Below are 234,300 nucleotides of genomic sequence, written 5' to 3' on the forward strand. Positions count from 1 at the left end.
AAATAAATAAATATAAAAAAAGAAAGCCAGAGGAAAGGTTTAAGTGCATGCAAGGAATGCGACTGTCTCCATAGGAAGGGCCCTGGCAAGGTGGTAGGTAGGTAGGGGAGGAACAAGTGGGCTGAAGAGAATACCCTACGGGTCTCATAGAGCACCCCTCACCCCCATCTGACCCCGTCTTCGACACTGAGAATCCTGAAGCCACAGTGTGAGGTCCTCTACGTGCCCCTCTGGCTCCTCCACTCGGTCGCAGAAGAAAACAGTTTGGTCCCTCAGACTTTGTGGCCCCACGGGCCTTCAGGAGGCCCGCCTCAACCTCATGCAGCCATCCCCTCATCTTCATCACTTTTCAACCAGGAGACATGTTCTGGACTCCTAGACTAAATCATTTCAATGTCCTTTCCAGAGGCTTCCAAGGGATACTGCATAATAATAAAGGTAAATCCCAGTCGGTTTCCCTGGATTCCTGTTCACCCTGACTTTCGGAGCCAATTCTCTTCCTTGCGTCTCCTAATCCCCGACTCGGGGTGAGAGGCTGTGGAACCCCGCGAATCTGACGTAAACAGCTCTCCAAGGATAAGCACAGAAGGTAAAGTCTCCCTGAAGACCCAGAGTGGTCTTTCGTCACAGAGAAAGAATGAATGGCCAGAACTCCCGGACAAGGATCAAGTGGACAAGCCAGCGTCCTAAGAAATTCCTCAAGGTCCCCGGAAATCCCGAACCTATACGTAAAGCCCCATATGGCTCCCCAACCCCCCACCTGCACCCCACCCTCCCCTCCCTGCCGTCTCTGACCAAACCCCTCCCGCCTCAACCTCTGAGGGCCGGCGCGCGCCCCACCTGGGGCGTCTCTGATCTCGCCTCAAGGACAGTTCCGCCGAGGTTGCCTGAGCATGCGTGATCCCGCCCCCCGGCCCGATCTCACCAATGAGGGTTAAGCCCCGCCCCTGGGCCCGCCCCCTCTGCGGCTCAAGACTAACGGCTCTAACGGTTCTAACGGTTCTAACGGTTCTAACGGTCCTAACGGCTTTTTTTTTTTTTTTTACCAGCAGGTTCATTGGCCAAGCCCACGTGTACCTCGCAAGATGTACCCGCGCACCTCCACAGTCACGCCCCTGCTGCCACCCACACCCCACGCAGCATCCCCTCACCAATGCAGACCCGCTCAGGAGTTACCTGACCCACCCTGCCGTATGTGGAGTGGACTGAGTGCCCAGGGGCTAGGGCCCGGCTGGGGCCCAAGAGGTCCTAACGAGCTGGGTAGAGAGAGCCGCTGGAAGGAGAGGCGCTGTGGTCAAAAGGGGACACAGAACTGGCAGCCTGGTGGGGAGAAGAAGGCAAGAAATAGTCCAGGGAACCTGGCCTGCTAGATACTGAGACAAAATGAGGGCAGGGTGGGCAGGGGCAGAGGGTTGTAGGGAGGAGGGGTCTGTGTAACTCTGCCTCTGATAGTTATAGATGGCTTTTAAAGCCATGAAACAAATCACCAATGAAAGAATACGGATAGAAAAACAGATTGTATTGAGCCCCAGGACACACAACTTTAGAGGCCTAGATAAGGAAAAAGCAGCAAAGGACCCCAAGCAGGTGTGGTCAGGGACAGAGGAGGGACACCCAAGAGAGTGAGGTGCTGTGGAAGCCTCCTGGACCACCCTTTAAAGAAGAGGAGGAGGGCGCCTGGGTGGCTCAGTTGGTTAAGCGACTGCCTTCGGCTCAGGTCATGATCCTGGAGTCCCGGGATCGAGTCCCGCATCGGGCTCCCTGCTCGGCAGGGAGTCTGCTTCTCCCTCTGACCCTCCTCCCTCTCATGCTCTCTGTTTCTCATTCTCTCTCTCTCAAATAAATAAATAAAAAAAAAAATCTTTAAAAAAAAAAAAAAAAAAAGAAGAGGAGGAGACCAGTTATGTTGTTACTGGTGGGAGAATGGAGGTGTGAATGGAGGTCTCAGTTCTTGGATTCCCCACAAAAGACTTACATGAGCCTCCCCATTTGAATAAAGGCAGCCAGAAAGAAAGTAGCAAGCACAAAGCAGTTTATCAAGTTTAACATGGGAGAGTGGGCAGGCCCAGAGATGGGAACTGTACTGGGGTTAGGGGTGTCTTTTTATGTTTGCAAAGTTTATGGGTCATGGTAAGGAGGTCTCCGACTGAGGTTGTTTCCAGTCATCTAAGGGACCCCTCCTCCTGGTTAGGAGAGGGAGTTTTGGGCCCTACAAGGTTCTTGCTGCAACTGTCATGACCATCTTGTCCCATGGGGGCTCAAAACCACAATGCAAATATAATGAACCTAGGGGGTCACCCTGGGGCAGAGGTTGAAGAGGAGAGCGCATGTTCTGCATCTGAGGCTGTTGCTCTGTCAGCCCCTGGGTTTTGAAAGCAGTAAGACCAGGGGCGCCTGGGTGGCTCAGTTGGTTAAGCGACTGCCTTCGGCTCAGGTCATGATCCTGGAGTCCCGGGATCGAGTCCCGCATCAGGCTCCCTGCTCGGCAGGGAGTCTGCTTCTCCCTCTCCCGCTCCCCCCTCTTGTGCTCTCTCTCTCTCTCAAATAAATAAATAAAATCTTAAAAAAAAAAAAAAGAAAGAAAGCAGTAAGACCAGGAGGTTAAAAGCCACAAAGTTAGGAGGTTGTGCCCTCAGGCTTCTAATGTGTCACCTATTTATCACAACCTTTGCCTCCAGCTCAAGTCTAACTAACTGCCTGCTTTATCAATGTCAAATGCTGCTGATAGGTCAAGGAAAAAGAAGAGTGAGAATTAATTATTGGTGATCTTGACTGTGGTGTAGTGGGGACAAAAACCTGATTAGTGTATGGATTCAAGACATCTGATAAAGAAACAAAATATATAAAGAACCCTTAGAGCTCAACAATAAGAATACCACCTGATTTAAAAATGGGCCAGGAGCGCCTGGGTGGCTCAGTTGGCTAAGTGACCTACTCTTGATTTTGGCTCGGGTCATGTTCTCAGGGTTGTAAGATCAAGCCCTGTGTCGAGCTCTGCAGTGGACTTGGAACCTGTCTAAGATTCTCTCTCCCTCTGCCCCTCTCCCCACATTTCTATAAATAAATAAGCCAACACAGAGTTTAACACATTGCACCAAAAAATATCTACAGATAGCAAATAAGCATATGAAAAGATGCTCAACATTGTAAGTTATTAGGGAAATGAAAATTCAAACAACACAACAATGAGCTACCACTACACACCAATCAGAATGGCCAAAATCCAGAACACTGATAACACATATGCAAGTGAGGATGTAGAGCAATAGGAACTCTCATTCATCGCTAATGGGAATGCTAAATGGTACAGCCACCTTGGAAGATGGTTTGGCAGTTTCTTAGAAAACTAAACATACTCTTTTTTGGAAAAGATTTTATTAATTTATTTGTCAGAGAGAGAGAGAGAGAGAAAGCACAACCAGGGGGAGCAGGAGACAAAGGAAGAAGCAGGCCCCCTGCTGAGTAATGCGGGACTCGATCCCAGGACCCTGGGATCATGACCTGAGCCGAAGGCAGATGCTTAACCGACTGAGCCAACCAGGTCCCCCGCTAAACATACTCTTATTAAACGATCCAGCATTCATGCTCTTTGGTATTTACCCAAAGGACTTGAAAACTTATGTCCACGCAAAAACCTGCACATGGATATTTATAGCAGCTTTATTTCATAATTGCAAAATCTTAAAAGCAACCAAGAAGTCATTTTCAGTAAGTGAATGAATAAATAAGCTGTGGTAATCCAGACAATGGAATCTTAAGCACTAAAAAGAACTGAGCTATCAAGCTAGGAAAAGACATAGAGGAAACTTCAATATATTTTACTAAGTGAAAGGAGCCAATCTGCAAAGGCTGTATACTGTAGGATTCCAATATGACATTGTGGAAAAGGCAAAATTATGGAGATAGTAAAAAGATCAGTGGTTGGGCGCCTGGGTGGCTCAGATAAGGTTAAGCATCTGCCTTCGGCTCAGGTCATGATCTCAGGGTCCTGGGATCGAGTCCCGCATCGGGTTCCCTGCTCAGTGCAGAGCCTGCTTCTCCCTCTCCCTCTGCCACTCCCTCTGCTTGTGCTCTTCTGTCTATCTCTCTGTCAAATAAATAAATAAAATCTTTAAAAAAAAAAAAAAAGATCAGTGGTTGCCATGGATTGGGGGAGGGAGGGATGTATAGGTGGAGCACAGAGGATTTTTAAGGCAGTGAAACTATTCTGTATGATAGTTTAATGGTGCATACATGTAACTGCAGTATACATTTGTCCAAACCCATAGAATATACAACTGCAAGAGTGAACTCTAAAGTAAACTATGGACTTTGGGGGATAATGATCTGTCACTTTAGGTTCAGCAATTATAAAAAATGTGCTATTCTGTTGGGAGATATTGGTAATAGGAGAGGTTATACACATGTGGGGCAGGAGGTATATGAGAAATCTCTGTACCTTCCACTCAAGTTTGCTGTGAACCTAAAGTTGCTCTAAAAATTCTATTAAAAATATATACGTATACATATATGTATATATATGCAGAGTTTTGCACATCCATACAGTGAAAAACTACTAAGCCATAAAAAGGAATGAGTGATTGATAGGCACCATGACATGGATAAAACACAAGATAATTATGCTGCATGGAAGAAGTCAGACACAAAGAATACATATTGAATGATTCTATTTATATAAAATTCTAGAAAATGCAAAGTAATCTATGGCAACAGTCAACCAGTGATTGCTTGAGACCAATGAGTGCCATAGAGGAGGATTACCAATGGGCAGAAGGAAAGTTGGGGGTGATGGATACGTTTACTACCTTGATTGTGGCTATGTTTCATACATGTATACATAGGTCAAAATGTGTCAAATTGTACACTTAATATGTGCAGTTTATTGTGTTAGTTACACCTAAATAAAGCTTTGAAAAATAAAAACATTACAGATAGAGTTGAAGCTCCACTCTGCCTTCCCTGATACATTCCCCAGATGACTTCTATCCTGAATTTGATGCTTATCATTTCTATGTATGTTTTATACTTTTAGTTCATATGTTTGCATCCATAAATAATATATAGCATTGTTTTGCATGGTTATATCATTTTATAAATGGTATACTTTATGCATTTTTCTACAATTTGACTTTTCGACTCACCATTTTTAAGATATATATTTGTAGATTAAAGTATCTTTCTTATTGCCCTATTGGTAAAACATTCAGCTGCTTACAGTTTTTCCCCTATGCAGATGCTGCAATGAAACTTTTTGTACCTGTGAATACATGTGAGAGTGGGTCTTCAGGGTTAACTATAGTAGGGTGGGTTTCCTGGCTAGTAGGGTTGTATCGGTGACACCAGCAGGGTCTGAATGTTTTCTGCTGTTAAACTTAAAAAACTCTATTTTTAGAGGCTGATTGCCAGCTCCTTTTGGTTAGTGAAAGGGGTGAACTGTTCATGTCCCTGTGTTACAAATGAGAGAGAAAGACAATAATCTGCAGAAGGGTAGCTTGCAATGGAAACACAATGTCAAATATTTTCACACTCCTTCTTTTGCTCCTCTGTTATGCTCTCTTTCTTTACTGGGTCCCTGGTAATAGTCACCTGCCCAGTGTTCTCAGGTGCCACAGACTCCTAAAAGAAAAGTTGGCAGAACCTTATTCTGAAGCAGCAATTTTATCCGAAGAACCATCAGCCTTTTAACATTTCTTCTGACTCTGTGGAATGTTTTCTAAATTTATGTTCCTGGCAATATGGTTACACAATATTAAAATGCAGGATTCACCTTTAAAATGTTCTTTGATATTTCATTGGCTATGAGTTCATCACACTCTACTGTGGAGTATATGTTTCTATATGCATGGACTCTATCTAGGCTGTTTCTATATGTAAGGACTCTTTCTAGGCTGTTAATGCTGAGGGGCAGATTTCTTTCATAAAGAAGTGAAAACAAGCAGGAAGCACAAAGGGGTAGCTGGCTGGGCACTGTCTCAACAATCTCAGCAGCATTGTGCAGTCACAACCTCCCTTTGTCACTAAGCAACAAGAAGCTGAGATTCTCTTTCCTCAGACATAGCCTCAAAAAGACAAAAGGAAAGTTTACCTTTTCTACTTCCTTCCTGGAAAGATGCAAAGTGCTTTAGTAGGCTCCTGGGTAAGAGTGCACTTTACAATTAATCTTGGCTCCTGGCCCCGGGGTAGTACCTGAAATTTGAATGAATCATGAGAGTAAATTTAGCAAGAAGGATTTCATCCAGCATCCAGGCTGGTGGAGGACCCTGAACTTCCCTGCCATTCTAAGGTTACCCCTGGAACCTACCTAGTCTTTCTGATGCCATGTCCTTTCCCATATGTCCTGGTCTCATGCTAACCAGCTGAACCTCCTAATCTTCTAGCCACCCCATTTATTCCCAGTTCTTTGCTTGGTCCCCCCAGACTTCTGGAATTTGACTGCTCTCTATACTGGGAACATCTTGAGGGCAAAGACTGTTTTCCACTGTATATCCCATGCCCAGTCCAATGCCTGGGATGCAGTAAAGGCTGCCCAGTAAATAATATTGAACTAAACTGAATAGAGAGCAAGTTCAACAGATAATAGAAAGATGGACAGACAAGTTGGGCAACCCAAACCCTCAGTGGGATGAAAAGATAAAGGGCTTTTCAGTCGTGTACAGGAACCTGCTGTGATGGCCAGAGGCCAAACTTGGGTCAGCTTGTTTCTGCTCAAGGCTATGATCATGGAGGACCAGACACACCCATCCTTTCCAGGGAGTTCTCAGGACAAAGAGGTGGGCTCTAGGAGTTCCCTGGCTAGACATGGTTGTTGTCCACAGGGCATCCACGTAATGATATCAACACAGAATAGCTCCTTCTTAGACCTCTGATAAATGCTCATTTATGTCTTTTGCCAGTCCCTGTCTCTGAAATTCTCTCCAGAAGCTATCACTGTTGGTAAAGTACTTCTTTTGAAAAGCTTATCCCTTGCTTAGGTGCTCCAGTTTCAGAGGGTGCCCTTCTTGCCCCAGAATAGCAGGGTTTGTGGCAAATAGGTGCTCGTGACTTTGTCAATAGATGCCAACATGGATCCATTCAATCCCCAGGGAAGGATCATATCACCAGTCAGTGGCCCTGTTCTCAAAACTGCTCAGTGCTCTGAACTACCCCAACTCAAAAACTGTCTGGTCCCTTCCCCTGCTGGAAAGTCTCCCTTTGCTCTTTGAAGAGAATCCATATTCTTTTTTTTTTTCCAAAGATTTTATTTATTTATTTGACAGAGAGTACAAGCCAGGGAAGTGGATGGCAGAGGGAGAGGGAGAAGCAGGCTTCCCATTGAGCAGGGAGTCTGATGTGGGGCTTAATCCCAGGACCCTGGGATCATGACCTGAGCCTAAGGCAGACGCTTAACCGACTGAGCCACCCAGGTGCCCCGAGAATCCATATTCTTAAACTAGTGTGAGCCCTGCCCTTCCCTGACCTTACCTGACTAGTTTGCTCAAAATCCTTTAGTCATGAGGATTTTTGTTCTATTTCATCCTTCCAGCACATTTCTCTCTTTCTGGCCTTGGAACCTTTGCTCTTTCAGTTCCCATCACATAGAATGCTCTTCTCCTGTTCCTCACACGGCTGACTCCTCATGTTCAGGTCCCACCTTCATTGTCAGGAGGGGCTATCCCCGTTCCCTGTCACTCTGGATCTAGTCATCAGGTTATTTCTTCCCTGACCCTATTTGCTGTGTCTGACTCCCTCACCAGAAGGAAGGTTCTCAAGGACCAGGATATTTCTGTCCTTTCACCGTTGCCTCCCTGGCTTATACTAGGATCTTATGAAAGAAAGAAGGGAAGGAAGGGCGCCTGGGTGGCTCAGTTGGTTAAGCGACTGCCTTCGGCTCAGGTCGTGATCCTGGAGTCCCTGGATTGAGTCCCGCATCGGGCTCCCTGCTCGGCAGGGAGTCTGCTTCTCCCTCTGACCCTCCCCCCTCTCATGTGCTCTCTCTCATTCTCTCTCTCTCAAATAAATAAATAAAATCTTTAAAAAAAAAAAAAGAAAGAAAGAAGGGAAGGATGGAAGAAAGGAAAAAAGGGAAAGGAAAAAAAAAGGTGCCCTTTCCCTACACACACATAGCCCTCCCAGGTGGGCCAGCACAGCTGAGGCCAACTGTTCTTTTTTTTTTTAAGATTTTATTTGTCAGAGAGAGAGCACACAAGCAGGGGGAGCAGCAGGCAGAGGGAGAAGCAGGCTCCCCGCTGAGTAAGGAGCCTGATGCAGGACTCGATCCCAGGACCCTGGGATCATGACCCGAGTCGAAGGCAGATGCTTAACTGACTGAGCCACCCAGGCGTCCTGAGGCCGACTGTTCTAATGATGGATGGCAGATGGGTATCCCTCTCCTCAGATTCTTTTTATTCTGTCAGTAGCTCCCAGGAGAGGCTTCCGGTCTGGGAACCCTGAGGTCTGAGACTCAGGATAAGTGTTTGGGAGAGATTCACCCTCATGCCTGCCTTATTATAGCACAACACTGGCTTCTATGGGCACTACAGAGGCCAATTCAAGAGTGAAAGTGCTCAAGAATACCGCCTTGCAGCCAAGCCCCAGCCTCCAGCAGTGTTCCTGCAGCGATGTCAGGTACGAGGCAGCTCTGGGGGCAGCTGGGGTGGCTGGGCCAGTTTCTGTTTCTCTCAGACCCCAAAAGCATCATCCCCAGACCTACCACTGCTGGACTGAGACCTGAGGCCAGCTTATCCCCAGAACATTCATGAGGCCACTCTTCCCTGAAATAGCATATTTCCTTATCTCCACCTATAGAAAGGGTGGAGAAGAGCTAGTACCAAGCTGGACAGTCTTGCTCAATGTTCCTTCTCGGTAGAGGGAGGGTCAGGGCCCAGTTTGAGTAGGTGGTCATGGGGCGAGACCCTCCAGAACCCAGAAAGTAAGCCTTGAGTTTTGCCAACAACTGCTCTCAAGCTCAAATTCCTTGATGTCATGAAAGCCCATGGTCTAGTCCACAGTCAGCCTTGTAGTTCAGGGGCCCAGGAGGCCTCCTCTGGTGAGGGAAGCAGCATATAAAGTGGCTGGGTACCCACTCACATGCGTAGCCAAGGAGGACTAGAAGGGAGTGATGGCAGAAGTGGCTGGAAAAGGCTTCCAGAGAACAGGAGAGAGAGAGATGCAAGGCCCAGACCCTCTACGGCTTCTAGGCCTGGAAACAAGGAGGGGGCACTGATCATCAGCTGGGGTCCCAACTGTAAAAAGCTCACTCAAAGTAGGAGAACTCAACAGAGTGTACATGCAAAGGAGTAGATGTGAAGGCCTCAGGTAAAGGTGGTAGCACAGGTTGGTAACAACCAAGTGGTCAGTACCATTGGGCCCAAAGGGACAGGGGAAAGTATGGCTCATAGAACCCAGAAGGGGAGGGTGGTGTGGAGAGAACTACCCTGAGAGGAGTGGTGATCTTGGGTGGAGAGACAGACAGGTGGGGGCTAGTCTGGGAGGGAGTTAAGAGAAGAGACCTCTCCTTCCTTCCCTCCATCTCTTCCCAGGGCTTTTCAGTGGCCAGAAGGAAAGCAGGCTGGTGAGAAATGCACTCAGATCAGCCCCCTGGGCAACAGCAGGGTGGAGAACATGGAAGGGGACCTGGAGGAGTGTCTGGAACATGCTCTGCCCACTGCAGCTTCTTGCTTCCAAGCCTCTAGCCAGATCCTACTTGACCTGCCATCTGAATTCTCCGTGACTTGCTTTCCCAGGCCAAGAACAGGGTCTTGGAGGCCGCCATGCTATGGAGCCTGAATTTCCTTAGCATTCTCAGTTGGAAGGGCTGCCTGGCACTGCCTACTAAAAGAGCCAGGCCCAAATGCAGCTCCAGACCGCTTATCTGGAGCCACCTCCCCCTTGAGAATAATGGGACCTGGGTAGTGCAGGGACAGAGGCAAACTGGGGACTTTCTGCTGGGTGTTTGTAGGAGCCCAGGGGCAGCTGTCATCCTAAAGACTGGAACATCCTCTCAATCTGTCCCCCAGAAACAGAAGTAGGGAACATGTTTTGGGACATGTTTTAACTGAAGACTTGCTACACAAAGCATTTACTAGCAATACCAGCATCCCCAAACAGCATGATCTATGTGTCTTGGGCTCAGATTGTATAAATGCCAAGTCTGGTGGCTCATTCTATGTCTAAATCTCTTTTAATAAGTGGGACTGTTCGGGGAAGGTGCACATTTTATTTTCCTATTAGCTAAGAGATACCAGGTTTCAACCAACTGCTTGCAGCTATTATTGTTGAAAAACTTTTCAAGATGTGACACCACTTTTCTTTAGTTTGGGGCAGGTAGAATTTTGTCTGTGTCATTCAGATGCAAGAAAATTTTCTTTTCTTCTTTTTCTTTTTCTCTTCTAGACCAGATTAACTTATTTCTAGCCATCACCTGCTTGACTCCTGGGACATGTAGTACTGGTCCTGTTTGTTCTTAAGGTTAGACAAGAGTCCCAGGGACTCATGGTTTGGAGTAAGTCCTTCACTGGTGGTGCCATGATTGTTGTATTCCTCCCTGTCCCACCCCTGCCATGCCTCAGTCTGTCACAGGGGCTCCTTACTCAGCATCCTACTGACTGCAGAATGCCCAGCCTCCACCAGGGCCCTTAGCCCTCCCACATGCAACTACTGCCCCCTCCCAGGAAATCTACCTTTCCTCCAAGGTTTCTTCAGCTGGAACCCCAGCCCAAGCTCACCTGCTCAGAGATCATGGGTTTTACTACCTCAATGGAAAAGGATCCCTAGAAACAAAGATGCAGGTGAAATCCTCTCCAGGGATAAGAATACTCAGAACTGCCTGGGTGGAAGGAAATGACTGCACTTCTTACCAGGGTCCCATTATTGTGAGAACAAAACTTGAGTCAATGGAAGTCAATAGATTATCCTGCCACCGTTAGAATAGTGAGTTTCACTCTTCCGGGGATGGTGTCTAGAGGCATTCAGAATGATCCGGAATCTGACATACCATCATAGGCTGTCCTGCAATACAGCTTCTAACAAAACTAGGCTGTCCTGAACCCTTGGTAATAGAATTGTGTACCTTTATACCAACAAAGTTGGGAAAGCACCACAGTCCACAAAGGGCATGTGACCAGGCTGACTTCAAGAAGTTTGTGTTGTAAGACCTAAAGTTCTTATGAGGTTGTCTAGAACAAACAAACAAACAACACGTCAGCAGGGCCTGTAGTGGTTCCCTATATGTTAAGTGTGTCTATGACCGGATCAAGTGTGCTTTCCTTACTGAGGAGCAAAAAAACACTGTGAAAGTGTTGAAGGCACAAGCACAGAGTCAGAAAGTTAAATTTTTCTTTTTTTTTTTTTTTTAAGATTTTATTTATTTATTTGAGAGAGAGAATGAGATAGAGAGAGCACGAGAGCGGGGAGGGTCAGAGGGAGAAGCAGACTCCCCGCTGAGCAGGGAGCCCAATGCGGGACTCGATTCCGGGACTCCAGGATCATGACCCGAGCCAAAGGCAGTCGCTTAACCAACTGAGCCACCCAGGCGCCTGAAAGCTAAATTTTTCTTATTGAAGCTTTTTGGAGTAATAAAAAAATCAAAAGGCAAAAATACATATATAGTGAGTTTTCAGAGTCAGAGCTGCCTCCAACAACAGAGGCATCCACATTCCAGGGCTGTGTACAATTCTTTAGCCAAGGATAGAGATGAAGACGAAATTTGGGAGTCAATTGGAACTTGCTGCATACTCCCAGGGTTTTTTTAATTGAAATTCTTATTGAAATAACTGTAAACTCATAACCTGTTGTGAGAAATAATAGAGATCCCTTCTATACTTTTCCCAGTTTTCCCCAATGTTATCAATGATAACATTTTGCAAAACTATAGTATAATACTGCAACCAGGACATTGACATTAACACAACCTACCTATCTCAGATTTCCTATTTTACTTATACTCATTTGTGTATATTAAGATCTATAAAATTTTATCACCTCTTTCATTAAGATACTGGCCAACGTGGCAAGTACCCCTAGTAGTGCCCTTTTATGATCACACCCACCAGCCTCCTGTTCCTCCACCCTTCTTCTGTCCCTAATCCCTGGCAACCACCAGCCTCTTCTCCCTTTCTAAAATTTTGTCATTTCAATAATGTTATATAAATGGAATGATATGGCACACAATATTTGGAGATTGGTTTTTCTTGCTCAGCATAATTTCCCAGAGATTCATCCAAGTTGTTCATGGTTCATTCCTCTTCATTACTGAGTAGTATTCTATGGCATGTATAAACAGCTTGTAACCATTCACCTTTTAAAAATATCTGGGCTGGGCGCCTGGGTGGCTCAGTTGGTTGAGCGACTGCCTTCGGCTCAGGTCATGATCCTGGAGTCCCGGGATCGAGTCCCGCATCGGGCTCCCTGCTCAGCAGGGAGTCTGCTTCTCCCTCTGACCCTCCCCCCTCTCATGTGCTCTCTGTCATTCTCTCTCTCTCTCAAATAAATAAATAAAATCTTTAAAAAATAAATAAATAAATAAAAAATAAAAAAAATAAAAATATCTGGGCTGATTCCAGTTTTTGGTTCTTATAAATAAAACTGGTACAGGTTTTTGGGTGAACATAACTTTTCATTTCTTTGGATTAAATGCCTAGGAGTGCAATTGCTGGATTATATGGTGGTTGTATGTTTAGTTTTTAAAAGAAACTGCCAAGTTTTCTAGAGTGACTGTACAATTTTACATTCCCACCAGCAATGTATGAATGATCCAGTTTTTCTGCATTCTCAACAACATTTGGTATTGTCTCTGTTTTATTTTAGCCAATTCTGATAAATACGTCATGATATCTCATTGTGATTTTAATTTGTATTTCACTAATGTTTAATGATGGTGAACATTTTTTCATGTGTTATTTGCCATCTGTATATCCTCTTCAGTGAAATGGCTTCATGTTGTTTGCCCATTTTCTTTTTTTTAATTTAAATTCAATTAATTAACATATAATGTATTATTTGTTTCAATGGTACAGGTCTGTGATTCATCAGTCTTATATAATACCCAGTGCTCATTACAACACGTACCCTCCCCAATGTCCATCACCCACTTACCCCATCCTCCTACCCCCCTCCCCTCCAGCAACCCTCGGTTTGTTTCCTAAGATTAAGAGTCTCTTATGATTTGTCTCCCTCTCTGGTTTTGTCTTGTTTCATTTTTTCTTCTCTTCCCCTATGATCCTTTCCCTTGTTTCTTAAATTCCACATATCAGTGAGATCATATAATTGTCTTTCTCTGATTGACTTATTTTGCTTAGCATAATACCCTCTAGTTCCATCCACATCATTGCAAATGGCAAGATTTCATTTTTCGATGGTTGTGTGATATTCCATTGTATATATATATATACCACATTTTCTTTATCCATTCATCTGTCGATACACATCTGACATTTGCCCTTTTTCTAATTGGATTGTTATTTTACTGTTGAGTTGTAAGAATTCTTTATATATTCTAGATATTATTCCTTTATTGGATATTTGGTTTACAAATATTTTCTCCCAGTCTGTAGCTTGTCTTTTCATCTTCTTTACACAAATTTTCACAGAGCAAAACTTTAAAAATTTTTTGATGACGTCCAATTTATCAATTTTTTCCTTTATTGCTCTTGCTTTTGGTATCAAGTCAAAGAACTCTTTGCCTAGTTCTAAATACTGAAGATTTTTTCCTGTTTTTTTCTAAAAGGGCCCTGGGTTTTTAATCCCTGTCATGTCAGTTTGCTTTATGAGGAATGAAAGGTAAGGCTGCCTGGCTTCCCACCTTCATGGAGCTTTCATTCTATTTGGAAACCAACACCAGCTGTGTAGGGCAGGAGGTCCTGATAAGGGAGCTTGTTTTTTTTTGTTTGTTTGTTTGTTTTTTAAAGATTTTATTTATTCATTTGAGACACAGATACAGAGAGAGAGAGAGAAAGCATGAGCAGGGAGAGAGGCAGAGGGAGAAGCAGGCTCCTCGCTAAGCCAGGAGCCTGATGTGGGACTCGATCCCAGGACCCTGTGATCGTGACCTGAGCCGAAGGCAGACGCTTAACCATCTGAGCCACCCAGGTGCCCCTGATAAGGGAGCTTGTTAAAGACACATACCACAGAAGATTCTGGTTCAGGGATCTGGGATGGAGCTAGCTCCAGCCTTTTATCTAGGAACCTGCTGTCAGCCATTGCTCATACCCCAACCCAGCCAAGCTGAACTCATCAGACCAGACACTTCATTCAGGTCTGCAGCAGGAGAAGCTGAATGGCTGGGGACAGGGAACTCCAGGGCCAGAGACCAGGCACAAAGGCAAGGTGGATGGTCTTAGGACAGATTCCTATTGAGGTCTGGGGGCCTGGGGTGGTCTTTCTCTGCCTGGGGATAGGGCATGGTTCTCTGGCTCCAACTGGGCCAAAGCAAATGCCCTGGGGGCTTTCTAAACCTTGTTCATTAATTAAACAGCAAACATGTATTTGCCCAAGCATCGGGCTCAGTGTTGGAGTTACAGATGGGAGCAAGACAGACAATAACATTTGCCCACAAGGAGCTTATATTCTCATCAGAAACATTAGGCAACATCATACTACGTAGTCACCTAGTATGCCAGAAAGTGGAAAATGCAGAGTTGGGGTGACACACTGCTGGTGTTAGTGCTCAAAGAAGTCCTCCCAAGAGGGAAGTGAGAGGGAGTCCTATGGCCAGCTACAGGAAGAGTCCCAGACAGAAGGCACAGGTGGTACAAAGGTCCAAAGTGGAAATAGCTGGTGTGTTTCATGAGCAGTAAGGATGCCAGTGCGGTTGCAGGTAATGGAGAGATCAATATTGTGTGGGTCTCATGGACCACTATGATGACTTTGGCTTTTACAAACATGAGGAACTGTTGTGGATTTTCAGCAAACAAGGGAGATGATCTGATCTTCATATCAGAAGAATTATTCTGCCTGCTAAGAGGACAATAAACTGGAGGGGAAAGCTTGGAAGCAGGGACACCAGGTAGGAAGCTCTTGCAACTATTCAAGCAAGAGAAGAAGGTGCCTCTTGGATCAGGGAAAGCAGTGGACATACTGAGGAATGGTTCAATCTTGGGTACATACTGAAGGAATAATCAACAGGACTTCCTGACACTTTGGATATAGGATGTGAAAGAAGAGCATCAAGGGGACTCCAAGGTGTTTGGCAGGATCTAGCTACCATGACCTGACCTGGGGAAGGCTGCGGAGGGGTGGGGTTGGGGAATGATCCAGAGCTCAGTCAAAACACTGTGTTTGGAGATGCCTGTAAGACATTTACAAGGGGATATGGAATAGCCTGTTGGCTATTGAGTCTGGAGTTCAGGAAAGAGCTCAAGCTAGAAAGAGAAATGGCAGTTTCCAGGTGGTACTTAGGGCCAAGAACTTGGGTTACTGATGAAAGATTAAGTGTGGACAGAGGGGACGAGAGAATTGAAGCCTGGTCCTGGGCAATCTAAGAGTTAAAGGGCCTGACATGAAACTTGAACCACTGCCCTTCTGGTGGCAGGATGCCTTAGAAGATGCCTCAGCCCCTTCCTCAATCAGCAGCCCTAGAGACCTCGGCTTTGGAGGCAAATACCAGCATGAGATGTCCTAGGAGTGAGGCATTGCTTTAATTTCTAACTGCCCTTTCAGGATTGTGGCAAGTTTAGCAGCTTAGGGGTAGTGGCTCCTGGCAGCTCCCTCCATTATGGGTCCTGAGGTAACATCTTAAGGGCAGGTGAGCATCATTTTCCCCATTCACCTTCTTTCTCACTGTCTTTAAAGGAGCCAGCACAGCAACACTTGTTCTCCAAGCATGACAACCGTACTTCTTTCGACAAAGTGAGTACTGGACAAAGGAAGGAGAGCGGGCAGGGCCCCAGCCTAGGTTGAAGTTGAGGTAGTGTGGAGGGGATAAGACACTGAGGGGAGGGAGGGCTCCTGACAACCTCTCTTGTCTGGGAAACAGCTCATTCCCCAAACAAAGGTACCTCTGCTTTGGTTTCATCCACTAGCTTGCCTGACAATGTGCAAATATCCTAGGGGCCACTGACTTTCTGGAGGTTTCATCCTGGAATGGAAGGCATGGCTGGGGAGGCAGGCCAAAGAGGCTGGGGTACAGGCCAGGGGAGCCAGGAATCACCAAGTAGGCTTGGGTTGAGGAGGGGCCGAGGGGTGCTTGGTGCCAGGACTATGGGCCAAGGGCCCACACCGTTGAGGAGGGCCCCTACTGCCTGCTGCAGGGAATCGGAAGGCGGAAAGACCTGGAGCGCCTATGGCAGCGGCACACCTTCCTGCGCTGGGCACCCCATGAGCTGGAGTTGGGCAAGCAGCGGCCCCTTGAATCCTCCTACCAGGCCAATTTCCGGTCAGGCCCCGGACTCAGTGACCTCCCCCAGCGCCTTATCCACTTTGTGCAGATCGAGCCTCCCCGTACCAGCACCACCTACCAGCAGAACTTCTGCCAGCCATCCCGGGGTGGCCACTGTGGCAGCAACAACATGGGACCAGTCACCAACACACTGCCTGACCTCCCAGGGATCCCAAGACCCAAGCTGCTGCAGCATTACCTTCATGACGGGGTCTCGGAGTGTCTAAATTGGTCCAGAGCATTAAACAAGGACAGCTGACACAGCGGCCTGTCTGTGTTTGCAGCCCAAGGGCTCTTAGAAGCTGGAGAGCAGTAAGGCCCATGGCACCTGTGTGCTGGGCAGGGGAGGTGCTACCCTGGGAACCCTGCCTCTGAGCGAGAACCCTGCCTCTGAGCGAGAACCCTGCAGGAGGCTAAGGGTCCAGGAGGGTCACCATGGTTACAGCAGATCAGTTCTGGGACCCCAGATCCATTCTTGCAGTAAACCCAGCTGTGAGCCCCTTGCATTCATGTGGCTGCAGGGAAAGTGGGGTCCGTGGGCAGCAAAGACTGGAGGAGGAGGCAAGGGCTGGCAGCTTTGATTTCTCTGGGAGGCTACTATGTCTCTAGGGGTCTGGTGGGAAGCAACATGGTTCTGCCTAAGCTGGGAAAGGGGGAGCCTGCCCTGGCCACAGCCCCCACTGGACCACCCCTCCCTATGGAGGTGAGCAGAGACTTTGAGGATATCCTGCGCAACGTGGACCTGGAGGTCATCCTGACCCTGTGGTGCTTTGCTGTAGTTTTCTGAGCTCTTCTCTGGCTGTCTTGTGAGTGCCCTCTAACACCCAGGACAGTGGAGGGCAGCAGTCATCCTATGTCACCAAAAGAGAAACTAAGGCTTAGGTGGGGCTAAGACACCAGAACACTTTGGGGGCAGAAGCCAGATCCAAAAGGCTACTCTGGACCCTCCTCCCTGGGAGAATCAAGGCCCCTGAAGGAGGGCAAGGGGCTGCAGGGGCAACACAGGAGTCCACACCGAGGGCCATACACCGGATTTTAGCAGCACTTTTACTTTCACATCTGAACTTCCTGGGTCCTCACAACAGCCCTGTGAGGTAGGTAGGGCAGGAAGGTTTCAGAGATCCCCATTTACAGATGAGGATGCTGAGGCACAGAGAGGTGAAATGACTTGCTCAAGATCACACAGTCAACAGTGTAAAGGGCCCAAAGCCAATATTCCTCTGGTCCTCTGGAGGTTCCTACATCCACTCCTCCACTCCCTCTGTGTCCTCTGACCTGTCTGAACTCTCCTGGGGCCACAGAGGCCTTCAAGGTGGCTGACAGCTAGGATTTTTCAGGAACAGCTATTGGGGTGAGCCTGGTCAACTCCAGGTAGGCACTAATCCTGTGGGGCATGAGGCCAGCTCTCCCATCTTCCCACTTCCCAGTTGGACAGAGGGCCCAGTAGTTCCAGAGCAAGTGTGGAGCTAGGCATGGTCCATGAATGAATGGGGATAAAGGTGGGTATAAGCATATGTGTCCTGCACTAAAGACAAAGTCCCCTCACCCTTTGAGACATTTGTCTCAAGTCCCTGACCCTGTGCCTCCCTCATCCCACAGAGCCACAGTGAGCTTCTTTAGCAGCAAAAGGAGCCACAGACCTGTGCCTCTGGCATGCGCTGCCCCAGCTGACACATCCCATCGGGCATTCAGACCCCATCACGCAGACACAGCGCCTCCACAGCTTGGCTGGGACCCTGGGCCACACCCCCAATGACAAACAGCCGGGGCCCAGCCTGCAGACTAGAACAGGAGCAGCGGGCTGTGGGCATGGTGGGCAGGGCCTCCCAGCGCCGCCGTGCAAGGCTGAAGCCCTCCACAGAGCCCAGAGGGCAAGGCTGGTTGCCTGCAGGAAGGAGACGGAAGTTGTAAAGGGCACCGGCTGCAAGGGCCCCTGCTCTTTTGCTTGCTGAGCCCCGAGATGGCCCAGCAGGCATCACCCCAAGATGGGCTACCAGTGCCTTGCTACTCATAGCCCCCATTCATCATTCGTTCATTTCTTTAGATTTCTACTTGTCCATTCATTCAGTGGTCACTTGTCCTGTTTCTGTCTCCTAGGCCGCTACTGGTACAGAGCCATCAATCAGGTGCTGAGGGACACCCCAAGAGTTAGGCTATGCAGACTACACCCTGTCTGTTTCACAGACTGGGAAAGGGAAGCTCACAAAGCCCTGATCCCTGGAGTGTGTGAAGCAGGGCAGGAGGTAGTGCTCATGCTTGGGCTTCCTCCTTCCTGTCTTGGGCTCACCACCTATCTCTAGCCCCACAGATACTCACCAAGGCCCCCAATGGCCATGATGTGGCCCCCAAGGGAGCCAACCACAAAGTCGGCCCTCTTATCCCTCATGCGCAGGCTGCGGGGCAGCTTGGTCCAGGACCCTGCAGGAAAGGGGAGGTCAGATCCAGCCCCACAACATATACTGTGCCCCTCCATCCCATGGAAAGTGGGAGAACAGCCCAGGTAGCCATTGCTCACCGTGTTCCAGGTCGAACATCTCCACAGTGTTGACAAAGTGTGGGCGGGAGTAGAAATTGTGGGGCCCGGGCTGCTGCAGGCCACCCAGGCTAAAGACGTTGCCTTCCGCCATGGCACAGCCAGCAAAGGCCCGGCGGCTGGGCAGGCTTGGGTGCCGGGTCCAGGTACAGGCCTCCAGATCAAAGGCCTCAAAAGCAGTCACTGGGAGCTTTCCCTGGCGGCCCCCTGCCAATGGAATTGGGGTACCTGGGAAGGAGCCTGGGAGGCCTAGTAGGCTCCTCCTTCACCAGGTTGCTAAGCCTTTACCACTGCCCACCCTAGCCCCCCCATACCCAGCTGTGTGCACACCAGAGCATGGATCACCTACCCTGCAGATCCTCAGGCACTGGGGTTTGGTTTTCTGGCCCAAGAGGGCCACCAAAGGTCAGAACCTCCAAGCAAGCCTGGCTCACTCAAAGCTTCTCTTGTCCTGCCATCTCAGGCTAAACCTGATCCCAGCCAACCTATGGGGATAGGTGCTTCTGCACTTCGAGCCCCTTTCCCACATCCCCCAGGCCCTTACCCAGGACATAGATCTTGTTCCCATGCAGGAAGGTAGAAGCCCCGTAGCAGGGTGTGGGCATGGAGGGTAGCGAAAGCCAGCAGTCCCGCCGGGGCTCATATACCCGAACTTGGGCCTGGGGAGCCGTGTCTGGGCCCATTCCCCCCAGAGCATACACCATACCATCTGCGTAGAAAAGAGCAATTCAGAGTGCACCTCAGCCTGGCCAGGGCACCTTACCCTGACAGCTGCCCTGGTCAGGCCTGGGGGTGGCTGGGGACCCACATGTTTGTAGTACCCCTCCCAAGCAGCAGAGAAACCCTCTTTCCTTCCTTGAGTGGGGTCTGGGAGAGCTAGGATTCCTGCTCTGGCCAGGGCCCCTCCAAGTGAAGAGCAGGAGGCAGATGATCTAATTATAATCCATCTCTGTCTCCCTGGAGATGCTATGGCAACCAAGTCTGGCATCTAAGCAGGACCGGTGGTCAGACCTGGAGGCCACAAGGTGGGGGCTCCTCTAGGGGAAGGAGGGTGGAGGATGGTTTCAGCCAGGGAGGGGCATATGGGGATCTGCTAAGCATAGAACTCAGACTGGGGAGGGATCTCTGGGGATCAGCTCGGGGCTAGGAGAGGGACTTAGGCCTGTAGGGTAGAGGTGCTGGCCACAAGCCTTCTGCCCAGAAGAGCTGCCAGCCCCTCTGTATCCCACCCTTTCATTAGAGGAGGTTCTGGCCCTGTTACACCCTCCAGGTCGGCTGGGGGCATGTCTGGAGGCCTTAGGGAGATGGGTCAGTCAGCCGAGGGCTTCCATGGCAACTATCCCCAGGCCAGCTTGGCCTTCCCATCTCCGGCTCCCTGGTAAACGGGTATATGGGAGGAAGAGGGGGGGAGGGAATCTAAGCACTTACTGGGCTCTGAGCCAAGGCCCTGCTCCCCTCCCCGTCCCCTAGACTATTTATAACCCTGACAGTCATTGGGCTACCCCTCCTAGTCTCTTAGAGAAGAGGAATGGGCAGGGAGGTCGTTGGGGCCTCCCATCATGCTGGGGGCCAGTCTGGGCTCTGCCTCCCACTTCACAGCAGGAAAGGGCAGTGAAGGCTGCTGCTAGCTCAGCTCAGACCTAGGTAGGAGAGGGTCTTTACAAGATTCAAGGCTGTGTCCAGGGCACTCAGACAAAATTTACAGCTCTTGTCCAATCTCTGAGGGTAAGAGACCAAGTCAGAAAAGAATAGAGGGCGTTGGGGCGCCTGAGGGACTCCCTTAAGGCCACTCACCTCTCTCCACAGTTGCAACCCCCATGGCTGCCTGAGGGAGGGTGGCCCGACGCTCCCAGCGGCCCTCGTCAGCCAGGAAGGCCTCCACGGCAGCTACAGGGCTCTGGCCCTCATCCACACCGCCCACCACTAGCACCTGCTTGCCCAACACCACAGCAGCTGCACCAGCCCGGGCAGTGGGCAGGGGCGCCAGTGCAAGCCATGTATGCGAGGCCATGTCCAGTGTCTCGGCAGTGTCCAGGGGCAGTCCAGCCCGGCCACAGCCCCCCAACACTAGCAGGTGCCCATCCTGGTATGCCACTGTGCCATACACGCGGCAGGTGGGCATGGGTGGGAACACCTGCCAAGCAAAGGCCCGGCCACCGCCTGTAGCCATGGTGTTCACCTCCTGTGACAGGCCATACTATCTGCTCAGGCTGCAGGGCTCACTGAGGGGCATGATGGGGCCTCATCTTGACTCAGGGCCACAGGGAGTGTCTGACCAGTTCAGGGACCTCGCCTTCACCTAGAGGAGAGAGGGAAAACAAAGGGTCAGGGCCACTGACTTGTCCCTGAGGGTACAGTTGAGCAGTGTGTAGCTGAGGGCAGGACTGGCCCAAAATCACTGGCGGGAAAGGCACAAGGAGGACCTACCCCTACTGGCTCGCACACCACTGTAGAGGCGAGGCCCTCCTGGGGGGGAAAGAGGGCAGATTCCCAGAAACTCAGGCAACTTCCCCCCTTCCTATGGGGCATGAGGGATTCTCTCCCCACCCCCTGCCCTCACCTAAGAACACCCAACCTCCTCCCCTCCCCCTTCAAATCTAGGTCGAGGTGGGAGGTAAGTTGACTAGGATAGGACACTCCACCCTGGCCCCCTTCTCTTCCTCTTGACAAGCCTCATTCTGGGGCTCTGCATGAATAGAGTCCTACTGTACCCTCCCCTTACTGCCTTCCAGTGTGCCCTGGACAGCCAGGGATCCGACTCCAAGGTATACTTACAACCCTTTTGGGGGCCATTCCATAGAGATCATCCATTCCCACCAGCAAAAGGCCAAGATCAGGGCGTTTGGGACTGGGAGGGGAGGAGCTGGACGCCAGGGTCCCACATTCCCCCTTCAGGTCTACTCTTAGGGGTTTGCCCATGCCAGGTTCCTAGAGGCCAGTCTCCTTGGTGTCCAGAAGTAGGGAGGGGGATGATTTGGGGATCCCATGAGCATTAGGACTCTAGATTCCCACAGTCCAGGGCGTTTCCAGTAGGAATGAGCAGCTGTACCTCCGAGTCCCCTCAGAGCAGATCCCCAAGTTCCTCAGCCTCTCCTTTCCCGCGGGGGCCACGCTCCTGGGACCCTTGGCGTGATGGCCTCCTGGCCCCAAACTTCCAGCTCGCGGGAGGCGGGGGGCGGGTCCAGGCGAGCGCGCTTGGGGCTCTGCGCCCCGCGCCCCAAACTTCCCCTGAGCGCGGCTCCTGCGGGACTCACCGGCCGGGGCTCCGGCGCTGCCGGGGCGCGGGGTCCGCCGTTCCGGCTCCGTGCCGGCTCTGGCTGGGGCTGAGGCCAGGCTCCGACGGGGCTCCGGCGGGGCTCCGGCTTGGCTCGGCGAGGGGCGGGGCTGGACCGGGTCCGCCCCTCGTCCCCCCTCCCGACTCGGGAAACTCTCCCCCCCGCCTTAACCCTGCACCTGCCGTGGCCAGAGCAGGGCGCGTCGACCCATAGTCACAGGCAAATCGGTAAACAGACAGCTGGACATGTGGACGCTGGGCCTGCCCAGGATTTAGGGTCCGACCTTGGGCTGGGGGAGAACTGAGGCAGCAGTGAGCAGCACAACACGTGTATGGTGGGGGACCGCTCTGAGCGGGACCCAGCCTGGGAGCACCCGCGGGGTTAGGGGGGCGGGGGGCGGGGGGCGGGCCAGCAGAACCAGCAGGCTTGAGAGGCCCGCGCCCGCCCACCGGCACTGAGCTCGGAGGAGCCCTAAGACAGGCTTCGCGGCGGCGCCCCCTGGAGGCCACTTGGGGCGTGGCCTGGGCCTCTGATAGGGGTGGTGGCTGGGTGGCACTTCCCCAGGCACACAGCAAGGCGCAGAATAGGTCTTATGGTGGACATCGAGGCTAGCAGGGGATGGAGGTGCAGCCCTCAGTGCCTGACAGGCCCTTCCACAGGCCTGGGTGGGGGAAGTTCTTGCCGGGAGGGTAGCTCTGAGCAAGGGATGAGCTTCAAGTGTCAGAGGCCAGGGGACCTCCCAGGCAGGTCACTCTGCAGGCCCTGAGGCCTGGGCTACTATGGGACCCAAGACATTTTGTGACAGTTCATATCCAGGGTCCTGGGCCTGCCTGTAGCCAACTCTGGGATCAGATGAGAGCAAGTTGGTGTGACAGAGGCCTATCTATTTCAGACCCAGGCCCTGGCCCAGCCTATCTTCTGGGCATTCAGAGTATTGGCTAAGTCTGTGAGCTGCGGGACCATTTGTGCAGGTTGGTGGTCACCTAGAAGAAATCCTTGCTACTATCTTGTCCCTCTTTCATGGACGGTGTGTGTCTCAACGCCCAAGAAGCACATCTGGAGACAAAGATATCAGTACATACAGTTAATGTGGGAGGTGAGGCCAGGAAGCACCAGCAGAGGAGTGGCAAAAAGAGAAAGCAGCCAATAAAGGCTGTGTCATCAAGCAAGTTACCACTGCGGGCAACTGGGACCAAATCTTGCTGGGGTCCCTCCCAGAGCAAAGGTTGCTTGAGGAATTCATTCTCAAATCTCCATCAGTTGTGGGTTAAGAGCTGCTTGGGGGCATTAACTCCTTGGCTTGCCTAAATTCTGAAGCCAACCCTGAGTGTGGGCAGAGCCTTTTCATGACCAGAGAGAGTCTCCAGCCCCTTTTACAGGCTGGCAATTGGAGCTGGAAGGTCTCTACGGAAATGGTGGTACCAAGGCCAGTTACAGAACCTAGCTAGAAGGCTTCCATCCTCTCCACTCTGCTCCTAACATGCTCTTCACTTAAGGGAACCTTCCTCCACAGGGTGTTCACATTGCTCTGCAAAACCCCTTACATTTCCCACTCTTCCCTTTCCGGCAATTAAGCACTTAAAAGCCTCCTACCTTGAGATACCTCCCAGGACCCCCAGTCCCTCCATTTCCCCTTCCTCTCCTCCAGTCACCTTGATATCTGCTACCTTATGTCCAGCAGTGAGCAGAACAAAATTGCTCCCCCAAAATTGCTCTTGCCAAAGTCACTATGGAACACCATATAGCTAATACTATGGGTCCCTACGGTCTTTGTCACAACTGAAATCTTGCTGACATCTTCAAAGTTTCATTTCTTGTGAAATTGGCACCTGTGCTCCAACTCATCCTGCTTCTCAGAGTCTTTTGAAGGCCCTGCTTCCTCTTCTCCCCAGGAAGTAGCTCCTCAAGATCCAGCCCTGGCTTTTCTCCTTGGCACACAGACTCCCTCCTGGGGTGAGCCCTCCCAGGCCCACTGGCATCACTCACAACTAGATGTCCACCAGATCTCTCTGGTCAGGTGGAAATGGGTCTAGGGCCCATTACTCAGGGCTGTAAAAGATGCCAAATGGAGAGCAAGGGCTGGATCCTGGGATGACCCTGTGGTCTCTACCAACCTCATCCTTTCCAATCCCAGTTACACCTACAGGGTCAGCATCCACCAAAATCGAGGTCAAGTCACTCTTTGCTCTGATGAATGCTCCCAGAGTTCCATCTGGGACATACTGAGCACCAAGAGGCAGAAGGCTCAGCTTCCCCTCAGGATGCTAGGTACCCATGACCCTGACCCCTAACCCCTACTATCCCCCCAGTTCTAATGTCTGCAAGGGATACAGCCTGGGGATGGACCTTCCCTACCTGGTCCTCTATTTTGCACTGAACTCTGGGCTGGACATCACCAGAGAGGGATTCCCCTTTTCAGGACACACCTAAATCCATGCCATCCCTGGAGGCTGGACTCTGACTCTTCATGGGACTGGCTTCTGTTTACACAGTCCTGGCACCACCTAAACACAGGAGGCCAACACTGCTGGATTTGGAGAAGCTATGGAAGACAACTTGTGCAGAAGGTGAGGCGAGATTGGTCCTGAGAGTAGCAGCTAATCCTCAACCATGGATGGGACAGAGACAGGACTCACCCACAGTTGGGGACTGGGCATACTAAGGTGGGACTTCCTGATTGCACCAGGATACCCTGGCCCTTGGGACTCCACACTTCCCTTCTTTCTAACAGGATGAGGGGTTAGAAGCACTAACCCCAAAGGAACGGGAGAGTTTGCATTTTACTGTTGGACACCTTGGCTATGCTTGAAGGCATGAGGACCTCACTGTCAGTGCTGAGGCCCTGGGAAGCTCAAGAGTTACCAGATGAGGCCTAGGGTGGGTTGGGTGTTTCTCTTTAGGGGTGCCTAGACCCTTCTGTATCAGTAGGCAATGTAGAGCAAGTTTGAGGATCCTGGGGTCATATGGGGAGGGAGAAGAGCTATTAGCCAGTCCCTAAATGAAGCATCCACCCACCCTCTTGTGACTGCCCACAGGCTTTCACCTACCCCCAGCTACCAAATATGGCACCATTGTACATATCAGGGTCCAAGTGTTGTGGCAATATTTCTGCCTCCTAGTTCAGGCTCTGACTGAAATGCAAAAACCAGAGCTTCCATGCTGGCTCCCAACCTGGACTTGGGGTGGAGGGACCCTAAGAGGGGCCTTTGGTTAGAGTCTGACCTCTTAGACTCCAAGGGTTAATTTCAACCTGTGTCCTCTCATCTGGTGCTGCTTGGGCAGTGGGCTCTATAACCACCAGCCCTCTGCTGACCCCAGGGTCCAGGTAGCAAGACTGAGGTCCCAGTCTCCTAGGCAAGAGGACAAGGATTCTGCACAGAAGAGACTGGAGGCAGGACTTCCTGACATTGAGGGGGCTGAGGCTGGGCAAGGGTTCTCCCACCACACCCATGCACATGGTATGCTAGGCATAGTACACTGGTATGCTAGGACTCTCAGATAGGACATGCCCAGCTTTGGGGTTGTGTGCAGCATGTGTGTGCACGTCAGCCTTTCATCCCACATGTGGGCCTCATTCTTGGGAAGAGAGGAGGGCCTGCTGCCCTTGAGGAGACACCCCTGCAACACTCTCAGGCAGGCAATGGGGCATTCCTCTTTCCTTCTGGTCAGGAGCTTGGGACAGAGGCAGGCCTTGTCCGTGGCTGTGGGAGGACCAGAGCTTGGAGGATGGCTTGGAACTTGCAGGGAATCCCTCCCAGATGTCGCTGCACCACCAGGTCCCTCAGAGGGGGTGTCAGTTAGGCCTTAATCCAGTCCTAGGAGGGCTCCTGTGCAGTCCTCTCTGGGACATGTCTGAGAGCACCACTGTTCCTCAGACTCCTGCACAGGTCCAGATGGATTTAGAGCGTTCCCTGCGGCCACCTCCTCCAGGAAGCCTTCCTTGGTACCCACCTGCCCTGCCCCCAGACTTTGGGGGAAACGGGGTCTCGGGGGGTCAAGGGTCACTAGGGCGGGCCAGGTCCCGGAAGCGGAAGTGCGGCGCGCTTCCGGTGCGCAGCGGGCGGCCATGTTGGAGCAGCGGAGGCGGCGCAGAGGCGCGTCCTGGGTCCCCGCGGCGGCGCCGGTAGGTTGGGGCCATGGGCCTAGCCGCGCCGCGGAGGGGCCGTCCGCGAGGCGACGGGGCGGATGGGCCGGGCGGCCGGCTCTTTCGAGACCCGCGCCCTCCACCGGCCTGGCCAAGACTCCCCCCACCCCTCTACCCCTTGCCCAGCGACCCCACCCTGGGGCTGCGCGACCCGGTCGGGCTCGCCCCGCCCGCCCCTCGCGTTTCGCTGCCTCCAAGATCCCTGCTCCTATCCGCGGCTCAGGCCCCAGGGACACGGACTCCCAGGCCAATGGCCCTGATCGGCCCCCAACCCGGTCCCCCTTGGATGAGGCCTCTCCCGTTCCCTGTCTTTCATCAACTTCCCTGTCGGCCCCGGGGGCACGTGTGAAGGGAAGTCGGGGGCCAGACTGCAGCCTCTGTTTCCGGAGCCTCTTGGAAAGCCCAGAAGACCCCTCCCAAGAGTCTAGACCGACCTGGGCGGAAGAGCCCCCAGTTCACCCCCAGTATCTGTGCCTGCGGGGAAACAGGCCCCTCCCTATTCAACAGTTCACAGTCCTGGGAACTACACCCCCTGGAAAAAAAAAATAAAAGAACTGAAGTCATGTGCAAGGATTGTGCTTGGAGAATGGCCTCTGGAGAGAGGAAGTGCCCGAGACACCTGAGGATCCAAGAATGTTTCCAAACAAAGAGCCCCAGGGCACTTCCTCCAGGGGATTCTGAAAACTTCCTCTGCTCCATTAGGGCGGTAGGAAGAAGCTGCACAGACGCGCCTCCTGGCCCCGGGGACCTGCCTGATCCCAGCTGATCTTTTAATGCTCCGGTACAGCTGGGGAGCTCCCTCTGGGAGCCCTCAGTGTTGGGTTGGGCGTTAAGACATTAGTCCTGACTGACAGCCTATGGCTTCTTCATGAAGAAGCCTGGGACAGGTTGGGTGTTCCCAGACAGCTCCATCTGGGCTGTACTGAGGTCTGCAGCCCTCCAGACCCTAGTTAGGACAGCTCAGATTTCTAGTGTCCACCTTATTAATCATCCTGTTGGAGCCTTTGGCTGTCAGACCTTGGGCTCTTGGTCTGGCTGCCTGGCCCCCAGGCTGCCTGATTGCCAAGACATGTGTCTTGAGTACCTGCTACTTACCTTCTTAGTTTCTGTTGGAGAGTCTGACTCTTGCTTTGGGGTTAGTCTCCGTGGTTTCAGCGCCAGGATCAGACCTCTCAGCCTGTCTGGGTACTCCAAAAGCAAAACTTCTGGTAGGCAGGGAGGTTCACCCCTGAGCACCTGAACAACAGCAGCTGGAGGAACAGAGAGAGATGGGCATGACTTCAAGGCTCATGTTGTCCTGCTCTTAGCTGTTTTTCCATCTAGACCTCCCAGCCCTGACCACAGACTCCAGTCACACACATTAAATGTGCCTTACTGTTTCTCATTTCCAAGTCATTGCATAGGCTGTTCCCTTTTTTGCTCCATTTCCATCTGGTCCTTCCTATTCATCAGTCATGTCCCGTCTAGGTGTTGCCTCTCCTAGGAATCCTTCTCTGACTCAGTGGCAAGCTGAGCTGGGTGCCAGTGTGCACTCCCGAGAACTTTGATGGTCTCTGTCTTGCCTTCTATATAGGGCTCCTTGCAGACATACCTGCGTTCCCAGGGTTGAGTCTAATACCAGGTTTCTGGCCTCAGAAAATGGAGAATTTAATTAAAATGGGCCAACCAAGCCCAAATCTTTCCAGGGACCCAACAGCAGGTTGGATGGCTCTCATGAGCTTCTGGACATTTATCTTGAAGAAACTGCCTCTGACCCATGTGGGTGCCACCTGCCACCCCAGTCCTCACCCTGACACCATGGTAGTTCAGGAGACCAGGGTTTTGCTCCAAGCAGTGGCTCACTCTGGCCAGGCCCTTTGTATCGATGGTTGTTAATCATGGAGAGTGCAGGCCCTGATGGACTTATTTACCTGCCTTGCCCCTTATCTCAGTGCCATTTTTTTGTTTTTGTTTTTGTTTTTAACGTAATGATATATTTTTTTTTTCTTTTTAAAGATTTTTATTTATTCATTTGAGACACACACAGAGAGAGAGAGCATGAGCAGGGAGAGAGGGAGAGGGAGAAGCAGGCTCCCCACTGAGCCAGAAGCCTGTTGTGGGGCTCGATCCCAGGACCCTGGGATCATGACCTGAGCTGAAGGCAGACGCTTAACCATCTGAGCCACCCAGGCGCCCCAATGATATATTTTCTTTAATGCAATATATCCGAAGTATTATCATTTTTTCTAAATAATCTCTACACCCAACGTGGGGCTTGAACTCACGACCCCAAGATCAAGAGACGCATGCTCCACCAACTGAGCCAGCCAGGCGCCCCTCGGTGCCGTTCTTATTGATTCTTTTCCTCTTGTCTTGGAGGTGCCGAGCGCTGGTTTGTGGATACCCAGGCAGATCTGCAGTGCCTAATGCCATGAGCGTGGTGCAGCATGTGGAGGAGAAAGCTGTGCACTCCTGGTCGCGGATCTCCACGGCAGGGAAGAAGGCCCTGGAGGAGGCGCTGCTTGTCTTTAACCCCATGAGCCAGGATCTCAGTGCCACAGAGGCCCAGCTTGTAGCCTTCCTGCAGGGCCTGCGGGATGATGGCTTCCAACCCACCATCCTGCGCAGCGGTGATGTCTATGGCTATAGTTCATGCACAGCCAACCCCCCAAGCCAGACGAAGCTGCAAGCCCGTGCCCCCACCCCAGCTGCCACATCACCTCCAGCCAGTGCTCCCCGAACTGCCATGCGGCTGCCTGCAGGCCGGGCCACGCTGCTCCCTATGCCACTATCTGGAAGGCTGGCCAAAGCATCCTCACCAGCCCTTGCCAAGCATGCTACCACCAACCTGCTGCTGAGCTCCCTGAAGCAGTCAAGTGCCAGCCGTGCCCGGGGTGCAGCAGTGGGCTTCCCCGCCCACCTCTATCCAGGTGTCTACCCTGCCATGCGGCTCTCTGTTGTCCTTGAGGCCCTGGTTCCACTAAAGACTCCCATGCCCTGCTTGGGTGCCAAGCACAAGACACAGTCACTGCAGCTCTCACTTGCAGACTCTCCCCTGAAGCTGCGCAAAGGTCCAGAGAAGAGGCAGGGGAACTGTCGGGCCAAAGCTCCCAGAAAAGCCACAGGCAAGGGCCCTAAGTGTCTGACTTACAGAGGCCCCAGGGCCAGACCCCAACAAGGCACTACACCCCGGAACAAGACCTACAAAGCCACTGGGTCCCTCAGTGGCCTACGAATGAAAGGTGGCTCTGCCCTGGGCACCAAAACATCCCAGGCCAAGGCAGCTCGAACACTGGCCAAAGCTGCCCAGGCCAAGGTGGCTCGAACACAGGCCAAAGCTGCCAAGGCTCGAGCAAAAGCCAAGGCAGCACAGATCAGGGCCAGGGCCAAGGCGGCACGGATCAGGGCCAAGGCCAAGGCAGCACAGATCAAGGCCAAAGCCAAGGCAGTGCGGGCCAAGGCCAAGGCAGTGCGGGCCAAGGCCAAGGCAGTGCGGGCCAAGGCCAAGGTGGCTCGGACCCAGTCCAGGAGCAGGGGCAGGCCAAAAGGGTCTGTTCAGGCCAGGACTGCGAGGAGGGGCCCAAAAAGCCACCCTGAGACTGTGGGGCAGAAGAGGAAAAGGGCTGAGGAGGCAAAGGATCTTCCTCCCCAGAAAAGAACACGACTTGGGCCCCGATCCCCTAAGGCGTGGCTAGGGCCTGGAACAGCAAAGCTGCTGAAATTCCGGGCCATCAAGGTGGACAGGCGGTCCTCGGACGATGAGGTGCGGCAGCGGGCTCAACGGATCCTCCGTGTGAACCTGTCCCCTGTAATACAGCTCCAGCCATTGCTGCCATACTCAGCACCCTGATTCCTTCGCATAGCAATGTTTGGGGAAACTGAGCCCAGTTGTCTGTGTGGCCAGTGGCACAGTGTGCAATGCCCATGGATTCTATAACCCCAAGGACTCCAGGTGCCTCTCCAGGGCCCTGAGAGCCACCATTCTCCTTTCAGAGACTGGAGGATATGGGGTGGTATGGGTGGGCGGGAGGGGTGTTCTCATGGCGCGATGCACTGTGATTTGTTACTCTTCAAGTTGTACCTCCACTGTTCCATCTATCACGTTTTATACCTTTCCACCTTCCGGTCTCCCTGCCCACCCTTCATGGTCTTTTTTGCGTTTGTAGCTGCTGGTGGGCCAGCTTGAGCATATAGGAAGAGTGGCCCCAGGAACAGGGCTGCCAAAGGGGGTCCTGGTAGCCTGAGACAGGTCATCAGTGTGAGTGGGAAGAGGAGCTCTCAGGCTTCTCTGGAGGTGCTGGCCTCTGTCGATGTGTGAGAAGCAGCCCCTGAGGACAGGGGCAGAGCCACTCGGAGGTGGCACACCTCCCCATCGGGCTGCACTGGTTTGTTATCCAGGTAGGCCCTATGCAAGAGGACAGTAGGTGGCTCTGTGGGGAACCGTGCAGCCAGCAGGTTTCTAGGCCAGGGAAGGGGGGTTTTTGGTACTGCTCCCCAGGGGCCATTCAGACAGCCTGGCCTTGTCTCCTAGCCTGCTCTGGCTGAAATCTTGGGGCTTTACCTGAGCTTGTCTGGGGCAGGGCCAGGCATAAATTAGCTAAAGTACCTCTGCCTGTCCTTCCAGCCTCGACTTCCCCAGTTGGTGGCAAGGGTTTGGGGTTGAGTCAGAGGCCAGGGCTCTGGGTTGTTCGGCCACTGAGTCTGTCCTCACTGACTGCAGAATTTTCTCCTTTGATCAGTGGGGTACTGTGTTAGCTGAGCCAGGAGAGTTTCTACAACTGCTTTGCCCCATCAGCAGTGCTTTCTGCCTGAGTCCCAAGCACTCTGTTTCCAGGTCCAGCCTTATCAAGCTTCCCAACAGGGGCCTGTGTGTATTTCAGACACTAAAGGCTCTTCCTGCTTTGGAGAGGGGGCTGGGCCCCCGGAACAAAACTAGCTCCCCGCCCATCTGCCAGTCCTTCCCTGTCTGCCCGGCTTGAAAGGCAGTGGCTGGGGCTGGCAGGGAGGGGGACACATTCCCCAGAGGCTCCTAGAGACCAGCAGCCTTTCAGGGCTAGGGATGGGAGCCTCATTTGAATGAGAATCAGATCTCTCCTGTCTCTGTGGGTTAGTCTGAACCCTGGCCCCACTAGCGCCAGCTGCATTGGATGGCGGACCCATAGAGAAGTTCTGCTTGTTTTTTTGGTACCCCCTCCCTACCTTTTTTTCTGCATCTGGTGGCTGCCATTAGTAGGGTATGGCCTCCCTTGGTTCCCAGGCTCTGGGGACCCCTTTGCTCCCAGCCTCACCGTGGCTTCACAACCCTGCATGCTCCTTGTGTCTGGCAGTCCTGCTTTCATCTACCATGTGAGTAGGGGGCCACACCCAGCTCCTCAAGGGCAGCCTGCTTGGGGCCCACTCTTTATCCTCTCTCTCAGGCCTGATTCCAGCTCATGGCCCAGGACCCCCAGCCCGGCTAGGCCTCCTCCTTCGCAGTCTACAACTCCTTTCAGTTCTGCTGCTGCTGCCACCAATGGGTGAGAGGTTGACTCTTTCCCTGAGAGCCATTCAAAGGGGGAGAAGAACTCTCCAGGCCTCCCTGTGGGGCAGAGTGAGGTGGGGGGTATCCTAGGATCTCTACTCAGACCTTGTCCTTCCCAGTCCAGGCTCCCAGAACAGTTGCTGAGGAGGTGCCAGACACACTTTCCCCACCTACTGACAACTTGATTGTTGGCCGTGGCCAGAACCTTCTGAGCCCTACTGCATTGTCAGTCACCTACAGGTGGGGAGGAGTGTGAGGGCTCTGGAGATGGTATCTCTGGGTTTTCCTGGGCAGGTTTGGCCTTGCGGGGGTATTCAGGTCATTGTTGGGGGCTGGAGAGGGGAGGCCTGTGCTGTGAAATTTTGGAATTGGGGGCCAACCACATACCTCTTGCCTTGTCATTCTCCTTGGGCATTCCCCCAGGAATCTGAGAATTGCTTCTTTTGTGACTCTCGGGACCAGGGAGGCCATGGCATTGAGAATGTGATCTGGAGTGGTGGTCGTGGCAGCAACAAGACCTGATGGCAAGCAGAGAGTGGTGAGGGTACACGTGTGCCCATGTGTTCAGGTCTAGGGTCATGGCCTGGTCACTCTGACAAGCCCTTGTGGTTGCAGGTGTTGAGAATGTCACCATCCAGCTGGACCTAGAGAGTGCCTTCTACTTTACCCACCTCATCATGACTTTCAGGGTGACCCAATGCCCCAGCCTGAAGGCTTGCTCTGTGCCTCCTGACCTGATGGCCACCAGTGATGCTTGCCCCTGGTGACCCAAGGATCCCCTCCTGTCCCCTGGCATTCTGCCCAGCAGCTCTGCTCCTGGAGCGCTCAGTGGACCATGGCCACTCCTGGCATGTGTACCGATACTGTGCCTACAACTGCTCAGGCCTTCTTCCTGGGATCCGTCTTGCTCCTGGCCACAGAGTCAGTGACCTTGTTTGTGACCGGCGTTACTCTGACATCAAGCCTTCCACTGAGGGCCAGGTCAGGCCCAGAGGAAGGGGCGTTGGGCCCTGGGGTGAAGCCAGAGGCTCAGGTTTGCTTTCTTCTCTCAGGTAATTTTCAAAGTTCTGGACCCAGCCATTCTGGTGGAGAACCCAAACAACCCCAAGATTCAGGGTAATTGTCCCCACAGCCAATCCTGTACTCCTTGCATGTTAGGACAGCCAGATACTGGGGGGAGGTGAGGTCCTGCCTGGGTGTGTACACAAGTGGGGCAGGGGTGGCAGGCAAGCCAGCATCATTCCCCAGCTCTGCACCATCATGGTCCTCTATTGTGGGCCCTGTTATGGCCCTCCATTCCTATCCCATCATTGTTCCCTGGACCTGTGTCCAGTGCAGAGGGACTGGCACGTGTAACAGTTTCCATCTCTGCCCCATCATAACTCCTTTGTGGGGCCCCATTGTAGTTCTCATCGCTACTTTCTATGCCAGCCCCAACAGTGTACCCCATCACTGCATCTATCACTGAACATCATGACTGTCCCCTTTATGAGCCTCCGTCACTGCCTCCATCCTGGTCCCTTGGCATTGCCCTCCCCTGATTCATCATCCAGGCCTTAGTTTGTACCCTGCATCTCTGCAGCTGCCTCTAGGTGATGCCAGGGCGTCTCTGGGTTGTGACCTCTTTCTTGTAAGGCAGGAGTCTTGAAAGACAAGAGACACATAACCAAAACCCAGCAAGGCAGCCCAGAGTCAGGTCAGGCGAGTACCAGAGCAGGACATAGCCCAAACTAGCACTCTCCACCCACCTTGACTGGTTATTACCAGCCACTCACCAAGTCCCCATGCTAGGTTTCCAAGCAGCTGTTGCTCTTCTGATCTGATCACGGGAGAGACACCTGGCGAAGGAGGGGTACAAGAGAGAACCTTGGCTCAGTAACTGACATAAGCTGTGGAGCAGAAAGGAGCCATGGACCCATCTCTCCCATGTGTACATTGAGCAAGTGCCCATTGAGCTCCGCTGTGTACCAGGCATCTATCTTCTGAGCAGGGCTCAGTGGGAAGCAGATAGACAAGGTATCTGTCTTCTTGGAGCTGACATGAAAGTGAGAAAAACTGGATAAATAAGCAAACTAATACCGTATATGGTTTGGCTGGATGATAAACTGATTTCTAGTTTTGATGATGGGCTGGGGAATGGAATGCTTTACTGCATTGGGGAAGTAGGTTTCAAATATCTAGTGATGCCAGGACGGGATGTCCAGGAAGCAGTGGGATGTGCAGGTCTCAGCTCAGGAGTGATACCAGGGCTGGAGCCGTGCAGAAGTGGAATTACCACCATTAGGCTGTAGTCATCCTAAGATGGCATGCCCAGAGGAACAGGAATGGGGGAGTCCCACAGCATGAATGCTGGAGGAGGTGGCCGTAGTGACGCAGATAAGAGACTACCCCCATTCCTCCCCCTTCCATCCCAGCCATAGAGGGATGATGACTAGTGCATCTGAGGTCCCCCAACCTGTGTCTCCAGAGCTCCTGCGTATGACAAACCTCCGTGTCAACTTCTCCAAACTGCACACACTGGGTGACAGGCCATTGGGGGGCCTAAAGCGACACCCCTTCTACGACTATGCCCTTTATGAGCTCGTGGCCAGAGGCAGCTGCCTGTGCCATGGCCATGCCTCTGAGTGTAAGCCCATAGCTGGGACCCCAGCTGATGTGAAAGGCATGGTGAGCACCATGGGAGGGGCATCCAGTGGCTGGTGGGGTGGGCAGGCTGGGGGGACTGGGGCAGACTCATCTTGCCCTCCTCCCTGGCAGGTGCATGGCCTTTGCGTCTGCCGCCACCACACAGCTGGTACCCACTGTGAGCGCTGCCAGGACCTGCACAGGACCACCCATGGCATGCAGCAGAGCCTGGGCACCCTCAGCCTGCCAGGGTAGGTGCCATGCCCTCTCTGCCTGGCCATACTTGCCCAGCTCAGCCCACTCCATATCCACCTTCCTTGTTCTGCCCTAGAACGCAAGTGCAATGGACATGCCCGCAGTTGTCACTTTGACATGGCCTTGTATTTGGCATCTGGCAATGTGAGTGGAGGCATGTGTGACGCATGTCAGCACAACACAGCTGGGTGCCACTGTGAGCTCTGCCAGTCCTTCTGCCGAGATCCCAGGGAGGATCCCCGGTCCCTTCATTCTTGCAAACGTGAGCCCTCCAACCCCCAATCCCAACTCTGACCTCGATCCTTCAGCTCCGTGGTGACCTCTGACCTAACTCTGTCCTCACCTCTGACCCATGACGCAGCCTGTAACTGGGACCGTGGGGGGACCCTGGAAGGGGGTTTGTGTGATGCTCACACAGATGGGACCCCTGGTCTCCTCTCTGGGCAGTGTTGCTGCAAAGTTCATGTCTGGAGCCGGCACTGTGACTTCTGCCGACCTGGTCACTGTGGCCTCAGCCCCACCCAAACAGAAGGTTGCCAGCATGAGTTATCCTGGGAGCAGACCCCAAACCCCATGTCCTTGCTCTGCCCCCAGTCACTGCCATAAGAACACATGCATGCACCTACCTCTGCAGCAGTCCCAATAGCACCCTGGGAGCCCTGTGCCCTAGCCTGCAGGCGTCGTGACCCCTGGGGCCGGGTCCCTGGCACTCATGCCTGTGATCCCTCCAGCGGTGCCTGTCACTGGCAAACGCTTTGTCTCTGGGTGGGACTGCAGCTGTTGTCTGGTAAGCCTTGACCCACCTTCTGATTTGACCTTGATCTTGGGCATTGAGCTTCTAGAAGCTGATAAGTATAAGGCTATAATCAGTGTGAATGTAGACTGAGCCTTACACATGGGTTGGTTCAACTCCCTGATCTGGTTATTGGGGTCAATGCCACCTCAGCTAGCTGAACCAGCATATGCCCTCAGGTGGGAGCTTTGGGGGCATAAAAAGGAAAAGCGATGAAACAAGTTACAACAGTATTGGTTTAAAGAACTAGGTTTAAAGATGTTTTGCAACAAACATGTTTGAAGGAACACTCAGTCCAAGAAACAATTCCATCCCTTTTTTGCCTCTCCTTGAATGTAAATCCTTTGTTTAACTTTTACTTTAACCCCTGCAGTGTCCTCATCTTTTTTTTTTTTTTTTTTTTTTATTTATTTGACAGAGATAGAGAACACAAGTAGGCAGAGAGAGAGGGAGAAGCAGGCTCCCCGCAGAGCGGGGAGCCCGATGCGGGACTCGATCCCAGGACCCTGGGATCATGACCTGAGCCGAAGGCAGCCGCTCAACCGACTGAGCCACCCAGGCGCCCCTGCAGTGTCCTCATCTTACCTCTTACAAAGTTGTGCATGAGTACACTGGGGTCTCCTCACCCCCTCCCAGCAGCAAGCAGAGGAGCATTCAAGCCCTGTGCTCACGCCCTTTCCTCCTGCAACAGGCAGTCCCAGTACGTGACCTCCCAGGCTCCAGATCTTCCTGTCCTTTCTCCACCTACTTGCTCTCTCTTACAGCCCGAGTTCTGGGGTCTGAGCAGCGACTCTCTGGGCTGCCGGCCCTGTAATTGTGACTTTGGGGTGCCTACAGCAACAGGTACAAGGCAGGGCCTGGGAATTGGGATCAAGTGGCAAGAATCAGGAGTTGACTCTCCCTCCCTGCCCCCATGCTTGCTCAGGTGTTCTGCTGGGGAGGGCCTCTGCCCGTGCAGCCCTCACCTCTGTGGCCGCCGCTGCCATGAACTCCAATCTGGGCACTTCTGTGCTGCCCTTGACCAAGCCACTGCTGAAGCTGAGCTTGACCAGGTCCTCCAGCCAGCTGACCCCCAGTTGCCTGTGAGTGTCCAGGAGGGGTAGGGGCAGGGGCAAGAGGAAACCAAGGCTCAGACTTGGTTTTCAGGGGAGGGAGGGAGTGTGTAGAGAGAACTAGTTGGAATAAGAGGCTGAGCAGGGTTAGGAAGGTGAGAAAGTCCAGGTGGGGGCGTCAGCGTGGTCAGAGGTTTGGTGTCTTAGAACCCATATTTTCAGGGCAGTGTGGGAGAAGAGAGGGCCAGAATGTTGGAGGACACTGACACCCGGCTTGCCCCCAGGGAGCCCCCTGGCCTGCTCCTGCCCATTGTACACAAAACTCAGGGACCTCTCCTGGTTGGCTCTGGCCCCCACTGGAGACAGCGTGACCCTCGATGTGCCTGCCACTCTGCTAGGCAAGCCTATTACAGCAGTCAGCTGCCCAGGGTGAGGAATCTGAGGAACAAGGTGGGGTCATAGGTCGCTAGGGTCTTAGTAGGGATGGGGCCCAAGCCCTGGGGATATGGGTCCCTGAGGTCTTGGGGTAATGGGAACCTAAGTCCTGAGGGTCCAGGTCATGGGGTGATCTGGGCCTGGGAGTCTGTGTCTCACATCCAGGCCCCAGAGGAGCCCCTGCCCTTGCAGCAGGGAGCTGGCTCTGCACCGTGGACTGGCTTGGGCTTTGCACATGTGGTTGATGGGGCCGGCCTCTCTCTGCTGGGGCCCACAGTGCCTCGTGTCATGGAGCATGACATTGTCCTGTGCTATGAGACCAAGGTCTGTGACATAGGTCCCAAGCAGGTGAATGGGTGATGCTGGGTGGTGGGCAGGGGCAGCTCTATGACTGCTGATCCCTAACCCCAGGCAGCTGAAGACTGGCAGGCATTAGTCTGTGTTCATGCCCGGTCCCTGTCCAGGAGCACCCTCTGTGCCCATCTGCGCTCAGAGCAGTTGTTCCAGGTGGCCTTGACCTACGCACACAGGTAGGCAGGGCCCTAGGACCCCCAATAGCAAGACCCTATTATGCTGCCAACACATTTGAAACAACACTCAAAGTGGAAAATCTCCAGTATGGAATATCATCATGTCATAGAGCAGTCAAAACAGGGACTGAGCGTAAAACATCAAGATTTAAGAAGTTGGTCTTTTTTTGCATGGGTCATATGATGAAATACTAGATGCAGCAGAAATGGGACACCCCTGAGACCACATGATCATGGCCTCCTTATCCCACCCTTACTCCTTCCCTGCTCTCTGCAGAGCTGTGGTTTTATCCAGACCTTTCTGCTTTGAACTGGGGACACGCTACTCCCTGATCCTGAGGCTGTGCAGGACCAAGGGGATGCGGAGACCAGAGGGGGGCACTATCCTTCTGGATTCGGTGAGGTCCTAGGGGTTCCACCTCACCTCTGGGGGAGACAAATTATAGCAGAATGACGTGGATGCGGTAGGGCTGGGGAGTAGGCGTCGCAGAGGCCTGGAGTTGCACCAAGAGGATGGAGACAGGTGGATAGTGTAAGGAGGGGGATCCAGGCAGGAGCAAAGCACATGCGAAGGATAGAAGATGAGAATAGGCAGCCACCAGACCTCCAAGGACGTATGGGCATTGTGGGGCAGTGGGGAGCCATGGAAGGGACTTGAACAGGGAAAATTCATGGGGGAGAATGGATTGCAAGGTGGAGGCTGCTGCAGTGATTCTGAGTGAGAGGTGGCATTGTGTGGACTAGATGGGGGCTATGGGACAGGAAGGAGAAACAGACTCAGAAGAGAACTAGGAAAGGGGTAGGAAGGGGCTGTGAGATCCACTACAAGGAAGGGTAGTTAGTAGGTGATAGTGAGTGGGGCTGGGCTCACTGCCCTCTGCCTGCCACCCTCCACCCTCCTACTAGATTGTGCTCTTGCCGTGGGTGAAGGAGTTGCCTGGGCTGAGATCTGTGGACCCTGGGGCCACAGAGCACTTACAGGAGCTCCACAAGGCAGGCTGCGTGGAGGCAGCAAGGACTGGCCTCCCCAGCACCATGCCTGAGGTTTGTGCCCACCTTGTCTGCAGCATCTCGGCCCTGCTCCACGGGGGTGGCCTTGGTGAGTATATGCCCCTGGCTTGAGGGGGCTGCAATATAGGGGTTGCAGGAAGCACCGTGAGGTTCACTTTATCTCGCTCTTTCTCCTGCCAGCATGTGAGTGCCACCCCCAGGGTTCCCTGAACACTGAGTGCACCCCACTAGGTGGGCAGTGCCCCTGCCATCCCAATATCATTGGTCGTACCTGTGACTGTATGTCTGAAATATACAGCATCGGGCCCACTGGCTGCAGTGGTAAGCCTTCAGGGCCAGCGAGGATGGGTGTGGGGTCTGGGACCAATCATCTCCTTTCTCCGCATGGCTTGACGGCCTTGTCATTCCCCACAGAGTGCCACTGCCACACCGAGGGGCCACTAGTACCATTTGTAACCCTGTGAGTGGGCAGTGCACATGCCGGGCAGGCCTTGCTGGTCACCGCTGTGCCCACTGCCTCTCTGGCTGGTGGGGTTTCCCGCTCTGCCAGCCCTGCACCTGCACTGGACACGCTGAGTTGTGCCAGCCACTCACAGGGGTCTGCCAGGCTTGCCCGGGAGCCACCACAGGCTGGCACTGTGCAAGGTGAGCGCTGTCGCTGGAAGGGCTGGGTAGGAATTACGATGAGTGGGCCACGTCCCATTCCATGTGCTGCTGCCCGCAGGTGCTTGGACGGCTACTCTGGAGACCCCACCCTGGGCTCAGGCCAGCAGTGCGGACCTTGCCCCTGTCCTGGGCGCCCTGGCTCTGGCCTCTATCATGGGATTTCCTGCCATGTGGACAGTGCAAGTGGACGTGTCCTATACCTCTGTGCACCTGGCTATGCAGGTGAGGGCTGTTTGGCAAGGGCAGCCCGGTGGCCCTGCTCACTTGTTCACAACCTCATCAGGCCCACGAGGCAAATCTTTGCCAGGGCCACCTGTATGTGGAGCTGCAGGCTGGGCACGTCTCCTGGAGGAGTTGCTGTTCAAGGGAGGGAGGGGCAGATGGGAGGAGCTATAGACATGGAATCTGTAAACCGGGAAGGTGGGCTGTAATGTAGCTTCTGTGTTCTCTGCCTTCTTGGCTCGACCTCAGACTTTCTGGCTGCATACGTGGGACCCATAGGCCACAAGGGTACAGGAAGGCACCTGAGACAACCCACCCATACCTCGATCCTTTCCGGGCCCCCGCTGCGACCGCTGTTCCTCTGGCTACTTTGGGCACCCTTGGCCAGGGGGAGACCCCAGAAGGAGCCCGTGCCGGCCCTGTCAGTGCAACAATATCGGTCCCCGTGATCATGCTGCCTGCGACACCCACAGTGGGGACTGCCGGCGCTGTCTGCACCACACCTAAGGTCCCAGCTGTGCCCACTGCAGGACTGGCTTCCATGGCAGTGCCCTGCGTCCAGGGGGCTGCTGGCATGAGTGTGTGGCTAGGATGGGTGAGAATATCCCAAGGCAGGTGGGTGCGTTCTCTTTCTTCAGACCCTTCCTATTCCCCAGGCTGCAGCTGTGACCCCAGGGCACTGTCCCTGCACGGTGCCCCTCTTGGGCTGAAGCCTGCTTCTGCAACCAGGTCAGCGGGCTGTGCTCTTGCCGCCCCCACACACTGGGGCGGGACTAGCCGCTGTGCCCCTCTCTTCTGGAACCTGGGGGGACTGTGAGCCCTGCAACTGCCATGCCCAACACACTGTGCAGCCGGCATGTCACCCAGGGAGTGAGGCCACGTTGCACATAGCTTGTGGCGGCGTCCGGGTGCGAGTGAAGGTGTGTGTGCCTCTGACAAGATGATACTTGTGGCTGGTGTGAGTGTTCACATCACCACCAGCACCGGGGTGTGTGGCTGCAAACAGCTGTGTGAGTCTCTGCTTTTGTGTGACATCAGCTATAAGATAATGGCGGGATTTGGGGTAAGGCAGACATGAGACCACACGTACCTGACCCCACGTGCAGCCATGTGCTAGTGTGTGGGTGACCCACTGTGAATGGGTCCCCGCAAGTGGACTGAACGTGGCAGGGGCTGGGGGGGAGGCTGAGGAGACACAGGTGAAGGGTAAGGTTTGAGAGCTTGGCCACTGTGAGCAGGAGTTTCCAGGAGGAGAGTAATCAGCGACCAAATGAAACGAGGCCTGAAGTGTGTGTTCTTATGTCCTTGGCAAAGAGATGGTGGGAGGCAGGGTGAAGGAGACATCAGGGTGAGACAGCGGTGTGTTCGGATCAGGACACAGAATAGCAAGTCAGGAGTTGAGAACCCAGAGGGTCTGTGGGAGGCTGGCAATGTGGGAAGGTGGGGGCTGGCCAAGGAGGTCAGGCCAGAGGAAGCAGGAAAGGGAGAAGCCTTCGGCCAAGCACAGGTGTGGATGCTGCCCAGGGCAGGAGCAGGGCAGGGAGAAGACTCTGTGCTTGGTATGCGTACACTGCCTTTGAATACTCGTGTCCTTCTCCCTGGCCCAGAGGAGGCTCTGTGTTCCTACCCACTGGCCCACACTCTCTTCCCTCAGGTCCCAGGTCAGTGCACCTGCCGGGTAGGATCGGGGGTCGCACATGCTCCAGGTGTCAGGATGGGTACTGGGGTGACCCAGAGCAGGAATGCAGAGGTGAGAAAGTCACTCACATGATCCACACCACCAGGGATGATGTTTCCCTGAAGGGGCCCAGTGTGGAGTAGCAGGGGAACAGTGGGGCTTTCCTGAGGGAGAACACAGCATGTTTATTGATGTTTCCCCCCAGATTCAAAGAAATATTCATGAAAAGCTGTTGGCAAGGCCAGGTGGGGTATTCCTACAGAGAGCACACATCAGGTGGCTCTTTTCTGAACCCATCTGCCAGTCCTGTACCCCAGCTGACCCTTGACTGGACTGTAGAGCTTCCAGAGCATTGTGCTGTTTCCCTGCCCAAAGGCTGCCATGCCATATGGCCTCTGTGGCCAGGGAAGATGCCAGTGCCCATGGTCATTCTGAGCAGTGGCTTAGGCAAAGGCTTGTGTGCACCCTCCCACTCACACAGGGCTGTTCTCCAGGCTTCTTGGAGGCAAGGCTGGGGCAAGAGCTGCCTGCTCCCCCCCACAGCCTGTGCCTGTGACCCACAGGGCTCCATCTTGCCCAGCTGTGATCCACACACAGGTGCCTGCTTATGCAGAGAGGGCATCTCGGGGCTGAAGTGCCAGGCGTGTGCCTGTGGTTCCAGAGGTGGCTTCCCACACTGCATGTCCTGCCCTACCTGTTTCACCTCCTGGGACCTACGTCTAGCTCTCCTCCAGCTGCAGCTGGAAATTGTGGCCCAGAAGGTCACCTCCCTATACCAGGGGATGCCTGACTGGGGTGCTAGGGGCCAGGGTGGACACCTGCAGGCCCTGGAGGGGATACTCCAGCAAGCACCGATTCTTCTGGAATCTTCTTCACCTTTGTTGCGGGGACTCTGGAGCAACTTACGGAGTAGATAGCTGGATTCGCCAAGGGGTCTTGGGTCAGTAAGGAGGAGGTCTGCAGCTAGCTTCTCGGGGTTGGGGACTTCAGAAGGTCTCAGGTTGGCCTGTCTGAGTCCTGGGTTTTGGAGTTAGGTGGGTTTTCTTGAGTGAGGAGTCATGGAGGAGAGTACATCTCTGGTCAGGCTGATAACTCCATCTTCCTGCAGGAGGAAAGTGACTGCATTGGTCCAGACACTGTGGGCCACAGGGCAGTTTGTGGCAGAAAGAGAGCCATGGGTTAGGAGGCAGTGTGAACAGCTAGAAGAATTATCCCAGCAGCTAGATTGTGTCAAGGGCTTGGCCTGGCCCAAAAGGGCCACAGGAGCCCAAGGTGAGGCCTAATGGGCAGGCGGGTGGGCAGGTGGGGGTAAAGGCTAGGCTGGGGCAGAAGGAAGGGGCCAGGTGCCCTTGCTTATGTATCTGGGGAACCCAGAAGGCTGATTGGCCCTGCCTCAGCCAGTGGAGCTCTGAGTCACCTCTATCCCTCCCTGCCATCCCCTGCAGATGCTGTGGCCCAGGTCTCCTCAGCTGCCCTGCTTTCCCAGGAGGCCCTGCTTGGAGCCCAGGTTATGGCCACATTTGGAGAACCGGACAGCAACCTGGGAAAGGCCCGAGAGGCCCAGCAGTGGATGGAGCAGCTGCTTCAGGGGGTGGGCCAGCCAGGGACAGGGACAGCTGTGTGGGAGCTGAAACTGAAGGAGCTGGTCAACAGGGTGCAGATGTTGCATCCACAGCTTCTGAGACTCCTAGTCAAAGCGGGAGTGGTGGGTGGAGATATGGATCACTATAGGGGTTTCGCCAAGGCCAGGACTCTCTTCTAGCCATAACCTGGATGTAGGGCACTAGGGCATTTGGGACATGCATTTCTCACTGGATCACCTGTCTTGTTTGCAGGAATGCAGGGATTGGGGACCTGGGATGGCTGTGTTCCTGTACCCTGTGTTGTTCCCTCTTGCCCTGGGACCCTGCCCACTGCCCAGTGGGTTCCACTTGCTTCCCGTAACTCTTCCGATAGCCTGGACACAGCTGCCACAGCCTTAGAGCAGCATCAGCAACTGGTACAGAGCCACTGGGGCCATGAATGGGGGCCAAGGTGGGGGAGTCATAGGGAACCATAGCTTGGCCATAGGGTTGCAGGAGACACATTCCACATCTTACCCACCCCTACCAGATGCAGCAAATCCAGGCCACAGCAAGCGCCACAGGAATCCAGGCCCGGGAGACATGGCATCGGACAAGGGGACCCTGGGGTGTGGCCACCATAGCGCATGTGCAAGCAACTGTGCAGATCCTCCTCTTGGGTACCTGTCTGCTTGTTGTGTGTCTGTTCACAGCTGAGGGCAGGGGCAGGTGGGCATCTGGGACACTGCTACGATACTCCTTCCAAAATGAGGAATACTCATAAGGGCTGACCAGGGGTCAGGTGGGAGCACTAGTATGCGGGTAAATATTTAACAATTGGCTGGAGGTCAAAGGGAACTGATTTGTAGTGTTTGCTAGTTTCCCTGGTATAAGTAAATCCACCATGGCTGACTTTAGTCTACCTACCGTTTACCAGCTGAGTCACAAAATTCCTGAAAATTTAACGTTTGGCTCTCATTAGCCCCCAGCACACCATGTAGTCATGTCAGAGGCAGGGTCAGTGAGAGGCTAGGGTCAGTGTTTGTTGGGTCAGAGATCAGAGTTCACATCTGAGATTCCTACCCTAATTCCCACAGAAGAAGGAGCAGATGCTGCAAGTGTGGAGCTCATGGCATGGCGTGGGCTGGGGGTGCCCCTCCCCCAAAATGGGGCAGTGGGCATTGCCCTCCGGCTGGGTCAGATCCAAGGTGCCCTCCCTGCACCAGACATCATAGGCCAGGAACTGCCCAGAGCTGAAGGTGTCCTCCATCAGGCACAGGGGTGGGGATGGGGTGGGATAAGGGTCAGATGGGAGGGTCAGAGTCAGAACAGGGATGGTGTGGGAGGGTCAGGGCTGGGGTCAAAGTTCAGAAGAGGGGTCAAATGTTGATTAGGGTTAGAGCTCATTTAGGTCAGAGTTAAGGTCATGACAGATTTGAGGACCAGGGTCAGAGATTAGGGCCAAAGGTCAGAGCGTGGCTCACATGACCTGATCCTCAGGGTTGGAGCGCCGCCTGGTGCAGAACGAGCAGATACTGGGCAAGAAGATAGCCACGCTGTGGGCCCTGGAGCTGCGGGCAGCAGAGTTGCTTGAGCACATGCGGCTATGGGGAAATGTGTATGCCACCTGCTGATTGCGGTCTATGGATGCCGGTAAGACAGACTCTGGGACTACCTGAGTGGCTCAAAGTGATTGACCCAAGAATCTCCTGACCTTGAGAGACCAAGGACCCCACTGAGTACCCATTGACCCTGAGTAACCCCCCATGGGACCCCATGATATCCTCCAGTGATTCTCTGTCCTTGAGAAACCAGATATCATGTAAAACTCAACAGAGGCATCTAGTGCCTTTGACCCTGATAGATCCTTTTCTGAGTGATCTAAAATTCTGAGTCACCTCTAGTATCCCTGAGCCCCCTCAGGTTGACTACATGAGCCCCGGGTAACTGGAGACCCCTACTCCAGATAACTGGAATAACTCCCAGAGACCTTGAAAGTCCAGTAGATTGACTGCTCCCCTGCTCAGACTCTTCTGGAGAAGCCTGGTGATTCCCCCCGGGGAAGAACCCCAACTTTCTCCCCCGGTCCCACAGCTCTGGGTACTCTCCACCTGGCCCCAGACAGAGTGGGCACAGCTGTGGCAGCTCAGAGCCACCAGGCCCTGGCCCTACAGACCTGCGGAGTCCCGTGGTCCCGCCTGTGGTCCCAGGGGCCAGGGTGGGGCACTTGCTAGCAGCCCGCATTCCAAGCCCGGGCTCAGGCCTCCCGGCGGGCCAGAAGGTCTGGAGCGGATGAATGGCCATAAGATCTGGATTCACTCACTGCCTCTGTCGACTGCCCAGCTCCCATTTTCACACTGGGAAACTGAGAAAGCACTTCTTGTGCCTACTTGTTGTAGTGACTAAGGGAGGTGGAGAGCCCTGGAGCCGTGACTTGGGCAGAGGATGACCTTTCTCCATCTTTCCTCCTACCCCGTTCTTGTCCTGTCGCTTGGACCAGGCCAACCTAAAGTCTCCCACCTCCCTAAATAGAGGAGCTTGATCTCTGTGTGTGCCCTCTCACCTCCCCGCTGTTGCTGGAGCCCTGGGACTGAACAGCCTCACTGATGGTGACTTCCACAGCACCTACAATGCTAGGGACAAAGACTGTGTTCCGTGGGCCATTTGAAGTCTCAGATCAGACTCTTTTTCCTTAGCTCATGCCACACCTCCTCCTTGGTGCGCCCCCTAACTGTGGTGGCTTAAAGACAACCCCCCTTCCCCTTGCTCTGCACGGGTCTGGGCAAGGGAGCTCAATAAAGATTTGCAGGTGAGCTGGCCTGTGTCTGGTTTCTAGAATGAGGGTGGCTTCTGGAGAGGTGGGAGGGGAACCTCTGTGTGGAAATGTACTCCTGCCCAAAATCCACTCCATGCTTTCCTTCTTGCCGTGCTTCTCAACTTTGCTCAAAGTCGCAGGACTCAGCTAGTGTAGGGGCCGCGGGCTGGAGGATTGAGTGGGAAATCAGCCGCGGACTTACGCGGGCAGGGTATGCACGGGACCCCAAGGGAGGGGGAAGGTGGGCACAGGCTCTGGACCTCTTATCACCCCTCATCTGGATTCCCCTCCTCTCCAGGATGGAGCGGGCCTCAGGGGACCGAGGGAGGGACCTGCGGGGACAGCCTGGGCCCTGGGAGCTTCGACTGGGCCTACTGCTGAGTGGTGAGAGGGCCTGGTGAAGGCCTGGGGTTTGTGGGATGCGATGGTGGGTCCTGGGGGAGCCAACCCTGGGGCTACTGGGTGGGAGCGCAGCAGAACTGGCTGACCCACTGTTCCCAGTGCTGGCCACCGCCCTGGCCCAGGCGCTGGCCCCGGATGTGCCAGGCTGTTCGAGGGGAAGCTGCTACCCTGCCACAGGTGACCTGCTAGTCGGCCGTGCTGACAGACTAACTGCCTCATCCACCTGTGGTTTGCATGGCCCCCAGCCCTACTGCATCGTTAGTCACCTGCAGGTGCGCCTGGGTGGGATGGGCGTACTGGGGGGTAGGGGGTGCTGCCACTGCCTGAGACACTGACCCTGACCTTGACTCTGACCCAACCCAGGATGAGAAGAAGTGCTTCCTGTGTGACTCCCGGCGCCCCTTCTCTGCTAGAGACAACCCAAACAGCCATCGCATCCAGAATGTAGTTACCAGCTTTGCACCACAGCGCCGGGCAGCCTGGTGGCAGTCAGAGAATGGTGAGGCCGTGGGTGGGGCATGGGGTGAGCAGGGTTGCCCACCAGTAGTCTCAAGTCCCTGACCTCCGACTCCTGCCCCAGGTGTCCCCGTGGTCACCATCCAGCTGGACTTGGAGGCTGAGTTTCATTTCACGCACCTCATTATGACCTTCAAGGTGCCCGCATGTCTGGGAGCCTGCTTGAATCACCCTGCTTGGCTCCCCATTGCCCCTGAACAGAGTCCCAGCTCCTTAGCCCAGTCTTGCTGAGCTCATATGCTGTGTTCTGTCTGGCTGCATGGGAGGCTCCTTCGTCTCCCACACCTTCTGCTGCCTTCTGCCTCCAGGCCTTTGCCCATGCTGCCCCAACGTGAGGCTGGATTAGGTGCTGCCTCCCTGGGCCCCATGACCCCTGAGCCTTCCCCCTAGAAGTGGCTACCCTTCCTGACTATTGCTTGGCTTCCAGTGGTCACCCCCACCTGTCCATGAGCTGCTTCAGGGCAAGCCCCAGCTGGGCAGGGCTCTCTTGATGGGCCTGGGCCAGACTTGAGTCCTGATATTCACTGATCAGCCATGCCCCCCACCCAGACATTTCGTCCTGCTGCCATGCTGGTGGAGCGCTCAGCTGACTATGGACGCACCTGGCATGTGTACCGATATTTTTCCTATGACTGTGGGGCTGACTTTCCAGGAGTCCCACTCGCCCCCCCACGGCACTGGGATGATGTAGTCTGTGAGTCCCGCTACTCAGAGATTGAGCCATCCACTGAAGGCGAGGTGAGAGCTGGGATCTGACGTGGGGCAGGAAGAGGGGGATGATGGGCCTGAGGCAGGGTCCAGTGTCTCTAATGGCTCCATGTCCCTCCAGGTCATCTATCGTGTGCTGGATCCTGCCATCCCTATCCCAGACCCCTATAGCCCATGGATCCAGAGTGAGTGTTCCTCTCTTTGAGCCTGGCACAGTCCCAGCGTCCGGCTGGTGACTATTTGGGGCCTCAGTAGCTATTTTGGGTGCTTCTTGGGGCAGGTGCCAAGTCCAATTTAGCTCATATAGCAGTAGACAGAAGGTCTCCCAAGGTGACCTTGGCAGCTGCAGCCCCTGAGTGGGCATGGGGCAACAAGAGCCTGCCTGGCCAGCTGGCTCCCAATCCTTTCCCCCTACTTAGACCTGCTGAAGATCACCAACCTACGGGTGAACCTGACACGCCTGCACACACTGGGGGACAACCTGCTCGACCCACGGCGGGAGATCCGTGAGAAATACTATTATGCCCTCTACGAGCTGGTTGTGCGTGGCAACTGCTTCTGTTATGGACACGCCTCGCAGTGTGCACCCGCCCCAGGAGCACCAACCCATGCTGAGGGCATGGTGAGGGACTTCAGCTGGCTGGAATAGGGCTGGGGGCAGGGACAGGCCTGGCTGGACAGTGCTGACCACTTGCCTCTCTGCCTCCTAGGTTCATGGGGCCTGCATCTGCAAACACAACACTCGTGGCCTCAACTGTGAGCAATGTCAGGATTTCTATCATGACCTGCCCTGGCATCCAGCTGAGGATGGCCACAGTCATGCCTGCAGGAGTGAGTGAGGTCCTGGTCCCTGTAGCCCCAGAACACTGTGGCCTGGCTGTGCCATGGGTAGAACTTAGAGCTGGTTGGTCAAGCGCCTAACACCCAGGCTATGTCCGAAGGGTGTCCAGGCCTTGATGCCCCTAGGGTCTCCCTTAACCCTCTTCCAAGTCTTCTCTGGTCAGGGGCCCAGTATGATGCTGAAACCTTAAAGTATCTGAGCCCCCACCCACAAATTCTGGCCTGTGTCAGGGACCTGCAGTATCACTGGGACCCCTACACCCCTTATCCTCAGGACGTGGTCCCTCAACGGGCCTTTGTCCTGCCTTCCCCTCCCCCCAAGAGTGTGAGTGCCACGGGCACGCCCACAGCTGCCACTTTGACATGGCTGTATACCTGGCATCTGGCAACGTGAGTGGAGGTGTGTGTGATGGATGTCAGCACAATACAGCTGGGCGCCACTGTGAGCTCTGCCGACCCTTCTTCTACCGTGACCCAAGCAAGGACCTCCGGGACCCAGCCATGTGCCGCTGTGAGGCTGGGGTTGGGCATGGGAGAGGGAAGGCTGAGTCTGGGGTAGGAACTAGGAGGCCAGACTGCTGTCCAGGTTGCAGGGGTTTAGGGTGTGGGTGGGGGGCATAGGGTGGAGCCAGGCTGGGAATCCAGTGTCGGGGAGGCTAGGGAGATGCGTGGTGCTGGGCTAGTTGGGATAGGGTGACCCTGCATCTCTTTTTGCCCTCAGCCTGTGACTGTGACCCCATGGGTTCCCAAGATGGTGGTCGCTGCGATTCCCATGATGATCCTGCCCTGGGGCTGGTTTCGGGCCAGTGTCGCTGCAAAGCACATGTGGTGGGCTCTCGCTGTCAGCGGTGCCGTGATGGCTTCTTCGGGCTCAGTGCCAGCGACCCTGCCGGCTGCCGGCGTATGTGCTTCTTGCCCTCGCTCCCGTCCTGACCTTAACCCTGACTTCTTACTTTTGGCCCAACTCAACACCAGCACTGCCACAGCTCCCCAGAGTGTGATGGGTCTCCTTCCCTGCAGGGTGTCAGTGTGATGCACGGGGCACAGTGCCTGGGGTCACCTCCTGTGACCCCAACAGTGGAACCTGTTTCTGCAAGCGTCTAGTGACTGGACGTGGCTGTAACCGCTGCCTGGTGCGACTGGAGGGGCTTGGGGGTCTGGGGTCCTGCACTTATCCGGGCTAGGGGATGGTGTCTATGCCCCACTGGGTGGGTGCGGAGATCTTAGGGTCCATTCCTGGCTGAGAGGCCTCAGGTCTGGGAGGTGAAGGGTGGGAGCCATGGTCTAGGGACCGTGTTTTCACCAAGGGGTAGTAGAGGCTGAGAGCTGTCACTGGATTCCCGGATGGGTGGCAAGGGGGTCTGTTTCTAGCCCCCAGCAACCTCCTCTCCCCTAGCCTGGTCACTGGGGCCTGAGCCATGACCTGCTTGGCTGCCGTCCGTGTGATTGCGACGTGGGTGGTGCCTTGGATCCCCAGTGAGTGCTGTATCAGGGGTCCCAGGAGGGGTGGGGAGAGATCCTGGGCAGGATAGGGGGCCCTTCTTGAGTACCTGTGGGCTTCCCAGGTGCGATGAGGCCACAGGCCAGTGCCGCTGTCGCCAGCACATGGTGGGGCGGCGCTGTGAGCAGGTGCAGCCTGGCTACTTCCGGCCCTTCCTTGACCACCTAACTTTGGAGGCCGAGGACACCCGAGGACAGGTAGGGGGCAACGTTGGAGGGCAGGGCTTGGGTTGGAGAGGTGGAGTTGTGGGTGGTACTTGTCTGGGGAGGGTGTCCGGCCTTGGACAGGGCCTCGGCTGAAGAGCTGGGGTGTGAGGACAGGCTGCGGCAGAAGAGATGGTGTCTCACCTGAGCACCCACCCTGAGCTGCATCCCTCCCAGGTGCTCGATGTGGTGGAGCGCTTGGCAACCCCTACTGGGACTCCATCCTGGACAGGCCGGGGCTTTGGTAGGCTGCAGGAGGGTCAGACACTGGAGTTCCTGGTGGCCTCTGTGCCGAGAGCCATGGACTACGACCTGCTGCTGCGCTTGGAGCCCCAGGTCAGACCCTGTGAAACCTGACCCAGAGCTGAACCTCCGGGTGTGGTAGCGTTTCCTTCATCATCCTATCCCCCCAGGTCCCTGAGCAATGGGCAGAGATGGAAGTGACTGTGCAGCGCCCAGGGCCTGTGTCTGCCCACAGCCTGTGTGGGTATGTGCTGCCCAAGGATGACCACATCCCAGGGACTCTGCAACCAGAAACCAGGTGAGGGTACCAATGGTAGCATCTGTAACGGTGGAGGGTTGTGGGCCAGCCCTAATTCCCTGAAGGACACTTGGAAGATGCCGCTGCTCATTCATCTGTCCCTTGCTTCAAGTGCCTCCTCCTGAGTGCTGTTTGCCAGGTGCTGTTAGGCATGGCACAGGTCAGAAGAAGGAAGTAGAACATGTCCTGCTCTTGTAGGGGTGTGAGTTCCAGAGGCCTGTGGCAAGATTTAATGGGAAGCCATTCAGTGTCACTATAGGGAATGCCCACAGGGGAAAGGCAAGGCATCAGTGCATTCTGAGCCCACAGGGGAAAGGCAAGGCATCAGTGCATTCTCTGATAAGAAATGTTTTCTTACATTTTGGGTAGAATTTTTTTCATGTATCTTTTTTCATCACCTTTTTTTTTTTTTTTTAAAGATTTTATTTATTTATTTGAGAGAGCGAGAATGAGAGAGAGAGAGAGCATATGAGAGGGAGGAGGATCAGAGGGAGAAGCAGACTCCCTGCTGAGCAGGAAGCCCCATGCGGGACTCGATCCCGGGACTCCAGGATCATGACCTGAGCCGAAGGCAGTCGCTTAACCAACTGAGCCACCCAGGCGCCCCTCATCACCTTCTTTTTTAACATTTTATTATTTAAGTATTCAAACAATACACGGAGTGGAGAGAGCAATGTATAATGGGCCGTACCCATTATAGACATTTTACCAACTGCGATTTGCTTTTAACAAAGATCCCTCTACTTGAGGAGTGGAAAATAGACTTAAAGATGGAGGCTTTTGAGTTAGCTGAGTGACAGTGGATTGGACAGAGGTTTAGCAGTTGATGTGACAAGATGATGAAGGTTCCAGAGGGTTCCAGCGGCAGAGCTGATGGCTCAGATATTTAGGAAGGAGAAAGTGGAAAGATGACTCTAGCGTTTTGGGCTTGTTCATCTGGGTGAGGATTGGGCTCTTTACTGAGATAGAGACATAGGGAGAAGCAGTTCCGAGGTACTTAGGCATGGAGGAGAAGGCCAGTGGGTGGTTGGATTTGTGTGTCTGGAATTACTGAGAGGCCTCAAGCTGGAGATATAAATCTGGGACTTGTCACTAAAGGGTTAGGTCTAAATGAAATGACCAGAGAAAGGAAAGAGGGCCAGAACCAAGCTGTGGGGTGTTTGAGGCCAGTAGAGAAGGAGGATTTGGGGGTGGGGGAAAATCAGCAGTGTGGACAGGGTTCTAGAAGGGGAGAGAAGAGTGTCTCAGGAAGAAGGGTGCACTGCTTTCATTGCATGCCGCTGAATGCTGGAGCAGACAGGAACAGAGAGGAGGCTGCTGGGTTTGGCCACATGGAGGTCGTTGGTGAGCTTGGTACAGGCTGTCCCCATGCATGTTGGCATAAAAACTCCATTGGCGTGGGAGGCAAGAGTGGTGGCAGTGACCACAGTCCGGTTTTAGGAATTTGTTGGGCAGGAAAGCAAAGACAAGGTAAGAGCTAAGGGAGACTCAGGGATTGAGGGAAGATGTTTCCAAGGGAGATAAAAGAACCCTAGCATGGGTTTGCAGACTGATGAGAATAACCTAGGAAAGGCAGGGCCAGGTGGCAGGCGGGGATGATGTAGTCTTGGTGAAGAAGAGCAGAGGTTGGAGGTCAAGGTTGGAGGAAGTGTGAGGGGGCCGTTAAAGAAAAATGGGCGGCTATTTGTGCCAGGGAAATGCTGTGTGGTTGCAAGGTTGTAGGGAGTGTTTTTAGAGATTGGTCTGCACAGGTGTGGGATTCCAGTGAGGCATGTCTGTGGGAATCTCCTGCATAAATTCTGTCAGGCTTTCCAGCTGTCTGTTGGCATGACCCAGCCCAGCCTAGTGTCTTTCTTGGCCAGTGATTTGGTTGCTGGTGTGCAGGGTGGGGAGGCCTAGGATGGTGGGTACAGGGTCCCTGGGTGAACCCCATACCTGTTTTTATTCCCCCCCCAGGTATATGGTATTTCCCAGACCTGTCTGCCTCGAGCCTGGCATCTCCTACAAACTGCATCTGAAGCTGGTGCGAACAGGGGGAAGCGCCCAGACCGAGGCTCCCTACTCTGCACCCAGCCTGCTCGTTGACTCGGTGAATAGCCCCTCTCCCCACACCGACCAAGAAGGCAGGGTGTGCGGGATGGGACCTGTAGCGGGGGCCGGACGGGAGGGGCCCGTGACAGAAGAGGCAGGCCCGGGTGGTGCTCAGTGCTCTGGCAGTGCCGATAGCGTCCTGGGTCTGGGCCTCACTCTTCCTTGCTCATCGCTTCAGCTGGTGCTGCTACCCCGTGTCCTGGTGCTGGAGATGTTTAGTGGGGGGGATGCTACTGCTCCGGAGCGCCGTGCCGCCTTTGAACGCTACCGCTGCCACGAGGAGGGGCTGGTGCCCGGCAAGACCCCTCCCTCGGAGGCCTGCGCCCCCCTCCTCATCAGCCTGTCCGCCCTGCTCTACAACGGTGCCTTGCGTGAGTGTCTGTGCTGTGGGCTGGTGGGGCAGAGGTGTGGGGCCCCAGTCTGACTTGGCCCTCTCCCCCTGGCCCACAGCCTGTCAGTGTGACCCCCAGGGCTCACTGAGTTCTGAGTGCAATCCCCACGGCGGCCAGTGCCTTTGTAAACCTGCGGTGGTGGGGCGCCGCTGTGATCTCTGTGCCCCTGGCTTCTACGGCTTTGGCCCCACAGGCTGTCAAGGTAACTGCCTGCCTTTCTTCCCTCTTATTCTCTCTCCTCCCCACGACTGTCCCCCGTCCTCCCTCCGACTGTGCTTCTTCCTTTCTCTGACTCTGAGTTAGAGCCCATACTCCCAGCACTGGGGCACTGGAAGTTCTCTTCGATTCCTTGACTTTCCTGCCCTGACCCCACCTAGATTCCCTCAAACCCCTTCCCTGGCTCAGCCTCTGCCTTGCCCCCAGCCTGCCAGTGCAGCCCAGAGGGGGCACTCAGTGGCCTGTGCGAGGGGACCAGCGGGCAATGCCCCTGCCGAACTGGTGCCTTCGGGCTTCGCTGTGATGGCTGCCAGCGGGGCCAGTGGGGATTCCCTAACTGCCGGCCATGTGTCTGCAACGGGCATGCAGACGAGTGTGACACCCGCACGGGAGCTTGCCTGGGCTGCCGCGATCACACAGGGGGTGAGCACTGTGAAAGGTGAGCCTGGAGCAGCTGGGAGAGGGTGGGTGGGTGGGAAGGCTGCTCCAGGAGCACATCTCTCCTCCTGTTGCTCCCCGAAGGTGCGTTGCTGGCTTCCATGGGGACCCACGGCTCCCATATGGGGGCCAGTGCCGGCCCTGTCCCTGCCCTGAAGGCCCTGGGAGCCGGCGGCACTTTGCTACTTCTTGCCATCGGGATGGGTACTCCCAGCAGATCACGTGCCACTGTAGGGCAGGCTACACAGGTGAGTAGATAGATAAGGTGCAGGCGTGGGATCAGGGTGGGGCAGCTGAACTGAATACTCATGCCTTCCCCAAATGTGGGCAGGGCTGCGGTGCGATGCTTGTGCCCCTGGGTACTTTGGGGACCCGTCAAGGCCAGGTGGCCAGTGCCAACCATGTGAGTGCAGTGGGAACATTGACCCCACGGACCCTGATGCCTGTGACCCCCGCACGGGGCAGTGTCTGCGCTGCTTACACCACACGGAGGGGCCACACTGTGCCCACTGCAAGCCTGGCTTCCATGGGCAGGCTGCCCGACAGAGCTGTCACCGTGAGTGTGGGATTGGGAGGGGATGGCGGGGGTCGGGCTCTGCTGCTCGGGCTCCCCTTGATTAATGTGCTTGACTGGCCCAGGCTGCACCTGCAACTTGCTGGGTACAGATCCCCAGCAGTGCCCGTCCACTGACCGCTGCAACTGTGACCCAAGTAGTGGGCAGTGCCCATGCCTCCCCAATGTCCAGGGCCCCAGCTGTGACCGCTGTGCCCCCAACTTCTGGAACCTTACCAGTGGCCATGGCTGCCAGCCCTGCGCCTGCCACCCAAGCCGAGCCAGAGGCCCCACCTGCAATGAGGTACAGGACCCTCCTGTGGATCCCTGGGTGGATGGGGCCAGCTGTCTGTCTCGAGTCTCAAGAGCTTAGCCTCTGATTGAAGCACTGACCTCTGCCCTGTTCCCACTCTAGTTCACAGGGCAGTGCCACTGCCATGCTGGCTTTGGTGGGCGAACCTGTTCTGAGTGCCAGGAGCTCCACTGGGGAGACCCTGGGTTGCAGTGCCGCGGTGAGAGAGTCAACAGGGCCAGGGTGGCTGGGGGGCTTCCCAGGATGCCCCACTGGCACCCTAATTCTGTGGTCTGCCCTTTCCCGCAGCCTGTGATTGTGACCCTCGTGGAATAGACACACCTCAGTGTCACCGCTCCACGGGGCACTGCAGCTGCCGCCCAGGCGTGTCAGGCGTGCGCTGTGACCAGTGTGCCCGTGGCTTCTCAGGGGTCTTTCCTGCTTGCCTGCCATGCCACGCATGCTTCGGGGACTGGGACCGCGTGGTACAGGACTTGGCTGCCCGTACACGGCGCCTGGAGCAGCGGGCACAGGAGCTGCAGCAGACGGGTGTACTGGGTGCCTCTGAGAGCAGCTTCTGGCACATACAGGAGAAGCTGGGGACTGTGCAGGGGATTGTGGGTGCCCGCAACGCCTCAGCTGCCTCCACTGCGCAGCTCGTAGAGGCCACAGAGGATCTGCGGTGCGGATGGGCCTGAGGATACATGGAGGGATGGGGCGGAGACCCTGTGGACCAGGGCTGAAGCTTCTCTAAACACCACCCCCTACTGGCACAGGCGTGCAATTGGAGAGGCCACTGAGCACCTGACCCAGCTGGAGGCAAAACTGACAGATGTGCAGGATGAGAACTTCAATGCCAACCATGCACTGAGCAATCTGGAGCGAGATGGGCTTGCACTTAATCTCACACTGCGGCAGCTGGATCAGCATCTGGACCTGCTCAAGCATTCAAACTTCCTGGGTGAGCTGTTGGCCAGCGAGGCAGGTGGACCAGGGTTGGGTGATTTTTTTTTTTTTAAGATTTTATTTTTTTGAGAAAGAGAGAGAGAGTACAAGCAGGGGGAGCAGCAAAGGGAGAGGGAGAAGCAGGCTTCTCGCCGAGCAGGGAGCCCGATGCAGGGCTCAATCCCAGGACTCCAGGATCATGACCTGAGCCGAAGGCAGACGCCCAACCGCCTGAGCCACCCAGGTGCCCCTTTTTTCTTTTTTTTTTTTTTTTAAGAGAGAGAGCGAGCAGGGAGGAGCAGAGGGAGAGGGAGAGAGAGAATATCTTAAGCAGTTTCCACGCCCAGCGCAGAGCCCAACGCAGGGCTTGATCTCACGACCCTGAGATCATGACCTGAGCCAAAATCAAGAGTCGGACGCTTAATCCAGGCGCCCCGGGTTAGGTGATCTTCAGCTGACTGCCAGCCTCTGCCCAATGTAGGTGCCTATGATAGCATCCGCCACGCCCACAGTCTGTCTGCAGAGGCAGAACATCGTGCCAACACATCGGCCTTGACGGTGCCCAGCCCTGTGAGCAGCTCAGCAGATACTCGGCACCGGACAGAGGTGCTGATGGGTGCCCAGAGGGAGGACTTTAACCGCAAACACATGGCCAACCAACGGGCACTAGGCGAGCTCTCTGCCCGTGCCCGTTCCCTGAGCCTGACCGCCATAAATGAACTGGTAAGGCACAGTGTGGGGTGGGACATGTGGCTGTGGCTGTGGCTGTTCCTTCCACAGGGCCCTGACTTGTTCTGTGCCTGGCAGGTGTGTGGACCCCCGGGGGATGCACCCTGTGCTACAAGCCCTTGCGGGGGTGCTGGCTGTCTGGACGAGGACGGGCAACCCCGCTGTGGGGGCCTCGGCTGCAATGGGGCAGTAGCCATGGCGGACCTGGCACTGGGTCGGGCCCGGCACACACAGGCAGAGTTGCATCGGGCTCTGGCAGAAGGTGGTGGCATCCTCAGCCAGGTGGCTGAGACCCGTCGGCAGGCAGGCGAGGCACAACAGCAGGCCCAGGCAGCCCTGGACAAGGCTAATGCTTCCAGGGGACAGGTGGAGAAGGCCAACCAAGAGCTTCGGGAACTTATCCAGAATGTGAAGGACTTCCTCAGCCGTGAGCCTCCCGTGTGGCCCAGGCCATGTGGTTGTTTTACCTGTGTCTGTGTTCATACTTGTGTCCCTGGGCTCATACTCGGGCTGGCACTGGACCTGTGTTTATGACTCCATGTCTAATCCCTCAACCCTTGCCTATATGTGGTCCTGAAGTCCATGACCCCGAGTGTGTGCTCACTTACAGTTCCTGTCCTTGTAGTTACATCACTATGCCTATTAACAACCCCATATTCCATGTGTGGTCCCACACCCCAAGATTGTGTCTGATGCCCATGCCGGAGAATCTGTGTCCCTAAGCCCTTGCCTGTGTCCCCATAGAGGAGGGGGCTGATCCCGATAGCATTGAGATGGTGGCCACACGAGTGCTAGAGCTCTCCATCCCAGCATCACCTGAGCAGATTCAGCACCTGGCAGGCGAGATTGCAGAGAGGGTCCGGAGCCTGGCGGATGTGGACACAATCCTGGCGCGTACCGTGGGAGATGTGCGTCGGGCAGAGCAGCTGCTACAAGATGCCCAGCGGGCAAGGTCTGATCATGATCCTGGCCCCTATCCTTGACACCTGGTCCTGATACTTACAGGCCCTGATTCCCTCTCTTCCTCAGGAGCCGGGCTGAGGGTGAGAAACAGAAGGCAGAAACAGTACAGGCAGCACTGGAGGAAGCCCAGAGGGCCCAGGGTGCTGCTCAGGGTGCCATCCAGGGGGCAGTAGTCGACACACAGGACACGGAGCGGACCCTGCACCAGGTGTGGTCTCTCTGGGACATCAGTAGGGCAAGATTATGGGCACGCACACATGACCTGTTTAACCCTGGGTCCACCCGTAACAGGTGCAGGAGAAGATGGCAGGTGCGGAGCAGGCACTGAGCTCTGCAGGGGAGCGGGCTCAGCAATTGGATGGTCTCCTGGAGGCTCTGAAATTGAAACGAGCAGGGAATAGCCTGGCAGCCTCTAGTGCTGAAGAAACAGCAGGCAGTGCCCAGGGTCGTGCCCGGGAAGCTGAGCAGGTGGGTTGAGGTTGAGGCAGAGCCAGCTGGTGGGGGTTGGGGTAGAGGCCGGGGTCCACTGGGCCACCACGCTGACTTTGCCCTCTATATTCCCAGCTGCTGCAGGGCCCACTAGGCGACCAGTACCAGACAGTGAAGGCCTTGGCTGAGCGCAAGGCCCAGGGGGTGCTGGCTGCACAGGCGCGGGCAGAGCAACTTCGGGATGAGGCTCGAAGCTTGTTGCAGGCTGCTCAGGACAAGCTGCAACGGCTGCAAGGTGAGGACTGGGGTGGGTGGAACGCCAGAGGTGTGGGGCTTGTGGGAGACGGACCCTTCAGCTGAGACCTGCCCCTCCTAGAGCTGGAGGGCACCTATGAGGAGAACGAGCGGGCACTGGAAGGCAAAGCAGCCCAGCTGGATGGGCTGGAGGCCAGGATGCGTAGTGTGCTTCAAGCCATCAACTTGCAGGTCCAGATCTACAACACCTGCCAGTGACCCCTGCGCGATTCCTACCCCAGTCCCCAGCCCCGCCCCGCCCCCGTTACTGCCTCTGCATGGAAAAGTTCCTAGCCTGACCAGGCCCCCAATAAACCGCTGTGAATCCCCAGTGTGTCGTCTGGACTGTGATTTGGGGAGGGCGGGGTCTCTGGGCGGAACCTCAGGATGCCACCAGCGGGGGGCCAGGGCGAGGCCAAGGCACCGGAGCCCCGCCTCCTCCGTTCGGGCCCGCCCCGGAGCTACCCGTCGCCGCGTGCCCGCTCCCACCGGAAGTGCGTCACCAGCTAAGCGCTCAGCCACCCGCGGCCGTAACTAGAAGTCGAAACAAAACAAGCGGCTGAGGCGGCGGCGGCGGCGACGGGACGGGGGAGGGGCGCGCCGGAACCGGAACCGACCAGGCGCCGGAACCGGAACCGAGAGCGGGTTGCCAGGGCCCTAAGAGGGCTGGCGGCGGCGGCCTCGCTCGGTGAGTGGGACGGGCCGCAACTGGCCTGTCTGGCTGGAGCCAGGGAGGCCGCGACGCGGGCCCCGGGCTGCCTGTTCAAGGTCACGGGCCGTGCCAGCCTCGAACCCTCGAGCCCAGCGGCGTGCCGGGCCCACCGATGCAGGCGGGGCCGTTAGTCTACGCCCGGGGTTGGCCTCCTGCCTCAGAGAGGGCTGGCGGCGAGCGAGGGCGCCTTCCTGGAGGAGGTGGTGGCGGGCCCAGGGTTTGGAGGCTGGAGCTGAGTCGCAGCCCGGTCGGGGCGCTGGTCTGTAGTCAGTAACCCCCGCAGCAGTATAGGCCGGCATGGTCTCTAGACAGCCCCTTTCTTGTCTCGGTGTCCCCGGGAGAATGGGGAGGGACGCGACCTTAAGCTGGGGCCTGGTGCAAGGAGGTGGAGGGTGTCCACCCCTCGGCTCTGGATCTGTCGTCATTAAAGATCCAGCCCACTAGTCCCGCATAGAAGAACGTCCCTCTCTATCCCCCGCCACACATACACCTTGGGGAACACAAAGTAGTCACTGTTTGCTCTGCTACCATCTCAGGCCAGGCTTGAGGCCGCCACAGGTCCTCGGTTCATGGTTCATCCCCACCGTTATCTCAATTTCGAGAACTTTATTTTGGTTGGAAAAACAGTCCAGAATTACGGGGGAGGGGGGGGGTCTGTGGGAAACTGGGTAGAAGGTCTCTAGCCCAGTGCTGATGAGCGAGTGGACCTGGGAAGGAAGGGGATGATGTCTGTTTCATTCTCAAACTGGATGCCTGTCCTGCTTTGGCTCTGGGGCAGGGTTGCTGCTGAAAGGGTAGTGTGACAGCCAGATATCCTTTTCACCCCAGCTTTTGCAGGCCCCTCTCTGGTTGGCAGCAGTTGGAGAGAAAAATCCCTCCTGGGATGTAGGAAGAAAAACCAGGCAGTGCATAGGAACAGGTTCAGAGGAGGGTGGGAGCTGGCAGGTGGCAGGTGGAGCACCTTAACGCCAGAACCGTGCCTGGGCAGTGGCAGCGCCTGGGCTGAGCCTGTCTTCAGCCACGGAGCCTGGTCCCCTTGCTGCTTGATTGTCTTCTCCTTTCTGCCTTCCTCCTCCACCTCCTACTTCTCGGGTGGTGACTAAGCAGCCAGTGAGAGTGAGGAAAAGTGAGCACCCTGCTCAGAGGGCCAGCCCTGTGGGCTGGAGCCATGGCTCCTCTCCAGATCGGTTGAGGATCCTGGTTCCAGGCCATGGCTGCCTTCACCGGGTGCCTCCTCAGTGAGGCTCCCATCTTTGTAGGGGTCTGTAGGGCAGGCATCTAGGAGTCTCTGCTGGAAGTTGTTGTTGCTACTTGTATTGTTTATTCCCCCTTCAGAATAGTCTGAGAGTGTCCAGGGCTACATTAGGTGGTGGAGAGATACTGCTCTGTAGGCTTGGTTGTATCCTGCGTTGCTGAGCCCTGGCTGTAACCAAGGAGCAAATTGTTGGGCCTTGGTAGTGATCACTGGTCCCTTCTCATTAGGCTGTCGGTTCCTTGTTGGAGAATTTGGCCACAAAGAGTTGCCAAGATAGCTGGGCCAGGAAGAAAGCGCCGTAGCCCTGACCCAGACGCCGTTGCCGACCCCGGGGCACTCTGGCTGTCGACCAAGCGGCTCAAGATGTCTGGCGGGGCCAGCGCCACGGGCCCAAGGAGAGGTCCCCCAGGATTGGAGGAGGCCACCAGTAAGAAGAAGCAGAAGGATCGAGCAAACCAGGAGAGCAAGGATGGCGATCCTAGGAGAGGTGATTGTGGCATTCCCAGAGTGCTTGTGGTCTCCTCCTCCACCCTGTTGAGCATACAGATTAGGGACTGAGAGATGACATTTTTGCTCTTCCTTCTGTTTTGGTCTGATACTGAGAGAAGGACTCACAGCAGTCTGGGTAGAGCCTCAGCTTTAAGGTCTGTGTGCCTGGCTGAGATCCTAAAGTTGGTGCTTGTTGGGGTGGTGGGGTCTTGGAGGCTGCCTCCCCATCATCATTTCCTGGTTCTTTTCTTTGTTGTCAGGGTCAGCATCCTCTCGGGAGGAGCAGGCCAAAGAGGGTGAGTAATTAGTAGGCCTTTTGGGTGCTAGAGTGTTAAGGGCGAGGAGGGAGCACTGGGGCTATAGCCTTCATCTGGAGCAGTTCCGTTAGGGCTAGGTCTCTGGTACCTGTTTATCCCCATCAGGAATTTATGGAGACTCTCATACTCTCACTTGTACTCCTCTTACAGAGTTGTTGCTTGATTGGAGGCAGAGTGCAGATGAGGTGATTGTCAAGCTGCGTGTGGGAGCGGGTCCCCTGCGGCTGGAGGACGTGGATGCTGCTTTCACAGACACAGACTGCGTGGTGCGGCTTCCAGGTGCGTCCATCTGCCCCGAGCCCAGCAGTGTATTTGAAGCCTCTGATATTCCCCACCCTAGCTCACTGCCCCTCCTCTGTCTCCAGGTGGTCGGCAGTGGGGTGGTGTTTTCTATGCTGAGATAGAAAGTTCTTGCGCCAAAGTACAAGCCCGTAAAGGTGGCCTCCTGCAGCTGGCACTGCCCAAGAAGGTGCCTCTGCTCACGTGGCCCTCTCTTCTGGTAAGTTCCACAACAGAGTAGGGTAGGGATACCCAGTGTGGTTGACAGGGCCTGACTGCTATTATCTTTGGTAGAAGAAACCTCTAGGGACCCAGGAGGCGGTGCCTGGGCTGCGGTGCCAGGAGAATGGGCAGGAGCCCTCTCCCATTGCCCTGGAGCCAGGCCCTGAGCCCCGTCGGGCTAAACAGGAGGCCCGGAACCAGAAGCGGGCCCAGGGCCGTGGTGAGGTAGGCGCAGGGGCTGGCCCTGGGGCCCAGGCGGGGCCCAGCGCCAAGAGGGCTGTGCATCTCCGCAGAGGGCCAGAGGGGGAAGGGTCCAGAGATGGGCCTGGACCCCGGGGTGATGCCCCCCCTTTCTTGGCTGAGACAGCCACCCAGGTGAGAGTGGGATACCTGTGGGAGATGGGAGGGTTGGGAAATGGACTGCAGTGGGGGGGGCCACCTGCCAGACCTACAGCTGATCCTGCCCATAATCTTGCCACAAATAGGCCGAGGCTGAGGAACAGCTCCGGGTACCACCGCTGAACCCCCAGACCTGCCTCTTGGGCTCAGAGGAGAATCTAGCACTCTTGGCAGGAGAGAAGACCGTGTCCCCCAGGAATGATCCAGTCTCCCCAGCCATGGCCCGGAGCAGAGACCCTGAGAAAGGTGACCGTTCCAAAGAGGAGATGGTAGTGGCAGCAGATGCTATAACCTTGGTGGATGGTAAAGGTGGGGCTGGGGGTGAGCAGGCAGAGCCCTAGGTTGGGTTGCAAGGTTGGCGGGTGGATTGGGAATAGAACAGCAGTGGGCCAGAAGCTGTCCTGGGTGGTGCTGAGCTGTGGTCTCAACGTAGAGCCGGAGTCCATGGTGAACCTGGCATTTGTCAAGAATGACTCATACGAGAAGGGGCCAGATTCAGTGGTGGTGCACGTCTATGTGAAAGAAATCCGCAGGGACACCTCTCGAGTGCTTTTCCGCGAGCAGGACTTCACGCTTATCTTCCAGACCAGGTGGGTGGGTGGGCAGGACATGGGGCAGAGGGTACACTTCAGGCAGGACAGTGTGTCTCATGCTCTTCCCACCCTTCCTCCTGCCCTGTCCCTGTTCTGCTTCGGCAGGGATGGAAACTTCCTGAGACTGCACCCGGGCTGTGGGCCCCATACCATCTTCCGTTGGCAGGTGAAGCTCAGGTGGGTGGTTCTCGGCCCCAGTACTACGCCTGTCCCACCCTGGGCTCCATCTCCCTGGCCCATCTAGCCCGACACCTACTCCACCTAAGTCCCTGAGTTCAGCCTTTCCCCACAGGAACCTGATTGAGCCCGAGCAGTGCACCTTCTGCTTCACGGCCTCTCGCATTGACATCTGCCTCCGTAAGCGGCAAAGTCAGCGCTGGGGGGGCCTGGAGGCCCCAGCTGCACGAGGTCTGCACACGAGCTCCCTTCATTGTCCAGCCCACATAACCCGGACCCCCACCCCCTGCCACATGCAGCTAACCACCAGCCCCCTCATTCCCCCTTTTTAAGGTGCAGTGGGTGGTGCAAAGGTTGCCGTGCCGACAGGTCCAACCCCTCTGGATTCAACCCCACCAGGAGGTGCCCCCCACCCCCTCACGGGCCAGGAAGAAGCTCGGGCTGTGGAGAAGGAAAAACCCAAGGCTCGATCTGAGGACACGGGGCTGGATGGTGTGGTGGCCCGCACCCCCATGGAGCATGTGGCCCCAAAGCCAGAGCCACACCTGGCCTCAGTGAGAATCCTGGGGTGGGAAGGAGAGGGCCAAGATAAGAGGCTGGAGAGCCTCAGGGCTGCTCTCTCATGCCCCTCCTTGCTCCCACAGCCCAAGCCCACATGTATGGTGCCCCCGATGCCCCACAGCCCCGTGAGCGGAGACAGTGTGGAGGAAGAGGAGGAGGAAGAGAAGAAGGTGTGTCTGCCAGGCTTTACTGGCCTTGTCAATCTAGGCAACACCTGCTTCATGAACAGTGTCATTCAGTCTTTGTCTAACACTCGGGAGCTCCGGGACTTCTTCCACGGTGAGAGCAGGGCCGGGAGCCCAGGGCCGTGGGCAGAGGGGATACCTTTCTCTGCTCACACCTCTACTTGGCTTCTGTCCCTAGACCGCTCCTTTGAGGCCGAGATCAACTACAACAACCCACTGGGGACTGGTGGGCGTCTGGCCATTGGCTTTGCCGTGCTGCTCCGGGCACTGTGGAAGGGCACCCACCATGCCTTCCAGCCTTCCAAGTTGAAGGTGATCTGTGGCCTCTCCCACCCTGGCTAGAGAGGGTGGGGAAGGCTCGCCAGCTGGGTACATGGTGGGTGTTGGGGCTCCATGCTCACACTTGGCCCCTGTATCCAGGCCATTGTGGCGAGCAAGGCCAGCCAGTTCACAGGCTATGCGCAGCATGATGCCCAGGAGTTCATGGCTTTCTTGCTGGATGGGCTGCACGAAGACCTGAATCGCATTCAGAACAAGCCCTACACAGAGACCGTGGACTCGGATGGGCGGCCCGATGAGGTCAGGGTTGGGGGCAGAGGTGGGCATATCTCATGCACATCCTAGTCCCCAGGTCTCCTTGATCCTCACCACTCTGCTCCTCAGGTGGTGGCTGAAGAAGCATGGCAGCGGCATAAGATGAGGAATGACTCTTTCATCGTAGACCTATTTCAGGGCCAGTATAAGTCGAAGCTGGTGTGCCCTGTGTGTGCCAAGGTGTGAAGGGATCCCCAGAAAAGCGGCTCCTAGCTTGGCCTAGCTAGCCTGGGTCAAATTGGGGTTGGGGGGTGCGGCATGTGCATCTTTAGATGTTGTTTGAGCAAAGAGGCTGATAGGCCTTCAGCTTCTTTGTGGGCTGCAGAGGTCAGGCTGGGTAGCTTTCCAACTGAGGTAAAAGGGGTGTTTGGGCTCAAAGACAGCCATAAGGTGGGGCAGGGGTAGGGGTAAGATTAGAAAGACACGTAGGGTACGAGTGAGGGGCAAATTGATATGTGGCAAGGCTGAGCAAGGCCTCAATTGCTGGAAAGAGCGAATATTCTCTCCTGGTGGCCCTCCTGGTCTGGTCTGTCCAGTATTCTCAAGCCAGAGAGTTTCCTGGTTGGCCCTGAGGCCCTGAGAGCCATCTGAGTGCCTGGATTGGGCTCCCTGGGTGGGAGCATCCTGTCCCCCACTCCCGGTACAGCCACCTAGTGCCACTTGTGCATCTGTAGGTCTCCATCACTTTTGACCCATTCCTCTACCTGCCGGTGCCCTTGCCACAGAAGCAAAAGGTTCTCCCTGTCTTCTATTTTGCCCGGGAGCCCCACAGCAAGCCCATCAAGGTGAGAAGTAAGCTCCTATTTCTGGGCAATCCCAAACACCCTGGCCCACCTCCCCCATGGACTCTACTCTTGTTACCAGTTTTTGGTGAGCATCAGCAAGGAGAACTCCAGCGCAAGTGAAGTGTTGGACTCCCTCTCTCAGAGTGTGCATGTGAAGCCTGACAACCTGCGTCTGGCTGAGGTACATCTGTCCTTCCCCAGGCTTTTAGGCACGTGGATACGTGTATGTACTTAGAGCACAGAGGCACGTGTGAATGGTCATTGGCATCTGATCTGTACACGTCCCCACGAATGTGTGTGTGACTGCCCGAAACCCATAGGTGTGCTAGGGCTTGAGGCATGAAGCCAGGCATTTGGGCTGTGCAGCACACATGCCCTCAGTTCCCCGGGTTGCCGTCGTCGGAGTTTACTCCCCCTTTTGGTGGGGACCCTCCATCTTCATACAAGGAGCTGGAGCTGCAGGACTATCTTTCTAGCAGCTATGGTTCTCCCTCTATCCTGCTGCTCCCTCACAGTATCCCAGATCTGGGTGCTAGTCTTTCCCAAAAGTTCTTAGCTTCCAGCCTGGAGGTGCTCTTTTCTTGGGGGATAAAAATGGGAGGGAGCCTGGGGCGCCTGGGTGGCTCAGTTGGTTAAGCAACTGCCTTCGGCTCAGGTCATGATCCCGGAGTCCTGGGATCGAGTCCCACATCGGGCTCCCGGCTCAGCAGGGAGCCTGCTTCTCCCTCTGACCCTCTCCCCTCTCATGCTGTTTCTCTGTCTCTCTCTCTTTCTCTCAAATAAATAAATAAATAAAATCTTAAAAAAAAAAAAAAATGGGAGGGAGCCTTTCTGATGTGGCCCCTCCACAACAGCCATGGTGCAGTCTCAGCAGGGCCCCACTAATTGATAGAGTGGAGGCCCCCGGTAGGGAGTGCTGGTTTGGTTGCTACCTTTCCCGGTCCTGGCTTTCAGGCTCTCCGATGCACCAGGCTACTTACTCTGTTGGCCACGGAAGCTGGTGCCAGCAGAGGCATATGCTGCTTTGGGGCCACAGTCCCCACCCTGCTGCCCACACCCAAGTTCAGGGCCAAGTCTTCTTGTGCGCTGAGGCAGGGCTAGAGAAAGGGCTCGTCCTCACGTAGGATCTGTGTGTTCTCTGTCCCCAGGTGATTAAGAATCGTTTCCACCGTGTGTTCCTGCCCTCCCACTCACTGGACACTGTGTCCGCATCTGACACGCTCCTCTGTTTTGAGCTGCTATCCCCAGAGTTGGCTAAGGAGCGGGTGATGGTGCTAGAGGTGCAGCAGGTAAGTGAGGACCAACCTGATGGTACAAGGCCCCGTGGGAGGGGGGCATTCTCACCGGAGCTGGCCTTGCTGAGCCAGACACCCTGCCCTAGCGCCCCCAGGTGCCCAGCATCCCCATCTCCAAGTGTGCAGCCTGCCAGAGGAAGCAGCAGTCAGAGGATGAGAAGTTGAAGCGCTGTACCCGGTGCTACCGTGTGGGCTACTGCAACCAGTGAGGAACCCCTCATCTCCCCCTCCCTATCCCTCCTCTCCACGTTTCACTTGCCACCCTACCTCCTCTCCCCATAAAGGCACATGTTTTAAGCCCTCCACTTAACCATTCTACTCTGCCAGGCTCCGGGGGCGGGGTGGAGGGGACAGAGCAGGGCTGGTGCGCGCAGTTCCTAAGGCCAGAGGCTAGCTCCCAGTGGCGAGGCATAGGAGGTGGGGCTGAAGCCCTATTCTTAGTTCGCCCTTCCCTCCAGGCTCTGCCAGAAAACCCACTGGCCTGACCACAAGGGTCTCTGCCGCCCTGAGAACATTGGCTACCCATTTCTGGTCAGTGTACCTGCCTCACGTCTCACTTATGCTCGTCTTGCTCAGCTGCTAGAGGGCTACGCCCGGTAAGTGCCCAGTGGTTGGATTAGGGTGGGGTAGTTGGGGGAGCAGAGATGCTAGGTAGGCTTGTCCGGATTCTTACTTGCCTTGCTGCCTGTTGCCAGGTACTCTGTGAGTGTATTCCAGCCACCCTTCCAGCCTGGCCGTATGGCCTTGGAGTCCCAAGGCCCTGGCTGCACGACACTGCTTTCCACTAGCTCCCTGGATGCTGGGGACAGTGAGAGGGACCCAATTCAGCCACCTGAGCTCCAGTTGGTGACCCCTGTGGCTGAGGGAGACACAGGGGTCCCACGGGCATGGGCGGCCCCTGACCGGGGCCCTGTGCCCAGCACCAGTGGAGTTTCTTCTGAGGTGCTGGTCAGTGGGCCTGTTGAAGTTGGCTCCTTGCCGGCTGGTGAGAGAGTGTCTCGGCCCGAAGGTAAGAGTCTGCTAGAAAGCTCTGCAGCCGGGGTAGGGGAGGTTGGGGGAAGCTGATTTAGGTCCTGGTAGGTAGAAGAGCTCTGATAGTATGTTTTTTCACAGCTGCTGTGCCCGGATATCAGCACCCAAGTGAAGCCATGAATGCGCACACACCCCAGTTCTTCATCTACAAAATTGACGCATCTAACCGAGAGCAGCGGCTGGAGGACAAAGGTGTCTGAGGCTGTGGGTAGGAGCCATGGGGTGGGTTGGGCTGGCCACTCTCCACAGCTACATGACCCCTCTCCCTGCTCATGTCTAGGAGACACCCCCCTGGAGCTGGGTGAGGACTGCAGCCTGGCTCTAGTGTGGCGGAACAATGAGCGCCTGCAGGAGTTCGTGTTGGTAGACTCCAAGGAGCTGGAGTGTGCTGAGGATCCAGGCTCTGCTGGTGAGGCTGCCCGTGCTGGCCACTTCACTCTGGACCAGTGCCTGAACCTCTTCACCCGGCCTGAGGTGCTGGCGCCTGAGGAGGCTTGGTGAGGACGGGGCGGCAGGCAGGTAGTGGGGCAGGGTGGGGTGGAGATCTGCTGGTCTTGACCCCACCTCTGTCCGCTATCAGGTACTGCCCGCAGTGTAAACAACACCGAGAGGCCTCCAAGCAGCTGCTGCTGTGGCGCCTTCCTAACGTACTCATTGTGCAGCTCAAGCGCTTCTCCTTCCGGAGTTTCATCTGGCGTGACAAGATCAACGACTTGGTGGAGTTCCCTGTTCGGTGAGCACTGAGCCCTGGTGCCGTAGTCAGGGCATGGGCGGGGGTAGCATCCTGGGTACCTTTTGACTTTCTCACCTTTCTCTGGCTGGGACCACAGGAACCTGGACCTGAGCAAGTTCTGCATCGGTCAGAAAGAGGAACAGCTGCCTAGCTACGACCTGTACGCCGTCATCAACCACTACGGAGGCATGATCGGCGGCCACTACACCGCCTGTGCACGCCTGCCCAGTGACCGCAGCAGCCAGCGCAGCGACGTGGGTGAGGGCACCCGCAGCCAGCAGGACAGGTGGTAGGGGTGGCGGTGCAGGTTATGTTCACACTCTTCCCACCTCGCTGTAGGCTGGCGCTTGTTTGACGACAGCACGGTGACGACAGTAGACGAGAGCCAGGTCGTGACGCGTTATGCCTATGTACTCTTCTACCGCCGGCGGAACTCTCCTGTGGAGAGGCCCCCCAGGGCAGGTCACTCTGAGCACCACCCAGATCTAGGCCCTGCAGCTGAGGCTGCTGCCAGCCAGGTGAGGCATGGGAGAGGCTGCGCAGGCTAGGGAGCTCCGCTCACAGACGGGAGGGGGTGGGGCACAGCCTCCTCTCCTCCAGCCCTCGGGCCCTGGAGTCTTGGGATTCATGATCCTCTTACATCAGAGACCCAGCTGGAGGGATCCCCATGTTGTAGTGACACTTATAAAGGTGCACACACACCAGCACGTTGCTGTTGGCGTGCATATAGGCACCCTCTTGGCACAGGCTAAGTAGCTGCTCTGAACCTCACTGGGTAGAGGGATGCCGTAGACAGACTGTACGTTACATTCTCCCAGCTTCCCTCTGCACCTTCCTCACGTGCCAGCCAGCCCACAGACCCTCACTTGTCATAACTCCTTTGTTCTGATGTGCACTCAGGACAGGGCCTATCTAGGCTGGCCATGGGCTAGGGTGGCCGCCACCCTCTCTGAGGTGAGCGTCTGTCTCTGCCCAGCCCTTGGGGTCTTCTATCCCTTACTGACATGGGGTGCCATAGGCCTGGTGGGTGGGCACAGCTGCATCTCTTTTCTGGACTGGTTTCTTCCTTGCTATCCTCTCCTCCCTTGAGTCCTCTCCGCTCAGATGCAGAGGAATCCCGATAGAAGACAGTGGTCACAGTCTATCTGGACATGGGTGGGAGGGAGCCAGATTACTCGGGTTGGCAGCTCTATCCTCCATGAGCTCCTCTGTGGGAGCCCCGGGCTAAAGAACCGACCAGCTAACTATCTGCCCCCTCCCCCGGCCAACCCCTTTGGGAAGCTGCATGTCAATTGGGAAGCTTCTTTAGGGGGCCACAATGCTGTCAAGATTCGCCTGCCTTGGTGCTCTGTCTAGACAACCCTGCGAATGGTCCACTTGGTTCCCGCCTGCCCACCTCCCTGCTGCTTGACTTGGGTTGTGTAAGGGTTAGTGCCAGTCACTTTGGGAGGGACTTCCGTGGCCAGGGGTCTCGGGGACACTGGGTCCCTCCCCACCCCCTGCCCCAGGTGCTGATGGCCGTTTCCACACACTGTAGGCTTCCCGGATTTGGCAGGAGCTGGAGGCCGAGGAGGAACCGGTACCCGAGGGGCCTGTGCCCCTGGGTCCCTGGGGACCCCAAGACTGGGTGGGCCCCCCACCACGTGGCCTTACCACACCAGATGAGGGCCGCCTCCAGTACCTTGTTCTGGGCATCGTGGCAGCTTTGGTGGCCCTCATGCTCAACACGTTCTATTCTCTGGTATTCCAGAGTTGCTGGAGATGAGCTCGCCTGCAGGCAGCTGCTGTGAGCTGGCTCACCTGCCTGCCCACCGGGCAGTGCCTGCCTCTGTGGTGGGGATCACCTCTGGGCTTGGGCCTCAGTGTGTTCATCTGGTGGGAGAGGGTGGAGAATGTGGCTCCTGCAGGGGCAGAGCATCCTAGGGTGGGTATCCGTCCAGCTGTCTGTCCGTTCGTCCTGCTGCTCTGACCCTTGGCCTGGGGCTTAGCCCTGCCCAAACAGCTTCCTGTATTTAAAGTGTTAATAAAGTGAGACTGTTCAGGCCCGCTCTTGTCTCTCTGTCTCAACGCCGCTGCTGTCTGCGCCTGCCCTGGGACCCTCCCTTGGGTGCCGGGGCTCTGAGCCAGCACCCCCGGGATGCCAGGCAGCATACCGGGCAGCCCCCAACCCCTGTCCTCATATTCTGTTGCAGGGACTAGGCCCTGGCCAGGCCCCCGAGGTGGCCCCCACGCGGACAGCCCCTGAACGCTTCGCCCCCTCTGTGGACCGCCCAGCCCCCACCTACAGCAACATGGAGGAGGTCGATTAGCAGGTCCCTGGCTGGTGGGGTGGGGTGGGGACTGGGTTTGGGGAATTCCCGACAGAGGGCCAGCTCTTTACCGCTTCTCCTTCTCTAACCCAGAGGACACTGGCTTCATCAGTGGGGGTTGGGGGTATGATTGAGGTGGGAACCTCACAGGTTGGGCCCTCTTCTCAGCTTGACCCCCCCCAACCCATGGGCCTTGGCTTCTCCAGCCACCCCCAGTGCTGCGTGATTTGATTCTCAGTTGTACCTTCAATTCTTTCTGACTCGCATCATAAACGTTATAATTTTATTCTAAAAATTGTAATTTTTTTTTTTTTTTTTTTTTGCATTTTGGAAGTGATTGCTGCTGTTTAAATATATTTTAAAAATAAATGATAAATAAGCAGACTTAGTGACTGTGATGCACCAGGTGCTGTGGCCACCTCTCCCCATCCTCTAGAGGGTGTGTGTGTGTGTGTGTGTGTTTGTGTTTGTGTGTAGGTGTGTTAAAGACCCTGAAAGTGCTCTGGTCTGAGGAGAGATAGTGGGGTCCCACCTCAGCCCCTATGGGTCACGAAGCCATCAGTTTTCTGGGGCCTACCCGCTGCCCTTTGATCCTGCCAGTTCTGGGTCTCATGTGGAGGCAGCTGTGTTCGGCATCATTGTCAATACTTCATACCTAAAGGGTGGATGAGTACCCCCAAGAGGCTCTAGAAGCTGGGGTCAAAGGTGCAGGCACTGGAGTAGCCTGGGGCTGACAGCCAGACAGCAAGTCAGGGAGGACTTCTTGGGGAACAGGAAGCACTGGGAGTACTGTCTTCCTTCTTTTCCTAGTATCAGGTCTTTCTTTGCTGTAGTCTGAGCACCATCTGGATCCCTTAGTGGAGAACAGCACAGGAAAAAACGGCTGTGAGGAGAGAGATCCTGCTCCAAAAGGAGGACAGGCAGTGAGCCCAGAGCTCATCTTGGCTGCCTTCATGTGGGAGGGAAGGTGCAGAGTCCTGGCAGGCCATTTCTTCCCTTAAGTCCCTGAGACCTTGGCTCCTGGCCTTTGCCCCAGGCTGTTCACCCATAGTGGGTCTGCAGGCTTGTCCTAGTTTCAGAGCCTCTGTGACCTTGTACATACACATAGCAAGGGCAAATCTTGTGAAGAGCTTTCTTGCCTCTCTTCATGGATAATGCTACTTCCTTCTCTGTCCTATTGCTTAAGGGTAAGGGTGGGTGTCTCCAGCCAGAGGAGATGGGGAGCAGAGGTACTCATGAGCTGAACTGTTTAGATAAGCCAGAAAGAGTATAAGGTAGGCAGAGGGTGGGGGAACAGGATCTTGGCAGCCCTGTAGATCCATCCCTGCCCCAAGCCTCTGGCGCCAGTCTTTTTATTTATTTATTTATTTATTTATTTATTTATTTATTTATTTATTTATTTATTCATTCATTCATTCATTCATTCATTCATTTATTTATTTGACAGAGAGAGACACAGTGAGAGCAGGATCACAAGCAGGGGGAGAGGGAGAAACAGGCCTCCCGCGGAGCAGGGAGCCCGACGTGGGGCCTGATTTCAGGACCCTGGGATCACGACCTGAGCAGACGCTTAACGACTGAGCCACCCAGGCGCCCCCTCTGGGGCCAGTCTTACAAGAAACTTAGCTTATGGGCCCTGTTAGTACACCTTAGCCTCAGTTGGAGTTAGGGGTGGCGGCAGAGGGAGCTCCTGCAGAAAGCTACCGCTGTGACCAGTGTTGGCTTTTTCTTATGGGAACATGGCACAGGGGTAGTGTAGGTTTGCTGGCTATGGAGTGGAGCCTGGAGAGCTGGGTGTGAGAGCCTGCAGAAACGGCAGAATTGCCAAGCTGAGTGCTGGTGCTGGCATACTGTTGGAGGGCCTGCTAGGTATGGGCTACAGTAGGATTGTACTGGGTCTTTACTGTGTGCAGCCCCAAGTATCTAGCCACTGGTGGTCTGCTTGTACTGGGAGCACTGATCAAGGAGCTCTGTCTGCCCCTGACCATAGCCCAGCTGCTATTGCGTCTGCCACATAACCCTTCTATGGCATCCGCACTATGGCCCCCACTGCCTCTGTCCTGCCAGCCCCAGGACCCTGCCTCTTCCCATGCCACAGCTGGGCCTTGCTGACTGCTGCCTGGCTTTTCTCCTTGATCATCTTTTTCTTGATTTTCCTTGAAGTAGTGCCAAGGGTCCATGCAAGCAAGCCAGCCCCTGGGCTGGGCCATAAAATGTCATGGCTCTATTCTGTGCAAGTTATAGGGCTCCAGAAGACTGGCTAGCCTGCCACTGCCTCTTGTGGCATTCTTGGTAGCATTGGTGGGGCCACTGTCTCATCCTGTGACATGGAGCCACAGGATTCCCAGGGTAGGCACCATGAGAGAACCAGAAAAGGGGATGTACGCCCTGACTCCATTGAGGGAGCCATCACCAGACCTGCAAGACTCAGTGGTGGTAGTGATGGTGCTGTAATAAATCCTTTGGTGGCATCAAGTACGGAGGGGACAGTGGATGTGGCAGACACTGTGCTCATCATAGGCACCTTTGTTGTGGGCTAGGTACCTGCAGCTGTGGACTCAGCACAGGGGTGGTGTGGCTGAGACTCTGCTTCGTGGTGCCTGTCTACCACCGCACTCAACGCCTGCACCTGGCCTTGCCTGGGCTGGACATCAGGCTGGAGTCTTGGGAGCCAAGACACAGAACTGGACTTAGATATTGATGCAGTGTGTGGCCCTGGGCAGAACCTGGATGTGGTCATCATGGGGGACCCAGATGTAGGCCCAGAAATGGAACTTGGTCATTAGTGGGATATGGCCACAAAGCAGGACACAGAATATGGGTAGATTGCGGTCAGTATCCTGCCCCGTTCTTGAAGGTCCTCAAGTTACTAGTGATACCAAAGCCTCAAAGAGCCTGAGTTCCAATCCCAAATTTGGGGATCTTCTCACCATCCCAGCAGCTCCAGTTCCACAAAGAAAACAGTTCTCTTTTAGCCTGATTCTCAGCAGGTCCTTGAAGTCCAGTGAGAGACTGTGGGGAGATTCCCCCAAGCACAGTAGGCCTCATCATGAAGATTGTATCTCCTCTGCCCCACCCTATCCCAACTTCAATAAAATATCTTGTCAAACACTTGGCAGATGTATTTCAAGGTCTAATTGGCTTGTGGTTTTTGTGACATTTGCGTGCTTTGGCAAGGGAGGGTAAGTATGTCAGGAGATTTTAAACCAAATCATTATAGAGAACACCTTCAAGGTCCCTCTGTCTCCTAGCCAGGTGTTGCCTAGGTGGGCGCCTGAAAAGTGCCCGACTTAGGGAGCCCCCCTATCTGCCATTCGCACATTATCTGTGCTGGAGTCTTGACCGGTTTCCCGGGGTTCGTTTTTTTTTCTCAACTGTTTCCATGACAACTCCAAAGCTGTGACGTCAGAAATGTGACAGGAACTCGCAGTTGCTCCCAACAACAGAAATCGGATGGTCCCAGGGTTTCCTGCTTCTGTGCAGAACACCTTCCCTCCAGGTCCGCGGCAAATCTCCCCTAAAGTCCTGCCGCCCCCTACCACTTCACTGCCTCAAGCGACCCGCACCGCGAAAACGGAAGTGAAGCCCCCGGAAAGACCGGTTTGGGCCGCCTCTGTCTTTTAAATGGCGCCGACGAGCCTGGCTAGCCCGCCCCCTCTTTCCAGGAAGGCTACCATTGGCTGTCCCTGGCGGCTTCGCTCTCCTATTGGTCAGTGGGCTAATGCCAACGTGCAGATTGGCTCCAAAGTTTTCTTTCGGTTTCCGGTATCCCAGCAATGGCGGCTCTGGACTCGCTGTCGCTTTTCACCGGCCTTGGCCTGAGCGAGCATAAGGCCCGGGAGACGCTCAAGAACACGGCTCTGAGCGCGCAGCTGCGCGAGGCGGCGACCCAGGTGGGAGTCCCTCTGCCCTTGGCCCTGGCTGCCGACTGTGCTCCAGTGCCGGACCGGGTCCCAATCCCGACCCCGACCTACCAACCTTGTCTAACTCATGTTTTTCTTACTGGGCGTGGGGCTTCTCTCCTGACTCCTTGGACCCCAGGCGCAGCAGACTCTGGGCTCCACCATCGACAAAGCTACCGGGACCCTGCTATATGGCTTGGCGTCCCGACTCAGGGATCCCCGGCGTCTTTCTTTCCTTGTGAGCTACATAGCCAATAAGAAGATCCACACCGAGCTCCAGCTGAGCGGTGAGACCCCTGCCTGCCCTGCCACTTCCACCTCCCAACTCCTCCCTTCAGCCAATACCCCTGGTCTGCCCTTTCTGCCAAGTCCCCCAGTGTATCTCTATATGCTCCCACTGCACTCCTCTCTAAACCTAGGCCCTGGCAATGAAGAGTGGAGAGGGTCGCCCCTGGTGAGACTGACTGGGGAACTGTGTAGATCTGAGGGAGAGCCTCGCTCAGAACACTATTCTTTCAGGGCGCCTGGGTGGCTCAGTTGGTTAAGTGACTGCCTTCGGCTCAGGTCATGATCCTGGAGTCCTGGGATCGAGTCCCGCATCGGGCTCCCTGCTCAGCGGGGAGTCTGCTTCTCCCTCTGACCCTCCCCCCTCTCGTGCTCTCTCTTTCTCATTCTCTCTCTCAAATAAATAAATAAAATCTTTAAAAAAAAAAAAAAAGAACACTATTCTTTCAGAGCTTCTCTAGGATAGTGCAAGGCTTAACTTCTGAGGAAGCCAACTTGTGATTATTGGGGTTTCAAGGGGCTAGGGCCTTGTGTAACTACTTCTTGGGCTGAGATGCCACTCATTGGTTCTCCTTTCTCAGCTGCCCTTGAGTATGTGCGAAGTCATCCCTTGGACCCCATCAACACCGAGGACTTTGAGCAGGAATGTGGTGTGGGTGTCATGGTGACCCCAGAGCAGATTGAAGAGGCTGTGAGTCTTTCCTTAGGCATTGGGTACCTCCTTAGTACTGGCCCTGGAAAGGAGTGGCTCAGCTTCTCCACCCAGGAAGAGCCAGGGTGAGAGTGTGGGCCCCTAGAGCATTTCTGAAGGACACCTTTCTGAACCACATGGTTTGGCTTTCTGCAGGTGGAGGCCGCCATAAATCGTCACCGGCCCCAGCTCCTGGAGGAGCGTTATCGTTTCAACATGGGACTGCTGATGGGTGAGCAGGGCCTGGGGCAGGGGACTATGTTGTTCTCTCTGGTCATACCTTCTTTTCTGGGCCTAAGTGAGAGGGAGGAATAGGAGCACTTTAAAAGTGGTCCGGCTGGGCCCAGGCTCTGGTTCTTGAGGTCAGCCAGGACTTTTTCTTGTGAAAGAGAGTAGGAAGTGTCCTTCTTGGCCTTTCTGCAGCTCCTTGTGCCCATGTTTCTAGGAGAGGCTCGAGCTGTGCTGAAGTGGGCAGATGGCAGAATGATCAAGCATGAAGTGGACATGCAGGTGGGCAACTCCTTGAGCTGAAGCAGGCAAAGACCCTGCCATGGACAGTGCCTAGAGTCCACTGAGGGATACATAGGGGTGGGAGGCGAAGAGACCCTGTCCCTATTCTTGTGGTGGATAGTAGAGCCTAGTGTGGAGGAGCAGCACCTTGGTGGGCAGTGAAAGACTTGGGCCTCTGGATTCTGCCTATTTTCGGGTGAGTTGCTGTCCTCTGAACCTCAGTTTTCTCATCCTGTAAATAGAGGTGATATGGCTGTCATCTCAGATGGTGGTTGAGCATCACAAGAGGCTGATGGCTGAGGTAGTTTGTTGTCTTGATGCTGAGCCCACAGTTCCTCTCTGTAAATGGCAGTTTTTGTTACCTGTTCTGTCACTACCTTTTGGACTCTCGGGGGGAAAGAGCATTTGAGGCCAGCAGAACCATGTGAGGAGCAGAAATGGGATGGGCTAGGTAGGTTCTTCAAGGCAGTGTTGGTAGGCAGGCCAGGAACCCCTTATGTGGGTAGGTGGGGTCAGTCAGGGGCTCCTTGAAACAGAACACTCCTGTTTCAGCCCTGACTCTGCTTTCTGCTCAGGTTCTTCACCTTCTGGGTCCCAAGACAGAGACTGATCTGGAGAAGAAACCCAAGGTGGGGCTGAGTATGGTCCTGGGTCCCTGGGGATGAGGTGGGGTAGGGTGAGACTTCAGGCTGGGGAAGGGAGTATCTGACCCCAGTGATCCTGAGACCCTGACCCAACTTCTGGGCTTCTCTCAGGTGTCAAAAGCTCGGCCAGAAGAAAAAGACCGGAGGACAGCAAAGGACTTGATGGAGAATGGTGAGAGGTTTGAGGTCCCTGTCACATTCAGCTCCCTGACTTCTAGGCTTTCCTCCTGATGGGTTCTTATAGCCCAATCTCCTCAGGCCATTAGCTTACTCATCACCCTGCCTTCTGCTGCCAGACACTAACATGAGGAACTGAGAAGTCTGGCTCTGTATCTCTTGTCTCTGGGGTTGGGGAAAGAGGGACCTGCCTGGTTCTCTTCTGGTTGCGGGATTTTATCCCTGAGCTGGATGGGGTAGCTGTATTCAGAGGATCAGAGGGTAAGTTTTCTTTGGTCTATTCTTCACAGGTGAGGCGGCTGATCAGGGCCTGTCTCTGATGGAGCAGCTCCGAGGGGAGGCACTTAAGTTCCACAAACCTGGTGAGCTGGCAGATCAAAATCCTGGGGAGGGTGAGATCTTGATAGCAACTCTTATAGCCAGGGTAGGGAGCCTTGGGTTGTAGCCCAGTCCTCAGGCTTGTTCTGGCCCTGGCAGGTGAGAACTATAAGACCCCAGGCTATGTGACCACTCCACACACCATGGACCTACTGAAGCAGCACCTGGAGATCACTGGAGGACAGGTGTGTGGAAGTACTGTTGGGCAAGTTAGTGCCGTCACTTGCCAAGGGACCTGGGCTGCCTTCGTACTGCTCCATCTAACCTATCACCGTGGCCTCCCTGGGAAGGGGCATCTGTTCCTTGAGGGTAATCTCAGTTCTGGCGTAATTCCTCTGTTCCCATTTCCCTTATCTCAGGTACGGACCCGGTTCCCGCCGGAACCCAATGGAATCCTGCACATAGGACATGCCAAAGCCATCAATTTCAACTTCGGCTATGCCAAGGTGAGTGTGTGGGGATCTGGCAGTCAGGGTGACCACTTGCTGCTCCCAAGACTGGATACCAGAAAGGTGTCCCTGCCTTTCCTGCTGCTCCTATAATGTGCCCAGAGCAGACAGAAGCCATGGAAGGGAATCACATATGTGATACGAGGCCAGGAATCCATTGGGCTCATGGGAAAAAAGCTGTAGGTGAGGCAGTGAGTTCAACTTTGGTGAAGTGCCCAGTGCAACTCCTCAGGCTTAGAAAGAGGATGTCTGGAGTTGGTGTAGGAGGCTTTGTTTAAGGCATTTAGATATAAGAAAATGAGTGAAACTCTTTTTTTTTTTTTTTTTAAAGATTTTATTTATTTATTTGAGAGAGAGAGAATGAGAGACAGAAAGCATGAGAGGGAGGAGGGTCAGAGGGAGAAGCAGACTCCCTGCCGAGCAGGGAGCCTGATGCAGGACTCGATCCCGGGACTCCAGGATCATGACCTGAGCCGAAGGCAGTTGCTTAACCAACTGAACCACCCAGGCGCCCAAGAAAATGAGTGAAACTCTTGAAGGCGTTTTTAATTCTGACATGGGAGAGCTCTGAGAATGTCCCAGTTTGATGAGTTGGACTCTGGAAGCTGATGATGTGAGAGCTCACAGATTCTATGATTCCTAGGCTAACAACGGGATCTGTTTTCTGCGCTTTGATGACACCAACCCTGAGAAGGAGGAAGCAAAGTTCTTCACTGCCATCTGTGACATGGTGTCCTGGCTGGGTATGGGCTGGGCAAGGGCTGGGAAAAAAGACCTGGTGGTCAGCGGGCGTCTCCTTGGGCTATGGCTTGCCATTAGGTGTCCCTGGCTAGTTGCTCATAGCGTGCCTTTTTCTGCCCCAGGTTACACTCCTTACAAGGTTACATATGCCTCTGACTATTTTGACCAGCTGCATGCCTGGGCTGTGGAGCTCATCCATAGGTGAGGCGGGGGCTGTCATGTAGAGCCAGGCAGGCTGCCCAGGACATAGCCATCCTGGGTGCTCATACCTCTTCCCCATAGGGGCCAGGCCTATGTGTGCCACCAGCGAGGAGAGGAGCTCAAAGGCCATAACTCGTTGCCCTCACCCTGGAGAGACCGTCCCATAGAGGAGTCACTGCTGCTCTTTGAGGTGGGGTTCTGGAGGGGCAGTTGGGTCTGGGTGGGTGCTGAGGAGGAGATGCCCCTGTGCTGAGAGGCAGTCTGAGCCCTTGCTCCTGTCAGGCAATGCGCAAGGGCAAGTTTGCGGAGGGTGAGGCCACATTGCGCATGAAGTTGGTGATGGAGGATGGCAAGATGGACCCTGTGGCCTATCGAGTCAAGTATACACCACACCATCGCACGGGGGACACCTGGTGAGTGTGAGCATGGGGTGGGGCTGTGGAGTTGTAGAGTGGGGTGGTGGGCCATCGGTAAGGCAGAGTGGGGCTGGATGGTGGGGCCTATTGCCTATGCCCTGCAGGTGCATCTATCCCACCTATGACTACACACACTGCCTCTGTGACTCCATCGAGCACATCACCCACTCGCTCTGCACCAAGGAATTCCAGGCCCGGTGAGGGAGCTGGGCCCATGGGGTGGGTAGGGCCAGTGGGATTCCAGCAGCCCTTCCTGTGGTCTCTCTCTGGTCGGAGGTGGCCAGACCTGACTCTACTCTCCCACCCCAGACGCTCTTCCTACTTCTGGCTGTGCAACGCATTGGATGTCTATTGCCCTGTTCAGTGGGAGTACGGCCGTCTCAACCTTCACTATGCTGTTGTGTCTAAGAGGAAGATTCTCCAGCTTGTGGCAGCTGGTGCTGTGCGGTAGGCATGATTGTTTGCCTCACTGAAGGTTGGAAGTAACTAGTGGCATATACTGCCAAAGGCCTTCTTACCACCTCCTTGCCCACAGGGACTGGGACGACCCACGGCTCTTCACACTCACAGCCTTACGACGGCGGGGCTTTCCGCCTGAGGCCATCAACAACTTTTGTGCTCGGGTATAGCCCAGTGGGCTGCGTGGGCAGGTGGGGGCTGAGCAGAGCAGTTTGTGGTTGTGGCTGTGAGTGATGCTGATTTTTCCTACTAGGTGGGGGTGACAGTGGCACAGACCACGATGGAACCCCATCTGCTAGAAGCCTGCGTGCGTGATGTGCTGAATGATACAGCCCCACGGGCTATGGCTGTGCTGGAGCCTTTACAGGTCATCATCACCAACTTTCCTGCTACCAAGGTAGGTGTGCCTCTATGTGTGTGTTGGGGGGGTGCACCTGGGTCTGGGCATGGGGGTCCCAGTGTCTAGTGTGACTCAGCCACCTATCTCCTGCTATAGTCCTTAGACATCCAGGTTCCCAACTTCCCAGCTGATGAGACCAAGGGCTTCCATCAGGTTCCCTTTGGACCCATGGTCTTCATTGAAAGGACTGATTTCAAAGAAGTAAGTGGGGGGTGTGAAGGGTCCTGTTTGCTGCTGAGCCCTGTCCTGAGATCCCTTCATCTCTTCTGTCAGTTCACCTACTTGCTACTTCAGATGAACCAGCCCCTGCCAGAAATGGGGGTGGGGAGAAGCCTCTTCTACCTTTTTGACCTGTGCAGTCTCTTGTGTCCACACCACTTCCTACCTCTAGGAGCCAGAGCCAGGCTATAAGCGCCTGGCATGGGGCCAGCCTGTGGGCCTGAGGCATACTGGCTACGTCATCGAGCTGCAGAATGTTTTCAAGGTGAGAGCGAGCTGCAGCCTTCCTACCTCAGTGCCTGCTTCGGAGAGGATCTGGGTGCGTGCAGCCTCCAGTTCTAGTAGTGGTCCCTGGGTCTAATTGTAGGCCGCTTGACTTCCAGGGCCCTACTGGCTGTGTAGAGAGCCTGGAAGTGACCTGTAGACAGGCAGATGCTGGAGAAAAGCCCAAGGCCTTTATTCACTGGGTGTCACAGCCTCTGACTTGTGAGATTCGCCTTTATGAGAGACTGTGAGTGAACAGAGCTGGGGTGCAGGCAGATACAAGATGGGCATTGCCTGCTGTGGCTACCCAGCTGGAGTCTTAACCTTCCTTCTGGCTGCAGATTTCAGCACAAGAACCCTGAGGATCCTGCTGAGGTGCCTGGTGGATTCTTAAGTGACCTGAACCCGGTAGGCCCATAGGATATAAGGTGAGGGTGGTGGGTCTCTCTGGCTGGATGGCCACCTTAATTCCCTGCCCACAGGCATCGCTACAAGTGGTGGAGGCAGCGTTAGTGGACTGCTCTGTGGCCCTGGCAAAGCCCTTTGACAAGTTCCAGTTTGAGCGGCTTGGCTACTTCTCCGTGGATCCAGACAGCTGCCAGGGACAGGTGCTTGAATTTACCTACCTGCCCTTTGCACAACAATGACAGTGGTGGATGCCATTTACTGTGCCAAGTGCTCTGTCAACATTCCCTTAGTCAATCCTTACCACCTGAGATGGGGTTCATGTTTTACTGATGAGGAAACAGGTTCAGAGGTCCATGCACAAAATTTTGTATGGACCCTGCCTTTCTTACTCCTCAAGGTGTAGGGTTCAGGCATAGTGGTTGTTACAATCCGTATAGAATGGAGGCCCAGAGCCATCCAGTCCTCTACCCAAAGTCATAGTTACTGAGAACCCGAGTGTCCTGACCCTCAGCTGTGAGGGTAGGGTCCGGTGAGGTCTGGGCCTCCTAGCCTGGTTCTGGTTTGGTCGTCATTCTTCCCCATCTGCCATCCAGCTTGTCTTCAACCGGACTGTCACACTGAAGGAGGACCCAGGAAAGGTGTGAGCTGTAAGGAAGCCCCGTGGAACTACCTCATGCTTCTGGAGGCTAGGGGTACCCAGACTCCGTATCAATAAAGAACAGCTAAATCCCCTGGAGTCTGTGTGTTATCTGTCTGCACTTCCAGCTCCTGAGGACCTTAGAGACTTGCTGGGGGTAAGAGGAGGTGCCCCGCACAGAGAGCAGTACTGACATCTTTGAAACCACTGGTGCACTTCTTAGTGCTCTAGGGCAGGGACCTGGGCCTGATTCGAAATCCTCTGCACCTGGTCTGGGGGTGCTGGCAGGCTCTGGGTGCTGTTCCACTGTTAGCAACCTTGTGCTAGAGGGATCTGGACGGTTTGTGTCTGCCTGTGTGCCTAGGTAGATGAAAACAGACCTGGTTCTCAGTCCAATCATTCAGCAAATAATTATCAAGTGCCTACCACGTGCCAGGCACAATGAGAAGAGGAAGACTTGTGCGATGGCCTTCTAAGTTGACCGTCTAGTTAGGCAGACAGAGGGTGACCAGGCACTGTGCAAGAGAGGTCTCCCTGGGGCCTGTGCAAGGCGGGAGGAAGTTCCTGACCAATCCTGTGCCTAGACTACTCTCAGGAGGTGACTCCTTAGGGAACCCCTAAGGACCAAGGCGATGTTTGCCAGGGCAGGAGGAACAAGCGCAAAGGCCCTGAGGCCCTTTTAAAAAAAAGGCTATAGCCAACTGGTTGCCCTCTGGGGCAGTGTGGGCTACTCGCGTGTGCCTGCAGCTTTAACACCCTCCACATTTTCCCTGTATACAAACACCAGGCTACTAGAGGCCCGCTTTAAGGTGGACTGGGTTGCGGAAGGCTGGATTAGGACGACAGCCTATTGAGGAGGGGGTTCCCAAATGTTAAGGACTCCTGCACGAGAGGGACTCCGGGCTTCCCAGGTGGGACGATGGTACGGGGGCGCAGAGCCTAGGTCAGGGGCTGTGGGGGCTACCTTAAGCAAGAGACGGGGCCCCGCCCCACGTGGGGCTACGCGACTGAAGGAGGCCCAGGCACGCTGCAGAAGGGTCCAGAGAGCAAGCTTGGAGCTCCAACCCGCCCAGGCTCCCAACTCGAAAGGCCGAACTCCGGCCCTGACTCCGCCCAGCATGGAGGGGCGTCCGAGGGCGGGACGCTCCGCCCTACACTCCTGGCTCTACTCGCCGTTTCTGCAGCCGGAGGCCCGGCCTCTCGCCTCGGCAGAAGCGTTCCCTTTAAGGTTGGCCAGGAGGCAGTCTCAATTCTCGCGGGATCCGACGCTTCGGTTATCGCGAGAGGAGCATTCGGCACCCATTGGCTGTGAGGGTTGAATGTAAGATGGCGCCCAGGGAGCTGTGAGGGGAAAATCCTGTCGGTCTTGGAGCGGCGACGGCGGAACCGGGGCCCCGAGCGGTGCGGCGGGGCCGGCGGGTAGAGCGGCGGCGGCGGCGGCGGCGACGACGACGTCGCCGGGTGAGGGCTGCAGTAGGGGCAGGGATGCGGCGAACCTGCGGGCCTGAGACAGCGGGCCCACCCCACACAACGGCGGGCGGGGGCGGGCGGGCGGGCCGCTGCCGCTGGGCCCAGGAGACCTCGGGGCGGCTCCGGAGCGGAGAATGTCCCTGGGCTCGCGCGCCCCCGCCCCTTGTGGGGTGGGGAGAGGCAGGTCGGGGACTCGGGTGGGCGCGGCGCGCGAACGCGCCCTGGTGCTCGCGCGCGGCCGGGCCTGTTTATACGCGGGCGCGCGCGCGCTGTGCGGCCCTTGGGGCGCGCGTGGCCGCCGACGTGCGCGTTCCCGGTTCGGATATCTCCGCTCCTGGTGCTGCGGCTCTTGGGCAAGAGCGGCTCTCTGTGGCGCGCGCCCGCCCGCGACCCCCGGCTTCGGGGCGCGCGCCCTGCTGTTGGGTGGCGGCGCCGCCGCCGCGAGGACGCGCAGGACACCTCTGCTGCGTGGAGCGGCGGCGAGCTGGCGGGCAGCTCGCAGTGTGAGGAAGGTTGTGGGTTGGGCCCTTCCTGCTCTGGTGACGTCCCCGGACCGCCGTGGCCTAGGCCTGGGGAGAAACCAACCGGCTTTGCCGTCTGACTGGAGGCTCCGCTGTTCTGCGAGGCGAGCGAGATTGCTCGTTCTTCTCGAAGAATGCAGTGACCTGAGGCCAATGTGCGGGGAGGGTGCTGCCCTGTTTCTGAAACTGAGCCCTGTAGGTCTGTGAGGGCAGCGAGCCCCCTCGAGTTTCCTCACCTTGTTCTGGTGCTTTGTGCTGGAGAGGGAAGGTTAATCCTGGAAGGCTCTTCAGCGGTACCTGCTTTCTTGTCATTGTAAAGTAATTCTTGCATAAGCGCAATTCCTACACGTCACCTCTGTGCGCTCCGGAAGGGGATCCTCTTCTGTGGTCGTGAAACTACCCGAGCTTTAAAATTCCACTTCAAATCCTTAAATGCAGCCTTTTCTTCTGTGCGGGTGGGAGGAGCTTACTTGTATTCTGTTAAGACTAAGGAAGGCCCGCTATCGATCAGCCAAAAAGTTGCCTAGAACAAAATTAAACAACCTGAGAAATCTGTGCTTTGCCTTCTTTTATAATTACAAAATTCTCCAACAGAAATTTCTAAAATCTGTTCATATATCACTGCAGAAGTCACTTTTGATGTAGAATTTCAATTCTTTTCAGCTTTTTTTGTTGTTCTGGTACTAGGGGAGTTCTAGGTTTGTCCTAGAGAAATATGCACTTCTTTTTTCTAAGACAAGACATCAGACTGTTTTACAGTCTTGGTTAATTAAGTTGAAGGAAAAAGAAACTAAGGAGGTAAAATTAGCAACCAAATTTAATAATGATGGGGGTAGTTCTTTTAATATACTGTATTTTAAGAACAAAGTTAAAATTTAAAAAGAGGCTTAGGATGGAAAGGACTTCTTTGTTCTATCTTCTTCAGAATGTTACAAGTCTTAAGAACTCAGGACAAGCAGCAGAAATACATGCAACATGGTGACTGGTGAGTTAAAATCATTCATATGCTGGAAATATGTGTGCAGTCTTTTTCCTCGTAGTATTGAAACATTACAAATCCTGCCAATCATTCTGGGTGCTGTCTGACAGAAACTACTAAGTGCTGGGAAATTGAAGATGTGGGAGAACTGCATCTTTGAATCCAGCCACAGTTTGCTGCTTGAACACTTTTCTTCTCTTGAAATGTAAGTCAATGCAACTTTCAGGTTTTAGCATTAGGACACATCAGCTTTTCTAAGGACCTTAAATGGTTCAAAGAAAAGCAGTAAAGTTTGAGAAAGGCTTAAAATTTTAATATACCTTTTAGGCCTGCTTATTCTGGGATATCTTTGTTTTTAACTGTTAAGTTTGAGATCTGCCTTTTAAATTGGTGTTTGTAGATAATATTTTTTGTAAGCTCATTAATTTAGATTTACCTACTAGAAGATGTCCTACTTCCAGCCCTCTGTGATGAATAATTTGTGTACCTTTTCATGAACCTTTGCTTTCCACATTCCCTTTCCAGCTTACGTTGTTGCCATTTCACACAAAAGATCAAATAGGGGTTCAAATTTCTTATAATTTTGAATTGCTCCCTAAAGGTAACCAAAGTCAGGGGCTCTAGGTATGGCTGTCTTCCATTATGACAGCTTCAGAATCAGGGATCTCTTCCTTAAAGCTTGCATGCTGTCTTTTAATTTAATCAGTTGTGGTTTGTTCTTTATGTGTCATGCTTTTTGCTTGTCTACTTTTTAAATGGCCACTCTTTATCTGTAGTCTTATATTTCTCAGCCTCAGAATGAGATGTTATATGAACACCTGTTCTTTTCTGTTACTTTGTTCTTAGTTGCCCTGCATTTTGTTCCAGATGTTTTAAGTCCTCTCCAGGCTAAATGCTCCATTTGTCACACTGGATTGTGATTTCTGATTTTGGCTGCATGAACAAATGATAGATTAACCTCTTGCTTTGCTGAAAAGGGGGAAAGAATGAACCTTTGGTGTCACACTTGAGGCTAGAGCGAAATTGTAGGTAGAGCTGGTTGGCTGTGTCAGAAAGCTTTTTTTGTTTGTTTTTTGAAATATCTATCTGTAAATTCAGGTGGATCTGTATAAAATTTAATGAAAAGTTAATTGTAATGAAAAGTAAAATGAACCACTGTGTAACTACCACCTCTTCAAGAAGTGGAACAGTGCTAGCACCACTGCACCCTTCATTGGCCCCTTCCTAGTCATAGCTTCTCAACCACTAGAGATAATTTTCATTCTGACTTCTGTGACAATCGTGTTTTTTCTTTTTACTTTTATCACCTTCATATCCCTCAACAACATAGTTTTGTTTGCTTTTGAGTTTTATGTAAATGGAATCATGCTGTATTTTATGTTTTCCTTCTTTTAGCATTGCTAAATTCATCCATGTTGTGTGCTACTGTAGTTCATTCATTCCAGTTTCTTTGTAGTATTCAGCTATGTGACTGTATCACAATTTACTTATCCCTTCTACTATTGATAGACATCTAGTTTTCTTCCGGTTTGGACTGTTATTAACAGTACTACTGTGAACATTCTTGTATAAGTACCTTTCTGTATGTGTGTGTCATACACACCTAGAAATAGAATTCCTGGGTTATATGGAGGGAATATTGTCAGCTTTACTAGTTAATGCAAATGGTTGTGCCAATTTACAGCCCCATCAGTCTTTGGTGGGAATGTGAATATAAGATCCTGGTTGAAAGTGTGTTGTCCAAAAATAGAACCATGGCAAAAATGCCCCTAAATCAGGGATTCCTCTGGTAAAGGCATGGGGTAGATGAATGGCCCAATAGGATAATACCTATCACAAACCCTGTATTGGTTTAGTATCTTTTAAGAATAGAAGCATATCTCCCAATTTCCTTCTTTGAAATGATTCTTTATGTTAATTAGGACAAATGTGACTGCAACTCCTTAAAATAGAAATTGATTTCTTTTTTAATGTGAATGTGTTCTTCAAGCCAGACTTACAAAGCTATGAGGAGCCATCTACACATAGAGTAGATGTGAACCGTGAGAGGGGCCCAGTAACATGACTGGGTAAACAGGAAGAGGCAGGGCTCTGAGGCAGCTCAGAGTTTCTTCTTTTAGTCCATCTCATATTCAAGACCCACCTTGTGGAACTGCATGGGGAACTGGGAAGAGGTATCAGAAATTTGAGGCGACCCAAGATAGGATGATTCTGGTGAGTACTTAAGTCTTCCTTTAGTACCTAAATAGAAAAAAGAAACTGGCAAAGAGACCTATGAAAATGTAATAGATTGTTCCTTTAGAATAATCTTTGTCCATCATACCTTCTTGTGTTCTAGCTATAAAATAATAAAAGTAATGATAACTTTAATACATTGAGGGCCTAAATCTATGTCAGACACTGTGCTAAGCTCCAGTAGAAGGTAAAGGGGAAATACTAGTGATTAAAAGGTGTATACAAGTGAAAATTTCCTAGGTCTGTTGGTGTGGGGTTTGTCTGTTTATTGTTTTGCAAAGCAGCTATGCTTAAAAGTATTCAGAAGCAAATGCTTGTTTACAGACTCCCCTACCCCAATGAGCCCCAAAGTGTTTTCCTCGCTCTTTCCTTTTTGACTCCCAGAAATTGGGAGTATTCAACTGTCCCTTCAGCTTCATGTTTTTCTGAAGTATTTTAATTAATCAGTTTATTTACTGCTCCTCACCAAGTCTTTGACTTGGAGCTAATTAAGAATCTTGCTTCTTTGGGGTGGGTAGAGAGTTTCTCTATTTCTCCATTACCAAGGCTCACCCTTGTGTTTCTTGAGAGCAGCATCTTGAAGAAGTTAACAATCTTCATTATTATGCAAGCTCTGGTGCTTGATGATTTTGTCTTTAAGAGTTTCAGATTTTGAGGGAAAAATCATGCTATGATCAGCCAGAATTGTTTGTGTCTATTACTGTTACTGTGGTATAATCACTGTGTAAAAAGATTAATTTTTAATTATCTTTTTGATTTAATACAAATTGTGGAAAGTAATACAGGAGAGTATTAAACAGGAAGAAATTTAAGTCCTCTGTGATTCTACCACCAAGGCATAACTACTGTTGGCAGGTCTTTTTGCGTTTTTTTTCTTAGGCGTATAAACAATACTGGGATATATAAATACAATTGCATTGGTTTCCTTTTCACACATAACTTATTTCTGTGTTGTTAAATTTAAAAATTTAAATTAACTTTGTGTTGAGGGGACAAGGAATCTTCCAGATATTAACATTTCCCTCTCTCTCTCTCTTTTTTTTTTTTTTGCTACTGTGTTAATGGAAAGATCTGTAGAACACTTAGTGAATGCTTAGGAGTGGACTTTCTTTATATGAATTTGGTATATGATAACAGTGGCATTTCAAGTCAGTGGGCAAAGGAATTTCAATAATTCAATAAATAATACAGGGATGAGTTGTTTGCTCTTTGGAAAAAATAAAATTAGACTTGTACCTCACATTATGCAAAATAAATTTTAAATGGATCAAAGCATTGTATTAAAAAATTACACTGTAAGTCAAAAAAATTGTAGGTGAATAACGACCTGATTTTATGGTAGGGAGGGCTTTTTCTGAGCATAAAAACAAAGGAAGAAACCATGATCACCACTATTGAGAATTTGCTTAATTTTTCTGTGTTTTTTTTTTTTTACTCACTGACTAGTCTAAAATATTTAAATATTATTTTTGAAGCTTTCCCTCCACCCCCCACCCCTTCTAAACAGCACTTTTGTGTCAGGTCAAATGCTGACTTAGTGTATTTTCATTATTGGGATGTGTCAGTCTGGTGGATACTGCCAAGTGAGCAGGTTAAAAGGACAAGAAATGAAGCCATGTGTGTTTTAGTCTGTATAAATGGGCAGATTGGAATGTTCTTTCAAATTGGCCTTTTCCATTAAATTTTTATGTTCTCCAGGGGGCGCCTGGCTGGCTCAGTAGAGCATGCAACTCTTGATCTCTGGGTTGTGAGTTTGGCCCCACCTTGGGTGTAGAGACTACTTAAAAATAAAATCTTAAAAAAATTTTTTTAGGTTCTCCATTGAGTCCATTATTGGTTAATATTTTTAGCTTCCTCTGATTCATTGGTTCTCAAAGGATTCTTTGGACTTGTACAGACAGAGTCAGTGAAGAACCTCCTAGGGGCTTAGTGAAAGAAAAAAAGCAATGGGAATTGGGAAGCTGTGGCTTCTGCTTGAAGCTCCACTAACTACAGTGGGCTCTAAGCTTGGAGCACTGCAGAGGGTTTTTATACTTTGTAGTCTAAACTGTTTAAAATACAAAAGGTGTCTTTATCATAGGATGTTTCAGATATTTCGCAAAGAAGAATAGGAAGAATATCTGTTGAGCCTTTATCAACATTTTCTGAGTTTTATAGAATTTTTCTTCTTCAAACTGTTGGTGTTTTGTTTTAATGAAATCCTAAAGAATGAACTTTGAGACTTCATAGCAGAAACATTCCCAAGCTTTTATTCCATTCTTTTTTTTTTTTTAATTTAATTAATTTTTGAGTAGGCTCCATGGGGCCCAACACGAGGTTCGAAGTCACGACCCTGGGATCTTGACCTGAGCTGAGATCAAGAGTTGGACACTTAACTGACCGAGCCACCCAGGCACCCCTTATTCCATTCTTTCTGAGAGCTGAATATCCATCTTATTTGTCCTTTTTGGAATAAATTTATAGTTGGACTAGAGTTTCTTACAGTGATTTGTCTTTTTTTTTTTTTTTTAAGATATTTTATTTTCTGCCAGAGAGAGAGACAGCAAGAGAGGGAACACAAGCCGGGGGAGAGAGGGAGAGAGAAGTAGGCTTCCTGCAGAGCAGGGAGCCCGATGCGGGGCTTGATCCCAGGACCCTGGGATCATGACCTGAGCCGAAGGCAGACGCTTAACGACTGAGCCACCCAGGCGCCCCCTTATAGTGATTTATCTTAAGATCCTATTCTAGAAATACAGGTAGCATTTGTTTGGAGCAGAATGGTTTTTATCATCTTTGGAACCTTGATTTAAAAAAAAAAACATCCTGAGTTTAGTTTGGTATGAAATGCTGTATTCTAAAATGCTGTAAACTATTGATTAATTAGAAGCTCTACTCCCTTTGCTAAAGGCTTGTGAAAAATAGAAGATGCAGGACTTTAGTTTCCTTATTTTACATAGTAGGAAGTCTAGAGATACTCTAAACTTAGTAAGTCTACAAGTAGAGGTTTAAAGCTATGAAAGTGATCATGGCAAAAATAACAATGTGATTGGCAGGGGTTGGTGAGAGGAGGATGATTTAAATGCCCTAAACTTACCTTTCCTGAAGGACAGGTCAGTGTTTAAAATTGGTAGATCAAGAAAGCATACTTGTTTTTTTGTGGGTTTTTTAAAATTATTTTTCTGTACTATTTGAATATTTTTTCTTAGAAAATGGGTGTGTTACTTGTACTTTCCCCCCACAACCAAAACAAAAACAAACCAGAAAACTAGGTTATAATTCTACCCTGAAAACTAAAGAAAAGTTGTTTCCAGAAAAAGAAGTTGGTGCGGTTCTCCTTTATATCTAATATCAGGCTTCAGATGAGGCTTAAGCCTCCTGATTACTGAAACTTGGAATAATGAAGGGAAATAAGTCACTAGAAGATTTAGGGCCTGCCTTTATCAAACAACGTTTGTATGAAGGTTTTCTGATTCTGTAAACTTAATTTGTAACTTTTGGGGGTATTTGTGTGTGTTTGTATTTATTTTCTCCCAGATTTGAGACAAAAAAAGGTTTTGCTACATGGTTCTCCATACTTTTTTTAAAAATTGCTTTGGGATGCCTAGGTGGCTCAGTTGTTAAGCGTCTGCCTTCGGCTCAGGTCATGATCCCAGGGTTCTGGGATCGAGTCCCACATCGGGCTCCTTGCTCAGTGAGGAGCCTGCTTCTTCTCCCTCTGCTGCTTCCCCTGCTTGTGCTCTCTCTCTCTCTCTGACAAATAAATAAATAAAAATCTTTAAAAAAATAAAAATAAAAAAATTGCGTTGACACAGTAGCTATGATTCCAGTACAGTCTTCAGAATTCAAGCAGTCTCTCAGTATTTTATGGGAATGCAACTAATTGTTGAAGAAAATAAATTTGGGGAAATGTAAGTTTCAGTTGACCTCTGCCATTCTTTTATAATGGAGGTGGAAAACTGAAATATGTAACAGCATGGTAGAGAACCAGTTAATTATGTTCATATATCTCTCCTTTGTTCCTTTTTGAGCCAGAAGTGTAGGTGTGATTAGGTATTTAGAGTCAGTCACATGTCGAGCATTTTGTAATGTTGTTGGGGCTATATTATGAGAGCTGCCTTCTTCAGAAGGAAATTCCAGTCAGTCATGATGCTCTTATCAGAGGGGAGATATGACACAGTCTGTACCTGTAGTGAGTGAGTTGGGTCACCTACACTGGAATGTCCTTCTCTGAATAGGTAACAGAAGGATGAGGTGCTTGGCCTTGCGGTGGTCTTATTCATTTGTGCCATGGACATCATTGAGAGCTTAATTTCAAAGTCTCATAACAGACCTCCTAATTTTCAACTCTGAGAAAAGATACCTGAATGCCCCAGCAGCAGAGAGAAGGGAGAACTGAGCAAGGGAGATGGTCAGAAGAGAAGTGAGAAAGGGACAGACGAGTTAATTTCAGATTAGAGGCTGTCAGCAAAGGCTTTAACCTTGCCCTCACCTGACCTGCACTTGCTATTCTCTGCACTTTATTGTTCTTGGGGTTTCCTGAGAAATAGAGGCTCTCCTGAGAGTAGTGGCCTAGGATTTGATTTTAGGCAGACAAGGTATATGTGGTGTTTTTTATTTATGGAGAAATATATTTAGAATATATTATATGCATCATTATAAAAGATTTATTGTTGGGTCTATTCTCTTTGAAAGCACCCAAATATAACTTGTATAGTATACTTACAGTGTCCCACAGAAATGTTGCCAGTGTTAGTAACTTAATAGCAGTAAGAATCATATGTTTTCTTTGGTCTCACACTTGTCCTGGATATATAGGTTCTTTTCCCATGATATATACTAACCATTTACCAAGAAAAAGGGTAACATTTATGGTTGTAAGTTACAGATGTTACAGAGACAAAAGAGCCATAATCCTTTTTTTACATTCAGTTGCAAATACAACATACATGTATATACATATATGTACCTACTGTGTGTCAGCCATTCAGAGAGTTTCGGGACACAGTCTTGTCTGCCAGGAGTTTAGTCAGGTGGAAGAGATGAGATGATTACCCATATGCCTTATGTCTGTAACGTAAGGTAGAACATCTGGGCAGTGAAAGAGAGACTGGTATTTCTAGCCTTGATGCCCTTCTAGCCTTTCCTTGATGGCTCAAGGAAACAAATCACTTTTCCATTTGCGATTGACGGAGAGTCCTTTTTGGCAAAAAGGTTCACATGGTTTGTGTGACTCTCATATCCTGCTGCTGCTTTTGTTCTGGAGGTGGTTCTGACCCAGAGGGGAGGGAACGGTATGAAAGCAGCAGTGGCAAGGCACTCAGCAGTCCATAGATAGATTGCATGGTTGCGCCCTGGTAATTGAGAATTACTATCTATCCCTGCAGGTTAATTCTTAGGGTAAATACCACAATGAAAAACTTGCTGAATTGATTTCTGAATTTTAGTAGTGACCTAGTTAATTTAAAGCACTATTCAACTCCCTCCCCCCAACTAATTTTAATAATATTAGTTAGTACTTAAATAGTGCTATCTATGTTGGATGCTCTTCTAAGTACTTTACGTATGTTTAACCTTTATGGCAATTCTGTATGGTAGATACTCTTTTGTCCCCATTTTATACACAAGAGAACTAAGGTTAACTAACTTGTCCAGGGTTTCAGCGCTAAGGAGAGATCAAGCTGGGATTTGGACCCTGGCAGGCTAGCTCCAAAATCCATGCTTTTGACCAGTAAGTTGTGCTATAAAACAATGTGAGCAGTATATGGCAAACGGATTTTTGGTGTTTCTGGTGGAAGATGAAGTATATATTCCCTTTCTCTAGGGTCTTGCTACAGCTAGATGGCATATGTGTTCTTCACTCTAGGACATCATTGGCAGCAGAAATTGAACATGTCAGTAGGAATCCCTGCTCCTAGCTTCCTTGGTAGTCCTCTCTGTGATGGTCACAGAGTAGTTTTGCATGTGACTTTTACTGTCCAGTGCTTGGCTCTGCAGAGAAGATGGCATTGACCTAGTGCTGGGTGGAGAGTGTGTTTTCAGCCTGTTTCATCCAGTACTGTGACGCATGCTTTGTTTTTTGTTTTCAGTGTGAAAGTTTGATTTAAGAAATGTTTATAGAAACAATTTTTAGACACTGTTAACTAAAAAGAGAATAAGGTGGTATAATAACTTTATTTTGAATTCTAGATATACAAAGCTGCCTTGAATATTCCACTCTGTTGCAAGCATGATTGCTCTGCATTTCAAAATATGAAAACAGTAGCATGATTTTGACTTCTGACATTTATTTTATTTCTAGGAACCCTGAGGACTCTGCAATATGAATAATTCTCTGGAAAACACCATTTCCTTTGAAGAGTACATCAGAGTAAAGGCGCGGTCTGTCCCGCAACACAGGATGAAGGAATTTCTGGACTCGCTAGCCTCTAAGGGGCCGGAAGCCCTTCAGGAGTTCCAGCAGACAGCTACCACTACCATGGTGTACCAACAGGGTGGGAACTGCATTTACACAGACAGCACCGAAGTGGCTGGGTCTTTGCTTGAACTTGCCTGTCCAGTCACCACCAGTGTTCAGCCACAAACCCAACAAGAACAGCAGATTCAGGTTCAACAGCCACAGCAGGTTCAGGTAAAAGGGAGATGTTGAGGTGCATTCTGTTTAACAGATTTTATTTGCCATCAGGGTTTTGGTTAGTAGGAACATCACATCTTATATACAAATGTCCGAGGTTGTTTTCACTAAGGGGAGTACTCTGGTATTTTAAAAAACATTTTATTTAACATAAAGGCTTTCATAATACAGACTAAAAATATTTGCAACTACCATAAACTAAAAAGATTACAGATACTTGCCATTTGCTTTGGAGAATTGAACAGTATAGGAATTAGTGGTCTTCTGGGACTGGATTTGGATGTGACACAGCTGTGTGTAACTGAAGGTTCCCTTTTGTCTGTGTCACCCTGAACAGATCAAGGGCAGAGGAGGGGCTCGTGTTAGCTCATTATTTAAAGCATGATGTTTGAAACTTGTTTTAAAATGGATATGATATATTTTAGTGATCTTCATTTAGTTTTGTGGTTCCCTGACTTAGGTCACTTGTAGATTTCTAGGTCTGCATTTACTATTTGTAATCCTCAGGAAATAATGCTAATTGATAATGAGCTTACAGAAAGAGGAGAAACTTAATACATTTGCTGAGAAGGTAAAAGTGCCTCTTTAGGGGTTCCTTATATGAAACTAACAGTATGCTCCATTTACAAATGCTGCTTTCTTGCTCCTGTCTATTGTGATTCTGTTTCATTCTGCCCTCACTGCTTTTTCCACCAAGAGAATTAGAAAGGGTAGAACCTCACGGACGGGCAAGGACTGTGGAGAGGTGTGTCTGATGAGATAGAAAGACTGTGGCCTCTTTGCTTCTTAGGAATGCAGGCAGGTATATTGGAAGGACCTGGGCTCTGGAGTAGGATTCCTGGGTTTAAATCTGGCTTGACCTACTATTTGTTGACATGATTTAAATCTTTTCAGCCCTAGATTTTTCATCTGTTAAATTTAGTGAGACTGAATGAGATAATAGACAAGAAAACATTTAGCACGTGGAGGAATGCAGTCATTGTTTTTTCCTTTTTTTTTTTTTTTTTAAGATTTTATTTATTTGACAGAGAGCACAAGCGGGAAGCAGCAGGCAGTGGGAGAGAGAGAAACAGGCTTTTCGCTGAGCAGGGAGCCTGATGCAGGTCTCAGTCCCAGGACTCTGGGATCATGACCTGAGCTGAAGGCAGACTCTTAACCAACTGAGCCACCCAGGTGCCCCTGTTTTTTCCATTCTTTATAAGGAAGGAGGGGTACAGGAAAGGTAGATAAGAGGAGGCTGACTTTTTGGTTTGAGAAATTATTCTGCTGTTACTTACAGCATGGACTTCCTTTTTCCTAAGATTAAAATGGTTTGGGATATGGGCGTCAGACTGGCTAAATCCGTAGAGTATGCGATGTGACTCTTGATCTTGGGGTCTTGAGTTCAAGCCTCATGCTGGGCATAGAGCTCACTTTAAAAAAAAAAAAGGGAAAAAGAATGGTTTGGGATTTGAGTCTAAAGTGTTGTTTGAGACTTTATGTTTAAGATGGCTGACTGAGGTCACCTATTAACATCTTCTTTCCTCAAAACACCTGTAAATAAAAGAAGAAATATAAATAGAATAAATCCATGAGATACAAGCACTGAGCATGGAGCTTGCTTAAGATTCTTTCTCTCCCTCTGCCACTCCCACCACTTGCGCTCTCTCTCACTTAAAAAAACAAAAAAAAAACCTCTTTTTTTTTTTGTTTTTTTAAGATTTTATTTATTTATTTGAGAGAGAGAATGAGAGAGAGAGAGCACATGAGAGGGGGGAGGGTCAGAGGGAGAAGCAGACTCCCTGCTGAGCAGGGAGCCCGATATGGGACTCGATCCAGGGACTCCAGGATCATGACCTGAGCCGAAGGCAGTCGCTTAACCAACTGAGCCACCCAGGCACCCCCCAAAAAAAACTCTTACGGCAGATATAGTTTCATTAATTACTGGCTTAAGCCAGAGGGATTTAATTTTTCTAAAAGTTGGCTTTGTAGATTTAATTTAAATAAAGATTAAATTGATATTAATTAATGTTACTTACATGAAAATTGACATTGTTAATCTAAAGCTACCAAAATCATGAGCCAGATAATATGACTGATGATACAACTTTATATAAGACTTCGAAAAAAACATTTTTTTTCCTGAGTGACATCAGAATCAAATATATGCCTCGCAGTTACAAAATTATTATACAGGGGTGCCTGGGTGGCTCAGTTGGTTAAGCCTCCAACTCTTGATCTCAGCTCAGGTCTTGATCTCAGGGTCGTGATCTCAGGGTCGTGAGTTCAAGCCCAGCTTGAACGCTCAGCTCCATGCCCACTTAAAAAAAAACACCACAGAATTACTATATACACACGTCAGTTTCTTGATCTCTTTTATAGGTCTATCTATACTCAGTTTAAAAGGATAGTTTTTTGTTTTTTTTTTAAGATTTTATTTATTTGACAGAGAAAGAGAGCACAAGTAGGCAGAGCAGCAGGCAGAGGCAGAGGGAGAGGGAGAAGCAGGCTCTCTGCCCAGCAGGGAGCCGGACATGGGGCTCGATCCCAGGACCCTGGGATCGTGACCTGAGCCGAAGGCAGCCGCTTAACCAACTGAGCCACCCAGGTGCCCCAAAAGAATAGTTTTTGAAACTAAAAATAGCACATGAGACATAGGGAGGTCAAGTCCTGTATCAGTAGATACTGTTTGCACCCAAACTGTTTTAACTGGAGCCTGTGCTTCTAAATAGTGTTTCTAATACATAAAGAACTCTTAGAAAGTAGAAAAAAATAATCTAGTAAAAAAAAATGAACAAAGGATATAAGTAGTTTATGGAAGAGGAAACACAGGTGGTGATCATAAGCATATCAGATGTTTCATACTACTGGTGATTATAGAAGTATAAATTTTAAAAGTGAAATATATTTCATTTATTAGATAGGAAAACATTTACAAAGATTTCACCCAGGACAGCAAGGATATGGAGAAGATAAATTTGTAACTTTGGGGCGCCTAGGTGGCTCAGTCAGTTAAGCATCTGTCTTTGGCTCAGGTCATGATCCAAGGGTCCTGGGATCAAGCCCTGCATCTGGCTTCCTGCTCAGTGGAGAGCCTGCTTCTCCCTCTCCCTCTGCTGCTTGTGCTCTTTCGTTTGCTCACTGTCTCTCAAGTGAATAAATAAACTCTTTTTTAAAAAATGCAAAAAAAAATTAGTGTAACTTCTTGGAAGTGATTTTGCCAATACTTGTCAAATGTTTAAGTGTGCATACCTTTGGTCTTGCATTTGTGTTCACAGATATATGTGTATATAGGGGTATTCACTGCTGCACTAATAGTAGTAGTAATACTAGAAACAAGTCACTCAGTAAGAGAAATGGCAAAAATGGTACAATTGTAGTGTAGTGTCCTATGTGCCAGAAGAATGAGGTAGATCTATGTATTTTGACAGGGTAGGATGTTTAACACATTGCTGAGTGTCAAAACCAGTTTAGTATCACTGATTTTTAACATGTAGAATGTAGTGGTCCTTAAATAATAGTAGTGAAGTTCAAAACAGTAATTGGGTTCAGGAGTGGGGTGCTAAGGAGGAGAGCTCGAATTTTTATTTGTTTGTTTATTTATTTTTAAGTAGGCTCCATGCTGGGCTTGAATTTTTAAGTAAACATGAGGGACTCCTGGATGACTCAGTCAGTTGAGCATCTGACTCTTACTTTCAGCTCAGGTTGTTGTCTCAGGTTTATGGGATCAAAGCTCTGCATTAGGCTCCTCACTTAGTGGGAGTCTGCTTCTCTCTCTCTCACTCTGCCTCTCCCCCTGCTCACATGTGCTCACTCTCTCTAAAAATAAATCTTAAAAAAAAAAAAAAAAAACTAATTTTGTGATGAGACGAAAGTGCTGTTTGGAAATATTTTGCTTTGAACTTGTAGGTATAGGGCAATGAATCTTTTTTTTTTTTCTTTTATTATGTTATGTTAATCACAATACATTACATCATTAGTTTTTGGTGTAGCGTTCCATGATTCATTGTTTGCGTATAACACCCAGCGTTCCATTCAGTACATGTCCTCTTTAATACCCATCACTAGGCTAACCCATCCTCCCACCCCCCTCCCCTCTAGAACCCTCAGTTTGTTTCTCTGAGTCCATAGTCTCTCATGGTTTGTCTCCCCCTCCGAATTTCCCCCCTTCATTTTTCCCTTTCTACTATCTTCTTTTTTTTTTTTTTTAACATATAACGTATTATTTGTTTCAGAGGTACAGGTCTGTGATTCAACAGTCTTAAATAATTCACAGTTCTCACCATAGCACATACCCTCCCCAATGTCTATCACCCAGCCACCCCATCCCTCCCACCCCCACCACTCCAGCAACCCTCAGTTTGTTTCCTGAGATTAAGAATTCCTCATATCCGTGAGATCATATGATACATGCCTTTGTCTGATTGACTTATTTTGCTCCGCATAATACCCTCCAGTTCCATCCATGTTGTTGCAAAAGGCAAGGTTTCATTCCTTTTGATGGCTGCATAATATTACATTGTGTATATATACCACATCTTCTTTATCCATTCATCTGTCGATGGACATCTGGGCTCTTTCCATAGTTTGGCTATTGTGGACAGTGCTGCTATAAACATTGGAGTGCATGTACTACCGCTTTGGATCACTACATTTGTATCTTTGGGGTAAATACCCATTAGTGCAATTGCTGGGTCGTAGGGTAGCTGTATTTTCAACTTTTTGAGGAACCTCCATACTGTTTTCCAGAGTGGCTGCACCAGCTTGCATTCCCACCAACAGTGTAGGAGGGTTCCCCTTTCTCCACATCCCCGCCAACATCTGTCGTTTCCTGACTTGTTAATTTTAGCCATTCTGACTGATGTGAGGTGGTATCTCACTGAGGTTTTGATTTGGATTTCCCTGATGCTGAGCGATGTTGAGCACTTTTTCATGTGTCTGTTGGCCATTTGGATGTCTTCTTTGGAAAAATGTCTGTTCATTCTTCTGCCCATTTCTTGATTGGATCATTTGTTCTTTGGATGTTGAGTTTGATAAGTTCTTTATAGATTTTGGATACTAGTAGGGCAATGATTCTTAACCTTTTCTTCCCTGTCCCAGACATCTTATGTCTCTATGTATAAAGTCCTTTGCTCTAGATGCTTGGGTACAATGGTGAACAAGACAGAAAGCTCCCTGATCTTGTGGAGCATAATATTATAGCTGGAAGGAGATAGATGGTACATAAGACAAATCTTGTTATAGGGGCGCCTGGATGGCTCAGTTGGTTAAGCGACTGCCTTCGGCTCAGGTCATGATCCCGGGGTCCTGGGATCGAGCCCCGCATCAGGCTCCCTGCTCGGCTGGAAGCCTGCTTCTCCCTCTCCCACTCCCCCTACTTCTGTTCCCCCTCACGCTGTCTCTCTCTCTGTCAATTAAATAAATAAATAAAATCTTTAAAAAAAAAAAATCTTGTTATATAGTGATGAATGCAGAGGAGTGAAACGAAGGTAGATGGGGGGATCAGGATAAGCCCCAGTGTGCTCTTTTTCTTTTTTTTTTTTTAAAGATTTTATTTATTTATTTTTGAGAGAGAGAGAGAGAGAGAACAAGTGGGGGGAGGGGCAGAGGGAGAAGTAGGCTCCCCGCTGAGCAGGGAGCCCGATGTGGGACTCAATCCCAGGACCCTGGGATCATGACCTGAGCCGAAGGCAGACGCTTAACCGACTGAGCCACCCAGGTGCCCAGCCCAAGTGTGCTCTTAACATTGAGTTAAGACCAAAGGGTGTTGGCAGATGAACCATGGTGGTTATCTGAGGAAAGAGCATTCCAAATCAGAAAGCCCTAAGGTGGGAGCCTGCTTATTTTAAAAAATGGCAAAAAGGCTGGGGTGCCTGGGTAGCTCAGTTGGTTAAATGCCTGACTTGATTTTAGCGCAGGTCTTGATCTCAGGGTAATGAGTTCAAGCCCCATGTTGGGCTCTGCGCTGGACTAGGAATGTACTTAAAAAAAAAAAAAAAAAGCAGAAAGGCACTGAATGAATGGATGGATGAGGCTAGAGAGGTGACATATGTACATATTGAAATGTAGGTCTGAACAGACTTGCCTTCTCAATTTACATGGTTAAAAGACTCCTTGCCACATGGTACAGTTGACTCTTGAACAATGTGGGGTTAGGGATATTGACTCCCTGCACAGGTGGAAATCATGTAATTTTTTTTTTTTTTAAGATTTTTATTATTTGTCAGAGAGAGAGTACACAAGCAGGGGGAGCGGCAGGCAGAAGGAGAAGCAGGCTGCCTGCTGAGCAGGACCCTGGGATCATGACCTGAATAGAAGGCAGCCGCTTAACCGACTAAACCACCCAGGCGTCCCTCTTCATGTAATTTTCACTCCCCAAAAACTTAATAGCCTACTGCTGACTGGAAGCCTTACTGACAACATTAGCAGTCAATTAGCACATATTTTGTATGTTGTATGTATTGTATACTGTATTCTCATAATCTAGAGAAAAAATGTTATAAAGCAAATCATAAGGAAGAGAAAATACATTTTCTTTTTTTAAAGATTTTATTTATTTGAGAGAGTATGCGTGTGCATGTGAGGGTGGGGAGCAGAGGCAGAGAATCTCGTGGATTCCACGGAGCCCGATGTGGGGCAGGGCTCAATGTCATGACCCATGAAATCATGACCTGAGCTGGACACTTAACCGATTGAGCCACCTAGGTGCCCCAAGAAAATACATTTTCAATACTATACTGCATTTATCAAAAAAAAACTCCTGCCTATAAGTGGGCCCATGCAGTTCAAACCCAAGTTGTTCAAGGGTCAGCTGTATTGTGTCTCAACCTAACCCTTTTTTTTTTTTAAGGTTTTATTTATTTATTTGATAGAGAGAGGGAGAGTGAAAGGGAGAAGCAGGCTCCCTTCTGAGCAGAGACCCTGACATGGTGCTCAATCCCAGGACCCTGAGGCCATGACCTGAGCTGAAGGCAGACGCTCAACCAACTGAGCCACTCAGGTGCCCCTCAACCTAACCCTTTTGATAAGAATTAAAAATTATGTCTATATTAATGTTATTTAAAATTTCAAAACAGTTTACTGTCTTGAGAACCTAGGCTGTAAATTTCAAAACAATTTACTATCTTGGAACCTAGATTTTTTTTTTTTTATTGTGGCAAAATTAGATTGCTTTTTAAAAACTGTTAACCACCTTGGATAGCTTCCTCTGTCAGACTTCCTCATCTGTCCAGCCTAGAAGCAGCACATACATTGTTGGATTTGACACAGTAATTACATCCTTAGAACAGTTTTAGTGAATTGGTGGGAGACAAAGGTACATGTTAAAGGTTAATCACAAAAGTAGCTATCTGAGTAAGTCTCACTGTGTTCTTTTACTCTCTACTACTAACACAGTCACACTTCAGGCCACCAAATGTGTGGGTTTTTTCCCACATTGACCAATTCTCTGACATCAGCTAACTGTCCTACAATTCAGTTGACGCTGTCTACTTGGAGTTAGTGTCAGGTCCCACAACTTAAGGGATCAGTCCCACAAGACTGCCCTCCAGCTCATATACCGATCAAGTCCCAGGATATCACCTGTATTTCTGATTGACCAGCTATCAATTGAGGTTCCCACTACCCCTCCTCAGGTTTCATAATTTGTTAGAACAACTCACAGAACTCAAGGAAACACATTTACTGGTATATTGTATAATAAATGATATGATAGAAGATACAAATGAACAGCCAGATAAAGACCTACAGGAGCCTCTGTCCATATGGAGTTGGGGTGTACCACATTCCTGGCATGTGAGTGTGTTAACCAACACAGTAGTTCCCTGAACCCTATACTTCTGGGATTTTTATGGAGGCTACATCACATAAGTATAATCCATTAGTAACTCAATTCTAGCCCCTCCTCCAGAGAATGGAGTGTGGGGCTGAAAGTGCCAAGCTTCTAATCATGGCTTGGTCTTTCTGGTGACCAGCCTCATCGAGGAGCCCACCAGGAGTTGCCTCATTAGAACACAAGATGCACCTAGCATTTTTATTATTGCTTATGAAATTACAAAGGTTTTAGAAGCTCTGGCCAGGAACCAGAGAAAACAAAATACATAATTTTTATTATATCATAGTATCATACATCTAGTTAAGATAAGGAGGTACCTTCTAAAGGCAAAAACAAGAGCTGCCATGTAAATGCCTTGACAGTGTATACAGTACTAGGAAAGGCCCAAGTTTTCTGTTCCTGGTAGGTCAGCCTGAGCTGGGTAAAGGGGATTCATTTGGAACTTCCCTTTCAAGAACCCTCTTGAGTTGGTTGCTTCCTAAAGCATCCACATGGAGTTAAATGCATGTGCTAGAGAGAAGGCCTTCTCATGGTGAATCCCAGGGGTTGGGTTTCACTTAGCACCCATAAAATTGCTTGTTTCTTCTCTGCCCTTCTACAGGGCAGGAACTGAGGCTTCACACAAGGCTAGTTGGTCATTCTGGCCTCGCTAAGTGAAAGATACTTTGGGGAAGGGGACCTCTCATCACTTGCTGCTTTTGTTGTTAGAAGTAAAGATCTCAAGCCTTCAGTGGCTCAAAATGCAACTCTTCCTCATATGTCATTTCAACTTTTGTCCCTCTTCCTCTTTTTCTTCTTGCTGTTTAACATTTCCCCCATGCTGGATGGTCCCTAACCCCTAATGATAGTGTGGAATTACTAAGAGTGAGAAAGAGTTAATCAAAAGCCATACTCAGCTCTGAGACAAACAGGAGTTTGGTCTGCCTCTGCAACTTTAGATATGTCATCTTAGGCAAGTGATTTAACCACAGAGTCCCATTTCCTTATCTACATCATGAAAATAAAAGAATTTATGTTGTAGTTATACTTTGAGGATTATATAAAATAGTAAGTCCTAAACACATTGCCTGGCACATAGTAATCCTTCAATAAATAAATAATAGCTGCTGCTGTTTTCTTCTTTCTCTTCTCCTCTTTAGTGCCATCCCTGCCTTGGGCCTCAGTTGCTTTTCAGGTATTTGAAAAGTACCCAAACATTTATAAACAAGTATTCCCACACTGTTGGTAGTGCCATTTTTATCCCCTTTTTCTTTTTTTCTTTTTTTAAGTAGGGCCCAGTGTGGAGCCCATCATGGGGCTTGAACTCAAGATCAAGACCCTGAGATCAAGACCTGAGCTGAGCTCAAGAGTTAGATGCTTAACCAGCTGAGCTACCCAGGCGCCCCATCCTTTTTTTTCTTTTAATACATAAACTGTTACAGATGCAATTCAAATCTCTAATAACTCCTCTGAACATTTGGTACAAATCCTCTCCCAGTGTAAATGCTATTTTAAAGTTTTCAATTGGTGTGATATTTTCTGTATCCATCTGGGTATTGGTTTTTAGTTACAAATATTAGATATTCCCCCTCATCCCTCTAGTTTATTCAGGAGAAATTGTCTAAAAAAATTGACTAAAGGATAGTAGTTAGCTCAAGGAATTTATGGGAGGACCAGAGAGTGGGTCTTGGAGACTGTGCAGCCAGGAACAGGACTCAGGTCACTTTGCTGGCCTGCTCTGGCAGAGACTTTCTGCCACACCCCTGGGCACAGGTCCTTGCTCTACCACAGTCTCGTTGGGATCTATGCCATCCTGCTCCATTTTTGCCACATTCCTCCACTCTCACCAGAAAATGGAGGTTGTGGTTCTTGCTGCCTCATGTTGCTCCCTTCTGAGTCAGATTTCATGCAGTGTGTCTAATTTGGGAAGCTTTGGTCACACGCCTGCACTCTAGCTGCAGGAGAGGTTCGGAGAGTGATTCTGGCTTCTGCCTTGGAGAGGCAACACTCAAATGATGATGTATTCTGCAAACATGGGTTTGCAGCCAAACATGGGACTACAGTCAGCTACTCTCTCACTGGCACATTGTGGGCTGATTGGGATCCTGATCAGCACTTTGGATTGGTGAACCATTTTATTGCTGCTTTCTCTGGCCCTTCATGTCCAGCCTTTTACTCACATTTAAATCTCTTCCCTTACCATATTTTTAGGTTCATTTGTATAAGAGTTTGGTAAATGTTTAATACTTGGGTAAAGCCTTTACCATTTTCAGAAGAGTGTTATTTGAACAGAGAAATTCTACCAAGGTCCCTAAATTTTTGCTAGACTAGTTGTTAAATGGTGCAGGTAGGTTCCTACGTGTGTGATTCCTTACCTAGTGGGGTGTTCTTCTGCCACGCTGAGGACTGTCCTCAACCATCCCTTCTCAGTGAGACTCAGAACATGAAATGGAACATGAGCCACATATGTTATTATAAGTTTTCTAGTACTCTCTTTTTTAAGGGGGATAAAAGAAAAGTGAAATTGATTTTTTTAAGTCGCATTTTATTTAATATTTTAACATGTAACCAGTATAATATTAAAAACTATTTTCCTCTTTTTTGGTACAAATCCTTGAAATCTGGTTGTGTTTTGTACTTGTAGCACATTATAGTTTGAACATTAAAAGTGATTGCTAACTACATGTAATGGGTATTGGACCAGTGCAGCTTCAGAGAAATGTGAGAGAAGAATTGCTTATTCTTTCTTGTGGAAATAAGAAAGTAATTTTAAAAGTTGTTTATGATGGGGCGCCTGGGTGGCTCAGTCGTTAAGCATCTGCCTTCGGCTCAGGTCATGATCCCAGGGTCCTGGGATCGAGCCCCGCATCGGGTTCCCCGCTCCGCGGGAAGCCTGCTTCTCTCTCTCCCACTCCCCCTGCTTGTGTTCCCTCTCTCGCTGTGTCTCTGTCAAATAAATAAATAAAATCTTAAAAAAAAAAAAAAAAACCGCAGAAGATGCGCGTCCAAAAAAAAAAAAAAGTTGTTTATGAGGCGGAATTTGGAAATTGACCTAACACACTCAGTTTATTCTCATTTATTTATTTAAGATTTATTTATTCATTTTAGAGAGGGGGAGGGGCAGAGGGAGACTCTCAAGCAGACTCTACACTGAGCACAAAACACCACATGGGGCTTGATCTCACAACCCTGAGATCATGACCTGGGCTGAAACTAAGAGTCGGCCGCTTAACTGACTTGACTGCGCCATCCAGGCGCCCCTGTTCTCCTTTAAATGAAATACTGGTTTTACACTTTAGCCAGAAGAAAAAAAATCAAGAAATGATACTATGTTTTTTCAGTTTTGTTTGTTTTAGTTTCGGTGATTGGAAGAAAAGATTCCTAATTGGGGTAATACACGTTCATGTTTTCTCATTGTTCCTTAGTTGGAATACTCAGTCCAAATGTTGTGTTAAGCTCTGGATTACTTAGGTTCTGAATGACACTGAGGAAAAAGGAAAAGATCATCCATCTGCAACCTAATGAAGAACATTGACAAGTCAGGGCCAATAAAATTTCTAGACTAGTGGTTATCCAGGTGACTAGAATCACCTGGAGAGGTTTTGTTTTGTTTTATTTTAAGATATTTATTTTAGAAAGAGAGTCTGGTGGGGGGCAGAAGGAGAGAGAATCCTGAAGCAGAACCCAACACAGGTCGATCTCACCATCCTGAGATCATGACCTGAGCAGAAACCAAGAGTCATCTGCTTAACCATCTTAGCCACCCAGGCGCCCCTCAGCTAGAGAGTTTCTTAAAGTGAAAAATGGCTGGGGCACCTGGGTGGCTTATCCTGGCTCCATGCACAGTTGAGAGTCTCTGCCCCTACCCCCCCACTCGTGCTCACAGGTGCACCCTCCTGCACTCAAGCGTGTGTGCACACGTGCGAGCTCTCTCTCTCTCTCTCTTTCTCTCAAATAAATAAATCTTAAAAAGGAAAAGAGAGAGTGGCTGCTTCCCTCCCCCCACGCCCTGAATTCTGATTCAGTGTAGGTAGGACTGGGGTCGGTTCTGAATGTTCGCATTTTTCCCCAATTTTATTGAGATAAAATTGACATATAGCATGTATAAGTTTAAGGTGTACAGCTTAATGATTTGACTTACATATATCATGAAATGATTATCACAGTAAGTTTAGTTAACTTCTATCATCTCATATAGATAAAAAAGATAAAGAAAAGAAATATTTTCCTTTGTGTGAGAACTCTTAGGATTTACTCTCCTAACAACTTTTCTCTATACCATGCAGCAGTATTAGCTACGGTCATCCTGTTGTACATTATATCCGTAGCACTTATGTATCTTAAAACTCTGAGTTTATACCTTTTGACCACATTCATCCAGTTCTTCCTCTTCCCCGCACCCACTGCTTTTAGTAATCACAAATCTGATCTCTTTTTCTGAGTTCTGTTTTTTAGATTCCATATATATGAGATCATGTAGCATTTTTGTCTGACTTATTATTAGCATAAAGCCCTCGTCCATCTATGTTTCATAAATGTCAGTATTTCTTCCTTTTTTATGGCTGAATAGTAGCCCATTTTTTATGTATTTCATAACTTCTTCATCCCTTGACAGACACTTCAACCATTTTCATGTCTTGTTTACTTTAAATAATGCTGTGAACATTGGGGTATAGATATCTCTGACATGTTTTCATTTCTTTCTTTCTTTCTTTCTTTCTTTCCTTTCTTTCCTTTCTTTCCTTTCTTTCCTTTCTTTTCTTTCTTTCTTTCTTAAGATTTTATTTATTGGGGCGCCTGGGTGGCTCATTCCGCTAAGTGTCTGCCTTCAGCTCAGGTCATGATCCCGGCGTTCCGGGATCGAATCCCGCATAGGGCTCCCTGCTCAGCGGGGAGTCTGCTTCTCTCTCTCCCTCTGCTGCTCTCTTTATCAAATAAATAAATAAAATCTTTTTTTTTTAAAAAAAGATTTTATTTATTTGAAAGAGAGCATGAGAGAGAGAGCAGGGGGAGGGACAGAGGGAGAGGGAGAAGCAGACTCCCCACTGAACTTAGAGTCCAACGAGGGGCTTGATCCCAGGACCCCAAGATCATGACCTGAGCCGAAGGCAGATGCTTAACCAACTGAGTCACCCAGGCACCCCGAGAATTTTCATTTCTAATAAATTTCCAGGTTGATGCTGAATGTGCTGCTCTGTGGATCACATTCAGACATACTTTCTGAAAAGCTTAATTGGTAATACGCTCAATGAAGTAAAGAATCTAAGAAAGAAGTCATGAGAAATAAAGAAAAAACAAAACCAGCTCAGAATTGAGATCTAACTGCAGTGTGGTAGCTGTACGGAAGAGCCAGAAAGTAGTCTGCTCAGGTTGAAATACAAAGTCAGAATACTCAAGAAGAAAGTAGTAGTGCCGTACATATTATTAAGTGTCTCTTCTGAACAACAGGAAAAAAAAGGCAATTAAAAATTCTGGAAGGGGCATCTGGGTGGCTCAGTCGGTAAGCATCTGCCTTTGGCTCAGGTCATGATCCCAGGGTCCTGAGATCGAGCCCCACATCGGGCTCCCTGCCTGGTGGGAAGCCTGCTTCTCCCTCTCCCACTCCCTCTGCTTGTGTTCCCTCTCTCCCTGTGTCTCGTCAAATAAATAAATAAAATCTTAAAAACAAAAAAACTCTGGAAAAGGTGAGGGGAGCTGAATGAGAAGGTTGAAGGATTTAAATGTGAAGGGAACTAAAACTGTGATTTATGAGAGATTGATAGGTGAGAAATAGTGGTTTTTGAAGCAAAAAACCCAAATTCATTTCCCCAAAAATGTCCCCCTCTCCTATTTGATATGTAACTTTTCTAGGATATGCTAGATTTAGAGATGATCTTTTTCCTTTTGTACCTCTTGAGAATCATTTTAAATTTCATCTTAAATTTAAATAGGCTTAAGTTTCAAAATGCTTTTTAATAATATAAATATATATATTTTTGTTTAGTTATTAGTCAGTTTGGTTTTTATCTTTTGAGACAGTTGACCTAAGTATTATTATAACCTTGAAAATTACAGCTAAACCTGTTAAGAAACATAGAGCTGATGAATCACAGTACCAACTTCTGAGTGTCTACCTTAGATTTTTCTTTTCCTCCCACTCCCTGTTTTTTTTTAAGATTATTTATTTATTTGACAGAGAGCACAAGCAGGGGGAGTGGCAGGCAGAGGGAGCGGAAGAAGCAGGCTTCCCACAGAGCAGGGGGAGCCTGATGTGGGACTCCATCCCAGGACCCCAGGATCATGACCTGAGCCGAAGGTAGTCGCTTAACCAACTGAGCCACCCAGGCGCTCTTTTTTTTTTTTTCTTTTTAAAGAGGAATCTTTTAGGAATTCTCTTACTGCAAAGAAATACTTAAAGTTGATCAGTTCTTTCAGTTCACTTCACTTTTGCTTCCTTTTTAAGTAAAATTTAATTTTTTATATTTATTTTGCTGAGTTTCCAAATTATTACTATGACCATGTAGTAGTGATTAGCCAGATAAAAAGTTAATGTTTTTATGTAAATGAAAAAGTTGGGAGGTAATAAAAATAGCATTTAATTTTTATTGACCTATGATAGTTATGAATAAAGGTTATGAATGTATAATATCTGATTTCTTATTCAGTATGTTGACATTGGTAAAGAAATGTCACAAAATGCTTTAACTCTGAACTCTTCTCTAATTTTAAATTCTAACTACTTTGGATCTAAAATGGCATCAGATCATTTGTACTTGTTTGTTCTGGAGTGAGGAGTAGTCCTGTCCCCCACTCCCCCAGTTCTGATTCCATATTATTTGTAATAACTTGTTTCTGTTTCTATTGGAAGTTTGAATGTTGATAAATGGTTTCTTTTTCTTTTTTTTTTTTTAAGGTTTTATTTATTTATTTGACAGAGACACGGCGAGAGAGGGAACACAGGCAGGGAGCCCGACGTGGGGCTTGATCCCAGGACCCTGGGATCATGACCTGAGCCAAAGGAAGATGCTTAACAACTGAGCCACCCAGGTGCCCCTGATAAATGGTTTCTAAGAAAAAACCAATTAAAAGAGATACAGTAGGGGCATCTGGGTGGCTCAGTCAGGTAAGTGTCCAACTCTTGGTTTTGGCTCAGGTCATGATCTCAGTGTCATGGGATCAAGCCCCTCGTGGGGCTCCTCGATCAGCGGGGAGTCTGCTTGAGGTTCTCTCTCCCTCTGCCCCTCCCCCCCCACCCCTGCGTGCTTGCTCACTCACTCTCTCTCTTTAAGATAGATAAATCTTTAAGAAAAAAAAGATACAGTAAACTTACGAAGCATATGGGCTGTGATTTAGTGATAATAACCAGATTTTTATTTCATTTATTTATTTTTAAGATTTATTTGCGGGAGAGTGTGCCAGTGGGGGGAGGGGCAGAAGGAGAGACTTAAATCAACTCTCTGCTGAACACAGAGCCCGATGTGTGCTCGGTCTCACTGCCAAGAAGATCATGACCTGAGCCTAAAGCAAAAGTTGGAGGCTTAACCAACTGAGCCACCCAGGTGCCCCAATAACCAGATTTTTAAAATTTTGTTTTTAAGCAAGTAGTAACAATTATAAAATATACCATGTATTTAAATCTATAGCAGTTACTCCTTTTTTTTTTTTTTAAGATTTATTTAAAGATTTATTTATTTGAGAGAGAGAACGTGTGCAGAGCAGGGGGAGGGACAGAAGGAAAGGGAGAGAATATCAAGCAGATTCCCAGTGAGCACAGAGCCTGTCCCGGGCTCGATCTCAAAACCCTGAGATCATGAGCTGAGCCGAAATCAAGAGTCCCTCGCTTAACCAACTGAGCCACACAGGCAGTGGTTCTTAAAGGGTGGTCCAGGACCAGTATTCTCCAGTACACTTGCAGGGCTTCTTAAGGTCAAAGGTGTTTTTATTATAATATTGAGATGTTATTTGCCTTTTTCACTCTTATTTTCTCATGAATGTACCAGTGGAGATTTTTAGAGGTCACGTGTGATATGTGCACAACAGATTGAATGCAGAAGCAGATATGAGAATCCAGCTGTCTTCAATTAAGTCACCCATTAAAGAGTTTCGCAAAAATGTAAAAAGTGCAACTCTTACAAATTTTTTGTTTTGGCAAATACAGGCATACGTCCAAGATATTGCAGATTCAGTTCTAGACTACTGCAATAGAGTGAATATCGCAATAAAGCAAGTCAAATGAATTTTCTGGTTTCCCGGTTTGGATAGAAGTTATTCACACTATACCGTGGTCTATTAAGTGTGCAACAGCATTATGTCTTTTTTTATTATTATTATCATTATGTTAATCACCATACATTACAACAACAGCATTATGTCTTAAAAAATAATATACATGATTTAATTTAAAATTATTTTATTGCTAAAAAATATGTTAACCATCGTCTGAGCTTTGAGTGAGTTGTAATCTTTTTGCTGGTGAAGGGTCTTTCCTTGATGTTGATGACTACTGACTGATTAGGGTGGTGGTTGCTGAAGGTTGGGGTGGCTGTGGCAGTTTTTAAGATTTTATTTATTTGTCAGAGAGAGCACAAGCAGGGGGAGCGGCAGGCAGAGGGAGAAGCAGGCTCCCCACTGAGCAAGGAGCCCGATGTAGGACTCGATCCCAGGACTGTGGGATCATGACCTGAGCCGAAAGCAGATGCTTAACCAACTGAGCCCCCCCAGACATCCCTTGCAGTTTCTTAAAATAAGACAACAGAGAAGTTTGCTGCATCAGTTGACTCATCTTCTTAGTAATGACTTCTCTGTAGTATGATTTTTTTTTATTTTTAAATTTTTATTTTTTTAGAGAAAGTGCATGAGCAGGGCAGAGGGAGAGAATTTTTTTTTTTTTTTGGTAAGATTTTTATTTATTTACTTGAGAGAGAGCACAGAGGGAGAGGGAAAAGCAGACCCCTGCTGAGCAGGGAGCCTGATGCAGGTCTCAATCCCAGGACCCTAGGATCATGACCTGAGCCAAAGGCAGACACTTAACTGACTGAGCCACCCAGGCACCCCAGAGGGAGAGAAACTTAAGCAGACTCTGTGCTGAGGGCGGATCCTGATGGGGGGCTCGATCTCATGATCCTGAGACCATGACCTGAGCCTAAATCAAGAGTCATACACTTAACTGACTGAGCCACCCAGGTGCCTCATTCTCTGGGGTGTGCTGTGCTGTTTGATAGCATTTTACCCATAATAGAACTTCTTTAAAAATTGTAGTCAGTCTTCTGGAACCCTGCTGCTGCTTTATCAACTAAGTTTATATGATACTCTAAATCCTTTGTTGTCATTTCACCAATGTTTTGTTTTTTGTTTTTTGGGGTTTTTTGCCTTTTTTTTTTTTTTTAAGATTTTATTTATTTGAGAGAGAGAGAGTGCACGAGCAGGAGGGAGGGGCAGGCAGAGGGAGAAGCAGACTCTCCACTGAGCAGGGAGCCCGATGCAGGACTCCATCCCAGGACCTTGGGATTATGACCTGGGCCGAAGGCAGACACTAACAACATTGTCACCAGGTATAGATTCCATCTCAAGAAACCACTTTCTTTGCTGCTCATCCTTAAGAAACAACTCTTCATCCATTAATGTTTTATCAGGAGAATGCACCAATTCAGTCACATCTTCAGGCTCCATGTTCTAGTTCTCTTGCTCTTTCTACCATATCTGCAGTTACTATCTCTACTGAAATATTGAACCCTTTGAAGTCATCTGTGAGGATCAGAATCAATTTCTTTTAAACTTCTGATAATGTTGATATTTTAATCTCTTCCCATGAATCACAAATATTCTTTTTTTTAATTTTTTATTATGTTAATCACCATACATTACATCATTAGTTTTTGATGTAGTGTTCCATGATTCCTTGTTTGTGTACAACACCCAGTGCTCCATGCAGAGTGTGCCCTCTTTAATACCCATCACCAGGCTAACCCATCCTCCCGCCCCCCTCCCCTCTAGAACCCTCAGTTTGTTTTTCAGAGTCCATCGTCTCATGGTTCGTCTCCCCCTCCGATTCCCCCCCTTCATTCTTCCCCTCCTGCTATCTTATTCTTTTTTTTTTTTTTTAACATATATTGTATTAATTTGTTTCAGAGGTACAGATCTGTGATTCAACAGTCTTGCACAATTCACAGTGCTCACCATAGCACATACCCTCCCCAGTCACGAATATTCTTAATGGCATCTAGAATGGTGAATTCTTTCCAGAGTTTTCAGTTTATTTTGCCCAGATGTTCAGAGGAATCACTCTCTATATCTAAGCATATGTAGCTTTACAAAATGTATTTTTTAAAGTATAAGACTTAAAAGTCAAAAATACTCTTTGATCTTTGGGCTGCAGAATGGATGTATTCACAGGCATGAAAACAACAATAATCCCATCGTTCATCTCCATTAGAGCTGTTGGGTGATCACATGCATTGTCATTGAGCAGTAGAATCTTTTTTTCTGAGCAGTAGCTCTCAACAATGGGTTCAAAATTAAAATATTCAGTAAGCCATGTTAAACACATGTGCTATCATCCATCCTTTATTGTTCCATTTATAGAGTACAAGCAGAGTAGATTTAGCATAAATCCTAAGGGCCCTGGGACCTTTGGAATAGTAAAATGATGAACATTAGCTTCACCATAAAGTCACCAGCTGCATTAGTCCCTAACATAGTGTCAGCCTCTTCTTTGAGGCTTTGAAGCCAGGCATTGCTTTCTTCTCTTTAGCTATGCAAGTCTTAGATGGCAACTTCTTCAAATATAAAGCTGTTTTATCTACATTGAAAATCTGCTGTTTAGTATAGCCGCCTTTGTTAATTATCTTAGCTAGGTCTTCTGGATAACTAGCTGTAGCTTCTACATCAGCACTTGCTGCTTTACCTTGCCCTTTTACGTTATGGAGACAGCTTCTTAAACCACGTGAACCAGTGTCTAGCTTCAAACTTTTCTTCGCAGGTTCCTCACCTCTCTCAGCCTTCATAGAATTGAAGAGAGTGGGGGTCTTGCTCTGAATTAGGCTTTGGCTTAGGGGAATGTTGTGGCTGGCTTGATCTTCTATCCAGACCACTTAAACTTTTTCCTTATCAGCAATAAAGCTGTTTAGTGTTATCATTCCTGTGCTCACTGAAGTAACACTTCGAATTTCTTCAAGAGGTTTTCCTTTGCATTCATAACTTGACGAACTGTTTGGTACAAGAGGCCTAGCTTTTGGCCTACCTTTGCTTTTAACATGCCTTCCTCACTAAGTTAAATCATTTCTAGCTTTTGGAAATGACTCTTCCTTTCACTTAGAGCAGTTGTTATTAATTGGCCTAATTTCAATATTATTTTGTCTCAGGGAATAGGGAGGACTAAGGAGGGGGACTCGGCCAATTGGTAGAACTGTTAGAACACACACATTTATCAATTAAGTTTGCCATCTTACATGGGTGAGGTTTGTTGGGCCCAAAACAGTTATAACAAGTAACTTAGTAACATCAAAGATCTTGTTGACAGATCACTATAAAAAATATAATGATGAAAAAGTTTGAAATGTTGTGAGAATTCCCTAAATGTGACACAGAGACATGAGGTGAACAAATGCTGTTGGAAGAACAGCGCCAATAGACTTGATCAGTGCTGGGTTGCTACAAATCTTCATTTAAAAACAAAACAAAACAAAACAAAAAACATATCATGTGGTGAGCACAATAAAACTAGGTATGTATGCCTTTCCAGTGTTATTTATGTTAACGTGATTGGTTTGTGTGATATCCTAGTTTTAATTTCTAATACAGTAAATAACAATATCCATATCCATGTAAACAAAAGCTATTGGGGATCCTCAGTAATTTTTTGAGAGGGTCCCGAGACAAAAAGCTTGAAAACTACTGTTCTATAGTAACTGGTCTCATAGTTTCCTTTACATTCTTGATGTAAAGCACTGGTTCTAAACTTGAGCACGCATTAGTCACCTGGAAGACTTGTTAAGATAGATTGTTGGGTCCGTTCCCCCAGAGTTTCTGATTCAGTAGTTCTGAGGTGGAACCTGAGAATTAGTATTTTTAACAAGTGCCTTGGTGGTGATGCTGTTGGCCTGGAAACTATATTTTGAGATTTCACTGGTGTTAAGAAATATTGTTTATAACGAAGGAAACCTACTTTTTGAGCACCTACTATCTTATGCTCATAACAACTCTGTAGGGAGTTAGGTGTTCTCCCCCTTTTTATTATTTATTTATTTATTTATTTTTAAAGATTTTTATTTATTTATTAGAGAGAGAGAAAGCACAAGCAGGGGGAGCAGCAGGCAAAGGGAGAAGCAGGGCTCCCGGCTGAGCAGGAAGCCCGATGAGGGTCTCAATCCCAGTACCCTGGGATCATGACCTGAGCCGAAAGCAGACACTTAACTGACTGAGCCACCCAGGTGTCCCTCCCGCTTTTTATTATACCTGAGGAAACTGAAACTTGGGGACTCACAGCTAGAAAAGTACAGCCCCAATTCAAGTTCAAGTCTAACTTCAAGGCCTATTCTCTTTACATAACCTCCTTGCTTCTCTTTTTAATTAGGGACGGCTTTATTGAGATCTAATTCTCGTATAATTCACCCATTTAAAGTATACAATTCAGCGGGGTTTTTTTTTTTTTTTAAGATTTATTTATTTTAGAGACAGCCCGAGCAGGAGGGGAGAGGAAGAGGGAGAGAGAATCACAAGTAGACTCCATGCTGAGTGCAGAACCAACACCAGGCTCAATCTCATGACTCTGAGATCACGACCTGAGCTGAAACCAAGAGTTAGACGTTTCACCAACTGTACCACCCAGGTGTCCCTGGTTTTTTGGGGGGGTGGGGGGAGTTGATTTATTTATTTTAGAAAGACAGAATGCACACATGAGCAGGGGATGGGGCACAGGGAGAGAATCCCAAGCGGACTCCCTGCTGAGGGTACAGCCTGACAGGGAGCTTGATCCCATGATCCCAAAATCATGACCCAAGCTGAAGTCAAGAGTCAAAAGCCCAACCAACTGAGCCACCCAGGCACCCCAGCAATTAAGCGGTTTTTTAATCTACTCACAAAGTTGTGCAACCATTACATCAATTTTAGAACATTGTCAGTACTCCAAGAAAGAAACCCTCTACCCATTGGCACTTTGTATTTTCCCTAATCCTATGCTCTTAGACAACCACAAGTGTACTTTCTATTTCTATTTTGGACATTCACATAAATGGAATCATACAATATTTAGTCTTTGTGACTGACTTCCCTTAGCATAACATTTTCAGAGTTCATCTGGGTTGTAGCATGTATCAGAATGTCATTCCTTTTTGTTGCTAAATAATACTCTGTTCTATGGAAATACCACATTTTATTTATCATTTATCAATTGATGAACATTTGGGTTGTTCTACTTTTTAGCTATTATGAATAATGCTACTATAAACATTTACATCCAAGTTTTTTGTGGACATAGTTTTCATTCCTCTTGGGCATATACCTAAGAGTGGAATTGCTGGGTCATGTGGTTGTTTTTCATATCTTTATCATATGGTATGTTTTTTGTTTTTTTAAAGATTTTATTTATTTATTTGAGACAGAGAGAGAGAGAGCACAAGGGAGGGGGAGGACAGAGTGATAGGGAGAAGCAGACTCCCCGCTGTGCAGGGAGCCTGATGCAGGACTCAATCCCAGGACCTTGAGATCACGACCTGAGCCAAAGGCAGACGCTTAACTGACTGAGCCACTCAGGCACCCCTGTCATATGGTATGTTTAACCTTGTGATGAACTGCTAGACTTTTTCCAAAGTGGCTGTACTCCCACCAGCAGTATATGAAGATTGCAATTTCTTCACATCCCTGTAAACACTATCTTTTTATTATAGCCATCTTACTGGCTTTCAAGTGGCATCTTAATGTGGTTCTGATTTGCATTTCTGTGATAGCTCATGATGTTGGGCAACTTTTCATGTGCTTATTGGCCATTTGCGTATCTTTGGAGAAATGTCTATTCAGATCCTCATTTTTTTTTTTGTATGATATGAAGAAGAGGTCCAACTTCATTGTTTTTATATGGATAACCAGTTGTCCCAGCACCGTGCTTGGTTATTTATGTGATGTGTCTCCTGTTATCAGATAGATATAATCTCGGGGCTCCTGGGTGGCTCAGTTCGTTAAGCATCTGCCTTCAGCTCGTGTCATGATCCCAGAGTCCTGGGATCAAGCCATGCGTCAGGCTCCCTGCTCAGCAGGGAGTCTGCTTCTCCCTCTCCCCCTCCTCCCCTCGTGCACACACGCTCTCTCTCTCCCTCTCAAATAAATAAAATACTTTTTTTAAGATTTTATTTATTTGACAGAGACACAGCGAGAGAGGGAACACAAGCAGGGGGAGTGGGAGAGGGAGAAGCAGGCTTCCCACTGAGCAGGGAGCCCGATGCGGGGCTCGATCCCAGGACCCTGGGATCATGACCTGAGCCGAAGGCAGACGCCTAACGACTGAGCCACCCAGGTGCCCCTCTTTTCTTTTTTTTTTTTTTAAAGATTTTATTTATTGGGGTGCCTGGGTGGCTCAGTTGTTAGGCGTCTGCCTTCGGCTCAGGTCATGATCCCAGGGTCCTGGGATCGAGCCCCGCATCGGGCTCCCTGCTCAGTGGGAAGCCTGCTTCTCCCTCTCCCACTCCCCCTGCTTGTGTTCCCTCTCTCGCTGTGTCTCTCTCTGTCAAATAAATCAATAAAATCTTTAAAAAAAATTAAATTAAAATAAAAAAGAAAAGAAAAAAAAAAGATACAATCTCTCATCTGCCTTCTTTTTACCTTCCTAGACCAGTGTTTAGAGTTTAGATATGTGTGTCTGAAGGAAAATCTTTTTTTCAAATTACATACTATACATGGCATCCTTTCATGCTGCTTTGTATGCTGAGGTAACAGCAATAAGAAATGAGCTGCATTATCATCAGAAATGTGTGATTCAGGATATAGTAACCTTCCTTAGATTATCAGGAATCTTGTGGGGGTTTTTTTAATGGCTTCTTTATTAAAACAAAGTTATCTTAATTAAGCACTCTTTGGTGCCTGCATTTTAGTAACAATGTTGGGAGATTCCTCCAAAAGGGATTTCAAGAGTTTCGTCTCTACTGTGTTTTTCACTAGTCTGTGGTGGAAGTAGTTTTGATCCTGGGTTGAGAATTGCATGCCTGTGAAAAGTACTTATCTCACTGATCTTTTAGAACACTGGTTCCCACACTTTTTATCACTCAACCCATGGATAAACTATTTTTTAAACATACACCAAAATATATTTTTATCAATTGCATACTTGTACTACTGTACCAATATGTAAAAACAAAGGGGGTCACACGTTAAAACAAGAATTAAAAATAAGCAGAAGTTCTGGTATTTTCTTCATAGATCCTATTTGATGGTCTTGCTTGCTCTGGTAGATAATTGTTGTTCTAAATGCTGTGTGATGCTGGAAAATTTTGCATTTGGTTTTGGGGATTGTGGCCTCAGAAGCCTTGGGTATGGCCGCTCCTCCTCCTCACATTACCTAGGGTCCCTGTCTGAGATCTCTTCCTTTGGGGGCTGGATTCTTAATGTTGCCTGGTTCACTCACTGCTGAATCTTGTCACTGCAGGTACAGGTGCAGGTACAGCAGTCTCCGCAGCAGGTCTCGGCTCAGCAGCTCTCCCCGCAGCTCACTGTTCACCAGCCTGCTGAGCAGCCCATCCAGGTCCAGGTGCAGATCCAAGGCCAAGCACCACAGCCGGCAGCCCCTTCCATCCAGACCCCGTCTCTGCAGAGCCCCAGCCCTTCGCAGCTGCAGGCGGCCCAGATCCAGGTGCAGCACGTGCAGGCAGCCCAGCAGATCCAGGCTGCAGAGATTCCAGAGGAGCACATCCCACATCAGCAGATCCAGGCTCAGCTGGTGGCTGGCCAGTCTCTTGCTGGGGGTCAGCAGATCCAAATCCAGACCGTGGGTGCCCTTTCCCCACCACCGTCTCAGCAGGGCTCACCCCGGGAAGGGGAACGGCGGGTTGGCACAGCCAGTGTCCTCCAGCCAGTGAAGAAGCGCAAAGTGGACATGCCCATCACTGTGTCCTATGCCATCTCAGGGCAGCCGGTGGCTACCGTGCTGGCCATTCCACAGGGCCAGCAGCAGAGTTATGTGTCTTTGAGGCCAGACTTACTGACAGTAGACAGTGCCCACCTGTACAGTGCCACTGGGACCATTACTAGCCCTACAGGAGAAACCTGGACCATCCCTGTTTACTCTGCCCAGCCCCGTGGGGATCCTCAGCAGCAGAGCATTACCCACATTGCCATTCCCCAGGAAGCCTACAATGCAGTTCACGTCAGTGGCTCACCCACGGCCCTGGCAGCTGTAAAGCTGGAGGATGACAAGGAGAAGATGGTGGGCACCACATCTGTAGTGAAAAACTCCCATGAAGAGGTAGTGCAGACCCTTGCAAACTCTCTCTTTCCAGCACAGTTCATGAATGGCAACATCCACATTCCAGTGGCTGTGCAGGCTGTGGCAGGCACCTACCAGAACACAGCTCAGACTGTCCATATATGGGACCCCCAGCAGCAGCCACAACCACAAACCCCCCAGGAACAGACGCCGCCGCCGCCACCGCAACAGCAGCAGCAGCAGCTCCAGGTTACTTGTTCAGTAAGTGAAGACTTATCTGTAGGGCAGCCTGCTCCCTCAGGGCCCAGTGCAACACAGAACTTTCCTGGCAACCTCTGGCTTGTTTACTGCAATGTTGAGTTGAGGTTGGGGAGGGGGGATAGAAGCAGGACGTGAAAACTATGGAACAGGCAGGAGTTCTGTCCTGGTACCTGGAGGGAGATGAAATGATCAATAACTGCTTTGGAGGTAGATGCCTTGGATGCTTCTTTGTAATCTCTTTTTAAGAAGAATAAAGTTCTAGGGAAGGACTAATGGGCCATGCCGAGTATTATCTGAGTTTAATAAGCTACTTTCTACATCACAAATGAATGGATCTAGTGGAACCCTTGTAGTTTAGTACACAGGCTATAAACCCATCACAGCGGAGGGGCTGTGGAATTATTCTTTTTTAGTTATCATCTGTGGACACAGTGTAGGTGAATTAGAAGATCTAAAATACTTCCTGATGGGCCTGTTGAAAGTGATCACCTTTGGGAGTGTCAAATAAGCCACCACTGCAGGTGTTTTTATGTTCCTTAAAAATAAGCCTTGGTTAATTTTCTGTTAATGGAACCTATGTTGAAAAAAATGTTTTGACTTTTTGTTTTGAACTAATCTTTGACTTACAGAAAATAGAACTCTTTTGAAATTCTAACTTTAAAATTGGCTCTTTTTTCTAATTGTTAAATCTTTTTTTTTTTTTTTTTTAAGAGAGAGAGTGTTGGTGTGACCAGGGGCAGAGGGAGAGGGAGAGAACCTTAAGCAGACTCTGTGCTTAGTGTGGAGCCTGACTCGGGGCTCGATCTCATGACCCTGAGATCATGACCTGAGCCAAAATCAAGAGTCGAGGCTTACCTGACTGAGCCACTCAGGTTCCCCTAATTGTTAAATCTTTTTGAGGATACCACAGAGGTGTGGATAAATTTATTCCTTAAGACTGTTAGCAAACTTTAGGGCCTCTGGTCTCATGGCACTGCTGAACGCAGTGTGCTTCAGAGGGCAGGGGCTCCTGGGAATGCATGCAAGGGAGGTGGCATAAACAGAGCACTGTTAGACCAGGGGCCATACTCAGAAACTCAGGCTGTAAGCAAAGGCTGACCAAGTGGTTTCATAGAGAATGGTATATTATTGTAGGTGACTTTGTTAAGGACCTATTAAATATCCAGCTGTCAGGCCTAGAAATAGAACAAGACAGAATCATTGCTTCAAGTAGCTTGTAGTCCAGTTTTAGAGTAAGAATGTTGATTTCTGTTTTCTGAATTCCTTATAAGGCAGCATAATCAAGTGTGATGTTGTATGTTCCACACACACACACAAAAACAAACTGGGTGTTCAGAGACCATTCTAGTTAAAAAGTCAGCAGAGGCGTCATTGTGAGAAAAGTGGCATTTGATCTCTATAGCTTCAACTGTCAAGAATGGAGCAACATCATTACAGAGCCAGGGATGGACAGAAGGGACATGGCTTAGTGCAACATGAGAGGGGGACTATGGGAGAGGAGTTAGTACAGGGAGCAAAGGATTTATCTTCCCAAAGTGAAGAGTTGAGCTTGACCTGATCTGTGGTAGGAAATTTTTCCAGAATCCTAAGAATCAACTACAGATGTGTAGAATTAATTGCGTGTAGGAGAGACCAGCCTGGAGAATTGTGATGTAGCTCAGCTTCTGCTCACAGGGATGGGAGGACATCAGGCCTCTCCTCAGCTTTACTGGGCCTGATGGTCCAATTTGCAGGTCAGGCCTCTTTTGATGCTCATCAGTCTCTGTAATTTCCACTTCTGGGCCCTTAAGCAAGAGAAGATCTTTTGGGGAGTTCATTTTAGTAGGCCCATGTTCTTCAGAGGCAATGTCTCCTTTGGGAAAGTCTTATAGGAATGAATGTTAGGTATTACCAGAAAAGGAAAAATCGAGAAGAATACACATCATGTAGGAAAGGTGAGTTTGTCCATTTATACCACAAACATCCTTCTGCCTTCCTTATTAGGCTTAGTGCCAGGTGCTGAGGAACAGATATGAATAGTCTCTGCCCTTGGAGTACTCCCAGTCCATGGGGAAGGTAATTGTGCTGTGATGTGAGTTGAACCCTAAGGAGAGCTGATGACAAAGTGTTGTGTTCTTCACCTGGCATACCCTTTATGAAAGTTCTCTTATCACCTGCCTTTAAAACCAGATTTATGGTGAAACCTCCCTCCCTTGAGCTCACATCCACCTCCATCTGTTTCCCCATTTCTCTACTCTGCTTTATTCCCAGAGTTCTCAAGCATTATCTGTACAAGCTGATTCCGCCTACTAACCAGTTTTCTCTTCAATTTATGACGGAGTTTGTTCTTGTCAAGGTCAGCAGTGACCTCCCTGTGGCCAGATCCAGCAGGCATGTCTGTTTTTATCTCATGGCAACGTATGACACAACAGACCATACCTGCCTTCTTGGAATTCTCCTCTGGCATGGTTTTCCTCCTACCCCCACTGGTTCTTTTTCCTTCTCAGGAGAGTTTGCTGGTGCTTCTCTATCTGAACCATACATGTTAATGTTCCTCAGAACTCAGTACTAGCCTTCTTTTCTCCCTAAAGAATTTCTGTCTATGGCCATGGTTTTCAGCACCCTCTAGATGGCTGGTGACACTGAAGATGATAGTCACTGACACTATCTGCCAGGCACTATTTCAGTGTTACACAGGTTAACTCATTTAATTCTTACACCGACTTTATGAGGTATGCACTGCTATCTCCATTTTACAGATGAAGAAACTGAGACATGGATTAAACAACAAGACCAAAGCCACGATTAGTAAGTAGCAGAGTTGGGGTTCAGCCCTGGACAGGCTGGCTCTGGAGCCCATGTCTTATACCCTATGCTGCATTGAGACACAAATCTTTACTCTAGACCATGGCCTTCCCTTTGAACCTTCCTCATGCATCCAGCAGCCTATTTTTCATTTATTTGGATTTATTGAAGATATCTCAGCCCTTCAGCATCACCTCTACCGCTATTGAAAACTTCTCTCAGGGCACCTGGCTGGCTCACTCGGTAGAGCATACGACTCTTGATCGTGGGGTCATGAGTTCTATCCCCATTTTGGGGGTAGAGTTTACTTATAGATAGATAGATAGATTAGATAGATTAGATAGATAGATAGATAGATAGATAGATAGATGACCTGGGGCACCTGGGTGGCTCAGTTGTTTAGGCATCTGCCTTCAGATCGGGTCATGGTCCCGGGCTCCTGGGATCGAGCCCCACTTCGGGCTCCTTGCTTGGTGGGGAGCCTGCTTCTCCCTCTCCCTCTGCCCCTCCCCCTGCTTGTGTTCTCTCTCTCTCAAATAAAATCTTAAAAAAAAAAAAAAAGATAGAAAGATAGATGACCTGTTTTTTGTTGTTGTTGTTATTGTTGTCGTTTTTAGATGACCTGTTTTTTAAAACAAAAACAAAACTTCCCTTCTCAGAAAATGGTACCATCATCCACCCATTTGGTTAAACCAGAAACCCAGGAATCATCCTTGAGTCTGCTTTCCCTTACTCTTCACAGCCAACTCTTCAACAAGACACTTTGGTTCTACCACCACACTTCTCAGTATTTCTTAAACCTCTCCATTGCCATACTAGTCCAGGCCACCAACACCTTTGCTCTTCAATCCATTCTCCATAAATCAGAAAGAATATATATATTTTTTTAATGTAAGGTTATGTCACTTCCCAGCTTAAAATTCTCCAAGGACTCCATTATAAAGAGGAAGGAAAACTCTATACCACAGTGTACAAGGCCCTACTTATATCAGTAGTTTTCATCCTGGTTGGGATCACTACTACCCCTACCCACTGATAGACATTTAGACATGTAAAAGAATTTTGTTGTCAAGATGCTTGGGGATGCTACATTAGTAGGTGAAGGCACACAGTGAAGGGGGCCTGGCTAAACACCAGAAGCAAAGTACTGCACCACATACCCTGGCCCCCATTTACTTATCTAGGCAGACTCCTAGATTTCCAGCTTGGGTATATGGTATTGCCATTGAACAAGGTAGGGAGGGAACTCTGAGGAGAATGGTTCTGGGTGGGGAAAGTGATAGTTCTCTCCATAGATGGTAGTCTGAGGTGGTGTAAGATGTTCATTTGGAGACATACTGTACCCCCTGGGTATATTAAGTCCAGGTCTAGCTTGGAGGTGCATAGTTAGCAATCATTTCCACAAACATGGAAATCCAAACTGGAAAAGTGGGTAAGACTCACCAAGGAGATTGGTAGTTGAACTGTGTCTAGAGTGGAGCTTCTGGGTTGATAAACATTTAAGAGCCTCACACGATACTGCTTTATTTCCTTGTTTAATTATCTTTTGAAAACGAAGAGGAGAGTTTTTACTTTTATTCATTGATAAGCAGATTTATGTGTCATAAATAAATTATTCTGCCTTCAATTTGAATGATTGACATTCCTTAGCCCTTTGGGTAGGCCCTGGCATGGAGAATTGCTCAAAGGAATTTGTTCAGAATATAGACAGGTGTGTGAGACCCAAGAACCTATGCCTGGTATACTTTGTTGGTGTTTCTCCCACCCAGTATGGGGATTGTGATTGACGCTAATGGATATTTCCTGCGCCTTTGTGTGCACAGCTTGGCTGTTAGACCATTGAGGACAAGACGACTCTTCCTTTGGAGGAGGTAGAGCAGTGCCTCCGGTCTTCAGAAAATGCCCTTAGAAAATAGAGCAGTATTATTGAGAAGGAATTTTGGGGGGGAAAATCAACCTTATATATAGCTAGAGAAGCCATATACATCTTCAGGTCTTCTCATCTTTCAATGGCAGGAGAGAGAAGACAACTTTTGTTTGTTGTACTTTTCTAAAGCGATAATTTTCAACCATGGCTGGACATAAGAATCACCTGCGAGCTTTTAAAAATACTGATGGCAGGCCCCCATATTAGACCAATTAAATCATATAATCGGTAGGGATAAGGCCCAGGCATGGGTATTTTCTAAAAGCAGTCCAGATATTTTTAAAGTGCACCCAAGTTTAATGGTCACTACTCTGGACATTTGGTATTCAAAGTGTGGTCTGCAGACCAGCTCCCTTACTTGGGAACTTGTTAGAAATGCAGAGTCTCAGGTTCCACCTGAGACCTTTCGAATCAGAATCTGCACTTTAATAAAATCCTTAAGTGATTTTTTTGCACTTTATAACAAGTAGTGCTTTGGGCCAGGAGTCCTTTTTTTTTTTTTTTTTTTTTAGTCTTTTGTGTTTTATTTTACTCAGTTGGGCCAGGAGTTCTGAGCAGTGACTAAACTTTAGAATTGCCTTTTTATGTGGGAAGGTTTTTGAAAGACTAATCTCTTTAAAAAGAGATTCTGGGGTAGAGCCCAGATACTGGTATTTCTAATTCAGAGATTCAAAAGTCCAGCCAGGGTTGAGAAGCACTGCAGTAGCCTTAACTGTCCCTGGGGTAAGGAGTAGAACTCCAGTAGTCTTTGAAAGTAAGATAACAAGTGGAAGAAAGATATTTTTTTATTAAAAGAACCACAGGTAACATTTTTCTAGCAGTTTTGTGGAAGGGCCTGGTGCAAAACAATATTGACACATTTTGATGGTTTCTCTCTTATAGGCTCAGACTGTCCAGGTTGCTGAAGTTGAACCGCAGTCACAGCCACAGCCTTCCCCAGAACTTCTGCTTCCAAATTCTCTGAAGCCAGAAGAAGGGCTTGAAGTATGGAAAAACTGGGCCCAGACCAAGAATGCTGAGCTAGAGAAGGATGCTCAGAACAGACTGGCACCCATTGGGAGTGAGTGTTTGTGAGGGAGAGAGGGGGGTGGACTCTGTCTAAAATGTAGTGGTACTGAAACGGGGAGGACAGAATGGCAGGAAAGTGGTGTCCCTTGGCTCTGGGGGTTAGGAATCACCATCTGAAGTAGTATGCTGAATTCAGGACAAGCAACAAGCAGACCTGACCTGCAAATGAGGAGGATTTATGGTGTTTGCCCAAGACCAGGCATTTTTGTACACATGGATTTCTAAAGTCAACCTAGCAGATCTGGGCAGAGTGAATTCTGGAAGGAGGTAGGAACCAGTGACTGTCTTCAGGGCCCTGCTTCCTTAACATTATGTTCATATTCTTCCTCACCTAACAGTGTGGATTTTGCGGGTTTTTTGCTTTCGTGTCTTGGCCCTAATAATAATTTTGAAGGTATGTGAGGTGGGGCGGATTGTGGGAAGGAAACCCTTAGTGTAAATAGGGCATACAGGATTATTGTCTTAGTAAGTCAGTTCTGATCTTAGATACATGTGATCATTTCCATCCTAGCCCCCTGATGATCATTATCTTGTCTGAGCCCTCCTTCCGGGGATATGAGCAGTCAGTTAAGAGATTACTGTTGCCAGGACCCTCATTCACCTTTGGGGGTCACTTTTGGCTTGTGTTGCAGGGCGCCAACTGTTGCGATTCCAGGAAGATCTCATTTCTTCTGCTGTGGCTGAGTTGAATTATGGGCTCTGTCTAATGACACGGGAAGCTCGAAATGGAGAAGGTGAACCCTATGATCCAGATGTGCTCTACTATATTTTCCTGTGTATTCAAAAGGTAGGAAACAGAACTTCAAAGGAACATGTTTGAGCTGTGTTCCCGTTGGGTATTTGCTGGTTACTCAGATTAGTAAAATGATAAGCAAGTGGTTATAAGGAAGTTCTCTTTCAACTATATGAGTTAATTTTTTATTTTATTTTATTTAAATTCAGTTAGTTAACATAAAATGTATTAGTTTCAGGGGTAGAACTCATTGGTTCATCAGTTGCATATAACACCCAGTGCTCATTATATCACGTGCCCTCCTTAATGCCTGCCACCCAGTTACCCCATCCTCCCACCCACCTCCCCTCCAGCAACCTTCAGTTTGTTTCCTATAGTTAAGAGTCTCTTATGGTTTGTCTCCCTCTCTGACTTCATCTTATTTTACCTTGCCCTCCCTTTCCCTATGATCCTGTTTCGTTTCTTAAATTCCATATGAGTGAAATCAACTATATAATAAGTTTTTTAATGTACATTTTTAAAAATTGCAGAAGACCTAATATGTTCACTTTAAAAAAATAAAACAGACATCAGCTATAATCCCATCATCTAGAGAAACTTTTGTTAAAATATTTGTTATAGTATCTTAGAGCCTTTTTAAAAAAATCACAAAGCATTTATATAATAATACTTTTCTTTTCATTAAAGTAAACATGGTTTACATAAAAGTAATTTATCCAAAACAAAGTCTGGTGCTAACATTCAGCTCATTTTCTCATTGTTCCCTGCATTAACACAAAATAATTGTTTGAGAATCTAGCTAGAATATACAACTGTAGGTAGGCTTTCAGGACATCTAAGGTGTAGCATAATAGGGAAACTTGATTTAGGACTGGCAGTTTAGGAGAGCAGGGGTGGATTTCTTAGTGTGTGAATGCTCTCATGGAAAAGCCCACAGCATGATGGAAGAGCACTTGCTGGTTGGGACTCACCCTGTTGCCTGGGCCTAAGAAAAGTCTGCCTCCCAGTTTATTTCTTTCTTCCCAGTCACCCAGGGCACTGAGTGAATTGCTTTGCACGCTCTGTTTCATCCATGCTCTCTTCCTAGTCCTGGAAGGCAGGCACAGTCATTTCCACTGACAAAAAAAACTGAGCCCCAAAAGTTAAAATACTTGAGTTACTTAACTTACACCATAGCTAATAAGATGCTGGCCCCAGAGCCTGCGTTATGTTTTTTTGCTACCACAAGATAGTACCTTGCCTGGGTGAAATAGCATTCACAAAATCTGTCCCATTGACCCAACTCTCCAGAGTGTTAGGAGAGTCATTTCACATGATCTGAAGTGTACTGTGGAAGTGTCATATGCTGGACATTTTTTACCTGTTGTGTTCGTTTGTTAAGGAGGGAGAGATGGGTAGGGAGAGCTGATGATACTGGTAGCACAATGTTTATTTCCCCTGAAAGTTTTACTCAGGAGATTACCAACAACTTTTATTGTTTTTCTTTTAGTATCTTTTTGAAAATGGAAGGGTTGATGACATCTTCTCCGATCTTTATTATGTTCGATTCACGGAGTGGCTACATGAAGTTCTGAAAGATGTTCAGCCTCGAGTCACTCCACTTGGTAAGAGTCTTCCTAGTCCTTGGATGTCTTTCCCACCTGGGTTTAAAAAAGGTCAGCTGCTTGTGTGGCTGGCTATGATACAGTGTGTGGGTGAGGAGGCAATAAATCCTAGGTACCAGCATCAACTTCTGTGCTGTTTGGCCTGATATGGAAGGGGCACTGCACACCAGACAGAGAACCCGGCTGGTTCCAGTGTGGCAAGGACATGGGGGCATGCAAAGAGTTGGGGTAGTTACTCTTTTTTTTTTTTTTAATTAAGATTTATTGATTAAAATTAGAATCATTGCATTAAGAATTATGAGCTGTTTCATCTGTAGGTTACTCATGTTACATATTGGGGTTTTTTTTCCATGTGTTTGAACATATACATATATATATATATATGTATATGTATATGTGTATATATATATATATATATATATTCTACATATATAGAACATAATTTTTGCTTTACCCATATAACCACCTGAACAGCATGTGTTGGAAAGAACAGGAGTTTTACAGTAGGATGTCTGAGGTGTTTGTGTTTTGTTTTTAATAAACTTTTATCTTTTTAGAGCAATTTTAGGTTTACAGAAAAAAATGAGCAGGACATACAAAGAATTCCCATATATTCCCTCACACACGGTTTCTTCTATTATTTAATACCTTGTATTAATGTGGTGTACTTGTTACAATTGATGAGCCAATACTGATATTAGTAACTAAAGTCTATAGCTTACATTAGGGTTCACTCCTCCTGTTCTACATTCTGTGGGTTTGGACAAATGTATAATGACACGTATCTATAATTACAATATCATACATAAGTTTCAGGGCTCTAAAATCCTCCGTGTTCCACCTATTTATCTCCCTCCCCCTCAAATCCCTGGCAATCACTGATCTTTTTCACTGTTCATAGTTTTGCCTTTTTCAGAATGTCATATAGTTGGAATAATTCAATATGTAGCTCTCTCAGATTGGTTTCTTTCACTTAATATATATCTCATGTTCCTGTGTGTCTTTTCGTGTCTTGATAGCTCATTTATTATTGCTGAATGATAATCCATTGTATGGATGTACCACACAATTTCTTTATCCATTCACTTATTGAAGGACATCTTCCTTGCTTCCAAGTTTTGGCAATTATAAATAAAGCTGCTATAAACGTTGTGTGCAGGTTTCTGGTAAAAGAATAGACAAATCACTGGAATAGAATAGAGAGCCCAGAAGTAGAGTCACACAAATATAACCAGCTTATCTTTGACAAAGGAGTAATGGCAGTTCAATGGAGAAAGAATAGTCTTTCAACAAATGGTACTGGAACAACGGGACACTCATATACAAAAAAATGAATCTAGACGCAGACCTTACGCCATTCACAGAATCAACTCAAAATGGGTCATAGACCTAAATGTAAAACGCAAAACTGTAAAACTCCTAGAAGATAACATAGGAGAAAATCTAGGTGACCTTGGGTTTGGTAGTAACTTTTTGGATATAACACCAAAAGCACAATCCATGAAAGAAAATAATTGATAAGTTGGACTTCATTAAAATTAGAAAGTTATGACCCATTCGGAAAGACACTTTTAAGAGAATGAAAAGACAAGCCACAAACTGGAAAAAAATCTTGTGCAAAACACACACCTGATAAAGGATTGGTATCCAGAATACACAAAGAACTCTTTAACACTCAACAATAAAAGTAAAATAAAAAAAAAACCTGATCCAAAAAATGGGCAAAAGATCTGAACAGATTCCTCACCAAAGATATACAAGTGGCAGATAAGTATATGAACAGATGTTTATCATTAGGTATCATCCAGAAATTGCAAACTAAAGTGAGATACCACTATACACCTATTAGAATGGCTAAAATCACAATCAGTGGCAGCCCCAAATGCTGGATAGGGAGCACTAGAATGCTCATTCTTTGCTGGTGGGAATGTAAAATGTTATAATCCCTTTATAATAGTTTGACATTTTCTTTAAAAAGTAGACATTTTCTGGGCACCTGGGTGGCTCAGTCATTAAGCATCTGCCTTCGGCTCAGGTCATGATCCCAGGGTCCTGGGATCGAGTCCCACATCAGGCTCCCTGCTCGGCAGGAAGCCTGCTTCTCCCTCTCCCACTCCCCCTGCTTGTGTTCCTGCTTTCGCTATCTCTCTCTGTCAAATAAATAAATAAAATCTTTAAAAAAAAAAAAAAAAAGACATTTTCTTATGATCCAGCAATTGTGCTCCTTGGTATTTACCCAAATGAGTTGAAAACTTAAATCCACACAAATATCTGAGTTTTAATCCTGGCTTTGCCATTTATTAGAATGTATGCTAGCAGCTTAAACTTTTTTTTCCCATCAAAAAAATCTGACTGGAATTAAAATAAAAACTTTTTTAAAAAATTGAGATATAATTGACATAGAACATACTAGTTTTAAGTATACAATATAATGATACGTGTATATCTTGTATAATGATCTAGTTTAGTTAACATCCATCACCACAGGGTTACATGCTTAACCTTTAAGAAAAAAATTATTGGTTAAACAAATACTTTTTGAATGCTTGCTATGTGCCAGGCATTATTCCAGGTGTAGATAATATAATATTGTAGTGAACAAAATGGAGCTTATAGTCTAATAGGGGGAGGCAGTGTGTAAATAACCAATTTATGATTAAGTGTCTTAACAAAGCATAGGGGAATGGAAAGTGTTAAGGGCATTAGGAGGGAGGCCTTTCTGAGGGGCTGTCATTAGAACAGAAACCAAGTAAGTGAATCACTACATGATTTGCAAATTTTCAAGTCAAGTGTGGTTATGCAGAGTTTGCTTTTTAAAAATTGTATTACAGAAATTTCAGGCACATATAAAAATTAAACAACAGATAAATGACATTCCCATGTACCCACTCTCCATGGCATATCTTGTGTCATGTGTACACCTGTTTTTCCCCTCCTGTATTATTTTGAAATAACTCCTAGACACTTTATTCATAAATATTTTAGTATGCTTGACATACCATGATGCCATTATTATACTTGGAAAAAAAGATAATTCCATAATGTCATCAAAGTCTACCCTTTGTTCAAATTTCTAAGTGTCTCATAAATGTCATGATCTTGTTTGAGTCAAGGTGCAGATAAGGTCCACACATTGAAATTACTGATTTGTCTTAATATTTAGCTTTAATCTTTAATTTTCTCCATGATTCTATTTCTTGCAATTTTTTATGGAAGAAACTAGCCATTTATTGATTGATTGATTGAGAGAGTGTGTGGGAGCACTTGGGGAGGGAGGGACTGAGGGAGAGAGAGAGAGAGAATCTCAAGCAGGCTCCATGCCCAGCATGGAGCCCAACATGGAGCTTGAGCCCACGACCCTGAGGTCATGACCTGAGCCAAAACCAAGAGTCAGATGCTCAACTGGCTGAACCACCCAAGCACCCTGAAACTAGCCTTTTAAATTGTCAGTCCGATTACATCCCCATATTGTAGTTTGACATAGTTTTCTGTTCCCTTATATTTACAGTTAATTGGTAGTTTGATATAAAGACTTCATTGATCAGGTTTTGATTTTTGTGTTTTCTTTATGGCAAGGTTATGTCATAGTTGTGTTTATACTTCCATCTGATACCCATAATATCTGGATCCATTATTAATTCATTAGGAGTTGCAATTGATGGCATTCTGATGTTATTTTTCATTATTAGCTGAAGTACAAAGCAAAACTTCCCCTTGATCACTCTTTGAATACCTAGCAGCATAGATAATTTTATAGGATTTTTAGGAGATTTTCTAGGAGAGGCGGGATAAGGGCTTATTCTCTTTGTTTAGCAGTTTTTTTTTTTAAAGATTTTATTTATTTATTTGACAGAGAGAGACACAGTGAAAGAGGGAACACAAGCAGAGGGAGTGGGAGAGGGGAGAAGCAGGCTTCCTGCAGAGCAGGGAGCCCGACGTGGGGCTCAATCCCAGGACCCTGGGATCATGACCTGAGCCGAAGGCAGACGCTTAATGACTGAGCCACTCAGGCGCCCCATGTTTAGCAGTTTTTATGGTAATGAGTTGATTCACCAGTTTCATCCAGTGATAACCAATTCACTTTTTTTTTAAGGAATCATTGTGAACTAATGAGTTTAAACATATTTAATTTGGTTCAGTCCATAGCAGTTATCTTTTTTGCTGTGCAGATTGTTCCATCTTTGGCCATTTGGAACCTCTTAAATTGGCTTTTAAGTTCTTTTGACATGGCCCTGGCCCTATTTCCTTGATTTCTGATTTGCCATATGTTCCAGGCTGATATTGGACATTTTCTATTTTCTGTCTCAATGTGGAATTGGTCAGTTCTCCTTGAGACTGGTTCCTTTTAGTGTAAATGGTATTTTAAGTATCATAGTCTGGATGCACAGGGGTGTTCATTGCTCCTGGGTTGGTCATTGTTCATAAGCCTTTCAGTGGGAAATACTAAAAAAAGATAAAATAGGTCAATTTGTTGCTTGCAGTTCAGATTGAGAACTATAAAGTTTTTATATGATGTGTCCCTATCTGTGTCTCCCTTCTCCCATGCCAAGAGTCCTGGTTTTTGACTCTAAACTTCACTTTAAGTTTTATTAAGAAGTGGTTAAAGCTAGGGAAGCTCATATAAATGGCAGAGTGAAGTAAACCCTAGAAAATAGCGCATGCCAAGATATGTGTCGTACCACTTCTACCACTGGCTTTCCCCAAGGAGGGCTGTCTGTGCCACTCATCTGCTTCAGATATGTTTGAGGGCAGGGAAGCTTATCTCATTGCCAGTAGGCCGCAAAATAGAAGAGTAGAGGCAGAGCTGCCCTGGAGAGATGGGAGTGCACTTAATGGAGTCAGAGGGCCAGCTTTGGCGGGAGCAGAGAAGAGGAATATGTTGGGCAGAATATTTCTTTCCCCACTTCTAGGAAGTGACATCCTTGCTGCCTGCCTGGAGGATCCTGAAACTCCTGCAGGAGAATGCTTTTACCATGGCCTCAGTACCTGGCACACAAACACTTGTACATTAACTGTTGAGTGACACATGAAGGGGGCTTGGTGATTAACTCAAGTATCCTCTTCCTTTGGTGTAGACCTGGCTGCACCCTGACCTTTGCCCCTGCCCAGCTCTCAGTTCATTTAAGAACAAGGGTCTTAAAGTAAAACCTGCACTGTCGGGGAATCCTGTAGTAGTTCTGAATATCATTCTCCCCTTTATCCAGAGAGGGGATGAGAATGGGTTTGCTTTCTAGAAGTGGAAAACGTGAGAGGTTTAGCAAGGGCAAACAGGTGCACCCATACCAGTTCTTTGGGCCCTTGACACCTGAAAATATGATGAAAGCTCTGTACCATCTTTTTAGAGAAGTATGCGTACTTGCAGAGTTTGATTTATAGTTTTGGGTGTTCCAGTATTTTCTTGCCCCACTTTAACTAACTTGGATTAGAGGAAGAGTTAACATCAGGTAAGAGCAAGCATATAGAGCAGTGGTTCTCAGGAACTTGTTAGAAATGCACATTATCAGTTCCCACCCCGGAAACTTGGGCTGGGACCCAGCCATTTGTGTTTTAACAAGCTTCCAGATGATTCTGCCATTCCCTAGGGAGATTTTTCTGGTTAAACTTGTACTCTTTTGTGGTCCTTGGGCCTCCCACCTCCCATCCTGCACCTCTGAGGGCCCACCTGCCATCCTCTTGTTGTAGCAGTGCTCTATTCCTCCTAGGCTATGTCCTGCCCAGCCACGTGACTGAGGAGATGCTGTGGGAGTGCAAGCAGCTCGGGGCTCACTCCCCTTCCACCCTGCTGACCACCCTCATGTTCTTTAACACCAAGTAAGTGTTCTAGAAGCTCCATGTTTAGCCACTGCTGGCATCTGCCCAGTGAAGAGGGTGGAAACTATCCAGGTAGATACAGGAATTCCTTTGACACATATTTGAGAGCCTTTGGGCTACTAAAAGCCTTCAGCCCCACTTGGCTACATTTGTGTGGTGACCAGTGAGGCATACAGCCTTGCCAGACCCCTGCCATCCGTCTTGATTTGGTTCCTCCACTAGACAGTGTTTTTGGGTATGGGCCTGCCCACATCCTGGGAGTATGCACAGCGGCTCCTCTGAGGCACTGATGGCAGAGGGTAAGTCATAGTCTCCTCCTGGCACCCCTCCCTTTGCCTTGCTTTCACTTGTGGTGCAGATACTTCCTGTTGAAGACAGTGGACCAGCACATGAAGCTGGCCTTCTCCAAGGTTTTGCGACAGACAAAGAAGAACCCCTCTAATCCTAAGGATAAAAGCACGAGTATTCGATACCTGAAGGCTCTTGGGATACACCAGACTGGCCAGAAAGGTAGGGGCTGCAGAAACAGGTGCAACTTGTCCTGCCCTGCCCTTGTGCCTGGGGGGTTAGTGTTGAGTGTGAAGTTGAGTTGGGATTTGCTGGATAGGAATTCTCCATTCCCTTCTCCCCACCTAGAAACTTGAAACTCTTTTCAAAGCAGAGATGCCCCAGAAACGATTGCTGCTTTTTCCCTTCATGCCTCACACCCTTTCCTCTCCCAGTAAGTCTAGTTGGGATGGCTAGAGGCCTAAGGTTCCTTTTTTTTTTTTTTTTTTAAGATTTTATTTATTTATTTGACAGAGACACAGGGAGAGAGGGAACACAGGCAGGGGGAGTGGGAGAGGGAGAAGCAGACTCCCCACTGAGCAGGGAGCCCAATGTGGGGCTCGATCCCAGGACCCTGGGATCATGAGAAGAAGGCAGACGCTTAATGACTGAGCCACCCAGGCGCCCCCAAGCCCAAGGTTCCTAATCTGGTCCTGAGCTAAGGCAGTCTCATGCCATGTCCCTGGTGGTGGGGGTGTGTTTTATAGTTACAGATGACATGTATGCAGAACAGACGGAAAATCCAGAGAATCCACTGAGATGTCCCATCAAGCTCTACGATTTCTACCTCTTTAAATGGTGAGGAAGCTTTATGATGGCTGGGTGACTGTATGTGTGCATGAGTGCACTGTACCTGTGTATAAGGCATTCTTTAGTCCCAAACAGAGTAAAAACACATTTCCAAAAAGCTAAATATAGAAGCAGCCTGACTGGTTTCCCCAAAGCATGTGAAATGACTAGCATTGTGATTTTATATGGTCTCCTGTCTTGGAGAGGGGAATGGGGGAGATGGAGGAAAGTATATAAAGGCGGCCTCCGTCATGTAGCATCTTCCTGGCCTTGACGTTTGTCACTAGCAACATTAATCTAGGGGGGATTTCTTTCCTTGGCTTTTCCTCTCTTGCCCTTGCAGTTTGGCATGTCATCTTTACTGCAGTGCCAGAATCCTCTATGTTATAGGTCTTATGTTACTTAGATTAAAACCTTCGGTGGTTTCCATTTATTGTATAGAGAAAGAGTAATCCTAATCTTGCCAACAAGGCCTTACGTATACTCCCCCTTGCTAATCTCACGTCCTTGTACCTTTTGGCTCTCTAGCCACTGGCTCCTCTCCACTCCAGAGCATCATGATCTCCCTACCTCCAGGCCTCAGTTTAGGAATTTTCCTTGTTGGGCAAGCCTCCCCTCCCCGCCCCCATATTTGGCTAGTTGGCTCCTATCCATCCCTCTTCTCAAAACAGCTTGATCAGAAGCATTTCCAGATTCCCTACCTCTTCTTTTGGGCTGTTTCCTCTGTAGCACTTACCACTGATTGTTATTTATGTAACTGTTTAATTGTTGACTGTCTCTTATCTGTAAGCTCCATAAGGTAGGGAGTCTTGGATCCTGCTCATTTCTTGAACACCAGCCCGTAGTGCAGGCCTGGCACACAGTAGCCCTTTGATAAATCTTGAGTGGATGGGCGAATATAACTGTTAGAAGTGGCATGTGCTAAGTACAGCACAACATTGAGGGGGGTGGAGGATGAGCCCAGGTAAGGGTCCCAGCATCACAGCCAGGCTGGGAAGGCAGAGTCCCTTATGTAAAATTTAGGAATTCAGTGGATTGGGTAGAGGAAACAACATGAACAAAGACTTGGAGAGGACCTTGTAGGCGGTGCAGTTGGTTCCAAGTGGGATACGGTTGGACTCCAGTAGATGAACCCTGGCATTCCGAGGCAGGTGGTTAGAGGAATCAAAGCTGGCAGTATGTGAGGGAGAAGTGGAAGGGAGGCAGCCTATTACTGGCATTGGCAGTAGCCCCAAAGGAGGCCCTAGAGGTAATGTGTGTTGACTGCATGGAATTCAGTAGCTATGCCATCATACCTTTGAAGAGCTGCTGTCTTCCCACCTTTTGCATACAGCATCTGTCTGGAATATTCCAGGGTGGGAGGGTTGAGAATGTTGTGGTTTTACCCAGCTTTTACTGATATATTTTTCAGCCCCCAGAGTGTGAAAGGCCGGAATGACACGTTTTATCTGACGCCTGAGCCAGTGGTGGCCCCCAATAGCCCAATCTGGTACTCGGTCCAGCCTATCAGCAGAGAGCAAATGGGACAGATGCTGACTCGGATCCTGGTGATACGAGAAATTCAGGAGGCCATTGCAGTGGCCAACGCAAGCACCATGCACTGAGATCCCTAAGCCATGGTGCAAGGGAGATGATCCAGGAAAAAAAAATGGACAGACTTTCACACTAAAGAAGAGGCCTCCATTTTTTTTCTTTTCTTTTTTTTTTTTTTAATTGGTGTAGTTATGAAGCCTTTCAGACTGCTTCTGTTTAAAATGTAAAAGGAAACTTTGCCTCCTGTGCGTCACCGTAAATCTGCTGCAGCAGATTCCTCAGCCCATGGGGGCTCTGGGTTTCCTGAAAGCCAGATGTCCTAGAAAGTTGCTGGCTGGCTTTTTCTTTTTTGTCTGGGGCCTGGGGAAAGGGCTCGGACTGTTAGGAGAAATGTGGCCCCTTCCCTTACTCCAGAAAGATGGAATTAGTGACGGACCCTCCAGGGAATCTCCCCAGCTGGCTTCCACTCTGGCAGACGTCGCTGACCACAGGGGAGCCATGGTCTTTTCTTTCTTCATGCTCAGACATAAACTTAGCATCTTAATGGAAGGAAAATGAGGGGAACTTCAATTATGATTTATTAAAGACAATTTCTATTACACCCTCCTTTATGACAAGTGACATTTTAGATGTTAAAGTAAAAACTTTACCATGCCTTTTTTTTTTTTTTTTTTTTGGCCTAACATTGAGGCCTTAAACCTGAGGCTCCTGTGCCTGATGGAATTCTTGTAACATACACTTGTGTATCATATAAAGATACCACTCTGTTTCTCTTATGTATTCTTAATCTAGTTGTTTATTAAGAATGACAAGCACGTCTTTTCAACATGCTAGTGAACATCGCCTCTTTATTTGGGAGGAGCCCAGCGGGCCATCGGAAGCAAAACCTTGCCTGCTGGTTGAACGGGTCACGGTCCTGCGGGAGGGGGCAGCCTCGGGAACGCCCAACTTTGTGGCTGCACGCCTAGGGCGTGCTCCGCGCATGCGCTCCCTCGATAGCCCCGCCCGGGAGGCGCACGGGCTCCGCCTGTTCGTACTGCGTCCTGACGTCAGTGACGCGCAGGGCGCAATGACGATATCGGCGGGTTTATATTGGCGCGGCCCAGACGGCTGAGGCCTCTGCGGCGCGGTCTTCGGACACACGCGGTTTTGCCCGGCGGTGGCCATGGCCGACTACCTGATTAGCGGGGGCACGTCCTACGTGCCAGACGACGGGCTCACAGCACAGCAGCTGTTCAACTGCGGGGACGGCCTCACCTACAAGTGCGGGCCTAGCGGGCTCACCTGGGCGAGGAGAGGGGCGGCGCGCTGGACTGGGGGGCCGGGCGGGGTTTTCCACAGAGCCCGCTTGGACCCGGGCATGGGAGACAGGTTCCGGAGAATTCCCCACCCATCTCTGGGGCTCCGTTTGATAGATCTGAAGTGGGGCGGGATGGAGGAGGCATCTTGGCAGTGCTTGAGATTTCAGGCTAGAAGCTTCATTCTCTCGGCACATGGAGTTGTCAGGGTGCCAGGGTCGCTGATGACAGCTAGGTGGCAGAAAAGGTCCCGTCTCCATCTCCACCTTGTGATTTGTCTGCCCTGCCTGTGACAAGGGCTAGGTCAGTGCCCTCTAAGGCCCAGATGCCTTATGACATGATCTATGGGGATGGAATCCCGGGCCGCCCTAAGCCTGAGACTTACTCCCAATTCGCTCCCCTCCCCCGTAGTGACTTTCTCATTCTCCCTGGGTACATCGACTTCACTGCAGACCAGGTGGTGAGTATGGCCAGAAATTGGGTCCTGAGCATCAAGGTTGGGTAAGGTACTTCTCTTCCCTGGTCTCTCGGCTACCACAGCAGATTGGGCTTGGGGGTGGATTCTATGGAATAGTCTGATTGGCATGCAGGTCATACAGGGCACCTGTTTTATGGGGGACCTGGCACCACCCTGAGGCTTTTATGAGGTATTTGCCACATTATCGGGCCGTATTTCCTCAGGACCTGACTTCTGCTCTGACCAAAAAGATCACTCTGAAGACCCCACTGGTTTCCTCACCCATGGACACAGTCACAGAGGCTGGCATGGCCATAGCAATGGCGGTGAGCATCATGGGGTGTAAGGACAAAAGGAGGGGCCTCACACTCTTCCCCAAAGACATACATAGTCATGCTGCTCTTTGTCACTTTTTCACGATCTTCTGTTTATCATGCAGCTTACAGGTGGTATTGGCTTCATCCACCACAACTGTACACCTGAGTTCCAAGCCAACGAAGTTCGGAAAGTGAAGGTCAGAAGGGCAAGGATCGTGGTCAAGAGCTCCTGGGAATTGCACTGAGGTGGAGTGGGGTGGAAGTGGGGGATTTGTTTTCCTAATTTAGGATCCTTTTTCCCCCACTTTGGGGTTCAGTTCCTGAGAAGAGCATGAGACCCTGTGTCCTAAGGCAAGAGAAGAGGACCAGGTGGATAGTACCTACAGCCCACCCATGTTTACTATCCCTGGGTTTGAATTGTGATTTGGTCCTATGGTACTGCCAGGGGGGGAGTTGGCGTAGACCCCAGGCTTCAGACTGGTAAAGACGGTTCAGAAATGTTCTTTCTCACCATCCCTTCCAGAAATATGAGCAGGGATTCATTACGGACCCTGTGGTCCTCAGCCCCAAGGATCGAGTGCGGGATGTGTTTGAAGCCAAAGCCCGGCATGGATTCTGTGGTATCCCAATCACCGACACGGGCCGGATGGGGAGCCGCTTGGTGGGCATCATTTCTTCAAGGGACATAGATTTTCTCAAGGAGGAGGAACACGACCGGTTTTTGGAAGAGGTGGGTGCTACTGACAAAGCAAAGCCAAGCTCTGGCGGCCAAGGCTTAAGACGAGGTTTCTACTGCCTGAATGGCATCTCTGGGGGCTTCTGCTGTCCAGGAAAGATGAATGCCCAGCCAAGTCTCTGACCCCTTCATGGGGTTCCTGCATCTCTTCCCCACCAGATGCTCTCATTCTGCCCAAGTGTTTGCCAGCATGCATGCTGTGTTGCCACTCCCAAGGTGGGGGCAGTGCTCAAGGACCAACCGCAGCCTCCTCTTCCAACTCTCGTCATTGCTCTGGCGGGGCCCTTCTTTCTCCGCTATGTAACAGCATGTTCTGTGTACCACATTGTTCTTTCTACTCAATTCTCACCCGTGCCACTGTATTGCTGCACTGGCTGTTGGGTTCACTTGAGGAGGGTGGTTTGGGTGCAGGTGTGTGATCAGGGTGGTCTGTGGAACCTCACCCCCGAGTTAGGTCAGGGTGTGTTGGAGGTCTGGTCTCTGGGCCCTTCTCACAGCTCCCCTCACTGCTAGATCATGACGAAGAGGGAAGACTTGGTGGTAGCCCCTGCAGGCATCACACTGAAGGAAGCAAATGAAATTCTGCAGCGCAGCAAGAAGGGTGAGTTCTAGAGGTGGAAGGGTTCTGGAACCAAAGATCAGAGTTCTGATTTATGTACCTTCCCTACCCCCAGGAAAGTTACCCATTGTAAATGAAGATGATGAGCTGGTAGCCATCATTGCCCGGACAGACCTGAAGAAGAACCGGGATTACCCACTGGCCTCCAAAGACGCCAAGAAGCAGCTGCTGTGTGGAGCAGCCATTGGCACTCATGAAGATGACAAGTATCGGCTGGATTTGCTAGCCCAGGCTGGAGTGGACGTAGTGGTTTTGGTGAGATCTTGCACAGGCAGGGTGGGGTGGTAGGGACAGCTGTCATACCAGTCTCACTGGGACTTTCTCCCGGTCCCAGGACTCTTCCCAAGGAAACTCCATCTTCCAGATCAACATGATCAAGTACATCAAGGAGAAATATCCCTCCCTCCAAGTTATTGGAGGCAATGGTGAGGCAAGACTGGGCACCAAAGGACGTGGGGAAGAGGTAGAGGAGCTAGGCTCCCACTCAGATCGTCACCCAAGCCTTTCCCTGTCCTTCACTGCAGTGGTCACAGCTGCTCAGGCCAAGAACCTCATTGATGCTGGTGTAGATGCCCTGCGGGTGGGCATGGGCAGTGGCTCTATCTGCATCACCCAAGAAGGTAGGACATGCTTCGGTGGGGCCCTCAGGGACTCTGGCTTCAGCAGGGCCCTCAGCCCCTATGGCCTGGAGCCAAGCGCTCTTGTGGGAACTATACCGAGTCCTCCAATAGGGGCAGTCCCAGGGCCAAACAGACCCCTTGGATGGGTGACATGCTGGAAGACGAGCTTGTCATTCCTCACCTGCCACTACCCCCCTGCCTAGCCTGGCCTCCTTGCTCCTGCTCTGCACCCTCTCTAAACTCTGGTCTGTTTGTTTTATTTAGTGGCTCCCAAGATCCCTCCAGACATAAAGTCCCACAGCCCCAAATGCCCTTCTACTGTCAAGGGCTGCTATAGTAAGTCCAGCCCGGCCCACTGGCCCGGCCCAGCTGCCCACTGCCCGGCTGCTTGGTTGACTGTAGCTGTAGCTCCCGGGGTTTGTGGTGTTGATGGGTGGGCAGGGCAAATTGAATGACAGACCATGGTTTTAGGGGCTGCTGGAGAACACAGCTCCTTCCTCTTCCTGGGGTGCTTGTAGGGCAGGACCTCCTTCACATTGCCTACAGTAGGCACAGCTCAGGGACCAACAGGCGCACTCTACCTTCCACGTGACCACTCCCCTGATCTTGCCCGAGCTGCGAACCACGCTGGGAGGAAGGGGTGGGCCTCTGGGTACTAACTGCACGGTGACACCTACCCCCACTTGATACCAGGTGGGTGGGGCTCCCCCCCTCGGCTGCTGACTGCATGTGCCTGAGGCTGCCCTGGGCCGAGCACACGTGCACGCGCACATGCAGGGTTGAGTGGAGGCCATCACTGCTGTTTGAACTGTTGCAGACAGACAGGGCAGTAGCCCTTCCAGACACGACTCTTTCTCAGGCAGGCTGCAGTCCTGGTGCAGGTGTAGCGGAGAGCTCCTGGGTGCTGAGTTACGGCCGCAGGGCCCCTTGCCTGTCCCCATGGATTCCACCCACCCATCTGTTCCTCCATTTCTCAATAGTGTTGGCCTGCGGGCGGCCACAAGCAACAGCGGTGTATAAGGTGTCAGAATATGCACGGCGCTTTGGTGTTCCTGTTATTGCTGATGGAGGAATCCAAAATGTGGGCCATATCGCCAAAGCCTTGGCCCTTGGGGCCTCCACAGGTGAGGCCCAACACCCAGGGAGTCTGGTGGGATGCCTTCCCCAGTGCCACTCAGCGTCTGCTCCCCTCACTCCCATTTGTCCACAGTCATGATGGGTTCCCTCCTGGCTGCTACCACTGAGGCCCCTGGCGAGTACTTCTTCTCCGATGGGATCCGGCTAAAGAAATACCGTGGCATGGGTTCTCTTGATGCCATGGACAAGCATCTCAGCAGCCAGAACCGATATTTCAGGTGGGACAGGAAGGTCAATTACCCTGTACTGACAGCCTTGTACTGATAGCCTCATCTGTGCTTTGACCTTGCCTATGTCGTCTTGCCTTTTCCTACAGTGAAGCTGATAAAATCAAGGTGGCCCAAGGGGTGTCTGGGGCTGTGCAGGACAAAGGGTCCATCCACAAATTTGTCCCCTACCTGATCGCTGGCATCCAGCACTCCTGCCAGGACATTGGTGCCAAGAGTTTGACCCAAGTCCGGTAAGCCAGGAGAGCTGGGACATGGGTGGAGGAGCTAGTTGAGGGCCAGGTACCCACATCTGACATTTGCCTCTCTTCAGAGCCATGATGTATTCTGGAGAACTCAAGTTTGAGAAGAGAACATCCTCAGCTCAGGTGGAAGGGGGTGTTCACAGCCTCCACTCGTAAGTGACCAACCCTTTGGTACCCATCTACCCTTGGGGCAGAGGTTCCTCCTTTCTGCTGCCCCCACCTCAAAGCTGGTTGTTCTGCCTACAGGTATGAGAAGAGGCTTTTCTGAAAAGGGATACAGCATACCCCCTCAGTTTTTCAATAAAAGTTTGGGAAAAAAAAAAAAGTGATGTTTGATCTTTGAGGTTAACAGGCAGGTGTGGCGACCGCTATCACAGACGCACGCAAGCACAACACTCTCATTTGTAGGGAAAGCCTCAGACCCTGAGGTCTGGATATTCCTTGGATCGGGAAGGAGGTACTAATTCTACATTCAAAAAAGTCCCTCCTGAGGCAGCTCACAAGTTAGGTCAGGCCAGCTCTGGCTCACAAGGGTGCAGTCTCACATTGTGGCTGCTTAGGACAGGTCATGGAATAGTCCTCGGGGGCTTTGGACTGTCCCCCACAGGGCCTCCTGCTTGGCCACATGGGACCAGGTTGAGAGCCACATACACATTCTCTAACTTGAATCTCCAAGGGACCTTGAGAAAGCAGAGGGTCCCCTCAAATCTGCATTGTGAGCAAGTACAAAGATCTGCATTTTGGGACAGGTGCCTATACTGCCCCCAGCCTCTGAGAAGCTATGTAGTCTAAATAAAAAGGGGATCCTCTGGTTTCACACAACCCCCCCCCCCCGCCCCGAGCCCACTGAGCCAGCAGCTCTTCCTTGCTAGCAACACAACTAGTACAAAATGGGAAAGGTGGATTAAATTATTAATTTGCTGGCAAGAAAGACAAGTGTTACAGTGCCAAAGGCGAAGGGCTAATGAAAGCGCTGGAAACCCCTGCACTCCGGGAAGTGCCAGCGCCTTCCTGGACAGGTGAGGTCAGTTCCTGGTGGTTCCTTCTGCAGCTTGTGAGCACAGTCCCTCCGGGTGGAGGGATAAGAGCAGCTCCTGTTACTCGGCCTTCATGACACAGGAAGTTGAAAGTGGCACAGGCATTGGGCTGCAAAGAGAGAGCCTGCATCAGCGTGACGAGGGCTAGGCCTGGGCCCTGCTCCGCGCTCCCGACGCGCAGGGCTTACCGTGTCCTGCACTTCCACGGCGATGCCCCGCTGCCGCAGGGCTTGCAGCACCTGGGGCTGCAGCCGTTCAGTCCGGGCTCCGGTGCCCACCACCACAATCTCTAGGGAAAGACGGCCAGGGCTAGCCTGCGGCAGGCGGGTCTGTGGGGAGGCTGGGGCGGGGTGGCTTTTGGCTTTCTAGGCCTGGAAGCACCTCAGCCCTCCCCTTCTCCAGTACCTATCTGGGGCTCCAGCAACCAGAAGAGGGAGAAGCTTTCTTCGGTGATGTCCCGGTGAGTTCCTACCTGTGTTGGGAGGAGGCAGGTTAAACAAGTTCGCGCAGCTTTCCCCACAGAGCCCTTACCTGCGCCACAAAGGGGCAACGGAGAAGCCCAAGTTGGCCAGGGACAGAATCAGGGGGCAGGCCTGGGACTCTGGCCCTCCGCTGCCTCACTGCTCACGTTCCACTGCACCACGGACTGCGGGAGCAGCGCGCAGGGCCCAAGCACGCGATTTCCGTTGACCGTGAAGCCGCGGCTGCTGTAGCTGTCGATATACATGGACTGCGGGGACTCGCGCTGCAGCAGGGAGATGCGCGTCCGCTGGTACAGCTCGTCGTCCGCCGGCGTGAGCCGATGCCCTCGCCGTGGGGCCCTGCGGAGGGGTGTCCTCAGGCTCTAGGGGGTCAGGAGGAGCCGGGCCGGGATCGCCGGCCGTGGCGGGGCGGGAGAATCAGGGACGCTGGGCCCGGGCTCACCTCAGCAGCTCGGCAGGAGAACAGCGTAGCACTGCCCGCGCTCGGCACAGGCCGGGAAGCACGAACGCGGCGACCATGTCGGACCGGCAAGCAGGGAGGCCGGCGCTGGGTCAGCGGGGTCGTGGCGGAGCCCACCGCAGCGCGCCGACAGCGCCCCCTGCGTCCCGGAGGGCACGGCGCAGGTCGGCCGCCCCAGCGCGGGAGTTTGAGGGAGCCGGCCGATGCCAATTGTCCCAGGAGGACCCGTCCCCCGGCGCGGCTCCGGTGTCTGCACCTGCCACCCGCCCCGCCCCGGGCCTCCGCAGACCGTCCTGGGGGAGCCAGACACCTGGTGGCGTGGCCGGCCTCAGAGCGCTGCCTGGGCCCCCGCCGCAGCCTGGTCCCCGGCTCTCAGCCATTACGTAGGGCTCCCGGGGCCTGGGGCGGGGCGGCCGCACACCTGGTCGAGTCCCGCACACCTGGCTAGGGCGTGGGGCCAGCCTCCAAGCCCCTAATCCCAGGCTTTGGGGCGTCGGGTTCCCAGGGCGGGGCGGCCGGCTCAAGTTTCCCTCGCTCTCCCGCGAATCACGCCCCTCCCCAACCGTCACCCGCGCGACCGTTGGCGTCGCCGCCGCGCGTCTCCCAGGGCGTGGCTGCGCGTGGATTGGCTCCTCGGGAGCGCGAGGGGGCGTGGCTGATTGGTTTCTCCTTAAAATGGCTCCGAGTCTGCGGCCGGAGCAAGCGGAAGGGGACGCCGTGGTAGGGCGATTGTAGCTGTCCGGGTGGGATCGACCGGGCCGAACGGGACCAGATATTGAACTAGACAGCGGCTGGAGCATCGCCCTGTCGTCGCTCACTCTGCTCGCGGCCCGAGAATTCCCCGACCCCCCGTCTTGAGCCGAATCAGAGGGCCTACTGGCGCGAGAGTCGCTGGCGCCCGCGCGGGTTTCGGGCATCTCCGCGCCCCCACGGTGTCGTGGCCTCAAGGGAACGTTGACGCGTCTGCTACCCACGGGGCCGGGCGGGAGGGAGGTTCGGCACAGCGGGGGACGTTCGCAATGGATTCCCGGGGGTCCCGTCGCCGCCATTGCCTCCCCCCGCCCCCCCCCAGCGCTCCGGGCGCGGGCAGAGTCACGGGACAAAGGGCTCCGGGTGCGGGGGTGTCCCCGAGGCTGGTGCGCGGGTTTACTTCCTCTCCGGCCCGACGGGCGAGCTCCTCTTTTGGCCGATCCCGAAGCCCGCCCCGCCACCGTCACCGCACCGGTGGCCTGGTTTCATGGGACCAACAGGAGTAATCCTACCCTGCGGATCTAATCCGGATCGGGACCGGTCCTAAGGGAGGCCCTTACCAATCTTCCTATTGTTTTGGGGCCCAGGTGAGCGCCTCGTTCCCACTACACTCGGCTTTACCGCCCACTTCTAGGTCCGTCTTCTGGTACTGGGAATGGGGGGTCCTGATCTGGCCCCAGGGCAAGGGACCACCACCCTCCCGGGGTTAGTCCCCCCCTCCCCCGCCCACGGCTGGACAGCGGGCAACGGAATCCCAAAAGCAGCTGTTGTCTCCAGAGCATTCCAGCTGCGCTTGGATTTCGTTCCCTGCTCTCCTGCCAGAGCAGCGTCCTGGCCTAGATGGGGTGGGCCAACCCCTGACCCCAGACATACTTTATTTGGGTCTCTCTGGTCTCCGCCCCTGTCTCAGGTGCGCCCTCAGGCTGGAGATGGTGGGCGTAGACGTCGGAGAGCCAGGGTTGTGGTCATCTCTTGAACCTGGAGTAGCACTGACAAGGGAGGTTGGTCCCAGGGCCTTTGGACAGGGCTGCAATGGCGGTGAGTCCCACAGGGCAGGGCCACCCCAGCCCGCAGCTCGCTATAGATAGCCTTTCACTTCCTGGGGAAAACCCACCCCAACCGTCTTCATGTACCGAGAGTAGCTGAAGTCCCCGGCTTGGCCTCCAGCCTCCAGCCTGTTAGCAGCTGTCCCTGGGTCATGCGACTGCGGAATGGAAAGCGCTTTGGAATGACACGATCACTCCCGTTGAGTGGGCACCCAAGAAGCCATCGGGAATGTCGTGTCCGCCCAGTGCTCTTTCGGCGATCCCAGCAGGGCCTTGCAGCCCTGGCCCAGAAAGGGGTCTTGCCAAACTTCCTGCCCCTAGGATCCCCTCCTTTCTGAACTCTGGGCACTCTCACTGCTCCAGAGCAGTAATTATGGGTTTCCTGCACTCTGTGCTGTGTCAGGTTCAATCTCCATTAAAGAAAATAGAGAAAAGGGGGATTTAAGTTACACTGAAATGAAAACATTCCGGAGTCCTCTTGGGACAGAGGAAAGCGCTCTCTGTAGTTGAGTGGGATGCTCCCAACTGAGAGCAGTCCTTTAGCTGGGTCTTCTCATGGTCACACTGTTTATTTTGCCTACAGTGGTTCGTTGCCTAAACCAGAAGGCCAGAGTATCCCTGATAATGTACACAAGGTTAAAAGCATTAAAAACTGGTAATTCTGGAAAGTATCATGATGGTTCTAATTCCTCAAAAATCAAGAAAAGAAATTCTACCAGAGTACGCATTTATCGGGAGTAAAGACCCAAATAGCAAAGGACGAATGGGCTGTAAATAACCTGAAGCCGCAGAACACAGATTCTTTCAAAAAATGAGATTTTTTTTTTTTTTTAGGAGGTCCTGAAAATGGTTAGCTGCCCTATTCCGCTGACAATTCATTTGGAACTTTTGACGTTTGATCAAGTGTCAAATGTGGGGAATGAAACGTTATCACAAATAGGTAAGATTTCGATGAAACAGTCGGGTCTGGGCCCCACCCGGTAGCGAGGATCCTTTCCCTGGTTGCTAATGCCGGTGACGACGACGGAACTCTAGGCCGAAGGCGGACCTCGCGATGCCGGGGCCGGACAGGGCAGGCGGGCCACGCGGAGGGAGTGCTGGGACCGAAGGTCGAAAGCGGCCGCCACGGTTCCCTCTGGCGCACCTGTCCGCTCAGGGACCGCCACCGGATACGCGCCCGGGCCAGTCGGCCCTCCCGGAAGCTCGACCTCTTGACGTTTTGCTTCCGGTTCCACTGGCTCCTTCCGGTCGCCATGGCGACGGGGCGCTTGGGGGTCGGGGAGACCCTAGGGGCCCTCAACACGGCCCTGGGGCCTGGCGACCCCGTGTGGTTCAAGGAGACGCGCGCCCGCCACCTGCGCGCCCGAGACTTCCTGGCGCCGCGGCCCGCGCTGCAAGCGCGCTTCGGGGACGGACAGGTGGGCGCCAGCCGGGCCGGGATGTGCGGCCAGGGGCAGCGCCACAGCCCGCTCACCGCCCTTCCTCCCGCAGGTGCCCGAGCGTGTGGTCCGTGCGGTCGCCGGCCTGCAAGGCCCCGGCGTGGCCCCGGTGCTGCGCTGCGCGCCGACGCCCGCGGGTCTGGCACTCCAGCTGCAGCGGCCCGCCGTCTTCGAGCGCGTGCTCGGCGCCGTGGCCGCCTATGTCGCGCCCGCCGCGCCCGCCGCGCCCGGCCCGCGCGTCCTCCTGCACTGCCCAGCGCTGCGCGGCGCTCCAGGCGCGCTCCGCTTGAGCCAGCTGCGCGCCGTGCTCGTGGCCGATCATTTGGCGCGAGCTCTGCGCGCGCATGGGTGAGCGCGCCGCGGGGCCAGAAAGGCCGGGGTGGCGAGCTGGGCCTAGAGCCGCTGCGGGTGGGCAGGAGGGGGAGCTGCGGCGGGTGCTCGGGCTGAGACGGCCGCCCTCGCTTCCCAGGGCGAGTGTGCGGCTGGTGCCCGCCGTACGGGACCCGCACATGCCGACCTTCCTGCAGCAACTGCGCGTGGACTGGCCCGCTGCCTCCGAGAGAGCCGCCACCGAAGCCCTGAGGAGCCTCGCGCTTGCAGAGCTTAGCCCTGCCCGGGACGGGGGAGCCCTGCCCCCTGGCGTCCTGGGCACAGTGTGCCTGAAGGAAGTGATGCAAGAACGGGGACGCGCAGCTGGCTACGACCCCAACCTGGACAAGTGTCTGGGTAGGAGCTGGAGCCTCGCAGGGCCGGACAGAAGGTGGGGACCCTGCGCTCCTGGCTGGCCTCAACTGTGTTCTCCGCAGTGACTGAGGATCTGCTCTGCGCGCTGGCCGAGCTGCAGGAGGCTGTCCGCCACGGGCCTGGGGACGGCCCTCCAGGCCTGGTTAGTGACTGACCCCCCACCCCGTGGGCCTCTGGCAAGCCGGGGATCCTGTGTCCGCCTAGTGACCGTCCTCCTACCCTGTAGGCAGCGGCCCCGGATGCTGATGCGGGCGGCTGCATGGTCGTACACGTGGTGAGCTGTGAGGAGGAGTTCCAGCAACAGAAGTTGGACTTGCTTTGGTGGAAGCTGGACGAGCAGGCTCCGCTCACACAGGTAGGTTGGTGATGGTGGAGCGCCCCCTCCCCCCCCACCAACCGGAGGGCCCTTGAAAAGCCATCAAGGGGCACGGTAGCTGATGAGTCCATAGGTGACTCTGGACCTTGAGGGAGAGGTTAGGCTCGGTGAGCGGGCGCTTGCAGCAGGTGCAGCGGCCCGGGAGAGGGTGGGCTCTGGGGGCCCATCCCAGAGAACACTGAAGAGTAACAGCTTGGGGACGCTGGACTGTGCGCTGAGGGGTGGGCTTGAGACGGAGGCACAAAGCCTGGTGGCAAAAGGCTGGAGGAGTCCAGGCACCAGGTTTAGGTCCCTCCAGGGGTTTATTGCTGGAGGTGTGTCGCCCGCTGGGCTAAGCGCCTGCTCTCTCCCGGACAGAAGCACCTGGTCTGTGGCCCAGTGAAAGCAGCTGGTGCCCCCGGCGCCCTGACTGCCCCCGAGTACTACGAGTGAGTGAGGCTGGAAGGGAGGCCACCGAGTCAGGGTAGTTGAGGTGGGGGGGGGGGTCTCACCACCAACCCCCCCTCCCCCCCGCAGGCCCCCGGCTCACTCTTCTCCACACGCAGGCTCCGGCACGCCCAGGTGTGCAAGGCGTCGGCCCGGAAGCGCGGCAGGGAGCTGGCCCGAGGTGCGCCTGGGGGGCCGGGCTGCGCTCTGCGGTTGGGGCGGTCACCCGCTTCCCTGCGCGCCCGCACTGACCCGCTCAACCCCCGCAGACCCGGCCTGGATGGAGGTCGTCCGCGTTCTCTCTGTGGCGACTATCAAGTTCGAGATGCTCAGCACAGCCCCGCAGAGTCAGGTGAGCCCGGGAGCCCGACAGGTTCAGGGCTTGGGGAACAGGTTGGGTCGTGGCTGCAAATGTGCCCCCCCCGACCCCCCAGCTCCTCCTGGCCCTGGCCAGCGGCAGCATTTCCACAAAGGGCACCAAGAGCGGCACCTTCGTCATGTACAACTGTGCCCGTCTTGCCACGCTATTTGAGGGGTACAAGCACAGCACGGAACAAGGTCGGTACCCCACTTTTCCACCTGTGAGCAGTCTCAATTTCTCACTGCTACAGGACGAGGTGAGTGTCCTCCTGGGGAGCTGGGCACCTGCAGGAGGTTGGGACCGCCCCTCCCAGCGCCCTTCACCTCCCCCCGCCCCCGCAGGGTGAGTGGCTGCTGCTCTTCAACAGCGTGCTCCCCTTCCCAGACGTGCTGAGCCAGACTGCAGACCTGGCGTGCGCGACCCCGGGGCTCCACGCGACGGCGCGCACCGAGACGGTGAGGCAGAGAGGGCCGGACAGACACTGCGCGCTTGATGCTTTATTCTGGGCTGGGCACGAGATCAAAGAGACCAGCCAGTGACTCAAGTCTCTGTCTCTAGATGTGCAAGTTCCTGGTTCAGCTCAGCATGGATTTCAGCTCATACTATAACCGCGTACACATCCTAGGGGTAAGTACACAGCAAGGGGGGGGGGGGTGCTTGCAAGGGTGCAAGGGAAGCAAAGAAGAGACCAGCAGGCCCCTTCTCTCCTCCAGGAGCCTCGACCACACCTATTTGGTCAAATGTTTGCCCGTCTCCAGCTTCTGCGGGCCGTGCGTGAAGTGCTCCACGCTGGCCTAGCCACGCTGGGTCTCCCTCCACTGAACCACATCTAAGGCCACAGAGACCCCGACAGCTAGGAATGTTTACAAAGTCATGACCTGGAAAAAAGATACAAAGATGCTGTTAGAGACCTGGAATCAAAATAAATTGCTTCTGTTCCGTACAAAGCCGGGTCCTGTTGGTGGGTAGTGGGGCGTAGCCTGGGTCTGCCCGAACAGCACCTGCCTCACCTTCTGTTCCTGCTCTGAAGTCAGGAGCCCGCGGCTGCCACCTCCTCCTCAAGGCACACTGGGCATGGGCACAGACGGCCGCTGCTGTTCCACCCTGTCTGCGAGCAGGTCCCATGCCCAGCACGCCGGCCACCGCGGGACACCTTAATCATACCAGTTGTAAACCTCAAGCCCCTGGCCCCCAAGAGCACAGCGGTGGCCAAACTCAGGGCTTACAGGCCAGCAGTCCATGTCAGCCACGTCTGGGACATGGTACACGGTACTGTTCATGAAGGTGGGCTCACCATGCCCCAGACGCCAGAAGGTCAGCCGCTGGTCGATGGAGGCTGAGACCATGAGGCTTGGGCTTAGGATCTTGAGACCTGTCACATGGGCAGCATGCGCACAGGGGACGGAGTATTCCTCTAGCACACGCAACTGGGGCACCACCTCAGCACCCCCCATGGCCTCTTCCAGCTCCGGTGCCTCCACAGCCAGCACAAAGACATGGAGAGAGCCATCCTCACTGCCACTGGCCACGAGATGGCCCTCACGTGTGGGCAAGGTATGCAGGCTGTTGACACCACAGCTGTGAGCCTGGAGGGTCAGGCAGGGGGCGCCCAGCCCTGGAGGGAGAAGACGGTTGTCAGGGCCCAGCCCGCCACCCGGGTGAAGGTGAAGTGCGAGGCGGGGAGGGACGGCCCCGGCTGTCCGCTAGCTACTCACGGTAGGGAAGCCCAGCGTCTGCTGGAGGCTCCAGGGCAGCGGAGCCATGGTCCAGCACGGTAGTGAGATCCCAGAAGGCCAAGCTGCCGTCGGTGGCCGCGCTGCACAGGAACAGCCTCCTGGGGGCCGGGCAAGGGCAGCTGGGTCAGTGAGGGAGATGGGAAGCAACAGGAGCCCCCACCCGGCCCACGCGGGGCCCCCGGGCGGCCCCTCTCACCGCCGCTGGTTGGGTGCCTCATGGGTAAAGGAATGGACCTTGAGGACACACCGCTTGTGGTGGAAGGTTTCAGCCAGGAGCTGCAGCCGCCGCCCCGAGTCCTGCAAAAGGAAGAGCCTGGGGGGGGGGGGCGAGGGGGGGGCCAGCTCAGAACCCATTCTGGACAAACTTCCAGCCCTGGTGTCGGGGCCCAAGGCGCTCCGCTCTCACCGCACTGCTCCGTCACTGCAGGCTGCAGCCACTAGGGGGCCGAGGCCAGGCCGGTCGAGCTCACACACAGCCAGGGACATGTACCTGCAGACACGACACCGGCCAGCAGTCAGGGGAAGCCTGGGAGCAGCGGCAAGGGGCCAGCCCTGCGGGACGGCAGCCCACGCTCCCGCCTCGCGGTGCGCACATCACCTGGTCTCTGGGTCCACCTTGACCATCCGGTGCCGATTGCGCTGCCGGTCCCAGTACTCATCTAGCCGGTGGGACGAAAGGTGCATGACATGGCAAGCAAGGCGGCTTGGGGTGCTGGGGTCCGGGGTGACCATGATGCTGAAGCAGTGCATCTCGGCCCGGCCCCCCGCAGACACCACATGAGCGGTCAGGCCTGGCCGAGGATCCTGAGGGCCACCTGGGGTACCGATGCCCCACACGGCCAGGGCGCGCACGGAGGAGATATGATTACACACCGCTGTAAGTGCGTGGGCCGAGCCGGTGACGGTGGGGAGTGCCAGGACACAGACGGTCGTGTCCTCGCTGCACGTGATCACGATGTCGGTCAGGCCCGGCCCCTCGCTGCCGGGCTCCACGTGGTCGGGCTGCATGAAGCTGGGCACCTCAAATTCAGGCCCCAGAGTGATGGTACCCACACGCTTCACACAAGTGATCTCACGGCCATGCAGGCTCTCGCGGAGAATCACATGCGGCCGGGTGCAGCCACCCAGAGCCCGGTAGAGCATGACGTCCCCGTCCTTGAGGTAGGCGAAGGCCATAGCCGCCTCGGTATCGGAGAAGGCCCAGGAGCGGTGCCCTCCACCGCAGTTGACGATGTGCAGCTTTTCATGTGACCGGGGACTCCACACCACAAACTCGTTGGCATGGAAACCCAGGATGACCATACTCCCATCAGCCACCATGCGGAGCCCAGCCACCCAGTTCATGCCTCGACAGGACTTCTGCCTGAGGACCGGCTGCAGTTGGCCGCCTCGCACAAAGAGCTGATAGTAGGCGCCATCGCGCCCCGTGGTATACACGTAGCCACTGTGGCAGGTGACGGACGTCACACCCTGCTTCCCATGCAGAGAGGGGAGGGCGGACACAGGGCCCCACTCGGTAGAAGCAGTCTCAGCCCCCTCACTACTACTACCTGCTCCAAGAGCTCCAGCGATAGCCCCGGCCTTGCCCCCAACCCCGAGGTCCTTGAGCAGAGCTGGTCTGGAGGGAAACAGCAACACAGAGCCCCGGCGGTCCCCACACACCAGGAAGTCACCAGGGGGTAGGAAGGCACTGCACGTGTGCCATCTCTGCTTGCTGGGCGGCAGCAGGTAGCGGCAACGTTCCTTTACAAAGATGGCCTTACCAGAGGGCGCAGCTGAGATTTCCAGGCAAGCCACCACACCGCCAGGGCCCGATGCCAGCAACAGGAGTTCCTCGTAGCCACGCAGGGCCCAGCTCAGGCTATGCACTTTCCCACGGAACAGGGTCAAGTCCACGGCTGCAGTTGGAGTGTTGATGGGGACAACCTTGACACGACCCTCCCCATTGGCCATGGCACAAAGTCCGAAACCCTCAGGACCAGGGGCTGCCTCCAGGAGGCAGTAGGACTGAAAGCGCTTGTCCTCCAGCAGCTGCTCCCAGCACTTGACCTCAAGGTCATAGAGATACAGGGCCCCTGTATCAGTCACTGCCAGTAGTCGCCAGGAGCCAGCCAGCGTCACAGCCTTGAGGGTACCTGGCCTGCTGCGGGACTTGAAGCAGAGAGCTGAGACCCCTGAACCCGGGTACCCACGCCCTACCAGGTGCCACAGCCGGATGCCCGAGTCATCACCCCCGGTGACCACCCAGGCCTGCCTCTCATGGGCAGCTATAGCCCGGATCCCACGGCCCTGGTGGCCCCGAAAGGCCTGAAGGATCTCCCCTTCATGGCTCCATACCAAGCAGACACAGTCCTCTCCTGCACTGATAAGGTAATTCTCTAGGAGCTTGACCTGCCACACACGGGCGCTGTGCCCAAAGCAGTGCCCAATATTCTGCACCCGACCCCCAGGCACCCGCAGGTCACCCACCTTCCAGATGCGGACACTTCGGTCTTCTGAAGCTGTGGCCAACAAGCCCTTGCTTTCCAGGTACGACATGCTGAAGATGACCCCCACGTGCCCACTGACACGTCGGTCAGGGGCCACCGGCTTATTGTCTATTAAAGCGGCTGCAGGGTACCAGACAAGGAGCTGATTGGAAACTGCACCTGCCACTATGGTCAGCTCCTTCCAGGTATCTCCGATCAGACAGGCTGAGGAGAGGGTGCACCTGTCTGTGCAGGGCACCTCCTGCAGCATGCACCCTACCACAGGGTCGTACAGCACGACCGAGTTATGGCCCAGGGCCAAGGCCACGTTGCCCTCAAGCCAACGTGCATCCCAGATCCAGTCAGTCATGTTCCACAGGCCAGAGCGCCAGAGCTCCCGGAAGCGGCCCTGTCCCCAGCTAACTTTCACAATTCGGAGTCCCTTGCTCCCAAACACAGCCACCATAGCCTCCGAGTCAAGGTCTCCATTTGGTTCTGGTCGCACCCGAAATCCGTGGATAAGATAGTGGCCAAGCAGGTTCTGCACGCGCTTCATCATCCGCAGATGGCCACCAAAATCAAGGCTGTACACCAGGACATCTGGCCCCTCACCTAGGCAGAAGCAGAGAGCCACATCAGAACCTCACTCAATGGGGCGCCTGGGTGGCTCAGTCGGTAAAGCGTCTGCCTTCGGCTCAGGTCATGATCCCAGGGTCCTGGGATCGAGTCCCACATCAGGCTCCCTGCTCAGTAGGGAGTGTGCTTGTTCCTCTCTCTCTTTCTGCCCCTCCTCCCTCTGCTTGTGCTTTCTCTCTCTCAAATGAATAAAATAAAATAAAATCTTTAAAAAAAAAAAAAAAGAAGAAGAAGAAGAACGCTCACTCAACTCTGCCAAGCCATGAAGAGACGGGGGCAGGGAAAAATCGGGCATGGAGTATAGCCTGCGAATGCACTAGAACATGCAATCCTGCTGGCTCGAACCCTGGAAAATCCTTGGCCTCAGTGTCAGCTGGACTTTTCAGTGCTGACTTTCGGACGCCTGCCAGTCGCCCAACACTCAGTTCAACCTGGCTTCCTCAAACGCCGCCTCTTCCTCACCACACCTGACGGTTCCAATAGGAACCCTCGAAGCCCTTGTCCCAAAGCCCCAGCTGCATCTGCCTCTACACACAGTCTTCCCACTCTCCCTCCCCCAGAGAAGAGGCTGTCCCCAAAGGTGATCCTCCCACCTTGGGACCACAGCAGAACCCCTCTGGATTTCCAAGAGCTTTTTCCTTGCAGCTCAGATGTAACCGTGTTCAACACTGACGGGAAAAACCAGGACAGGCGGCCCCCACTTTGGCAGCCAAGACTCCCATGACCCTCAGCGACCTTCTGGCTGCCCTGCGGGCCCCTCTCACTCTATTAGCTCACCTTCAAGTTCTCTCAATGCTCCTCACTCCACTGATGGCTCCACTGACTGTTACCAGCTGGGTAACGGTCTACCCAGCCCCAGCCCCAAACCAGGAAGCTCACCGCTTATTCTGCTAAACTTCCCGCATCTTCTCATGTTCTCAGTCGCCAAGTTCCATGTGCTCATTTTCTAGAAATTTTTCAAATCCTTCCCACCACAGTGACTTTGGTCCAGGATATCTATCACCTGTTAACCTGAGATGACACTAACAGTCCCTCATGCTATTTTTAGACTGCAGTTTCAAGCTCAATAGACATGCGTTGAGCATCGATTATAAACCAGACAAGGAACTACATGCTGTAGTGAGTAAGACAAGCACAGACCCAGGCTCCTGGCCATCAGGCAGACACTAAACAGTATCACCCAAGTAACCTACATTGTCATAACTTTGTTAAGTTCCAGGTAAGAACTATAGAGATTGCTTTAATATAAAAAAGGGAAATCCAGTGATTTTCCCTCTAGAAGACATTTGGCAGTATCTGGAGACATTTCTAGTTGTCACACCTGGGAGTTATGCTAACTGGAATAGAAGCCAGGGATGCTGCTAAATGTCCTGCAAATCACAGCCCCTCACACAAAAAATGATCTGGGCCAAAACGTTAATAGTGCCAAGACTGAGAAACTCCGGTGTCATCTAAGCAACTTGGTGAGTGTCAGGGGAGGCCACCTTGAGAACGTAACATTTAGGCTGAGGAATCAACAAGCAGTGATAACCAGAGGAAGAGTAGGCATGGGGGAGATGGGTGACCCTTTCTTGGCAGATGGAATATCAAGTTTAATGGCCCTGAGGTGAGCAAGAACTCTAGGTTGTGTGGTTGGAACAGGAAACAAAGGGCTCAAAGGATGGGCTGCTGAGGGGGTCTGGGAGCCAAAGTTGCATGGCCTCGAATGATGGCAACAGGTAAAGAAACAGACAGATGCCACAAGTATGAAGTCAAAATCAACGAGAGGGGCTTGGGGACTGAGGAAGATGCTTGGGCTTGAGCACCTGAGTGGCTGTCGTTCTCCCTGCGCAGCTGGAGCACCCAGCAGGAGGATTTCCATTTGAAGGCACCTGTGCACTTGGGCCTGGAACTCACAAGCAAACAAGGCTGGAAAGTGAGATTGTAGGTGCAAATGGGTGGAATTTGAGAATTGTAGCAATATAAAAGTCACTTTGGAAGTCACAGGAGCAGGGGAATTCACTTGAAGAGCCTTCTAACCTGCATTTCCCAAGTCATTTCCCTGTTTAAAACCCTTCATGAGGGCTCTCTCTGACCATAAAGTCAGATCTAGGCATAAAATGGTCTGGCCTCAGCTCATTTCTCCAGCCTCTTCTCCCAGACCCCACCCCTGCTCAGCCTCACAGGAACTCTCTCTCCCCCAAAGTAACAAATTCTCAGTCTCAAGGCCTTTGGCATGCTTACCCTCTGCCAGAACTCACTGCTTCTCTTCTCCTAGCCCATTCTTGTGATTCTTTGGGTTTCTGCCTACCTATCCCCTCCTGCAGGAGCCTTAGGAGTCTAACCCGTGGTAGGAACCTTGGGCTCCCAGAGCCCCCACACCAGATCACAACTGGGCCACCCCTTCACACACACAAAACCACCCCCTAGGATAGGAAGCAGCTCACTCAAGGCTTGAACTCCAGTGCCCTGCCTCAGGGCCCTTAAAAAACAGCAGCACCACCATCAGTCACTAATGGCTTCCAGGTGAGCCTCGATGCTCTCCAGGGCTCTGCTGCTTCAGGTCCCAGGCTTTTGATGGCCTATGCTTCTCGACCTGCCCTTCCCCGAAGGGATATCAACACTGGATTTCCTGGATGCAACCACCTCAGAAGAGGCCTCAGCGTCTGCCTCCCCAAGCACTGGCCCGCTCAGAAAGGTCTCATCCCTGGTTTCCCGCCACCCCATCCTCGTCGTCCCCACCTACCATGGAGAAGCCTCACCCACCCCTGGGAGCCCACAGCCCCGCCTACCAGGCCCCTCCCCCGAGAGGCCACACCACAGACCGCCCCCCGGACCCGCCCACGTTGAGGGGGCTCCCCCCCGGCTCCCGGCAGGGGCCACACGCCGCTCTCCCTCCTTGCCCCGCATTCCAAGCCACTGCGTTTCCCCGCGGCCCCACCGCCCTTTCCACGTCAGCTGCAGATTGTAAAGGAACTCGATAGCCACATCGTTTTTTTGTCTCTGGGGCTCCTCCGGCCGGGCCTCCAGCCCGCCATCTCCTGGCTCCCGCCCACCTCGATCGGGCTTCATCCCGCCGCCTGTCCTCCTCTTTGGGGGCATCCCTTTGTTCTCATGGTCCCGCCCCATGCAAGCGCCCGGTTTCTTCGCTAGCGCGTGCCTCGAACCAAACCTCACCCGCCAACAGCCGATCCCCCACGCACTCCAGACCCGTGACCGGGAGGAGTATGAGCTCCGAGGTTGCCCGCGGCCAAACGTAGTCCTCGTGAGCGTCCATGTCGGTCCTCGAGCCGCTGCGGCTGCCTTGGCCAAGAACGGAGCTGAGCTCTCGCGAGACGAGCCTTCCTCGCGCGCAGCAGAGCCGGTCTGCGGCGGCCTTAGCAACAGGTAGAGGAGCCCAGGGTAGCCCGCTGCCAATGTCCAATCACGACCCTTCGCCCCACGAAATCCAGCTCGTCATTGGCGAGACCGTCCTCGCCCCTCCCTCTGACGTGACGCTCGCCGAGCGCTGCGGCGGGCTCCTACCGGCCCACTCTACCTCCCCCCGACCCGACCTGCGGCTTCTCGGCCCCGCGGCTCAAAGCCGTGTAGTTTTATTTGAGGGGGCAGCATGGGTCTGTACACAATAAATAACACGAATATAGGAACTGTGCCCTAATCGCGGCTGGAGGCGGGGATGGGGCAAGACATCGGCCAGGCCTTTGGCCGGCATCTGGACAGGGGGACGGCAGGTCCCCCGACCTGGGGCGGCGGGCGGCCTGGGACTGGGGGCTGAGGCCGACACTCCCCTCAGAGCTCCACACGCGCGTCGCGGTAGGCCCGGTCCAGGGCCCACTCTGGCTGGGAGTCGGTGCCACCTTCGCGGGCCAGGCGCGCCATCTCCTGCTGGAATAGCGCCTGCCGCGCCCGGCTGGGGTCCACATTGATCCAGTTGTTGGCGATCCACTTAGTGCCGCTTGTGACCAGGCAGCCCCCGTGCAGGGAGTAGTCGTCCACGTCGCCCACCCAACCTAGGAGAGGAGGATGGTGTGAGCAAGGGAGGTGACCAGAGGGACTCTAGGCGGCGTTGACCTGAGCTTGACCTCATATAGGCCAAGGGCATGGCCAAGGTGGGCCCAGCCGTGCACACATAGGTGGCAAAATCTGGCCCCACGGCCTCCATGCGGGGCTCAGCATCTCTCTCCAACTAACGCACTGACAACACTCCTGGTCTTCTGAAACCAGCTTTCTTGCTGCCAGACCTGTCCGCAGCCTGGGTTGGTGACAGATGTGTCCCAGCCCCAGTGAGCTGGAAGGCTGGAGCATCAGGGAATCAATCACAGGGGTCAAGATAACCGAGGAGGCTACACAGGTGCAGGCCGCTGAAGTCACTGAGGATGATGTTTAGGAGGCACCGGGGGCAGGAAAACATTTGTAGGGGTGCTGGAAACATCCCTCCGGGGGGGGGGGGTCTCTGGGCTGGTTAAAGGGAAGCTTCCCTGAAGGCACCCTTGGCCTGGTCACAGGCCCTCACCTTGTCCATCAGGCAGGTAGTTGTACCAGAAGACTGCTGTGCCCTGCTGGGGCTTGACACGCAGGTTCCCCTTGTCACAGTGCCTCCGAGTATCACGGAGATCAACATCATCCTGAATCAGACTCTGTGGGCAGCAGGATGGTGGGGTTTTCAAAACCCCCGCTGTATGGCCAAGAGCCAAGGCCAGGCAGCCAAAAGTGGCCAGAGGGAAACCAGTCAGAAGTGCCCAGGGGATCACTTGGGCCCATCATCCCAGGTCTGGAGGGGTATATACTATGATTGCCCAAGGCCCTGCCATCCCACCAGAGTAACAGCCTGGTTGGCCCTTACCATTTCATCGTAGGTTCTGTTGTCTGCTACAGGGAAGACAGTCTCGCCCCCACCGGTGACGTTGTTCAAATAAAACAGCACTGTCATGTAGCTGTAAGGCAGGGGGCCCGTTGAGCAGTTGTGGACACTCCCACGGGCTTACCTGTGGGCAGGATAAGCTGCCCAGGTTCCCAAGGGCCAGAAGGGCAGGCCGAGATCAGTGACAACACTGCAGGTCAGTGCCAAGATGTTCCTAGCCTGTCCTTCCTCCCACAAACCCAGTCTCTTTCTGTGTATCACAATGTTTTGTGTGACCAAGATCACAGGTGCACTTGGCTAAATTATGTGGCTGGCTGGGAAAGGTAGGCTAGCAGCAGCAGCATAGTCCTGCAGAAGGGCTGGCCGGGAGTAGAAGGGGCTGACCCAGAGCAGTCACATGAAGAGAAGAGACCTGCCTCCCAGCCTGAGCAGGGGAGGGGGACACAGCTTCAAGGGGAGAAGCCGAGGCCTCCAGCAGTGGAGGAGAATCAAGATCCAGGGGAGGGGGTGCCAAAAAACCTGGAGACCCAGGCTTGCCCCTTGCCTCAGCACTCTGGGGACAAGTGTCAGTGTCTGTGGGTACCTTAGTTTGGCCACTAAGACAAGATGGCCACCCCTTTCCTGCCACTTGGTAAACAAACTGGGAAGAGAGATGGGGTATCCTCAACCAGGATGGCCCAGTACTCTCCTGGCCCCATACAGGAGCACACTGTTAGGGCAGGGCTGTGTTTATGTCCCGGGAATGCCTGGTCTGGGAGTTGAAGGCCACCCCAGGTGGGAGGTACTTGCCGGCAAGAGGTCTCGAAGGGTACAGACTCATTGGCTACCAGCTTGGTATGGGAGCAGATGGTCTCTGGGTACACAGGCCCGCTGTCCACATGGGCATGGTAGTGGCCTCCCTCTCCATACCGCACAACCTGCAGTGGCTCGCTGAGCTCCACGATTTCAGGTGACAGGCGGGTGAGGCGTAGCACCCTGGTGGGCAGCAGGCATTCAGCTGGGCAGTCCCATACAAGGTGGCACCCTGAAGAAGCCAGACCCCAGACCTGCCACAAGCTCTGCCCCTGTCCACCTGCCCTGGAAGCCCCGAGCCCCCCCCCCAACGGCAACTGGCCCTGTAGGAGCAGGAAGGGGTTACTCATGAGCCCTTCTCCCTGGATGCCAGAGACCACACTGGGTGGGGAAGGTGAGATTTCCACTAAATTGGGAGTGGGGATCACTCCCTCCAGGAAGGAGGTTGCTTATCTAAAACCCCTGGCTGCTCAGGGGCAGGGGGTCCTGTGGATAAAGATAAGAAGTCATTTCTGTAACTCGCAAAAAACAAACATTCCAATCTATTTCTAATCCCAAATGTATATTGTTTGCCCACAATGAGGATTAATTTGCCTTTGTTAATTGCCTGTCTCTTAATGGGTCCTAATCCTGGTCTAACAAGTAGAACTTAATCCGGAGTTGGCTAATTAAGCCTGTCCTCTTGGCGAGGGCCCCGCATGGCTGGCTCCTGCTGAGGTGCTCACCTCTGGCGGATGGCACGCATGACGTGGTGGGCACCTTCACCCTGGTAGAGCCACGTGTGGTGGCTGTTCCGCACCAGCTCGCTGGATGCCGCCTTGTGGCTCCTCATGTACTTGTGGAAGTCCCGAAGGTCCATGTCGGAGAACTCCTGCAGGCTCAGCACTCCTGCGCAGGGCACCCATCATCAGTGCCCCCCAAGCCCATGTGAGGAGGCCTCAGGGGCAGGCTGCAGCATCCTACCTACCCCTGGCCTCAGCCACCGGAGGGCCATGTGCACCTGTCCCCCAACCTGGACGCTTAACCAACTCAGTCACTCAGACGCTCCTAAGGGAGAAACCTTCCATTGTTTGGCCCAGATTTCTCTGAGGGTGGGGAACACTCAAGGCCTGTAGGCCTGTCACCAGCTCTGTACATAGGGGCAGTAGCAGCATGATGCCCCTCCAGCCACAGGTCTTGGCCAGATCTTTCACTCTGGGTTCACCAGCCACAGGACCATTCTTCCGAGTTCTATTTCACTGTTGTACCTTCCCCATTTCGCCCAGAACTTGGGCATGTGAGTGATGACTATACCTCAATAACGCCCTGGGAATTATTACCAAAGGGGGGGTACTTGCATGACAGCTCCCCTACCCAAACCCAAACCACCTCCAGCACCCCAGCAGTTAGCATGACTCTAGGTGGGCATGAGGAAGGCAAGCAAGATCTTTGTTAGACCAGAGAGGGCGTCTTCTGGGGAAGACCCCGTGCCTGGCTGGAAAGAGGTAGATGAAACAGGGTGAACAGCCAAGCTCAAGCTGGCCTCACCAGCCCTCTGCCAACCAGCAACTCCCCTCCTGGAGCCCAGACTGCCTGTCGAGGTCAAAAGGGCCTCCAAGAACTGCCCTCTAGACTGTCACCAAGGCGAATGGGAGGACCCAGCCTACTGCCCAGGAGTGAGGGCAAGGCTGCATCCTCACCTCCTCATCTCTGGCTGCTCTAGAAGCTGGGTATACGGGGGGCAGGAGGCTCACAGGGACAGAACTGTGGCGAGGTATGAGCTCACCATCACCATCAGGGTCAGCCTTGATCGCAGAGTACATCTCCTGAATGTTCTCTGGAGTCATCCACCGTCCATTTCCCAGGCGAGTCTGGGCCAGGACCTGAAGCACAAGATGGTCCCTCAGTGGAGTGGCCCCAATGATGGAGAGCCACCAGAGCATAGACAGCCACCCAGTTCTTGCTGTAAGGGCTAAGGGTTCAGGTGATGGGGTAATGGGTGAGGACACAGGACAGAGCCTGAGGTCCCTGAGCTGAAGGGAGGGTAGGCAGAGAGAGGCCCACAGGCATCTGGGGCGGTGGCCAGGAAGACAGCTGAGAGACCTGTGGGCCATAGGCATTCCTGGTCCTGTTGGGACTGTGGCCTTCATGGCCAGCACTGTCAGCTGGTTGGAGGAAGACAGGACTGTGACCCACTCAGATACTCCAGGTTAGATGGGGGAGGCCAAGGCCTGGGTGTGAACAGGGAGTAGGCATCAAGGGGAGGCCTGGCCAGGGCATGACCACCAGGCTTGTCAAGAAGACCAGGCTCAGTGGACCACTCTGCATAGGCAAGGGACCCTACACCCTGCCAAGACCTCTGTCAGAAGCCTGGTGTGAGAGGCATATAAAAGAGAAATGCAGACTTCTGGCTACCCTCAGACCTACCATGAGTTCTGTGGGGTCCCCAGCCATGGCAGCAAGGAACCCAGACCACAGATGGCACACCACCCAGGAATTGTGATAATAAATGTCATCACCCCCAGGGGGATTCTCCTGCTACCTTCTGGGGTTCCCAAGGCAGCAAGGGGCTCTCCAGGGAAGGATAAGGAGGGACCCTGGAACTGGGCATGCCCCAGCTGATCTGAGATGGCACCTGACTCTTGGGGCCAGGGCTGAGCAGGCCACCAGAAAGACAATTCTAGGCACTCCCACCCTGGGCCTACTCCAGGCCCCAGGATCCCAACCTCACGGAGCTGCAGGCGACCATCACGGTTCTGGTCCAGCAGCCGGAAGAGGTCCAGCTGGCTGACCTGCATTGTGCCCATTGCCTCCTCGTATTCTTCAGTGGGCAGAATCTGGCTGCGCTGTAACCCCTTCATCTGGGCCAGGTGGATGATGAGCCGACACTCCTCATCACTCAGGAAGCCAGGGATTTCTGCCAGAAGAGGAGGTGGGTGAGGCCAAGGACTGAGCCAGGGCACCGATTCAACCAGTGCCTTCTTCTCTGCAGAGCTCCTGAGGTACTCCTGTCCCCTGGTGGTCCCCAGGTCGGGACTTCACACACCCCTCTGCCTCTACACTGGACTCTGACCCCAGGATTGAGTTGTCCTGCATAGGTTGGCTAGCATTTGGAATGTGGGGCTTTTTTTCTTTGATGCCAAGAGCACACATTTCCCAGGGGAGCCCTGGGACGCTTGCTAGAGCTAAGCTGAGCAGGGGCTCAGCCACCTTGGGGTGGGACTGAAGGCCAGAGGGTTGACCTCCACTTCTGATTGGGTACATATTTTAAAGTGGGGTGATGGCGACTGGGTTTTGCTTTCATTTTTGCTTTTCAGGATTGTTCAAATACAAAGTGTAGAACATTCAGTGCTGTAGGCCAGTCCTTGCCCTCCACTCTCCTGCACAAGTGGGCGCTGACCATCTGCCCAAGGCTGAGTGGCCCAGTGCTGGCACATCCGTCAGTGGAGGTCTCTTAGGTTTTTGGCAGATGCTGAGAAGATGCCCCAGGTGTCCTTTGCTTTGGAAACAAGTGTACACTGAACGTCATGCCTCTAAGTCTGAGTAAAGGCCAGGCAGGCTTGGGGCTTGGCTCCAGTGGCTGGATGCCCCCACACCAGCTCCACAAGCAGCTTGGTCAAGCTGGAAAGTGAGTCTCACACCTGGGGAGCTCACATCCCAATGGCCCCAGGCACTCGTAGACAGGAGCGTGGGCCCTGCTTCCTTCCCTCCTTCCTAGGAGAGAGGACTTCGTTAGATGGGGACCAAGAGGCCCACAGAGGAACCGACTGGAGGCAGGGCCCCACTGCCACAGTGACCCTCAGAACTGCAGAGCTGCCTACCACCTCTCTGGGTTATGCTCCCAGCGTTAAGGTCCAGGCGTTGCCAAGAGGAAGGAAAATGGCTGCTCAGAGCCAGGACTGGAAAGGTTTCTAGTGGTTATCACAGCAGATCACACTGAGGTGGCACAGATTCTGTGTCCTGTCCTAAGCACATCATCGGCTCCTTAATCCCTACACTCACCCTAGAAAGCCGGGCCCTCTCAATTTGCCTTTCTTATCCATGACGCATGGCAGGCACAGAGACGTGAGCGACTTGCCCGGGGCCTCCAGGGCTGTTGTATTCCAGAGTCCATGCTCAAGACCACATTCAGCTTCCCTGGATAGATGACCCAGATGTGATGACACTGAGGGTAGGATAAAGGCCCCCACCCAGGCCTGCTTGACCCCCAACCCAGCAAACCCAGAAAGGGTGTGAGCCATCCACTGTGGGGGGAGGGGGGGCGCAGCTCTGGACAATGGGTTCGACCAAACTGCTAATCAACAGTCACCTCCTGGTAGCTTAAAAAACAAATAAACAAACAAGAAAAGTAAACCAGAAAAAGAAAAAACACAGGCCCAGGTTTCTTCAGTTTATTAAGTGCTGGTAATCCGCAGGCCCAAAGATGCCGCCAACCTCTACAGGCCCCTGCAGTGTGCTAATCAAATGCAAACGGCCCAGGCCAGCACACTGGGGCCTAACCAGATGGGTCCCCGCACCTGGGACCTGCACAAACCCTGGCTCCTGGGGTGTGGGCACAGACCTATATAGGCCTCAGCCTCAGCCCATTAAGACCAAGGCAGACAAAGCAGGTGATGGACCAGGGGCTGTGGCTGTTAGCGGTGCTGGTGGTGCTGCTGGGGGGCAGTGGGGCAGGGCCCCCCCGGGGCCCCACACGGTGCATGCCCATTCCCCAAGCCATGGCCCTGTGCCACGACATTGGCTACACAGAGATGCGGCTGCCCAACTTGCTGGATCACGATACAGCGGCCGAGGCTCTCCAGCAGTCAGTCAGCTGGCTGCCCCTGCTGGCCAGGGAGTGCCACCCTGATGCCCGCCTCTTCCTCTGCTCCCTCTTTGCCCCTGTGTGCCTCGACAGGTAGGGCAGGGGCTCCTAGGTGGGGGGGGGAGGGGGTGGCCTTTCCTCTGCCAAGGCCTGTTCACTAACCATTGCCGTGTACCTCTCAGTGCTGAGGGCCGACAGGGGTGGGGAGGGAAATGAAGGATTGTCCTGTCAGGGTGTTCCTGGCCCAGGGGAGCAGGTGCCCATGGGACAGAGGAGACATAAGCAGGGGACCATCAATGGTGAGCATTGTTGGCATCAAGGGCTCTTAAATGTCAAGGTATGGCAAATGGGTAGGCTGCTTTGGGCTGGGGGGCTGGAAGCCCCTCTCCAGTGAGGTGTGGAAACTGTCTGCCCAAGGGATCCTGGCAAGAGATGGAGCTCATCTGAGGGCCTTTTCTCTGAGCCCAGAGATTGCAAGGTTGATTCCTCTTCTCCAGCCTAACCTACCCCGGGAACAACAGCTCCTTCAGTTCCTCCTTTGCAGAGTGAGGGACTGTCCCAGAGCCTCAGGGTGACCATGCCAGTAGCACCAAGAATGGGCTCTTTCAGAATCCAGTGATCGGGCCTCTGCTCTTTGCCAACCCCAGCCCTGGCCAGAAACTGCAGTCTCCCACAGGCCTTTCAGGACAAGAGGGAGGGCTCTGCTTTCTCCCTCCAAGATGGGGAGTGAAGGCCCAGAGCGCAGGGCGCTTCACATACAACCCTCTCCAGGGCACTGGACGTCCGCCCAAGCTGGAGGGGGAGGTGCGCTGGGAAGCTGGAAAGCAGCCCGGGCCACGCGAGGACGGTGGGGGCTGTAAGACCGAAGCGCTGGGCTGGAGGCAAGCCGGGCTGAGAGCTGTTGCTAGGTGACCAGGTGTCGTTGCCCAGCAACCGCGAAGTCCCAGGCTGCGCCTCTGTACTGGGAGCTGCGGGGGGCGCAGGGTGGGGGGAGGCGCGGGAAGGAGGGAGGGGAGCCCAACCCGGAGTCCAGGAAGCCCGGTCCTGAGAGCCCTGTCGCCCCGATCCTTCCATCCTCCCCCCCCCCCACCTCCGCAGGGTCATCTACCCGTGCCGCAGCCTGTGTGAGGCCGTGCAGGCCAGCTGTGCGCCCATCATGGCCTGCTACGGCTACCCCTGGCCGGCCATCCTGCACTGCGGCCGCTTCCCCGCCGGCCACGGGCTCTGCGTCGCGGCTCTCTCCAACGGCTCCCGCCTGGGCCGCCCACGTGAGTCCCCGCACGGCTCCCAGGCCCGGCCCACCGGCAGCTCCCCACCCTACCAAGCCACTGCCCGCAGGGCCAGGCACACGGGTCTCTCTGGTAGGGGAGACAAGGGAGCGGCCACAGCAGCGGGTCTCAGAAAGGGTGAAGAACCGGGGACCAGCGGGAGGGCCCCCCTCCCCCGCGCTGGCGGCCCCTCCCCTACTGGCTCCCGGCGGAGCCTCACTCGGCCCCTCCCCCCCAGTGCCGCAGGCCAGCTGCAGGGACTGTGAGTTGCAGGACGCCCGCTCGTCCAACGAGGTCCTGGACGCGCTCTGTGCCAGCGACTTTGGTGAGCCCCTAGCGTCCAGCACCCCTTACACCCACCTCACAAGTGCCTCCATCCCAGCTCCCAGCTCGGTGTAAGAAAAATGAAAGAGGGAACACTCAAATGCTACATACCTGGTTAGAGCCACAAAATAAATGCCTTTAATAAGCGTGGCATTGCTAAAACAACACACCTAACAAATCTGCCTAAGAGGGTGGCAGCCAGGACTTCAGCCCTTCTCTAGGACCCCGATTAAGAGCAGAGCATCAAAGAGGGTGTGGTTCAGCAGGTGGAGGGGATGGGGTTACTCCTCCAGGCCCTGTGCATCACCCCACTCCTCTGATCCCATTCAGCAGTGAAGGTTAGGCTCTCCCGATGCAACGGGTCATCCTTTGGTCTCTCAGACTGCCACCTGGACTCCCGGCTAGAGGTGCTGAAGGCGGGCCCACTGCCTGCCGTGGAACTGGCCCCTACTCTGCGTCGCTGGCTGCAGCTGGATGCCACGTGCGTGCACAACCTCTTGCGAGGAAGGCATGCTGGGACCTACGTGCTAAGTGGGGAGGTGCAGGGCCCCCGGCTGCTGGTAACCACGGCCTATGTTTGGAGCCAAGGCCACCGACATCTGCAGCTGGCTGTGCGCAGGTGGCACCATCACCAATGCCCAGAATAGGGGTTAACACAGGCAGGGAGAGCCCGTGCTGCCCTGGACATACATAAAACCCTCTATCTGCTGCCCTTCATGGATATTTGCAGACCAGAGTCCAGAGAAACCCCAGGAAGGGCCCAAGCGGGGCAGAAGCCCACTTCTGTGGTCACAGCTAAGGGGCCCCTTCCTGAACTACAGTGCTCTGCCCAGACACGAAGGAGATTGGCTCCCTGGCAGGGTAGTGTGTGCTGGGTAGGCAAGACCACCTTTCTGTCCTTCTGTCCTTCCCAGGCCTGGGATGACAGCCTGGCTAATGCCCACAAGCCCTAGCAGCCCAAGCTGTCTCAGGGCAGGTGCAAAGCCTCAGGCTATGCTCATCCTGGGCGGGGTGCTGCTTGTCAAGCCCCACAGACTCAGTTTTATCTGCCTGACCTTTACTGAGCCCACAGTTCCACCAAGCTGCAGGCCCATGGAAAAGCAAAGGGAGTGGGGAGAAATCCATACAGAAAACTGCATTAAGCTGCTTACAAACCTGATCTTATATACACACACACAGTTTTTTCCCTATTTCTGGGCCTCCAGTGTTTGTCAAGAATACAGTCGTCTTAAATAACTGCCTAATTATTTTCTTGAGCTGACTTGGAAATCCTATGATAAAGCAGTCATGGTTTTAAGATAAATTGTTTTGTGTACTGGTGTCAGTTACTCATTGACCTTAAACAGTTACGAAAATGGGCCAAAACTCTTGTTGGCCTTCTGGAAGTGCCCCCTGTGGCTCTTGAGGGAATGCCAAATCAGGGGGCCAGGGTGGTGGGAGGTCACTCTTGAGCAAGCAGACAGGTGCTGGTCTGGCTGAGTGCCCAGTAAATCCCTCCAGCCAGCCAGTAATGACCAGCAGTGGACACGACTCCGGCTGCTGACTACACTGCCAGCACAAATCAGGCCTCTCCCGCATGCAGCTCACCTTTAGGGGCAGAGGTACAGATGACAAATAGAGAAGATAGTCTCCAGTGATGCTAAGTGCCGAGAAGAAAACCAAGCAGGCTGATGCAAGGGTGTCTGGGAACCTCTTAAGACCAGTTTGAGGTCAAGAGAGGTCTCTGAGGAGGGGATGTGTGCGCAGAGGCCCAATGGAGAGGAAGGCACCCTCTGTGGGAAGAGCCAGGTCTGAGCTTTCTGGTGGAGGGCACAGCACGTACAAAGGCCCCAAGGCAGCATGAGCCTGGGGACAGCAGGGAGTGAGGAAGGGGCAGCAGGAGATGAGGGCACCACCAAATGACACTTAGAGGTGAAGTGGGGATCTTGGAGACTTTTAAGGAAGGGGGTGGTAAGATTGATCTGTTTAGACACAGAATGGGGGTAGGGTGGGATGGAAGGAGAGGGGAGCCGTGAAAGGCAGCAATGTCCCCAGAGAGATGATAATGACTCAAAACTGGAACACCTCCCTTCTGAACTGAACAGGACAAAGTCCTCAGCTGACTTCTGATGGTCCAAATCCTTGTGAAATGCCTACCACAGTCAAGTAGGTATTATGCCAAGAACTCAGAGTGGGACCTTGGTGGCCCAGGTCCCACTTGCCCCAGGTCTCTAGGGACAAAGGTGGGAAACAAGAAATGTTTCCCAAAGGGAGAGACTCTTCCCCAGGAAGTGGTGGGGCTCCCTCCCCTGGAGATGGGGGCACTCTGGGGTAGAACCCAATCCCCTGCCCTAGCTTACATCCTGAACACCCACCCCTCAAGCCCTGGCATCTTGGGTCCCTGAGGCTGAGGGTCACAGGTTTGGAGCCAGGAGCAGCAAGGCAGAGGTGGTAGAGCCCACAGCAGGCCCATTCTCCTTGGGCCCTCCTGCCTTTTTGGGGTGACAGTAGATGAATAAACGGGCAGGTACAGAAGACAGACACTGCTTCTTCTTGAGGTAAGGCTTCCTTCTTTGGATCCATCCAACACCATAGCATTCAGTAACTGCCTCCCCCCGACATCCTCTCCCCTGTGCTTTCCCTGCCTCACAAGGGGACTTCCTATAATCACTGATCTCTTCTTCATATGGCTCACCTCGTTTCACCAAGGAGCAAGCCCCAGGACTTCCTCGGTAAAACCTGGGACACCGTCCAGCAGCAGACTCAAAGTCAATGTAAGAGTTGGGAGAAAATGGGGGCCACAGCTGGAGGTTCCTGCTGCAGCTGGAGCCCTCCAATTCTCCCAGCCATGTCCCTCGTAATTTCTGGATACACAGACCCATCTGATGGCTTAACCAGAACCAGTTTACCTTGCATCAGATTTCTCCTGCTTCCTACATTTATGGGGTTTGGGTTTCTCATTCTCTGCATTGTAGGACTTTGATGCAACAGCTGCATGTTAGGGGGTGAGGGGTACAGTTATGGGTTCATTTAACCTGACATACATCTGAATTAAGTGCATACAGTTCCCAAGAAGGCTGAGAACACAACCCCTTCAGACATGTCTGTTCATGTCAGTGTGGCAGCAAAGGGGTGAGTGTTGTTCCCTTTGCCTGGATCACCCTTTCTTGACAGCCACCTGGCTTGATCCCATAGCTCCTAGAGGTCTTTGCTCAAATATCTTTCACGGGGAGGCCTATCTTGGTCACCCTATTAAGAGTTTCCACCCCAGTTGAAATTCTGCCTTATCTGTCTGCAATCATTTATCACCATCTGACATGCCATATGTATTTGTTTATTGTCTGTCTCCTTATTTGAATGTCAGCTTTAGGTGTGTGTGTATTGTTGTTTTTTGGTTTGTTTGTTTTTTCCTATTTTGTTCAGTGCTATGTTCCCAGCACTTAAAATAGCACTTGGCACAGACTCCAACCTTATGCAGTAGTAATAATAATAGTAACAATAGCCTTTTAGGGCCCCTCCCACAACAGGACCGACATAACTTATTTCCCTTTAGACTGTATGCACATGAAATTGTTCTCATAGGTCTAGGCATAATTCTCAACCAGGGCCCTCTGCCCCAGGGGTAATGGCATGTGCTCAAATGCTCTGCTTTGGTCCCTAGCCCCCTCCTTAAAGCCCCTAACCCGCATCATCCCCCAGCAGGCAGGAACAGCCCCAGGTCTGCAGGTAAGTGTATCACTGAGACTGGGTACCCAGGGCTGGGTGGGAAAACCTATGCTGGGCGAGGTCATGAGTCTGGCCACCTTGCTGGCACTGGTGGTCTTTGAAGGACTTCAAGAGTCTTCTCAGCTAGCATGTTGGCTATAGAGTACAGGCTCTAGAGGCAGGCTGCCTGGTTTCTAATCCTAGCTTTGCCCCTGAACTAGCTGTATGAGTCTGGCCAACCAACCCCAGCTCCTGGCGTCTCACTTTCCCACCCAGTAACCTGAGGGTGGGATCCACACCCACCTCACAGAGGGGTTGTAAGAATTAATTGAAACTATCACATGAAGCCTAGCACATAACCAGAGCTCAGAAAATGTGAGCTTATGATGCTGATTCCAAATGAGGTCACACTGGAAGTTTTTGCCTACTTATGGCAGAACACAACTCCATCCTAAGAACCCTCATCAGACCACAGGGTCCACGTTGGGAGTGAGATTCCTCCTCGGAGGCCCTGAGATCAGCTAGGACCTGGTTATCAGTCTTTCCCACCCTCCCCCAATTCTAGAATGTGACAGAATTAATGATGGCAGGAAGTGTCCAAAGATGGTTTCAGTGAAGTGTTTAGACAATCGCCTCAGGGTCACATTGCCCAGCCCTGTAATGGAAGGATCAGCTGCAGAGTAGGGGTCAGAGAGGGGAGTGTGGAAAGGTCACCCGGTGACCCTATTATAGAGGTGGGGGTTGGTACTTCACTGTGGGAAACCTTTGGGTGATAAGAGCTACTTTGAAGCAGCCATTTTCAAAACAGAAGTCACGTGGCCAAAACGAGCCTCCAGGCGCCCCCCAAACCGCAGCCCCTGGCCCTTCCCAAGAGCGCCCAGCTGACTTACCAAAGAGCAGCGGCTTGAGGCTGAGGGTTCGGATGAAGTGATCCCTGTCGGCGACCAGCTGGACCTTCCGCTCGTGCCCCACCTAAGGGAAAGGGGCACTGCGGGCAGTTCGGGCCCCAGGCCGCGCCACCCAAGGAGGGTACAGGCACCCCGGCCCCGAGCGCGACGAGCGGGAGGGGCGCGCGGGGCAGACGACGCAGGGAGCAGCGTGGAGGTCGTGGGCTGCGCGGCGGCCGTCACGGGTTCGCCGTGCAGGGCCTGGAGCGCGGCGAGACGGGAGTCCTCACCTTGATGCCCTCGAGCCGCGTGAGGGGATCCAGGGTCGGCGCGGGCCCGGGGCCCTGGGCGCGGCGCTGGGGCCCGGGGTCGCTGCTCTCGTCGCCGTTGCTGTAGTGCACGAAGAGCAGAAGCGCCAGCACGTTGCCCAGGTACAGGTGCACGAACACCATCAGCACCAGGAAGTAGGCGCGCGAGCAGATGCCGCGGGGCTTGCACAGCGGCCGGACCGGTGCGTCCTCGCAGTCGCCCAGCCCGGCCGCAGCGCGGGCCCGCTCGTGTCCAGGCGGCGCCCACTGCGGACTCGCGGCCTCCGACCTCGGGGCCGCCGCCGCCACCGCCGCCGCCATGGCGCCCCGGTCGCGCGCACGCCCAGGGGAGGGGCCGCGGAGATGCCCGCGCCGCGCCGCGCCGCGCCGCGCCGTCGCCTGGACAACCGCCCCGGAGCCCGCGCGCGCCGCGGTCTCTAGGAGACCGTGCCTGGGGATGCTGCACCCGCTGGAGCCGCCCGCGCCAGCCCCTGCGCGGCGCTCCGTCTCCCTTGCGCCCTGGACCCCGGCCCACGCTGGAGTTTCTCTTCCCGGGGTGGGTTACTGTCAGGAGGAGATGCACAGTCCCCAGGGCAGAAGCCGACCCTCTCCCCCACCCGCAATGCAGAGGCGCACAAGAGCGGCACCATTATAGGAAACCCCATTAGTAGTTTCTCCGTCCCCTGGTTAAGATGCACTTCTCTCTTCGCTCCCGGGAGTGGGGTGATAGCGACGAAGCCGTGCCAAAAGATGACTCAATAATGCGGCGGTTTGGGGGCGCCGCAGAGGCCGACGATTGCGCATGTGATGGTGTAGGACCCACAGCTTTCGGCACTGTCGTTCGCCAGCTTAGAAGGCCAAGAATGCCTTGGAGTTCTGCTCTGAGGTCGGTGGACCTCACAGGGAGGCCTATAGGAGTCAGGCCTTGGGAAGAAGCTGCCTGATGTTCAAGGTCGCATACGTGCGTAGACGCACGTGGATCCAGACGTGGGATCCAGTCTGTAGTGGTCAGAGAGGGCTTCCTGGAGGAGCCCTGGCACCAGGAAGCTCAAACCCCTAACAACAACCTGCAGGAACAAGCAGGTATTCAGGTGCTCTGGTGCACAGAAACATTTCTTGCCTCAAAGCTGGCACAGGGAAAGAGGGAGAAAGGCACTTTTCTGTGAGAAAGGGACTTTTCTGTAATTGAGACACCATTGCCTCCGAGAAAAAGTAGACAAGATTGGGCGCATTCAGGATGGTGTGGCTGTAGTCTCCTCAGAGGAAAGAAACTCAGATCATCACCAGGTATGGAGGTGGGAGGACATACCAGTGGCCAAGTGCCAAAGCCTGGGCATTTTCATGCTCCCTGCTCTTCTAGGGCTGGATTATCCTCAGGCAGAGATGCACAGGCCCCAGGGCAGAAGCCGACCCCTCCAGGTGGACAGGCAGACAAGAGCAGCGCCACTGAGTCAGGTCTCACTAGTGGTTTTCCCTTTACCCTGTGAACAAGCCCCTCTCCCACCTGTTTTCTTCCAGGAAAGTGGGGTCTGCATTTTCTGGTCTCCCCAGAGCAGGCCAGGGGCTCCAAATGTAGGCCCACCTCCTTCTCTCAGAGATTCTACGCACAATGGCGGGTTTCACCAGTGCCCAAGCACATGGGTGCATCCACTCATCCAGCCACCCTCAGGGACAATCTTGTCAATCTCCTTAGGATACGACAGAGAAACACTGCCTAACCAAAGGAGACATTCTGGACGTGTCTAATGGGGAGGAGGGGGAGGTGGTAATGGGAATTGTTATGGTTCAGCCGAAGTTGGGATGCTGACCAAACACCATCAGTGGTCCAGCATTCTGTTTCAGATGGAGTGGGGACAGACAGCTCTGCAGGTAACCAGGCGAGCCTGGACTTCCTGTGCCTGGAGGTGCGGACAGAGGCAGTATGTATTCTAAAGCATACATACATACGTACATACATACATACATACATAGAATGGCCACAAAAGAAATGTTTCGGATTCAAATGGAAAAAAATCCTACTACCAACTTAGGAGTGTCCAAATTTCCTGCAGCTTGTCTTTAAGCCACTCTAGTTAGGTCAGAATTCTCTCAACTTCCAAGTATATAGCACAACCGAAACAAGTACATTTTCCCCAAATCGTATTAATCTCCTAAACTTTTTTCTTTTCTTTTTGTAATCTCCTAAGTTCTTTATTTTTTTTTAATTTTTAAAAAAGATTTTATTTATTTACCTGACAGAGAGAGGCACAGTGAGAGAGGGAACACAAGCAGGGGGAGTGGGAGAGGGAGAAGCAGGCCTCCCGTGGAGCAAGGAGCCCAATGTGGGGCTCGATCCCAGAACCCTGAGATCATGACCTGAGCTGAAGGCAGACACTTAACTGACTGAGCCACCCAGGTTCCCTTTCCTAAGTTCTTTAATGCAAAAAACACCAACTAACCGAGTCACAGTTTTACCAAGGATGTCATGGTTTTCTGGTACCCATGAATGTTGAGACCATTTCCTCTTTAGCCTTTTAATACCTATAATTAGATCACCACAAATCCTCATATTCCTTATTTTTCTGAACCCTTTCTCCCATATTCCTATCTCCCGTACCCAAGTGACTTATGCCCACTGCCATGCACAGCTCCTTCTCTAACTCATCACCAGACAACAGAAGGCAAGCCTGCTGGGGCACTGGGGTGGGGGTGTGGAATGCTCACTGTCTAGTTCTGCTCCACCTGCTGTTGGCTGTGGGAATCTCACAACCACATCATAAACTGGAACTTGGACCTTTTAAAACCTATGGCTCTGTTGCTACCTAAGGGCCATGAGGTTTCTCTCTCTTTTTTTTATATTTTATTTTTTTTATTTTTTTGACAGAGAGAGACACAGCGAGAGAGGGAACACAAGCAGCGGGAGTGGGAGAGGGAGAAGCAGGCTCCCCACTGAGCAGGGAGCCCGATGTGGGGCTCGATCCCAGGACCCTGGGATCATGACCTGAGCCGAAGGCAGAGGCTTAACTGACTGAGCCACCCAGGCGCCCCAGGTTTCTCTCTTTTTTAAATAGGCTCCACACCCAGTGTGGGGCTTGAACTCACGACCCTGAGATCAAGAGTCCCATGCTCAGGGCGCCTGGGTGGCTCAATCATTAAGCATCTGCCTTCGGCTCAGGTCATGATCCCAGGGTCCTGGGATCGAGCCCCGCATCGGGCTCCCTGCTCCATGGGAAGCCTGCTTCTCCCTCTCCCACTCTCCCTGCTTGTGTTCCCTCTCTCGCTGTGTCTCTGTCAAATAAGTGAATAAAATCTTGAAAAAAAAAAAAAGAGTCCCATGCTCTACCTACTGAGCCAGCCAGGCACCCCATTTTTTAATTTATTATTTTAAAGTAAGAGCCATAAAGTTTTTCACCCCTCAGGCTGGCTCACCTCACAGGTGTGGAAGTCCCACCTTAATTGCTGATGCAGTCACATCTGGGCTTTTGTGCTGTATTCTAACCTCTATTACAAAAAGTGGACTTATTTCCAGGTGGTTGTTTTTTTTAATAAGATTTTATTTATCTATTTGAGATAGAGCGAGAGAGAGAGAGAGAGAACAAACGGGGGGAGTGGCAGGCAGAGGGAGAAGCAGGCTCCCCGCTGAGCAGGGAGCCCGATGCGGGGCTCAATCCCCAAACCCCGGGATCATGACCTGAGCTGAAGGCAGACGCTTAACCGACTGAGCCACCCAGGCGCCCCTTATTTCCAGTTTCTAACAGCAAACATTACCAGCAGTGGTAACCTTGAGCAAATTACTTCGTATTTTGAACAGCTCCATGAGGTGTACTCTGACAGCACCTACCTCAGGGCTGCTGTGAGGACTAAGTGGCTTAGTGCTCAGTCACCATTAGTGTGACTGTCTTGTGGGGACAGAAACTGCCCTAAGTCAAGACCACTAGCTGTGTCCTCAGTACCCAAAACAGCCCAGGACAGGGACAGTGCTCTGATTGTTGCCCCTGGAGACTACATGGAACATCCCTCCTCTAGACTTTGCTAGAATGTGCTATCTTCTCTTGTTCATTTTTAAAGATTTTCTTTTTTTTTTTTTTTTTAGGATTTCATTTATTTGACATGGGGTGGGGGAGAGAGAGAGACACACACACACACACACACACCACACAAGCAGGGGGAGCAGCAGGCAGAGGGAGAAGCAGGCTTCCCGCGGAGCAGGGAGCCTGATGCAGGGCTCGATCTCAGGACCCTGGGATCATGACCCGAGCCGAAGGCAGACGCTTAACGACTGAGCCACCCAGGTGCCCCAGGAATGACCCTTTAGCCCTGGGCCTTGCTGCCTCAGTGAAGACATTCACTAGTGATCAATTCCATCTTTGTCCCCCATGTTCTGGAGGCTCTGAGAGGGTAGAGCCCATGGCTCTTTTGCACACCATTGTATGCCCAGGCCATGCACGGGGCTCAGCAGCCCAGAGGACCAGGGATGCAGCTGTGGACTTCAGACTGGCATGTCTAGGGCCTCTCTGGCCTTGCTGTCCTGTGCCTGCTGCCCACAGCTTTGGAGCCTTAACCTCTGAGCTATCACTGAAGTTGCTGCCACTCTTGCCACCACAGGTGTGGACTCCCTCAATTCAGAACCCAAGCTCCATTTCCTGTCCTCAGTCCTTGGGATTAAACTCCACACACTCAGGTTTCTGTCTAGAGTCCTATCTTTGTAACCCCCGAGTCCCTGTGAGGCCACCCCCCCGACTCCCACCCAGGCTTCCATATCTGCTTTGGAGGGACCCAGGGGGTTTTCTAAATGAGGGACTCAGGGCCTCTGCAGGAGCTGTGGGGCATTCCCACCAGTTTACTCTGCCACTATCCCAGGATCTTTTTGTGGGGGGAATGGTATGGCCTGCAACCCAAGGAGGGAGAGGAAAGTAAAAATACGCAGGACATTCCACTTCTCTCCACAGATGCCCTCTCCTCAGAAAGCCAGACAGAGAAGGCAGGCAGAACAGAGGCCAGTGGGACCTTCACAGCTCTCTACAGGAGGGGGCCGATCAATAGGAAGGCCCTCATTTGGTGCTCACTGGCCAGAATCCCCTGGGGTGTTGGCTCAGGAGGTTACCTGGATCCTTGGAAGGAAGACTACACAACTTTATAATCAGAAACTTTGTTTATTTTGAATAAAACACTCAACATTGAGCAGAGGATGTTGCCTCAACTTTTTCTTTGAAGAAAACAAAGATATTATGGTAAATTCATGAAAACACTGTGCCTTCTGTTATCTTCTATCCTTTGTAGGGCAGAACAATTCTGCCTGACCTTTCCCATCTTCCTGATGATGTTACCAAAGGACAGCCCCTGGGGGCACAGAACCTCCTGCAACTCCAGTGGTTGGGGCCACAGCTGGGTACAAGTGTACCACGTGGTAGCCGTGCAGTCCAAGAACTGCCCAGGATGCCCAGGGTGTGACTTAAGGCGCAGAGCTGCAGCGCCCCTGCCATGGCGGTGACACGGAAAGGACTAATGGAGAGGTAAGGGCTCCAGACGCCGGGATCTTCCATGCGTCAATGCAGCATTGACACAGACCCCTAGGTCCTGCAGCAGGCAGCCTCCTCCTCCAGTGAGCTCCCCGCTGTTCAATTCTGGGCTCATGTGCTGCACTCCTAACTTGTTCTCCCACTCCACCCCACAGTCCCTCCCCTGCAGATGACAGGAAGAGACAAAGCCTGGGTTGGGGCTAGGGGGAGACAGGGAGCCTGCAGCCAGCCGTATATCCCACGATGCCAAGAATCACAGCTGTCCTCTGACTTCAAGAGTGATTCAGTTTACAGCTAACATGGTCCCTGGGAAATTGCTGACTGAGGTGAGAATGTCTGAGTATCAAAGAACTTCCACCGTAATATTCACAGATCTCCCAAGCAACTCTTCCAGGAGGTGAAAGAGGCCCTGTTGAGTATAGACAGCTCTGCCAGCCTCAGAGTGGAGGCAGTGAACAAAGCCACAAAACCCCAGGAATCACAGATGTAACTTTTAAAAGGCACACAGGACCAGGTTCAGGACAGGCAGGACACCACACCAACCACCTGTTCCTTTGCACTCAACTGTGCAAAAGCTGGCCCTCTCCCCTGGCCAGCCCTTCTAGCATAGTAGCTGGAACCGCAAACCCAGGACCCTCCTGGCCTCAAACTTCCAGACCCCAGAGCAGCCACTCTGGAGGAGGAGAACACACTCCTGATAATATGAAAACCACTTGTGCAAAGAAGGCCCCTGAGTCCGGAAGACCTGTGCCCTTGGGAGGGCCACGCTCAACTCTGACCCTGAAGTTCACCAGAGAACAGTGCAGCAGGACAGTGTCAGGTATGGACAGCCGTGTGTGAACCTGGTTAGTTATATTACTGGAACACTGGCACAAAAGAAGGGACCAAGGTAAAACAAATTTATTCTGGGGAATAATTCCCTTTAAAAGTAGATCTCTATCTTTAGGAGACAAAAGGAAACACTGTGCTGAACTCATGTCCCCTGGTCTGGAGGGCCACAAGCCCACCTATGCTCTGCTGTGGGCTCTGGCCTCAGTGGCCAGACCCGGGTAAACCTGGAAGAAAGATTAGCCCACAGACACACAGTGCCATCGGAGACAATAACACCCTGTGACAAGGCCCCTTTCTGTATTATCTCCTCCCTGCAAGGTAAGGCAGGTGCACCCGACCACAGAAGGGTCCCCCAAGGACCAGGCAGGAGGCATGATGTGACTGCCAGTGCTCCATGCCCGTTACACAGGCCAACTCAATTCCCCACCGTCCGCCACCCACACTCTTCCTGAGACACCAGCTGTGGCCAAACCCATGAGAATCTGGAAAACAGAGACCACCCTGGAATCCTCTTGCAGGAGACATTCTGAGGCAGGATGGGCAGGCAGCATGTTACATTCTAAGTAAAATAGCTAGAGGGTAAAACACTCCAATGCCAATTTATTTTTAAAAAGGGTTCTGTGTAATTCTATGGTTTGCCCTTTTTTTTTTTTTTTTGTATAATTATACAACCTTTGAAAATTACATAAGTTGTAATGATCTAATACTATTAATAGTCATTCAGAAAAAACTCTCCCTCCCTCCCAACAACCATCCAGGGGGAATTAAAAGTCCTGAAAAGAGGCCAATTCAACATGGCCTCTACCCTGGTAGAAACAAAAAGCAAAAAGATGAGAAGAAAACAGAAATGGACTAACAGGTGCGTGGCCAGTGTCTGTCAGGAGTGGGGCCCTGGCTGTTGCCTGAGGTGGTGAAAGGCAGAGCCTGCAGCATGCAGTTCGGCAGCCGGGAGGCCTTGCAGCCACATCGTCCTCACTCCAGCGCGTCCGTGTCCCAATCTAGGTGTCATGGAAATCCTTCAGCAGGGTTCTCCTCCGCTGCTCTGCTATGTGCATCTGGTTCTCTAAATCCTGCAGCAGGGAAGCAAGATGGTGCTTGCACGGCCCAGTCCCGAGAGTGCGAAACAGCCAAAGCCACCCCCACCACTGGCAGGGGCTTCGAGGGGTCAAGGCACTGCCCTTCCCACCCTGCTCTGCAGCAGCTTCCGGTCCACAGGCTAACAACCCTGTCACCTGTTAACAAGCCAGTCCTCCCTGGCCTGCAACAGAGAGACCAAGAAGGGGGCAGGCACTCACCCCTCTGTCATAGCTGTCTGCACGCTCCACTTTCCATGACAGGTTTTCGATCTCAGCCTCCAGCTGAGCCTGCTGGTATTCAAACTGTATGGGCAGAGCAGGAGGGTCAAAAGGAGAGGGGCTGCAGCCGGGGCAGGGCCTGCAGATGGAGGGGCAGACGCAGCACCTCAGGCTCGCATGAGCTACAGACAACCCTGAGACTGTCCTCAGAGAGCAGTGCTAGTTCCTGCAGCCAGAGCCAGAAGCCCATCAAAAGGCTACCTGAGGGGCGCCTGGGTGGCTCAGTTGTTAAGCGTCTGCCTTCGGCTCAGGTCATGATCCCGGGGTCCTGGGATCGAGCCCCACATCGGGCTCCCTGCTCCATGGGGAGCCTGCTTCTCCCTCTCCCACTCCCCCTGCTTGTGTTCCCTCTCTCGCTGTGTCTCTCTCTGTCAAATAAATAAATAAAATCTTAAAAAAAAAAAAAAAAAAAAGGCTACCTGAAGAGTACAGCCAAGCAGCAAGGCCCCACTTACCCTCTACCCCAAAAGAAAGGGGAAAAAATTTAAGCCACTGAAGACAATATTCTCAACATACAGGGAAACAGAGGCTGCAAAAACAAGTCAAAATGGATATTCGTAGACATGGTATTCACTGAATACTTAATTTTTTCAGCCCTTCTGCAAATCAAGTCTTAAAAATATTCAAACCATTTGACTTAGTAATTGTGCATCCGTTGTACAATTATACACAAAATGTCCCTCAACGTCTTATTTATAGTAATGAAAAAGAGAAACAATGAACGCCCCAACTGATGGTACAACCATATAATGAAACATTTATGCACATATTAAAAATAGTATTTACCAGCCTGGTAAATAAGGACAGCTGCAACAATAAATGGTTGTAACAATAGAATGTCATGTATATAATTAACATTAAATGTAGAAATAATTTTAAAAGGCTGAAAAATGCTAACAGTAGCCATGTCTTTCTGGTGGGATTATGGATGATGTAAATGTTTTTCTGTCTTCCAACATTTAAGCAATAAATGTGAATTACTTTATAATCAGGGGAAACAACCCATATCTAAGATAAAGAATTAAACAAAGATGCAAAAAAGTCCACTATAATTTAGGAACATGCATACTGGGTATCCTCCTAAAGCATGGGTGCCGGCCTCCCAAGAGCTTTTTAGCCAGTTGTCCTATAACTATGGCCATTCAGGGGCTTTGGTATATCTGCCTTGATATTACACACAAAGCCAGGGCCTGAAGTCTATTTTAGAGATGCCTACAGGAGAACTGAACTTTTTTTTTTTTTTAAAAGAGAGAGAGCGAGAGCGAGCGCATATGCACACAGGGGTGAAAGAGAGAATCTTAAGCAGGCTCTGTGATGAGCGTGGAGCAGGGCTCAATCTCACCACCCTGAGATCATAACCTGAGCCCAAACTAAGAGTCAGATGCTTAACTGACTGAGCCACCCAGGTGCCCCAGGAGAGCTAAACTTTTTAAAACTGACAGCTTTGTTTTGCCCTCCCAACAACCAGGGTCTGGTCCCCACTCTCCGGGAAAGTGCGGGTAGACGAGGATACCTCTGAAGCTAAGAGGGCAGAGCGGAGGACTGCTTGGCCTTACCAGCTTCTTCCTGGGTCCAGACTCCATGTAGTAGGCATACGGGTAAGTGTACTGCAGGGTGTATCGGCACTACAACAGAAGAGAGAAGGCCTGCATGTGTGAACCTAACCCGCACGCATCTCAGGTGGCTTTCACAATTCTTACCCTACCGTGCAAGTTAGCCTGGCTCTACAGATATGGGCTCAAAGGAATGAGGCCAAGCCAAATCAAGGATGAACTGGGGGACAACATGGAGAAAGCTGAAACAGAAATGGTCACAGAACACCCCACAGTTCCTTTTTCAAACTGTGATTTATTACCAGCAGCTGCCTCAATGGCTCTTCCTTCGGGTCGGACATCAGAGTCCACACATCTATCTCATACTTGTCCAAAGACAATCTCTTAGTTTCTTTGGAGTGATGCATGGATGGGACAAAAGAAGAAAAGGGCTCTAGTTTTCCCTGCAGTTCCTTCCCTATGGCTGAGGCAGTGGAATACTCTTCTTGGAAATCCCCTGGCAGCCAGCAGCAGGCTGGGTCCTCAGTGGGCATAGCCCAGGGAAATGTGGGCCCAGAAGCAGAAGCATGTAGAGCGACACAAAGTACTGTGTTCCCTTGCCCCATACAGTGCCTCCCACCCTCAGACGTCTGGGCCTGACAGGGCCAGGCGCTGGGCCAGGGATCAGAAGAGGGAGGTGGTACAGACCTTGGCCAAGAGCTTGGCAGCATTCTGTAGGTACTGCCAGTCGATCCACGTCCCCAGATTATTCATGACTCTCTCCTGAATCTTTTCATGAATCCGCTGATAGGTCTGTGCCTCCAGCTGCAAGCTCTTGTTGTGGTTTTCCCACTACAGGGTATAGAGAAAGGTGCACAAGTCCTGACAGAAGTTCAGAATAGACACCTTGGCTGGCACAGCATGGCCACAGCTTCATCTAACTTATGGGGACTGTCTGTCCTTGCAAGTGCAGGAGGAGGACTTCTTCTTCTTTTTTAAAGATTTATTTATTTGAGAGAGAGAGAGCGCGCGCATGCGGAGCAGGGTGGAGGGGCAGAGGGAGACTGAGAAAAGCAGGCTCCCTGCCGAGTGCAGAGCCCAATGTGGGCTGATCCCAGGGCCCTGAGATCCTGACCTGAGCTGAAATCACGAGTCGGCCGCCCAGTCGACGGAGCCATTCAAGCGCCCCAGGAGGGGAACTTCCTCAGTCCATACTACTAACCCTGTCCTAAGCAGTGGCCTGCCAGCCATATCACTCTACCATCTAGGGCAACAGGGCTTCAGCCCTGAAGACTAAACAAAGCTAGGCACCCGCTGGTCTACTGTGTTTAGAAAGTAAATGTGCCACCCTCTTTGGGCTTCTGAAGGGTCTTCCTGGGAGGAAGGGCCCTCTAAATTTGATTAAGATGGTACTGGATGGAAAAGACTATCTGATGGTCCCGTCATTGTTCTTCAATCCGTCATTCAAAGAGCACTGTTGGTTGTGGCTGCCCTGTGGAGCCCGGAAGTCACATTTATGGAAGCACCACTCAGGCCCACTGCAGGAGCTCCTCTCCCTGACTTCTGTGTGCACAGACCGGCAGACCAGTCCCTGGGAATTCTGCCTCAGCAGGCCAGTGGGAAGAAGCCCACTCATGAGGAGCAGCCGCAGGAGAAGATGCCTACCCTCTCAAAGTAGAACAAGTACTTCTTGAGGGCCTCCCTGGCCTGCGCTTGTTGGCTCTGGTTGACAATGTCGGGGTTCTCCTTGTACCGACTGCACTCATAGTACTCGCTGCCATGGGTCTTCCAATCTCCTAGACACATCCAGCAGAAGTCTGCAAAGAATAGAAAATGAGGCATTTATACCCAAAAGATAAGCCCGCATTCCTCCAAAGGCAAAGCAGTGGGACAGACAGATCCTGTGAAAGGGGCGTGGGGCGGGGTTGTGACCTGACCAGAACTTCCTAAGGGTGCCTCTTTCCAGGAGGAAAGTGCACCTCTCCTCTTTGTCACATAACACTGTCCCTGTAGCCTTTCCTTGCCAATATGAACAATAGCCACCTGTCCTAAGAAGATTTTGTACACAAAGCTGGGAATAAAGGCTTTCTGCTATTATGTCATTTTTTTTTTTTTTAAAGAACAGTTCTATAAAACCAACAGCTACCCAATAGTTCCTGCTCAGAATTATGAGTCTGCGTCTACACTGAGGAAGTGAAGAGGGAAAAATAAAGATCCACCAAACATCCATAAATTACTGTGGTCTAACGGAGAGGGGCCAACCACAGTGCTGTTAGATGGCTCCATCTCTATCCTGTCTGGTCTATATCCTGTCCCTGACAAAGACCCTGACGATGGGTAAACTCTGTTTCCCAGGATTCAAGTTGGCTCACTGACTTCTCCAAAGGACCTCATATAAAATTTAGGGAGACCCTCAGAGACCCAGAAGTCGTTCTCTTCTCTTGGGAGCCTTCACTAAACAGCGGCAATACCGCTATCTCCTTAATTAGCTAGGTGGTATTTGGTACGGTCTTAAATACTACTACACTGCTTAGGGCTGCCCGTATAGGTGGTCACGATACAGGAATGCAAGGGATGGCAGCTAACTCTGGGTGGTGAGGGATGGGGAGACTTACAGGGAGGGACACACAGGGGACTTCTTGGGTACAAGGAATATGATGGGCACCGGGGTGTTCACTTGCCATTTCTCTTTAAACTGTATGCAAGTCTTATGCACTGTTCTAAGTGGATGATACACGTCCCTCTCACTCAAACACACAAAGACAGAGTGGGATACCACAGAGGAAATATGCCACTACCCACGGCCTATCTTCATTCTACACTTCACTGTCACTGTTCCCCTCTAACACCTTGCCATGTCCATTCTGATTACGGGAATGTTTCCTGGGAAAACACAGGAATACCATTAGATGGACCCTTACAAAGAGGAACCCTCAGGGCCTCTGGTCAGCATTGAAGCTGCTGTGTAGGAGACCTGTTTGGACGTACTTTCTACTTGAACAAATTTTATTTCTTTACTTCATCTGGCAGGAAGGAAAGCAAAACCAATAGGTTCCATGTAAGCTACTCCTGATGGACGAAGGAGATGTAAAAGGCCAAATCAGAAGCCCGTGTGGAAACTTTGTAAAACCTCGAAGGAAGACTCTTCTGTTACTCCCTCCAATAAAACAGCCTGTTGTAAAAAGGTACCTGTAAGGTAGCACAGATAAACCCCACATTACTTACCTGCCTTGGCAAAAGTAAAAAGAGCACACTAAAATCTTCTTGGATGACTGAGGATCATTAAGGTCTAAGAGTCATCCCAACCTTGACTTCTGACTATCTGTGTCAGCAAGACGGCAGTGAGATTGTAAGAGGCACCAGAAAGGAGTAAGTGAAAAATCAAGAGCTGCTTTAGGCTGGGTACTGTAAGTGACTGAGGCTGCCCTTTGTCACTTCACTACAAAAGCACTCACTGAACAGTGGAGGCCCAGGCACAAGAAACGCAGACTGTGCCCCTGGGCCTTGTGTACCACGCCCGGGACTCACCGTGTTTACACTTGGAGCATTGCTGTCAGAGGGAAACAGAAGAGAACATGTTAAGGGCAGGCTGACCAAAGGCTCCATGGCACATATGCAAAGGGTACGGGCTTCTGCTCACCATGTGATTGCAGCCTCCGTTCTTCTCAATGCAGATGTTGCACTTGGGACACTGAGGAGACAGAAGGGCCCCATTAGGCTCACACACCACCAGGCCGGTTCTAAGACAAATTACACAAAGCTCCTGGCACCCGTGCCCAGTAGCTCATCGTGCGAGCCCTTGTGGGGAGGAGCATCTCACTTAAATGTGGCGGGTCGCTGAGGCTGGAACAGCAATTCAAGGAAATGAGGTCAGCACATTTGGCTCTGAAACACTCCAAGCACTGGCTGAGCCCCACTAAGTCTTCCACCATCTGTCTCTGCCACGAGGCTGCTCAGATTAAGCACAAGCTGAGTCAGCACAAAGCCTTCCTGCTTGGGAAGAATGCCAAAGCAACACACGATCTGCCACACTGGACCAAGTCCTGGTCAGCTTGCCTGGACTTCTGCTTCCACAAGAGGGGAAGGAAACCACCTCTAAAGCTCACTTGCTCTCATCTGAGAGATGCCCCAACCTCGGCAGCAATGCAGAGACCAGTCTGACGCTCTGCTCTCCCACTGCCACAAAGCAGACTATGTTTAATGAGGTCACGGTCACGGCTATGCTGTGAGTGCAGCAACTCAGCACATGACCAGCACAGGGTAGGTGCTGAGTCACCCAGGGCTCAAGGGGCTGAGGGCCATGTTTTCCCATGGGAAGTTTCAGAATGAGAACTGGGCATGCCTGGGCTTGCATCAGAGCCTTGCTCTTTACTACACGTTGCTATCAACCACCTCCCTCCCAGGGCTGTTAAAGCCTGGGAGGCATTAAAAAAAACCCAGGTTTTCCTCTAATTAGTCACCATATGAGTCAAACTTTTCCAGGTAGTTCAGTATTTTATTAAAATAAATGCATCCAACACATGCTATGATAGTCCGCTGCAAACTCTGCCAACTTTGGGCAAGGGTCTGCAGCCTCCAGCAAAGGCCCTGGGGCCCTGGGTGTTCTGCTCTCAATGGCCAGCCTCCTGGGTGAGGCCCTAGGCAGCATTAAGGAGGGCAGATCCATGACAGGTAAGATACAGTCCTTACGTCTTTAGTGTGAGCACTAATGTAGTTGGCTGTTTCAGAGTCGTCTGCACACTTCGTGAGCCATTTCCGGATTGTGGCGCAGTCTGTGGGGGCGTGATACATCTGACGACACTTGAAACTTAAAACCAGAAAAGAAAAACATTCAAATAACTGTTAGGTCAGGGTCCCATGTTTTCAATTTTCCTTCTGTCCAAGCCAACAGATCCTGAATTTGAGTTTTTCAAAAAAGTCAAGTCACCTCTCAAGGCCTTTGGGATCTTTACTTACCCAGGGCTATGATGAAATACTGTACGAATTTCTCTTCAATCTAAGCACTTCTAAGACACACTCTTAATAAACCCAAATAAAATGCTTCTGTCTTAAATATCCTGTGTGGTGTTAACCCTCCCTTAAAGGATGTCAAATTCAGAGTTCAGTTTCTCAAAGGACATGGTGAGGTGCTCTGAGACAGATAACTCAGCTCAGACCCAAGCAAAACCAAGATCCACTTTTTGGGAGCCTTGACTTAACTCCAGCCAGATGTGCACATGATGTACACATGACAGCACCTGTTCAGTCTGCAGGGCCATGATACCTCTGACAATGCCTGAAACTTAAAATCAGAAAAGAAAACACTCCAACAACTCATCCAGCTAGGCTTCCATTTTTTAATTTCCCTTTTGTCCAAGCTAACACAACGTTTGGATAGTAAAGGCACTCAGGCAAACAGCCTAACACATGTCCCAGGGAAAGAAGCTCATAATGTGGGACACAGGGGCACCTGGGTGGCTTGGTTGGTTAAGTGTCTGCCTTCGGCTCAGGTCATGATCTCAGGGTCCTGGGACTGAGTCCCGTGTCAGGCTCTCTGCTCAGCGGGGAGCCTGCTTCTCCCTCTCCCTCTGCCTGTGCTCTCTCACTCTCTGTCAAATAAAAAAAATCTTAAAACAAAAAAAAGTGGGACACAAAGGATGGAGAGCAACTACATTAGTGGTTCTTTTTTATTTATTTATTTATTTTTTTTTTTCCTCTCTCTTTTTTTTTTTTTTTTTCTTTTTATTTTAAGATTTTATTTATTTATTTGACAGAGAGGTAGCGAGAGCAGGAACACAAGCAGGGGGAGTGGGAGAGGGAGAAGCAGGCCTCCCGCCGAGCAGGGAGCCCGATGTGGGACTCGATCCCAGGACCCTGGGATCATGACCTGAGCCGAAGGCAGACGCCCAACGACTGAGCCACCCAGGCGCCCTTATTTATTTATTTTTAAGGTAAGCTCTACGCCTAGCATGGAGCCCAACATGGGGCTTGAACTCACGACCCTGACATCAAGACCAGAGCTGAAATCAAGAGTCGGACACTTGACAGAGCCACCCAGGCACCCTTATGTTAGTGGTTTTTAATCTTTGGTGAGCCAAAGACTCCCTCAACAATGGTTTGAAAGGCAAGAACACATGCACACACACCCCATTTTCCACGTAGTTTCTCTGAAGCCCCACCATGAATCATCTTAGGGAGGCATGATTAGGGACAGACACAGATGCAGACCTAAATTATGGCTCTGCCATTGCCTTGCATCTCCATTTCCTCCCCTATAACATGAGGGCAACAGTATCAATTGTACACAATTGTGACAATGTAGGTAAAGAGATGAGAATAATGTCTTTCCCACGGTAAGTCTTCAGTACACTTTATCCCCGTATCTACTGAATGGAGTAACCCCAAGTAGACGTAAACTACCTTTATGAATTATAGTGTTATAAAATTAGCCTACAAAGGCCAAGATGGAGGAAGATTCGAACACCGAAGGTTGTAGCTTTCAAACACAGTAATACTCAATTATCTGTGCAGGCACATACATACCCACATTGACAATCTCTGTGCCATGAGTTTCAGTAGCACAAACCATAGCACATTCTCCAAGAATCTGTGCCACTTTTTTGTTTCTAGACTGAGCATTATCAAACATCCCGTGGAACATGAGATGCTGGGTACATACCCTGCCCCCTCGGAGCAGAGCTGCTAGTTCGTCTCAAAGACCCTGTCTTTCCCAGCCCCACCCTCACCCACAGCAACAGCAGTGGTGCTTTGGAGGACAAGGCAGGAGCCCAGGGCTGTTCAGCACCCACACTCACTCTTACCAGAACACCTCGTTGCACCGATTGCACTGTACTCGGCGAGCTCTAGGCTCCTGTACCCGAATAACCATGGGGCAGTCTGCACCAGGGCACAGCTGGAGCTGGTAATGACTCTGTGAACACACCAAGGGGAAACAATGAGGACATCCCCTAGTCACTGCTTCCAAATCAGACTTCCCTGCAGCTCAAACACCTTCTGTCCTTCCAGCCGATGACTTCTATCAAGGGGCTATAGGAATTCAGAAAGGATGTCACAAAGAACAGCATTAGGCAGATATTAAAGACCTATGAATGTTTAGCTAAAACTAGGTAGCAGCTCACTAGAATGATCTAAGGCTAGATTTTAAAATGGAGTACAGAACTGTGTCTGTGAGCTGAAAGTGCACAGGTCTGGAAAGGAACATAGCCCAATCCGCTGTGCATCTGAAAGTATTATTCTAAGTAAAATAAGACCGAGAAAGACAAGTATCATATGATTTCACTTCTGTGCAGAATCTAAAAAACAAAATGAATAAACAAAACAAAACTCAAAGATACAGAGAATAGAAGGGGAAGGGGGTTATAGGGTGGGTGAAATGGGTGAAGGGGGTCAATTATATGGTGACGGATGGTAACTAGACTTACTTTGGTGATCACTTTGTAGCATATACAAATATTGAATTATTATGTTGTATACCTGAAACCAATATGTTACACACCAATTTTACCCAAAAACAAAAACAAAAGCTCTGAGAGGCTCAATGACCCTCACGCATGTATCAAAGGCAGCAAACAGCACAGGGAACAAGGCACTGTTTATCCCGCAGCCCATGTACGAGAAGATCCAGCCCGTTAGGCAATCTTGTAAGCTCAGGCACAATTGACAAAAATTATGAGAACTATGCTGCATGGAGGCTGCAAGCCTGAGTCGGGAGCCCAAGGGAGGGGAGGGAATCCAAAACTGACCACGCTGGAATCCTGGACAAGTTTTCAAATTGCACAAAAAGCAATACCCCTTCTCTGTGCTTTATAAATCACCCAGTGAACCAAATGCAACAGCAACTCCTGAGATAGCCCTGACTCCTGTTCATTCCCTGCCATACAATACATTTTAAGCAACTGTGTAGAAGGGGAGGAGGCCTGACCATTCTACCAGAGAAAACCAAGACTCAGAGAGGTCAAATAAAGGGTGGAAGACTACACAGCGAGGAAGTAACAGACCTGGGATTCATGTCATTGTCAGCCTCACTCCAGGGCCTGTGTTCCTCACTACCACTCTAGTGGCTTCTCCACTTTGTAAAAGCCAAGAGCTCTTTCTTCAAATTATAGCATCTAATGGCAGCCTTGTCTACAAAGTGACTGTGGTGAGCATGAGATGGAAGGTAGGCCCAGGAAGACAGACTTGCAACGACAGGGGCTGGTCATACCTCCACATAGTCCCTAAAGAGGTAGCGCCTGTATTTGTCTCTCAATTCTTCATTGGGCAGCAATGGAAACACGAAGTCCTCTGGTGTTCGGAGTGGGCAGTCCTGAGCCATGCAAGAGACTCCTGTTGAACAAAGACAACATGATGGATAACTGCACTGCAGAAGACATGACAATAATATATTTCCCCACTGCGTTCACCCAACAAATTCAGATTCCACATAGGAAATCCCTGAAGCCACAGAATTTATCTTAAAAAGAGAGAGAGAAATTAATGTATTTGCAGTGACACAACTAAAATTTACCTCAAATTACATATATATCACAAATAGCACCACTAAAAAAGCAGTATCATCTAAAAAATCCTATATGGTTCTTGGGGCACCTGTCTGGCTCAGTTGGTAGAGCAGGAGACTCTTGATCTCAGGGATGTGAGTTCAAGCCCCCCATGGAGCGCAGAGATTAACTTAAAAAAAAAAAATCCTAGGGCGCCTGGGTGGCTCAGTTGGTTAACCGACTGCCTTCGGCTCAGGTCATGATCCTGGAGTCCCGGGATCGAGTCCCCCATCGGGCTCCCTGCTCAGCAGGGAGTCTGCTTCTCCCTCTGACCCTCCTCCCTCTCATGCTCTCTGTCTCTCATTAAAGAAAGAAAGAAAAAAAAAAAAATCCTGTATGGTTCTTGACTAACAATTTTGTTTTGTGACATTTAGTATTACGTTCAAGTGACTACCACCCAACACAATGAGATTCTGCAGATACTGTAAATGCTAACTGAGTTCTAATACCATCAAGTCATAGCATGACAAACACTCCTATAACCAATCACCAAATCTGATTTGTGTTATGCTACCTAAATAGCAGCAATCTCTGAGGGTTTCTGAGTTATAGCTACCACTTGGGGCATCAAGATAGGGGAGGCAGCTTAAAGGAGAGTTCTCCCCTAAGTTCACCTTGCACTCACACCAACATTTACATATATGCCCAAACAACAGCCTTAATCTTCTCATTTTGCTCAGGACTGGGGAAAATCTTGCCACTGTTCAGCCTGGTGTGTTTGGAAACTAATGGTTCTGACAATAAAAACCCCAATCAGGCTCAGAAGAAAACAGCAGTTGACCTGAGTCCCTGCAAGGGCAAAGCTGAAGACAAATACTTCACGCCAGCCTTTTACAGATTTTGCAGCACACTCACCCACACCCACGCCGTCCTTGACAAGTACTGAGCAGTGCTGCTCCCAGCAGCTACGGCAAAACTGGTGCTGACAGGCCAGAGAAAGTAGGTTTTCCTTCCGCACAAACTGCATACACACTGCGCAGTGGTGAGGGGGGTGGGCCGTGGGAACCTGGGGAGAGGCAGACCCAAATGAGCGAAGAGGGGCCTTCAGATCCTGGGAGGCCACAGGGGTGCCTGACACAGCCAGGTGCATGGGAGGCGAGCCTGACCCTGCAACAAGTGTCAGAACTCAACTGCAATGTGTGGGCTCTGTGGGTCCCAAAAGTTCTCAACAGAAAGCACAGATCAGGAAGGCTTCCTGAAGGAGGTGGCACATGAGCTGGGCTTGCACAATCACTAGGATTCAGAGAGGCAGAGGAAGGCTGAAAGGAGAACTTACATTAGTTTATGATGTCAGGCTGAAGAACTCAGAATTTCCAAATTGCCAAGGTCCTTAAAGGTCATTCAGTCCAAATTCTGCTTTTAGAGGCTACTGGTTTTCTTTTATGAACCGCCCCATTTGGTGCACAGAGCTGCTACTCAAGCTTCTAACAAGACCACATTGCAGGTTTACTTGTCAAAGATAGTGCTTTTCCCATAGATATGCCCAAAACATAAAACTTTACAGTTTTTACTAACTCACAACTCATCCTTAACACACTGCAGAGATGTCATATACAATTAATTTAGAGGGATGAGGAAGGCTCCTACTAGGGAAGAAACCTTCCAGGATGTGGGCAAATAACTGCAAAGCTTGAACTCCAGAATCCATGCCACGCTATATGATCTGGCAGACAAAGACAATGTGGGACCCCTGGCCCAAGCCAGAAGTCCACTACGGGTTTACATTAGGTTCTGGATAGTTCACTGGGAATACAATAAACAATTGGAAGGAAAAAGGCTGTATTCTCATGTTTATCCAATATGCTTCTGGAAATTTTCTCCTGAGAGCTACAAAGTTATGTGGTAATTTGAACCCTGATTCTCCCTCCTAAAGAGTGCTTTCGACATGGCCCTTACTCATTTGACAAATGTCTGTCAAACTCCTAAATACAGAGGACATTGCTATGCATAGTAAGATATGGTTCCTAACCATAAAGCACACAGTCTGGTAGGGGAGCTGAAAAAGATGAGTGACTCACTACATCACACAGGTAAAGATTTCAAGACATAACTAGAGGTGTTTGGAGAGGAGAGATCACAGGCTTTGTGAGAGACAGCCTGATTTGGGTCTTTAAAGATGAGTTCCATTCCCACAAGCAAAGATGGGGACAGGGTCAAGACATTCCAGGCCAGGGCTGGCACAAGCAGTCAAAGAGGCATGTGGTGAGCTTGGGAACACCAAGGAACCCAGCAGGAATGGAGTACAGGCTGTGTGTAAAGAGGAAGGTGAGGCTGGAGAGGGCCCCAGGACTGGCAATGATTTATTCTTCATCCATGAGGAAACTCTTTAAACTAAAATGGAAATGGAAGATTTAGGCCCATACTGGAACAAAAATCTCAGGCATGTTCTACTATACACAAAGCAAGATGGTTCTCAGTAACACCATAAGCCACAGCAAGAGCCATGTGTGTCAGGAGAAGCCTTGCTCAGGTGGGAGATACTCACATGTTTCGAGGGACTGGGCTGAACTCGAGCCTCAACGAGCAGCTGAGCAGAATTAGACTTGTATCTACAAAACAAAAAGCAGAAATAAAGGGATTCAGAAACGAAGGCAAACGTTTTAACCTCTGAACAAAACCAGATGAGACCAACAAGTGCTGCATTTGCACTAAAGTGTCTTTGTCTCTAATTACCTTCTGACAGTACCAAGCTTCCTTTCACTTTGGTATAAATAGTTTTCTCTTTCCATTTTTTAATTTTATTTTTTTAAATATTTTATTTATTTGACAGAGAGAGACACAGCGAGAGAGGGAACACAAACGGGGAATGGGAGAGGGAGAAGCAGGCTCCCCGCTGAGCAGGGAGCCCAATGTGGGGCTCGATCCCAGGACCCTGGGATCATGACCTGAGCCAAAGGCAGACGCTTAACAACTGAGCCACCCAGGCGCCCCATCTCTTTCAATTTTTAGCCCTCAACTGGTATGAGAATGATAACCCTGATTCAGAGACACCAAACTGTAAGAAAAATACTTATGAAGGACCATGTCTGTTTTCAACTCCTTTCTGGAAATATCTCTGTGTCTTCAGAATAGGAAAGGATATCTTAAGACAAAGAATATGCAGGGGTACCTGGTTGGCTCAGTCGGTGGAGCATGCGATTCTTGATCTTGGGGTTGTGGGTTCAAGCTCACATTGGGTGTAGAGATTACTTAAATAAAAACTTAAAAAAAAATGCAAAGCATAAAGGGAAACTCTGACCAATTATGTTACATTTAAGAAGTTCAGGTCACCAGAACACCATGAAGTGAAAAGCCAGGCTATAAATGGAAGATAATTCAATACATATATAATTGGCAAAAGACTGATATTCAGAATAAATAAAAAGAAAACTTCCTCCAAGTCCATTTGAAAAGACAAAATAACAATAAAAAATGGGCAAAGACAGAGCAAGCATTTCACAGAAAAGAAAGCATGAATGGTCCTTAACAAGAAAAGATGCTCAACCTCCATAATAATCTGGGACACAATTATATGTCATTTATACCCAGCAGATTGTAAAACTTCAAGTCTGACAGCATCAGGAACACTCATATACCACTGGGAGGCATGTAACACGATACAATCACTTTGGAAACATTTTGCTATCTAGTAAAGCTAAGGAACAGATACCCTCACTTTCTATACTCAACCGTAGAAAAATATATGACACTAGGAGTCATGCACAAGAGTTTTCAGAGCTGCATTATTTGTAACAGCAAAAAACTAAAACTCACAAATGGTTTTTGACAGGAATATGGATAAGATGTCATAAAATGCAGCCTTGTTAATTTTAAAAGTTGAAGAACACATACAGCATGATTCCATGTCTGTAAAGTTCTAAAAACATAGAAAACTAGGGGTACCTGGGTGGCTCAGTTGATTAAGCATCCGACTCTTGATCTCAGCTCAGGTCTTGATCTCAATGGTCATGAGTTCAAGCCCTGTGCTGGGCTCCATGCTGGGAATGGAGCCTACTTAAAAAAACAAAAACAAAAACACAAAATCATACAAAACTAAAGGATATATAATTTAAGAATAAGAAGGGGTGCCTAGGTGGCTCAGTCGGTTAAGCGTCTGCCTTTGGCTCAGGTCATGATCCTGGGGTCCTGGGATCGAGCCCCGCATCGGGCTCCCTGCTCAGCGGGCTCCCTGCTCCTCTCTCTCCCTCTACTGCTCTCCCTGCTTGTACTCTCTCTCTCTAATAAATAAAATCTTTTTTTTTTTAAGGATTTTATTTATTTGACAGAGAGAGACACAGTGAGAGAGGGAACACAAGCAGGGGGAGTGGGAGAGGGAGAAGCAGGCTTCCTGCCGGGCAGGGAACCCAACGCGGGGCTCGATCCCAGGACCCTGGGATCATGACCTGAGCTGAAGGCAGCCGCTTAACCAACTGAGCCACCCAGGCGTCCCAATAAATAAATAAAATCTTAAAAAAAAGAAAAAAAAAACAATGAATAAGAAAATGATCAATACCGAATTCAAGATACTGATCACTTTGGAGGGGAAGGAAGGGGATGTGGCCAGGCAGACACTGCCATCAGAGGCTTCTGAATAAAGGTCAGAGGGTTTCTTATTTGGGGGGATACTTAAGTATGTTTGCTTTATCATTCTTTAAAACCTACACACATCACACACGTGTGCACATACATACATTTTTGAAAAAGAAACATTTCATAATAAAAATTTAATTCCTTTCTGGAATGAGATATGGAATATATACATTTAAAAATAAAAACAGGAGTGCCTGGGTGGCTCAGTCAGTTAAACGTCCGACTCTTGATTTTGGCCCAGGTCATGAGCTCAGGGTCCTGGGATAGAGCCCCTCATCAGGCTCTGTGGGAAGTCTGCTGGAGATTCTTTCTCTCTCCCTCTGCCCCTCCCCCTGCTCTAACACACTCTCTCTCTAAAATAAATAAAGCAGCTTAAAAAAATAATAAAAATAAAAAAAATTACCATGTGGCAATAAAAGTGTCACACAAAACCCAGGAAAACTCATTACCCAGAATCCAGGAAGCTGAGCAGGGAAGAATGTCTCATATACATGACTTCCTTATTCTACCTAGTCAGAATGCCTCCTTCAACTGCTTTTATTCCTACTTCTCACACTAGTATTGTTAATATCCTTAGCCATCTTGTCTATCCCCAAGTTAGGCTACAGAGTTGGACAGTGAGATACACCCCACTGCTGGAACCTACATGGGTCCAAATTCTGGGTAGTAGAAACAGCAGTGCAGACAGTGGAAGTTCACTTCAAAGTCTACCTAAATGTATTCGCCTCTTGGGGATACAGAGTGAAGAGTTCAGTTAGTGAAATCAGGAGCGTACTTGCTCCTCCCTGAGTGGGTTGAGCTGCTCCAGCAGGTACAGCCATCTCAGTTATGTTTAGCCTGGAGAAGGAAAGGCACGACCTTCCTTTGCAGATAAATGGATCACACCATATAAGGAAAGACTCTCTAGTGTGTGAAAGGGCAGGGATGTGCCCAGTGAATCTCACTAGTGGCAATTTTGTTCTCCAGGGGTTACTTGGAGACATTTTTTATTTCAAAGGCTCCGGGTGCTAATTTCAGTGTCCCAGATTATTATGGAGGTTGAGCATCTTTTCATGTTAATGGCTGTTCATGCTTTATTTTCTATGAAATGATTGTTCTGTCTTTTGCTCATTTTTTATTGTTATTTTGTCTTTTCAAATGGATTCTGCCAGAGATTCTGCCAAACCTTACAATTCACAGAACAGTGCCCCACAAAAAGAATTATCTAACCCCAAAAGGCAGGGATGCTAAGGGTGAGAAACCCTACGCTAGACAGAAGCACGTGCCTCTGCAGGCAGGGCATGGTGACTCTTCCCAGAGGGGGCAGCAGGAGGAGGAACCCCTCCTCCTGACAACTTCCAGGACATCCTGAGACTCCAAGGTCTGTGCCTCTAGAGATCTGGTTCTGGTGGTAAGCTGGCCTATCTTTTCTGAAGGTAATATTTAAAAGTATGTTGCATTCCTCACTTGATATATCCAAAAGAAACAAATGGAGATGTTAGCAAGTGTTATATAGAAGGGCACTGATTAGAAATTCATAACGGCATAAAAAAAATGAACTAACTTCACTGACAACAGGGGTTTGGAAAAAAGCATGGGACATCCAGGGGCGCCTGGGTGGCTCAGTCGTTAGGCGTCTGCCTTCGGCTCAGGTCATGATCCCAGGGTCTTGGGATCGAGCCCCGCATCAGGCTCCCTGCTTTGGTGGGAAGCCTGCTTCTCCCTCTCCCACTCCCCCTGCTTGTGTTCCTCTCTTGCTGTGTCTCTGTCAAATAAATAAATAAATCTTTAAAAAAGAAAAGAAAAGAAAAGAAAAAAAAAGCATGGGACATCTATACGATGAAATACTGAGCCAGCAATGAAACAGAGATAGAGTATGATGCAATCATGAAAAAATGTTCGCCAGGTACTGAGAAGATAAAAGGATATACAATATGATCCAATGTTTTAAATATATAATATGCACATTGTTAAGGATATACTCCAAAACATAAACAATAATCACCACTGGGTGGATGGGCAGAGAAAGAAGCTATGGGCAATGCCATCTCTCTTCCCCCAAACACCTTACCTGTCCAATATCTCTGCAACTTGCCAGTGGAAATTAACTAATATAAGTTTAGCAACTGAATGAGATACCTAGAAAGAAGAAAGAAAAAAAAAAATCAAATTACAACTGTAGTTTCTTTCAGAGAACTCCACTTTTTGAGAAGTGCATACATTCATGTCTACAGCAGGCCCAGGCTTGATTTCCAAATTCTTCCTCTTGGTTCTCTGCTTCATCTTTTAAGTTCAGAATCTTATAATCTTAGTGATAATCTTAGTATAATCTTTCCTGAATCTCTTTGACTTTTCTTTGTTTTCATTAATGACACTTCCAAGTAATTAGTTTGAGTTGAAACTGAAGTAAAACCACCATTACAATAACAATCCAGCATCCAATTGAAGCAAAAGAGCTATGTGCTCCCTAATGTGGCCTATGTTCCCTCAAGCTGCTGAAGGAGGCCACACATGGGAAGTGCACCTCTAGTTAGGCCTGTTATTCTCAGAAAATCTCCAGGCTTGGACTTCTTGTATAAATCCAGCATATCAAAACACCCCTGCCTAAAACCTCCAAATTCCTGGTAACCAATGAGCCCTGATTGCAAGTATGATTTAAAAGCCTATGGACAGGAGCCCCTAGCTTGCGGGGGAGCCTGCTTCTCCCTCTCCTGCTGCCTGCCGCTCCCCCTGCTTTTTCTCTCTGTCAAATAAATGAATAATAATAAAAAAAAAGCCTATGGACAGCTTTTGTGGCCCCTATATTTTAAAGCACACTGGTTGTGGCTATCAAAAAGCCTCAGAAGGTGCTCTGAGCTAGCAATTCTACTTCTGTAAATTTTTCTGAGGAAATCATAGAGGAATACGTGTACCACAGTGTTTTACAAGAGTAAAAAATTAAAAATTACTAAATGTCCAACGAAAAGGAACTAGGTAAATAATATATGATAGGTCTATGCAATGATTTAGTATGCAGTCATTGAAAAGGATGTTACAGAAATAAGTTTATTGACATAGAAAGTTCACATTCTAACGTCAGGCTAAAGAAGCCAGTAGTAAGAAAGCATGTACATGTTATAGCCACAATGTTGTTAATAGGGAAAGAAGACTAGGGCGCCTGGGTGGCTCACAGTCAGTTAAGCGTTTGAACTCTTGATTACAGCTCAGGTCATGATCTCATGGTTGTGAGAAAAGAGCTCCGCGTTGGGCTCTGTGCTGACTGGAGAGTCTGCTTGGGATTCTCTCTCCCCCTCTGCCCGTCCTGGGCTCCCGCACACGCATGCTCTCTCTCTCTCTTAAAAAGGGTGGGGGGGAGAGGGGAAGCAGATTAGGCAGGCTAGTAACAAAAAGGAACACCCTGAGGTGGTCAAGACTAGAGTAGAGCCACAAAAGACAGGGTTGTGTTTAGAGGTCTAGATCAGGCTTCCTAGGGAGAGCACTACATAGCACAAGGGTGCTAGTGAATCAAGGAGAAACAAGGAGCACACTTCAGGCCAGGGAGCCAAGAGAACACACAGAACCTTGGTACTCTGCCCACTGGACTGATTCTTTAAACAGGAGCTACCAAGGAACTCTAAGGCAGTTGGTCCACAGATAAGAACTGCAGGGGGAAAGACACAGCGACCAACATGTAATCCCTGCCCTTAGAGCTCAAGTTACTCCTGAAAGGAGACAGGTGCACACTTACTAAACAAGGGCATGTCCCAGTGCATAATCAGTGTCAAAGGCTGTGCAGTGAGTGAATGCCTTTTTATCCTACAGCCCAGGTACATCTGGAGAAAACCAAGGTCTCAAGATAACACATTTCACTAAGGGTGGGGGTCCCCACATCCCTTCCATGCAAGGTAACAGCCATCTGACTCATACATGTTGCTGTAGTATTTTCCTCTTGAGGACCATGGAGACTTTAGGTCTAGGATTCCTGAATTGTAACTGACATTTCTTCTAACTGTAGCCATAACAAAACTATTTATCCACAGCAAACCACTATCACAAAATGAAAACAGAGACAAAACATATGGTTTAAAGTTAAATAACTGCTTTGAATATAACTTCTGACTACAGTTTTTTGTTTTTTTTTTTAACCTGATAGTGATACTGTTTGGGATGACCTCCTCACTGGAGCCTTTTCTACCACTTCTTACCTAATGGGGCCCAATCAGCCCTACACCATTTTCTGTCCTGACTTCTAAATGTCTTGGCATGCAGTGGCTATTAGGTCCTGACAAAGGCACTAAACCACCCGGGAAACCATAGGAGTCCTGACCATGTCCAGCAGCCACCCCCACCCCCGCCTTCCTCACCACAGATGGCTTAGGTGGGGCCTGTGAGCTAAAAACAGGGGTCAGGCTGCCTCTCACAGATCCACAGAGCCTAGAACTGAAGAGAGGGTGACCCCTCAACAGATGCCGATCATTAAGTGACATCTTATCTTAATCTGTGGATTTTCAAAATCGAACTCCTCAACTTTTCTTAGGAAAAAGAATTTTACCACTCTATCTAGTCTGATCCTTTGATTTGAACAGCACTTAACAGCAGCAACAAAACCTCAGAATTTGCACACCACATGCAGCCCACCTATGGAAAACACGGCCCTCTGTTGAAACAGAAATTTTATTAATGACTGCAAGTCCACTAATGACCAACTCAGAATATCCCAGCAGAGTTGAGTTTTGGTGAGAAGAGATTATGTGAAAAGAGGATACATCTAGCACTTTATGAAACTGACAGTGGAGTATATGAATCTATTCTTTCAGTGCCGACAGCCAAGAATACAGCAATATATACACGGTAAGAGGCACACATGTGTCAGCTATATGCACCTCCCACCAGCCTTCTGCAGGAAGTGCTACTGTGATCTCCACATCACAGATGGAGGTGTGAAAATGGCCCATATTATGTCCACAGCATATCATAGAAAACCAGGGACTTTCCCTCAGTAATCCATTATAAACCTAAAGGAACTCAGAGACTATTAATTTAAACAAAATGCAGTGTGACTGTGCCTTGCCCTATAATGGACACCAGGGAATCTATAGGGAAGTCAGGTTCCAAAAGGTTCTCTGGCAAAAAGAGCACAGGGGTAGATGAAGAGTACCTAGAAGAATTTATGCTAAAAAAGTAGTCCCATGGGATGCCTGGGTGGCTCAGTTGGTTAAGTGTCTGCCTTCAGCTCAGGTCATGATCTAAGGGTCCTGGGATCGAGTCCCCATCGGGCTCCTTGCTCAGTGGGGAGCCTGCTTCTCCCACTTCCTCTGCCCCTCCCCCTGCTCGTGCTCTCTCTCTCTGACAAATAAATAAAATCTTTTTAAAAAATTAATTAAAAAAAAAAAGTAGTAGTCCCAGCAGGGAGGCCACCTCATCCTTGATTTGGGGTCACAAGAGAGAACTGGGGACGCCTGGGTGGCTCAGTAGGTTGAGTGTCTGCGTTCGCCTTGGGTCAAGATCCCAGGGTTCTGGGATTGAGTCCTGCATCGGGCTCCCTGCTCAGTGGGAGTCTATTTCTCTCTCTGACCCACCCCCTCCCCCTACTTGTGCTATCACATGAGCAAGCTCTCGCTCGCTCTCTCTCTCGCAAAAATAAATCTTTTTTTTTTTTAAAGATTTTATTTGTCAGAGAGAGAGAGTGAGAGAGAGCAAGCACAAGCAGGGGGAGCGGCAGGCAGAGGGAGAAGCAGGCTCCCCGCTGAGCAGGGAGCCCGATGTGGGACTCCCATCCCAGGACTCTGGGATCATGACCTGAGCTGAAGGCAGATGCTTAATCAACTAAGCCACCAAGGCATCCCAAATAAAATCTTAAAAAAAAACAAAAACAAAAACAAACCAAGAGAGAACTTGACTGTGCACACACGTCCCAGCAGTATCTCAGAGAAAGCAAAAACAGTGATTTAGGGGCAGAAAAGGATGTGGGAGGGGGTGCAGGGGCACCAACATTTAAGCCATCTTCCACAAGAGGGCCAGGACAAACCTTGGAGATGAATCTGTCTTTCTCAGAGTGCAAACAGCTGAACTCTCTCAAGAAAGAATTCCCTGAGTATTCACACCATTACTGTTTAATGCTCAGAGCTCAGCAATCCATTCTAAATCTATTAGAGTTGATAGTTCACAACTGGGGAGAGTCTTCCATTCTTCTGTATGTTTTCAATTGTGGAGAACAGAATCTTTTATAGCAGAATCAAGATGAGCCCTTGCTGGACAGTTTTGATCAAGAAATTAACAACCTATCAGTACTATTGTCTGAACCCCTCCACTCCATATCCCTCAGGATTACCTTCCTGAAACCCTGATGTAAAAGTAGTAATACTAAACAGCTCTTACAGAGCTCTCACATCTTGCCGGGATCAGTTCCCACACTGCTTAAAACCCATCACTGGTTTCCAGTACTGAGGAGACAAACCTTAAGCTCTTAGTAAAAGAGTCATCAGGACCACTATGCCCTGGAGTCCAGCAACAGACCAAGTGATTCTAGCACCCCCACACACCTTACTAACTATTCTCTACCAAGGTTGCCCTTTTTTGTAGCATATACTTGGAAATTAAAGAATATACTTCTGTAGAACCTGTGTGTCACAGAAGAAATCACAGAAGAAATTAGAAAATGTTTTGAGCTGAATGATAATGAAAATACCACAGAATAAAACTTGGTGAGATGCTAACATGATGCCAGAGGGAAATTTACAACTGTAAATGTTTATACTAGGAAAAAAATCTAAAAATCAATGACATAAAGTCCCCTTAAGAAACTAGAAAAAGACCATATAAATAAATCTTTAAAAAATGGGGAGGGGGGGCGCCTGGGTGGTTCCGTGGGTTAAGCATCCAACTCTTGGTTTCAGCTCAGGTCATGATCTCGGGATCAAGCCACATGTTGGGTTCTGCACTCAGCAAGGAGTCTGCTTGAGGATTCTCTCCTTCTGCCGCCCCATCAACCGTCCCTCTGCAGGTGTGAGAGTGCGCGTGCATGCACGCACTCCCTCTCACTCTCTCATATAAATAAATGAATCTTTAAAAAAAAAAACAAACTAGGGGCGCCTGGGTGGCTCAGTTGTTAAGCATCTGCCTTCGGCTCAGGTCATGATCCCAGGGTCCTGGGATCGAGCCCCACATCAGGCGCTCTGCTCGGCGGGAAGTCTGCTTCTCCCTCTCCCACTCCCCTGCTTGTGTTCCCTCTCTCGCTGTCTCTCTCTCTGTCAAATAAATTAAAAACAAAACAAAACAAAACAAAAACCCTAGAAAAAGACGACTAAACTCAAAGCAAGTGAAAGGAAAAAATTAAAAAGAACAAAACAGAAATAAATAAATGCAAATAATACTGAAAAATAAAGTCTGTAAGTTGATTCTTTAAGAAGATCAACAAAGTTGATAAAAACTTTAGCTAGAACATTTAAGAAAAAAAGGGAATACAAATTACCAATAACCGGGGTGAAAAAGGGACTATCCCTAAAAACCTAACAGGTACTAAAAGGAAAAATAAGGGAATGTTATAAATAATCTAATTTTAATAAATCTAGTATCTTAGGTGAAACTGATAAGTTCCTTGAACACTACTTAGCGAAACTGACACAAAATGGAAAAAATAAACTGAATAACTCTGTATCTATTAAAGACATGGAATTCATAATCAAAAATTTCCTCACAACATTCCATGCCCACAACTTTTTACTGGTGAACTTTATCAACACTAATCTTAAACACTTTCAGAAACTCAAGAAAGTAATACTTCTTCCAAATTAATTTTATGAGACTAACATAATTCAGATACAAAAATCTGACAAAAATGTAACAAAAAGAAAATTACAGATCAGTATCCTTTATGAACATAGACACAAATCCAAATATTTTAGCAAATTAAATCCAGCAATATAGAAAAAGGACAATATAGTATGAAGTGACGTTTATCCCAGGAATGGAAAGGTGATTTAACATTTGAAAGCTCCTATTGTAATTCACTGAATTAACAAAATAAAGGTGGAAAAAATGATCATTTCCATCACAGAAAACCCATTTGACAAAATTCAATATTCATTCAAGATAAAAATTCTCAGCAAATCAGGACAAAAAGTGAACTGCCTGAATCTAATATAGGGCAATTATGAAAAGCATTATATTCAATGATGAAACAGTGAATGCTATATCAGGAAAATGGTACAGATGACCACCCTCACCATTTAACATTATTATATTGGAGGCCCTAGCCAGGGCAGTTAGTAAGGCAAAGGGGGGAGGAAAAAAAGACATAAAATACATTAATAAAAGATTGGAAAAAGAAGAAGCAAATTTGTCTCTATTCCTAGATAAAATGACTGTTTACTCAGAAAATCCTAAACAAATATACAAACTACTAGTAAATGAATTTAGTAAGATAACAAAATACAAAGTCAATATACAAAAACCGAAAGTATTTCTATACAGCAGCAAACAAATGAAAACTAAAATTTAAAACAGGTGGAATGTGTTTTAATGATATATTTTATTTAGACTAATACATACACCTATATTATTATTTTAAAGACATGTAATCCACAAAATTATTCATGAACTATTTTATTTCATATCCTTTTTTTCATATAAGTCTTCAAAGTACACTATATATTTTAGAATTATAGCATATACCAATTCAAACTGGCCACATTTCAAATGCCCAACGGCTACATGGGGTCATAGCCACCAGACTGAACAACATAGCTCCAGACCGAACACAGCAATCAAAATTAATCAAAATCAAAGCAGGGTTTTTTTGGGGGGCAGAGGGCACAAATTAAAAGTTGATCCTAAAATCTGTGGAAGGTAAAAGACCCAGAATATCCAGAGCAATCTTGAAAGAGCAAAGTTGGAGGACTTAAACCATCTGACTTCAAAACTTACTATGAAGCTACAGTAATCAAGACAGCAAAGTACGTAGGGGCTTAGAAACAGAGATCAATGAAACAGAATAAAATCCAGAAGTAAACTCAGACATTTACGGTTAATTTTATACAGAGGTGCCAAGGAATTCAGTTGAGGAAACGTTCAACAAATGGTTCTTGAATAACCGAACATCATTACACAAAAACAAACCACAGAACTTAGACACTTCATAACACGCAAAAATTAACTCAAAATAGTTCACAGATTTAAATGTAAAACTAAAAACCATTAAGACTTCTAGAAGAAAATCTCTGCAACCCTGCTTAGGCAAAGATTTCTTAGATACAATGAAAGCACTACCCTTAAAAGAAAAAACTGATAAACTGGACTTCATTAAACTTTAAGTCTTCAAAGACATTATTAAGAAAATGGAAGAGACAAGCCACAGACTAGGAGAAAATAATTACAAATCATGTATCTGACAAAGGACTTAATTCAGAATCTATAAAGAACTCATGCAACTCAATAGGACAAATAACCCAATTTTTAAAAATGGGCAGAAGATTTGAACCCTTCACCTGAAAAAGGTTATGAACAATAAATATGCAAAAGAAAAGATCCTCAACATCATCAGTCATAAGGGAAATGCAAATTAAAACCGCAAGATACCACTATATACTCACTAGAATGAATATAATCCAAAAGACTATCAATACCAAGTGCTAGCAAGGATGTGGAGAAACTGGAACCCTTATATTATGCTGGCAGGAATCTAAAATAGCATTCACCTTGGAAAACAGTTTGGCAGTTTCTTAAAACATTAAACACACACTTACCATACAACCTAGCAATCCCACTCCTAGATATCTATCCAAGAGAAATGAAAACATATGTCCATTTAAAGCCCTGGACATGAATGGTCATGGCAGCATATTTCATAATAGCCCCAAACTGGAAACAACCCAATGTCCATCAACTGATGAATGAATGGATAAACAAAATGTAATATATCCATACAATGGAAAATCATTCAGCAATAAAAAGGAAAGCACTACTGACATGTAATACGACATGGACAAACCTCAAAAACATTGTGCCCAGTGAAAAAAGCCAGACACAAAAGACTACATATTGTACAATTCCATTTATATGAAGCTTCTAGAAAAGGTAAAACCATATGGAAAGAAAGATGATTCCTAGTTGCCCGGGGCTGTGACTGGGGACTGACTAACGAACACAAGGGAACTTTCCAGATGATGAAAATGTTCTATAACTCAGATTGTGGTGATGGTTACATAGCTGCATAAACTTACTAAAATTCATTTAACGTACACTTGAAAATGGGTGAATTTAATGTCATGTAAATAATATTTCAACAAATCTGTATAAAAATAAAATTGGTTGATGCCTAGATACATAACAAAGCAAATGTAGCCAAAGGTTAGCAAATGTATAATCTTGACAGCAGGTGTATGGATGTCCACTGTACAATTCCTTAAACTTGTTTTAATTTTTCATAACAGAAGTCAGGAGGTACTTTTAACACAATTGTAGTAACTTGCATAAACAAATGTCACAATAAACAAAAGGCTGACCTTTATGCTACTATATCAAATAATCACTTTGACCTTTTACTTACTCCTCAAAATAAAAAATTCCCCTTCAGAGTTTTAACATAGTTTTGACCAAAGGTTAATTGATCATACAATGTGAATTTCAGCATAAGCAGATATAACTTCCACACAGGTCTATAATGCCAATAACTTTACAACACTCTGTGGCTCTCTTTCAACCTCCCAGATCAAGCCTTCTTAGTGTTCCCATGGATGTTCTACTCCTTAAATGTTGCCATTCCACAAAGCACAGCTCTCAGGCCTGTCTTTGAGGCATCACAGTTGTGCTTAAGCCTTGGTCAGTGTGAACAGAAGCCCCAAAGGTAAAAAAACTCCTCTCTTACTTTTCCTGGGAGCTGGGGAAGGGAATGTGACTGATTAAGGTGGGGAAGAGAGGACAAATAGTGGTATAAAGTTCATCAAAGACTGAAGGATGCCCTCAAGTCTCTGGTGGTCCAGAGTAAAAAATGTGGTAAGAGCAGAAGCCAAGAGCAGCCTATCTTCCCTGCCTTTTTCTCCTCTTTCTCTATACCATCAAACCTGACCAACAATGGGTCAGGAGCCTCTGGGGAGCTTGCCTTCCAGCTTGAAAAAACTGTGGGATCACCCTCTGTTGTCATTTACCCTGAACACTGTTCTGCACTGCCAATCCAATTTGACTTTGTTTTGCCGTTGCATTTATAATCCCAACACCCTCGAGTGGTTTCCAGTTCTTCATTTCAGGAACACCTTAGCTACATGCATGTCGGAAAGGACTTTGCTGCTGGTCTTCAGTATTTCCCCAAGGTTGCAGGCAAAAATCTTCTGTCATTTTCTACAATCTATGTTTGGGACAGACGCTTAAGGTTATTTCCCTGATACAAGCCCTCAAAACAAGTTCAGTAGTTACCAATTGTGCACAGATACCTAAAGGAGTAGACAGCTGCTGGGGAGTCAAGTTCTTTCGATTTCTTATAAACAGTGTAGTAAGTGTGCATACAATTCTATCCCTACTTCATAAGTAGGGCTTGGGGGATGGGAAGTGGGGACCAGTGGGAAATCTAGAATGTGGGCCAATGATGCTAAGATTTTTCTCACAGAGATGTAATAAAGTGTACAGGAATGTTTTAGCCACCGTCACCAGCAAGGAGCTCTTCACTGGTTAACAGTATAAAAGTCCACCACCTCTGCATTTCATTAGATATTCTGGAGGCACTTCCTTCCATATTCTAAGGGCTTCAGAGACTAGAGAAATGAAATAGTGTAAACATCCAACTGTCACTTAAAGTGGAGACCACCTTGATGAGATAAAACTTCTGAATCTGTGTGGTCTCCAACCCACTCACTACAAGGAGACAGCAGCAGGATTTCAAGACCTTAGATAAGGTAATTCCAGCAGCAATTTGGTTCCTGACTTATACTTCAGCAATTCTGTGACTTGCTGTCCCACCCTATGTTTCAACTTTACTGTGTATATTTTCTCCATTAGGTCCCTAAGCAGAAAGCAGAACGTGGTAAAAACAATTTTTTAAAATCACAGGTCCCCCCAAGTCCACCTCAAGTTTGTTAGTAAATGAGAGCCACAAATTTTTTTGTAAGTCTCTATCAGAATTTTATATTAATCATTGGAACAAACATTTCTTCATCTCCTGACCACAAAGAACTTAAAATACCAGAGCGAGATAAACCTTGCTACTGAAGGAAATGATAAGTACATACAACATTTTGGACCCTTTCTAACACACAGCCAATATCCATTTTTGGAAAAAATGTTTTAAGAGTTTCAGGAAATTTAACAGTTACTATTTGACATCCCAGAGCACTTGAATAGTATTATTATTATTCAAAATAATGCACAGAACGTGCTAATTTTATGTAAGGATCAAGGCACATAGTGAATAGCCTCTGCTCTTCACAACAGGTCCCCAAGGAAACCCATGGGCATGGTCAGTTGCTTCTTCCTCTTTTTAGTCTCCTATAGCTGGTTCAAGCTGTCCAGCCCTCGGGGACAAGTTAATAACACGGCTTGCAAATAGATCTTTCCCCCAGAAAAAAGAAATCCAGCAGCCCACCAAAACTGTCACCAGCCCTTCCCACACTTACCAGTGCCATAGGGAGGATGCAGCTGATGGCAGTGAGCATCAACGGCCTGAAAAAATACAGGTGGTAGTTTCAATTTTTATTTAGAATTCTTACTTGCCAACTGCCTGAAAATTTTTAAGGCTACACGAATGGGTCTCCATGCCTCAGCCTGTGTTAAGCCACTTCGTGGTCCAATCACATTTGTTAACAAATGCTAGTGGTAATTCACTAAACAGCAGAGATGAAGGAAAGGAGTGAATTGTGGGTGAGCTTCTGGGTCTGGGGTAGAAAGGGACATGATTGATATAGGAAAGCTAGCCTAAGGAGATCAAGATGGATGAATTCAGGTCTTGGAGGGTAGGGGGTGAGGCGAGAAAGTACTAAAAGGCATAAGAGGAAGAAACAAGGTCAAACCACAGAGACAAAGGAATAGGTGAACATCACCCTAGAATGGGACAAAATCAGCAGCAGTGGTGGTGATAGTGGGGTCCCAGCAGGCCTCTGACTTTAGGCAAGGTTCACCCCTACGGTCTAATTTAAGTGGTGGGCCTTCACTTCTCCCACACTTCACATCTACATATTCTCAGCTTCTAGAAGGCCAGCTCTCTGGCTCCTGATCATAACTTTGCTTCCTTTCACTTTTTCTTTACAGGTCTCCATGGAGGGTGGGCTGACTTGTAATCAAGGCACCCATGCTATTCATGCTTTAAAAAATCTGGCTAAATTTGAAGATTTCTCTTGTCTAACCTTAACTCAGTCTGTCTTTGATCATTAAAATAAATACCAAGAAACCCAAAGACCTCACTAAATAAAAAGTTATTTATGGAAATACAATAAAGCAAAAATATGAGTCATCCATCCCTGACCACGAGGGTACTTTATTATGAAAAATTCCAAACATCTACAAAAGTGAAGAGTATGGTGAAAACCATGTATCCATCACCCAGCTCCAACATCAACTCATGGCCAGGTCCACTCTATCTGTACCTCATCCAACCATCACCTGCTACAGTATCATGGAGTAAATCCCAGCCTATATTTTAGGGTGTGCATTTTAATGAAAAACCTCTGGAAAGTACTTAGTACAAAAGGCTGGTTAAGCCCCTACTAGAATTCTAAGAGTTTTCCAGGGGGTGCCATAAAGCAGGATGACCACCATTTTTAAGAACCAAGGTCATATCCAGTAACCAAACCAAAAGAAATGTAGACAGGAGCTGTCATCCAATGAACTGCACATTGTAGGATTAAAAGCCAAATCTCCTACCATGTTCATGCAGCCACAAGCCCATCTTGTCCAAAAATGATTTCAAATAATGCTCTGCCTCTTGTAGCTACTGCTACTGTAAGGAGGCATATAAGAGAGAATACCAAACACTATCTTGGCAGTATCATTCATGTTCCCACTCTTCTCTAGAGGACACCTCAGAGGCTAGCATATCTTACTGATAAAGCCACAGACTCCAAGAACATATTTCAAAGCAGAACTACTGATTGCTGGCCTTAGGTAGCTATGCTTAAAACATGTAACGCTATTTTTATAACCTTTCTGTTTATATAAAACTCCATCAGAAGTGGAAGCTCCTTGAGGACAGAGATTTGAAACAATTTCCTTTTCTGCCATAAGCGAGCACTTGGCACAATGCCAGCACCAGGACTGGGTCCTACATGCTAACACTATCCTCTGTCACGGCATACCCACATTCTCCTCCAGAACCCAGACAGGCACCAAGATCTTTCAGGCCTCTAGGGGATGCAGGAAGAGGCCAGATACAGCTAATGTGAGCAAGGTTTAAAAAAATAAAAAGTAAAAAAAGGAAGGACAAGAGGTCTTCTGAGAGTTTGCAGAGGGTTCTGAAGGGCAGAGATGCTTACAGGAGGTTTGAGGAGACAAAATTCAAACACATGGGTTAGAGCAATGGGCAACAGGAAGCAGTTCAGTTTAGGCTGGAGTCTGAAGAAGTTACGTTAAGTTTTTCAACAGACCAAGATAATCAAAGTGGCACTTTTAGTGGATATATCAGAAAATATGAAATAGGAGAAAAAGATTTATTTAGATCTCCTCTCTCACCATTCTAAAAAAAGAGGTGGCAGAAACTAAAGGCAAAGAGATCTTAAAATTATTTTATGGTAGAGGTCAAACTATTTTTTTTCCCCAGCTCTCAGCATCTATCTAAAAGTTAAAATAACGGAAGACACTCAGAAACACTTGTTTATTGGGAATCAACGAGTTCTTAACCTATCCCAATTACCAATAACAAAGAAAATCAAATGGTTTATAAAAAGCACTTTGATGAAAAGGAACAATACCTGCCACCCCGTCCCTCCCCAGCCTCCCAGTCTTCCTATCCAGGAGAAATCTCTACAGTTCTTCTGGTTGTCACCAACCTCATTGAGCATGCCCATAATTCTATAGCAGATTTAGTTTACTTATACCACTCCCTACCACCCCCTTCCAAGGCCCAACCTTTTTATATTTAAATTACTATTTTCAGTTCCTTCTATCAGTTACCTTTGTAACTTTAAAATATTTACAGGACCAGAACTGCATTTTCTTCCTTGTGCTTCCAAAGCCACTATCCTTGGGCCATTCAAAGAAGGATATTCTTTATACATTAGGCACAAATACGTTATCTCTATTTAGTAGCCACCAATTACTTAATACTTGTGCCACTTATGTGTTTGATTTATATTTGCTTACAACTTTTTGCATATAGTTTTTCTGCTTTGCACAGGAATTCTAATTCCCTTGCCCCTTGTAAAAAGTTCTATGGTTTCTTCACTGTATTCCAACTATCTTCCAGCTTCTTCATTTAATCTGTTGCTTGGAATCTATCCATTCCCGTTCCCGAATGAATTTTTCTTGGATCCCATCAAATCTGTGTTCAAATTTGGGCTGGCTACTTTCCAGGGTAAAACAGAGTTCCTACTGTACAGGTAACATGAGACTTTTTATTGGACTACTAGGTTAGTTCAGCCATTTCTTGAGTATTTTCCTCATTTTTTATTTTCATCTGCCAAGTTAACTGCTTCAGTAAAGGTATAAGGAAAGAAAATTTTGGGAGTCCTTGCACATCTGAAAACAAGTGTATTCTGCTATGACAAATTCTAGGTTCAAAACCATTCTCCCTCAGGACTTGGAAGACTGCTGCTCCACTGCCTTCTGGTTGTCACTGTTGTGGATGACACAGCTGATTCCCATTTCTTTTAGAAGACCCAGTGTATACAGAAACTTTTAGGGTTTTCCATCTATTCTTGTTTTTCTGAAATTCTAGCACTGCGTCTTTCTTTATTCTTCTGGGCATTGGGTAGAACCTCTCAATATGAAGAATGCTCCTTTCTTTAGATCCTGGAAATTTTCTTCTTCTTATACTTTTAAATATTTCCCTCCTTTCAATTTTTTGTTCTCACTTCCCAGAAATTCTGGTAGATGATGGATCTCTGAATTGATCCTCTATGTCTCTTTTTTCCGCATCAATTTTTGCCTGTATTTTGGCTTTATATTGAGATTTTCTCTTGATTTTTATCTTCTGATCTATCTACGGAATATTTTTTAACTTGACAAACGCATAATTCATCTCTATGAGCTTTTTTATTTTGACAGTTTCTTCCAGATGGCATCTCCCATTGTTTCATGGATGCCATATCTTCTTGAATATCTAGGAGAATACTAAATAGTATGCTTTTAAAAACAAGCAAAATCATCTACGGGTCTGTTTCAGCTCAGATCAATTTTCCTATTTCTCTTCCATTTTGCATGTTTTCCTCAAATGTCTGGTGATTCTTGGTTAAAAAAACAAAGGGTCACCAAAAAAGGGAATGAAGTAGTGATGCATGCTATAACTTGGATGAACCTCCAAAACATCATGCTAAGTGAAAGCAACCAGACACAAAAGGTCATATATTGCAGTTATGTATCATATATTGATTCCATTTATATGACATATATAGAATAAGTAAGTCCATAGAGACAAAAAAGCAGATTAGTGGTTGCCCAGGGCTGGGGGGAGTGAGAAATAACTGTTTAATGGGTACCAGGTTTCCTTTTGGGTAATGAAAATGTTCTGGAACTAGATGGAGATTACGGTTCCACACTGTGAATGTACTAAATGCCACTGAATTTCAACTTTAAAATGGTTAATTTTATATGAATGTTACAATTTTAAAAGGGGAGCAGGTGTCAGGAAAATGAATCCTAACTCTGTGTACATGGACAGAACCTGTCAACTGACAGGCTTTTCTTTAGGGTGCTTAATTAGAGGCAGCATATACATAAGACTCAAGAGCCCCCAAAGTGACCAATGAGGTCAGCCCAATCTCACACTCTCTAAGGGCCCTATTTCTTCCCAGGTTATCCTATTTCTTAAAAATAAGGAGATTATTTTGTCTAGAAACCAAGTGGGAGCAGGGTTAACTATTTTACATAGAAATCTTTAATTAACCCTCTCATTTGCAGCTCACTTATCTCTTCCATCCAGCCTTTGTCAGTCAAATCAGAGCTCAGTCTCTTCGAAGACCTGCGGGACAAACTGGCTCCTATGTGCAAGGTCCCCACAAGTCACCCCCTCTACTTACTCTCTTTGTTGTATTATGAGTTTATAACATGAATATGCCTTTACTTTCATTTTCATGATATTTCAAAATAGAAAACCACCCCTATATTTACCTCATGCTCTTCATCATCATCTCTCTCCCTGCCCTCTCCAACTCTCCAGACAACCACTGATTTACTTTCCTTCACAATGGGTTTGCATTTTCTAGAATTTTATGATACAAATCATAAAATATTTACTCTTTTCTCCCCAAGTTCCCTCATGCAGCATACTTTTTTGGGATTTACCAATGACGCTTATATAAGCCATTCACTTTTTATACTGCTGAGAAGTATATTGTTCTATGGGCACGCCATTATTTGTTCATTCATCTGTTTGTGGATATTTGGGTTGTTTCCAGTTTTTGGCTATTGCAAATAAAATTGCTACAGACATCTGAATACCAAACAAACAAAAACAAATGGAGGGGGGACAAAGGTATATAAGGACAACCAACCATCTTGTAGCAGAAGCCAATGTTAACACACTAGCAAAAAATAAAAAATAAAAAATAAATGAAGTGTTCTACGTCATAAAATTCAAAACTTTTAAAACATTCACATTGTATTTATGATTGCAGATATTATTAGTCATTTTTACAGCTACTCATTATCAGCATGGTCCTAAGAACCCACTTTTATCTTGATAATCGATGACACAGGAAGTTACATTTAGACATCAAAAATATTACAGGAAAAAAAATACAAGAAACCTATCCAACTTGTCAGTATAGTTGGGTGTCTTTATCCTACTCCCACTCCAGTTATGAAACCAGTACACTCTGAATGTTGGACACATCCTTTCGGCAGCCAAAGAAAGAACGCACTCTTTCTTCCTTGCTTCGATAACCTGAATTGTTTCACAATTTTTTTTGTACTTCCACATGAATTCTCCACACAAATATAATGTATAATACCTTGCCTCGCCTCTGAAGATTTTGTTTTATTATGTCTGCATGAAGTTCAGGCTTCTGTATCAGAATTGACAACACTTGGGGCGCCTGGGTGGCTCAGTCGTTAAGCGTCTGCCTTCGGCTCAGGTCATGATCCCAGGGTCCTGGGATCGAGCCCCACATCGGGCTCCCTGCTCAGCGGAGAGCCTGCTTCTCCCTCTCCCACTCCCCCTGCTTGTGTTCCCTCTCTCTCTGTGTCTCTGTCAAAAAAATAAATAAAATCTTTAAAAAAAAAAAAAAAAAAAAAAAAAAAAAAGAATTGACAACACTAATTCTGAGATACACCCCAAGCTGGGAACCATACATCTACCAGGTATATACTGTCTCTGCTTAGAATTCAGCCGGCTTCATGGAAGTCCTTTGATAAGTGTGTCTTCTATTTACAAATGGGAACATACAGAAGTAGAGGTCTGGGATTAAATTCTCAACTTTTGCATTTATTGACTTGGCTTAGACAAATCAACAAAAAGCAACTCTCAAAGAGTTTAAGCCCTGGCTTACAAACAACAGTTTCCAATTAGCATAAATACACAGCAAGAAACATGCACAGAGTGGTACAGAGACAGGAGTGTCCAACTCTGCCTGGGGAACAGGGAGGGCTTCGTGGGAGAAGGGAGTCAAGGGTAAATCCTCAGCTTCCAGCTCGGTGGATGGTGGTATCACCAATTAAGACAGAGAATCCAGGAAGCTAAGTTTAACGGCATTGGAGTTATTTCTTGTAAAAGGAGGCAAAGCTATCTACAGACTCTGGAAAATGAGAGCCTAAAGTAAGGAATAGAAGAAATGAGAATGAGTAGAGCATGTACTGGCCAAGAAAAAAACCGCTAGTCAAAGAGCAAATTTCCCAGACGGAGACCACTCTGTTCATGATTATAAGAACAGCTCTGTTCTGTTAAAATCTCTAAACCAACCTTTTGCTTACTCTCCCTGTATTTTTCTCCATTTATGGTTGATAACTTGTGGTTTTCACAGTAAAACCATTTCATGTGTATAAAGGTTCGTGACAGTTCAAAGAAAAGGGAACACAACATAAGCTTCAAATTCTGACAATTCATGTCAATTTGAGTAATCAAGCCACAGGGTAGACACATTTTAGGAAGAGCAAGATAAGAAGCTTCCTGTATCTCTGTACCTTTCTCAAATCTTTCCTATAACTCTTCCCTCTTTTGGGCAGAGAAATCTAATCTGTCAATTTTTTCCTAGAGCAGTAAGGGCAAAGGCAAAGTAAAAAACAAAAAACAAAACAAAACACCAAGAACAGGGGAGATAGGGACAGAGCACAAGTTAAAGAAAAGTAAGGAGATGCCCCAATAAGAACCCCAAAAGCAACTAAGCACTTCATTAAGTAGTGCTATCAATGCAGGCCCAAGACCAAACACTGCAGTCAACCAAAAATGTAGGAATAACAGACAAACTATATTCCCCTGCATCCTTTTCCTGGTTCCAATTCAAATTTCATTTTGTGTTATTTTTACTTTTCTTATCAGTGGGCCCCAGGAGAAGGGAACCAGAGGCTCTGGGTGAAGACAAAAAAAAAAAAAATCCAAAGTACATGATCCATCTACCACATGCACACTCAGAGACATCATCAGCAATATGTCACCCAGAACCTTCCTCAATGTGGCTTTTAGCCTATAACCAAAAATGCACAATCCTAAGAATGTGTTCTAAGGAACCACAACAAATATGTGAAAGTAACAATCCCATTGTTCTGCACTTGCCCTGCCTCCACCATGACCATCTATTTGAACATTCATGTGCCAGGCACTTTACATGTATTATCTCATTTAATGCAGTGAAGGAGGTATTTTTATCATTATTTTACACATGAGAAAACTGAAGCTTAGAGATGTTGAGGAAGTTGCCCAAGGTCACATTATATTAAATGGCAAAAAAGGGAATGGAGCCCAACCATCTGACCACTAGCTCAGGCTCTGGCCAAGGCCCAATAGACACAAAGGCCACATTCATGAAAGTGTTCACAGCAACATACGCAGTCCCCAAGAAATGTAACACACAAGTACTTACCTAAATGCCCAACAGGGAAAGTCTGGGCAAATTATGGCTCAATACGATGATGTGATATTTAGCCATTTAAAGTAACTTAGGAGGATGAAATAAAAAAAGGGGGAAATATTTAAAATACAGGCATACCTCATTTCATTGTATCTTGCAGATACTGTATTTTTTTATAAACTGAAGGCCTGTGGCGACCCTGCATCAGGTTGGTCGATCAGCACTATTCTTCTAATAGCATGTGCTTACTTCATGTCTCTGTGTCACATTTTGGTAACTCTTGAAATATTTCAAATTTTTTCATTATTATTATATTTGCTATGGTGATCTGTGATCAATGATTACAACTTGCTAAAAGCTCAGATGATGGTTAGCACTTTTTAAGCAATAAGGTATTTTTTTATTAAGATATTTACATTGTTTTATAGACACAATGCTATTGCACACTTAACAGACTACAGTATAGTGTAAATATAACTTTTATTTGCACTGGGAAACAAAAAAATTCATATGATTTGCTTTTTTGTGGTATTTACTTTATTGCAGTGGTCTGGAACCAAACTTGCAATATCTCTGAGGCATGCCTGTATATAAGAAAAAAGCAGAATATAAAAATATATGTACATAACAATTACCAGAATGTAACGTCAACCAGGGCAGGGACCTATCTATGTTGTTCGATGCTATTTTTTCAGTGCCTGGCACATAGTAACTGCTTAATAAATATCGGTTGAATGAATGAATTGAAGCACAGTAATATTATATACGAATATAGGTAAGACCTGAAGGATTATAAGCAAGGAAGAAAACTTTTATTTTAGGTTAAGGAATTATGAAGGATATTTCTTCTTTAAATACTGTAGTAACATCTCAACAATAAAAAGTTAAATATAAGTAAGTTAAGGATTAGAACACAAATGTAGGATTAAAAGCACCCCTTAAGGGGGCACCTGGGTGGCTCACTCAGCTGAGCGGCTTTTTTTTTTTTTTTAAGATTTTATTTATTTGTTTGAGAGAGAGAGCATGAGGGGGTTGGGGAAGCAGAGGGAGAGGGAGAAGCAGACTCCCCACTGAGTAGGGAGCCCACCGCAGGGCTCTATCCCAGGACCCTGGGATCATGACTCAAGCTGAAGGCAGACACTTAACCGACTGAGCCAACCAGGCACCCCGTGGCTGACTCTTGATTTCAGCTCCCGTCATGATCTCGGGGTCCTGGGGTTGAGCCCTGTGTTGTAGGGCTCGGCAGGGAGTGTGCTTGGGATTCTCTCCCTCTGCCCTTCCCCCTGCTTGTGTGCTCTCTCTCTAAAATAAATAAATCATAGGGCGCCTGGGTGGCTCAGTTGGTTAAGCAACTGCCTTCGGCTCAGGTCATGATCCTGGAGTCCCGGGATCGAGTCCCGCATCGGGTTCCCTGCTCAGCGGGGAGTCTGCTTCTTCCTCTGACTCTCCCCCTCTCATGCTCTCTCTCTATCACTGTCTCTCTCAATAAATAAATAAAAATCTTTAAAAAAATAAAAAATAAAAAAAAATAAAATAAAATAAATAAATCATAAAATAAAATAAGACCACCCCTTGATTACCCATGGTTCCTGTGATAGCGTGCAAGCGCAAGAAAAAGACTAGAATAAAAGCTGGCCTTGAATCTGATTGAAAGCTTCTTTTCTGGAAGGCGGTAAACATGATGTGTGTACTGCCAGGTGCACAGTGAGCACACAAAGTCAATGATGACAATAACCTTTCTAAACTGGCAAGATAGGGACAACTGTTAGCACTAGTTGTACTTAGGCAATTCTCAACGTCACTCTGGACATTTCTCATCTCCCTTTTAAAAATAAATTTGTACATCAGTAAAATGCACATTAGATTTCCAGACTAAAGGCATCATGAAGTATGTCAACACACCCACTAACAACCAACTATCTGAAACACAGGAATTTAATTTAGATTCTATTGAGATACAGGCATGCAAAGAAACCTGACATCAGGTCATAAAAATAGAAATGAGATGGCTTCTCAGCACATAAACACTCAGTGTTACCAGGCCCAGCTTGAGGATACTTTCCCATTAATAGTAATAAAAAACCAACAATTACATTAACAAATACATAAATAAAAATAAAATGGTCTAAAATCCTGCTATATCAGGATACAAAAAAGTTGACGTAATAAGTAAAATTAAAGTCTTTTCCAGATATTATACAAAAACTTGGTACCACTTAAGACTAAATATAAGGTATTTTGTGAAGAACATCAATTGCTCATGTTACCAGTACCAAATGCATAGAAATAGATTGTTTTGAACACGAAACTATAAAGACTTCTGCACTTGGAGTCAGAAGCCCTGAAAACTAATTATGATTCATCCACAAAGGGGAAAAATGATCCACAGAAAAAGAATCACAAAACATTTTCCAGCCACATTTTGCTGAATATCAAATACTAGATTTTAAAATAAATTCAAGCAAGAGGGTGGCAGAATAAAGTATTCTATGTAACATTTTCCCAGCTCTACTGTAGTTATTACAGCAATTCATAAAGCAAGCACTAGAAACACTCATTATAGCCAGCTTATTTCTCCAATCCTATCTGGCGGAACACAAGGCTTAAGAAGTGAACAGCCGCAGTTCAGCAATGAAGAAGTTTAAAAAATCCAATAGCAAAGACACCCCAGGCTTCATTCACAATCCTCCACATTTTACTCCCTTTAACCTATACTTCTTAGTCTCCTGCTTTAGCTCAGAAGGTAACTTTCCCACCCCCATGCTTATTAACCCATGGGGCTTGGACTTGACTCGTGTTACCTGCACTGCCCTTCTACTCCACCTTGAAGGATCTCCTGCAACACAAAGCTCCGAGAGCTCACTTTGGCTCCATTAGACTAGATCTAGCCCAAAATGGACTACTTCTTCTCCTTTCTTATGCGTTTGGGTGGGGCCCTGAACCACATTCCTCCTCTCCTGCCCACACCCCTAGCATGCTGCTCAGAGAAGAGTAGCATGCGGGAGACTCCTCTGGCCCATCACCAATGAAAGCCAGCCTGGAATATCTGGGCAGCTTGATTGCAAATGCCTCAGGAGTTTCACAGAACAGCACTAACAGGATTCACTGAATGACAAAATTCTTCTTGACTAACTACATATTTTGCAATAAAAATGTCTGTTATTACCAGAAAAGGCTTCTCTCATCTATAACAATCAAATAGTCTTCGTGTGAGTTTCATATGAAAATACAGGGTTTTAAAAAGTTAGCTTTGTTTTCCTTGAAGACTTTCTTTAAGACCTAAAGACATACACAATCATGACAAATATTTGCCAGATTTTCCCCCTCCTACAATATAATAACTCACCTGGCAATCATCCAATCTCTAATGACTACAGTTGACACTTGAACAACATGGGTTTGAACCGTACAGAGCCACTTACACACAATTTTTTTTACAATTCTGTACTGTAAATGTCTTTTCCTTATGACTTTCTTAACATTTTCTTTTCACTAGCTTACTTTATTGTAAGAATCTGGTATGTAATACATATAACATACAGAGTATGTGTTGACTGTTTATGTTATTGGTAAGGCTTCCAGTCAACAGTAAACTACTAGTATTAAGTTTTGGGGGAGTCAAAAGTTATATGCATATTTTTGGCAGTGTGGGGGTTGGCACCCCTAATCCCCATCATTGTGCAAGGGTCAACTGTATCCTATCTGTGTAAGATGACAGCTCATTCTAAAAACAATGCTTCTGTTTTGCCATTATTTGAACACCAGTAGTTTCCCCCAATAACAGATAAGCATTTTCTCTGTTGTCTATCCTTAGCCCTTAATCTGATTTCCTGGGCACTTTCCTTTCTCAATTAATGATCTTACTCATGGACTTGTCTTAAAACACATACAGGAAGTTACCCTGACACCAGGGGCCCTCACTAAACCAAAAACCCAGTGTCCCAGACAACTGGAATTTTAATATTTAAGAGACATCAAATCTCAAAAGGCAACAAAAGGCTTAATTTTATGCTAGACAATGGCTCATCCATAGGTAACTGCCAACACACAAACGAAACAAGTAAAACAGACGAGTATCAGTGAAAAAGTCAAGCCAGTCCTCAGACTTAGCTTTCATTCATAAACAACTGTTCATATGGCTATAATTTTAAACCATATACATGTCATATTTTCTACCAGCCACATAGCACCTAAATCATATGAAAGAATTAAGTATCTTGATATGTCACAGAGTTGTACAAACAGCACCATGATCACCACTGATCTCCACTCTCAGATACACATGCAACAGGGGAGCTAGAATAGCCAAAGCACCAATAAACACTGTTCTGTAAATGCAGCACTTAAAGTATTCCCTCTCATCTCATAAAATATTAATTACAAAAATAAAAATGTTAAGTTTTTAGCCAGCCTGAAAAAGGAAGATTGTATGTGATTCCCTCTCCTTTACCCTTAACCAAGCTGTTTTTGCCTAGCCTCTTTGGTCAAATTCCCAAACTACTTAAAACACCACTGAGTCCCTTTATGTGCAGCCAAGCCACCAAAAGAGCCAGGACCCTTGCTGCCCTGCCCCAGAAAGAAAATGGTTATTAGCATGCTTCTCAGTGAGGTCTAGGGAGATAGAAAATCTATCTTCTACCGTGATCTAAATTTTCATGGACTATTTTCCCCTTTGCCCCATTTTCTCTTTAACCCTTTCCTAGTGTTTCAACTTTCTTCCATCTCTTTTTATTTCTTCCTCTCTATACCAAGTTCGTTTTGCTCCTTCCTTTCATGATCTTGAGGGTCAGAACAATGCCTTTTCCTAATAGCAGAGAAGGATGTACAGTAGAGGGACTAGGGAATCTAGTTCACAGCAGCATCAGCTATTGTCATCAACAGCTGACAAAATTCACAGTATCCAAGAAACTATTCAACACCTACTATGGATGAAACATTGTGACAGGAATGATGGGGGAGAAAAGGTATAAAGCAGTTTCTGCCCTCCATGAAGTGACAATCTAGTTGGAGAGATCAGGCAAAAATACATGGAAAGGTAAAACAACATAAAGCGGTCCAAAGACTGCAGTATGTACTCTAATATACATGAGTTGTAATGTTCAGGCACCGAGAACAAAGGAGGGTACAACCACTGTGCTGTAGGGGTCTCAAGAAGGCTCACTCAGGAAAAGTACAAGCTAGACTCTGAAGGAGCCCTCAACGTATAAAAGGTAAGTAAGGAAAGGGAGGGCTTTCTAAAATGGGGAGAAGACTTTCCAGAGGGCTGACCCTATATCAGCTTAACAGCAAGGAAAAATGTAAAATGGGTATATTTTATGTTACATGTATTTTACCACAATTTAAAAAAATGAGGATAGGTGTCTGGGCCCCTCAGCTGTCTCCAGCAGGGTAGGAAAGTCAGCACAGATGGAACAGAATTCTTATGCACAGATGAGAACATCTGATGAACTTAGTCAACTGAAACTGTCCAGCACGTAGCCACACCTGACGATACCTTTTCTAATTTTAAATACCAACACTGTGTATAACCTGACAAAATGGCTAACGCAAAAGAAACTAGTTGACCGGATAGAGAGGTGTGTGTATTGTGAGGAAGAGATCTGATGCCTTTTCCACCAGGGAAATGTCCTCTGGAAACAGAGGTCCCAGCAGCTTTGCTAAAGCTATGGGGTAGAAATCCCAAATCCAGAGGTTCCAATGGGTCTCCATTCTTCACAGTTTTCTGACCACAAGAGAGGAAGTCTGCAACCCTCCCAGGAGCAAGTCACAAAAAAAGCTGTAGATTTCAACTTCCCACTAGTTGCTAATAAAGCCCTGAATATCCAAATCGAAGGTATTAGTGAGCCTTCGCTGACCACCTGGGGAAAAAAAAAATCCCTAAACTAGTAGATAAAGTAGCTTTTAGAGAAATCACACACGGCATACCTTAGTTACTTCCATTTAAATACCAACAAGAAAATTACTTGGTTGAAATCATGCCAATGTGCCCTTGACCTTCAATTTAAGCAGATAACAAGATCCATATAACAGTTCCTGAAGGAAGGGCAATGAAATAAGAGAAATGTCCCCACTTTCACATAATGGCCAACATTAGAGGAGAAAGAAACATGCTGGGAAATTGTCTAAATGACCATAAAAATATTCATAGTACATAGTGTTTTATGTGAGTGGACTATGTACTAGTCTAATATTACATAGCACAAAACGTACATGGTAAGGACAATAACCCACCTGAGGTGCAAGATTGAAAAGCATACTAAATTTTGTGTTAAAAATAAGATTCTTGCTGGAATAACTAACTCTTTAAAGTTTCCATATAACACCCCCAAAATCAAGGAAATACAAGCTAAAATCTCTTTCAACATTAGACATTAGTATATGAAACAATGGAGTTCAATTAGCCCAAAGGCACTGATTATTCAGGGCACATTCTGGGTACCTCTCAAGACATTTGCCAGAAATTCACACATGGTTATATGGAGGATGGTGATTCTGAGGCTAATCTTATCTTACCTCATAAAGTTTTATAAGACTCACTTTCTGAAACCAGTGTTAATCTACATAATTCTGCTTCTATGTATTTCCAGTCTATCCTGAATCCACCCCATCCTTCCTAATTCTTAGTAACTTGGGAATTTGAGAGCCTTAAATATGCATATTTTAGAAAACAAAGTAAAGCATCAAATGTCCAACTAATCCAACGCATACCTAAATTTAGTTTCACTACAGCGCCATTCATTCAATCAGTCTGGAGGAGACATCAGTTAGCAACAGCTTGTATTTAGATTTAATTGGGGGAATTACACTTGGAATTGACAACACTGCTCACCTTTAGGACAGAGGCTAAGCTGGTCATGTGCTCATTGAGGGCACCCTCGGACTCCTTGTAGGTCAAACAGGTGAACTGGTACTCCTCAGGATCAAAGGCATCGGCCCCCTGCTGCTCCACATCGCTGGCTACTCCCACGTAATAGTCCTCTATGTCCCCAGGGTCCTCATCCTCTTCTTCCTCCTCACAATTTGGGTCATAGTCCTCTTCATTGCTGTCAGACCCCTGGCTATTCATGTCCACAGACATCTTAGCATCCAGCCAAGTTGCAGATCAGGAAAGCAGTTTTTTCCCCTCCCCCCAAACTTTACCACTTTCTCAAATGCATTAGTGTTTTTTGTCTTCTAAGGAAGGAAAAGAAAAAAATAAGTGTTACTTACTTTCACTATGAGAAGTTATAACAGTAACCACTGAAGAATCAAAATGGTATAGCCTGGTCCTATGCCCATTACGGCCTATTCCAACTCTGGTCTCATATTGGAAACACCATCATCTCCCTGACCAGGCTTATCTAAGGAAAACTCATTCCTTGAGGAGCAGAAGCAGCTAATAATGGTAACTGCACATGAAGGGCCTGGCATGAAAGAGTCAGGAAGGCCATCTACTCCATGTCAAAGGGTCAAATTCCCAAGGATTTATCCTTCCTGCAGGAGTCCTTAAGAAAGAGGCACATCCCCACAGTTGGAGGCCCACAAGGGAAGCAACCTAAAGGTTGAGCTACCAAAATTTAAAATCTCTTTGCTAATTATGCCCCACTGGGAAGTGACACAGATGGTACACAAATGACACAATTCCTTTCTACTATAATGTCTAGGAAAAGAATACCACTGTTTCACAGACATCACTCTCAGATATCTGGAAAACAGGTGCATGGTTAGTAAAGAAAACGAAAGACACAAAGCTCTTCAACATCCTCCTCTAGTCTGCAAAGTTAACTGATTTTTCAGTTTTAAAGGATTCTACTGATTCTTTAAAAGGGGTACTTTGACACAAAGAAATTGATCCAATAGCAAAGGAAAACGACAGATATACAGAGAAGATTTTGGCAAATACCCATTAACTTTTCTGCACAAGTACTGTTTCAAGCAATCATCTGCAAGAAACAATATTAAATAGTGATTTTTTTTAAAAAGATTTTATTTATTTGTCAGAGAGAGAGAGAGCGCGCACAAGCAGGGGGAGCAACAGCAGAGGGAGAAGCAGGCTCCCCGCTGAGCAAGGAGCCCAATCTGGGACTCAATCCCAGGACTCTGGGATCATGACCTGAGCTGAAGACAGATATGCTTAACCCAGTGAGCCACCCAGGCGTCCCTTAAATAGTGATTTAAATCTAAAAACTAATAGGACTTTAAAATGCAAGAGCATCTGGATTGGATAGTATGTAAATAACTTACATAACCAAATCTGGATTAAATACAAAAGTATTTATAAAGTCTATTTGAAATAGTTAAGCTCTCAAGAGGTGGCTCAGTCGGTTAACTGTCCAACACTTTTTTTTTTTTAAGATTTTATTTATTTACTTGACAGAGAGAGACAGTGAGAGAGGGAACACAAGCAGGCAGAGTGGGAGAGGGAGAAGCAGGCTCCCTGCTGAGCAGAGAGCCCGATGCGGGGCTCAATCCCAGAACCCTGGGATCATGACCCAAGCCGAAGGCAGACGCTTAACGACTGAGCCACCCAGGCGCCCCAAGTGTCCAACTCTTGATTTGGGTTCAGGTCATGATCTCAGGGTCGTGAGATCAGCAGGGAGTATGCCTGAGATTCTCTCCCTCTGCCCCTCCCCCTGCTCTCACTGTGCGAGCTTTCTTGCTCTAAAAAGAATAAAATAATCTAGGGGTGCCTGCGTGGCTCAGTCGGTTAAACGTCTGCCTTCGGTTCAGGTCATGATCCCAGGGTCCTGGGATCGAGTCCCGCATTGGGCTCCTTGCTCAGCAGGGAGCCTGCTTCTCCCTTGCCCTCTGCCTGCTGCTCCCCCTGCTTGTGCTCGCTCTCTGTCAAATAAATAAATAAAATCTTTAAAAATAAAATGAATACATAAAATAATCTAAAAAAAAAGAAATAGATAATCTCTCAAAAAATCAACCATAATTAAGACCAGATATAAAAATTAAAACACATTAGGGGCACCTGGGTGGCTCAGTCGTTAAGCGTCTGCCTTCGGCTCAGGTCATGATCCCAGGGTCCTGGGATCGAGCCCCACATCGGGCTCCCTGCTCGGTGGGAAGCCTGCTTCTCCCTCTCCCACTCCCCCTGCTTGTGTTCCTGCTCTAGCTATCTCTCTCTCTGTCAAATAAATAAATAAAATCTTTAAAAATTATTTTAAAACACATTAAAATGAACGTGTTAAAAAAAAAAAGAACGGGTAGTGAATAACCAGTCTAAAGGACTACAGAGCCACCTTTTAATATAAAAATATCAGTGAATCTAAGTTTGACATGCTAACCATAAATGCCCAGTTTTTTTTAAATCATGTTAATGAGAGAGCAGTAACGTAATATTTGCAGTTTGACTTTTAACAAATTATTTTATATGGTAGAACCACCTAATTACAAACGAACTACGGTACTTTTCCCTTAGGAGAAAAAATTAATCTTTAAATTAAAAATACCTGAATTCTTGAAGATCTTTCAAGATGTCACCCCAAATATTCTGTCATATAATTTCCATCTGAAATGAAAAGAGAAAATTCTATTTATATTTTTGAAGTTGGTACCCTGGTTTTGCAAATTTATTTTTTAACAAGCAAAGACATTTAAAAGGATAAGCAGCAAGGGACCAGAGTAACTATGAAATTATTTTCTTGTAAGTCCCACAGAAACATGTATGTCATATTGAAAAGAGTTACATGGCCTTCTAAAAAAGAAAATATTCAAAGTAAACAGCCAATAATTATTTAACCTAGAATACCGGTAATGTAAATAGATACCCAATTCCCTCCCTTAGTTTGAAAACCCACCACCTTACTCCTATGGTTCAGATTCCCTAAATTACTATCACAATTTCAATCCTAAATGTTACAAAGTGGACAAAGTAAATTGCAACTGACTTAAAATGAGATTTTTCGTATAAAATCACTTCCATGGTGATAATCTAACACAAAATATTGCCAATATTTCAGACCTCACTTTACTCATGAAAAAATTATTTTGAAATAAAAGTGTCCCCAATAGGATGCCCACTAGGCAACATTAATACCTGTGTGCCGCCTCTCTTCTGACATGCTCAAGGGCCATCTGACCTACTCAGAGATACAGATCTCACTATCCAAGACTAAATAAGTAAGCAAGGCTACTTGCTTATTCAATTAGAAATCTTATGTCTATTTCTTTATCCTTTAGGATTTCTCGGAAAACTTGGGATGCCTGGGTGGCTCAGTCGGTAAAGCGTCTGCCTTCGGCTCAGGTCATGATCCCAGGGTCCTCGGATCGAGTCCCGCATTGGACTCCTTGCTCAGCAGGGAGCCTGCTTCTCCCTCTGCCTGCCGCTCCCCCTGTTTGTGCTCTTTCCCTCTGTACCTCTCTGTCTTTGACAAATAAATAAACTCCTAAAAAAAAAAAAAAAAAAAAAGGATTTCTCGGAAAACTAAAACTTATAACTTCCAAAAAAATACTTCACACACAGGTAAATATAAACCAAATGAAAATCAAAGTCCAAACAATGATTATGGAAGATCTAAAATAGTAGAGAACAACTGATTTTTAAAAATCTTTTTTCTTTTACCTGTATATTATTTAAGGTACTGCTTATTGGGCAAATAAAATTCATAAATATTGCTCCCATCTACAAAATTTCACTACCAATATTAGCTCTCATTTAGTGAGAGCCAATTGCAGGTTTGACTCATTTTCACAACCCTACAAAGTGGCTCTCATCCCCTTCTTACAAATGAGGAAACCACAGTTCAAAAAGGTTAAGTGACTTGCCAGGATCACACTGCTGGTAACCGGTATTACCCAGAGTCAATACTTCCACCAGATCCATTGGCTACGGGGATTTGTAACTCCCCACCACCCTCCCAGAGAACCTAATACTATCCACAAAGCTACCTTCAGAATCATAACAAACAGAAGACCATGCTTTCCACTTTCTCTGGATTTTTCCCCAGGATTTGAACCTAGAGGTTGCCCATAGGCTTCTCACCAACTAAATACTCAAAAAGCAGGAGAAAAATTCATATTCCCCTCCCCTCCAAAAAAAGAGAAAGTGATTTCATACTTAGTGGGAGTTCTAGGTCTAGTTCTAGGTCTAGATTTAAAGATTTATTGATTTATTGATTTATTTATTTATTTATTTATTTATTTATTTATTTATTTATATGAGAGAGTACATGAGAGGGGGGACGGTCAGAGGGAGAAGCAGACTCCCCGCTGAGCAGGGAGCGCGATGCGGGACTCGATCCCGGGACTCCAGGATCATGACCTGAGCTGAAGGCAGTCGCTTAACAACTGAGCCACCCAGGCGCCCATAGGTCCAGATTTAAATAAAAACTTAATTTTTAATCTTTTCAAAGTTAAATATCCCTAATTCTACTCAAAAGAGTGCTGACATTGTTCAAAGGGGCCAGAATGTTATTACCTTATTAAAAGAACTGATGACAACGCTTTGATTTCCTTTGGATGTTAAATATTATCCCTCCACCCCACACAGAAAAGGAGTAATAGAAATTACCCGCCCCCCCCCCCGCCAAAGTCCCGTGTTCAGGAGACGTTGACACCCTCCCTGGGCTAAAGGATCCAAACTGAAGACTTCTCTCTCAGTTTAAAGTTGACGAAAACACTTTTTGGCGACTCTGAAGATGTCTACTCCGGACATAATATTTGGCTCTGAATGGTCATTACTAACGCTACATCTCCGAAGAAAACTACTTAGCACTTTAAAAATATAAACCAGTAACTTACTTTCCAAAACCCCACACTCTAATACGGTAGCCACCAGCCCCATGTAGTTATTAAAATTTGACTTAAAAATTAAATAAAAACCTGAAATTTGGTTTTCCAGTCTCACTAGCCATAAGTCAAATGTTCAATAGCCACGTGTAGCTAGTGGCTACCCTACTTAAGAACAAAAGTACAGAATATGTCGGTTGTGGCAGAAAGTTCTACGGGACAGAGCAACAATCAGTACAGAGGTGAAGTCATCCGACAACACGGCTGTCTCTCCCGCCGCTAGCACAGCAGCGTCCGGCGAGACGGCGGCGCAGCTCCTGGGCCGCACGTTTCTACCGAGGCGCAGGGACAGTCGCGAGGACACGGAGCCCACGCGCAGGGGGACCCTTCGCAGGCGAGCGTTAACTAACTGTACGGGTGGCACTGCGAGGGCTCCGAATGATGACTAGAGTGAGAAGCCCCGGAGGCGGCGCGTATCCCCGGCGCGCCGGGTGGGGAGGGCCCAGATGCGCCGGCGCCAGTCGGTCAGAGGCGCTGGCCTCCGACCTCTCCGGGAGCTGTGAAGACGGCGGGAGGAGGAAAAACGGAGAAACGCCAGGAGCCAGCCCGCCCCGGTGGTAGCCTTCAGCCGCCCCTCCGCGGGCGGCGCTGGGCGCTGAGACGGGGAACCGGCGGCCGGGGGCACCGGGGCCTCGCGGGCGGCGACGAAGGCGGAGGCGCGCGGAGAGCCCACCCCCCTCCCCGGCCCGCCTGGGTAAACAAGGCCGCGACCCGCGCCGCACACTTACCGGGAGCCGCAGCCCGCGGCCGCTGAGCCCCGGCGGGCCAGACCGGGTCCGGCCGGGCCAGAGGTTTCAGACACAGGCGCAGACGCGGCGGGCGGAGGCGACGGGCCGACGCCGGTCAAGGCCCGCGCTCCTTCCTCCCGCGGAGCGGTCTCCGCAGCTCCGGAAGTGCTCGGTGCAGTTGCGTCACTTCCGGCCCGGGGTCGACCCGCGGTCGCCGAGGTCGCGACTGGTGCTGGGTAATAGCGTCCCTTGGCCAACGCTTCACTGCAGCCCAGCACTCCGATCCCGAGTGTGACCCGGCACGGCCCGCGCCCACGGCTGCGGGAGGCAGCGGAGGAGAGGAGTCGGCTTATTGGAGAGTGGTCAAGGCATCTCTTCCGGCTTTCTCCTACCGGCGCCGCCCGCCGGGATAATTTTAACCAGCGTTTTTCTGATGGACTGCTCGCTTCACTGTTTGTATTCGAGTGTAGTGCACATAGAAGACATACTGACGCCTATGGAGTGGTAAAGGACTGTTGTTTCTTGGCCGCTATCTGGTGGAAGAAGAATTGGGGTTTCAGGTCCCCGCGCCGGGCCGGGAATTTCTGCTTACACTCTCAGGCCGCCGCCTGGTGGCCCCCGAGCCGCAGATACCACGCCGGGCTTTCCCTTTACTCTCCGCTGCGTGGCCCACCCAGTTCTTCAGCTTCCCATTCATCGTACAAGATTGAATTGTGATTTTGTTTCTTAAATTCCACATTTGCGTTGCTACACGGTTTCTTCAAAGAGTTTAGGAAGTATGTGCCGTTATGACTGCCAGTTAACTTCTAGGACCTGTTGCCAAGCATGGTGGATAGAAAGGCACTGAGGCTCACTCAAGTTGCTGCTGCACAAGTGAAAATGCGGGTGTGAAGCCAGTGATGTTAGGGAGCATCCTGGCTGTGCAAGTCCTCCCATAACCCAAATTATTTCCATCCATACACAAGTCGTCTATGTCTGATATGCAAGATATCTGTGTGTAACGAGCTCTCTTACTTAGTTCTTGCTTCTTGCGTGTATTCGTGCATTTCTTATACATGGTTTTCAGCTTTCAGTTTAAGAGCATGTACCTAAGTAAGGCGCAAATACTAGAAAGCCTCCCTCCCTCCCCCCAAAAGGAAACAAACACTAGAAAGCCCAAATTAATTTGGAGTGAAAATTAATAGCAATGACTAACAATTGTAGGATTATGAATTCTATGTATGTTGGCAACATAAAAGTCTACTAAACTTCAATGTGCTTATTTTTTTTTTTTTAAAGATTTTATTTATTTATTTGACAGAGAGACAGCGAGAGCAGGAACACAAGCAGGGGGAGTGGGAGAGGGAGAAGCAGGCTTCCCACTGAGCAGGGAGCCCGATGTGGGACTCGATCCCAGGACCCTGGGATCATGACCTGAGCTGAAGGCAGACGCTTAACGACTGAGCCACCCAGGCGCCCTTCAATGTGCTTATTTTATTCCTTTAAACTATGATACTAGCAAAGGACCTAAAGTGTATTTTCTGCAAATGAAATCTGAATTAGAAGCTCTCGTTTTGGGTTACAGGTAATAAATGCTCTCCAGCAAATAAAAGGAAACTTTCTGTAGCATTATTGCATTTGCAAAATAGAGAATTTGTTCATAGGTCAAGCTCATGGGTGTACGTACAATATATTGGAATCCTATATATTATCCTTATTTGTTCACCTGTCTTTCTCCTGCTAAAGGTAAGTTTTTGCTTGTTTGTTTTAGAGAGGGAGAGCAAGAAAGAGAGAGTGAGGGGCAGAGGGAGAGAGAATCTTAAGCAGGCTCCACGCTGGGCGGAAGCTCAGTCTCATAGCCCTGAGATCACGATCTGAGCCAAAATCAAGAGTTGGACGCTTAACTGACTGAGCCACCCGGGCACCCCAAAAGGTGAGTTTCTTAAGGGCACAGATCCAACCTTGTTTTAAATATTACTCTATTACATAAACATTTATTGGGCTGATGATAATACTTTTATTTTTTTTTTTTTTATTTTTTTAAAGATTTTATTTATTTATTTGACAGAGAGAGACACAGCGAGAGAGGGAACACAAGCAGGGGGAGTGGGAGAGGGAGAAGCAGGCTTCCCGCGGAGCAGGGAGCCCGATGCGGGGCTTGATCCCAGGACCCTAGGATCATGACCTGAGCCGAAGGCAGACGCTTAACGACTGAGCCACCCAGGCGCCCTGATGATAATACTTTTAACCAGTGGCAATTTCTCTCCAGGAAACAGAGATTTAAGAATTAAGCCAAAATGTTTAAGGATATGCATAAAAATATGTGCACATATATGTGCTTTGGAATGGTGATTCCAAATAGGAATTCCAAATAGGAAACATTTGCCGCATCCAAAATGTCCAAAAGTAAGAGTTTGTTAAATTATGGTAAAATATACAATAAAGAAAACCATTAGCAATGATGCTGTACTAAGGTATGTATTAATAAAGAAAGGTATTTTTGATATACTCAAGTGATAAGAATAAGAAATGAAATATGTATGATAGTACTTTTTCAAAATATATATGCATGTGAAATATATAAAGTCTCATGATTTCTGTGGTTCAGAAATCCAGACATGCCATAGTGGGAATGGTTTATCTTAACTCCTCAGTGTCTGGGGCCTCAGCTGGAAGACTCGAAAGCTAGGAGCTGGAATCATGGGGAAGAATTATTTACTCATATATCCAGTGGGTTTTGGTGGCTGTCAGCTGGGGGTCTAGCTGGAGCTGTTAGCCAAAAGACATACACACATGACCTCTCCACGTTGGTCTGGTTTCCAAGGACAAGTGTTTTAAGAGAAATAGAGCTAGGTGGAAGCTCTATCTCTTTTTATAACTTAGCCTTTGAAGTAAGACAGCATTACATCTACCACATTTTATTGGTCCAAGCAGTTACAAATGTCCTCTCAGGTTCAAAGGAAGGAAATGAAGCCCCACCCTTGATAGAGGAAAACCAACATTGTATCACATTGTAAGAAAAGCATGTGGAATGGGATATATGTTGGTATGGTCATCTTTGGAAAATACAATGTCACATCACATATTACATATATGTATCTTATACATATAGCTTTCATCTTCACCTTTATTGGTTTTATTTTTTTTTAAGATTTTATTTATTTAACAAAGAGAGGCACAGTGAGAGAGGGAACACAAGCAGGGGGAGGGAGAGGGGGAGGAGAAGCAGGCTTCCCGCTGAGCAGGGAGCCCGATGTGGGGCACGATCCCAGGACCCTGGGATCATGACCTGAGCTGAAGGCAGACGCTTCACGACTGAGCCACCCAGGCGCCCCCTTTTATTGATTTTAATTATGCAACTAATATATTGATATATTAAAGTTGTAAAAAAAATTAACATAAAAGTATTGATAGCAACGTGTGAATATTCCCATTAACTCACTTCGACTCTCTTTACCCTATCTGGGGTTGTTACCGTTGTCTGATCCTTTCTATGCATTTACATGTATATCTGTATTCATAGCTATACATATACATTTTTTTTCCCATATACACACACATTTACACAAATTTTTTTTTTCTGTTAGGCTATTATAAGATGCTTCTTTTTTCACTTAGTAGAAAGTACTATTATTATTCTCCATTCCACGAATGAGCAAACTAAGGCACAGAAAGTTCTGGTAATTCCTCAAAATTAAAAAGCTAGAAAGTGGCCAAGCTGAGATTCTAACCCTGCTGGTGTGGCTCCAGAGCCTACCCTCTCTCCACAGTGCTGGACCCCTTCTCAGTATTTCCTAATATGAATGTATTGTCATCTGTTTGACCATGCTCCCTTTGCAGGTCATCTGTTTCCAATTTTTCACAATTACAAATAATGTCGCAATAAACACCCTTGGATGTACTTCTCTTTGCACAGATGTGAACATGTTTGGGGTTCTAGTTCTAAATTTTTTTTTTTTTTAAGATTTTATTTATTTGAGAGAGAGAGAATGAGAGACAGAGAGCATGAGAGGTAGGAGGGTCAGAGGGAGAAGCAGACTCCCTGCCGAGCAGGGAGCCTGATGTGGGACTCCGTCCCGGGACTCCAGGATCATGACCTGAGCCGAAGGCAGTCGCTTAACCAACTAAGCCACCCGGGCGCCCTGGGGTTCTAGTTCTAGAAATGGAATTGATGAGTCAACTGCCCTGCTCATACTGCCAAATCACCTTTTAAAAATGCCTTTGATTCTTTGAGCCCGGCTGAAGGCCAGGCACCATGTTGTTAGATATAATGGTGGGGGAAGGAGATCACAGTCCCTGCAGTTTAGGAGCTTTGGTCTAGTAAGAGATGAAAAAATTAGAGGAATTGTGAAATAAGTATGAAATTGCTGTGAGGAGTACCGCACAGCAGAGTCACTACATCTCCATTCTCTGCTCTATCTACGCTCATTCCCTAGGAATCTCATCCAGTCTCTGCCCAAGGACCTCCAACACACTGATGGCTTACAGGTCTTTCTTTCTAGCCCTACCCGATTCCCTAAACACATTCAGTATATTCAGTTGTCCATTTGGAGGTCATATTGGCACTCAAATTTGAAGTGCCAAACAAAACTCAATTTTATCCCCAAACTGCTCATTCCCCCAGTGTGTCCCAGCTCAGTAATGCCCCTATCTCTTACTTACTCAGGCCAAAAATTCACAAGTCTCCCATGACTCTTCTTTCCCTTTGCAATTCCACATTCAATCCCTAAGTGCTATACCTCCATGATATGTCCTGATTTGGCAGTTCTCCCCATCTGCTGCTCTAGTGCAAACCACCAACATGTGTCCCTGGGTGTGAGCAATTAACTAGTCTCCATGCTCCTACCCATGCTACCATATCGGTTCTATACATTATCTAGAAAGATCTTTTTAAAGCATAAAACATGTCAATTCCCTGTTCAAAACCCTTCAAAGCTTTCAGTCACAGGCTTCACCCTTATAGGCCTATAGTGGTAGGGTCTGGAGCCAGACGCCCAGGGTTAGAATCCGTTTGGTGACTTCCTGGCTGTGTGAACTTGGGTAAGGAACTTCACCTCTCTGTGACTTAGTTTTCTCATTTGTGAAATGGGGATAATAGTAGCACCTTCCACTGAATGAAAAAGCAGAAGGATATTTACAATAGCTTTTTATTAATGAAAAAAGGGTTTGTGTAAGTGTGTGTGTGTGTGTGTGTGTGTGTGTGTGTGTGTGTGTGGCTGTAGATATAAATATGTATGTGGTTGTAGGGGTGCCTGGTGGCTCAGTTGGTTAAGTGTCTGCCTTCAGCTCAGGTCATGATTCTGGGGTCCTGGGATCAAGTCCCAAGTCGGGTTCCCTGATCAGCAGGGAGCCTGCTTCTCCCCCTGCCTGCTGCTCCCCCCTGCTTGTGCTCTCTCTCTCTGACAAATAAAATCTATTAAAAAATATATATGTATATGTAGATGTATAGAAAAGGTCCTAGAAGGACATGTATGAAAGGACATGTACTGACCGAGCCACTCAGGCACCCTGACATGTTTTACTTTTAAAAATCCACTGGGGTTGGGGCGCCTGGGTGGCTCAGTCGGTTAAGCTTCTGCTTTCAGCTCAGGTCATGATCTCAGGGTCCTGGGATGGAGCCCCATGTCGGGCTCTCTGCTCAGAGGAGAGCCTGCTTCTCCCTCTCCCTCTGCTGCTCCCCCTGCTTGTGCTCTCTCTCCTTGTCAAATAAATAAATAAAATCTTAAAAAAAAAATCCACTGGGGAGATGGGGCGTCTGGGTTAAGCATCAGTTGGTTAAGCATCTGACTCTTGATTTTAGCTCAGGGTTATGAGATCGAGCCCCGAGTCAGGCTCTGTACTCATTGTAGAGTCTGCTTGAGAGCCTCTTCCCTCTCCCTCTGCCCTTCTCCCTGTTCTCTCTAAATAAATAAATAAATGAAATCTTTTTAAAAAATAAAATAAAAATTTAAAAAATCCACTGGGGAGCACTGAATTTTTAAGATTGACTTAAAGGTAGTACTGATATCCTCAATATTGACTCTTTGCATCCAAGGAATATGTCTTTACACTTGTTTTTCTTTCATGCCTTTGAATTTTTATATTTATTCACATGGATCTTTGATTTAGTCCTGGATATCTTATGGGTTTTCTTACTATTCTGAATAGGATTCTTTTTTGCATGTTTTCTAATTGGTTATTTTTTTAAAGAGTTTTATTTATTTGGGGTGCCTGAGTGGCTCAGCCGTTAAACGTCTGCCTTGGGCTTGGGTCATGATCTCAGGGTCCAGGGATCGAGCCCCACATTGGGCTCCCTGCTCAGCGGGAAGCCTGCTTCTCCCTCTCCTGCTCCCCCGTGTGTGTTTCCTCTCTTGCTGTGTCTCTCTCTGTCAAATAAATAAAATCTTAAAAAAAAAAAAGTTTTATTTATTTATTTATTTATTTATTTATTTATTTATTTATTATTGGGGTGGGGGAGAGCATGAGCAGGGGGAGGGGCAGAGGGAGAGCAGACTCCCTGCTGAGCAGGGAGCCTGATGTGGAGCTTGATCCCAGGACTCTGGGATCATGACCTGAGCCAAAGGCAGACACTTAACTGACTGAGCCACCCAGGCACCCCTAATTGGTTATTGTTAATGTATCGAAAAGCTATTGTTTCTGGATATTGTTCTTGTGTCTGTCTCTTTACTTAAATTTCTTCTTAGTTTCAAAGGGTCTTCAACTGATTCTCTTGAATTTTCAAAGTAAGCATTTAGATCACTTGAAAATTGTGATATTTTAGATTCTTAATTTTTAATATTTAAATTTTTCATTTATTCTTCTTTCCTTATCTTATTTCCCTCCCTCCTTTTTTCCCTCCTTCTTTTTTTCTTTCTTTCTTCCTTCCTTTCCTACTTTCTTTTTTTCCCTCCTCCTTTCCTATTGGTCTTACCGTCTTGGCTACCATGTTCAATAAAAGGTTAAGCAGTAATCATGATCAAAAGCATACCTTTGTTCCTCTCATTAATAGGAAGGTTTCTAATATTTCACCTTTAAACATTTTTGCTAAGAAAGATATAGTTACTAAGTTGCTTTTTTTTTTTAAGATTTTATTTATTTATTTGACAGAGAGATAGAGAAAGAGCACAAGTAGGCAGAGAGGCAGGGAGAGGGAGAGGGAGAAGCAGGCTCCCCGCTGAGCAGGGAGCCCGATGCGGGGCTCGATCCCAGGACCCTGGGATCACAACCTGAGCCGAAGGCAGACGCTTAACTGACTGAGCCACCCAGGTGCCCCACTAAGTTGCTTTTTTAAAAAAAATTTTTTTAGGTAGACTCCAATACCCAACATGGGTCTCGAATTCACAACCCTGAGATCAAGAGTGCATGCTCTACTGACTGAGCTACCCAGGCACCCCAGTTGTGTTTTTTTTTTTTAAGAGATAGTTATGTTTCATCTATTACAAGGGAATTTACTTAAAATCTTAAGTGTCCGGTTTTATGTTCTTTTCCCTTTTTTAAAGGTTTATATATATATATATTTTTAGTAATCTCTATACCCAACGTGGGGCTTGAACTCACAACCCAGAGATCAAGAGTCACACACTCTTCTGACTGAGCCAGCCAACTGCCCCTATGTTCTTCCCCCCCCTTTTTTTTTAAGTTTTTCTTTATTTAAATAATCTCTACACCCAACGTGGGGCTCGAACTCACGACCCCAAGAACAAGAGTTGCCCACTCCTCTGACTCTGAGCCAGGCAGCCACCCCCTCCCCCTTTTTTTGTTTTGTTTTCGATAAGGAATGATTGTATGCTACTATTGCTGGTCAGACTCTCTGGAAACAAATGCTGAAATGGAGTTGGGAGAGCAAGGTATTTATTAGGGACCAACATATGTAAAGGGAAGGAGCAGGAAGCAGAATTGGGCAGAGGCAAAAGTTAAACTGTGTTGCAGGCCCAGTGAACCTGCCACTAACCCAGCAGAGAGCACTGGAATTGATGTGGGAAACAAAGGCAGGAGAAAAATTACTAAATATCCTTACTACTTACAGTCCATTGACAAGTCCTTGAAACAGGCAGAGTGACATTCCTCTAGGGACTCAGCTGCCTGGAGGTTGACACTTTGCTAAGGGCAAAAGACAATTGTAGCCCAACCCCCAGGATCCTGTAAGTCTACTTTAACATATAAAAATTCCCTTGGAAACTTCCTTTATCTCTACCCCCCAAGATACATGTTGGCAATTATCCCCAAGCATATGACCCACTGATATACATCTGAAGGGACTCATGACTAAGGTTTTATTAGACAGTAATAAATGACCTTTTCCCAACAATAGCTAGCCCCCTCAAGGTCCTGGAAACCTTCCTTCCAAAATTCCTTAGAGACTTAGGCTATCCCTAACCCCCTCTCAACTTGAAAGTATATAATGGGCCACTCCTCATGACACCAGTGCAGCTCTTTCTGCCCATGGGTCCTGTCCCTGTGCTTTAATAACATCACCTTTTTGCACCAAAGATGTCTCAAGAATTCTTTCTTGGCCATTGGCTCCGGACCTCACCAACATTCCAAAACTACATCATTTGGTGACCACGAAGGGACCCCTCTCACTCTAGAGAGCTTTCTTTCTGTTCTCACCTTCACTTAATAAACTATCATTTCACCCTTTTGTGTCCACGAGATTCATTCTTTGGCTCTGGGACACAAGAACCCTGCAACCCTGTAACAGAATGAACAGTTGCCTATCAGAGTATCTTATACCAGGTCAAACTCACCAGGCATTTATATACTTTTACAAACTTGGATTTATACACTTGCTCAATCACTGGGTGTAGGCTGTCTTGGGAAGGGTATGCCTAGAAGAGAGGCAGCTATCTGAAACTAAGGCCATCTCCTGAAGGACTGAGAGCTGGAGGCTGTCTGCTACTCTATGTTCCACAGCTGGGCAGCCAGGCCTTTCTTGAAGAAGGTTCTAGGTGGTACAACTCCATGTCTACCACGAATATTACATGGTTCTTACCATTTATTGAGATGATCATGGATTATCATCCTTACTATATTAGTGTTATGACCACGTTATGGGATTTTTTTTTTTTTTTTTAGATTTTATTTATTTATTTGACAGAGAGAGGGAGAGAGCGAGAGCAGGAACACAAGCAGGGGGAGCAGGAGAGGGAGAAGCAGGCTTCCTGCTGAGCAGGGAGCCCGATGCGGGACTCGATCCCAGGACCCTGGGATCATGACCTGAGCCGAAGGCAGACGCTTAACGACTGAGCCACCCAGGCGCCCCGACGTTATGGGATTTTTAAGTAAGCTCCACAAGCAACATGGGGCTTGAACCCAAGACCCTGAGATCAAGAGTTGCACACTTCAGGCGCCTGGGTGGCTCAGTTGGTTGAGAGACTGCCTTTGGCTCAGGTCATGATCCTGGAGTCCCTGAATCGAGTCCCGCATCGGGCTCCCTGCTCGGCAAGGAGTCTGCTTCTCCCTCTGACCCTTCCCCCTCTCATGTGCTCTCTCTCTCATTCTCTCTTTCTCTCAAAATAAATTTAAAAAAATCTTTTAAAAAAAAAAAGAGTTGCACACTTCACCCACTGAGCCAGCCAGGTGCCCTGGGATTCACTGATTTTAAACCACATTTGGTCATAATACCTTAACCATTTAAAACTTTGTGGAATTGATTTGCTAATATTTTACTGTTAATATTTTTGTTATTCATGCATTAAGTGATGATAGTTTCTGGTTTCCTTTTTCTAATGTGAATGCTATCCTTGTCTGATTTTGGCATCAGGGTTATGCTAGCTTCTAAAATTTAGGAATAAGTAACAGTGAAAGCAACCGCATACAGAAAACTGTTAGATATGGCCCAGGTACCATGTCTCATATGAATCTTCTGGAATTTTCATACCAGATTCTTATTTTTAATTGAACATCAATGATTATTAAGATAACTATTAGTTTCACAAGTTTTTTGCTTACCATGTTTTCTTTCTTGGATTTATTTGTGTAGCTGTAGTATATTCTTTTTTTTTAGTATATTCTTTTATCATTATCATTATAATTATTATTATTATTAACATATAATGTATTATTTGTTTCAGGGGTACAGGTCTGTGATTCATCAGTTTTACACAATACACAGCGCTCACCACAACACATAACCTCCCCAGTGTCCATCACCCAGCCACTCCATCCCTCCCACCCCCCCTCCACTCCAGCAACCCTCAGTTTGTTTCCTGAGATTAAGAGTCTCTTATGGTTTATCTCCCTCTCTGGTTTCTTGTTTCATTTTTTTCCTCTCTTCCCCTATGATCCTCTGCCTTGTTTCTCAAATTCCACATATCCGTGAGATCATATGATAATTGTCTTTCTCTGATTGACTTATTTCCCTTAGCATAATACCCTCTAGTTCCATCCACACCGTTGCAAATGGTAAGATTTCATTTTTCATGGCTGCATAATATTCTATTATCTATCTATCTACCACATCTTCTTTATCCATTCATCTGTTGATGGGCAGCTGTAGTATATTCTTGAATAATTCCTTCAGAGAAGGCACGTGGGTAGCAAACTTTCCAAGTTTTTCTTTTCTTCATGGAAAGTGTGCTTGTTGCTTCCTGCCACTTGAATGGTAATTTGGCTAGGCATAAGACTGAAGGTTCAAAATTATTTTACCTCAGAAGTTGTAACTTATTTTCTGTTGTTGTCTTACAGTCAGCATGGTGAATGAGAAACCTGCTATGTTTTGATTTTTATTCCTTGCTTGATGGCCTATTTTTTTTTTTTTTTACTCTGAAAGCTTTTAAGATTCTTTTCCCTGGGGCGCCTGGGTGGCTCAGTCGTTGGGCATCTGCCTTCGGCTTGGGTCATGATCCCGGGGTCCTGGGATCCAGCCCCGCATCAGGCTCCCTGCTCCGCGGGAAGCCTGCTTCTCCCTCCCCCACTCCCCCTGCTTTTGTTCCCTCTCTCGCTGTGTCTCTCTCCGTCAAATGAATAAATAAAATCTTAAAAAAAAAAAAAAAGATTCTTTTCCCTTTTGTTCTGAAAAGTTGCCACAGTACAAATAGATGTCTTTTGTTATTCATCTTGCTTGGTACTCACTGGCCCTTTTCAGTTGAAAGATGTGAGTTTCCTACTGAGATATTTTCTTCTTTATTTCTTTGATTATATCCTTCTCTCCTTACTCTGTCCTTTCCTACTGGAAATACTATTAGTAATACTATTACTCTGTCCTTTACTACTGGAAATACTATTAGAGAGGTGGGAACCTCTGAATCTGTCCTCTGTGCCATAATTTCCCTCTCTTTTTCAGCTTGTCTTTTTTTTCACATTGCCTTTTTAAAGAGATTTATCAACCTGATCATTCAGCTTTCTAATTTTCTTTCTAGGAGTGTCCATACTTTAATTCAGCTCACCTGTGAAGTACTTTTAAATTCAAGATTTCTTGTGGGTTCTTTTTTCCTGGATGCCATTTACCTTCAGGTGTGTTGAGTTTGAGATCCCTGTGGGCAGCAGGGGTGGAGCCCATGACGAGTAGAGATTGGAGAGATTTTAGCCCAGACTTAGAATCTGAGGCCAGGAAGAAAGAAAGAAGAAAAAAGGACCAAAGAAGGGACATTAGGAAGATTAGTCCATATTTGATTTCCAGGGTTTAGGAATAGGCTTCTCATCTGAGGTCCAAGGATGGCTTCGAGTTCTCATGAGACTGAAAGCACACCTGCAAATATATATGTACATTTTTCTGGGGAAGGGGTACCAGGGATTTTCCACCCTGAAAATGGCTAAGAACCACTGGTTGGACAATGTCAAGCATGTGGAAGCAACTCAGTATATGTCTCTTGCATCCGCATGTTAGGGAGTAGGAAGGACACTGTGCTGAAGGGAAAAGTATGTGTAA

General features: G+C 49.3%; 14 protein-coding genes and 2 long non-coding RNA genes across 62 annotated transcripts; 11 read left to right on the plus strand and 5 right to left on the minus strand.

Annotated features, from left to right (window-relative positions):
- The first annotated feature begins 6,109 nt into the window (after positions 1-6,109).
- On the plus strand, positions 6,110-16,610 carry CIMIP7 (ciliary microtubule inner protein 7). The gene is made up of 4 exons (XM_078061695.1): positions 6,110-6,136; positions 8,491-8,604; positions 15,766-15,822; positions 16,203-16,610. Exons 1-4 carry the CDS (start codon positions 6,110-6,112, stop codon positions 16,608-16,610), a joined length of 606 nt encoding a protein of 201 aa, XP_077917821.1.
- Positions 16,611-17,379: 769 nt separating this feature from the next.
- Positions 17,380-22,547, minus strand: KLHDC8B (kelch domain containing 8B). 3 transcript variants are annotated; one of them, XM_036100561.2, is made up of 6 exons: positions 22,139-22,547; positions 20,679-21,183; positions 19,429-19,593; positions 18,867-19,091; positions 18,668-18,769; positions 17,380-18,236 (listed from the first exon to the last, which is right to left on the minus strand). In XM_036100561.2, exons 2-6 carry the CDS (start codon positions 21,052-21,054, stop codon positions 18,040-18,042), a joined length of 1,065 nt encoding a protein of 354 aa, XP_035956454.1. In that variant the 5' UTR covers positions 21,055-21,183; positions 22,139-22,547; the 3' UTR covers positions 17,380-18,039. The 3 variants fall into 3 exon arrangements, with proteins under 3 accessions (XP_035956454.1, XP_035956452.1, XP_035956455.1); XM_036100559.2 differs by having other exon boundaries at positions 21,934-22,547; XM_036100562.2 differs by lacking the exon at positions 19,429-19,593 and having other exon boundaries at positions 21,934-22,547.
- Positions 22,548-26,207: 3,660 nt separating this feature from the next.
- Positions 26,208-30,304, plus strand: CCDC71 (coiled-coil domain containing 71). The gene is made up of 2 exons (XM_078078262.1): positions 26,208-26,282; positions 28,662-30,304. The coding sequence occupies exon 2, from the start codon at positions 28,714-28,716 to the stop codon at positions 30,130-30,132; it is 1,419 nt and encodes a 472-aa protein (XP_077934388.1). The 5' UTR covers positions 26,208-26,282; positions 28,662-28,713; the 3' UTR covers positions 30,133-30,304.
- An 8,106-nt stretch (positions 30,305-38,410) lies between these two features.
- LOC118541112 (uncharacterized) lies at positions 38,411-41,473 on the plus strand. The gene is made up of 5 exons (XR_013449924.1): positions 38,411-38,592; positions 38,685-38,825; positions 38,919-39,149; positions 39,229-39,392; positions 39,642-41,473. It is a non-coding gene; the product is annotated as an uncharacterized LOC118541112 (long non-coding RNA).
- A 288-nt stretch (positions 41,474-41,761) lies between these two features.
- Positions 41,762-45,445, plus strand: LOC118541117 (uncharacterized). Its single transcript, XR_013449918.1, has 3 exons — positions 41,762-43,069; positions 43,183-43,312; positions 44,133-45,445. It is a non-coding gene; the product is annotated as an uncharacterized LOC118541117 (long non-coding RNA).
- Positions 45,446-45,546: 101 nt separating this feature from the next.
- LAMB2 (laminin subunit beta 2) lies at positions 45,547-57,831 on the plus strand. Of its 3 annotated transcripts, XM_036100574.2 has the most exons (33): positions 45,547-45,658; positions 45,746-45,831; positions 45,949-46,121; positions 46,213-46,348; positions 46,430-46,503; positions 46,915-47,103; positions 47,195-47,258; positions 47,493-47,695; positions 47,784-47,904; positions 48,236-48,424; positions 48,635-48,814; positions 48,934-49,046; positions 49,310-49,389; positions 49,479-49,611; positions 49,795-49,953; positions 50,031-50,158; positions 52,115-52,247; positions 52,428-52,620; positions 52,700-52,843; positions 53,065-53,296; positions 53,380-53,543; positions 53,627-53,851; positions 53,935-54,152; positions 54,264-54,360; positions 54,450-54,822; positions 54,917-55,101; positions 55,567-55,808; positions 55,893-56,241; positions 56,559-56,766; positions 56,844-56,985; positions 57,069-57,245; positions 57,342-57,501; positions 57,583-57,831. In XM_036100574.2, the coding sequence occupies exons 2-33, from the start codon at positions 45,747-45,749 to the stop codon at positions 57,717-57,719; spliced, it is 5,406 nt and encodes a 1,801-aa protein (XP_035956467.2). In that variant the 5' UTR covers positions 45,547-45,658; position 45,746; the 3' UTR covers positions 57,720-57,831. The 3 variants fall into 3 exon arrangements, with proteins under 3 accessions (XP_035956467.2, XP_035956468.2, XP_035956470.2); XM_036100575.2 differs by lacking the exons at positions 45,547-45,658; positions 45,949-46,121; XM_036100577.2 differs by lacking the exons at positions 45,547-45,658; positions 45,949-46,121; positions 46,430-46,503.
- A 179-nt stretch (positions 57,832-58,010) lies between these two features.
- Positions 58,011-72,574, plus strand: USP19 (ubiquitin specific peptidase 19). 19 transcript variants are annotated; one of them, XM_078078297.1, is made up of 28 exons: positions 58,013-58,188; positions 59,695-59,954; positions 60,217-60,252; positions 60,424-60,552; positions 60,639-60,772; positions 60,847-61,149; positions 61,260-61,482; positions 61,607-61,763; positions 61,872-61,943; positions 62,059-62,174; positions 62,277-62,497; positions 62,588-62,783; positions 62,868-63,001; positions 63,110-63,268; positions 63,353-63,463; positions 63,958-64,068; positions 64,148-64,249; positions 65,217-65,357; positions 65,450-65,568; positions 65,822-65,959; positions 66,059-66,372; positions 66,477-66,587; positions 66,676-66,892; positions 66,976-67,128; positions 67,226-67,386; positions 67,468-67,646; positions 69,321-69,440; positions 71,978-72,574. In XM_078078297.1, the coding sequence occupies exons 2-27, from the start codon at positions 59,831-59,833 to the stop codon at positions 69,435-69,437; spliced, it is 3,978 nt and encodes a 1,325-aa protein (XP_077934423.1). In that variant the 5' UTR covers positions 58,013-58,188; positions 59,695-59,830; the 3' UTR covers positions 69,438-69,440; positions 71,978-72,574. The 19 variants fall into 19 exon arrangements, with proteins under 19 accessions (XP_077934416.1, XP_035956487.2, XP_035956471.2 ...); XM_078078290.1 differs by lacking the exons at positions 69,321-69,440; positions 71,978-72,574 and adding an exon at positions 68,666-69,174 and having other exon boundaries at positions 58,011-58,188; positions 60,850-61,149; positions 61,260-61,476; positions 62,283-62,497; XM_036100594.2 differs by lacking the exon at positions 71,978-72,574 and having other exon boundaries at positions 58,012-58,188; positions 60,850-61,149; positions 61,260-61,476; positions 62,283-62,497; positions 69,321-69,821.
- Positions 72,575-73,191: 617 nt separating this feature from the next.
- QARS1 (glutaminyl-tRNA synthetase 1) lies at positions 73,192-80,317 on the plus strand. Of its 2 annotated transcripts, XM_036100622.2 has the most exons (24): positions 73,192-73,330; positions 73,479-73,626; positions 74,206-74,315; positions 74,472-74,547; positions 74,761-74,825; positions 75,401-75,454; positions 75,581-75,641; positions 75,937-76,008; positions 76,124-76,209; positions 76,384-76,470; positions 77,117-77,216; positions 77,337-77,415; positions 77,497-77,605; positions 77,698-77,828; positions 77,936-78,028; positions 78,141-78,278; positions 78,367-78,454; positions 78,544-78,687; positions 78,787-78,891; positions 79,082-79,174; positions 79,293-79,420; positions 79,515-79,581; positions 79,656-79,781; positions 80,175-80,317. In XM_036100622.2, the coding sequence occupies exons 1-24, from the start codon at positions 73,214-73,216 to the stop codon at positions 80,223-80,225; spliced, it is 2,328 nt and encodes a 775-aa protein (XP_035956515.1). In that variant the 5' UTR covers positions 73,192-73,213; the 3' UTR covers positions 80,226-80,317. The 2 variants fall into 2 exon arrangements, 1 of the variants encoding a protein (XP_035956515.1); XR_013449969.1 differs by lacking the exons at positions 79,515-79,581; positions 79,656-79,781; positions 80,175-80,317 and having other exon boundaries at positions 78,964-79,174.
- Positions 80,318-81,511: 1,194 nt separating this feature from the next.
- Positions 81,512-133,825, plus strand: QRICH1 (glutamine rich 1). 13 transcript variants are annotated; one of them, XM_078078334.1, is made up of 13 exons: positions 81,512-81,679; positions 83,135-83,194; positions 83,299-83,393; positions 85,179-85,402; positions 91,701-92,030; positions 115,436-116,473; positions 122,067-122,244; positions 122,885-123,039; positions 124,475-124,589; positions 130,292-130,400; positions 130,759-130,910; positions 131,435-131,525; positions 132,928-133,825. In XM_078078334.1, the coding sequence occupies exons 5-13, from the start codon at positions 91,722-91,724 to the stop codon at positions 133,118-133,120; spliced, it is 2,340 nt and encodes a 779-aa protein (XP_077934460.1). In that variant the 5' UTR covers positions 81,512-81,679; positions 83,135-83,194; positions 83,299-83,393; positions 85,179-85,402; positions 91,701-91,721; the 3' UTR covers positions 133,121-133,825. The 13 variants fall into 13 exon arrangements, with proteins under 13 accessions (XP_077934460.1, XP_035956512.1, XP_035956513.1 ...); XM_078078348.1 differs by lacking the exon at positions 81,512-81,679 and adding an exon at positions 82,002-82,408; XM_078078341.1 differs by lacking the exon at positions 81,512-81,679 and adding an exon at positions 82,002-82,404.
- Positions 133,826-134,100: 275 nt separating this feature from the next.
- On the plus strand, positions 134,101-139,030 carry IMPDH2 (inosine monophosphate dehydrogenase 2). Of its 2 annotated transcripts, XM_036100631.2 has the most exons (15): positions 134,101-134,312; positions 134,759-134,807; positions 135,029-135,130; positions 135,244-135,318; positions 135,645-135,851; positions 136,371-136,458; positions 136,532-136,731; positions 136,811-136,901; positions 137,001-137,096; positions 137,361-137,432; positions 138,077-138,220; positions 138,307-138,451; positions 138,550-138,693; positions 138,774-138,857; positions 138,952-139,030. In XM_036100631.2, the coding sequence occupies exons 1-15, from the start codon at positions 134,215-134,217 to the stop codon at positions 138,971-138,973; spliced, it is 1,617 nt and encodes a 538-aa protein (XP_035956524.1). In that variant the 5' UTR covers positions 134,101-134,214; the 3' UTR covers positions 138,974-139,030. The 2 variants fall into 2 exon arrangements, with proteins under 2 accessions (XP_035956524.1, XP_035956525.1); XM_036100632.2 differs by lacking the exon at positions 137,361-137,432 and having other exon boundaries at positions 134,103-134,312.
- Positions 139,031-139,600: 570 nt separating this feature from the next.
- NDUFAF3 (NADH:ubiquinone oxidoreductase complex assembly factor 3) lies at positions 139,601-141,259 on the minus strand. The gene is made up of 5 exons (XM_036100640.2): positions 140,667-141,259; positions 140,371-140,563; positions 140,148-140,214; positions 139,931-140,031; positions 139,601-139,851 (listed from the first exon to the last, which is right to left on the minus strand). The coding sequence occupies exons 1-5, from the start codon at positions 140,741-140,743 to the stop codon at positions 139,645-139,647; spliced, it is 645 nt and encodes a 214-aa protein (XP_035956533.1). The 5' UTR covers positions 140,744-141,259; the 3' UTR covers positions 139,601-139,644.
- Positions 141,260-141,387: 128 nt separating this feature from the next.
- On the plus strand, positions 141,388-146,773 carry DALRD3 (DALR anticodon binding domain containing 3). 9 transcript variants are annotated; one of them, XM_078078398.1, is made up of 12 exons: positions 141,388-142,021; positions 142,345-143,898; positions 143,972-144,267; positions 144,447-144,645; positions 144,726-144,805; positions 144,890-145,018; positions 145,397-145,467; positions 145,585-145,646; positions 145,735-145,817; positions 145,900-146,082; positions 146,168-146,281; positions 146,385-146,773. In XM_078078398.1, the coding sequence occupies exons 2-12, from the start codon at positions 143,535-143,537 to the stop codon at positions 146,622-146,624; spliced, it is 1,821 nt and encodes a 606-aa protein (XP_077934524.1). In that variant the 5' UTR covers positions 141,388-142,021; positions 142,345-143,534; the 3' UTR covers positions 146,625-146,773. The 9 variants fall into 9 exon arrangements, 8 of the variants coding, with proteins under 8 accessions (XP_077934524.1, XP_077934545.1, XP_077934547.1 ...); XM_078078419.1 differs by having other exon boundaries at positions 141,391-142,021; positions 143,315-143,420; XM_078078409.1 differs by lacking the exon at positions 141,388-142,021 and having other exon boundaries at positions 142,294-143,898; positions 146,385-146,453; positions 146,540-146,773.
- Positions 146,309-154,073, minus strand: WDR6 (WD repeat domain 6). The gene is made up of 7 exons (XM_078078317.1): positions 153,818-154,073; positions 148,161-150,637; positions 147,969-148,052; positions 147,759-147,875; positions 147,542-147,660; positions 146,837-147,441; positions 146,309-146,704 (listed from the first exon to the last, which is right to left on the minus strand). Exons 1-6 carry the CDS (start codon positions 153,920-153,922, stop codon positions 146,981-146,983), a joined length of 3,363 nt encoding a protein of 1,120 aa, XP_077934443.1. The 5' UTR covers positions 153,923-154,073; the 3' UTR covers positions 146,309-146,704; positions 146,837-146,980.
- Positions 154,074-154,206: 133 nt separating this feature from the next.
- P4HTM (prolyl 4-hydroxylase, transmembrane) lies at positions 154,207-167,948 on the minus strand. Of its 2 annotated transcripts, none has more exons than XM_036100634.2 (9): positions 167,535-167,948; positions 167,248-167,329; positions 159,070-159,194; positions 158,064-158,160; positions 157,024-157,186; positions 156,296-156,481; positions 155,489-155,579; positions 155,159-155,282; positions 154,207-154,655 (listed from the first exon to the last, which is right to left on the minus strand). In XM_036100634.2, the coding sequence occupies exons 1-9, from the start codon at positions 167,871-167,873 to the stop codon at positions 154,435-154,437; spliced, it is 1,428 nt and encodes a 475-aa protein (XP_035956527.1). In that variant the 5' UTR covers positions 167,874-167,948; the 3' UTR covers positions 154,207-154,434. The 2 variants fall into 2 exon arrangements, with proteins under 2 accessions (XP_035956527.1, XP_035956526.1); XM_036100633.2 differs by having other exon boundaries at positions 159,004-159,194; positions 167,535-167,927.
- Positions 160,996-163,999, plus strand: LOC118541119 (secreted frizzled-related protein 5-like). The gene is made up of 4 exons (XM_036100641.2): positions 160,996-161,174; positions 162,180-162,349; positions 162,588-162,674; positions 163,004-163,999. Exons 1-4 carry the CDS (start codon positions 160,996-160,998, stop codon positions 163,318-163,320), a joined length of 753 nt encoding a protein of 250 aa, XP_035956534.2. The 3' UTR covers positions 163,321-163,999.
- Positions 167,949-172,664: 4,716 nt separating the features above from the next.
- On the minus strand, positions 172,665-222,714 carry ARIH2 (ariadne RBR E3 ubiquitin protein ligase 2). 2 transcript variants are annotated; one of them, XM_036079708.2, is made up of 16 exons: positions 222,474-222,714; positions 219,408-219,466; positions 216,800-217,143; positions 191,925-191,992; positions 187,791-187,854; positions 186,161-186,311; positions 184,972-185,093; positions 183,569-183,678; positions 181,458-181,575; positions 180,409-180,459; positions 180,297-180,318; positions 178,434-178,585; positions 177,477-177,620; positions 176,793-176,861; positions 175,177-175,260; positions 172,665-174,951 (listed from the first exon to the last, which is right to left on the minus strand). In XM_036079708.2, the coding sequence occupies exons 3-16, from the start codon at positions 217,046-217,048 to the stop codon at positions 174,880-174,882; spliced, it is 1,476 nt and encodes a 491-aa protein (XP_035935601.1). In that variant the 5' UTR covers positions 217,049-217,143; positions 219,408-219,466; positions 222,474-222,714; the 3' UTR covers positions 172,665-174,879. The 2 variants fall into 2 exon arrangements, with proteins under 2 accessions (XP_035935601.1, XP_077934570.1); XM_078078444.1 differs by lacking the exons at positions 219,408-219,466; positions 222,474-222,714 and adding an exon at positions 202,435-202,480 and having other exon boundaries at positions 216,800-216,939.
- Positions 222,715-234,300: the final 11,586 nt, after the last annotated feature.

The sequence above is a fragment of the Halichoerus grypus genome, chromosome 1 (genome assembly GCF_964656455.1).
Source record: "Halichoerus grypus chromosome 1, mHalGry1.hap1.1, whole genome shotgun sequence".
NCBI lineage: Eukaryota > Metazoa > Chordata > Mammalia > Carnivora > Phocidae > Halichoerus > Halichoerus grypus.

Coding starts and splice junctions, on each gene's coding strand:
- CIMIP7 (XM_078061695.1), top strand. CDS start 6,110: ATGCAAAGTGCTTTAGTAGGCTCCTGG. Junction 8,605..15,765: donor TGTTCCTGCAGCGATGTCAG/GTACGAGGCAGC, acceptor CTGTCTTTAAAG/GAGCCAGCACAGCAACACTT. Junction 15,823..16,202: donor ACCGTACTTCTTTCGACAAA/GTGAGTACTGGA, acceptor ACCGTTGAGGAG/GGCCCCTACTGCCTGCTGCA.
- KLHDC8B (XM_036100561.2), bottom strand. CDS start 21,054: ATGGCTACAGGCGGTGGCCGGGCCTTTGCTTGGCAGGTGTTCCCACCC. Junction 19,594..20,678: donor GGTTGCAACTGTGGAGAGAG/GTGAGTGGCCTT, acceptor TTTTCTACGCAG/ATGGTATGGTGTATGCTCTG. Junction 19,092..19,428: donor GAACAAGATCTATGTCCTGG/GTAAGGGCCTGG, acceptor TTCCATTGGCAG/GGGGCCGCCAGGGAAAGCTC.
- CCDC71 (XM_078078262.1), top strand. CDS start 28,714: ATGAGCGTGGTGCAGCATGTGGAGGAGAAAGCTGTGCACTCCTGGTCG.
- LAMB2 (XM_036100574.2), top strand. CDS start 45,747: ATGGAGCGGGCCTCAGGGGACCGAGGGAGGGACCTGCGGGGACAGCCT. Junction 48,425..48,634: donor GGACCCAGCCATGTGCCGCT/GTGAGGCTGGGG, acceptor TTTTGCCCTCAG/CCTGTGACTGTGACCCCATG. Junction 54,361..54,449: donor CCCTGGGTTGCAGTGCCGCG/GTGAGAGAGTCA, acceptor CCTTTCCCGCAG/CCTGTGATTGTGACCCTCGT.
- USP19 (XM_036100578.2), top strand. CDS start 59,831: ATGTCTGGCGGGGCCAGCGCCACGGGCCCAAGGAGAGGTCCCCCAGGA. Junction 59,955..60,216: donor GGATGGCGATCCTAGGAGAG/GTGATTGTGGCA, acceptor CTTTGTTGTCAG/GGTCAGCATCCTCTCGGGAG. Junction 67,647..68,665: donor CTGAGGCTGCTGCCAGCCAG/GTGAGGCATGGG, acceptor CACACACTGTAG/GCTTCCCGGATTTGGCAGGA.
- QARS1 (XM_036100622.2), top strand. CDS start 73,214: ATGGCGGCTCTGGACTCGCTGTCGCTTTTCACCGGCCTTGGCCTGAGC. Junction 73,627..74,205: donor CACCGAGCTCCAGCTGAGCG/GTGAGACCCCTG, acceptor CTCCTTTCTCAG/CTGCCCTTGAGTATGTGCGA. Junction 77,217..77,336: donor TGACATGGTGTCCTGGCTGG/GTATGGGCTGGG, acceptor TTTCTGCCCCAG/GTTACACTCCTTACAAGGTT.
- QRICH1 (XM_078078334.1), top strand. CDS start 91,722: ATGAATAATTCTCTGGAAAACACCATTTCCTTTGAAGAGTACATCAGA. Junction 116,474..122,066: donor AGCTCCAGGTTACTTGTTCA/GTAAGTGAAGAC, acceptor TCTCTCTTATAG/GCTCAGACTGTCCAGGTTGC. Junction 131,526..132,927: donor GATTTCTACCTCTTTAAATG/GTGAGGAAGCTT, acceptor TATATTTTTCAG/CCCCCAGAGTGTGAAAGGCC.
- IMPDH2 (XM_036100631.2), top strand. CDS start 134,215: ATGGCCGACTACCTGATTAGCGGGGGCACGTCCTACGTGCCAGACGAC. Junction 135,131..135,243: donor GCATGGCCATAGCAATGGCG/GTGAGCATCATG, acceptor TTTATCATGCAG/CTTACAGGTGGTATTGGCTT. Junction 136,459..136,531: donor TCTGCAGCGCAGCAAGAAGG/GTGAGTTCTAGA, acceptor CCCTACCCCCAG/GAAAGTTACCCATTGTAAAT.
- NDUFAF3 (XM_036100640.2), bottom strand. CDS start 140,743: ATGGTCGCCGCGTTCGTGCTTCCCGGCCTGTGCCGAGCGCGGGCAGTG. Junction 140,032..140,147: donor GTTGCTGGAGCCCCAGATAG/GTACTGGAGAAG, acceptor GTCTTTCCCTAG/AGATTGTGGTGGTGGGCACC. Junction 139,852..139,930: donor CCGTGGAAGTGCAGGACACG/GTAAGCCCTGCG, acceptor CTCTCTTTGCAG/CCCAATGCCTGTGCCACTTT.
- DALRD3 (XM_078078398.1), top strand. CDS start 143,535: ATGCCGGGGCCGGACAGGGCAGGCGGGCCACGCGGAGGGAGTGCTGGG. Junction 143,899..143,971: donor CGCGCTTCGGGGACGGACAG/GTGGGCGCCAGC, acceptor TTCCTCCCGCAG/GTGCCCGAGCGTGTGGTCCG. Junction 145,468..145,584: donor ACTGCCCCCGAGTACTACGA/GTGAGTGAGGCT, acceptor CTCCACACGCAG/GCTCCGGCACGCCCAGGTGT.
- WDR6 (XM_078078317.1), bottom strand. CDS start 153,922: ATGGACGCTCACGAGGACTACGTTTGGCCGCGGGCAACCTCGGAGCTC. Junction 148,053..148,160: donor AAGGTGGACCCAGAGACCAG/GTGATGTGCGCA, acceptor TCGTGTCTGCAG/GTACATGTCCCTGGCTGTGT. Junction 147,661..147,758: donor GAGGCACCCAACCAGCGGCG/GTGAGAGGGGCC, acceptor CCCGGCCCCCAG/GAGGCTGTTCCTGTGCAGCG.
- LOC118541119 (XM_036100641.2), top strand. CDS start 160,996: ATGGCCCTGTGCCACGACATTGGCTACACAGAGATGCGGCTGCCCAAC. Junction 162,350..162,587: donor CTCCCGCCTGGGCCGCCCAC/GTGAGTCCCCGC, acceptor CCTCCCCCCCAG/TGCCGCAGGCCAGCTGCAGG. Junction 162,675..163,003: donor GCTCTGTGCCAGCGACTTTG/GTGAGCCCCTAG, acceptor GATCCCATTCAG/CAGTGAAGGTTAGGCTCTCC.
- P4HTM (XM_036100633.2), bottom strand. CDS start 167,873: ATGGCGGCGGCGGTGGCGGCGGCGGCCCCGAGGTCGGAGGCCGCGAGT. Junction 155,283..155,488: donor ACAGAACCTACGATGAAATG/GTAAGGGCCAAC, acceptor TGCTGCCCACAG/AGTCTGATTCAGGATGATGT. Junction 154,656..155,158: donor CTACCTGCCTGATGGACAAG/GTGAGGGCCTGT, acceptor CTCCTCTCCTAG/GTTGGGTGGGCGACGTGGAC.
- ARIH2 (XM_036079708.2), bottom strand. CDS start 217,048: ATGTCTGTGGACATGAATAGCCAGGGGTCTGACAGCAATGAAGAGGAC. Junction 191,993..216,799: donor GCTTAGCCTCTGTCCTAAAG/GTGAGCAGTGTT, acceptor TCTTCTTTCTAG/GTATCTCATTCAGTTGCTAA. Junction 175,261..176,792: donor CTGGACCCAGGAAGAAGCTG/GTAAGGCCAAGC, acceptor CTGCCCATACAG/TTTGAATACCAGCAGGCTCA.